Source organism: Aspergillus luchuensis, chromosome 5 (assembly GCF_016861625.1).
Source record: "Aspergillus luchuensis IFO 4308 DNA, chromosome 5, nearly complete sequence".
In the NCBI taxonomy this organism is placed as follows: domain Eukaryota; kingdom Fungi; phylum Ascomycota; class Eurotiomycetes; order Eurotiales; family Aspergillaceae; genus Aspergillus; species Aspergillus luchuensis.
The window spans coordinates 58196-288854 of record NC_054853.1 but is presented as its reverse complement, the minus strand read 5'-3'; the positions used below and the strand labels follow the sequence as shown (position 1 = coordinate 288854).

The following is a 230659-nucleotide window of genomic DNA, read 5'->3' as shown; positions in this document are numbered from 1 at the left end:
CGGGGAGGGTTCTACCCATTTTCGCTATCTCACTCGCACTGAGAACCTGCGGCTGTTTGCCTGACGTGAAGCCGCTCTAGCTGAGATGCCGGTGATGCATGCTTAAGGAGCAAACCTGGAGACACCTGGGGTGAGAGGTTTTGGCCGGGGCCTCAATATCTGGAAGACGCTCATCGAGAGTTGAGTGGACTGAAAACCGGGGCAGTGGCCTGAACAAGCAGGCCTGTCGAAGCTGCTTTACACCAGCTGCAAGGACTCGTTAAGGCTTGGCCACGGGCAGCCTTGGCTGTGTAGATATGTCTCTTGGCGGCGGACCGTCTGGCCAAGGAAGCGGTGGGCGCAGAAAACAAACACCTTTTCCAGTATCTGCTATCGCGGGAGAAGGCTTTCATCCGCAACAAGATCAAAAATGAATGGGAACAAGAATGGAAGACCTCTAAGAACGGAGGGCACCTCCGACGCGTGGATCAGGCACTGCCCGCGTGCCGCACGCGCCGACTGTACGGCTCACTTCCCCGCAACCGAGCCTACCTGCTGGCGCAACTTCGGACCGGCCACTCGTGGCTCGCCACCTATGCCAAGCAACATGGCTTCCGAGATAACGAGCAGTGCGAATGTGGAGCGATGGAAACCGTGGTCCACGTATTGATAGACTGCCCGCGGCTGAGAGCGCTACGGCAAGAATTGCGGCGGATAATCGGAGGCGGGTTTAACAACGTTTCAGATATGCTAGGAGGAGCAGGCCAAGGTAAGGAAGGTAAGTTGGAAGATGCCACGCAGAACGGTAGCGTCCTAGGGGCGGTACTGGATTTTGCAGAGGCGTCGCAGAGATTTCGAAGTCGCGCGCCACGAGGGCGGCAGAACAGAACCCCAGGCACCGGCCCACACAGGCCTTGACGAGGCTCCAAGTTCGTCAGGAAAGTAATAGTCTACAGTTAATGGATGTACATAGTGAGTAGATAGTGGTTCCCTGCATATCGCCTTAAGGCGAGGGGCCAGCGTATGAATCATCATCATCATCATCATCATCATCACTGTATTAGGCTTCCTGTTTGGAAGATTGACGGCTGAGGAGGAATGAGAGGAAGATTGATGCATTTATTCTTCTGCTTTAGATGATAGCTTGTTGGATCGTGAGCAATATGAAAACGAGACGTTTACAGTACTGCAGTGGAAAGATAGCCATTCCTACTAGATACTGCGGCATGAGCTTTTTCTGGAGCCTGCTTATCAATTGTACCGGTAATCAGTCACATTGAAAATTGTTCTGCTCATCATCTTGCTCGATGGAAATGAAATCCCATGTGTAAGCACCGGTCCTTGTTCAAAGGCTTATGGCTACTAGGAAGATGAGAAACTGAGAAGGTGTAGGGCTCGTGGCTAGCAGATCTCTTAATCCTGCGTCACTAATCTGGATCTCACGGAAGAATTCACTCGACACGAGCATCCTGCGTGCTCAGCCGGTTAGACTCGTGCTTTTGTACCCTTCTTTAAATGTCTATACCTGGACACATAACCGAACGGACTTGAAGGAGCCTTCAGCCAATGTTACTTTAGCCGATTCAACAGTTCGTACTTGTTTGCTAAGCAGTAGAGTATCTGAAGATTTGCGTACAGTAGAAAGGTCTACTGTATCCCTTGCCTACACACAGCTGATTCGAGTTCGAGCGGTGCTTCTACACCGTATAGCGGCATACGTAGCGGTCGGACACAATTCCAGTTTCAGAAAATTCAACCTTTGTCAGCATGTAGAACTAGGGCAAGATGAAAAGATGATCTCCCATAAGCCACCGTGGTAAAAAGGCCATCAAAATATAAACCTGTTCGGACAGAAGCAGAAGCTCGCTAAATACCCATTTAGTTTTTCTACAGACTATCTTCGGCACACCCCAAATTTCTGATGCCTGGGCATCGGATTGGAAGCGCGGATAGGACCCAGCGTTTTTCGTTTTTCGGATTTAACCGCATGGTTTCACGGGCAAATAAGCGGGTGTCTGTCGTTTACTTGACCGTTTCACCATCTTCAACTACAATAGGAGGGGCGCGGAGGCCAACCATCGATAATGAAAGTATGTAACATCTAGCTGCACCGGTAGCCGAAAGTCGACGCCGTGAAATGCTTATAAGTGGACATCTCCCATCTGTCAGATCCAACTTCCGCTCCGTCAGAGACAATGCCTCCAGCCCTCTCAGACCTGTATGAACAGGCCAGCCAGATCCAATCCGTTGATTGGTACGGAATATGGATTGCTATTTTTCTGGGCGTCTGGTTGACCGCCCGGCTGGCGCACCGGCTTGGTCGATGGACTGTCCAACGCCCGATCGCGGTCTCCCTTGGGCGGCGCATCGGCTATGAGTTGCCGTGGCTCGCCCAGACCATTGACATATCCACCGCATGCGAGGTCATTTTGGTCGGGGTGCTCCTGGGCGCCAACATTGTCCTCCTACTCGTCTCCGCCCATGGCTGGGCTGATGTCCAGCAACGCGCGGCGAAGCTCGCCGTCCTGAACCTATTGCCGCTCGGTACGGGCCTGACCTTTGGCCTCCCGGCCCATCTGCTTGGAATCAGCCGCTCTGCCGTTGCGTGGTTGCATCGCTGGTTTGGGCGGGTGATGGCCGCCCATTCCCTTCTTCATGGAGCCATTGCCATCGCCAGAGCGGATAACCCGATCCCCTCGATGAGGCATGACTGGGTTCCCTTGCTGGTCAGTCACCACGCCGCCCCTCCATGATGATGACTGTAACCCGAGAGCGATACCACTAACCAGGGTTAGGCAGCTGCTGCCATTTTGATGATACTCCCTGTGACCTTGCATGTGGTCGTCCGACGGCACTGTCAGGTCGTCATGAGAATCCACTACCTTCTGGCGGTTACAGCAATGGTGGCCCTGGCGTATCATACGTGGGACCAAGGGTCAGATTCCCGCTGGCAAGTGGTTGGGGCTGGGGCCCTATGGATCGTGCTGAGTTTCGTTGCCGTCTCTCATGCAGTTTTCGTCCAACAACGTTGGAGTGCGGGACGGCCCGCCGTAAGCATACGTCCCTTTCATGATCTGCTTCGCATGGACATTACAGTGTCCCCCCATTGGCACATCCGGCCGGGGCAGTACGTATACCTCTGGTTACCTCACGCAGGATTTCGCTCGTGCTTCCAACTCCAGCCCTTCTATGTCGCTTACTGGGATGATGCGCCCGGATTGCGCATCCTGTACGTTCTGACCCGACCACGAGCCTCCAGCCTCAGTACACGACTCTACCTCTGCGAATGGCTACACCAGCGTCGACAACCCGCACTGTTGCTGGGGCCATACGGCCGATCGATCGACTTTTCTCTGTTTGGGACGATCGTGTTTATCGTAGAGGATATTGGCATGTTGCGAGTGCTTCCCTATATCCGCATGCTCGTCCAGGCGAGCGAGGAGCGGCGGGTCATGGTACGCAAGCTGAAAATCGTGTGGCAGATGCAAGACTTTGGTATGGCTGTCTCTTGATGCACTGCCTGATACCGTAGTCACTCACAAATGCTAGAACACCAATGCTGGCTGGGCGATTGGATGCAGGACCTGTTGGACCGCGACCGCGGTGAATTTAAGGTATGTGACAACCCTCTATGGCCAGTCTTAATGCCGTCCTGACTGAGATAGATTCTTGAATTCCGTCTGTATTACCTTACAAAGACGACATCCGTTGACCCCGGTGACGCGTTCGGAGAGCGAATCAAACTATGTCAAGGGCCACTTATGGCCGGAGAAATCGTCCAAGGTCACCTGAGCAAGCGCCGTGGGAAGCTAGCTGTCGGTGGTAGGTTTACTTCCCACCCAATCAGTTCACCCATCAACCTACAACGGCTGTGTGATGCGGGAGCTTCTGACAGATCGTGTTGGACGTGCGCCCGATGACTAATCTTGATTCACCGTAGTGTGCGCCCGCCAGTCGGTTCGCCAACAGGTCCACGATGTCGTCCAGCCTCGGACGGGGCCGGATATCAAATTCTTTGACCTCGACCTCGGGCCAGGTCATGTCAGGGAGGCTCCTTGTCGCAACAAGTACACCGCCACCGCTCCAGCCTCGAGTGATTCTTAAAAGTGGCTTGCCTCTCGCATTCTGGAAGGTCATCGACATTGAAGTGAGTTCCAGTATGCCTATGACATGACGACTCTCTTTGCGCGCAGCCAATGCCATGTGGCAATGGCATCCATCGCTGCTTTTCGTCTTCTCCCTACAGTCCGATCCCTACGCGCTCAACACAGACCGTCACTGATTCTAAGTTATCTCGTCCATTGGTTGGTGAACGGTCCAATCGATTGCGGGCTCCACTCCCTTCCTCGGTAAGCCTTTGATGCTGGCACATATGTTGTGCCGCCGCGAACAGGTTCCCCAAGGATACCCTGTGAAGTCCTGCCAATGCTTACCATGACAGGTCGAAGAGCTACAGCCACTACAGTGCTCACATTGCGATCGCTTAACACTGCTCTGTTGCGGTAAGCTGATGCATGTGGCATTGCACGGGCAGTCCTCAGCGGTCATTAAGCAGCCTTGGATCATGCGATGGCGAATGCACAAGGGCACCCAACCGGAGCCGTGTCCGATCGCTGTCGGGATAGGCTACGCTGGAGCCTAGCGAGCATATACAAATTGTTTCTCTGTGTTGGATTGCCTCGAAGACTCCATGCATCCACTGATATTGACACAACGGCCAGAAAACCCGTTAGTTGAAGGTGCGGTCCGGTGCCGACGTCACTGCCGTCGGAACAGGCCCCCTCAATTTCGAATTCTGTCGGTTGCTGAGTCTGCCTGTGATCGTCGAGCAGGATCAGAACTTCGAGGTCTCTTGAACGCATGCAGTGATGTCGACTAGTATCAGCGTTATCCTATCGGCAAGTGGCTGACCTGGAACTTCACTGTAAGGGACAGTCGGAGATAACCATGGCTACTCTGCGCACGGCAATTTCCCAGCTGGTCTTCCATAGCCATCATTTTGCCCGGCTGTTTTCCCAGGGAATCGCTTGATTTGACCAACATTCCACCATTCTTGGCCTGCAGTCTGACCTAGGGTTACGATAGACGAGGAAGAAACCTAGAGTCTCCTCTGAGGCGGAATATTCCAGTGTGACATTTCAAAACGATATAAGGTGTAGGCGTACGCGCGCTACAGGTAATACTCCAGTACCGAGTCCATATCCTATCTCCGCTTACGGATCACGAGGATGTCTTTCGATATATCTCTACCATGCTGCCAGTCCCTATCGATTGGTCGGTAATCCAGATTGCCGGTAGTCCATAAATGCACGTTTGAATCAGTCACCATCTCTCTATTTTCCCTTCCGGGCGTGGAGTGGGCCTCGGCAACCTCAAGGCAGTGTCACAAGCAGATCTGGGAAGCTACACGTTCGTACAGATGGACCATCGATCATGCGTATTATTGCCTTCGAATCCTCATATGGCCAAGAGACGAGCGAGATCTCAATTACTCCACGCAGCTTGGGAGAATATTCTGGGGCGAATTCAATGGATGCTAGAAGGATCCCTGATTCAAAGGGTTTGTTGAATACATCTCTGGCGGGTCTTGATATGGAGAGCATACTGGCTTCCTTTTTAGCATGCGATAAGAGGTTGGAGGGCCGAATTCAGGTAGCCTGTATTGTTTTATGGATTTATTGTTTTCTTGTTCTTAAGGTATCTCTTCCTCTTCCATACGCAAAGCCATTCGTCTACCGACGGACTGAGAACCCAGATCAGAAATCCAGCCCCATTTGTTCTGGGTTGCGGTCAGGTAAAGTAGCGTGGCTGGGCCTAATTTGACCAGTCCCTAGTCGGTCACCGTTGAGTGCCACAAGGATCGGCGATGTTACACTCGACCCCTGATCTACCCATGCCTACAACCGTGGCCTCGATGTTACCTTCAACTTCGAACTTGCAATAGGTGGTTCGTTTCGCGCAGGGCTAGCGCGTGGTGTCATCTTGCTTTCAAGTCAACAAGACAGTCGACCTTTATAAAGCGCCATATGCGTCCTATGCTGGGGCCTCTCGCCTTCTCGGTAGGCACATTTCTCACAGAAAACACATTCCTCGTATGATCACATGTACCCTTCGACACCATGAAAACCCGCCTACCACGACTGAACGAACTCAGGAGAATACTCGCATCGGCTGAGAAGAAGTCGCATTCCGGTACCCGGTCGAATGCCTCACACTTCACAGAATCAGCTCCGCCAGGCGACAGGGAACCGAACGTCCAGGCCGTCTCGGGCGATGGCATATTGTCCCAAGAAAACGACACAAGCGACAAAGATGCAACGTGGGAGGTCGACAGCGTGGTCACAATCGAGCTTCCTGAGCCTCCAATCGACGTGCCTGATGTGAAGGCTCTCACATCGTTGATCTGCGAGTATGTCTGTCCTATGATGTCCCGACACCAGCTGTCATTCGCCCTCGAACGGTGCTGATCTGTTTCTTCCAGTCTCGAAACCAGAGTCCGGTAAGCTTGTTTCCGTTGCGCTATTAAGCGACATTCTACGAGCCTCGAGCTGACGGAGAGCTATAGAAAGCTGGAAGAACAATTGAAGGGTCAAAGCCAAGAAAATCACCGCCTGCACAGGAGAGTGAGCAGCATCTATGAGAGTGTCCCGACCTCTCATACCAAATCCCGTCGTTCAGCTCGGTACAAGGATATGGAATCGGAATGAATGTCGGCGGGCGAAGGAGAAGGGAACGGAACGTTTCTCATGCCAGGCTGGGAGGGGACCAGTGGGACAAGGTCTGAGTTACGTCGCCTAGAACTACTGTCTTTCACCAAGCTTGTCCGGCCGGATCTAAGATCTGCTCGAATCTAGAGTATATAACTATCTTCAATTAAGAGTGAATGTTTGTGCTGGCCGTATGTAGAGCGAGGGCAACCTAGACTGTCGATCCCAAGATAAAGAAATTAGTTTGTCTAAACAAACTAGCTACATCTGATTGCCGGTGACGCTCGTGGTTGAACGAATCAGCCGCGCACAGATGATTAATGTGACCCGCGGTTCGGTGAAGTGGATCTCCATCATGTCCACGAAACGAAGACGCGAGGATGTGTCACCAACGTGTGTCGCACCGCTCCCCCTGCTGGTGCTATCCCTAGCATTTGAGCCCATCGAAGCTCTACCGTGAGTTCAATCATTTAGAAGATGATCGGCGCATCCTGGTGTGACGTGGGAGGCAGATCACGTCTGGTGCCGCCTCGCGACGCCCACGTTCGATGGCAACGTCACCATGGCGACGACGTCGTAGGCATTCTATATTTTCAAGCCTTTTTTCGTTTTTCTTTTTTCCCGTTTGGGCCAAAGAGTGCATTGCGAGTGTTCCCTTTATCTTCCCCGATACCACAAAGCCTGCAGTGGTTAACAATGTGGACTCCTGACCCCTCGGACTAGCTACTCAGCAAGCGATCGATTTGGCGCTAGTTATTCAATCTGGCGGAGGCAAACAGCCAGGCAGACGTATGACCAATTGGCCATGACGCCAAGTAACGTGATCACGCGTTTGCACACAGCCCCACACTGTGCTTTCCCGTATTTCTCCAAACTAGTTGCACATGGTCACATCATATACATTCTCACAAAAGGAAAGCCTCCCAACTGCCTGCTGGAGGGCCTAACATATCTATCATGAGAGAAAAAAAGAACCCTCCTTCCAATGCGTAGCGGATGTACCCAGCGGATCCAGCATGTAAATCAGGTTGTGCCGTGCCCGTTGGTGCCGGCACACGATACTGCAGGCTTTACACCATGTCCGGTGGCCGACATACTGGCTCGGGGCGTTTGATAGACGCCTCGGGTACACAGTCCACAAGCCGGTTTGTGCTCCGACCGCGAGTGTGCGTGGCCTCCTGCGGTGGCACACCGTCCGGGTGATAGTGATCGCGCAGTCGATCTAGGGCGCTCCGGAAATCATCCAAGATGATGGTGTCGCTCAGGCACTTGAAAACGAACGCCAACTACAGCAGGGTCAGTGCTGATCTTCCTCGCGTCAGTGGCGGCCGTTTACCTTCCAGAACGGCTCCATCCCCGGGGGGTAGCCTAGGCGATTCTCGACCCGGATCGCACACATGTCCACCACCGCAAACACGACGGAAATCACCATGAACAGGAGCATGACGCCAAAACGTGGGCTAATGCGGATCAGCTGCACCAGCGAACACCCATAGCCCCGCTGGATGATGTACAGGAGAAAGCAGGTGGTGAAGATCCACCAAGGGTCCCTAAATTCGGATCAGCAGCGCCGGGCGTGGAAAGAATTGCGCTCGAACACCGCACCGGAAAAGCGGCTCGAGTGGCCGAGTGGTGGTATACAAGGCCTGGCCCCGGTTGAAAAAGGCAAAATTGGCATAGATCTCGACGACCCAGTACGGCTGGGCCGCCAGCAGGGTGATCAAATAGAGCCGCGTGCCCCAGGGTGGGAAAAAGCCGCGAATCTTCATCCATGCAATCACGTTATGGAGGGAATGCGAAATTGTGAGACCCACGGCCGTGACCGAGAGATACCAGCCATACGCAGGCGCATGGAGAAAGATGAACGTTCCGTGCCCGAGGGCCAGGGCGAGCTAAGCGTCCACGTCAGCAGGGGATAGTGCCCCATTCGCCGCAACAAGGCAGCACAACTTACCTCTGCCACGATGAGTTTGTGCAGGAGCACCCCTTTTTTCATGTTGGCTGCGGTGATGGCAATCATGACAATAAGGGAGCCCACCAGGAATCCTTGTCCCCACGCCTCCACGACAAGGATGTCCGGGTCTGTAGGACGCTGGCCAGCACTTGGCATCATATCATCGCTCTCCATTCGACTGTGTCGACGTGGAATGGGAAAGACCCTCCATGAGTGATGGGGTATCTTTATATTATCGGGTGAGATTGGGTAATGTTCGCCGCTCGGCATGGTCAACTGCCGTGGGCGACGGAGAGTAGGAGGGAGGTCGATCGACTGTGACTGTGACCGGCCAGAGATCTAGGGGGGGCCAGCCAGAACCTCTTGCTGTTCTGACACTGTTCTTAGGAGTAATGGTAGCCTTCGGAGGTCCAGCCGCGCCTCAAGTGTGGACTTCTTTGCCACTTCGGATGAACAGTCGGAATACCGTATACCGGAGAGTACCATCCGGCCTTAACCATTCATGGAATAAGCCGAGACTGTAGGATTCCGGAAAATCCATTCTTACCTACTATACGTCTGGCTGCAGGAACCAAGGCCGACGGAGGAATAGACTTTCCGTCTATTTACTTTAGCGTCATATGAGATAAAGAAAGGGAGGAAGGGCACAGCGACCACGGAGATGGCCCCATTGAAGGGATGCCACTTGTACGAAGCGGGTTTCCTTACCTTACGGCCCAGAAACGTTAGTAAGTGAGATCCTCTGGTCAACGATTCAAACAACGAACGGGGTTAGCCCGAAGAAGTACTTCCCGACATCCGCACGGTTCACATCAACGGTCCGTAATCCGCAAGATTGCCAGGACGGTTACAAGTCCAAATATCTAGCCCACGGTGGTGCTACCGTTTCACAGGCTTCAACTCAATATATATTGGGTGGAAGTATGTACTCCCACGATTGCTAAGCTGTACCTCGACCATTTCCATTTTTCCTTCCCCAGTCTTTTCAAGTATGTTTCACTCTACCACTCCGAACCACATTCTGCACCTACTGATGCAGAAGACTACGCTAACGGGCGTTGTGCCTCCGGCTGAGATGAAAGGTTGATCCCCTCACACAACGATGATCTGGGGGAACTGACATACTTAGCTGCAGGCTCGAGGCCACCGCTCAGAAAAATGAAAACTTACCCTCGTTCGTGTGTAACCAGAGCACGATTTTACCGAGCCCTTGAGAAGGCGCAACATGAATCTCAGAGGCTCGAGCAGGCATTGTGGTCACAGAACCATGCAGGGTCGATGTGGGTTCTGCCGCAGACACTTCAAGAACTCTACAACTTACGACAGCTATGTCGACTTCAATCCAACTCCCTGGCCCGAGCTAGACAATTGGTCGAGAGTGAGCGGAATATACCCCTGAGAGAGCCGATGGAAAATATAGAGGCAGCCAAATGTGACCGGTGTGGAACAAAGGCATCAGAAATGGTCCTTGCTCTATGTTTCCATCGCTTATGTCGGGATTGTGATGGAGCTGGAATACCAGGCGCTTCCGACGATATGTTTCAAACCTGCAAGATCTGCTCTCTCTATGGTTTCCAGCAGCCCCGGAGGACTTGATGTATTAGCTACTGCTGTTGAGGCCGCTGCGTTGACCGGAAGTGATATTGCCCTACGGAAAGCGATGCTTACGAGCGTGAAAGCAAACAAGAAGCGGTGAATGTGGGAAGATCAATAACGGAGGATCATTAAGGTACTATGTTGTAGAAAGTACAGAATTGTGTTCTTGTAGTCTAGAATTCGATGCTGCTTTTCATTCCATATGATTTAATTTCTTTCAACCATAATAAGGGTCATTCACGTTAGCGAGAGAGGAGATGCAGAAGATGGGGGATTGCCATAGGTAACAATACTGGGATCTACATTGTTTAGGAACAGAACAAGTCGGCAATAATCGGATCTGACATTGCGAGGGGTTTCAATTGAGGGCTGGGAAATCTATTCGAATATTCAGTAGTCTCCCCGTTATGCTTTGCTACCGACTCACCAGAAAGCTTTCGTGTTGCTGCTGTACGATTGTCTATCGCTGAACAGCCCCCGGGCGTTGCAACTTGGACAAGTGCATCAAATCCTATTAGAGGGGGGGAACAAAACAAGGAGCGGGAGATTCGTGTCCTAAATGTATGTAACGTTCCCGGATGATCTCCCTGGACAGCCGCATGAAAATCTGTCGGTGCCCTGGTGGGGTCCATACAAGTGGCAATCTTACTTGGCTAGCAGAGGAATAGGGGATGCTCGATGAGAGTGGACTTTCATTGCTGGACAACTGACCGTGGAGAACCGACGGCGGACAATCAGCAGCATCTGGCGGTAGGAAACAACCGTCAGGACCGGCCGCTTGCGAGAACGGGTGGAACCTACCATGCGAACACACTGCGATGGAGGTCGCCAAGAACCATTGTTGAAAGCACAAAGCTGCCGCTCTGTGGGCCGCTGCTACTGTAGCATGGTAGTTCAAAGCACTAACATAGAGAAAATGGGGCCGCATGTGAGTTGGGCGCCGGCCCCGCTGTAGGCTGGAGAGCCGTCCTGTCCATAAAAGATGTAACCTCGAAATCTCGAGCAGTTGAAAAGACTGGCTAGCCCGGTGCCAATGTCACTGACGTCTCTCCCCTACAGAAGCAGGGCCGATGACATTGAGCGACAGTGTTGGCCACAATCAGAGTCCCTCGTTAGATCTGTCTATCATTGTATTGATACCTTTTGCATCATTTTTCTCCCCACGACAGCAGAATCATGGGGTCCGAACTGGGGGTCACTGCCGCATCCACGCCCCAGCCAGCCTATACTCCGGTCAGTATATGGTGGACCTGCTGGGCGGGCACCTGGACGGTTATTGTTGCGTCTGGCGTGGCCTATCTCATCGCCCATCGCAACACGCCTCCCCTCCTGCTGCGGGGCCTCGGGCTGTCGCTGTCCGCCGTTGTTATGCTTCATGTTTATTGGGCTTCAGTGCAATTCGGAACCATGATTGGTACCATCATGCCCGGAGATGCCGAGTACTGGATCATGGGCACCTATCTATCTACCGTGTGGCATTGCCCTGTTCCACGCGTCGAACAGTCGCTTCTACCACGTGGCAAAGCTTCAGAAAGGCTATATCATTCGTAGTAGTGGCGGGAATGATTTATCCTCCACCTCGAGGGGCAAGCTCGGTGCCGTAGACCGGTTCCGTCGCCTTGCATACACTACCAAGATCCTCGTACTTGTTACGGTGGCGTCGCTCGTTCAGGTAAAACGGCCACCGCCTACTCCTATTGACAATCATATCGGTGTCTAATTGAATCATTAGGTGTTTCTCACGGTCTTGATGTGGCTCATCTCTCGCAAATGGCATCGTACTCGGGGGATTCCAGGCACCGAGGTCCATGGAACCGAGATGCAGCAAAAGTCGGAAATGGGCCGGGGCTGGGAGTGGTAAGAACGCTTCCAACATACGCCCGGCGCATGTACGACGAGAGCTGCGCGCTAACCGATATGCAGGTGGCCTGGCGTGTTGGGACAGTTCTTCTGGTCCTGGATTGTGGGCCCCGTCGTCCTCTGGAAATCCCGTCACATCCACGACACCCACGGCTGGCGAGTCCAGACGATAGGCTGCGTCATCGCCAAGTGAGTCAATCGGTCCGATGAGGTCTGTCGCACGACTGATCCGTCATCTAGTCTCCCGGCGACGCCGATGTGGCTCATCGCCCTTTATGTTCCCGCCATGGAGCCGGTCAATCAGTACTGGCTACCGCCCCAGTGGTAGGTGCTCCGAGCTGCCACCAACAGGAAAATAGAAATGAACAAGAAAGAACCGAGAAAACGGAGCTGACACCTGCAGGATCTGCCTCTCTATCTGGGTGATGGAGGTTTTTGCTGTTCTCCTGCCGTGCCGGGAGGTGATACGCCATCACGCTATCCGACAAGGGGCCTTCGATTCGATCGCACGGTGGGAACCAAATACTAATCCCATTGCCGACGGCACCATGGCCCGCAGGTCAGCCTCCATTCTCGTTGAGTTCACAGGGTTTGGCCGAGAATCATGGAGTAGAACTCTTGGCTCCAGCTCCAGCTCTCGGGATAGCATATTCACCAAGCGTGCGCTTGAATGTGTCTTGGCGCGCAATCCTGCCCCGCTGCAGGATTTCTCCGCCCATCGCGACTTTTCCGGAGAGAATATAGCTTTCCTGACCCGAGTGGCAGAATGGAAGAGCTCGCTGCCCCATGCGGTCTGGGATAGCAGGATTTTAGACTATGGAGATCTTACCGACTTGATTCGGGAGCAGTTTCACCGCGCGCTGTGTATTTACACGACGTTCATCAGTAATCGCCATGCGCAGGTTCCGATCAACATCTCTTCGCAGGACCGGAAGGAGCTGAAGAACGTCTTTGAGAGCCCTGCTGGGCTTCTCTTCGGAGACGGGCGCCCGGCCAATCCCGCCGTTCCGTTCGATTCGCCAGGCTATGGTCCCACGCCCTCAGCGTCTCCGATCGCCTCCACAAAGGCCGAGTCCGGTTCGCTATTCGCCGACAATTGCCAGGTGCAATACTGGGGCGAGATTCCCCAGACATTCAATGCGACGGTCTTTGACCGAGCCGAGGAGAGCATCAAGGATCTCGTCCTCACCAACACGTGGCCTAAGTTTGTTCGAAGTTGCGGCATCGCAGCTGAGGTTGATTTGCTGGCGGAAAGCTAAAGTCCTGCGTGCTGGTTTGGGAACGAGGTCGCCAGCGATGGACGACTGGATTGGATGGCATCTGTCTGGGATGTTGATAAAATTCTATAGATTAATATGGCGGAGCAACTCATCAGATCACATATCCTGTCGGACCGTAGCACTGTCTTGTTACTATAGAGGAGTCGAGCAGTAGTGTCGAAGACCATCCGGTCAGAAGCCCAGCCATACGGTATGGTATGGACAACATCCCCCAGCGGGCAAATGGTCGACCGACTTTTGCCTCACGACCATGTTAAACATACGAGCATGGTCATGGAAATACCGTCGTGAGGGTGGGCAAAGCTGCGTGATTGACCTACGTGCTCCATTTCTTGCCGGTCAGGTACGAAACCATCCGGCGAAAGCTGGGACCCTGCTGGGCGACCGAGGGTTCCTACAACCCAAGAGCTGTCATCTAGGCTATGGCACCCCATTCTTGGATCGTGGCTCATCCATATTTTCTGGGAAGAGAACAAAAAAAAATTGCTGGGATTTTTGCCCACCACCCTCAATAATGTCAGGTGGGTAGGTCAACAAAGTGGAACAATATGTATCTGAGCAGTGTACGAGATGACCCTGTCCGCCATTCATCAGCTGTCCAAAATTGTCATTCCTTATCCAGAGCGTCTTTCCATATCTGTCTTCCATCCATCCGTATCTTCAGAAACCGGCTGACAACCTTTATACCTGCGAGATGGATGATGAGGTTAAAAACCTACCGACGAGTCTGCCGTTTCCCGCTCAACACCGCATTCTACGGGTACTGCAACAGCGCTTGGAGCGCTCTGCGTTCGAGTCTATCCAGAAATGGCACCCCGAGCTTGGCCAGGCTAACGGATGGAATTGTGCCGAGAATGTGGAATTGCACATGGCGTTCAGAGCGCTGGACCGAAAGCGTCGTACCCATTCCGCATCTGCGTTGTTGAAAATTCCAAAGAAGGGGGTTAATCGGTTGCGAGTCGACATTGCGGGTATCCGTCATGCAGCCGTGCACCGTCAGCTACAGGATCACCGTCGTCTTTTACAACAGCTTCACTCGGCCCGAGAGTTTGCAACCGTATGGCTGGGCGATCCGCAGTGTGGGAGGGAGATTGAGCAGTGCCAAGTGCGGATCAACCGTCTTTTCAGCAGATGGATGGCACGCACCCACCATCTCCAAGGCAATCTGGCTGTGCGCATGGGACGCAACAGGATACCTGAAGACCGACATTACCAATTCCTCCTGCGCGAGGCGACGCGGAGGCTCTTGGAGAAAACCAATCACGATTGTGTTGAGCAAGTGGACTACATCCTACAATTGAGCTTTCCGTCCTTGTATACAAAGAAGTGAGCAGCGCATGCATGACATGGGAAATGGGCATATCAGCTTGGATACAAAGAAGACAGTTGCGAGAACACAAGCTTTGAAAGTTTTGGATAAACCATAGGTTGTGTTACTCCTACTCTAACACAAGTCAGCCCGGCAAGGATGAAGATCTCTGTTCGTTCCAATAAGTGGCCTCCAATTGACTCTTGATTCCTCCAGCCACTCGACGAAGAAGGTGATAGGGCGCTTCCTGAACCATGGATTGGCTTTTATTTTGGATCATCGGTGATATGTGTCTGAATTGAAAATATCATTAGTGACCGTCACAGTAAGCAGTGGAGGATCTGGTACATACCTGTGTTTCGTCGAGCGCACCAGGATACGGCGGTGGGTGTCACATAGCAGATGTTTTGTGACAGAATTAAGGCAAGATTCCCTGGCGGTCAAGTCGGTCATGTCTTGAAGTAGTTGCAGCTGTGTATGTGCGATTTCGCGCCACTTCAAGTCGACGTCTTGTGGGCAGGGATGCCCGTTGTCTAACAACGCAATGCATCTTTCGCGATAGAGAGGATCGTAACACAGGGCAACGCGTCCATGACTAGCCATGGCCAATTGCTAAACGTGAGTTTAAAAAGAAGATAGGGACAGACTGGCGAGACTGTAGGAAAGTGGCAATATGTGTGAACAATCCGGGACGGCGCCTGGCCTTGATATAAGTCTGATATTGGTAAAATTTCGGTTCACTTCGATGCCTGCAAAGTGAAGTGCGCTACGAAATGCTATTTAAAGAGCCGCATAGTTCTCTCGTGTTTACACGATGACCCACGAAGACGAAGAACAATCATGCGAATGTGGAACGTTGTAGGAAAGCAGCGGTTGTTCCTCGGAGCAATCGTCACTATCCTAGGAACGAGCTTGTCAGTCGTGGGAGCCATCGACTTCCGAGGCTCCCTAGGCTAAAGCTTGAAAATTCCTAGTAGCGTGTGTAGCTTAACCACATTCTCGTCGCTAGCAAGATCGGTTGCCCACCAAACGATTACCGGATGAACCAGGCTTTCTCACGCACCACTATTACCATGGTGCCCCGTCGCTTCCTGTACATTGTTGGCTAAGCGCCATCGGAGAGAGGATAGCTCTGCTAGTACTGACGTTTGCCGGTCGTCGGTTCGCCCATGTACCAGTCAGCGTGTCCGGCCATGCGGCGGAAGAGAGGGTGGAACATTGGGACATTGCCAAATGATGACTGCGACAAGGTTCCGCGGCCAGACCCAGCTACAGGCCTGGGAAGCGCCATTCGTCCCGGCCCCTCATGGTCAAAAATTGCTCGGTGAGGGAGTTCCAGTGTGGACAGTCAGTTGGAGGGACGTAGGGTCACAATCGACATGACTCCGAATATCATTGACCATAAGGAAGATGCCACCGCTCAAGAGAACCATCGGTTGGAACTGTTCCGACCATGAAGGGTGGGTCTCCATAAGCCTCTCGCGCAGTCAGTTGGTCAAATCACTTCGGCTATGCCGTTCAGGGTATGTGCACCGGGAGGGGAAAGAGTAAGAGTAGCTCAGGCATGATGCTCTAAGTCACCTTGACATCTACATCAATACACGAGACGACGGGCTGAAGTATATAATCCGGAGTTAGGATGATATCCTAGGTTTTATTCAGGATATGACTACACTGCAGGATCGAGAGCATGACTAGAGATAGATGTGCTGTTCAGCCACCGAGCGATAATGCGGGCACCAATACCCGCAGTGACAGGACACACTGTATTAACAAATATCTAGGTTGCTAGTCTGGGCATGGGCTGTTTAAAAAATATTGATGGACAGCCAATGTCCTGTTGTCAGATCAGATAATAGAGTTAAAGGTGGTGGTTCACCGGTTCTACAATCTCTGACAATTAGACGGGGAAATTTCACCCTAATTAATCTATCTCACTGTATGATGGCTTAAAGCATAGGCGAACATACATCAGTCCTATTAAGCAGAACATGGGAAAGATATAGATCCCTCGTAGGAGAGTGTGGTCATCATCCGACCTCCTAACAACAGCCGATATTTCCGCTTGCATGAAGTCGCGCGTTGCAACTAGCAAAGCACCAACACTCGTCCCCGAATCTGCAATTCGCCGATGAGTCCATCGAAGGGGCGCCGTTCTGGCGAGAGCTGAATACCCATGTTGAGCTACTGTAACTTCATGGATCAGAGTACCATATCCCAGACCCCTTGGGCATACGAGATGCTGCTCCAGACCAACACGAGATGCATCGCGTAGAGGCTCGGATGCCAGTGTTCCACCACCCCCAGCCGCTCGGGTATCTGCGCAGCACAGCCGGCCGCCGCCAACAAATTCCACGTAGCAATCCGGACGAGATTAATGGTCAACGGTGGTGGACTTTCCTGTGTCTGCAGCGCATGGACTGATGGTACCAATGCCCAAAACCCAAGCCAGAGGCAATCCCAGCGAAAGCTGCTCCGTGCCATCGACGCGTCTGAGGTCTGAGCGAGGGTTCCGCTGATCTTGCTGATGGCCAGGCTGGTCAAGCCGGAAAGGTAGACAGAGCGGAGGTAGGTTTGCTGCTGATACGCCGCAGCGATACTAGGAACGGCCATAGTATAGATCAGGGCCATAGTGCCTACCATCTGAAATTTCCCCCAAGGTGCAGGTTTGTCTCCGTAAAAGAGCCATGATGACTGACAAATCAGGCTCGACAGCTCCCAGAGCAGCACCCCCATACTGTAGAATGTAACCACCTGTGCCTTGAGAATGCCGCCGGGAGACTTGGGGAAATGATAGAGAAAGAAGGCAACCACGTAACAGACGAAATAGGAAATCCCAAACAGATGTATGAGACCAAGTATCAAGCCATCACGATAAGAGATCTGGGCTTCGAAGTCCATCGTTGGTGTATGGTACGAGGAGATGATGAGGCAAAATCTCGACGGATCTTTCGGGTGTAGATATCCACTGCGCTGTCCACATGGTCCCAAAGCGAACGTTCGCGGAGTCTTTTAAATAATCGCGAACATGGCAAGCGCGTAGCTTATGAAGACTTTCTCTAGTTTGGCATGGGGATGCACGTAAGCTCCACATCTCCGAAGTTATTGAGGGCCATGCGGGTCGATATGGTTCACCAATAGGACAGCCATTGACCAATCTCCACAGCCCCGCTTAAATCAGTCAACCGTTTGCTATGGGGCTAATTATCCCATGGTCGTCCGCCTTGGTATTTGCCAATTTGCGAGCCAGGCCCTTTGAAACAGGAGAACCAAAACTTGTCTTATTGTACCGCTCCGAGTGCCCAGCGCCCATGAACTCTGCCCCTATGAGGAGGAAACTTGATGTGTATTTTCTTGAATAATGATTTTGTGTGCTTCCAGTCTGTCCCTCAGCCTCATGAGTCTCCTACTACCTCCTGCCGTATCATTACGGCTTGGCCAAGATCAAGCACACCGTAAGCAAGGCGCGGGCGCCTGCGATAAAGGAACCGGCGCTCAATGACTTGAGGGTACAGTAAGGTCTGGCTGGTGAATGGCCTCAGTTGCTTTCTTCGTTGGACCACTGGGCTGCACATACCGAAATATCTCTTCGATTGAAAATGGACGGCACACATGTAATGATTTTGAGCCACTTCCGACTCAGGGGACATATATAAGGCCTAAACCCCCCATCCGAACAAATTCGTCCACCATGGCATGGCTGGACCTCACGCAAGATGCCACGGGCTGGTCCCTGGTTGATACGGGGCGGATGAATGAGATCGTGCAGGACATGAGTCATCCGGCCACGCAGTATCCTTCCCTGATCTCCTTTGTCGGCAACCATAATCGCATGCTGGCTTTACGCTCGCTTTTCCCCCATAATAATGTTCTCCGCAGAAGCTCAGCGGGGGTAATCCGACTGCACCTCAGCATCACTACCGCCCACAACGAATACCCGATCTGGTTCGCAGAGAGCAGACTCCGTGAGTTACCGCTTGTCGGTGAATCCTCCAAGGCCCCGTGGAAAGATGGCATTCATCGATATTCCATTGACGACACTCGAATTCCGACCACCGACTTGAATGGTTCGCTCCTAACGAGACTCGTGTTCCCGTGGATGCATGTCGTCTGTTTCTTTGTGGATGGGCTGGCGGAAATGGAGAGAACCAAGAGCCTGCTGGAAGCATCACAAAGTCGTATACAGGCCGGGGCCTCTTCCGCCCCAGTTCGTATGCGGGTGATTTTGGTTCTCACAAGACCAACCGCCGCCTATGAAACAGACCCGGTGGAGGTGCTCCGGGCCGTTCGAGGCATCACAGACCCGGATCAAGTATCTTTGTCGGTGGTCGACCTTCGAGGCCGCCATCAGCTTTCAGGTCCGGCATTATTCGCTCCATTGCAACGTCAGGTTCTTGATGAGCTCCAGCTCAGCCGGACTGAGCGACTTCAGCGGGGGTTGCTCTTCTCGGCAGTCCACCAGGCTTTCCTTTGGCACCGTTCCCTTCAAGGATCTCTCGACTCGACTGCGCGCCGGGTGGATTGTCTACGTCTCTCTCGAGAGAGGCTGCCCGTCAGTGGAACATTCAGCGAAGGTTTGACGGAACTCCTCGTGCAGTCCCGCAAGCTGAAGTGTCCGTTTCAAGAACTCTATTCATTCATGGCGTCCGCTCTGTTGATGGACGCCTATCCTCCTGGAATGCACCGTAAGTAGGGCTAGCCCAGGACTGCCTCACCACCACGGGTCCCGCACTGACAGAAACAGAGTTCCGACCGGACTATGTCTTTGATACGTTGTACCGAGATCTCTGCGGTAGCGCTTGGAGAACTGCTGGAGATCCCGATGGCAGCGGACACAGTGACGCCATCCGTAGTTATTTCGCTGAACAGTTCCGCCGTCTCAGCCCGGTGCACACCTCACGCGCTATCCGACAGGACGAATTGATTCGCTTCGGTCGGCGGTGGTCTGCTCTGACCTTACCCACGGCGTGTGTCTTCTGTCTTGGCCGATGGGCCGAGCATCAGACCCCTTGTCGACATGGTATATGTGATACCTGCGTGACGATGTTGGGCCAGCGGGCCCGCGGCGTGGAATACCACCGAGACCTTGCCCAGTGTCCCCTGTGTCAGGGCGCTCTTCAGCTGACGGTCCGTCAACTACCACCGACCAAGCGTCCAGTCGTGCTGGCTCTCGATGGCGGCGGGATTCGGGGAATGGTCACCTTAGGCCTTTTGCGAGCGCTGGAGCAACGGCTTGCCGGCGCCATCACGCTGCCGGAGATCCCGGATCTGACCGCGGGCACCAGTGTCGGTAAGTTGCACACTCTTCTCCTGTCATGGCCCGTCTGTATGACACTGGATGCAACGATCTCCTGCATGATGGCTAACTCGCCGAGAGCAGGTTCCGTTATCGGAACTGATCAGGTGTACAACAACACCTCGGCCGCAGAAGCATGTCGAAGATTTCCCGACTTGGCGCAATGCATATTCCAGCCCGGCTACTCCCTTTCACGAATATGGCCTTGGTTGGGCTGCATCCTTAATCTCGTTCGAGATGGTGCCTACGACTCAGGTGCGTTAGAGCGAACGCTCCAGCAGGTCTGTCAGCCGGGGCGTCGGGTGTTTGATGTGATGCCGCCAGTGGCGGCAGGGCGTCGTCTCGCCATCGTCGCAAGCCGTACCTCTGACGGAAAGCCGGTTGTCTTCCCTAATTACCGTGGCGTGAGACACAGGGCTGTCGACTCAGCGTACCAAAGGATCGTCTCGCACGGCGCAAGCCAGAATCCGTTGTTACGGAAAGCGTGAGTTATTCCGTCTCTCATTGGTGTTCTTCCCGCGCATCTTCTCGCTGCGCCGGAAGATCGAGGTTCTGTATCGAGTTACTGTTCATGCAGCTGACAAAAGTAGCCTGGAATGCAGTGCCGCAGCTCCCTGGTAGGAAATCATCCCAATATCGCAGCAGTGTATCTCTTGCTGACACGACATAGGTTCTTCCGATCCAAGCACCTGCCCGGGATCGGCGTTCTGCAGGATGGAGGGGTCCGTGCAAATAACCCGCACGGGATTGCACAGGAGGAATGTCGAATTATCTGGCCATCCGCGCAGGCACACGACCTCCTGGTATCCGTGGGCACGGGATACGTCCCACTGGCCGAGGAGGCAACCGATCCAGCCCAGCATGGTTGCAGCTCCCTACAAGACAAGGCGCCCTTCCGATTGTGGCGCGCGTACAATTCCTCCCCCTGTATGGACGGTGTAGAAGCCTTCAAGGAGGGACTAAATCATGTACCCCATCCCCTCCGGACCTGTATCTTCCGGCTGGACCACGCTCTGGCGGATCTACCACGACTGGACGATGTGATGAGGGTTGCAGAACTCGCCAAGGAGCAGTACACGGTCCCAGATGAACTGGTGCGAGCCGTCCTCGCCACATGCTTCTTCTTTGAATTAGACGAAGGTCCGACGAGGGTACCGGGCCAATACCTTTGCCGGGGATCGGTCCTATGTGCGCGCCGCGAGCCACGGCGGATTCTAGAGCGTGTGTTGGTGGAATTTCCGGGCGCAGAGCTGCAGACCGGCCGCGGGGAGCACTTGGGTCGGTCGGACGATGATGATGGATGTATGGTCTGTGGATACTACCGCAAAAAAGTTCGGTTCCACGTGGCCAGTCTAGATGAAGAAATATCGATCATGTTCAAGGGGTCATCGGGTCAGCAGCCAATCGGCGGGTTTCCAGCCACTGTACGGCAGTTTCTCCACCTCCAGCAATCGGATGCTGTATTTGGGCGATCCGATCACCAAATTGACCAGTGGCCGCCGCAGAGGATGTGTTACTGTCCGCGAGGTGTTAAACGGGTTCGTTTCGCCGAGCCAGCCCCGTCCCGGAAGAAACGGAGGGTGTAAAGCAGCGACAACTCGAAGTGATTACAATCTTACTTCTTTGTTTTTTTTTTTTTTTTTTTTTTTTTTTTTTTTTTAAAAAAATCTATTTATTTACATTCTTACTACTTTACATGCCGTATATAACAGAATGCACTTCTCATGACTGAAAGGAACAGCGTTATACTATTGTACAATCAGATGGAAGGAGGATGATTATATTTATGTAAACCCCCTCCATAGCGATATGCAGATTACCTACAACTATGTCCTACCCGTTGTGTCTACTTGTAATTAAGGAATGTTGTTGATCTAGGCGTGTTTCACTTGAAGTCTAGAATGTCACTGAAATAAGGTCCGAAAGACAAAAGTAAAATCATATTGAGGCGATAGTCCTCTTGCCGGCATGGAGCGCATTGCTGAACCCGTCCAGCACGAGCTGGCCCAGTAGCGGTCAACCAACTTTACACCTCCAAGTGGACCATCACAGATAGGGGGACCATTGGCGAATGATATAGCCGACTAGCTCAGCCCTCCAACTAACTCCAACGCTGCCTCTCCAGCTTCCCAGGAATACCACAGCACTAGGTACTCATTGGAGGAACTACCATCAGAGACCACCTTCCGCTTGGCAATCACTCGAATCGGGTTTATCCGGCCTTTCGGTATGTTCTAATCCAGTCTCAGAAACTCGTCGATCACCAGCAAATGGATAGGGAGCGTCTCAGGCGCTTGTGCCACACATCACGTACGGAAACATAGTCCTCGCTCTCTTCCTCAAATTCATCGCCATGTTCTGACAGTGACTCCGAGTCAGACACAATAAAGTCACGGTCCTCAGTATCCTCAGAAAGACAAGGACTATCGGTCGACCAGGAATCTTCGTGTTCCGATTCGCTGCATAGGGCAGAACTCATCTTCTCCAATAGCACGCCGGCCTCCAGAAGACTCTACTGGATTCAGGATGGTACAGTGGTCACCTGCAATGGAATGAGCTTCCAATATGTTGGTAGTTACAGTATCTGGGAAACAATGAGAGGGTTCTAGATATTTGTCGATACCGTGCCAGTTTTAAAGCACTCGCCCCCTAAAGCAGCGCCGATTAGGGCCATCTGCATTCCTAGCCTAATAAGATTTGCCCGCTAGATAAGTCCTGATTGCACATTATAATCGTAGGTCGAGGGCCCGGTCAACGATATGCGTTTATCGACCCATGGCGGTAGACGCATTCTCTCGCCCGTCCCTGCCCAGTTTGCCCGCACCGTTCTCTACCCGCCACCATCCCTCAACTTCTTTCAAAAGACCTCACCACGGATGCATTCGCAGAACGATTGGGAAGAATGTAATTGACCATCACATCAAATCAATACGATTTAAGTTTTCATTCTGGCATTACCTGGGCTCTTTTTTGACGGTCACCATGTCTCAACCGGAACAACAATGTGCGGCCCGTGGATTTGTTTCTGGGGCCTAGTCTGCTGGTTGCCTCATGGCTCAACTATAACGAGGGGAGATAAGTTATTCAGCGTTAGCGTGCGCTCAGTACGATGTTATCCTCTATATATCAATAGCCAGGTCGCCATGATTCCCAGGATCGTCATCAAGCATGCGGCCAACACACCAAGCTCGCATCGAATCCGAGGAGAAGGCGCTGGAAGCCTACCGCCAGGAGCGCTACCAGGGTAGCGCCCGAGTCCGCCTGGATTGTCTGACCTTCGAGAATGGGTTTGGCCGCTTGATGGACGACGGCCGAAATGCCCTCCGAATGGAGCAGATCCTCGAGATACAAGGGTGCCTCCGTATCAATCGAGAGTACCATGTGCCCGTCTTGGTCCAAGCCACGGACTGGGGCTCCCACATCAGGCTATTGCCGTGCGACACGGAGCCGTTTCCCGAGCTGATCGTGCCCTTGAACATGTCGCTTCGCGCCTTAGGCCACGAGAATGTTATCGCCGCAGCGCGAAAAAAGCTCTACGGAGAGAACTGATGGTGGGTGGTCGATGTGTATGTGGAGGATCCCAGTAAGTTGTCTCTGAAGTCATTCCGAGTCTCAGCGTGTGTGCGCCTCCCCGTTCACCTGCTAAGTATAACTCGCCAGGTGAGCAACCACAAAGACAAACTCTCCATTCCCATCTCGTCCGCTCGCTCCGGGAGCATTTTCCAAACCAACGCCGACCGCCGGACGGACTGATCTACGAAAGAATTCGGTTCTATCAAGGAAAGCTGGGCCATCCGCCGGACGAAAATGCGGAGGCACTTTGGTGGGCCGTCCTCCGACACGACCCCAAGAGTAAGAAGCATGTATATCTCCGGGCCTTTCTCCAACATCCCAGTTTCCCTGCAGCATTAGATGCCCTGCTCCTTATTCCGGGGCTTTGGGCCAATATGCAATTGGGCGTGCTGCATACCATGGTGTCACTGCGATGTGACGAGGTGAGTGGCCCTAGTGTCTACGAAATGAAAGTCTCTTCTAAGGAACCCGTTATCTCTAGCCCATCCTGTCCTACCTCGAAACTATCCGCACGGTCTGGATGGACCGTATTTTCGGCGGGAGCGACACCCTTCCTGTTCACGCAGACGCGGAGACCGTTCTCGCGCTGGAATCTCAAGTCCCAAAGCTCTCGGAACCGGACCGGGAAAATCTGCGATCTCGGATGATGGGCGGCCGGACGTTGTTTCCATCGATCGACGACTCCGACACACGGGCGGCATTGTGGGAGCGACTGAAGCAGATCGATACCCCTATTCCCACCCTAGGGACGTTCTTCCAGGACCTCCGTTTCTTAGGTGTTGCCAGCAAGGTGATGAAGGCTCTTCTTCTTCCACCAGAGGACCTGGGCTCGAAGAAGGCCAAGAAGATCACTATCGACTGTGAACTCGGTACGCAGCATCGGACCGATGGCAGCGTGTCATTAAGAGAGACAAGACTGCAAGCACGGCGGGGATTGCACGAGCTCTGGCGCTTCAGCTTCCAATACGGGCTGGACATGACCGAAGTGGCACGCCGTCAGCCGCATAAGAGGAAGAAATCGTGTAGCTCCTATCCTGTCCCGAATTGCTCGACATCGATAGACCGAATGGCGTTGTGGCGCCACTTCTTCTGGCTGGCTGACCAACACGGATTTCAGATCCCGGCCATAGCCGAGATTGTGCCCAGACAAGCGTCCCTGCCCACTCCGCAAACTCCGGAGGGCCTTGGCAGCACCGAACAGGATGAAGCAGTGAATCGACGTTGCGGTATCCCATACGCTGATACGGTCGATGCGGATCGCTTCGCCCTGGAAGGGAATAGACTGTGGCAGCCCTGGGAGTCCCCACAGGTTACAACCGTGTTCTTCCGACGGTCACAGTTTCAGACCTTCTTTCGCTACCTGTGGGGTGGAAGTGGAATCAATCAGGCCACGAACGCCGCCCGCGAATCTGCAGCGACCGATGGAACCGCAGCGATAGATCAAGAGATATTGAATCACGAGTTGGAGCATCGCATGCCATCGCCAAGCTTCTCTCAGATTCTACAAATAAGCAGTCCGATCGACTGGTCTATGGCAATGTGGGACTGCGGAATGGGATCACTTGAAATGCCTATAGGCAATCTGGAGGTGGTTGTGACCATCCCGAATCACAACCCAAGACGAATTTCGCTGCCATGTGACGAAATGATCATCAACAACTTCTTCAATGGACTGAAAGAGCGTAGATTTGTTATCCACAGCCTGGATTACCACACGGTGTCCGCAGAGCCAAGCCTTTATCTCTGGAATCTGAGGTACCCATGGGAAAGAGTTCAGGCCATATTGACCGAGGAGAATGTGCAGGAGTATACGGCATCCGACGGAAATCGACTTAAAAGAAGACGAAGAGAGATCGCTGAGGCAATAGATGACATTGCTGCGTGGGTGGACGAGCAAATTCTTAAGCTATCTGTTCCCGCTCCCCCCTCTTGGGAATGGAATGTACAAGATGAGGAGTACTGATCAGAATAAAAAAGATTTGATATTTTTGATTTACAGAGATTATATCATCGTGACAGGAAAAACATGCTGGATCTTCTGTTGTATGGTATCAATACAGCCCGAAGCAAATGGCTCATTGGTAATATAGTATTCTACCCTATTGCGGGAGCTATGCTTGGAGACTGGTACAGGGGCATGGATCACGGGGCATGGCGCACAATGAACCCAGATGGCAGAAGACTTTCGTAGTATACATAGCGTATGGCGTTCATCCTAAGTATGGCGGGTATTTCCCTACATTTGTGATCCTAGAGTCTGATCCGGTCGTGCTTCCGTTCAATATCATTCTTATTTTACCTAGCACGCGGATTGCTCGAGACAGGTATGGTTTCGGGTCTTCGCCTGTTGAACAATAAGTAACAAGCATAACCTACCTCGGGTCAGTTTTGGGAACGCAGTTTGGCCAGTCTGTGCCAGCCTCGATGGTAGGAAAATCAATCGCATGCATCAGGCCTTCCGGTACATAACAGGTCAACAGTATGCAGCAAAAAGCAGGAATACTCGACAGTTGGGTTTGGGGATTGCCTTATGCGGCGGTATGGACATAATGTGGGTTTATACTGTAAGATTTTACCATCTCCTGCTTCGGAATGTTGTAGTATTGTAGAACCGGATTATCTGTGCAGCGTAGGGCATATCGTCTCCAACTGGTCGAAGTGCATTTCAGGGATCTCAAAGGCAAGCTCGGTGGGGGTTCTAGATCACGGTGGACAATATTTTAACCGCTCCGTGGCCGGTCAACGAGACCGAACTGGCGTGCGTTGTCTGTTTGGTGAGTGTCACTGGCGGCAATCGTACGATCTCAAGTCCATGCATACTGAGGAAAACAGACCCTGGATGGAATACGATTCCTGCGTGATCAGGGAAGAGCCTTGGCCACTCTGGGGCCGGACACGGTCTGGCTGAACAAAAGGGGGCAGGTCCGCCTTGGTAAGTCGGACCCTTCCATTATCGTCATCGAGACGAGCATGGTCCACTAACCTTGCAAACTAGCCGGCGTGGAACAGAGCTACCAGATCAAAACGTCTGACACGAATGCCGACACACTGAAATTAACCGCCCTGGCAACGGGCATGAGGAGCATGATGGCTACAGGTGCAGGGCACGGAAGATGGAGCTCCGAGGCCCAAACTTTCCTGGAAAATCTGCCCGTCAAGTCACTGGATATGCTAATGAAGGCAAGTTTGTAGCGAGTCGACAGAGCGGTTGTTCTTTCTAACAAGGTTTTAGGATCCATTCCTCGAAAAGGCGACCGACGAGAGCGACCTGAAGCTATGCGTCCACGGTGCAAACAAACAGGCCAGACATGATCTCGTACTGCTATGATGTCGGATGGCATGCATCGTATTTTAGCGCAGATCGTTGGGTGTATCTTTCGCAGCCAAGAGTTGTAGGGGCTGCAGGCTGGAAGATGGCATCATTAACGTCCTTCGCGTGGTTCGGCCCCTACCCTTCCCAACCACACGGATCATGTTTCGAATCCTTAAAGCGACGATGACATCCTCTTCCGTTTATTCGTTCTGTTTCGGGGATACGGTACACTACAAAGCACTTAGTAGAAACAATTGCCAAGGTTCGACTTGTCAGATGTATTGTACCTAGGCTAGTGGTGCAAAGATGGGCATGCTAGGCTAGATACTAGGGAGGCACGCGCTTTGAAAATCTTAACACGAGCTATCTGCAACCCTGGTCCAAAAGCCTCCATAATACAATTGCATATTTTATGCTACTGCATTGACATCCACCTATGTTGTAGACAGCGTCGCAAGCTTCCCTAGTGGCCTTGCCCTGGCAAGAGTGCCCTCGCGCCGAACTTGGACTTCGTGGAAAATGGTTTCGTTCACCAACTCTACCAGTAACTTCAGGCTTCCCTCCTCGGTCACTTGTCCAAAAAAGGCGTGCTTTCTGGTCAGCAGCCACAACGTACGACGAAGCTGGAATATGAACCAACTTACCTGCAATAGATTATCCAGACACCGCGCAGAGTTGTTCTTGGCCAGCGCCGATTTAAAGCTTTGCATCTCCTGGCTCCAGGTGAATTTGGGGCCATTTTTTTGCATGATCTTATCGAGAATCGACCGGAGAGCATTGAAAGTAGAAGCCATTGCGTCGACACGGGAAGGGTCGACTTGGTCGATTTGGCGACTGTTCTCAATACCCGCTATACCTCACTTGATGTCAGTGTTGTACAGTCTGCAGTTGGGACAAACGTACCGATCTTTATTTCACCCTCTTCGGTGAACAAGATATCTCGAGGAGTGAGGCTGGCTAGCTCCCTCGACTGGCCGCGTAAGAACTGAAGGCACTTTAACACCTGTGAACTGGGTATGAACATCGTGCATCTAGTAGAAAGGGAACGGCACCTACGGGCCACAAGATCTGGGCCACTTCACTTTCGGCGAAGTGGCAACTCAACGCTAAAGCCTGCTGGAGAGTGCATTCAAATGGCTCCCACACAAGAAGATACCGCTCGGCATACTGGAAAACATCTAGCAGACGCGGGATGCTGCGATGAGCGAGCCGATCGATCATCTGGACACACATCTCTATCGCCGATCGCTCCACAGCCTGCATTTGGATGTGCACTAAGTTGGCCTTATCCTTTCGATGCCTAGCCAGCACCATGATTCGCCCATAGTCGATGCCTGCACAAGGTTCGTACATTTCCCACGGGTTTCGTGCTAGGATTTCACGGGGAGCCGGATTGGGAGTCAACTGCTGTGGCGGTGGACAGTTCAGCCCAGAAGTGGCACGACTGGACGTCTGGTCGCTTGGGACATGATGCGAGGCATTGCTCGGAGGTTCATGTTGCGTAGAGACCACAGGCGGCCGCATTCCCCCAAACCAGACGGTGCCACGAACGTCTCTTTTCGCGGCTGGCATGGCTGGCGCAAATTGGAAGTCGAAGGTACAAGCGCCTGTCCTTGCGTCCAGATACTTTTTGAGATGACCTCCCACGTCGCTGAGGAGTATGCTCACTGAATTATGTATGGTAGACAATGTAAGGAAAAGAGTGCAATTATATGGTCTACCTACAGCCGCCACGGGCATTCCTTTTGTTAAAAGTACGATATGCTCCAATGACCACAAAGGCTAACACAACAAGGCCACGTGAAGGAAGAACTTTCTGACAGTCGTTCGGGGGGAATCGTGAAGGATGGCCGGAAGCTGATCGCTACCTCGGGGAAAGTGTACCGCATTTTAGAGACGGAACATGCCAACCCTTGAGAAGCCCAGTCTCGATTTGTTGGATTTGTTCGGGGTCAAATGCTTGCTAGTTCACATGATTAACCAACAACTTGTGGGTGTTTAATCTTGGGTCTTATATTGGGCTTGGGGGCTTACGGGTCGGCTATTTTGGCCGATGAGGATGGTGCGCATGGTGTGGTCTGCGAAGACGTCGGCCCCGTCTTTTTTTCGATTCATCTAATAATAATTTAGTGAAGGTTGCGTCAAGAGAACCCCAACTCACGCCTCATAGCAAGCTCGGTAGGTTCGCAACGCGGAGGATTTGATGTGCTAGGACGGATTTTCTGGCATTGGTCAGCCCACTCCATCTAGAAATACATCATCATCTTGCATTGCCATACCATCCGACCGTCCCACGCCTCCGAATCCCTTTGGTAGATATCCATATCTATGGTCTGTCAATTCAAAAGACCTGGTATACTTTCAAGGGTCGGGTCATTTATGTGCTCACCATGGCGGTAGATAACGCCCATTCAGTCAAAACTCTGGCAAGAAGCATGGCTGAATCTGAGAGTAGAATTCTGTATACTTTCACCAGCTGCTGTCCTCGGTGGAATGGAGCAAGGAAAAATCGAGGAAGAAGTTCATGCTCTCCATATATGTTGCCCAATTTGCTCATTTGGCAAATGCGCAACCTCCACCGTCTATCAACTTGAAAGGAGATCAGGTTCCGATGCTTGAGATGTGATCAGTATGTCCACACTTTTTGCACTCTGGTCAATATATTCAATTTTGGCGTGCCTGTCGATTCTCTATGTGTCTCGTGGAGTTATCAGAAGCCGGTTGTGCCGGACACGCTGGAGTAGCTAGTGTCCGTCGTGATACACATATATCATTGGCCATTCATGCACGAAATGTATAGGACATTGATGCGCATGATTACAATCGTGAGCGATAAGGCCTACATTTGTAGTAGCCTAGGGTAATCGTGTATACAGACTCCAGTATACCCATGTGTTAGTCTGTTTGTTTTACGCCCTCAGCCCAGAGGTCGAAACACTAGGACATAAATATCCCTTCGGTGCGCATTCGGATTCTCCAGGCGGGCATCAAGTTGAACCCCTGAAACAACTTCCCGAAAAGGACTAAGTTCGGTCCTTCCCGAGCCCCAGCAAATGTTGCTGGCCCAAGGCAACAACGATCGACCAGAGGGCCGGACCAGAGGGCGGCGAAAAGACGTGCGGGCCTGGGCATCTGAGCAGATTAATGCCCGCACAAATTGAGCAATCCCGTTCCCGGAGACGGTATCGCAAATATTTGACCGTGTCTACTCGGTGATTCTTTATCATCTTTCCCCATCTCTCGCCATATTTTGACCATATCTTCACCATTCCTTGCCACTTTACCTCTTATCTCTCACTTCCCCCACTTGCCTCCCTGTTTCTATCTTTTCCTTTTCCTTTTTCCCTTCTGTGACCCGCTTCATTTGCCCTAGGCCTGGTCTGCAGGTCATCCAGCTCCCCCACTCCATGGGCCGCGATCAGCACCTCAAAAGGCGATCATCACATTCTGAAAGACGCATATTCGCATCCATCCTGGTCAATCACTCTTTCGCGTGGAGCCGAGTCATGCTGCGCCAGAGGCAAAGCACGATTGGGAGATTCGGGTCTTGATGCGCGGTGGAGAGCCATCCGAAGGATCGGGCATTGTGTGCATCACAAATTGACCTCCGGCCACAAGAGAGCACCAGCAAGCACCAGCGGGGAGTTCTGGGTCTTCAGCCGCGCACAAACACGACCCCGCTGGTCACTATCATACTGTAAGGCTCATCACGAGAGCTAGAACGGTAGTCTTCTCGGATGATTTTCCCGTTTCTCACCCATCGGCTCCTGGATTCCCGGATTCCCAGATCTTGGTTTGCCCAGGTATTGCTAGGCTGCCTCATTGTTGCGAGATCTTGTCCCCAAGAGGTGACAAGACGGGCAATCTTCGAGGCCCTGTGATGCATGACCCGTCACCAAGGTTGATATCTGACGAGCGGACCATCTGAAGGCGTTCGAACGCGTCTGAACGTAGAGTATAGTATGGATCAAGCAATAGGTTTGACCGGACATACGCGGACTGGCAGATTTCTTGTCCGAAGTGAACCGGGGAAGTTACCCAGCTCTCGCGACGTCATTCATCCTTTGCGTCATTGTTCAGGACAAGGATATACTACAGATGGAATCGATTCTGAGTGAATACTGTACATATACATTGTACATACCACTAAAATTAAGCTAACTATTGTACATAACTAGCAGCGGGCATTGGCGGATACGGACCTCCGTTCCATACGGGCCTCCATTCTGCCTTTGATACACGATATTGCACCGATGCCGGTAAGAAGCGACGGCATGGCGCGAGCAGACCTTGGCTTCCTTGCGTCATGACGAGTGAATATACTCTGGCAAGTACTAGTCCCCAGCACCGCGTAGAGGTGGCTGCCCATAGCTGGGGTGTCTCAGAACAGGGTCCTAAGAACAGAAAGAACCTGTTCATCTGGGAACGGTCCAGGACACAGGTGATACGACATGGGGCCCATGGCCATGAAGGGGCTATCTCCGGAGAGATTGATACTAAACAGGCCCACCACTCCTGTCAGGGGCTATCTCCGGAGAGATTGATACTAAACAGGCCCACCACTCCTGTCAGGGGCTATCTCCGGAGAGATTGATACTAAACAGGCCCACCACTCCTGTCAGGGGCTATCTCCGAAGAGATTGATACTAAACAGGCCCACCACTCCTGTCAGGGGCTATCTCCGGAGAGATTGATACTAAACAGGCCCACCACTCCTGTCAGGGGCTATCTCCGAAGAGATTGATACGACACAGGCCCGCCATTCCTGTGAAGGTGCACACTGTTGCGCTTGCGCATTCCAGTGAGTGAGGACAGGAAGCCTGGTCCTGGAGCGAACAAGACTGGGAGACGCCGGCCTTATATCCCCAAGCGCTCCGGTCGCCCGGCAAGACCAACCGTGCAGCATTAGCATCCAAGTACGGGAACCGTCATGCGCTCGAGATGAACTTCAATGGTCGTTCAAGTGCGGGGTGGGCATCTGCCTATTTCTGCGTCTGCTCTCTCCTGCCAATTGCCCAGGGGCATATGCTGACCCTAAACGAAGAGCAAATCCCGAAGCCACCTCTCCAAATGACCATGCAGGCCTCGGTTCAAGACGCCATCTGGGGGAAATGGATCGGCGTGGGCATGGGCAAGGCGAAAATGTGTGCGACTCATGGGACCGCGCCGTTGGTCAATAGGCGTCTCAAGTACACAACGATACTTGGAAAGCGGTTCTAGATCTGACCAGTGGGCTCAGTGGAGGCCACTTGGAAACAGTTGGGCAACCGTGGTCCGACAGTGCACAATGACTACCGATTCCTCCCTTTGTCTTAGTACTTTCCAGTTTCTAGAGCACCGGTTCCCAGTACCCGACCGCTGTCGACTTGGGTAATCCACTAGGACGTCAGTTTCTGCGTAATGCACTCGAAGCTGCTCAAAATTCACCTTGGGAAACTTCTCGTCTTTCCGACCTTCAGAACGGACAATGCACCCCCTGAAACTCAATGGGACAGACTGGGATCATTGAGTACTATATCAGTAAAACCTGAATTCCATTACTTTGTATCGGCCTTTTTCATTAGGCCCACGTCTTGTCAAAATAGGCAGAAGAGTGACACCCTCCATAAGAGAAGAATGCACCTGCGCCAGAGTGATTCCCGGGCTCCACATGATCGTGGCACGGGGAGAAGCGTGACCTCCTAGGTAGCATCGTTTCCATACGGGGCAACGCCATGGACGAATCAGATGGCATTGCGTCGAGTGGGTAATTTTTCTTTGTTTCGCTGAACTGCGTCTAATGGGTTCCTAGGCCGCGGTGACCAGTACGCTCAATTAAGGTTTGTTGGGGTTTTCTTAGTTCTAGCCCCACCGCTGAGGGCTTTTTACTCGCCATTCAGGGGTATAAGCCCCGTAGTGGGTTTTTGCTTGTTTGATTCTCGCATATTTCCCAGCTTCGAGGAGTCGACGCAGATCTTGTATGTTGATTGCGCTATTTGTGGTCTTGGAAACACTGCGCTTGCAAGAGAGTAAAGAATCAAACATGACCTTCCGGCTTATTTTATGGATGGATAAGGCCAGAACGAAAGGGTCGCATCTCCATGTTGAGGTGGAGAACCGCTGAATGTCTCCAGGCAATCTGGCCGACCAGAACCAGTAGCCATGGTAAACTGAGGGTAACGGTGGCCAACATACTGGCTGGTACCGTGCGCTCAAGACAGAATATACAGAATATCTCAGTCATCGAGAGCCTGTCGGTTAGGAGAACAGAGAAAGTTGTCGCTATGTTTTGCCTTGGTGGGGATACTGCTATCTTGAGGCCAGGCGGTTGTGCTCGTAGCAATGGAATCGTCCAATTCTGCACTCTCTGAGTTTACTCGCATACTATTATGAGTACTCATGCTGCTTTCAGCTATGATAGTCCGTGTTGCTATAGCATTTGAGGTCATCAGCTAAGACCACAATAGCGGTAACTCTAGATATATATGCGTTTTTAATGCTTCTGTTTTCAGATGTACGTGGCCTGAGTGGCCGATACTTATCGGCTAGACAAGTGAAAAAATCCATTGTCTTGAGACTGGATGATCCATTTCTACCCGGCTCCCAGGATCAAGGCCCGGTGATGGCCACATGCCTGGCGAGCTGTGACTTCTAGCGCGTGGAATCTTGCGAACCAGCCAGCTCTAGCCCTCAAGAACCAAGAATACGCTCGCCCTGACCAATCTGGAAGCATGCAAGGGCATCCAAAACGCATGACATGGTTAGCACAAGGATGTTGCGGGACGCACAAAATCCTATATTGCTAGCATCTACCACAGGATATCCCCAGCCAGGTCAATGAAGAACCTTTTTGTGGTTATTATACCCACCAGCCGTGCAGCCAACTGCCCGCGTCTGACTTGACCGTCGCTGTGCTGTAGGGTGTGGGCAAAACCACCATCACCAGAACACGGCCAACCAAACTCGGCTCACGATTGAAACCCCCAAAGAGGGTTTCTAGAGGATGGTGGGTAAATCGCACTTCGAGACCAAGGCCAGGCAAGGCAAGCTTCCCAGATGCGATTACTCAAAAGGGGACGGTTTTGAGCAAGTCTGGCACCGTAGTACTCGCCGTATAAAAGGAGCCACTGCAATGAGTTCCGGGACCAGAAGCATCCGCAACCACTCTCCCATTTCAGCACAAGCATTACCAAACGACATGAATGACTTTAATGATCGGGGACGGCCGGTCAAGCGCAAGCGCGAGGACTGGGCAGGACCAGGCCCGGGACACCGTGACAACGACAAGACGTCAAAAGTTGTTGAACCATTCCAGCAGTCGTCTAAGGTACTCACATTCTTGTCGCACGAAGCATATACAGCATTCCAGATATCGACATGAGCTGACATCTTGTAGGCCATGGCACCGCCACTTCCCGGAGAAACGCTGTCAAAAGATGAGAAGGTCGCTTCCATTGGCCTGGCCGCCGAGTCGTTCCGGCCCCTGATGCGCGAGTTGCAGCAGCTGGATGATCAAAATCCAGTCCTTGCAGAGCAAGCCGCGCGACTGGTGGCCCTCTTCCGGCGCCTCTGGGAATCGTACGTCGCGCAGCATGCCGAGAGCTCGCGCCTCGAGAAGGAAATCAGTCAGATGCAGATCGCCCACGCCTGCCTTGTCGACGAAAACACCCAGTTGAACCGTCGCTGCCAGGACGAGGAGGCCCGCTTGTGCCACTTTCGAGCAGCGATCCAAAAATTACGGAAAGGAGTGATTGACGTGTTTGAAAAGTGGGAGAATTTCCAGATGACGGAAGCTCCGGCAGCGGGCGGTGCGGACGGACCGACGCAGGAGGAGGAGAACGTGGCAGTCATTGTGCCCGCCGTGCATGCTCAAGGGGACCAAGGCACCAGCGCTTCACAATAGAGCCGATGGCTAGGTACACGGTGGACGAGAATGGCGAATGATGTGTATCAATGCAGAGATACTGAATCGAAACAGCTTCGTACCTTGCACCCAACCACGATGTGTTCGAAAACGCCAGAGCTGTAATTAAATATTGTAGACCCTCTATATTCTTTCAGATTTCGTAATGCTGTCTACATCGACATGAACGACACAGCCAGACGGCACTGACATTGCATAGTTGTTGTCAGTCAGCGATAACTCTGTTAGGTCCTTTGGATGACCCAGTGTCTAATGACCGTTTCCGCAATGTTCAGTAGGCTTCGACGATTGGTTTTGGCGAGGCGTCGTATTAGCTGCCTCAGGACGGTTGCCGCAATTATAGTCTGGTCATGATATGGATGATGTCGCAGTACCAAGCGCTCAAATTCTCTACCGTTGATTGATCCATCTGACGCTCGGAGTGCTTCGCTGACACAACGGCTCATGATTTTCAATTGACGCCGGACTATTACAACACCTTTGCGATGCACAGTGTGCCGAAAGCGTCGGTATCTCGACGAGTCCCCCGAATACAACGAAAGTAGCCGGAGCATCTCCATGTTCAAATGGTCTGGCTCAGGAGGTAGGCCGCTGCTCTCCAAGACACTCTTGCGGCCACCAACATCGAGTTGACCACAGGGCTGCATATCAATTCCATTTAATGTCCGCGGCCGTGCAGCTATAGCTTGCTCGCATAGCCCTGATTGGATCGTGCTTTGAATAAGAGGAACGTCCTCGTCTTCTGAGTTCTGTGATGGAAGATCACGGTGGCCAAAGTTGGGGTCACCCTCGTTCGCACTGTTGACAACAAGAGTTCTGTTCACTGTGCGTTCTGCCCTCCAAGTAGCCATGATATTAATGCTCCCGGTTTCTGACTCGAACTGCTTTGTAGGGCGAAGCGGTACTGGGCTAAGGGCCGCTGTGTATATCTACATTCTCAAGCAGCGGCGTGGTCTTTTATACAATCACGACTGGAGTGCAACGGCTGAAGTCTCGCTGAATGCCATGCCCGGGAAACAAAACATGCGGGTCAGTTCATGAGTACAGGGAGCTCTTTACTGGATTGTTTATGGCACCTCTCTGCGGACGTTTATCCAAGTAACAAGCGGCAGACGACAAGGGGCGGGAACCTGCAAGAACGAAATGTGCCCCCGCACCACGTGCTTGGTAGTTGCAGCAGTATTTAGCTGGTCACTTTTACTTTGCTGAAGAAACCCAATATCTCATTCAGTTCCGATCAATCTTTGTGGGAGCCAAAGCAGTGTCTTCACAGTTGACCTGGCGAATTCGAGCTGCCTCGACGACTGGACTGCTTCTTGTACTGCACATGGCGTTGAAGATCGCTTAATACTTCTTCCACGCTGCATACTATGCCTTGCTCCCTGAGAAGATCCTTTCCTAGTTGCGTGCATCTCATTTTCCAGCCTTCGGATATGTTGGACCTCCGTGACCTTAACGAGAATGTCTGGTCGGTATTAACCCTCATCCTCCACACGAACAATGCCAACATCCACTTCCCCCAGGATTAAAAAAGGTAGGCGACTAACATGTTATCTCAAGAACTCTGTCAATCGTTGACCTTGTACAACTCATAGCCTTGTCTTATATACCCGCCTACGTCTTCTGCGTCGCTTGCTGCCTTGACACAAGGCGTTCGCTATGGTTTCACAACATAGAGTGGATCTCATATTATTCCTTTCCAGCAAGCTCATCTTATCATCTTTACTTTCCTGATTCGCCCCATCGCATTGGGAGGCAAGCGAGATGTCGTACTCTGGACAGCGTCGACCGACCACCCTAATCACCCTGCCAGTTACCTCAGACACGAATCCTCCAGCGGATGGAGCCTCGCCGGAATCATTCTCTCCGTTCTGTCCGTGCTGTACATCGTCGCCCTCCGACGAGACAAACGCTTCATTCGACATAAGCTACCGTCTGCGGAACTGGAAGAACGGCTCCTGCGGACCCTCACGTTCTACTCGCCTTCACCCTTCCGCATTCAAGCCATAGCTGTTCTGCCACATGATTCTCGGGTGACTAAGAACTGGTTGCTGATCGAGTTGCTTTGCCATCGTGTCTTCGCCGCACTGCCCGACCAAGGTACTATTCGCCAGGTCAGCTCGTCATACCATGCACGCGCCAGTCCCGGGGATGTGCTGCTCATCACCGCCTACCCGGTCACGCAATCGTCGTTCCGATGGCTCGAAGCAACCATAACCAAGGGCAATGAGCTCATGGCCACCGTCACGGCTCTATATGATGGACCTGTCTTGGGAGGAACGGCTGATATGAGACGCCGAGATTAAAGCGATCTTGCGGATGAATTCAATCGATTGACGACTATAGGCTCCGCACATGAGCGTGTCTGACGTCCAGGCCTTGGGTGAGAAGACGCAATTGGTGGGAGCGTCGGTTAAAGAAATTGAAAAGTTTCCTGACAAAGATGCCTTGGAATTGTCCACGAGGAAGGTGATGCTCTCAAAGTGATCCTACACTCGCCGGATGGGTAGGGTGAGATGGCGGGTCTAGATTTGGTCTGGTACATTTAGCTGCTGGTAGCTGGCAATATATTATGGGATATTCAAGGGGATATGCTATTGTACCCATTGGTCAATCCCGCCTATTCTACCTATCCCCCTACTGCCCAACGACAGGTATATGAGAAAGATACGAAGAGATCGAGCTCATGATGCATCCATTTAGTCTGAATCTAGGTTTGTGAATAATCTTTGTACAGTACAGTATCTTCTTGCTCCGCTTGCAAAATCAACTTCCACTGTATACTGTCTGAAGATGTTATGGGAGACATCTCTACCTCGATCGAAAGTACAATATCCCGTTTCAATGTGGATCCCCGTTCATATGCCTGCAACTTGTGTGTCTGCTTCAACGCCAGGATTCTCTTCAATAGCGGATTCGTTACTCTTCCCCTCCCCAGTAGCGATAGAGCTCTGTAGTCTGTTTCCATTTTCAGATCTGTCCCGTTGGCGCAGAACATGGGTTAATATGACCTCGAACGACTCCGACTCGCGCCTGTCGTTTGCACGCTCCTGCAGAAAGTGGTCTATAACCGCGCTCATCTGCTGGTTTGTCTCATATAAGACATCTGCCAATTGGACTGCCTCGTCCCGCTCAGCAGTGGTTTTCTTCAACGCCTCACATAATACATGACATTCATGTTTTTTCTTTTGCTGATCACGATCCATTTGAAGCGCTTGTGCACTTATCTCAGCAATAATACGCAACGCAGTCTGACCCACTGTTAGAACGCTCATTAAGTGATAGCAAATAACTTACAGACGAGTCCATTTGGGAAGGCGGCTCTGCGCACTCGGACAATGTAAGAAGTGTGATAATAGAGTTCGAGTCTGAATAGTCAAAGATGATATCGGGTCCGGCTGCTATATATCTCCCTAGGTCAATGATACTCAGTATCTTCTACTGAAACCTTTGTGATGTCCGCTGAGATGTGATGGTCCTCTCAGCAATTGACCGGTCAATATCTCTGGCATGAAATCTCCTGGTCTTTACCTTCTGCACACCTGTTTGCTTGAACATTTACGCGTGGTTCCTTAAAACACGCGCTTTTACATGACCCTCACAAACAACTCTGTGCTCGCCAGGACCTCTACGGTAGATTGACGGGTTGGGAAACCAGTATTGAGCTAGACCATTTCATGCTGGATATCTATAGTTTCACCGGCAACTAAATCATTCACCACACAAGTTGAAGCTTTATGGTTTTATACTATGCATTGTATTATGGGGGACTGGTACGTTATAGTACAACTTACACTTACTCGGGTCCAGGGGTTTTGAGATCTATCCGTCATATATCGCCATAAAATTGGCCATCTGGCGTGCATTCCAGTCGAAGAACAGATAAGACCACCAACGTTAATTCCAATTTCGCCAATCAATTAACCGCCTATGGTTTTCCATGATACCTTGTCTTAGTAGATGGCGGTAAATGTGTCGCTGTGGGTGATTTTTCCTATTTTTGGTTGAGGTGTTTACATCGCCCAAATCACGGGTATGGGTTCTGGGCCTTCTCCCTGATTGACTGATACCCGCAGGTCGCAAAATTTGGTGGTTCTGCAAGGGATATAACTCAGGTAAGTAACATACCCTGCTTTTCTAAATACGCATACTTCATAACCGGGGGGTGATCAACGGAGTACCGGACACTCTAGTTGGTTGACCAGTTATGAGGGTCCGAGACAATTGAGTGTCGTGAGTGCCGTCGTTGGGAGCGCAGAAGCATGCAGTTGCCACACCCCTCAATAGTTATAGATTGGGTAAAAAGGGAATAAGATATCCCTAGATGGACCAAGAATTGTCCGAAATTCATAGATATAACCGCATTCTTGACCCTTGAACACCCCCCTCTGTGCATCACATCGCTCCGCCTATCGAGGTTTTAGATATTTTTAGTTGGTCACATTGCCACTGCTTCGAGTTGCGACGTATTGGTGGGGCGCTCTTGAGGTAGCTGGCTATGTCGCCATATTCGTGGAAAGTAACGGCGCTGGTTGTGTCGGTTCGCACAATGTCCGCATTTCACCTATTCCTTGGAGGACCGGGCTAGGTGGCGTATATGACTGTGGTCGGCGTATAATTGCGGAAACAAGACCTGACCAAGGCTCATTAACCAGCTTCACGCATATTTGACCGGTTCTCTCTTTTTACGGGCTGATATTCCCGCTAGATAATTCTCTTCGCAACTGCACCCAGCGCTAGAGCCGGGGTATCGTGCTGTGTGCTGGATGGTTCCAGGTAAACCACGGAACAGATGGGCGACCAACCGACGGAACCTGGCATTCAGTTCTCAAGTCAACAGCCTAAGTAAACAGTAAACTTAGGAGGTATCGCAGACCGGTCAAAATTACGAGGCTCTACAGAAATTTTGATCGTAATACAAAAGCTTGTGAATGTAGAACGCGGACTCCTAAGCAGTAGCTGCCATTTGATAGAGCTGTGCAGCCCTCTCGCGCTACTTTCAATATGTTGTGTCTATTACCATTTGAGATTATTGATGCCATCGCTGATGTGGTACTGTAAATATACTATCTGGGTTTGGCCAACTGCTAACTGCATGCCAGCTGCCACAGCACAGCGTTCGGTCCTTGAGTTTGGTTTCCACCAGATTATATGCCGCCCTGTTCCCGCGGCTTCATCGAACCATCACCTTCCGTGCGAGGAATGAATGGGCTTTGAACATTCTCGATGTCCATCCCTTTTTTCGGGACCACTCCGGCTCCCGCGCCGGCGAAATCCTCCAGCATGCCCGGCAGATAAGGTTCAGCGCTCCTATTCACATTGCTAGGTTCCACCGTTGTGTATACAACAGTCACTTTTTCCTACCGGCCTCGTCCCACAACCGACCTACACTTGGAAGCCCGCACGAGTCGACAGCCCATCAAGCCTTTCTCAATGATTTGTCTTATCAGATAGATCAGGTCTTTGCGGGACTGGAGACCGTCTCCATCCGCTCGTTTCAGTATGTATGAAAGGCATGAGCCGCTGGACTTGCAACTGACCTGTCGCATGTGGTGCGTAGGGACCTGCCTTCCGGCCGGAATTCTGGACACCAACGGATATCTGGTCCGCCACCAGCAACAGATCCATTCGCTTTCCTTGATCACCGACGGCACCTGTCCTCATGCCGGCCGTCGTCTAGAGGGCCTGTCGAGTTTGACGGCACTGACTGACCTGGAATGGGAAGGCATTCAGCATCCATTCGAAATGCGCACCTTGTGCGAGTGTCTCCGACAAAATCATCGGCGGCTGAAGGCGGTATCCATTGGACTTCTGTTGGATCCGAACGTACCCACATCCCATGAGGATATTCTGAAGGTCTTCTGGCCACCTCGAGGGCAGGACGACTGCACGCCGGGCGAGGAGGAATGGTTCCCATCTCTCACATCCATGACATTCTCTCGCGTCCCGTTCCCCGACAGTCTGCTGCCGGGCGGCCAACCGTCACCGTTCCGCGCGCTCAAGGCACTAACGATCCGAGACTGCCCCAACGAGCAGCGCTTCCTGCAGCTGTTGGCGCGAGCCAAGGATCCGTTGTCCCTCCAGCACTTCGAGATCTGCAGTGACTACCTACGCGATTCTGAAGACCGATTGGCGTCCATTGCGATCGTCGAATTTCTACTCTCATTTCGTGGCTTGCGACGGCTGTACCTGAAGGTGGCCAACTTTCCCCGGTTCCTGCCGGGTCTTGGCGATGCCATCAAACATCACCAAGCCACACTCCACGGTCTGGTTTTTCACGAGCGTCGGCTGATGCCAATCGACGCTGAAAGGCTGTTTGAAGATCTTCGCGATGTGAATATGGCATCCCCCAATATCCCGCAAATTCTACGGCATAGTTCCCCCGCCGCTCTTGGCCTCTGTCTTCGCCCGGCCAGCGCAGTAAGTGTATCGTTAGCACCCATCCCCGCGGCTATATGAGCTGACCCACTGTAGCGAGGTCTTCTCTCAGACATCCCGGAACGCTCGTCAATGAAATTACTCCACCTCCGGTTAAGCGGAGAGGAGAGGAACCATCGGCATCTCCGCAGAGAGATCGTCTCAGAGCTGCGGAGAAATGCGGAAGGGGGGCTATGGTCCAGGTCGAGGCGTGGACCGACAGTCGCAGGCCTCCACCTCAAGCCCGCTCGGAAACGGTCGGAAGCCCAAGAATTCCTCCTGCTTGCTCAGTGGGCTTTTGGGCCTACGGGACTTCCTGCCTTGCAGATACTCGCCTTCGGTGACTTTTCGCACGATGGCCGCTATAGAGAACAACAGATCTTGATTCGGCGGAGGAGGATCGGTGAGCAGCCTTACCCGAGAGTTTCATCGGACAGGGAATACAGCATAAGCTCATCGTTTTGCCTGGTCGATAGCGACGACCATTCTCTCTGGGAGGGCCTGCCATTGGATGGGACTCAGTTTCTGTCTGCATGTCCTGGCACGGGGTTGATGGAGTCCCCCTACGACCTTTAGCATGGTATCTTTGGAGTTCCTTCTATTTGGCGTTTTCAGATTCGCGCGTTGCAAGGGCGGCAATATGTTGTAGATTGCGCTTCTGATATAATCGCCGCCGAAATATGCTTTTGGCAGTTGTTACTTATTAGTTGTGCGCGGACAGCGCCATTGTGGGAGGCCAGGGGGCGCGATCCTGCTTGCTTTATCTCTCACCGCCTGCTGCCTGGGCTGAGAAGGCTTCCAGCAATGCTATGGCTGGCTATACTGGGATTTTCCTTAACAGTAGGCTCTCCTTTCTAGGGACGCAGACATCCAGGGTTTCCCTATGGCTTATGGCACGCATACCGAGAGAATCGTCGTACTGTAGCTAGTTATAAGACCCTTTGTATACTTAGCCTCCCTGTGGTCTGCCCCTTGGCCTTTGCTTCATGTAGAATATATCCCGTATTATAGCACCGTAGCACGTTGGACTTTAAGGACTGTTTGGTCTTCTGTCTACAAGAAGATGCCGATCAATTTTTAAGGACAGTGTAACGTTGTGTATCTATCTATATGACATAGCACAGCTGGAATACCCCAAGGCCAAAAAGAAAGGAGACGGAAGAGGCTGGCTCCACCAAGGATGCGCAGCATATTAGCAAGAATATGTGCAGTGCCGACCTAGGTACTTAACTGCTGGAGAGACCCGCATGCACTGCGGTTTCCCGCAACTACGTATCTGGCCACCTCGGAGACAGGTTCAGTCAGATTGCAAAGCCCAATCGTCATATACCCGATTCTCTGACACTGCGTATTGTCCATGAGCCTGGACTATAGATCGTCGTACAAGGCGGTTGCGATGGCCACCAGCACACTATCTCGGGTCACTGTTGCCTCCAGCCATGTCAATCGTCCCCGCACTACCGTTCGAGAAACAGCAGTCAAGGTGTCCCCAGGGCCGAAGTCTCCATAGTAGTATATACCGAAATTTCGAATGGCTGCCTGGTTTCGGAAGGCGTTGAAAGCTCGGTGGCAAAGCAAGCTGATTAACGACCGGTCCCCTGTGGCCTGCCAGTCTTGGGGTACGATTGCTACCGCTTCAGCCGTGGAGTCGGCCCCTGGCTAGATCCTCAGTGTGTTTGAGAACTGGTCTTCAGGCGTGGTGGACATATTGAGTTCCCGGTCTGGAATGGTCTCGGCCAAGGTGGCTAGATCTGGAATAACGGGCGAGGCGCAACATGGGCACTGCGTCACAGAGGCTGAGGAGTTCGATGTAGAGTCGGTGTCGTCTGACAGGAGACTGGAAGTGAGCTCCGGGAGCGGAGTGGGCTGCAGAATAGGCGTCGGGGAATGATGCGCCATCAGGGACATGCTCTTCTTCCCACAACAAATTGACAGCCAGTATGTATCGTTCAGCGTGGCTAGCTGATGCGCTATAGGACCGATCACGGTGGATGAATCGCTTGGAAGAGATGCCAGAATAGAGTTCTTGAGAGCACTAACGGTACGCAAGATTCATGAGATGTTCGAAGCGAAGTGACGGAGAACACTATATAAAGGCCACCCGCCAGGCCTTTTATAAAGGGTATTTCTTGGAATATCCTATTATGAATGCATATGTAGCAGGAGAGGGATACCGTGCTTCCAGTTGCCATACCGTAACTACAGTATCAATATCGTACCGAGGACATTGTGCACCTGACCGTTGATCAATGACATACGGTGTCATGATCTACCATTTAGGTTTGCCCCGGTAGGAGAAGGTGTGGTTTTCTCTGCGGTTCTGCCGCTGACCCTAGTACGTTCATTTCAACGCGTGACCGCATTATGGCGTAGACTGTAGACGTAAACGTCCCCTCGCAAACTTGGATTTCAGCTCGCCCCACAAAGCCCTCAGACGTCTATGATAAATAATGTGCGGACATGGGGGTTCCACTGGAGAGACCCTGTCTGGGATCAGCGACTTGGTGTATGGTCTCGGCCCTGGAGGTCATGGCGACTGATCTACTTCCATGTCAACACCGCCAAGCAGGCCGCCTGGCACCGCAAACGGTTGGACATGATTAGCCCTACACTGACGGTTATACCTCTCGATCCCTAGCCATGAGCTGCTACGGATTTCTTTGATAATCGTTGACTACGCAGCCAAAAGCTGCGTTGACCCCACCATACCAGACGCGGTGATGCCCTGACGCGTTGGCGCCCTGACACAGAGGGGTGTTTAATGTGCCCCCGCCTGGTTATTTTTCTGGTGTCTTGAATGTCCGGGGTTTTTCGACCGCCTGCTACCTTCGGACATGGAGGAAAGTGTGCCTCGGGCGGCTACCACCACACTTGACCGCCGCTTTCATATGTGTGCAAAGTACTACTGCTGCCACATGCCCGTTCAAAGAGGTGCCCCGTGTATATTAATGCTTGATTTCGGACAATTGAACTATAGTAAAGAATTACACGGCGTCACGATAATATGGGTTGGAGTAGCTGCTAGACTGCAGCACGTTCTGGTCAACTCCTGGCAGCCGTGACCCACACCTGTTTCCTGTGACCACTCACCGGGGTAGTTTGCTTGGACTTGCGGTCAAATTTGACCACTCCTAGATTTCTGTTCAACTTACCTCGTAATAATGCGGAAGGAGCTATACACTCAAGTAATCAAATAGCTTTGTGGACCAGGATGGTATTACCATTTGTTACAGTACATACAAGGAACACAAGGGAGAAGAGGCAAACGGCTTATTACAGCTTTTGCTGACAACTTGTCATATAGCGTACGAGCACTTTTACCTTTCTAGTAAATAAACTTGATCTGAAAGCAGATAAATTCGACGAGCTTTTGATGGGCATTCTGTCGTGGCGAAAGCCGTGGACCATGCGTGAACATCTAGATGCCAGATGCCACCACCTACGTACTACATAGCAGACAACACAGCAGAATCTTTAAATGAGGCCATATCTGCTGATCCCTCAAAATTGATTTTCTTTTAAATTCCCTTATGGCGCCCAACAGTCTGTTCTATAAAATAGCGAGTATAAGAGTGCATTTCCTCGGCCTTCGTCAACATTGCAGGTGTCGACACTGCATGTACCGTATACCTGGCAATACTACATATTCAAATCTTGCCTGCGGACTCGGTGACTAGGGTCCAATCGAATACGTACATACGCAACGTATCCTTGACGGAGATGTCCCGGGATGGTGCCATGGCCGCTCTTGCCAGGGTGAATCCTACGATTGCTCAACCAGCTTTCAGTGCCAATGATCCTATTGCATCAGTTGGATTGAAGGCTTACGAAACATCGTCAGCGATGTGCTGCTCTACAGCTCAGCTGGAGAGGCATAGTACGACCACAGTGAACGCCAATGCGTCGTCATCGGCTACCAACTTTTATCCGCCTATCATCTCAGTGTCAATGGAAAGCAGGCCGTGGAGAAATATCAGCCGTCCTTTCTTCCGCAATAGTACTGTGGCCACCTCTTCCGCACACAGTGCACTCTGGGCTTCCAAGACCAGCCCAGGGAGCGTCGGCGCTTTGCCGAGTGCAAAGATGACCCATGCTGCCCCCACAGCACCCACACTGGCTCAAACACCATCCGCCAATTCGACTATCCTCACGGGTACAGGAACACAGGTCCGTGGTGGTAGCCTCTCATTTCTCTTGGCTGCTGTTGTCCTCCTCTCCTTTCTTTGGTTTCTTTGATACTGAGGGGCTGGCGGGGCCTGATTGTCCGCTTTACATTATCTCGTGGTGTTCATATATCTGGTTGATCGACCTGTACGTAGAAAGGCACTGGAGACCAATTATTGATTAGGGGTAGAAATATAAGAGTATTTAGAGCAGTTTCTGCCAATAACTCCCAGATTGAGCATTGTGTATGTCCGACAAAGGCAGAAGCCAACTCTCCGCATCGTAGTAGAGTGGCGGAAGCTATGCACGTTAACGACTTAACATAGCAAGCCTGATGAAACCAGTTCCTTGGATTCATTCAGAACCAGTGGGTTGGGACGTACAATCTAGCAGGTGTCAGCATACAGTGGCGGAGGGTATGAAGATATTGAGTCGTGAGAAATCCTACTAGATAAAACGCAAGCTAGCTGCTAAAAGCTTAAGGTTTGTTAGGGACGTCCTTAGTCGTCTACGCACTCATTCTCAAAAGGAGACTTAGCATTTTCTGATAGCCTGTATTTTGTTCCCTAGGACAGAAAATGCATTGTCCCCTGGGGCTAAAGACACAACTCGCGATAGAGACGGCATCACTGCTTGTTACTGCAATCGAGCACGCGTGGGCTACCAATATCGATTACTAACGGCCAAATAATAACCACAGAAGCTACAGACAGCAGCAACACATCTCAACAGCCAAGACCAAACTGGAGCCAGCGGAGAATGCTACTGCCAGCCACGTCGCTGCCATGGCATGTGGACCGAGATTAGCCGTGATTTCATGTTGAAGAAGACTATTGATTCCCTTAGCCAATAGCTGGTATAAGATGGTCACCGATACTGATGCTCCTATAATCAAGAGAGATGACACCTGGGCACTAGTCAGCACGTTTTCTCATACGAAGACGCTTAGGTAGCACTTGCCGATGAGGATATCACAACGGCCACTTTTGCCATTGGAAACCGGACGAAACCTACGACAATCGCAATGAATGCGGCAATAAAACCAGTGATATAGGCACCTATGATCCATTGCGAAATGTGGTCGTACCCTTTCAGAACAGGTTGGATCAAGTCTGACGTTACTCCATCTGCAGGGCCCAGCCAAGTGCCTAAAACATCCATGGGGTCAAACGAGAAGTGAGCACTGGGCTTTGAGCAATTTGAGAAGGCTTTATCGTTTGGTTTTCCCTCGCAGTAGCTCCAGAGGCCAATTGCATAGTATATTGGGAGGAGAGATTGCACATGACTGGGCTGGTTTTCAACATGCCCGCTTATGTGGTCTACCGCATCGCCAACAGATTCCGAAACGCTGTCTGAAAGATATCCTATTTCTAGAGATGACGAAGAATTCTGTCTACTATGAATGGCGAGCGATCGAAGCTGATTTAGGTGTTCTGGGTTCTGGATTCCAATCACATTCACCTTCGGTTGTAAGTTAGCCGTGTACAAGCACATCAACCATATCCGTACCTTTAACAAGTACAAGTCTTGAACAGAAGTCGGCGATGTACACGCCGAAAAGATCACGGCTAGACAAACTAGAGCGGCGGACGATAAGACCAAGGGAATGACCCTCGGAAGGGATAACATCATGGATGGACAAGAATGAATGCAGTGACTGCACAGGACGCCACCCCCGCGAGTGAGACTTTGTTCAGCGCAGAAACAGGATAATGCGATAGGACGTGTCTGTGGACTAAAAGTAGCAGCGCGTGTAGACTGCTAAAATTGCGGAGCTATATTCCACACGGAACTTCTCTTAGAATATCCCTTTCTTCCCTTTAGTTTTTGGCTTTATACTGGGTTTATATGTATCCCATACGCCCCTTCCAAGGCCTCTTCGGGGCATGAAATATAAACTCAATCTGTTATGTAATGGGCAAACTTTGTCCTCATCATAATTTCAAACTAAGTTTGTTGATCCTGAGTGCACATAAAAAAAATTGATGCTGTTAATGAGGGTCAGGCCATACATTGCGAATAGTGAGGGTAGAAATGCCCAAGACGAATGTTACTTTTCTGATTGATCCTTCCATACATGAATTAAATTCAACTAATTTAGAGACTTCGATTTTCACTGAGTGACTTGGCTCATTCGTAGCCATAAATATCGGGTATCCCCTGTGGTAGATTATAGACAGTGCCTGCATTATGTAAGGTTACTGCTAACCGAACCTCAAAAAGTCGCGGACTGCCATATGCTCGAGCCGTCCCTAGCGAAATCTGTATCATGGAGAATATCTGAATGTAACTTATGTCTTTTTACTAATGATTATCCAAGTGGCCCACATCCAATCATCGAATTGTATACTACCATGGCAGCAGGATGGTTCACCATTGTTGTCTTGTTATTGGTTAGTGTGCTAGAGGCCTTTTCAACGAATTTACCTCTACAGACAGAGTCAGTTTTCCAAATGAACAAGAAGATAATTTGAACGGTAACCCTAATATTGCACACAGGGAACTATGGCAGGAAAGTTTGGAAATCCGGATCTCACCGTCCTTTGGCTTGCCCGTAGTGCTTAGGACTAGCACGTCCACCCAGACAATCACAGTTCAACAGCCTGGTCACATCCAACACAGTACACAGCAAACGTCAGGCGTGCAGCCGGTGATATCGAGCACAAAGTACCCTGCATCAAAAGTGCCAGAAGACAAACAAGAGACTCCAGACCTACAGACGAGGACGACTGTTTCTCTCCATCCCACTTCCTTCAGTCGGGCAGTCTCCTCTAGCTCGCGGCCTAGTCGTCCCTCCACCAGTAGGCGCGATCATGATAATGCTATATTCGGTGTCCTGTCGATAGTGCAGGAACCTGTGCCGGAACCGCCCCCAACTACGATCTTCAAGACAAAACAAGACCCCACTGCTTCACGATTCGTTTCAGTCGATCTGACGAGTAAAAGTAACCTGATTCCAGAATTCAGAACAAGCATCATGGATACAATGACCTTAATAGCAAACTTGAACGTGGATCCCTTATCACCATCAACAAGCGGGGCGCTTGTATTCGATTTAGAGACGTCCAGTCTAGACTCCTTTGAAAACGTCACTTCCACATCCAAGAAATCAACATGGGCGGTCTCCCATCATAGCATGTCGGATAGTGATCCAAGAATGGGTGTTGGCACCGATCAAGATACCGCGGGAACGGCAACCGTACCGCTTAGCCCTCCTAAAGGGGATAGCCCTCCACAGTCTAGCACATGGTGTACATATAGGCCATTATTTCAATACCAGACACCTGCAGATGCAACAGTGTCTGAGACGTGGAAAGCAACGCCAATCATTTATCCACAACCTCTCCTCATTATGCCGACCTACACGAAGCCGTTGGACACACCCTTATCATCGGCCAGAGCGCTGCTATATCACAGCGGCGAACAACCAATGGGAACGAACGAGGCGAAAGGTGATTACATTGGTCTTATCGATTCTGACCATTTAGATAGTCTATCTGAAGGTTCCCTACCTCGATATACGATTAGTATTCCATCTCCCGATAGGGAGAATAACAGACTCACGGGCTCTGATAATCCGCAGCCTAGTACGACGTTCAATTCCAGTTCGATGGCGTCGGTAACCACGTGGAGCGATGCAGGGCTTGTGGACCATCAGACGGCGTCGACGACCTTGGATGTGTCGAACGGCCCAAGTAGGACGCCAAAATCTACGGATACCGGAACAGCAACATCCGTTCGCAGCGGTTCGGTGATTGATGGTCTTCGGTGCGCACGGACTATATCGCGCCGGAGCTTGGGCATGTCGGTCAGCGCGGCCGTTGGAGGCACTACTATATTCCTGTTGATCTTTGCCTTGCACCGGCCTATTTACCGATGGATTTGCAGACGACGTACGGGCGTGATTTGGATCGGCCACGCATCAGCCGCAAACAGAAGCCATCATACAGAGCTGCGTTCACCTCCCATGCAATATCCGGAGATGTCCCACTTTTCCGATGATTCAGAAGCAGACTATACGAAGTCACATAGGGCGTAAAGCGAAGATGGAAGTACGGCCACTTATTTTGGGCATATTTCCACCTGAATGAGGGCTGCGTTGCTGTACATCGAAAGCTCCACCCGACGGAGGCGTGCCAGGGAGATGCTACTGATGAACGATAGCATTACCTGGGCTTTCTGTGAGCCGGAGTTCCTCGAATCTATCTAGAGATGCCCTGGCAAAACTTTGATATTCTTGCTTTGTTGCGGTGCAGTACGTGAATAGAACTCATACACCTCTAGGGTACGAATACTCACTCCACTCTCCTTGACAGTAGAGCCGTTGCTATACTTTTGATATGATTTGGAACTAACGGCGGCCCTTAGAGCAGCATTATGTTAGTGAAACGAAATTAGCTGTCTATACGATCGACAAGATTGATCTTGGATCACGTGGAGGCAGCGGAAACTTTGAAAGACTCAATATCGCCATGATGTCTATATACGCGCCAACAATATCCTGTTGCTCCCCAGCAAGAGCTTAAAAGCTCCGAAGGTATCTGAGCATGGAATAGATCTAGAACAGTTCCGAAAATGTCCATTCGACCAGGCTTTAAATTATACGCCCTTTATCAGATGCGTCGCCTACCACATAACACGCTAATCCTGATAGGGTTATCTCAATATTTCATTACCTGTTCCATTGTGGATCTGACAAAATAATCGAGAAAAATATGACGGATCTGTATATCTCAAATACTTTTACCAGTCTTTATAATCAGACCACTCGGACTTTTTGTGACTGGCCTCTGCCGCCTTGCGCTGGTTCTCCAGTCTCCACTATTGGAGAAGCCGTCCTACACTAACGGCCTAATCCGGCGCGAGCTCCAATCGTATAATATATTGACTTCACCGCCGTCGTGCGTAGCGACACTATAGTATATGTTGAAACGGCTCTACTAGCAGGAAGCAAGAATAAGAGAGATATGAGTGTTCTTATTCCTATCTAGGGGTCGCGTAGCGAGAGGCGCAAAGAAGGGGTTCCTGGTATGGTGCTAGCCAGTCACGTGACCACGCCTACTAGTATTACTGCTTCGACAGTATATACTCCGATTTCTTTTTATGTAGGCATCCAAGCAACAGCTTCACCTCTACACTGATCTCGGGGAAGACGAAAATTTCTCTCTTCGAAAAGCTCGTGGATAAGGTTGAACTGCTTCCTGCGCAGACCTGCCTTAGCTGCCATTATTTAAGGTACGGTACTATTACCTTATATATACAGAACAGGTAATTTACCAAGTTTTCTCAACTTCTTATGAAGTTTACAATACCACGGGATTAAGGTCTAGAAGAACAATATCTCTGTCTCCAACATGGAAGGCAATAACAGTCAAAACGCTGCGTTGTGACTACATAAGAAGCCGTCTGGTAGGCATGCGTTAATCCCGATGTGTTTCCCAAGGCCGACAGAGATATGGTATGACCAGGTTACCGAATGTGCCAGCGGAGGGAATGTCAAACGACGAGTCGTATAACACTATAAGCACTGTAAGCCAAAAATTCCCCACTCCCCTCCCTACGTATAGCCTAAACATCAGATCATCAATCATCACACTGGCTTTCACTACATTCATGGGAACTTGAATAAATCGGCCCGCTTTCGGGGACCCCAATCATACTCAGGGTATCTAAATTGGATATCCGCGTATTTATTTGAGCAGCCAACGTACACGCATATAAGTTTCGAGAGATTTTCCAGGCCGCAGTTCCGACAAGACGGTAAGCCCTACACAGCCTCCTTCACCGATGGAATTACACGTGTCCCGACTTCTTCCTGATCTGGTTCAGGGCAATGCTTGTGTTGGGTAACAACATCTTCCAGAGTCTTTATCATCGGTGTTGGATAATATACACTCTATACTCGTTAGATTCCGTCTTGTGTCTGCGAAACTGGGGACTTACCAGCTCTGGCATGGATGGAAGCCAATTTTCCGATGGAGAAGAATTGAAAATATACCTTTGGCCGCTTCTCTTGACCCGTATCATGACGAATACATCGGATTCACACTCAATACTATACTGGGCGGCTTTTCTGATCAACGTCTTCTTAAGTTTGCTTCTCTGCTGGGTCTTGGCCTTAGCGCTTTCCGATCGACGCCGTTTTCTGAATGGAGCGATCCGAGACATGAAGTCCTTATATAGAAATTGATAGAAGTGGGAACAAAAATCGTAGAAGATGCAGTGGGACTAGTGACCTGATTATATCCTGATCTCTTGTTACGTCTGGTGCGTCCTGAGCTGAAGGAATTCTGACTGTTGAATTATTTCAACAGAGAGCCTTGAATCCCTTGGCACGGTAGATACCTTTCACCTCTCTCATGTGATGACTGTGCATGCCCTGGACATCCCCCATGAGATATGGGTGCATGCAGGAGGTCAGCGCAGACTTCGACCTTTATATTTCCAACCTATCTGTTAATCCTGCTGTGGTATGGTGATCCTTGTGAGTACCGCAAACCGCAATTTCGCACAGAAGCACAGGAGCCAAGAAATGAAGTCAACTGGCTTTCAGGCGGCAACGGATTCTGTAAATTATTTGACCATGGGCAAAGGAGATCTCGCATCCTGTAGATCTTGGCGTACAAGATCTCCATATGTAACGTACGGGAACGATTCAGAGTAACCCGACACTTTACCACGGTAGAGTCAAGATCCAGCAGTGATTCCATGAGCAACAAGCTGTTCGCTCTTTCAAGTCATTGGTTTGTGATGTTTTCGATTCCCACGTACATACTCTTGCTTCTCATCCGAATACTCCGAAGTTATGATCGGCGACATCGATGTACTCCTGCGGCCGGACTTTGTCGTGCACCGCAATACGAACGGTTTATCCACATTGGTCAAAAACAGTTCAATTACACTACTGGCTACTAACACCGGTTACTTGAACCCTGAGATTCAAACAGAGTTTTGCTTCACCTCCCGTCTCTGACGGTCAATCTATGGTGTTTTACCTTTCCCACGTGTCAGTTCTCATTCACCCATATGGCCCCCCCGTAGCAGCCACAATGGTGGCCAATATACCGCCCTAAACTTATCTTTTACCAACTTAGACTTTCCGGTGGACTTCATTCACCTTGCCTCATACCACTTGCCGCTAGTTTTCTATATGCGAACCTTGGTTTATTATCGACAGATAGGGCACTGCTCCAGTAGGATTTGATTATAAGCGAAGCTGAGGGACCCGATCGCGGGTCTTGACATTGCTGCTACACTTTGCCCACTGTCACGATTGCAAAGCTCACATTTTTTCACCTTCCACCTTCAGATTGATACTCTTCATTTAGTGTGCACACGATTTTCGTGACCAACCAGCCCTACTTCAGAGACGGACCTGAGCTTCGCTAACGCTCTTTTAAGACATCAGTGAACTCTTCACGGCGCGGTTCACATGGGTCGCCAGTATTACAGCTTCTTTTGCAGTGCCGGTTTGTGGCATCCTAAACAGAAGTTGTCTCATAGGCCGATCACTTTTCTAGCACATTGACATACGCTGGGTCTACAAAATATGCCGGATGTCATCGTCAGCTTTCAGGTATGTCTTGAGGTCTTGTTGAGTGGCCCCGTACTCATACAACAAGAATTCCCCTAGGTATGGCGAAGTGGGATGTGAGAGCTTACCAGAAGACAGCCTGGCAAAGGTGAGCTTGATCTTCATGTTGAGAATCAATGCTAAGTGGTTTTAGCTTGCAGGGAGTCTGATTGAGATCCTGACAAAAGCACAAATCCTGACTCCTGTCCAACTCGCCGATGTACTCCAAAGGGCTCGCAAGGTCAACGCTATTCAATCATGGGCCGTAAGCAGAGGTAGCGAAGTGATTGCGTGCAGCCACCCCACAGGCGAAGGTAGGGACCTAACTCCCTGAGCATCCTTTCATTACTGTGGTTCTCATAATAATTTGCTAACGGTTCTTTTTATAGACGACAACATTCCTGCCACTACATACGAGAACATCACGAACACAGGAAACCAGCTGACATCCCACGGAGATGCCCTTCCACAAAGCAGAACCCAACCAGATAGAATCGAGCCTCGCATTGACATACGGAAGACTCGGACGACTGTACCAGACAAAAGAAGAAGAGGAGGGGAAAGAATAAGCAAACTCAAGTCTCCAGCCACCCCTTCAATAGCCCAAATGCCAGGCGAGGGCTCCGAGAGGCCGATCAACCATGGTACACCGTTACATCTAATCCCAGATCGTACTATCTGCCTTTTGCGAAAGGCTTGCAGGGCTCCGGAAGACGGTCAATGGCTCAGAAGAGCCGATTTTGAGCAAGTTCTGAGGCTCAGTGCACGTCTGATTGACCCTGCACCACGCACTGTTTTGGAGCCACTGTTGGATTCCTGGAATGCAAACGTTTCCCAAGGCCTCCATGCATTGGGACTGCCATTAGAGTGGATCGGTGTTGAAGCGGCAGCTACTTACGCTGTTATGCTCAAAAATAACATGGTTCCAGATGCAGTGGGCCAGCGAGCCGCGCGGATGCTGCTGGTCCTGAATTATGAAGAAATGTGCCATTTCCCAGAGTGCTACTGTCCACGACCCCGACGAGCAGCAGAGCAAAAGAAGGCATATGTGATGAACTGCATTGCTCACGCCTGTGGTCTGGGGGATCCCTCCAAGAGCGAACGTGACTTGATACACAATTACCTCAGACAAGGTAGATGGTTGTGGGTCATTGCTAGCATAGTAGGTCTGGGCTTCGCACTGATATGTAGCGAGGAATTGATGTCCACCATGTAGGTTTTGTCACTAGTCGACTTATTTTTACGCTAAGCTGACATGATTGCAGCAAGAATGTTAGTCTAACCAACAACGGGGTCAATGCCCTTGCCACACACACTTTCTACGCACGACCAGCAATGGTGGCGTTGCTTCATTCTCTGGAATCAGCAGTGGCACATCTGATGTCCGGGAAGATATCCAGAAACCTATACGAGGCCATCCAGGATGAGTCCGGCATATTAGGACAATCTGCTTTGCTTCAAATGAACGAAGTAGACCGGGTTCATCTGAATGTGCAACACGCAGGGTATCAGGACTCGATTGATTTAGAAGCCGTCATCCAGGATTTGAAGAACAGAATATTGGCAAACTTCCTAGGGAGGCAACTTGCGTTAAAACATTATTCTCCGCTCCAAACGATAATTTGAGACGTCCCTGAAGCAAACTACATCTAGAGGTGAAGCTGCCAGTGTTCAGTGGCTGTCGGCTATGGGTTATCGGACAATATTTGACCATGAATTTGATTGTCACTTCGACGATAAAATTATGGCCATAAACCAGTCCCAGCACGACGGCGACATCGTCCTGTCCATTTATTCTTGACTATTTGTGATGAAATCGGAAGATTTGAGGCTGATCTTAATCGTTTAATAGGATAATCCTAAAGCTTAGAACAGATATACCTCATGTCGGAAGTGTGAGGGACATAGTAGCACCAATAGGAGCGTATAGATACCGTGGACCAAAGAAGAAAGGCAGTAGAACCAGATTATAAGCACTCGACATCATGGATTCGTCTACCTACTCTGCTTCAATTCTACCGGAAGGCCATCTAAAGTGTGGGGTTCCACAATAATCTGCTACCAATATCCGGATTGCGCGCCATTGCAGGTCAGGATATATGAAAATTATCGTTATATGCGGAATGAGCGGTCTTCTAATTTCGGACGAGATCTTTTTTGGGCGATCGTCAGGGTCATGTCTAAAGGTTTATCGGAACTGCAGTTTAATGTGGTTCTACTTACGATAAATATCGGCAGTGTACCAGCAAAGTATTCTGAAAACCCAAGTGTATTGCAAGTAAGATCGGATGGTTTGTTCGCCCGAGCCGTGCCCTACTCGGACAAGGGAGGGCCATTTCATCAACATCTACAATGGCTATCCAAGAGATAATGGCCCGAACAAGAACCCGCAGCACACATCTCGGACACCACTGCCACTTCGTGCTGGCTCAAACACTACGAATAATGGACCTCCGCCGCCTGCAAGCCCTAGAGACAATCGACCCCACACCACTAGCGCCCTGGCGAGGGCAAACGTTCGCTGAGATCGATATCGAACCAAACCGAGAAAAGGCGAAAGAGAACACCGCAGCCAGACGGAATATGCCTGGAACCACGGTCTTCGACGCATCCGGCCAGCAAAACCACCTAGGGGCCGCAGGCGAACTCATGGCAATCTTCTACGCCATTAGCCTGGTCCTTCAAGTAACAACGAAGAGGCAAGGCCGTTTAGACAGGGGGAAACAACCCGCGACTATTCTCAGCGACAGCATGTCCGCACTACAAGCGATTCGTAACCCGGCCAACAAGTCCGGCCAACGAATCATCAGAGCCATACTGCAGGCAGCCTCCGAAATGATAGCGCGAGGGATCCCAATTCGCCTCCACTGGGTGCCAGGGCATTGCAACGATCCCGGAAACGACGAGCCCGACCGGCTGGCAAAGGAAGCGGTAGGCCCGAGGAAGATGCACCCCTTCAAGCCCCTTCTCTCGCGGGAAAACGGCTTCATCCGGAAGAGAGTTCTCAACGAGTGGAAGGAAGAGTGGGCCAAGTCTACAAAGGGAGGGCACCTCCGCCAGATCGACAAACCCTGCCCGCGATCCGTACCCGAAGACTGTACGGATCGCTCCCACGGAACTGAGCTTACCTACTCTCACAACTACGGACGGGTCACTCGTGGTTGGCGACGTACGAGATACAACATGGTTTCCGAGACGATAATAGATGTGTGTGTGGGGCTCGCGAGACAGTAGTCCACGTACTGGTGGACTGCCCAAGTCTCAGAGATCTGCGACGACAACTACAGGAAGATCGGGGGTGCATTCAGCAATGTTTCAAGCATGTTGGGAGGACAAGAAGATAAGGAAGGTAAGACACAAGACGCCGATCAAGACCACAGCACCCTCGGGGCTGTACTGGACTTTGTAGAACCGTCCCAGAGGTTCCGAAGCCACGCGCCACGGGGGCCGCAGAACAGAACACCAGGCAACTAGGCCAACATAGGCCTCGACGAGACTCCAAATTCGTGCGGAAAGTAATAGCGCACATAAGGAATGTATATAGAGAGAAGTTAGATAGGGGGATCCTGCATATCGCTTCAATTCGCGAGGGGTCAGAGTATGACATCATCATCATCATCTACAATGCCTAGGTCCGTTTCACATCATCACTACCTTTTTGACGACTCCATTCTCCACATTCGCTATAATAGCACTTGCTGCTCGGGAGATGCCCAATTGCCACCACTTTCGCCTGAGTGGTCGTGCGTACCATGGAGACAAGTCGGGAGAACTGATAACCCCCACCCTCCGAACAAGGACCCACTTCAATCTAGCCACAATCGAAGTAGATCTTCTGCCATTCGTACGCATGGCTAATAAATACCATGTACTAATCCAACCATATCGGTGCGACCTAGATTGGAGAGGCAAAAGTCAAAGGGTAGAAAAGAGCTGCGATAACCCTTCTATCTCCCTTCCACCGCCTAAGCGTTGCATTCTATTCTTATCACAGACCTGTATGGTAGGCTCTATTTCTCTTGTGATGGGTGCGGACGGGTCTATCACCAGGCATGTGGTCCAACAGCTCCTTTTAAGACCGGCCACCAGGTATACGGCACTGTTCGCAACACCAAGAACAACAAGAAGATCCAAAATCTCCTAGACATGCAAGAGCGATGGCCCGGCAAGTTGACGTTGTTCGAAGCCGACTTGTTTGGGCTGCTTAGAGCGTTCTAAGACGTGTTGAAGCTACTTAGCGAGCAAAAAGTAGCGAGGGGCGGACACTGAAAAGGAAAGAGAAGAACTAGAAAATCAAGTACGTATAATCTAGTGGAGCATGCACATAGCATGTCTGTTACAATGATCGCAACGTTCAACGAATCAGCAAAGGTCGCTGCAACCTTGCTTTGGTCGCTAAAGGAAGATGGCACGGCTTTAGATATGAAGGGAGGACTGGAATAGGGAGAGTCAAGGATCAAGAGTCGGTATAGTCGTCAAGACGCTTGTATCTGCACCCTCAGCCATCACATTTCCATGCTAGCTATGCAGTCTATATATGTAGAAATACTGTACTGTGGCGCAGAGTGGCATTTTCTAAATATCGCATCGGTCGCAGGTAGTCTGACCCTATCATAGCACCGAGTGTCTGGGCCTCTGAAGATAGAAATTAGACCTCAATGCAGTGACTGTCGCTTGTGAAGAGGCAGGGATACTAGAAAACTCGGTCAAAGTAGTCAATCTGAAGGTGAAACTATGATGTATCTCAAAGCCCACCCTAGGCCCATGCTCTGATATCATCTGTCCGAATTGCTGTCCGGTCCCTGGAAGAACCTTTGCAAGTCGTGTCGTCATGGACCATCGCATTCAAGTTTTGCGCATTCGCAAACTTTGGGCCCTCGCCATGTGAAGTGTCTAGGTTCGTACCGGTGCAACTAAGTCTTGCATATGCGTATAGTGTTTCACTGTTTAGAATATAAAGGCGTCTTCGCTCCTTCCATAATTCATCGAAATTACTTGAGTTGAGCTCCAAAATCGTTCTGAAGGTTGATACCATGCGTGCTATTGACATAGATATGTCATATATAGGCACATATGCTATGCGAAGAACCGGGAAGTATAGCTGCTCAAGTCCATTCAGTAAATTGTACATACCAACGTAAAAGACACGCACCTACACGGGAATTTGCGGGATGGAGCTCAGTCTTTGCTATGCATTACTAAGCGCCCAGTCTGTGCAACAGAGCGCTCAGTGGCTGACCTACCTGATCACTGAGCAAAGCTGAGCCAAAGGTGAGTAGCCTGAACTATTCTGAGAGGGGGCAAGTTAGTAGACACCGCCTATATCATAGGCCATAACTGCACATATTTTACTCACGGGTAATACCTGGTGGTCAAACATGGTCAAATGCTGCCGACGTAGATCAGGTCAAACAAAATGAAATAACCACAACCATCAGCATCCAACTAGTTATAGGTGCTCTAGACGTTCTCATATCTTTGTTTTATTCCAAAACCCATCTGATCTGATGTGCATCCAACGGCGACCATGGTGGGGGAAACAACTCGGGTTTTCGATAATCTGGTGACCACCTTCCTACGTTGTGACCAAGACGTGGAGAATACCCGTCATATTCACCTGCAAAATTACATCTGCATGGTAAGTTTCACTCTGCTGAATTCAGCTTATCCTAGATACCTGACAGCTGGAAATTCCCCCGCGATTTCTTGCAGAGAGCACCGAAAGCCCAAACTTGAACCGAGCAAGATCTGTTGTGCAGTAATTCAAAGCTAGATCAAGTAAATAATAGGGCTTTGTATGAGGAATGCATTCCAGATACAATCAGGTTGGTTTCCAATCAACCTGATATCCGTTTTATATATAAAGCCATTAGGTTGTCGACGGAAATAGGAACAAACAATCTTCCTCCGAACAACAACAATACCAAATCGCTCGCGTAAGCCTATTATTACCGCTTAGCTTGGTCTGAGCAACAAAGACACATCATGAATGAGCTGACCAGATGTGATATTCTCACCGTCAATGGCCATGACCATTACGGCGATGTCCGCAGCCACTTAAGTCAGAGCATTTGACCACCAGCGCAGAATACAATCAAGCAATTCCCACAACCAATCAATTCCGGCACTCCATCGAAGAAAAAGCTTCACGATAGGTAGCAGTCGTTTCTCTTTTGCCAAGGCGAGGGGGGTTAAGCCACGCCTGTCGGTTCCCTCTCGAAATTCTGAACTCACGTATATTGGGGCTTCAACGGTGTCCGTGGGCAAATTGGGTACTTGGGCAATTATGAATTGTATGAGTTGATGCTCCATAACGCCAATATTAGGGATGTCAAGCATTATATGAAACGCTGTCTGGTTATCTGGACCATGCCGTCTGGTGAATGGATACCTGTTGTTTACAACCCATTCTAGCAGGTCAGATCGGGCTTGAGCACTCGTTGCTAGTAGCCTCAAAGTCACATCATCATAATTCCATAGTAACTCGGTGATTTCGCGATTTCCGGCTTCTATTGCTCTCCAGAGTGGCGTTTTACCATCCCCGTCTGGCACGCCTATGTCGATATCCTCGATGGTGAGGAGTATTGCGGCGATCAGAATTCTATCAAGCTGGACAGCACGCGACAGCAAAGTGAGGCCACAAGCAGTAGGCGTAGATAACAAGGACGTGCTGATATAGTCGGCTGCCACTCGCGTCGACACGCTAATACTCGAGAACACCTTGCGCCAGGCAAGGTGTCCGACCTCTTGGGAATGGCTTCTGTCCCAGATAAGTGGAAGAATCCTGAAATCGTATCCTCAGCTGACTCAGGCTCCCGTTGTAGAAAATAATGACAGGGCGTCCAGCCTCGGTTGTCCTTGTCATCAAAGACACCGGCATTCCAACTCAGTATCTCCATCGATTCTCTTTCTCCGGATTGCGCTGCCCAAGATAAGGGCGATCGTCCGTTTTGGTCGCATTGGTAGAGATCAGCTCCAGTTTTGATCAGCTTATCCACAACCCATGCGCTTCCAACCTCTGCCGCATGAGAGAGTGGGGTACGACCATCTTCATCCTGCACGTTCAGGTCATCCTGATTAAAGCCTTTTAGAAGCAAGTTCCATTTCTGCCGCTCCTCCTCATGTTCCACCCATGAAATGGAACCCGTTGGCAATAACCGTGCTGCGTAATGAAGCGGCGTCATACCATCCTCATCTTTGGTAGTTGAATAGAACTCACGATCTCGCCCAAAGCGATCGCCCAGAGTGCAATGAAATGTCTCCAACTTCTTCATTGGGGATCTTCCCCTGTCTTCAACATTAGAGGATATAAAGAGGACTACTGGCACATCCGCAATTTTCTTAGAGGCTTCTTTCGACTTTTGTTGTTTCTTTAGATGATTAACCATTTTGAAAGCTATCCGGTACCAGTAATAGCAACCAATGGGTGCTAACACCGGCCTTGGGGATATTTCTAAGTGGCGGTGAAATAATACATCGTAGCCGAAACCGCAAGGCTGTGTAGCTAAAATAGGAGCATCCGTGCATTGCCTCGCGCTAAAGTTGTGGTTTGATTTGATTGATGCATTGCTGTGGAGTGGATAATTGTAGTATGTGAATCTTTGCTCTGCTCTAGTAAAGGAATAAACCACTGTCGTATAAGTAATAAGATTAAAAATTCAATGCTATCGGAATATAATAATACATAGACGAAGACAAAAATCACCGCACTATCCTAGCAATGTCCCATATCCAGATAGGTCCCACAGTAGGCTAGTTGTAGCGTATTTAGCTAGGGAAAGAGTACTCGGGAATGTTAATGGTGGTAACAGTCCATGTCTTGCCGCTATCGCTGGTAGACATGTTGCCAGAGACGCCGCAACCCTTGGCGAGGGCGTTGATGTAGTTGGGGTCAGCAACATCGAGGATGATCGTGGCGTTAGTCCAAGCTCAAGAGTGATTTTATCAGCACGGCGAAGATGCTTCGGTAATGTCATTGTGCAACTTACAGTGATCACCGACAGTGTCGCAGTTGTCCTCGGCATACTCGACAGCGCTTCCCCAGCCCAAGGCCTTGCCATCGCTGGTGGAGAGGGTGGAGGCGGTCTTGCCGTTGATCAGAACGGTCTGGGTGTAGCTGCCGGTCGAGCCATCGAACTTGTCTGTAGATCGCGATATTTAGCTGAGAGGCAGGGAAGATGGCTTGTAGATGTCACTTACAGTGCATGGTGACCTTGTCGCCCTTAGTGCCGTCTGCCTGGCCATCACCGTAGATGGGCTCCTGGGTAGTGGCTGTGCAAAGGACCGGGTAAGAATTTAGTTCGTTTGTTGAGATTCTGTGGTCACTAACCGCTAGTCTCCATGAGAGTGTAAGCGTACATGGTCTAGTTGCTTCTGCTGCCAGTTGTCGGCAATGGACTGGATCAGGTCACCGTTGGAGGTGCCCATGCCAACCCACAGGGAGGTGATGGCATCGGAAAAACCACCGCTGGGGCCGTTGCGGAGGATGAGAGTCGAGATAGCTTCACGGATGAAGAGGTCGTCGGAGACAGGACCAGTGCTGAAGGCAGGACCCATGGCAGCGTTCACGCCGGTGGCGGAGATAGCAGCAAGAGCTGCGAGAACCTGGGCGCGGGTGTACATTTTGACGGGGCTGTGTGTGGTAGATGCGTGGGAATGCGGGAGTTGGAGTGGTGTTGTTCTTCTGGTAGACGGACCGAGAGGACGAGCTACCTTTATATATGTTTTACACAATAAGGTAGCAACTTTCGAACTTCCTGCCCTGTAGCTCTATCTTTCCTCAGTAACCTTTAGCGTTGATCGTCTGATTTTTCGGGGGAATATCCACCAGTGGGGTTCGGTTTCCGGGAATATTGCCCTAGTTGAGGGGGTTTTGGCTCTTGCGGTCTTCATTGCACGAATGGAATGTGCAGACTCAAGTACGGCGCTCCCCTCGTATCCAGAAGCCAAGCAAGAAGTCAATCTACATGGATCCCTCTGACAAGGCTACTGCCGCAGACTCCTACCTCGACTTCCCGTCCTGACCCACTTGCACTCTGATTCAAAGATAGGGGCAGCTCCTCCGGGGGACTCACATCGCAAGTCACGGCTATCATCCTGGAGAGGGAAGCCCAGGAGTTATACGGACGCAGGGGAGAAAAGACGATGATATCAAGAGGTAGCAAGGGAAGAAGTTGACATGGCAATGAGTGATTGAAGCTGAGGTTACGCCAGAAATCGGCTAAAGCCACCTCCCGAAGAATATCAGTATCGCGTCGTTCGTTTGAAGTTTATAGAGCGTAAAGAACGCTTCTTCCTTGTAGTGGCAGAGTCCGTGTAATCCAAAATATGAAGGGAAGGTTGCTCTCCAGTTGTTATAGTAGCCTGTTTGAATTCAACGATCGCTCCTACATCGGAGATTGTAGCGTGAACATCTTATCCTCTTCACCTGACATGGTTTTGGACTCTCGGGATTGCTTGATTCCTTCGATCTAGTATGTGAGCTGGAAGTACGCTCCAAACGTTGGGAGACCCGAGTTGGCAAGCGCTTCAATTCTCTATAATAAGCTGCCTGGAGGCTTTCCTTCTTTCTGCCAGGAAACTTGGCGCTTATTTGGTTCCACGTGTATCCCTCATCTCTCAACCGTACGAGATACCGTTTTCTCTCAGAGGTAAGTGGGCCTCTAGCTGCAGACACACCCGTCTTCCTGGTGATTCTGGCAGAATTTGCCGGCTTAGATGTTGTACCAACCGCCCCGAGGCTCATTGTTATAGTCTGAAACAGCTGGCCATCTAGCACTCGAAATGTAGAAGTCCCAGCAGAAATGGGAATGCGTTGTGCTTCTCTGATATCGATGGACAGTATATTCCCATCTAAGCGCCACGGCCCTCGGCTCAGTGGGGCATGGCAACATGTCTGGTCAACAACATGCCCTTTGATAATTGAAATTTCAGGTTGCGGTGTTCGTGGTGAAGTGGTTGATATCTCGACGTGTGAAAATTCCACATATTTCTTCTCCGACTCGATCGAAGTTGGGGATTTAGACATGGATATTGGGCGATCACCTTCCCTGGCGGTATCATTCGCAGAGTCTATACTCTTCGTCTTGTGTGAGAAATGCGACTCTGCATTAGGACTGAGTTTGGACGACCCTTGGTCACTCCTCCCGCCAAAAGCACGTTCCGCATATGTTTCAGGCCTCGGGAGTGATTGTGCATCAGCCGATGTAGTATAGTCCTCATGAGTGTCATCCGATGGATCAAGAACGTCTTCATTATCGTCAGCGGCAGTGCAATGATCTTTATCAGATACTTCGGACGTAGACCTGACCGGCGTTACCGGTCGATGCGGGCTGGGATCTGAATATGCGTCCTCGATACCTTGTCCCTCATCATTTACAAATGTTGCATCGGTTGAGCCAGCACTTTCATGTAAGGGGAATAGTTCTGACTCGTGCAGGTCACTTATCGGAGAATTGGAGTCAGGAGCAGTGATGTCGTGGATATAGAGATGATCCGCTAATACAATGGTCAGAATTGAAATTTGGCAGGAAACAGATAAAGTCACAAGAGTAATACTAGCTTAATGGTACACAACTTACCCTCGAGTATAGATTGATCTTGATGTGGGCTATTTCTGCAATGTAGTGTTGCATCAATGGAGCCCCAATCTTCCAGCGACGATCGTTTGACGGTGTTTGGAGGCGCGAACTCCGCTAGGGTGAATGGTAATCCAGGCTGAAAGTCATTGTTCTTGATTATACATTCTGATGTGTGTTGTGCATGCACCTGGGTCGAAGAAAGGGAGAAGCACTGCCTTTCGGGGGTTGGGGGGGCTTCTCGAGACTGCTGGCACAATGACACGTGATAAATGTCTCTATCCACAGATGCTGGAGCCAATGCTGGTTCATCTGGGGAGTTTCGCGCTGAAATGTTTCGTTCGATGGTTGACTGATTCGAGATAGAAGTAGCACCGCCCTTCCCCCACACCTGAGGAACTGCATCGTCATGACCCTTGTCAGCCATTGATGTCCCAACAAGCTCGCGGCCTGTTTGTGGCTCAGGAAATGGGTCATGCAACGAAGTGCAGTCCTTATCAGATGTCGCGCTGCATCTATCATTGGTTGACTGCGCCTGAGAGCAATGAGCTGGATGACCGGTCAGCGCTGCGCACCGAATCTCTACGCAAACTAACATACCGTTATCTCTACAACATAGATCGAAGTTGTCCCTGTCGGTAAGGTTGTGGGGTCTCGTAACAGGTCTGGCCGATCCTTCCATGGACGGCTGAGATGGAATTGTATGAAGGTTGGAAGAAGACTTGGTACATCGCGGGCTGAATCGCTCTCTTCTGGAGTACCTGTTAGGGTTCGAGTTGGGTCTATAGAACAGAAAGGCGCTCATAATCTCTTGAAGTAGACGGCAAATATAAATCGAATCATAGACATCGATAGAAAAGCCAAGGACATTCACACTCTTTATATGTTTCAAATACTTCCTGGACCGATTCCGACATTGCTGATTCGGATCTGCCGAAAAGGCCAGTTCGCACCACTTCCACTTCAAACTTCAGCCTGGCCATGGTAGCGACGCCTGATTCGGCGTTCTGAATTTCCCTAACGAAGTTCACTAAATCTTGTTGCGGATGCTGGAATCCACAATTGGTTAACGCTCCGTTACAGGAGTATTTAGAATTGCCCGACGGAAATATGCACTCTGAAGCTGGAGTAACCGAGACCCTTATGAATGGGAGGCAAAATCGCCATAAACGGCTGCTGCCGGAAGCCCGTATATGGAAGTCGGATCCATTGACCGTCGGGAGGCCAGAATATCACTCAGTGGCTTAAATCGCCTTGTTAGGGGAAAAGAGCCTAATCCGGCGATGGAACCATCGCCGCATGAGGCTTGTGCCAAAAGTGGTAAAAGCAGATCCTCTACTGTTGGATATGGCCAGACAGAGGTCCCACATTTCGGCAGTTCGATGCCTGCATACGGCAAAAATCACATCAGGACGTGAAGTTCAACCCAGCGTTAACTGTGTCACGACGAGAAAACAAAATCAGAGCGGGTTGTAATGCTGCGGAATGTCCGACATCCGCGTGCACTCGACGGTCTTCTGGGATGAGGTGGCGAACCGGCCCCTGTCTCAGCCGGACACCAGCGAATGCAAGCCAATCAGATTCCAAGCCACAGACGGCATCGAACACGCATCTCGCCCAGGGGGGAGATGTGGTCGGTAATTGGATCTGCAATGCGGATAAGACTGGAACGGCGGAAATAACGAAAGTGGTGCAGTCTCGGATTAACTGTGAGGCCAAACTCATCGAAGCACGCTGAAAGACGGCAGAAATGCTTGTGGTAATGGAGCACATAATATGGCATGTGGTATACAATAGGTATTCTGAACCAGTAGTCAAACCCAAGGACATCATCATATAAGTGTAGGCATATCATACCAACAAGGGTGCGCAGGCACGGACAAATGCCGATGGGCTCAAGCAAGGAGGCGAATCCTCCGGTCGGAGGCTCCGGTCTGCGGAAATCACGCAGCAACCCGGCTGAGGATGGCTGAGGAGGATGGCTGAGGACGCCTCAGCGAGGGTTGTGATGGTGGTAAGATTGAGGGAGAAAAACATAACGTGACGGTTACGCCAGTGGGCAGCCCGGGGCTCATATAGCGGCAAGAGGTTTGGCGGTGAGGGGCGGCACTTCCGGGTTGGGCGACGCCGTTTCCGGAAGCGGCGGCCCCTAAAGGTGAATTACTTTAAATTATATTTATATAAATTATATTATTTATTTTAATAATTAATATATATTTAATTTATTTGCAAGTATTTATCTGAAGTAATATTTAGTAAATAAATTATAAATATAATTTATATATTATTTATTTTTAATTCCTGGAGGCATGTGTATGAGATCCTAGTATAAGAAATTAAATAATATTTAGCTTATTTATATTAGTCTGCAAGATATTTATTTATTTATATTTACTATATAGTAGGTCTTATAAAAATTAAATTTATCTATTTTAAATAAGATATTTAAATAAATATTTATAAATAATTTTTTAATATTTTTAATAATTTCTTTATCAGGATAGCCTATTTATTAATACTATAAAAAAGCAAATCCTTTTAATTAAATTAAGTTTATACTGTTTGTATAATTTAATATAAATTTATATAATTTATTATTATAATTTTGATTAATTTAATGACTTTAGTCAATTTAATAATTTTAATTATATAAATAATTATTTTTATGATTTTCTTCATGATTTTAATTATTTAAATTATCAATTTTTGTATCAATTTTTGAATAAAATATTTGGTAATTTTACTTATTTTATTATATTTATTTTTATTTAATTAATAAAATATTATTTTATTTATTGATTTTATATATTTAGCAGTTTTTATATATTTCAAGTATATTTTTATATAAATTCAGATAAATATTATCTTTCTTAGCCCTGCCAGCAGAGATTATATTTAAATAAAAGTAAGACACGTAAGCTATATTTTTTAATTTAAATTTAATTAATTTATTTCTAATATAAAGAATAAATCTGATATAAACAGTTTTAAACCTATAGATTTTTGTATCTGTATTATTAATTAAAACAGTAATTTCATTATTTATAGATATATAATCAGTAAATTATTATAGATTATTATAAATATATATATCAGACCCTGTATCAAAGATCCAGATATTTTTTATATTTATTTTATTTATTTAATTTATAAAAATTTATAGAATTATAAAACTAAACAAATTATCAGAACTTTTATTAGAATTATTATTTTTATTAAATTTTTGCTTTGCTTTTTTAAATATATATTAAAATTTATTATTTTCATATATTTTTTTGAATTTTTCAATGATTTCTGGGTCTGGTTTTTAATATTTAGATTATTTTACTTTATTTATATAGGAATATTTACTAAAAAAGTAGATTTTATTATTTAATTCTGATTTATAAGGATATTTTAGTTTATTTACCAATTTTAAATAATTTATTAAATTCATTGAATTTATTAAGTAATCTGAATTAAATTAATTTTTAAGAATTATATTCACTATTTTTAATTAAAATTTTAATTTTATTTAATAGTTTCAGTAGAATTCTCTGATTCTATAAGTTATTTTATAAAAATCAGGAACTTGCTTAGAACTTTTATTTAATTTAATAATTTTTTTAAATTATATTATTGAAAATATTAGTAAAAATATTAAATTTAACTTTAAAAAATTATATTATATATATAATAATTATTAAATCTCTGATATTTGTATCTATTTATATTCTATATATAAATTTTTTTATATAAAAATATGGATCTCTAAGCTAGAGTAAAATAAGATTTATAATAAATAATATTTTTTAATTAATTTATATTTTCTTACTTCCATAGTAGGAGCCAGTTTATTTTATAAGATTTATAAAATTTTATATATATTATTTATATTTAAAACTAACTGTTTATAAAAGTAAAATAATAAATTATATATAATTAATAATATAGCTGATAAGCTAGTAGAAATTATATAATATTCTTTAAAAGATATTTTATAATCTTATATATAATTACAATAAATTTCATATTCTTCTATTAATAAATCAAGTAATATTTATACTATTTACTTGATTTACTGTATTTTTAATCTGTTTAATTATTTTAGTATATTTAACTAGTTTAGTTAATTAGGATTAATATATTTCTATACTTACTTTAATTTAATAAGAATTTTTATATTTTTGATCTATACCAGCTAATTATATAAGGTAATTAATTGATTAATAAACTTATTTAATTCTATTATTTTAATTAGTAATTAATATAAATTAGTTAAACTTATCAGAAATATTAAATATAATTAAATGGGTTTCTTTATAAAGATATACCAGATTTATAACTATTAGAAGATTAGGATAGCACTAAACTTAAAAAGAAAAATAATCTAATACTACTAGATCTAAAAAAAATATTAACTCTTCTAAAGTAAAAGAAGTAGATCTAGTAATATAAAATATAATTATATAATTCTTATATAATTAAATCAGGTGATACTAGTCCTAAATAAGAAACTAAATATTAGAATAATAAAGATAAATATAATTAATAAACTAGTTAAAGGGAAGCAAACTATCTTTTTAAATAAGAAATAAGTAGATTCCAAGATAGAAAATAAATAGAAAATAGCTTAATTTATTTAAGAAAAGTTAATTAAAAATAAAGAGGCCCTATTTATATTTAATTTACTAATAATCTAGATTATAAGTGAATTATTAATATTTAATTATTAAATAAAGAAAGTAAGATCAAAAGCAGGATATATAATAGTAAATAATTAGAATAATAATCATGATATCAAGAAATATGAGAATTCATATATAAAAGAATCTGGTCTATATTTTTCCTTCTAAGCTGGAAACTCTATATAATTTATATAGGAAATGCAGCCAATCTGGATTTTTCTGGATTTATTGACATTTGATAATTCAATAAGAATTGAATTAGTAATAAGATAGGTTTACCAGCCGACAAATAATATTTTAAAATAAATATTAAATTAGATAAGCACTTGCTCAGGATCTAAAAAAATAAAATTTATTATTTTAAATCTACTAATAATATTTAATTTTATTAGAAATTACTAGTATACTTTAGAATAAATCTTTAAAAAATTAAGTTTATTAATAAAATCACAGCTGTATTATACTTACTTTTGAACTATATTTTTATATATATATTTAAATATACTAAAACAACCAATATCCAGAGGTTGAAGTAGATAAGATAAATATATTAATATATAAATAAAAATAATATTATTCTCTGTATATAATTAATTAAATTTAAATATTAAATAATTATTATAATTATTAAGTACTAGAAGACTGTATTTATTTATTAATTTATCTTTAATCTACAGAATAAAATATTTTTAAAGCTATTATAAATTAATTATATTAATTATTTAATTATTATCACTAATTTTAATTTTCCAGATAGGAGGAATAAATCAAACTTTATACTAAATTTTAAAATATATTTTACTTTTAAAGATCAGAGTTAAGATTAGAATTATTCTAATAAATTAAATATACTTAATTATAATAATCTATTTTTAATTTTTTAATTAAATTAGATACAGCCGGCTCTCTCTCTAGGAACTAGTTATTATTTTAAATATAATAATAATTCCTATAGTAAATCCCATTTCATTAAAATTATAAATATTATCTGATAAGATCTTATATTTTTATATAATCTCTTAAACTTAATTAAACCAGTTTTTTATAATCTCAGAATCCTTTATCTGAGCTTTTTAATAATTATATTATCTGGTATAATAGGTTCAGAGAATCTTATAATATTTAATAAAACTATAGGTCTAATTAATATCTATTTCTTCAGGAATTATATAATCTTGTTTAAATAAAATTAAATTAATTATATTTCTGATTTTAAGCGGCTGGGAGCTTATATTTTATTTATTTAAAAATAAGATTTATTTAACAAGTAAATCTTCTTTATTTTTTTGTTATTTTTTTAGACTATATTTCTAGTAAAATTATATCCAGATAATCAAGCGCGGAGGATAATTTAAGTAATATTATAAATATATATTATCTTATAAATACTGGTGATTTGATTTTTCTATATAGCCTGAATAGCTAGAAGAATCCTGTCTTTCTGTTCTACTTATATTTTTAATAAAATAGACATTTTTAATAACATCTGTAGTGGTTGAATGGCATTAGGTAAGAATTCAAGGTGGTATTTTCAATGGGGTAGGCCGCCCAACTGTTGATTACATTACCGCCCACTTACGACTTATCTGTTGTATTGAACTGTGGCTGTAACCTTCGCTGAGTGCTTTTGAAGGTACAGCAGAGATAACAGATGTAGGACTATATAACTTTAGTCATTCAGGCAAACATGATAGTAAATCTAGATTGATCAAAGACCAATACAAATGATGAAGATGATTGAAAAGCATGAAAAGACTAGTACATCATCCCAGTCTCAGATGTGGCTGATAGTTCAGTATTTATCCAGATACCAGATGCCCCTGAGGCCAATGAGATTAAGCCGCAGAAATGCCACATAACATGATCACTTACTGTTCATTGAGCACTAGAGCGCGTAAGAACACGGGTTATAGGCAGTCAGAAGTCTGATGCCCTTCTAAAGGCTTTAACAGCAGTTCATTTGTCCTAAGCTAAAGGATTAGAGTAATTCCAAAGTTTGAGTTTCTCTAATCAAACGGCTATCCAATTCAATTTAATTCATATTCTTATACCCGATTGAGCCGTCTAGGTCGTGTTGGGGTCTCCGGTGGACACAGGCCTGGAGGGCAGAGGCACCCCCCCCCGGCGGCCGACAAGCGGCGGGCCCGCCAACAATTGAACAGCTACTCTCCGACCTGGATACAAATCTTTCCAATATGACTGCCAGAGGCAACATAATCGTACGCATCAATAACCTCTTTCTGTGTGAAGCCGAAAACCTTCTCAACTGGCATGCGAAGTGCTTTCTGAGCCACAAATTCGGTGACTTCCTGCAGAAGCTGAGTCGATCCACCTTGAATTCCGCGAACCACAGCCCCTTTTTCCAAAGCCAGAGAAGCCACATCAGGCATTTGCTCTTGTGACGCTCGGGCTAAGAAGCCGATGATGGCAACTTGCCCACCCATTTTGATACAATTGAGACTCTCAGCAATGGTTCCAGAGCCTCCATTTTCAAGGACGTAATCCACGCCTTTTCCATCCGTGGAGGCCAGTACCTCCTTGGACCATTCAGGATGTGTTTTATAGTTAATGGTTATATCCGCACCGTATTTTCTTTTCGCAATCTCGAGCTTCTCATCGCTTGAAGAAGTGCTGATTGTCTTAGCTCCTGCTGCCTTGGCAAGGATTAATCCTGTAATAGAAACTCCTCCAGTTCCTGTGATTTGGTCAACACGGGTTGCGTGTGATTAACATCTGACAGACACCTACCTTGGCAAAGTACAACCTGACCGGGGCGTAAGGGAATACATCCGTAAAGGGCATTCCAGACGGTCACGCCAGTTACCACTAGGGTAGACCACTCGTTAAAGGTGTGCGGGGAGTCTTTCGGAACTTTCACCGCCGATACTGCAGGGACAAGTAGATACTCCCTCAGGACACCGTCAACAGGACCACCTTGCCCGCCCATCCAGCTCATTTGCTGTCCAAAGACGTTTGAGAAGTCCAGTGTCGCAATGATATGGTCGCCAACAGAGATGCTGCGGACCCCCTCGCCAACTTCAACCACGACTCCGGCCGCATCAGAGCATGGAACGACATTATCTTTGACCGGGAATGGATACTTCGATGTTGAGATCGCGATGTCTCGATAATTTAAAGAGACACCCTTCACCTTCATAAGTACTTCGTACTTAGATGGCTTTGGAATATCCTCCCTGTGCGCCTTCAAATTACGATAGGAGGCTCGTTCTTTGTCAAGACGAAAGACGGTCTGTTGTTGAGATGCCGGCATATTGATGAGGAGATAAAGCAGAGTACTATGCCTCAGGATCCGGGTAATTAGTAGAAATTGCTTCCTATTGGAGTGACATGAGAAGGATCATATATATTTGCTGCATGGTATACCTCAGATGAGCCGGCGCAGATATGACGTCAACAGGACTACATGATTAGAAATGAGCGCCAGAAGCAGATTCAAAACTTCAGAAGTTTCCGAACGTATCAATCAGGAGTCCTCCCAGCGATCCACTAGTCGGACTCGGGATAACTTTGACATTGAAAAGTATCCGTAGTTAGTTATATGAAGGATTATTACTAATAGTCGGGACCTGTAACTAGCGAGCTCTAAAGGCAAGCGGCCCGATAGCTCTTCTAGGAAGGAAAAAAAACTTACATCGGGTGGATTACTTCTTTAGGAAATGGTTTGTCTCCCTCCCGTGCCAATCTTATTCTCAGTCTACTTCAGTGTACGGTTTGGTACAAATTTTGACAGAAATATTGAGGGATGACCTTGTCTACCTTATTTCTTTCTATTTCTACTCCCCTTCATTATCTTTGCCTACGCGTCTATAACCACCTCCTACCTACCAGCAACCATATCTTTAGATCTAGATAGATCATACACACAATAAATATCATTACGTCCCGTTGTCTTGAACGTCTACCGATGGTATACGCAGCGGGTGCGGACATTGGAGGGTTTAGATTTCCCCGTGATGCCCAAGGCACAGAGCCAGGTAACTTCATTACAAACACTGGCACTCAGACAGGAAGTAATGGTCACGCAGAGTTTACTTTGGCGTTGTTATATGACAGTACGAATGTTACTAAAGGGGGTGCGTTGGCGGCAGGCCTCCTGATTCGGGCACTGTTACCAACAAACTAGTCAAGGATACGGCATAAGCTTTCCAAAAGGTTCTTCTATGATCTTGATGCCATATTAGACTAGTTAACTTCCATCCAAAGAGTGCAATTGTCTTTAAATTTTCGCAGGTCTCTTACAGGACGACAGCCTGAATGATAAGACTGAATTCAATTAAGGCTGTCTATAATCCTTTAATAAGTATATTTGGAGCTTGGCTTATGCTAGTACAGCGCCTAGTAAAGACTTGAAGGGGGATGTTAACTTAGCTGGGAGTAACCAGTTAAAGGATATAAATTATAGAGTAATTCTGAATTAATAGTTATTTAAATAAAGATTAACAGCAATATTAGTCTATTAGTGTTGTTTTGCCGCCTTGTAGTGGTCCGCGCTTAATCTATTCTACAACGGAGACTGGGCACCGTAGAAAATAGAAAAGCATATTGGAGTCAACTGTTTAGCTGTTTAAGTATCACACTGTTGGTTAATACCAACAGGACTTCTAGTAGTCCTAATGGGTCATCTGTGAGCTGTCAAATAGGTGGCATCGGATAATCCGCCAAGCCAGGGCTACATGTCTCCGCAGCCCGATCTGTTGTAGCATAGTTGCTTTAAAGAAATTATCTCACAGTGAGTGGTCTATTGCTAATATAGTATATCTACATCTAGCAATCTCCAAGCTATGTACAACATGGCTGATTCCTCAAGCACCAATCTGAGACTAATTGTTCCAGACTAACGAAAACCCCGAAAATATTTATCCGGCAAGCAAACAGCCACGTAACACAATCATCAATCACAACTTCGACTCCTTTGCATTGTCCAGCCCTCTCGTTCCCGACTGATCGCCCTTGTCCAAATACCCACATATACGCCCCTGAGGATCCCATTTGCGACGGATGTCCATCAACCGTCGAGCATTATCATCGGCCCAGTACCTTGTCTTTCGCACCTGAAAGTCCGCATCTCCCAGATAAGACCCGACTCCATGTCGCTGGACTCTCTTCATCACATCAGCCACCCACGTTTGACATCTCGCATCGTCCTTCTCCTCCTCCCACACAGTGTAGAGTGCAAAGTAATGATCGGACTGCATGCTCAATGCCATATCGGGTAGTTTCCGACGGCTGCAAGGATACATGGCGTACCAGAGGGCAAACGCTTTCTTGTGGGGCAGTGTTGTAAACGCCTCCTCCAGCACGGCTGGAACATCGGCATCATTTCGAATGTACGCGTTCTCGGCGCAGTACCGGTGTCGCTCCGGGTTAGCGTTAGCTTGGTTAGTATATTGATTCTCCAAGCTATCCACCTGGCAGAACCACTCCTGGATGGCCCCCGTTGGCCGAGTGATCTGCGCTGGGCGTAGAGCCTTCTCGGCCTCTTCAGGGGTTGACTTCATGGCGACAAATAGCACAAAGAAGCAATGCTCGTCAATCCCCTCTGGGTACGCGGCCACGGCGGCGATTTCAGTGTCCTCGTCAAAGCTAGGAGTGATGGAGAGCAGCCAGTCAAAGACTTGTCGGTACTGTCGAATGGGATAGACATAGCCAGACGAGCGAAAACCATCCTTAGGATACGGAATTAGTTCCAGGTGATACTGCGTCACCACACCCGGAAAGCCTGGGCCCGCTCCCCTGGCTGCCCAGTAGAGATCGCGGTTTTGGGTGGCGTTGCAGTGAAGCAGCTCGCCTGTCGCAGTCACTACATCCACGGCCTGGACTCGTTCGCAGGCCCAGCCCCAATTCTGTCGGGCACTTGTTAGCCAGTCGAGATACAATGGTTGGAGCGGATTAACTGACCCGACAATTCCATCCCATTCCGCCTTGTAGCAGAAAGCCACCCAGGCCTACGTCGGGACAGTGTCCGCCTGGAAACATCAAACCATAATCCTTGATCAGAATTCCATTGAGCTCCTTCCCTGTCATACTGGGAGTGGCTATTGCAATGCGGTTCTCCGCATCCACTTCCAAATGCTTGTAGTTCCCCAGATCAATGAGGATGGATTCATCGCGGACACTCCATGCTGCCCATGAATGTCCTCCCGATCGTATAGCTACGCGACAGTTCTTTTCGGCGGCTAGCTTCACTGCAGCGATGATATCCTTTGTGCTGGTAGCTTTGACAACTGCCAAGGGAAAGCGTTGGGGACGACGGTGATTGAATACGCGACCTACACGAGCCTCTTCGTAGACGGCTGGTTCAGCCGAATTCCGCCAGACAATGTGCATGGTGTGCTGAAAGTGGGTAGATGAGGTTAAGGGGGTGAGATTGTGATTGACCCAGGCACAGTGAGCGAGCGGCAAGCATTTAAGGTTATAGCGTGACAGGGATGGTATACGCGCTGTGACTCCCTCAAACTTCTCGGAACCCGCAGCGGGCCACATCTTACCCCGCACATCGTGGATCTGAACCGAGTTACATTTTCGGCTGAGTGGAGGTCATTTGCAGCTTAATTGGAAATGGTCGTTTAATGAATGAATGAAGGGCCTGTTTGCTAATGCCCTGTGACGGCTCCGCTTCCGAAGCATGACCTGCTCCATAGATATTCTTCATTAGCGTTGACGGTTCGGAACAGACTTATGATATTCGGGTTCCATTTTACTTTCGGTATCAATGTAGGGTAGTTGTTTATACTCTGGTGCCAGCAATCTCCGGTTTTACTCATCCCGTTGCGATGGTATTCTGAGGCAGGTTTCATAAGAAAGCATTGTGCTTACTCGTAACGGTGAAATAAGCTTTATATCTGTCGGGCAACTGATAGGAAAAGATATAGGTACGCGGCAATTAATATGTAAGCGGCCGGTAGTAGAGGTACTGTGGAATAATACATCTCAGCTGGTTCAATATGACAGCCGCTTCGAAAAGTAGCCACATATTTGAAACCAACAGATGCCAGGGCAACCAAGCAGTGCAGAATGAATGTCTCCGATCTAGTTTCAGATAAGGGGCAGACCCTTACTGAACTGTAAAGTTACTGTCAACAATATGGCAGCAAAATCCGCAATCTCGGTGGGGCTTCCAATGTCCCAGGGCCCAAATTGGTTCATAGTCAGGAATGATTCGCATTCTGACTGACGTCCTGGATTAGTCAAATAATCGACGTAGTCCGCTGTATACTCGGCGATTATAATATATAGCTCGTGGCGATTCATTGACCAAAGTAAACGACGAAACCTAGTATGGTGTCAGAATCTTAGCTGCTGGTTTTATAGTCTCTCCCGCCTCGTGAAAGAGAATTCCGAATGGATGAATGGGTGCTGGAGTGTCTAACCTTTGTTCTGATAGGTCATCAGCCTGGATCAAATCTTGTTCGGCATGGATCCACGCCGCCATTTGGGCGGTCTCTTGCATCATGACCCGCGGTGACTCGTCTCGCAACACCGGCTTGACCTCAACAATGGCCATCGTCTTTCCATTGTTCGATAGGTAGAGGTGGCCATCTGTACGTGCCTCGTACAGCTTGATACCATTCTCATCGCAAAATTTGTACCCCTTCCTTTCTGAGGTCCAATGGGCCTCGACGCCTTCGATGGACAAAGTAATTAGGCTTGCGAGACCGAGGAGATATGCATTTACCATGGTCTCATCGGAAGCTCGTGGGAAATCTTTGCGCTCCTCGTAACTTGGGTCCAGATTTGAGTCATCACTGTCTGTCTCCGGGTCCATATCGATGCGTGAAGTCCCAGATGACTCCTGTTTTTGGCTCTGACTGCTTGATGGTCGCCCACGTTCTTCTTTCGCTTGTTCTTCTTCCTCACCGCCGAGCGTCTTCAAGCACTCCATTAGATGTATTGGATAAGGGTGTGGGGGGTTTTGCTGGGAGAAGGGCTCGCTGCCCAACTGTGCTTTTCGCTCTCTCAATCGCTCGGACCAGGGAGTAACATTGATGTTCTCCTCGGTATCCGTCGCGCTCGGCGCCCAGCGAATGAGTTGCCCATAGTACCATATTAGCTCGAACCTACCCAGGTCACGTTCAATGGGATGAATTTTGTCCGGGGGAACTTCCAGTGACACCGCCTCAAGAAAGCTTTTCCAACCCTTGAGCTTTCCCAGAGTCTCTCGGGCTGCCTCCACACCTTGTATGCCCCATTTCTGTGGGTCAAACTCTGTATCATGTGCAAATGTCCATAATGCCCTAAGGGAGATGTACTGTGCATCATTGATTTTCGAAGCTGAATTGTATTCTTCTAGATCATAGATACTTACCCCCTTTACTCCGTACTCCTGAGCGCAGTCATTCCAATCAGCTCTGTCGGCGATTGTTATAGGCAATGGAAGAAGGGACATCTCGATATCGTAGAAGATCCAAAAAATCGTGTACCTTCCCGGCTGCAGATAAATCTCCCAAAAAGAGATTGCTCGTTCCACGAAGAGTAATGTACACTTTAAGGTATCAAAGATGGACTCCAGGTTGGAAGTCCGAGTCCATGGCCATGATGGCGAGGTTTTATATAGCTACTGATGGTCATGAGTGAATAGAAAACATCAACGATGCATTGAAGCAGACAAGTCAGTGACTGTATGGCTGTGATGTGAATTATCTTGTCCTGGGAATCGTTGTCGGTGAAGGGACCATCATATTGCACGGGGAGACAGCCTCTATACACTGTCATTGGGCGAAGGTGAATGCACACATCGGCTTGAGGGAGTGATAGTGTGCGCTATATTTGATATTTACTGGACAACAGGAATTTCCTTTACAACTGTTTCGGTTCTTTATGCGAATTCACTTTCACTATTTATCTCTAGAGCAGCTACCACTATAATTACCCGCGACTGCTCCTCTGCACGACCTCGCCGGGCACCAACTTCTCCTTGGTTACTTTACGCTGCGATCTTGACACTTTTGTGAACTATATCAAGTTTCTAAGCTAGGAGTGGCACATACACGTTTTTAAATACCAACTTCGTGCGCCAATCTTGATCACTTTACTTTACGCCTCCGACAATCTTCAGCTCTTACACGTGAAATCAGCCCTCGTTCGTTCCTTACGACCAAAACATGGGAGTGAAGCGATCCATCGAGGCATTCATCGAGAACAGTCGTGAAGATGCTGAACTACGAGTAGCCCAGACCAATGTTGTATCCCGCCACCTGAGCCACATCTTCACAACCACAAAGGCGCTGAAGTACTCGGCGCTGACAGAACATGATTTGGACACCTTAAGGATCAAATTGTCCGAGCAAGATCTGGAAGGAGAATGCTCTGCCGGCCATCAGACATTTTACCAGCCCCTACCAAAATCAGAGTTACCGGAAATTGACTGGGAAAAGGTGCACTTTTCAAAATGGCATGAGGGGCGCAAAAGTGAGCCCCGCCGGGTGCACTATACGCTTCGTAGTGTTTCTGGCAGAATCTATGCTGCATGGTTTCATGATCGCAAGCACCAAACCTGGGTACATAGGCAGTAAGTACAAACCCTTCTTTGTTGTGACGATGGAAATTGTCTTTGCTCACACTAATTGCTCGCCTGCTGGTTAGATGCTACCGCGCAAAGCCCCGTATTGCTAGTGGCGAGCATACACCAGATGTGCCGTATTCATGGCAAATTGTTGAAGAAATGGAAGCGGATACGTTGGACATCCCCCACTGCAGTTTCCAGATGTACAACTACGCTGATCCCGAAGAAGCCCTGCGCCGGAGTGAAGTCTTGGCTATTGTCGGATTCATGCGATGGCGGTTGAATCGATTTGATTATATCAAGCATCGCACATTTCCGGTGAGTTTCGAGTGATTGAATGTGTTCCAAGTCAGATTCACACATTTCCAGCAGCCCCGAACGATTTAATACTACAAATTCCTGCTCTAATGCAATGCTTGTATCACAGGTCCTGGTCGTCTCCATCTTCCGCTCCCAGGCTCGAATCTTGCAAGCATATCACGACGGAGAGTATCTTCACATTTCGAAAAGCAAATTCTTTGATTTCACCGAGAGCCGTCGTGAGAATTATGAACTATTCGCGCGGTGGATCTATAGTATTCCCTGCGGGGACACTCAAACCCCTCTGGCAATCAAGGGCGAGGAGTTGCCTCAGCGGAGCTACGATCAGATCAACAAGGGATTTTGTCATCTTGTACGACAGGCAGAGGCCTACCATAAACGCAAGAAGCTGAAGGGATAGTTCTCACGTGGGGATGCAAGGGATTATCGGGCTCTATAAGTGCTAGTCTGACGTTGGTGAAGGGGCCGGTAATCGTGTATCTATGAGGGTGGCGATATGTGCAATAGTACAAGGAGATAGGGAATTGACCATTGCTTGCTGTTCACTATATATATTAAAGTTGTAGATTCTTGAACGAGACTAATTATTTTTCCCGATTCAATTCATTGCCAAGCTGCATGCTTGTCAGGCTAAACCCGAAGCAGGCAATAATCTCAGGCCCACATATAGCATTTCACCCAATCAAATGGTAGCAGTGTCAACAGGTGACAGCGGGGACAATCCGAACCAACCAGGAAAGGAAAGTACTAAGGGCAGCCCGCAGCAAGTCCAGCTCTGTTCCCCCCCGAGAAGTCCGTCTCTTATATTTCCTGACCCTCCCGAGTCCCCCCGGATTGCTTGCCCTTTTCAGCCAACAATCTGAATACTCGTTCGTCCCATTCGTTTAGCCTCGTCCACGCACCTGTCCTTGGACCATCCTCGTGAGATCTATCCCACCAGTCTGGGACGTGCGCCGGACGCCCTCTGTCCCTAGACTGGGGCTCGATCGCCGCCATGTCCCCCTCCAAGCAGTCTGGTATGTGCGCCGTCTCCAATATCAAGTTTTTCTTGCTTTTGTTGTAGCCCACTGAATGCCTCTCTTACCTCTTTCGTACAATAGTTGCCATGGCGGACATGCCATTCATCGTCTCTACCGGCACCAAGAAGGTCGATCCTCGTACCCGCAAACTCATTCGCAGCCATGTCATGATTGGCAAGAACCGTGGCAAATCCCGCTATCGCCAAGCAGGGGCCGATCCATCGACTCCGGCGGACGCGTGCACAGACGACACTTCGGCTCCTCCTGCCGATGGGGTGGATTTACCATTATTGCCATCTACACAAGTATCAGCCACCCGCGTGGCGTCAGATCTTCCCCACAGAGTTGGTAACGACATGTCGTTCGTCCAGCTGGCTGATGACACCACCAGCCCTGCGGCCCTAGCCACTATCCTTCGCTGTAGGTGCCGCGTCCCCGATTCCACCTGCTGGTGATTCAATCGGGCCCACTAAATGTAAACCTTCATAGTCACTGAAAGGGCAAAGATAGAGTTCTACCCGCTTGCCGTATGCATAGTGTTCAACGCCTCTAGTCGATCATGGGTTCTCGACATGCTGTCACTGGACGCAGCCTACCTCAACGCCATGGTCATCACCACCCAATCATACTTTGGTATCTACAAGGGGCCGGAAGCGGCCCAGTCCCCTCATCTGGGGAAAGCTATCCGCCTGCTACGGAATCGGCTCGGAGGAGAGCAGGTCCGCGTGTCCAATGCAACCGTAATGGTCGTCATTATCTTGATTCTGCACGCGCATATCGTGTGTGACTACGCTGCCGTACTACACCACACCCAGGGTTTACGCAAGATGGTCCGGCTGCGCGGGGGACTAGGAGCATTTACATCCAATAACAAACTAGTCATTGACCTTATCCGGTGGGTCTTCCCTCCATTTCATCTCTCTATTGTCCTTGCCAATTGTTATATTCCCCTTTCGTATTAGACTATCTCGATGGTTGCAACCTAACCTGTGATCAGATGCGATGTGGGACTAGCGATCCACAGTGGAGAAAAACCCGCCTTTTTCGAAAATCGCGATCTCGACATCTTTGTCCCATCCGACCTTTGCTTCACGCCGCGATCTCGCCCCGTTCCGTCGTTCGTCCGGGAGCTTGACCCCGGTCTCGCGCGGATGTGGCACATTATGCAGGGATTCTGTACCCAGGTCAACTTGACCACCAAGACGAATGACATGATTCCAGAGACGGATTTCATGAAAACAATGGCCTCCGTCATGTACCCTTTGTTACACATGAGTTTTGAGCCCGGGTCCCTCGATGAGGCGATCCGCCTAGCTTTACTCAGCTATGGATTTGACATCTTCCTCCAGTTCCGCAGCGACCCGACCCCGTACGTCCACCTGACTGCCTCGTACCAGTGCTGCTTAAATGGCTTAGCCAAGCGAAACGATGTCTCTCCTCAACTCTGGATTTGGTTGTTAACTGTCGGTGGTCTTGTGGTGTTTTTACCCGCCGTCAGGCGGAATTTCCGGCACTGGCTGCTGTATTACCTAGGAAGCTGTCGTGTCCGCTCGTGGGAGGAGATGCGGGCCATCCTCTCCTCATTCATTTGGATAGGACTCGTGCATGATCAAGGAGGCAAGGAAATTTTTGACAAGTTGTTTGCCAACCTAGAGCCTGGGGCGGAGACATTTGTTGATCAGACGTCTTCGAAATTAATCACGTGTTAGCGTTGTTATAATTCATGTTGCTAGCATTTGTTCATGGTTGGGAAGATAGTTGAAGAATGACTATATATTGGCAAATACAGCCACTAGTACAGTATTTTGGACTCGTCTTGACACGCAGCACTAGTTCTGTAATGATTTGGTCAAGGGAATTGGTAGTGCTGATCATGTGATATTCAGCCCGTTTACAGTGACGTCACGTCAAGCTGGCGAATAATAAATCAAAACACGCGACTTTTTTTTTTTTTTTTTTTTTTTTGTTGCGGTTATTTTTGTACAATTCGACAACTGTAGTAGTAAGATATATATAATTAGAAGAGCTAAACACATTGTTGAGGGAAAGCTTGGTCAGTAGTCTTACTTCAAATATATATACATATATGTACATCATGACCAAATGTCATCCGCTTGCTACTACATATGGAGATTGGAGACGGTCATGAGGTCCAGGTGACACATGAACTAACATCAGTACTTTCCCCACCATAGGTCCGTCAGCATCAAAGTCCTAAAGGAGAAAGACCATTAAGCGAGTCAGGAAAATTCTGCATAGATTGACCTCAAAGAAGTGAGGAATAACCTATCCCTCCCGATCCTACCCAGTACTAACAACAAACAGAAACAAAACTCCAATATATACAAGATCCGCCATAATCAAGAACAAACAATTCTCTTACTCAATCTTCACCCTCAATAACCGCCACAAGGGACCCATAATAAATCCCATGCCCGCAAACAATCGCTCGACGAGGCTATCCGGGATGAAACGCACTATTACCCCGACAAGAAGAGATAAGACACCCAAAACAACAGAGTAGGCCCATTGCACGCCGCTGAGGCGAGTGATGGAGAATGCGCGCCCGCCCACGAACATGATGATCGTTTGTCCGCCGATCATGATAACGTTGACACCGACGAAGAGCCAGTTACGGTGGATGCCTTCGAAGACGTTGATGTTGTTGCCGAGTGCGCGGGTGCTAAGAATAGTTAGCACTGCGTCAACTAGCGCATGTGGAGGAATGGATCTTACTTGTATAGATTGAATATTTGCATCCAAACGTATGTGTTGAATACGGCTGTTTGTAGCTGGGAGTGTTCGTGAGTGGTGGTGTATGAGAATATGCTGTTGCCGGCAAAGTGGAGCACTAATGTCACAGCGAGCTGGTATATCGACTGCCCGATTATCATCTTCCACATTGGCACTGTTATCAAGGGAGTTGTTCTCTTGTCGGGCGTTCGGTCCAACACTCTTGGGGACGGCGGATCGGTGGCGAGCGCGAGTGCTGCCAGTGTGTCTTGGATTAGATTTACCCACATCAGTTGCACTGCTGTCAGCACTGATGTTTCGCTGGAGCTGGCCACGGATGTTACGAAGGCCAGCCCGACAGAGGTAAAGGTGATAGTAATTTGGAACTGAACCAGGCGGTCAGCTGGCGCACCGAGAATCATAGTATCTTCAATCGGACGACTTACCTGCAAGAACTTTTGAACCGCATCGCTGACTGCCCTACCCCACATGATCGCCTTCACAATCGAGCTAAAGTTGTCATCCATTAACACAATCGCGGAAGCCTCGCGAGCAATCTCTGTCCCCGAGATGCCCATGGAAAATCCAACGTCAGCTGCTTTGAGTGCAGGAGCGTCATTGGTTCCATCTCCAGTAACAGCAACTGTTGCCCCGATTTGTTTCAGCCGTCGCACAAGCGTACGTTTATCCTCTGGTTGAGACCGCGCCAGAACTTTAAGACGGGGTGCAATCTCTAGTTGCTCCTCCTCTGTCAGGCGCCTGAATTCCTCTCCTTCCATAACAATGTCTTCGTTGTTGGTAACAATCGCGCATTCCTCGGCGATAGATTGCGCTGTTAACAGATTATCTCCAGTGACCATACGTACCGTCACTCCCGCCCGACGGCAAGCCTCCACGGCGTCATGAGCCCCCTCCCGCAAAGGATCACGGATACCGGCAATTCCAATCAAAGTCAGGTTGTTCAGTATATCTTCGAGATCGAGTGTGTCGGACTGAATCTCTCCAGCTCGGTTCGGGGGCCACACCTCGAAATCTCGGTAGCATAACGCGATTGCCCTTAGCGACCACTTTGAGTAGGCTTCTACCTTCTGGCGTATAGCTTCCTTGGTACTTGCAGTCAATGCGGTAACGGAATCGCCTTTTGTCGGTTCCTCCAGCGTCCTGCCACAGAACCCCATCAATACCTCGGGCGCTCCTTTTATATACGCCCTATACAGCTTATACCCATTAACATCATCCAAGCATACCACAGTGATCATGCACTTGCGCGTAGCATCAAAGGGTATAAGTTCCACAACCTCATAACCAGATCGTGTCAGTTCCAATGGGCCCAAGCCCATGTTGTCTCGGGCGAAATACAGCAAAGCAGCTTCGGTCTTGGATCCAACAAAGGTGACATTTCCATCCGCTATCGACTCGAACGCCGTGGTGTTGTAAGCAACCGCATTAACAATTAATGATTTCACATAATTGTGCAGGCGAGGTTTCAAGACAGCAGTAGTCGGAATATCACGCGAAGGAGCGTCCGTCTGTGGTTCCAGGTCCGAGAACTCTTCCGTGCCAATGATACCTGCGACCACGGTCATCTTATTTTGGGTCAGGGTCCCAGTCTTGTCCGAGCAAATGTCGGTAGCATTGCCCATGATCTCACAGGCGCGCAACTGTCGCACTAAATTGTTGTCCTTCAGCATCCTCGTAGTTGCAAAGGCAAGAGAAAGCGTCACGGTTAATGGAAGTCCTTCAGGCACAGCAATGACAACTACTGTCAGAGCAATGATGAAAACTTCCAAGAAGTCTTGGCCTTTTTCGGTCGCGGACGATGTCGAATGGCGCAGACCAACCAAGAACTTGATGAACAGGATGACGAACAACACCAGACCGGCAATGCCGCCAAATTTGGCGATGTATTTCGCTAATACATTGAGTCGCGACTGCAGTGGTGTGAAGCCAGGGTCTTCTTCGAGACTCAGGAGGATCTTGCCATAACTCGAATGATTGCCGGTTGCTATTACCAGGAACGAGCCCAGGCCTTCTGCGACCTTGGACCCCGAGATCACGAACGGGTCAAGGTATTTAGTATCACGGCAATCCGCGATCGCATCTGCGACCTCATCACCGGACTGCTTCAGCAGCAAGTCTGACTCACCGGTCGCAGCTGATTCATCGCATCGAATGTGGTGGCCGCGAATCAGGATCCCATCGGCCGGTATGACATCTCCTGGCTCCATGTGTACGACATCCCCGACCACCAGATCGTTGATAGGTACCTCCTGCGGCCGACCGGAGCGGATCACCCTTACAAGGCGATCTTGTTTCTTCTTGTTTAACTTTTGGAATTGTAGCTCTTTCTGAAAATCATTGCCTGCGCCGACCAGGACGATAACGATGATGGCAACGATGATGGCTACCCCTTCTACCCATTCGACTGGCGGGTTTGAGCTCGAATGCTTGGTTCCGAATGTTTGATATAGGCCTAGGGCCAGCGAAATGATTGCCGCTCCTGTCAGGAGGAAGAGGACGTGGTCATTGTATGCCGCCCATATCAACTGCAGGACCGTGGGTGACTTGGGGACGGGGAGGCGGTTGTTGCCAAAGACAGCGCGTCGGTCTGCGAATTGCTCGGTGCCATGGTGATGGTGGAGGTGAAGATGGCGATGATGGGGTTGGTGGGAAGGTTTGTCGACGGACGAGGCTGTGGCGGATGGTTCATGGTTCCTGACGCTCGACTCGTCCACGCTTAATCCGGTATTTCGATCGGTTCGCAGACCCCTTTCTAATCCGCGGAGGCCACCAAAGGTGTAGAAGGTATCCAAGCTTCGTGATTCGATGAGCCCGCTCAACTGCTCAGCCGAGAACTCGAATGCGCTGGGCTCGCCCCGAACCAGTGGTCCATGGGCGATGACAGGCTTCTCGCTCAGGCTCTGCGATCATGTTAGTCACCGATTGGTTCTACAGTTATAGCTGGCTAGGGGCTGGGGTGGGTCACTGGTGGACATGGGATTTGTGATCATGGATTTACCTGCCTCCTTCATGACTGTGACAGGGAGTTCATGCTACCGTGGGTATTTGGCGTTTGAATTAGACCAAGCAGATGGTCGTTACTGTCATTGCGGACGGGTCCGACCGGCGGGAAATGAAAGATATTACACGATAGAGGCAAGTGCTAGATTCAAGGTAGTCAGGAATGTGGAGTTAAAATCGCCTTCTCTGGGCCAAGTGAGGATGAATGAGATGAAATCAGGGGAGACCAAGGAGTTAGGAGACGGAGAGAGTGAGATCCCTCCAACTAAACTAATGCTGCTTGATTTTCTTGTTTGGGGCGGAGCAAAGACACTCCCAAATCCCTCGTATTGGTCGGTACTGATGATACGGGCCAAAAGGCAGCCGCGTAACCCCCGCCGGTAATCTTCGGCCTCCCCGCTTGGCTGACCTGTAATTTTTGCCTAATTTACTCGGCAGCATCTTTTGCCCGTCGGATTTCCGTCCTTAAGGCATTAAAAGTATCCAACGTGTCGAACAGAATGATCGCATTGAGACGGTGTATTGGTAGAAAAACTCTATAGCAGAATTTTGATGGATCGTCCCCTGACAAGTCATATCCCTGTATAGACGGGCTACCGATTACCATACCTGATGTCAGCGTACTTACTCTCCAGGAACGACAATATCTGGGTGGACATAAAATGCGATCGCAATGATCAGATAACTAGACTTAGATTAGAAAAAAAGGGCTGCTTTGGACAGAGAGGGACAGGGAAACTCACGTTCCACACAACAAGACACCCGCAAAGTAATTCGACCGACCCTCACGAATCAGACAATTCATCACCACCACCGCCAGCGAGAAACAGGCAGTCTCGAACGAGTTAAAGCGCAACGACATGGGTTGATCCAAAGCCCATCCATACAGTACCAAGAATGGCGTGACGAAAAGTGCGATTTGAAGCGTACTGCCAACAATCACACCAATGGCCAGATCGACCTTTCCTTCCTTGGCTGCTTTCACAGTGGTTGCAAACTCGCCAGCGTTGCCCACAATCGGCACGACGATCAGGCCCAAGAAGGCCCGGCTTACCCCGTAGGCTTCAACAAAGCCATCGACCCCTTCTACGAGGTAGTCGGAACAGACCGTCACTCCTAGCGTAGCGGCAATAAGAATGATGCTCGCTGCCATGGGTCCCAGCTGGCGCTCCTCCTCCTCTTCGTCGTCTTCGGTGCTAGTGAAGAGATGAGAGTGGCTGCTGAGCTGGAAGTATAGATAGACAAAATAGAAGAGCAATAGCAAGGCAGCGGTAATATGTGACAGGTGGAGGATATACTCGTTTCCACCGGGAGAGGCATACAGAGACGTGGAATACAAGGTTGATGGGATGATTAGCGCGGAGGAGGATACAATCATCAAGGACGACATGATTCCCGTCACATCGACATTGAAGTGGACTGTCTCCTTATCATAGCCGCTGGCAAAGAAGCAGCATCCCAGAACCTAGGCGATGATGGTCAGAACTTCTAGTAGGATCATAGGATTAATGTGTAGTATACCAGCAGCGTGCCAGAGAGGATCGAGCCAACCATCGAAGACTGCACCATATGGATCTCACCCTGGCTCACAGCCGTGATTCCAACCTAAATACTATATTTAGCCTGTACCACTTCCGATGAATGGGGGAATTGTCTTACGATCATTTCGATGGCATTGCCAAAAGACGCATTGATCAAGCCTCCTACCGTCTGGCCGACGCTTTTAGCCAATTCCTCGGTCGCAAATGACAACAAGGAGGCCAGCGGGAAGATGGCCAGAAAATTGAGGATAAACACGGCGGAAGGGTTCCATTCTTGGGAGCCGGAGAGTATTCCCAGAAATACAAAGATTAATAGCACATTGGTGTAGCTGGAAAGAAAAGTCACCTCGACCGTATGCCGGACGCTTGCGAGGAGAGAGGGTGTGCCCGGCTCCTGGGCATTCTTGAAGGGGGTCATCATGAAATGGTGAACGAGGAAAGTTCCATCAAGAAGCTGAGCATCTCTCAGAAGGTAGGTTGGCTCGGACTTATCTCCTTCCAGCGTTTCTCCCCGAAGTCGTAAAGCGCGCGGGGCCGTTTGGCGAATACCGTCAGGTACGGTTCGAACAGTGTCAGGTGTGACCGATACGGTTGTTTTACACAAAAAGAGCGCACTGGGCGGGCAGGTGGGTGGGGCCAGACGGAAGTCCCCAGCGTCCATTGGGCCAGAATGGAGGTGCCTAGGCGCCAAACCCCCTCGGGCAGACGGGGAGGTGGGGGTGACAGCCAATGGGAAAATGCCACCCAGCCCTGTAAGGCTGAGGGGGCCGCTTGCCCAGGAAAGCGCTTGGTTCGGGCTCGGGGAGCACGGTACCGTAACTCCTTACCGCGGATACAGCCAGGTCCCGTAAGCTGGTTAGACTGGTTAAGCTACTAACTTTCAGATCCATCCGATCAGCTGAACCCAAAAGAGCCTCTGAAGCGCCGCCTCTTCCTCAGAAGAAGCAAAAGCCTATTGATCTATCTCAATCCGTGGGGAACTTCTTTCTCTCTCTTTGAAATGCCTACTGTGAGGCAGCGCCACCACTATTCTTCAACCATGGAGGGCCCTTCTGGCATATCGGCAGAATCGGATCCTCCTACGCCGCCTCCCTCTGAGCGCGCATCTTCGCCGACCGCGCCCCTCCACGGGCGCACCAGTCCCTTCCACCTGGCCATTATGAGGATCGGTAGTCACCCCGTATTGAAAGCACTTGCTGGCTTTGTCCTCCTGGGACTTCTTTCCGGCCTATTGGGATGGCCAAGGCAGCTGGTATTCTGGTTGAACCTGGTCGCCTTGGTTCCGCTGATGGCCATCATCACGATTGCTATCACCGAGCTGTCCCATACCCTTGGACCATTTCTTCACGAGATCCTGAAATCTACCCTGGGTAACTCGGTTGAACTGATGGTTGGCCTTGTGTCAGCGCAAATGGGTCAAGGCCGTATCTTCCACTCAGTGGTGGTTGGCAGTATCCTGTGCTATTCTCTGCTGGTAGGCGATTAAGCCGTCTATGCTTGGCAAGTTGGATCAGGTTAGTTAACTTTTGACGCAGGTGCTTGGTAGCTGTTTCTTGATCTCTGGCTACGACAAGGAACATCTACACTTTGATCGCAATTTGACTAGCATCATGTCATCGTTGATGATGATGGTATGCATCTCCTTGGTGCTTCCCGGCGTGATGGTCACATTTCCCTCGTTGGATACCCTCTCCATCAGTGCCGTGGTGACTAGTCATGAGGTACAAATGGTTTCGTATGGGATCGCGCTCATCCTGCTGGGTCTGTTTGGTGTCTTCCTTCTTTTCCAACTCAAGTCCCATGCGGCCTTGTTTCGCATTGCCGAGGGGGCGGCCGAGTCGCACTTGAGCGATGCCAGCAGTGAAACCCGCGCAGACGATAATAGAATGCCAATGGACCACGAACCGGTCATGTTCACACCGCAATCGGCTGGCGTTGCTCTTCTCATTGCAGTGGCCTGCTTGACGGGGTGTGTTGTCCACATTGTGAACAGTGTCAATGCTGCGTTAGAGCGGGGAACTGGCACCAGCTTCCCCATTTTGGTCTGGGTGCCGCTGGTGGGGAACGTGTCCAAATATCTGACCATTGTGATCATCTCGCGCCAGGGCCATGTGGAGGTCGCCGTCAGAAACATCTTGAACAGCGTTCTACGCCTCACCCTGTTGGTCACGCCAACTCTGGTCCTCATGGGCTGGTCCCTAGGCCAATCGGTGACTCTGCAGATGGATAATTTCGAGGCGACCATGCTGTTCCTCGCCGCCATGGTCATGAGCCACGTGATTCACGAAGGCCGGGCCAACTACTTTGACGGCCTCATGCTCTGTGGAACGTGAGTATACCTTAGACGTACAACGACCAATTTTACACCATTATTAACAAAATCATAGGTACATCATCACGGGAGTCGCCTTCTATGTGTGTCCCAGCGTGAGCACGATCAAGGACATCGCGGTCGTAAGCACATGATATTGAGTCCTATGCATTATCAACATGATATATGTATATGTGTATATATAACGCTGGCCAATGTGTCCGAAAGTCCGTGCTCCAAGATAAATTAGCAATCCCAACTACTTAGATAATAAAATTATGATGTTAAGGCAGTCTACCGAACGTAGAAAGCAAGCGTCAAAATCGCATACCTGTCATCACTGTTAGTATATGGAGAACAACACAATCATTTACCGGAATAACGTACATAGCGACCAACATGCTCCCGTGAATATAGGTATACTTCCCATCCTGCAGGATGCAGTTCACCAGCAGCACGGAGAAGAAGAGAACCACGGTGTGGAAGGTTTCGAAATATAGCGTCATCGGTGTACCTATGACCCAACCCAGCATGACTAGGAAGGGAATGGCAAACAATCCAATCTGTAGGATACTGCTCACGATCATACTGATGGCGAAGTTGACATCGCCACCACCACCACAGGCAGTAATGACCACTGCCCCTTCACAGCTGTTGCTAATTATGGGAATGAGAATAGTCGCAATGAATGTCTTCGAGATGTTTAGGGTTGCCGCAGTTGCGGGAATGCTGTCCATGATGTTCTTCGTGCAGACAACTATGGCTAGCGAGGACAGAACCAGACTTGTCGTGAGCCAGTTCATGCTGCGCTGTGACTCCCGCGACGAGTTGCTCTCGGTCTCCCCTTGGAGGAAGAGATGGCTATGGGTACCCAGCTGAAAATATAGATACCCACCATAGAGCGCCAATAGAACGGCAGATGTGCCACGTGAAAACGCTACGATCTGGTCCCCCAGGTCAAACGGGAAAGTGGAATACAGGACTGAAGGCAGAATCAGTCCGACCGAGGTGACCACCATCAATGAGGCGAGCGCGCCGGTGACAGGTTTGTTGAAATGGAGGATGAAGGTATTGTATGAGGCGGCGACGAGACAGCAACCAAGGATGAGAAGGAGATCGGACAAAATGCTCCCAATCATGACAGATTGCGCAAAGTATATTTCGCCACGAATAAGGGCCAATATGCCGGTCTAGGAAAGTTACAGTCCTGATATTAGATCCCATCCCTAGCGCCCAGCAGAGGTTTTGAGACTCACCGACAGCTCGACACAGTTACCAAAGGTCGCATTGATCAAGCCCCCCATGAGCTGGCCTAGCGAGTCAGACAGCTCATCGGAGCAATCTGAAACTATGACGGAGAGGGGAATGACGGCGAGAAAGTTGTAGATGGAGACCAGGACGGGGTTCCAGTGTAGCGCGTCCGCCACAAGGCCTAGAGGCAGAAAGCATAGCAACGGTTTGGAACCAGACTTGGCGACGGCGGCAGAGATTCTCTGCCGGAGGGTACGATGGCGGATGGGGGAGGAGGAAACAACGGGCGAGTCCGGCTCGGGCTCCGATTGCATGACCGGATCGTACTGGTGGGAGTCTTTCGGCAAGGGGGAATCATTGAACTCTGGCCGAGACATGGTGACAGGTGGGACGAAGAGGGAGGGGCGAGACCACCAGGAACGAAGAAGAGCAAAGAGGGTGACAGCTGACGGCGCAAAGTGGCAGGCGGGCTTCCGTCGACGAGAGTTGACCAATTTTAAACCCCGACGATCATGGCTCCAGTCCGACGGTGACGGAGAAGATGACGTGGGTTAAGGGGGGGAGGAATGTCGCAGAGCAGGGAAGAGATGGCGAGGCCCTGTGAGAGCGGTGGGCAGTGGAACGGAAGAGGAAGAAGGAAAGAGAGAGAAAAGGACAAGAGACACAGAGAGAGGAGAGAAGGGGAGAGGCTGAGATGAGTGGAATTCGGATCAGCATCAGAGACAGAACCTGAAGCTGAACCGACGGGAACAATACCGTATGAGACGGTATGGGGGGTGTTCGAGACGGTATGGTAATCGCGGCTGTCATTTTCCGTGACTTTCCTATTTCTGGCCCGACAGGGCTGAAAAGGGAAAAGAAGCCCTTCCCAGTTCCCATCCATCGCGTCCAACTGGTGCAATCTCCACTGATTTTGATTGCCAGTCCACTGCTTCCAACGGGGCCCCTTTAGAAGCCCACCAATCAAGGAATGAGCCTGACTGATAACCGGAAACCTCGGGGCAAGTGATGGGAACGCAACAACACCCCCCTCCCCCCCGACACGCACGAAAGAACTGACTCGGAGAAAGAGGATGGGATCCTCCAGCCTTTCCAACACCCTAGCGGCTTGGCGGCAGCAAATGGATCTGGTCATGCTCTGACTTGAGACACTCCATCCTGCATCTGCTTGTCCGCTCGTCGTCATCCCGTCATCTCCCTGAACTTGTCTGCAAAATCTCTCCCTATCTGTCGGTTCCCGTGAGCGGCTCTTGATGCGCTTCCCTTCCTCCATCCGCGTCTGTTGTCCGAGCGTCTTCGCGACTGCCAATACCGCTCTCCTCTTCCCCTCTCCTCTTTGAACACGATCGTTGGCCGTTATCTCCTCACACCTCGGATTATTAATTAATCGCAGCCTGTCGGTTTTAAGTTCCTCCTCCCAACATTTCTACACCCGTCCACCCGGCGATCGAAGAAATAGTCCCCAGCTTCCCCACGCATTGTTATTGAAGCTTCTGTCAAGGTTTTGGGATATCCACGGGAAGTCCGCTCTCCGTACATCGATGGATGTTTCGCTTCCCCCTTCGTATCTGAAGGCGTTCAGGGCGCTGTCAAAACGGTATCGGAAGCAAGGACATGCTGATGCAGCTGCCGAGCTAGAGACGGTGGTGGAGCAGGTCAGTAGTGAGAATAGGGGTGACTCCGGTATCGCGCTGAAGAGATTCGGGGCGCTAGTCCTGGCCTTCCTTGAACGGGGTCAGTGGAACTCTGCCGTAGATGTCGGAACGATTGTGGTCGACGCCCGACGGGCGCAGCTAGGTCCCAACGACCCCATCACCATGGCCGCCGTCCACAACCTGGTTTCCGGGTATTGTGGTCAGGGCCGTTGGGCGGAAGCGATCGATCTGGGTCGCCAGGTCACCGAGGCGCGCCGCAAAGTCTTGGGGGAGGACCACCCCCACACGATGGCTTCCATGTCCAATTTGGCTACCGCATATCGCAAGGAGGGGTATTGGCGACAATCTGAGGCACTGGAAGTTCGTCTGCTGCAGATCAAGACCCGACGATTCGGCCAAGATGACCAGTCCACCCTCACGTCCATGGGCAATCTGGCCAACACGTACACTCACATGGGGCGATATGATGATGCGGAACGATTGGAGAAGAGGGTGGTGGAACAATGTTCACGCGCGATGGGTGAGCACCATGGGTCGACCTTGATGTGGAAGTCCAACCTAGCAGCCACGTATCGCGAGCAGGGTAAGTTGGAGGAGGCGTTGAAGTTGGAGTCGGAAGTGATGGACATCCGTATCAAGCGGCTCGGGACCCAGCACCCCTTGACGCTGACATCCATGGCAAACCTTGCAACGATGTACCGGGACCAGGGGCGGTTGGAGGAGGCAGAACACCTGGAGACGCAAGTCGTAGAGATAAGCAAGATCAATCTAGGCGAGCAGCATCCGCAGACGCTGATGTCGATGATCAACTTGGCGTCCACCTACCGGGGCCAGGAACGGATGGACGAGGCCGCCAGTCTTGGGGCACGAGCGGTGGCTGTGATGAAGGCACGCCTGGGTGAGCAGAATCCATTAACCTTGACTGCCATGGCAGATCTCGCCTTGACGTATCAGGGTCAAGGAAAGACGGGTAGCGCCGAAGCGTTGACCGCGCAGGCGCTGCGTTTGATGCAGAAGTATCTCGGAGCACTCCATCCGCACACGCTGACGACCATGGCCAACTTGGGGGCCATCTACCAGTCCCAAGGCCGATGGGATGAAGCCGAGACGCTCATGGAGCAAGCCGTTCGTGGCCGGGAGAAGGTGCTAGGGAAAACACATCCAGACACGCAAGCGTCAATGGAGGACCTGCTGCGCGTGTATCGAGTGTTGGCGGCGGATCGCACGACGGAGATACACATGCGGCATACCCAGTAAAGATGGGCGATCAGTCAGGCGTTGGGAGTCTCATGCCAGTATTTTTTCTTTTTTTTTTTTGGTCTTCTTCGTGGTCTGCTATCTTGGGTCAATGAGTACATGATGATAATGATGATCATTGGGAAGGAGTTTGGGACTGGATCCGTGAATCTCCACAGGCACATATCAGCATTTTGAGTATTTACTTGCTACTTACTTATTACATGAGATGATCACATTGACGTGCATTGGCCCACCCCGGGTCTTTCTGAGTATAATTTCATATGTCCAAGATGAGGGAAATCTACTTCCAGATACAAAATGGGGATGTCTCCCTCGCTTTATGAAGGGGTGGAAAAAAGCATGACTGGGGAGTGTGGCTGAGTCTCTGTTTAAGCAACAGCACTGCCCCCTTGCCAAGACTCAAACTGCTTCTTCATCCTCTTGTTCTTCCAATGCAATCCCCAACATTCACTCATTCAATTCATCCATTCCCCTGATCCAGACCTCATAATGGCCGATCGTCTGCATTCTAAGGCCATCAAGCTTCTCACCCAGCTGTCATGAAATCACTGCCTGACAGATCGGTGGATCGCGACCGGTCGGATACTCCTGCATCCACGGTTCCTTGAACTGGTCCACCCAATGGGTCCCTATCTGCTTCTTCCTCACAACTTCACAGCGACTCAACTACTTGAATTAACCGCGGAAACGGGTCCGAGATGGTCGGATCAAGCCCGATATTCTCCAGCATGTTATGATTTGCTCGTTCCCCGCACGCTGGCAACGTATCTCGCATCACACACGGCACCCCCTCCCCGCTCCCATGGGCACTCAGAGGAAAGCAGCTATTTAGTCCCCGGCTTCGACTGAATCTGAGAGGTAGTCAAGCAACTCGGGGAATTCTGCGCTGTTACAGCTGTAATCACAACAATGACAGCCTCCGCGGAAGATGTCGTACCCTTCTCGGTGGAAGGGAAGACGGCCATTGTCACGGGCGCTGGCTCGGGTTAGTTTTCCCTTCTTCCTTTTGTTGGAACACTCCTCTGAAGGTGATAGGGATCAATCTATCATTCGCATCCCTTCTGCTATCCAGAAATTGCAATGTTGTGGTAGCCGACATCGCTTTGCGACCGGAAGCAGAGCAACTCATCGCCAAGTATGAGGCCGCCGACTCCTCCCCGCGAGCAGTTTTCATTCGCACAGACGTCACCTCTTGGGCCGACTTGAAACGCATGTTCGACTTGACCTTGTCCTTGTTTGAAGAGTTTCATATTCTCTGTCCTGGTGCGGGTGTCTACGAGCCCCCGTGGTCGAATTTCTGGCAGCCACCCGGCTCCGCCATGAGCAAAGATAAAGAGGACAGCGACCGATACGCGCTCCTGGACATCAACGTCACGCATCCCATCCGAACTACCCAATTGGCCTTGTCGCATTGGCTGCATCCCACAAGCCCCAACGTAGCTCCTGTCTCTGCGCAGAATCCCCGCCGCGTTATTCACATCTCCTCCGTGGCAGGTCAACTGCCAAACGTTGTGTGTCCCATGTATGGCGCTTCGAAGAGCGCCATTACCGGCTTCGTGCGGTGTTTGGCCCCCCTCGAGCAGGCAATCGGCGTTCGCGTCAATGCAGTGGCCCCCGGTCTTATACGTACCCCACTGTGGGTCGAGAATCAGGAAAAAATGATGCTTATCGACGAGGAGAAGGACGGATGGGCAACGCCCGAAGAAGTCGCATCCGCCATGCTAAAATGCGTGGAAGATAAGGATATTGGGGGAGGAACGATATTGGAAGTTGTTCGCAACTCAACGCGACGTGTCGAGATTCTGAATGACCCAGGTCCCGCTAGGGTGGCTGGGGATGCCTCCATCCCGAGCAAGAACCAACAGGGGGTGGACCAACTCCTCGAATCCCTGAAGCAGAAGGATATATGGGGCCCCCAACAACGATCGACATAGTGTGCATACGGCTTTATTTGCCTTCATTGAGTAGGCATAAGTAGGGAAGGCATAAGAAATCGTTAAGCCATCAGTGAAGCCGCCTCCCCTTGGATAACATCATCGGCTATTATGGCGATATGATAAACAGATCTAATACTAAGTCTCTGTCTTCGACCTTATGCTCTTCGTGGTGTACCTGTTTTAACATGCTCTCCCATATTACCCAATCCGTTGCTATTGTCATGATCTATGGTGTCATTGTCCAGTACGTCTCTCAACAGTACCATACTACATATCTTTAGGATCCTTGGGAAATTCGGTGTAGAATCTCAATACGTATAGTAGGGATCCCAGCGTCGGTATCGCGATACTGTTGGTGTTGCTGGACTGTCCACAGTGTGGATGGATTTGGCTGAAGTAAATGGGTTGCCCTGTCTATGAAGAACGCGTAGCACTTTGAGGAGGATGGAAGGCATGTCATAATATATTATAAGAGATGTAATAAACATGATCGATCATAGTGCACTAACGAAGCTTCTTCCTGTTGTCATTGAAAGACAACTTACAATGTGATGCGTACACTAGTGCAAATATGTAGGTGGAGTATCTGATACTTCACTCCCTCGCAAATTATTGATCCATCAACCTGCTTCGCCTCGTCAGGTACTCACCAAAGCATGCTTCGCACTCATCGTTATCATCAGCTATCAACTCCGTTTGGGCACATTTTGAGGTTTTCAAGGACATATTGAAAACCTTATACAGTATGAAAATACAGTTATTGGTAGCGCAAAAGCTCAATTAATTATATCAAGAATCCACATATACTTCATTATTTTAAATGATGCTTAGTTAGTTGGAGTTGGCTGTTTCTATTGGACCCATGATAGTGAACTTACATACCTCTATGGATAATGATGTCAAATCAATAGAGTATAAACAAAAATACAATCAACAGTATACCAATAGGGGGCTTGTCTCCTGACAAATTTCAGGGCGAAGACTTTTAAAGCTGAGAAGGGGGTTGGAGAATCAAGATCCAGACGACAGAGAGATCCATTAACCTTTGAACTATGATCTCCATATTCTTCATTAACTCTCCTCGGAATTTTGACTACTCTATCTTCCACCGTATCCAACCTAGTATCACCTACTATCCCGCGACCTTTACGACGTTATGCGCTATACATTGCCGAGTTACTTGATCGCTACACCTTAGATTTCAACATTCCCTAAAAGGCTACCAAGAACACTCTGTCATGGAAAACACATCCAGCGCACAGTGATATCAGCGGGTAGTCAGCGTCAAAAGAGCTTTCCCCAATCAATCCCAATTTTCGACCCGAATGCGGAAATCTCACAGACCCTCCCGACTCGCATCCCACAGCCCAGGACTTTACAGCCAACTGACTGGTCTTTGTACCCAAGTTCTGTATCCACTCCGACACCAAGGGTCCCATAGCATGGGCCGCCCTTCAAGTCGACGAGGTGTGCAGTCGCATCAGCGCCCGCATAGACAGGAAAATAATCATTCAAGGTCTGGACTTCCAATCCAGCGCGGGCACCGATGACGTCGATTGAAACCTTCTCAATCTCTCCTCCATTATCTTGCACCATATGCAGAATGGAGGCCACGGCGTCTGCGCGATTAGTGCGGAACACGGCCCCGCCTGTTTCCAGACCAGCGTTGTAATAGAAGACATGCATCCCGTCTTCTTCTGCTACATACATTTTCACGTCTGGAAGATGCCCCGTGTACGCGTCTCTGAAGGCTTTGAAGCCCTCATCCTGGAATCAGCTTAGCCAGAGGGTTGATCAAAAATCAAGATTGGAAGAAAGATAGAAAGATAGAACATACCGTAATAAGACCCTGGGCTTGGTACTGAGCCATAAAGCCAAAAGGGCTGGTAGTTGCAGGGCTAGGCATGATGTCACCAGGAACGTAGAAGGTATGTGATATTATGATTGATGTATTTGATGATTGATAAACAAGCTGAGGATCTGATTTTGCTTCTCTTACAGCCCGACGAAGCGGCCTCCTTTATATACCCCATGTGTCCCCTCCCCCTCCTATCCCCATACCCACATCGAGCTCATCCTATGCTCAAAGTTGTTGCCCACTGTATCAGATTCCAGGACATTCCGACGGAATAATCCAATTAACGGTTCGAAGCAAAGTGCCCAATTGCATACTGAGAAGTCCACACCTACCACTGGCCGTTGGCAAAATCACTTAACCTCTACTACAGACCAAATTTTTGGTTACTAACACGCCAAGTTGCCAACGCAGTTGTGCTGACACTTGCATCAAGGTATGAAGACGATACCCTGCACAACACCAGTATACAGCCACACCGCTATGACCTTTTTAGTATACCTTTCTCCGCTAATTGCATCACCAAGTGCTGCTGATCATTGAAGGCTACATGGTGTCCACTTTTCTTCATTATCTCCTTGGTCAGGTTGTGCTCTTTGACAGATAAGAAAGTCATGTATTATTTGCATATGACTGCTTTCTGCGCTGGATGAATTACGGGAGAGAGTTATCGTGTGTATGGAGATCAGTGCATGACTGTACTCCGTTTGGCTACAGATTTCTTTCTCTATAGAAAATAACTACTAGGCTTTACATCCAGTGGTTGCTCAGAATTCAAGGTTAATTCGTTCTATATAGTAAGACTTAGATAACATGCGACTTTGCCAATGCCTGGGTAAACCTCGTTCCTGTAAGCTACCAGCGGGTTGCGACAAAATCTTCTGCAAAGCATTTGAGGGTGAGGGGAACCGTCTAACCCTAATGCACCATTTGTTATTTTGGCTGGCTGAGCAAGCCCTGGGTATTTGATGACGATGATTCCTTTTTTGTTTATGTGCAGCAGAACAACGACATGCAGGTGTTGGCAAAGAGTGCCCGTCAATGGTGAACAGTCAATATAGTTGTCTGTATGACCACCTGTTCTGCTTGCAATGACATGCATTGCTGTAAGGACTCTACTGTAGTGGATGGCTTCAGGTATACCTGCAGCGTAATGATCACGCTCTCGTACCCGGACAGAAATTGAATTCCCAGCCTTCCGTGCCTTCTCTGTGACCTACAAGTGGCTGTTACAGAACATAAGCTACTTCTTAATCTAGAGAAAGCATGAGATCACGAGCCAGAGGCTGTGCATTAACTTGCCGTGTTAATTGTCCGAATGGCAGAAGCTTGCTGCCTCGGTGCAAACGAAGCCACTTCTATATTTTCTTCAAAGGCTTTCACAGAGAAGGGATCAGAGAAAGCAACTCCTTCACATACCCAGCAGCCGTAGCGGCAGCATAAGGCTGCCATGCCTTGTTTTTGTGTGAATCCGCATAATCACAGATGCCACGAATAACCAAACAAGAGAAATTGTTAATGAAGCTCGCTGCTTCCATCTCAACACAGAGAATGCCCAAGTCAGCCTTCAAGATCTCCCTCTTCACGCTGTCCCGTATGACAACATTTGATGATCCGATCGTTCCGTAGTGAATCATAGGAGTTGAATCATCTCGAACTTCGCGTTCGACGGTTTGGCTTGAATCACAATTTCCACAGTCAGTGCCCCCAATATGTTCGTACTCCATCCAGAACAGTTGGTCCTTCGTGGCTCCCTGATAAACATAGTTTCGCTTCCTCATCTTCGGGAATCTCGCAAGCATTTCTTCCAAGAAGACAGGAATTCGACTGTCTACCCGGGCATGGAGGGCTTCCAGTCTCTGCACGGTAGACAGGAGGATATCTGGGGGCTTCTGTAGCATTCCTGTGCGCTCGAACTGGTTATAAGAATGGTCCTTCCCGCGATCGAATTGTACCACGCCTCCGAACCTATTTGATGGCCAGCTGACTACCACATCCCCGAGTCGGATGTCAATGTCTCTCGCAAGGTCCGGGATGCCACCACCAATTCCAATTAAGAGGCAGAACTTAATTGATCGGAAATCGTTTGATAGTTGCGTTGCCACCGCTGCGGCACGATCATTGCCTGCTTCTGGCATTACTGCCACTACTATATTATGTACTCCCATGCGTCCGAATGTATAGGTGTTCTTATCAATGCTGGATGGAATATTCGGATGCTGCTCATCCATCATTCCTTCGACAGCTGCAAGCTCAACGCCCATGGGGCAGATGCATGCGATGGTGTAGTCATCATGAGTCAGGTCGGGAAGTGGTGGACTCATGCCGTGGCAGAAAGATATTACCGCGAATAAGGAATCAACTAGAATTTAAAAATGTGGCATTCCATGCAGGTAAGTGACCAGGTATAGTAGGGAGACTAAAGCATTATTCAATGTTTATCACTCTTTTGTTAGGATGTGTGTTCAGCCTCGCGCAAGTACCTCAGTCACTTGCACCTCACGAGCCCAGATGAGCTGGCAGAAGCAAAACAACAACCGTGGTCATAGCATACCGCCACACAGCCCCGCTCGCTCGATGCATGATGATAGCAAAACCCTAAGTAAATAGAGCCTTGGTGTGGTCAGACTTACGCGTCAGGCGAAAGAGGACTATTGGAGTCCAGGCTGCCCATACCTACAGACGGGAGAAATCACCCGCTTGATATGTTAGGTATTTGAAGTGCAGGAAGAGGTTGTCTCACGAATGATTATCCCCCCTTCCCCCCTGCTGATAAAGATAAGCAAAGATTCAGAAGAGGCTATTATTGGTGGAGTGGCAGAAGGCCTAAGAAAAACAAATACCATCACCTTGATCGACCATTTCAAGGGACGATACAAATGTAGCATCCACCGGCAATGCGAACCTCTAGTTACTTATTTCAGTGTACGAGACTCAATCAAAGTGATGGAACCAAAATAACGGTAGTTCACCATGACACTGTCCGATATAGACACCTACAATACCCGGTTCTCTTCGTTTCGTTCGTTAATCCTTATGGTTATCATATGCCTTGGGCAGCAACAAATTGCCTTCAGGCACTATTGCAGGCTTGGCATTTTCCTGCCTTAGCCATGAGACATTTGAGCCTTAGGCATCGAGGAGCTAGGAGTAGCCATTATATTAGGCTAAAACGAGAAACTACAGCGAGAACCCCTGAATGACAGCTGAATGGAGCATTACTATGGATCAAGTCCATCTTAGGATTATTGATTAGGCTAAGATAGAATCTAAGCTAACACACATTTCCGCTGTACAACAGCAGGAACAACTCGTCTAGTCTGAATCATCAAACTCGACAACATCACCGAAGCAATCTGCAGTAAGAGTCCGACGGAGCGAGACCGCTTACAGGTTACCCTGACCAGCGCTGGAGGCGGGGCTGGTGCTGGCAGCATCAGCAGAGGGGAGGGTGTCGCTGCTGAGGTTGGAGAGGACGGTGGTGGAGCTGCCGGTGAGGTCACCGCCGTTGACGTTGGCAACGCAAGAGCGGCCAATGTAGGACTCGCAGGTGGAGGAGGCGCTGTCAGAGGAGAAGAGAGCACCCTCGAAGGAGTCGGACTCGAGGACGGTGTCAACGTTGGAGAAGTAGTTACCCTCAGCGAGGACATAGCCACCGGAGCCGATCTCGAAAGCGTGGCCCGAGTTGTTCTCCCAGTAGTTGTTGAGGATGTGGAGGTAGGTGTTGTCCTGGACCTTGGGGGCACGGCCGGAGGTCTTGTACAGGTAGTTGCCCTTGAAGGTGACCTTGTCGCTAGCACCGTCGAGGTACACGTTCCAGTAGTGGTGGCCGTCGCAAGTAGCAGAGTAGTCAGACTCGCCGTTGATGTAGTTGTTGGTGATGGAGACACGGTTGTCGGCCTCGGTACCGAGGACGTAGTGCTGGCGACCGATGCGGGCAGTCTAGAGCATTCGTTAGTTTGCAAAAGGAGGAAGTTCTGGAAAGGATGAGACATACGGTAACGTGGTCAATCCAGACCAAGTCAGCGTCGTCGAGAGTGATGGCGTCACCACCCCAGACGTACTCGGGGTTGATGTCGGTGACAGCAATGTTCCTGTGGGGATCCCATGGTTAGTTTGCGATGCGACAAGTGGATGAAAGTCCTGGACGATGCGTACTGGATGATGATGTTGGAGACACCGCTGACCATGCGGAGACCACGGCCCTTGATGACACCGCTGGTACCCTCACCGATCAGGGACTTGTTGGAGTTGACGGTGATACCGAGTTCACCAGCAGTGTTGCTATCCTTCGGTTAGCATCTTCTCTTCTCACATAGTCGAGTATGACTTCATAAGGCAACTTACTAGGTGACGGTGGTGGTGGGAGCATCGGGCTCGTAGTTGGTGCACCAGTCGTCCTTGTTGATGGCCAGCTGGCAGCCGGAGGCAGTACCCCAGGGAGCACAGCCGGTGGTGGTGGTGGTACCCTCAGTGTCAGTGAAGTCGAAACTATCAAATTCATACACCGGTTAGCGGGGAATTGCTTCATTTTCTGCCTTCGATTCGGAACTCACGTCTTGGACAGGACAATGACACGGGCCTCGTCGTCACCGAGGTAAGAGACCAGCTCATCGGTGGTGGTAGGGTAGACGGCAGTGGCATCACCACCACCAGTGGCGGAGGAAGCGAAACCCTCGGGAGTGCCGGAGACACCGACAGCAGCGGCGCGGGCAGCGAGGGCGGCAACAGCCGTAAGAGCAGCAGCGTACTTCATCCTGGAAGTTTTGCAAGTATAAAGAGTGACAAAGAGTAAGTACAATTAGGAACAAAAGAGAGAACAAGAGAAAGAATGACAAAGCTGTGTGTGTTGAGCCAGAGAGGAAAGGATCTGAGACAGTCGACGGGCTCGTCCCTCATATAGAGCGCTGTTGGTCCTTCGATGCCATGGCTCATGGAAGTTTGGAACACTTCTCCTGATGGAGGTCTACGGAGCCAGTGGGTATGCCGGAGACTCCCTCTGCGACTCCAACGCAATCTCGACCAATATCGGCGTTATGACGGTGGATGTGGTGTGGGCCATTGGGTCGACAGGGAAGGAGAATAAACATCTGGGTCCCGGCGACGGCAATGTTGTGAGGCCACCGCCGATCACCTCACTGCCCTGGTCTGCTCGAGAGAGCTGGTGGATGAGTTGGGAATGCGATCGTCAGCGTTGAGGGGATCCTGTGAAACGACTCCACTGGGAGCGTCCAGTGAGCTGTCCGAGCGGCACGGAGGAAGCCCAGAGAAGAAGTGGAGCCGCGAGTGCTTAATTAGATACGGTTTCGAGTAGATAGCGGAGTGTCCATCAGTTTCACGCCCAGCTCGATGTGGAGACTAATTAAGTCCGATTGCATCGAGCTTTGTTCCCATGGCTGAGTCCCCTGATACACTTTGTAGGAATTAGACTACTAGTTCATCGTGGCGGGGGAGTGACAGGGGACGGACCTCTCCTTTGGGACTTGACCGGGACAGTATGACGCGGCTCAACCAGCAATCTACTGACTAGCGGGTTGTGTCTTTCAGCCTCGTATATTGTTTCGTCGCGACTTTGAAGGAGGTCCAACCTGATACGGACGCGGTCTGAGAGACACATGGGGACCCGTTCGCGCGGACGTTGCAGAAACGGTAGAGTGTCGAGTGGGTGTTCGACCTCTGAACCGGCCGGTGTGATGGTGCTATGCTCAGTGTAGCTATGTTCGGGATGATCGCGATGTTCTGCGGTCCTCTCTTGTTGTTTCCCACCTTGGTATCCCCTCCACTGCTGCGACGGGCTCCTCCGAGTAGCCCTAAGCCCTTGTACTAACACGCGGCATTCAGGGCAGGTGCGATGGTGATTGGTCCGCCGAGCGGGACATGGGGCGCCAAGGCTGCCAAGACGGCAGATCATTGCTTTTCCCGCATCCAACTTTCCCTTTTATCTTTTTTCCCCCAATCAGACATTTCCCCGCCCATGACTTTTTTGTTGCTTTTGCTCGGTTTGCTCGGATATCCCACCGGCTCTTGTCCGACAACCGGTTAATTTTGGTTTTAATTCTTATTTGATTAATGATTGATTAATCCCAATTCACGAAGATGATGTCGATAGTTATTGACTTGTTGCTGAGAAATCACTGATGATGAATCTCCTCTGCTGACCGGGCCGAGTCGCCAGCCAAACAAGCAGGAACAACAAAACATTCGGCATGGCAAGTCCACATCGGGATTGCCTTTCTGCCTGAACTCCCGGATCCGACGGCCACACCCGGAATTTTACCTCCTTAATCTATCATATAATCTATGCTTATTCCTAGTTCAGTTTAACATCCACCAGCCTGGTTAATTAATGTCTCCTCCACTAACATCCTCCGCCTTCCAATAAACGTGGACATCGTCTTGCGTGATTATCCCGAGACCGAATGAATCATGGGATCGCATTGAGGTAATATCTCCATGCTCCATCTGATGGGTCATGATTCACTCCCAACAATTTCTTATCTGCCCCCTTCCTTTCCAGGAGTTCATCGAATTCTTGCGCAATTATCTCTCTCCTGCTGTCTTAGATTGTTCTATGTCAGCATCCTCAACCCCCTGTAGGCTTGCTGTCTTGAGATTACTGTTGGGAATATGACATATGGTATGGTGCAATCTATCTTATTTTCCAAGTGCAACTTGTTCCTCGGCTGACCTTCCTTTTAGGGTTGAGCACACGAGTTTCTCTGGACATCACAACTTGCATCGAAGACAATGACAGTTTCGGAGGTGCTCTTAGAAGATGATTCCATTGTATGGATAACTTTGACATTACCTGTAGGAGAAGTAGTTGCATTCTAGCCTTAGAAATACTTCGCTGGTCGTTATGGGTTTCTAGAATAGGCGTTCTTCCATTCAGTTAGTGTACCTAAAGTATAGGGTTTCTACCTTTTATGACACTTCTTGCTATGAGACAGCTCGTTACGCCATAGAACATTCTCACGATAGCTCCCACCAAGAGGCTTTGGTTTGTCGGGTCATAATGTGTCGTCCTACATTGGATAAACTTATAAGTGCACATGACCACATAGTAGTACAGAGATTGAGTAAACCATGCTAACAGTGGGTTATATGCATTGAACGTCTGTTGTTTTCTGGCTGACCAGTACTTCACTTTCTTACGTCGCTAGCAATGATCTCGCAGGGCATAGAGAGTCTATGCCCGACTCTCCAACTTTTAGAAACACCAGTATCATCTAATGTAAATATATATTCACTATATCATTAAGAGTGCCGATATTTTTACTTTTCAATATTCTCATCACAGTCAGATAAGGTTTTGCTTAAAGGAAAACTGGTGGTAGAATGATGAGTAGTAGCAGAGGCGAGAAGATATATATATCGGTGCGGCTACCTCGAACTTCATGAACGTCAACCAAAATTGACTGAATGCAGCAGACCACCAAATCACTTATACGTAGTAAAAGTACTAATAGTATCATGAGACTAATATTCCTACCTTGATATAATGTAGATATTGCCTGCACTCGATATTGTAACTGCAAGTAATCTGCCTCATATCAGACGATGGCTTTCCGACAACCTTCTACGACCGACACGGCAGATCACTCGGGACAGGTGCAGATCGCGTCTCAGAGCGGGAGATCATCCCGTGTAAACCGTGAAAACAGACGATCATGCTTTGTTCAAGTGTTCTTCCGTTCGTCTGAATCGTGTCCTACAAGCAGATATTCTTTGCCAGCGGGAGCATGATCAATCACGTTTGGTGGATGAAGTCCTATTGTGTAGATCTTCTCGCCGATCCGCGCCACTCCAGAAACCCACACGGGCGGAAACACTGAGCCACAACATCTTCACGGGGAAAAGCTTTCATACACATTTTCCTTTCTTCGATGCATTCATGCTTCCAGGCATTCAGCCTTCCACGCAAGCATTGGCCCAATAGCCAAGATGTGCAATAACCTCGAACAGACTACGACCCTATATGAAGGGCATACAGCTCATACCAAGTGAAGGACGCTGAAACTCTGTACCCCCCGAGGTTGATGCAAGTGACCACTGACAGTTAATCTTTCTCGACAGTCCGATCCTTATGAGTTTGTAGGTCATAGATACAAGAACAACACCTCGACCCTCCTCGTTCCACCCTTTGTCTTATAACCCCCCGAGAACCGTTATGCCAGCAGGTCGTCACACAACACCGCCGAGAGATTTGAGATGCAGGATATGAAGAATAACACGGACTGCGGTGGTGATACTATCTAGGTGACAAGGCTGGTGACCATTGCATATCATTTCAAGGACAGCTTTGAACGGCTGGCCGGTCGGCCGAATCTGGTGATTGCGCACAAGAAGGATTCTACTGAGGCTTCCTCTGACCAGCTGCTGCATAATATGTGATGATTGGCAAAATCCTCACGCACACACACACCGGACAACAAAGACGAGGAACGCTTCTATGCTCTTGACCCATGATGCCGCGTGAATGCGAAGCTGTTCGCAGCGTGCCTGCATTATACCATGGTTTCCAATGCCACTGCATCTGATGAATAGTTCCTCCGTTTCGACCTCCTGCAGGGCAGAGCGGATGATGCTTGCATTCTGGAATAGTTCCTCGATGACCGGTGGCGTATATAGATAGTTCAACGTATCCCACAGACGCGTCCAAAACGGTCGCATGCTGCGGGTGCCATTGTGAGGAGACAAGCTAAACCGTGTTTGGAATCGACTGACGACCGGGACACGTGCACGTGACGGGAGACGGAATAAGCATATGTCCGGAGTGGATAGCCTCCTTTGTCTTGCCTAGATGCATTCATCGCGCGCTTAATCTTCCCCCCGCATCAACGGCGATGACCCAAGCCTGGCCTCTTGATCTGGCACCCAGATCCACTGGGTCTAGCCCCGATATGATTCCACTCCGCCAGGAGACCAGCCGTGTTGCGGTAGCATCTCGCGACAAACGGACCACATGCCCGGTGGTAAAGCCACCACTGTTTCATCTTCCCTCCCCGCCGATGTTGTTGTGGCTTGGCCCACAGTGCTGCTGTCTGGAAGACCTGCGGGCGTCGTAAGCACAGGACTTTGCCCTCCTTGACCCGGGGAATGTTCGGATGGCATATGTCCGCTATGGCATGATGACGATGCCAACGTAACGCGGCTGTCACAACCATTGATAGAGCCTTTATCCTTTTGGCAGCTCATACTGGAAGGAATACCTGTTGGTAATGGCTGTCGCCCCCCTGACCGACTTTAGAGCCTTATCACTGGGACATACTGAACCCGTTTCGGTGGGAAAAGATTTCCGCTAACAGGACCTTTCTGTGGTTCATCGTGCCCCCGACAAAGTCCGCGGTCCAGAGACCGCTTGTCAATAATAGGCTGCGGCATTATGTAACACTTGAAACAAAGAGAAAGTATTGGGGCGTCCGAGGTTTTCTGTTTACCAGCAGGTTGGAGCAGGACTGGCTGGCTGAATCTGATGGTCTATCGTGAGGTGGATACGGTAGGCCGACCGATTGGCAATGAAGGAAATGAAACATACTACGTTTGGCCTGTCTGGCGATTAACGTCTGCGTCTCTAGAAGTCGGGCACAGATGGAAACGATGCGTCATACGATCAGCAAGCGCCCTGAGCATTGCCCAGTGTTCTACAGGTAGAGCAGCCATGGCCATCACAGTCTCTCCTGGCTGCACGCCATCCCTGATTGTCATCCAAGCCAAGGCTCACCCCAGACTTGGTGGAATTGTGTTTAATGAGCTGTCTCGATGAGTTATCTTGGGCGGTCAGGTCGTTTTCCAGGCGATCAGTATCGTTCCGAAAGCCGTGGGAAGAGAAAAGGAATCCCGTTTCCACATACTTCTTGACCGTCCATTCATTCATGCTCTTATTTGATATTTCTGTAAGAGATCGCTTCCTCCTCACCGTATGTACGATGGGGCCGTAAATCATTGTCTTTAGATTCTTGTACCCACCTGCTCGTATAAACGCTGTTCAATGATGTGGTGGCGAGAGATAGTAGGATCATCCATGTGGTATGCGCACCATCAACAAACTTATGCTGTCCGATTTGGCCTTGTGTATAGATATAGTCGGAGTAAGGGTTCAGTGGGTGATGATTGAATGATTTGAAGGTCAGTCAAGAATCTACGATGCGACAAATCAAAGTGTTGGAGAGTATCTCGTAGAAGAAACTGTACGGGACCTTATATAGGACCGCTCTGGTGATGCACTAGGCTAAGGTTAGTGCTCAAATAAATGTTGCCGAGGAATGCGGATCTAGGGGAGGTACGAGAACAAGTCTGACCAAGGCAAGGACGTGTGTAGTTTTGTGTACCCGCAGAATCAGGCTGGTCAAGCTGTTTCTCCAAAGTCTACCCATGAACATTCCACTCCGCTACGGGGTAAGAACTTTATCACAATGGGATATTCCGGGATTGTGCTCAAGACACCCATGGATAGGTGTCTAATGCCTTGAATCGAAGGGGCAGATGAATGGAACCGCAATCCAAGGATGCTTATTTGGTTCGTGAATGCAAATGTAAGGTTCATTCCTATGTTTAGATGTTCCACGTCGCTCTTCACGCATAAGAGCCGACCGGACACAGCAGTATCCCGTCGTGACTCTTGAACGGCTGATCGTGCTACCAGTATGCGCCCGTAACGTGCAGCGTTGTCAGATAAGAGGATCTGAAAGGCTGGTGTGACAAGTTAATAAGTTTAGAGCTACAGCACATGAGCTGGAGCCATGGAGTGGAAGAGTGGAGCGTGACAGCGATCGGTGATCCACCAGTTCGTCTGGGTTCTCCGGACGGCTAGACCAGAAAAGCCGATCGCTGGTTAATCAAGTTGATTCGTCCCTAACAAAGCAGAGATTGATAAGAGAGTGTGTGAGCGAAGTTGATCAGAATTGTCGTTGGTTGGCCAGACGAGCTGGACCGTTGTTTGTCTAGTGCTCAAAGAGTCAGTGTGACCGATTCCTGCTCCGACTCCGACTCGGTCGCACCGATGCCGCATCTCTAGGGAGAGGTTCTAGTGCAGCCTCCCGCTTAGAGCAGCCTCTGGATTGGTGGCCCTTGGCGGGGACCATGCAACGCAAAGAGGTACTAATGTCGTGGAATCGTTAAAGGGTGAGATGCAGTTGGAAATAAGAAGGTGACAGGATATATACAGAACAATGGCAATGGGGGAGAGACAGAGAGAAAGATTTGAATGTATAGAGAGGGAGAAGAAGAAGGGGAAGGAAAGTACGTAGTAGAGAGGAAAGGGGAAGCGCGGGCCCGTCTCATGTGACTTTCCCTCTTTCTCTTTCTTGTTTTCCTTTAAGGAATTAATCCCGTCAGCACTAATTGGTACTAATTACTTACTACTACTCGACGCGAGCAAGCCAGACAACCACAATCCTTTCTCCCCCCTGCATCTTCCCACTTTCTCCTCCCCCATTCTTGCCACGTCCAACCCCTCCCTCCCTTTTTCCCCCCAACGTGCTTTGCATCGTGCCTGGCTCTGACGGTGACGAACCCACAATTTGTTGGCGGGAGCAAATGAATCGCAAGCAGCCACCGCGACGCCATGCCTGCGTCCGATGTGTCCGATTGAAAGTCCGCTGCGTGCCTGTTCCCCCCACAGGCACGTGCGTCCGCTGCACCCGTTTGGGCCAGCCATGTTCGCTGCCTGAGTCCTCCCATATCACTCGTCCCAGGTGAGTACTAGTAAGCAGTGTATAACGGTAGTAGTTTTGGCTTTTTTTTTTTGTTCCCTTTCTTCTTTTCTTTTCCTTTCATTTATTTATTCATTAGTTTTTATTTTATTTTATTTTACTTTTATTATTTATGTCGATTGCACAAACTGCCCGATTAGCCTGCATCCAACGTGATCTACAACCCCCAGCCTTCTGATCACTATCACATCCATACTACTACTTACTACTACTGCATATATTCCCGACCACCAACCGTTGGCTGATTGATCTTTCCTCCGCCACCACAGGAAGACCCGCATTGATGCCCTTCAGGAGCAAATTGATAATCTAGCAGCGCAACTGGGCCAGAAGGTATACAATTTCTCTCCCCCTCCCATCATCTTGCTACTGTGGTTCCAACAAGGCGTGCTCTAACCGTACCTAGCAAGGTGAATCGTCCCACCACGGCAGTCTCTCCAGTGCAACTCCGTCCACGCACCCACCAGACTCGCCGCGACTCTACCACCGCCGGGAAAGCTCTCGACCGAGCGATGAGGCTTCGGGGGATCCCGTTCTCGGCGGGTTGGTCACCCTACGCGAGGCTGATGAGCTTATGGACAAGTTCCGGACCCAGAAAATGGCCCAGTTCCCCTTCGTCATGGTGTCCTCCGATATGGAGATCGAGGTCCTCCGCCAGCGCTCGCCTTTCCTCCTGCTGTGCATCGTCACCGTGTGTATGGAACACAAACCCCTCCTGCAACACAAACTGGAGGCTCTCGTTCGCGAAACGGCGGCCACTCGTCTCATCGCTAAGGGCGAGCGCAATCTCGATCTCCTCTTGGGGCTCCTCGTTCATTGCGCATGGTTTCATTATCACTGGCGGACCCCACATATCCATAAGTACATGCTACTTGAAATGGCTCACATGGTGGTCGTCGATTTGGGCATCGACAAGGACGAGAACATCCGGATGCAGCCTATCCCTCCAGAGCCCGCGGACAACCAACGCCATCATTCGAATCCCACGGAGCAGAGGGCTCTGCTAGGTTGCTACCATCTGTGTTGCACGTGAGTGTTGCTCGTGACATTAGTGGTTTTCTTCAACGCTGGGCATTCGGACTAACAACCACCTCGAAGATCGACTCTATTTCGCCGACAGGTGACGATGAGGCACACTAGATGGATTGCCCAGTGTGTGGAGGATCTTGCTCGGAAACCAGAATACCCCAGCGATGTCCTCCTGGGGGACTATATCCTCTCCAACAATTTCCTGCGACGTACGCAATGTGTTTTCGATGAAGACGTATGCCTCTGCTCCTACCACCCTCGGGATGCGTCATGGGAGCAGATCGTAGAATCCATCGAACGACAAGAGAGACAGACCGAGGACCAGCTATCACGACTCGCCTCGTGTGACAATTGTGAGTTGCTGTCGCTCCCAAAAACATGTCCATATCTCGGAAACCTAACCATCTGATCACAAGGGGCCCTTCGTCTGGAGCTCACCGCACTCACCACCTTGACCTTGGGTCAAGCAGTGCAGCGCCGCAGAGACGTATTTCGACTTCGGGAGATCAATCGGCTGCAGCATCTTACGGCCTCCGCTCACCGGGTTCTTGCCACGTATCTCCAGGTGCCAGCGGACGTGGCGGTGCACCTGCCGGCTTCCTCATATTATACCCTTTGGTATGTGATGCTGGTTCTTGCCAAGGTAAGCCTGCTATTTGGAAACTACAACCATCCTACACCAGAGATAGACAGCCGGCGCGTCCACGAGGACGTTCTGGCCACAATGCGGAAGATTGCTTCTCTCTCTCTTGGTGATGATATCTGGTCGAACTGCCGTGTGATAAGCATGGTGGCATGGCTAGAGAAAAGCAAAAGTGAAGCGCAGCGCCAGTGTAGTATCAGTCATGTGGTGCAACAACCGAGCGAGGCTTATGGTCCGCCTCGACACCCTGTCTCATGGCAGGGCCCGCCCCCTTCGATCATTTTCGACTCACAGCCCCACTGGACACCAAGTCAATTACCCATGCAGCCAGAACCTGCTGTATATCTTGAAACTCTGATGCACAACGACTGGGACACCGGCATTTGGCGTCAGACTTTGGAAGCTTTCACTATGTTCGGACCTCCCACTCCACAGAGCCAGATGAGCTTACAATCGCCAGTGGTGATTTGATGACATGCCATTGCAGTGAGACTGGAAGTTTGAACGGCTCAAAATTGGATGTTATCCAATTTATTGCGAATACATAGACCGGGTGAGCCCTATGCACTGGTCGCTCCTCGTACGCCTAGAAAGGGTAAAGCATAGGTGGGGCTGGAGTATTCAAGCGCAGCAGGCGATGCGTGTGTGCTGTACCCAGCTGGGCATACATCTCAGTGCGTTGCTTATAAGCGCCTTAAACTTTGGCCGAAACAGGCCTCGTTCTGAACCTTGGCTAGGTTCACTCACAAATTGAAGCCACCAGCCCAGCCATGATGTGCAATATGCATGTCGACATGCTCCACGTTGGAAGACTCTGGCTGAAGGCTCGCTCATAGAATGATTGCCCTAGACCACACGTGTCGACGGGCAGTGTTCAAAGACCCTTGACTCTGGCTCGTCTGTACTACGGATGTTGTTGTAAAGGCATGCCGCGTGAGGAGCTGCATCGCCTTGTGATCTGGCTGCGCCTTAGTCTGAAGTCTGACTATCTCTTTGTATAGTCGGATGTGTTTTCCATTGGCAAGGCTGGCAGAATCCAATCCAAGACATAACCGCATGGCCTGCCGCCCTCACGTAGTTGGATGACCGGAGTGCATTCCCTTTGTACCAGGGGTTGTGAGCTCGATGCAGACTGCACGATCGATCGCGGGCAGCCTCGCTCCTGTTGTTCTTTGGAAAAGTAGCGAGATGAAGATATGATGAAGGAGAGCCAGAACACGGCGAATCGAGAGTCAAATGATGGTTTGGAGAAGAGACCTTGGGATGGACGCCTTTCTTGATGTGCCCAGTTCGCTTTCGACGACACTGGCTTGCATGGGTTCGCTAGTGTTGACAACGGCCTTCGCAAATGAGAGATGGCAGGGATGCAGGGCGGAATGTTCAGCCACATATTTTGCGATGGCGCGGGAATGAAGACTCAAGGCTTATCGAGTGGGGATTGCATGTTGTTGACTGCCGGAGGGCGCGTTAGCGTAGTTCGCCGACGGCTCCGTATAGGCGAAAGCTTGCTTGTATCCACCCCCAGGTGCGACAGCAGTAGCCGAACGTATTTAGACCTTTGCAATTTCGCAAAGCGAGAACAATTGAGTTTACATGCCCGCCGTGGCTGGGCGATCTGTCACTGGAATGCACCTCGCATACCAAACAGGAAAACCAGACATGTCGCCAAACCAGCACAGCTCCACCAAGGCCGGGGCGCGGACCTGCTGGTCAATCGGTTGGTAGACGCTTGGAATATCTTTATCGCAATCTTGGCAGCTAGACATGGCTATCTGAACAGTGGGGTACCCGGGTATTTCGGGATGTCGGTCAGGAGAGGTGGCCGAAATCAGCATGACCTAAAGAATGAAGATCGATCGAACTATCTGCGATGGGACAGACATAAGCTGCCGCGTCTCCTCCCCGCCGATTTCGTTTTGGGGCGGAAGCCGAGTGGATCGTCGTTGAGAGAGAATTCATCGCGTCTCCTTTCCTATCTGTTGTTTATTATATCGACCGCCGGCGGGTTAGAATCCTACCTGATACGTTAAACATGATGCTTTCCGCCTTTTGGGTTTTGGCCTCCATCGGGCTGGCCTCTACCAGCGAAACACCAGCTTCTGATGCTGTGACCAGCCTTGATCCAGGGTTGTTCTCAGGCGGATGTACGCCAGAGAAGATGAGCATTCGAAAGGAGTGGCGGAATATGACCGAGGTCGAACAGAAAAGCTATCTCAAGGGAGTCAATTGTTTGATGGATCTTCCTGCGCAAACGGGGCTAGAGGCCACCACGAACCGCTTCAGCGATCTGCAGGCTTTGCACCGTGCCCTTACTGACACCCCGGTGGGTGACATTATCCATAGTGTGGTGAGTTCGTTCGCGATACACAGTGGCAGAGCCGAATCTGACAAAATAGGGACAATTCCTGCCCTGGCACCGATACTTCCTGCATATATATGAAACATTGCTGAAGGAGCAGTGTGGCTATACCGGCCCAATGGCGTAGGTTTTGCCCCCCCCCCTCATTGGCACAAGAAGAAAGGAAGTTGACTAGATTGGAGATGGTGGAACGAGGCATACGATACGGATTCCGGGAATCTGTTCCGGTCGGAGATGTGGGATGCAGATGCGTTTGGTGGCAATGGCACGGAACCTGATGGATGTGTGACCGATGGGGCCTTTGCGTACTACACGGAACATATTGGTCCCCAGGAACAAAACACGGTGTTCTGCATGAACCGCAGCTGGGGAAATTACGAGGCGATATTGAATACTACTGGTGCGGCAGTCGCCCACTGCAATACATTCGACAGCTACGACGAATACTTCGCTTGCATTGCCGCCACGCCTCACCGAGGAGGTCACTGGGCGGTTGGTGGAGTGGTGAGTGCCTGGTTTCCCTTGACGCGAAGGGGGTGGATTCAATGAGCTGACGCGAAAGTAAAAATACTAGATGGCGGATGTAAAAACCTCTCCTGGTGACCCGCTCTTCTATCTGCACCATGGCTACATCGACCGTCTGTGGTACCGGTGGCAGATGCATGATCCCGCCAAGCGTCTGTGGGACATGGGTGGCCCTGCCATCAATGAATCGGCCAATGTCGAGCCCGCATCAGGCTGGCCGCAGACGACCCTCAATTATACCTTGACCACATTTGATATAATGCCGGATGTCACGGTAGCCGACGTGATGAACCCCGTTGGGGGATACCTCTGCTATAACTATGAAGCCTGAAAGGCTCAGATTTTGACTGGTCAGGGCATCTTCCCCTAACCGGGGGCGCCTGCGGTCCTTGTATCAGGTGATCGCAAAGCGGTGATTAGAAGAATTGTTCGCTTTATTATAGAGATAGAAGTCCGAGGCAATTGCTTCTCTTGTTTGCACGCATGTATAATATCCTCGAAGCTCCTTGCCAGGCGATGTGCATCCCTACACTTCCACAACCGGACTTGCCCTTCCGGGCTTTGTAAACCGTAATTTCTTACACACTGCAGATGCGATATGTCACCTCGATCATTTGGTTCGATCATACATCGTTTGATTATGCAAAGATACGAATGTTGTCTATGATTGAAGAGCTTTTGACTCCCTGGTGGTTGCAGAGACTGACCGGGTTTCAGATGCAATTTGGTCTTTTGGAGCGGGGTGGGCATGGTGTCACTGTCACCTCTTTCATCCAATGCGACCCATGTAGAACCAGTGAGTATCGAGCAATTGGGCGGATGAAACTAAGTACTCGCCATCCCCGCCTCTGCCTTGCATCTGAACCGCAACAAGCCGCTCCCGCGTGACATGGGAGCAGCCGTGCCATCCACGCAGAATTGGCTTTCCAGTTCCGAATGTTCCTGACCAACTCGGACGAGCAAGCTGGGGTAGGTTACTATCCTTCTCTAGGCTGATGCCTGGGTTGATACTGTCACTGTCTAGGAGACCATATGGGCACGTGACCTCTTTCCGACGCTGTTTCGAGAGCCCTTATCTACTGCATCGGGTGGGCAGATTGGCATCTAGAAGTTCACGCTGTTCTGAATAGCCGTTCATCGTCGGTTTCTGTCTCGTAAGTCTGCAATATTACCAGCTGACGTCGCCTGCATGAGTCGTTGGCCTGCGCGACCGTCCCGAGCAGTATGCTGCTCATTCGTGCTGTAGACGGCTGAACGTCGTATCTGTTGCGCGGGGATTTGACCTTGACGATCTACCCTTCATCTGGTTAGAAGAGTCTTCCGATCCCTAACATGGTTTCTACTTACTTAGTACTGCTCTGAATGAGGGGGAAGGATCATCAGTGGCCGGACAAAGGCAGGCAAGTGGTCACGTTGGGTCGGGCGGATCTTCATCCGATCGGCTGAGACAGACCTTCGCTGCAAGAAGACTGCAAGTGCATGGAGTGTCGTAGATTATCATGCCCCGATCCGGTGATGGTCTGTTAAGTAAGTTATGTGTAGGTGCATCCCTAGCTTTCGGTCAATTCCTGCCTGCATTGGTGTGCTTGTCTCGGATGGCAGGCAACCTACGAGTCGACTCTCTACTACTGCGTTGCTATGCATTGACTTGTAAGGGCATGCAAGTGAAAGGTATACACACCCTGGCGACGTGCAAAGCGAGGCGCCGTTCTCTACACCATGTATAACTCCTTCCGATCAACGCAGCCTGTTATTTGTGAGTTATAACCACGCAGAATCTAGCCCTCGACGTTGAGTCTGGCCCTCCTATCAGCACCCGCCACGACTCGCTGCATGTCCAAGGGAGAGCTGCAGGCATCACATCCTAAAGAAGTAATAAGAAGATACCAGTGGTTCAGAAGCCAGGTACTTTGAAGACCCAAGCCAATAGATGAAACCGAGCTGGTTGGTCCCATTATTACGAGGGGCGGAGAAACAACTTTTGTAGTCGATTGAAGACTTGCCAACTTGAAACACTTTCTGGCCAGGTCTCTTTGGCCAATTTTCCAGACCAGGTGTCTCGCCACCAAGGGAAAAAGGCGAGATGACATCCAATTAAGAGGATGGACCGGCATCGACAGCTCTGCCGATCCCTGGAACCGCAACTGGTGATCATTGGCCCAGTGGTGCGGGGAAGACAAGCCGGGGGTAACAGGCGAAGCAAACCTAAGCAGCTGCTGCTGCACAAGAAAAGTGGTGATGCCATCGGTGCCAGTGACAAAGATACCACGGGCCATGACGCCACCAAGTAACACCACAATAGACTCGCCGAAGAAGCAGTGAGCAGCAGCCCGTCACTTGCCGGCCCACCCCCACAATCCCAGCATCTGCAGCTCTTCATCCGTGGATCAGCCCACCGTCGAGCCAACCACATCAACCCACCCTGCCGTCATCTGATCCTCTTTCTCTGCTTTGCCCTCTGTCTCTGGTCTCCTCTCCATTCATTCATCCAACAAATGGAAGACTGATCAGCCCTTGCCAATACCCGTTCTTGAATCACCCCACAGCCGGGCCTCAAGCAATAAATAGCCCCTTCGGTAGCTGCTCGACTCGCTCCTCTCTCTCCCATCATCCTCAAAGCATCACAGCATACATAGATATACTTACCCTTTTTTACTCACCTGTTGCCCTGCTTCATTCAAGATGCTTGCAGCCGGCCCCATGGACGACCAATGGGTCTCCTTCCACATCCGGGACCACCTGGACAAGGGCGAGATCTCCGTCCGTCACACCGTCATCGAAGGGTACGTCGTCTATTGGACTGTTCAATGAAATCACCTCAATTGGTTTTCTTGTCTGGTATACTAACTGATAATCTCATCGAATAGTGGTGAATTCCACGACCCCAATAACCGCAGACAGTCCCTCACCGAGGACGAGATTGATGAAATCACCATCCCCTCGTACGGCATCGGTGAGATCTGTGCTCGCGGTCGCCGCGGCAGTGAGGGCCGGCTGGACCTCTTCCATGACGAGGAAAAGATCTGCGAATTGCACTGGGATAATCGCCAGGGCAATCGCGTGAACATCGTCGAGATGCTGGACAGTAATAACAAGTATCGTGTCGAACATGGGGGATGGAGCCCAGAGGCTGGACCTCTGGGCCATGTCTACATTGACATCTTGGAGCAGCAGAAGAAGAAGAATAGCAAATAACGGCGTTTAGGATTTTGGAGTTATCCGGCGAGGTCCGGATGCAGCAGTGCTGCAAGGGAGGGCGTTAGCATATTTTGTTTGTCTTTGAATCGATTGATTGTGTCGAATGTTGTATAGGAGCTGGAAATCACATCATACTCAATAGTCAATGCGAAGTGAATACTCTTATTTCAAACCATCGTGGAAGAACCAAATGAAGTGGTGCTTGGAATAAAGGTGGTGAATTCGGGCGAATCATATTACCAATTCTATGGTGCATGTGTGTTGTGGCACGGGGATTGCAATTCTTCGTGGTGATTGCGGATAGCCAGCAGGTGACCCAACGGGTTCAACCCCACAGCTAGTGTTTATAGGCACTAGAATTCATCTGGAATAAATTGATGCAGCCGCAACTTGGATAATTCCTGACAAGTTGAATATTCATTATTCGTCAATTCTGCAGCATGTCGAAAGCCACGCTGGCTGTTTGTTCCTCGTACCACTAAATGAGTGATATCCATTATTGGACAATGTGATTCGTTATGATATCATATTTACAGGATTCCAGAGTTCTTCGACGTAGTATGAGGCTAATCAGAGGATGGCCACACCATTAGGTGGACTAGCAACTCCACCAGGCACCTTAGACTAGTTAGCATCGAGCCACCAACAAAAAAACAATAATTCCGTACCTTCAGCGGAACACTACTGAAGAAAAAGCTCCATCGGTTCCTCTTCCGACACTCTTGGCTTAAGCGATCCAGATCAAACAACTCTCCAATGGGGAGGCCCCAGCCTGCTAGCAACCACTCATGCAACCAGAAGTCAGTATTCTGACACGGCCATGCTTCGAAACTGGGCATGTCTCCCGCAACAGCTGCGAAGCCTTCATCCCAGATCCAGCGCAGGGTGTCTTCGGATGATTCGACACCAATAGCCGGTGGGATCTTGTGATCGGCGAGCTCTTGGCACTGTTCTGCGGACAGCTTTTCATAGGCACGGGTCCAGCCTGTGCGGATAAATAGGATGTCTCCTCTTTTGAATGATGTTCCTTGATAAGCGGCGATGTCCTTTAGAGTCGAGACAGGGATGGATGTGGTAGCGAAGCAGTTGATTGATATCCTCTGTGCTTCCGCCCAGGAGGAGTAATCGAGGAGAACGCCGCGTCCTACAATCCCCCCATTTTCAACCCACACTGAGATGATCAGCACTGCATGCAGTTGTCGGACAAGGATATGAAACAAACCATGAATCCCATTTCTATCACCAGTTTGGATCTCCTCCTGAGTACAACCGTTTAGATAGATCTTCTCATTCTGGTACCCGTAGTGCCGGAATCCGTCCCACTGAGAGCTAATTTGCGTGTTGAAAGCAAGGCTGTCATCGTTGACAGCTCGCGGGGCTTTGTTCTTCACGACGTGTTCGAGTTTTGAACGGCCAAAACACGGCTTTTGCATACTATTCAGTGACCAGTCGGTGGATACGCGGACCCCATCGATGATTTCTTTTGTTGCTTCCTTCGTTGTCTCGGGTGTGAGGCGATTCAGCATACCTAGCTGGTCCAACGGACCAAAAAGGCCCCAGGCATTTCCGTGGGGACCGTCCTTCTGGAGAGGGAGAGCGTCAAAAGAGACGGAAGGCTCCATTGCAGGTGCTGTGGTGATGAGCTAAATTGGGCTCGCTACATGGAGGAGACCCCAGGATTATAGGAGGCATTTCAGAGTTTAATCTGGGGATAATGCTTCATGTGTGGGGGTCCGTAGGAATTCCAAAATATGGGGAAGACCGTATGCGCAATGATGGGGTTGATATATCCGACCGTGGCGAGGGGCGGATTTGGGTGCTTTTCCGCACGTTATAATCATAGTAGCACAAAGCTTGTTTGAAATGCAAGATTTGTGCTTGATTGACTCATTGATAGAATTCCTCGCATGAGATAGATACTGAATATCTTCGACTATGAATGTCTGAAACCTGATGCTTCACACATTGTCACATGGATCAAGCGTCGCTGCGGCTTCCTTGGAAAACGCCAGAAACACCAGAAACACCTTCGAACGCAGCTCACATGCATTTACGGAAAGTAAATAAATCAGCGCCTCATTCTGTCATTTCACTAATGCCTGCCAATATTATCTTCTTTCCAACCAGTCCGTGCTATACCTCTTCCTTAACCGAGGCTGACCAACTAAGACTTTTGTAAGTGGGTATCGGAGCGGAAAAGCCTCCGATATATCACTTTTCCGGCGCGGATATGCCATATTCAGACAAATGCACAGCCAATGCTTGGAGTGAGTGCATAATAAGAAAGAATCCTCGCGATCGCAATCCACTGCTAACTCTTAGAAAGCAGCCACCTCGCCTGTGTTCCGGTCCCCTAGCAAATAACAAACATATCCGCCCAGACTAGCTTCGGCCAGTCCCCACGATTGATAATCCGGGGCCCCGGGCTACCGTACTAGGAATTGGCAGAGCAATTGGCCAGCGGTGAGTAAAAGATGGTCGCTGATGCGGGGTGTTTCTCAATTGCATTTTCTGTCTCTGACCTGTTAACTGGAAGGAAAGTTTAATCGGAATGCTTATATAAAACAACCCATGTACACGGGGACGATAATCTAAGAGCATCCACTCAACCGTTCTCTGATATCTAGCATAATTGACACGAAATATGAATGATCCCAAAACAACTACAGATCATCTCGAGTCAGTGGAGCAGGATCAAAAGTTAGACGAAACACAATGGCCAGCACAGTTCGACCCAATTCTCCTACGTCGAGTAATCAGGAAAGTCGATTGGATGGTGATTCCATTCATCTGCATCACATATCTTATTACCTACATCGATAAAGCAATGATGGGCTACGCCGCCGTTTTTGGGCTGAAGGAAGATTTACATCTAAAAGGGACTGAGTATAGTTGGTTGGGTATGGGCAGCCGACTTCCATACGATAACACACTAACTCTGACAGGGAGCATGTTCTACTTTGGGTATCTCGCTGTATAGCTATCGGCCCAACCTGTAGACACTATACACTACTGACATGGGCAGTTTGAATACCCTTCGGTTTTTGCCATGCAGAAACTCTCCGTGTCCAAATGGCTGTCTGTCAATATCTTCATCTGGGGCGGAGTGACTATGGCTCTGGCGGCATGTACGCATTTTCAACCCTTTCTTGGTCTGCGATTTGTCCTGGGTGCTCTCGAGTCATGCTCCACACCAGCCTATCTCCTCATCACAGCAACATGGTATACTATTGAGGAACAGCCGATTAGAATAGGATGGTGGTCGACCTTTCTTGGTATTGCAAATGCGTTTGGGGGGTTGTTGGCATTTGCTATCGGCCATATTCAAGGCAACCTGGCGTCGTGGCAGTATCAATTCATTATAATTGGTGCTATATCTTCTGTGTGGGGGATATTTATGTTCTTTACTCTTGCGGATGGGCCGTCTACTGCGTAGGTTGTCTCTCCTTCTGTTTAGGTATACCGCTGCTAATGGCACAGTCGCTGGCTTAACGCACAAGAAAAGTATGTCGCCATCCACCGTCTCGGTCCCGTACACTCCGGCACCAGGGTGTCCGAGATCAAAAGGTACCAGATGTGGGAAGCCCTGACAGATCCCAAAACGTGGTTCTTCTTCCTCTGTGGAGTCTGCACGCAAGTCGTCAACGGGGCGGCGAGTAACTTTGGGAGTCTCATCATAGAGGGTTTCGGATATTCGAATCTTGTCACGACGCTGTTCCAGATTCCGTACGGCATGGTGATATTGGTGTCTAACGTGTCTGCCATGTATATCCAGCGATGGCTGCCAGGACAGAAGAGGTGTATCGTTGGTGCTATATATGTATGTCCCGCTCTGGCTGGAGCAGTTGGGATCCATACTATATCGCGAGACCACCAAATAGCTCTACTTGTTTGCTACTGGGTATATCACTTCCTGAAACTGCAAATTTATGATGGTGGTTAATTTATCCTAGCTTACAAGTACTTATACCGCATCATTCGCAATGATCATGTCTCTCATCACAGCAAACACAGGAGGGACCACCAAGCGATCGGTTGTGAATGCCATCTTTTTCATCTCGTACTGTGTTGGAAACATTGTTGGGCCATTTGCCTTCAAGTCCGACGAAGCACCCCAATATACATCCGGGATCATTGCCATGCTGGTCGCATATTGTGTTGAGATTTTTCTCTTACTCGGGTTCGCAGTCTATGCGGCATATTTGAATCGCACGAAGGATGGGATTACAACCACAAGTGGCCAGACGGATACCGACGTCGACCAGACAGATAGGGAGAATGTTCACTTTAGATATTCGTACTGATGAAGTGTCTATTGATCAAGTCAAGAGATATACAGCTGGGAAGCATTTGCAATACTCTAGTTTATTGGATGCAACAATATATGCATGTTTATAAATGAAGCTGCAGCACGTAGGAAGCTAACATAGAAGAGGGGAATAAGTCAGACAAGTCTATACTATATACAACGCTTTCTATCTCAATTATATGATACTCTATTCCCCAACATACGCCACACCAGTGATCGCACCCCCAACATCAGCCACAATGGTGTTCTTGCACGACCCATCCAAATTGGCACTGTACAACGAGCCGCCCAAGTCTCCAAAGAACATACGCTTATTCTTGGTATCCAGGGCGATTCCAATTCCCTCATGAAGCTTGCGCACCAGAATCTTTGGTTCCAGCTTACTCACAGGCGCACTGGAAAGATCCACCGAATTCACTGTATTTCCACGAGGTGGATCACCACGATCCGTCCAGTACAGCGTCCTCGTAGTGTGATCCAATTCCAAATCAATTGGTTCGGGAAGACCACTAAGAAGACATTCAACATCTGCCCGCGACTCCGCTGACTCTCCCTGTCTCATCTCAACCCCCATCCGATAAATTCGGCCAAGGTTGCCCTTTGACGGACCCTTCTGTGTCCAATATACCCACTGTGCCTCCTCGTCAACTGCAATGCCCACACACCAGTCGAGCACAGCCGGTGTGTCCGTGCCTTCGCTTGAAGTGGCCTTGTATAGTACCTCAATGTCGCTTCCATCTAGGTTCGCTCGCATCACCTTCCGGCCCTCGCGATCAGACCAGTACAGCTTCTGGGATCGTGGAGCAATGATTAATTGCTTCGGAGTGTGGGTGTATCCCTTCGGGATGATGGTGACTATGTTGTTCCCTGAAAGATCACAGCGCTGAATGGACCCGTCATCGGCGGAAGGAATTCCCATATTGGTCCAATAGATATACTGGCGGCCAGAGTCGATGGCAATACCGTCGGGCAGGGTGTTGAGTTGTGTGATCAGCTCGCGGAAATCCGACCCATCGGGCTTGCAGGTTAGCAGACGTCCATTGGGCTCGGAGTCTGAGATTCCAACATCGAGGAAATAAACACGTCCCGTTGCGGGAGGGTCAGGTCGAGGTGCCATCGTGATGATATGTATGTTGGGATTTAGTAGTGGTGGTTGGTGGTGATGTCAAAAGTTCGAATTGAGAAGTGATAGTAAGAGCCAAATGAAGATGTTCAGTTGCTAGGATATATAAGTCATGAGCTGTAGCCGGAAAGCTCGGGACCAGCGTTGTTCAACGGCCACTTCAACTTCCGTACTATTACATCTTGAGCGATTAAGTATCTACCATTCAGAATCGTGCTCCACCGGCATACCGATTCTTCCAAGTTTTAATTCCTCGGGCTTCTGGTAACTGGTTCATAATCGATGCCGAGGATCCGCTAGACCTCGGATTACCAAATCGGGAACGGAAGCGAATGACATAATCGCACGGGATGGATATGAGAACTTCGGATGGAAATTCGGAATCTCGTCCATTTCCAAGAATGTTGTATTCCTCTTCGCATCATGATGTTCTCATTCCATGCCGGCCACTCATCTCCACATGGCGAGGCCTTGAGAGGACCCAAGCCGAAACGGGCCAAGATTAGAATTGCCTGCAATGTGTGCAAGGCCAGGAAAACCAAGTGCGATGGAGCTAGACCAAGTAAGAGAGGCCAATAACATTGCTTGTCACACGTGGTGGAGAACTAAATTAGGCTCATCGTGCATTAGTCTGCGGTCCCTGCTTGAGACGGAAACGAACCTCGTATACCACAGCCTGTGAATACCGTGAGGGTGATATCAGTGAGCAGTCAAGCGGCACAACTCAGCAACTACTGGAAGACTACCCACAAGCACAAGCCAACGATAATGACGATGCTGCCAGCAGCTTCAGTGAAGCTGTCCCGACCGGCGGCTTATTTGGTGCATCCAGTGGTGCACACTTTCTTCAAGATGTCGGAAGTCAGCCAGGCGCAGCAAGGACCCCTACCAACCAAAGACAAATCCGGACCCCAGTTCTACCAAAGGCACTGCGATGTCTGCCGAAGTTGCAGAAACGTACCCAGAAAGCAAACGCCGATGTGCAATATGCGGTTCCTCCAAGGAAGCAGGCAGACAAGCTTCTGAGCCTCTACTGGGACTATGTGGACAGCGCCTACCCCTGGCTAGACCGACCTTCAATTGAGAACGCATACGAGACCTTATGGGTTCATGACGGTGAATTGATAATGGATGAGACCGTCCTACATTGCCTGCTGAATCTCATGTTCGCCACATCCTGTGTCGCATCTCAAGGGGCAACCCCGCTCGACCGCTACCAGTCCTCGGTTGTGTTCTTCGACCGAGCTCAGGCGCTGATGTCGTACAACCTGATGGACATGTACAACATCGAGATCATCCAGATACTATTACTCACGGCTGTTTATCTTCAGCATGAGAAAGAGCCCCAGAAGTGCTTCCGGATTATTGGCACTGCGATCCATGTCGCCCAGGAACTCGGATTACATATCCCCGAAACAACGGAGGGGATGGACAACCCAAAAGACCGAGACCTAGCCTGCCAAGTCTGGAATGGATGCGTTATCATGGACAGGTATGACACCGGAGCTGGGATCTTGAGTGTATATGCTGAAGCGATTTTAGAATCTGTGCCATGACTTTCGGCTGCCCCCTTAAGGTTCCTCGATCTGTCGCACAAGAAGGGCTGAACGCGCTAGTGCTCAGTTCCCAGGAATCAGGGAGTGATACTGTAACCGCTAATCTACCATCGAAACTAAACTTTTACATGTCATTTTGCCGACTACATCACATAATAGCAGAAGTACTGGAGACATTTTACTCCATCGATGATAACACGGTGCGACATCATGTTTCCGAAAATCGCAACGACCGTGAGGGAAGCTGCGCTGTGCGTTTCGATAAATTCGCGAGCCTATTTCGCATCGATTCTGCTCTGAAACACTGGGCTCACAGCCTGCACCCCTTCTTCCAGATGCCGTCGGAACTGGAAGATCCAACGCCAACCAAGCACATCACTCGTGAAGCAAATATCCTACGAGCCAGGTCTGTTACTCCGACCTTGACAAACGTGTCATAAACATGACCACTGACATCTCTTGTACATGAAGGTATCTTTCAGTCCGGCTTCTGCTGTTCAGGATATTGCTTCTACAGATCCATCAACAGAAAACAGAAAGTGCCCCCAGTACCGGTATCTATGCAGACGATGACCAGATTATGCCCCACGTCGTTTTCCAATGCCAGGTGAACTGCACAAAGGCGGCCGTCGACATGATTGAATTCATCCTCCGGAACTCCCCCGGACAGAAACAAGCGTATATCTTACCATCCAATTGGTATACTGTCTCATGTACGTTGCAACTTTCCCTAAGGAAGCAAAATTTACCAGCTAACCCAGGAAGACGTCTATATGGCTGTAACAAACTTGCTCGCCGCCCAGTCATCCCCGCAGCTTGTCGAGTACTTTTCTGCGGCTAGCTTGCAGGACATTCTGCAACATGCTCGAAACATTCTCAAGGATTACGAGAAACACACCACGCTGGCATCGAGATGCCGTTCTGCATTGAATCTGATCGATAAGAGCATTGGTAGGCGGGAATCAATAGCGAATATTGGGCCCTCTGAAGCGTTATCAGTTGACAGAGCTCATGAGAACACATCCATGCAGGACTTCGTCATGTGTGCTCAAGAGTGTCCACCAATCATAGGAGATGATTTGGGAATAGTGGAGTATTATACCTTCGATTGGAACAATTGGCCCATGTTCTTCGCGCAGCTCGGCGACGACACACCGCTCACTCAAAGTTGGAGCCTGTAGGCCTAGGCATTGATCCTTATGGACGTGTCATCTCCTTTGTGCATCAACAGTGTACGGTACCGATCGGCTACCTACTGGCAACAGTTTACAAAGCTCGAAAAAGCCCACGCGGAGTGGCGAAGAAGAGGTTCGCTTTACATATTTTGGATAAAGACAAAATCTAAACGGTCTGTGATACAGAAAGGAAATTAACGCTGATATATTGCAAAAAGAATGGATGCAACGCGCTGCAATTACCCTGCGATTACATGTGTCAAAGATGGGTTTGAAGCTCCAAATTATGGGTGCATCAGGATCTAAGATTCACAGCCAACTGATGTTACGATCATGGTAGCAATTAGGCACAGCCGGTGTCAGCCAACGAGGCGTTACACTGGGGTCACTCAACTGAACCACGGGCTTCAAGAGTTCCATCTTACCCCAGGGGCCTTCCCCAAAGCTGGAGAGCAGCGATTCAGGACCAGCCTTGAAGTATTGAGGGAAGACACTCTTCCACCCATCCATGACAACCAGTAAGATTTCTGTTACAAACTGCGACGGCCCGATGTGTCCCCACTTGAACAACTGGCTGCATCTTTCAACAACCTCGGGCGAGTAGAGCCCGATCTCAGGCTCGAGATTGATTGTATCAGCCTTGACCAACGAGCTCGTCACGCGGTACGAACCGCCGTGTCGGGAGCGATCCCGGAGAGCCATAAGTGCGCCCAACGCTCCCACAAGCCCGGTTGTCATATCAGAGATGGGCAGTGGGGGTAGGACGCTTGTCCCATCCTTGAAGCCCAAGGACCGACCCATCACGTACGACGAACCAGACGCCGCATCTCCGATTTGCTGCCAGCCGGGTCTCTCGTGGTAGGGGCCGTCGGGGCCGTAGCAGTTCTCCTCAACATAGACGATGCCCTTTCCACGGTTACCGGCCATCTCGAGAAGATCATTGACACCAAATCCCTTTCTCGCGATTGCGTTGGGGCGGAAGCCCTGGACAAAGACATCTGCGCCCTCGATGAGTTCCCGCAGGCGTGACTTGTCCTCCTCCTTGGTCAGATCGAGATCTATGGTGCGTTTGCCCGCATTGAGGGTGAGTTGCAAGACCTGGATTCCGAATTAATACACCATGTTGCAAACGAATCCAAAGAAGACTTGGAACCTACATTGAGATCCACCAAGCGACTGCAGTTAACACGTATGACGTCGGCACCAAGTGCGGCCAGGGTACTGCCAATCACTGGACCAGCAATGATACGCACCAGCTCTACCACCTTGATGCCTGCGAGTGGCCGCTTATCGTTCGCGACCGTGGCGAAAGGAACGGGAGGAGTTGGGATCGCATGCGACTGGCGCGAGTAGCCGACCAGCGGGTGCTCTGCAAGTCTTTTTCCCATCAGTGTATCCGCCCACCCTTGCGGCGAAAAGCAGATACTACCACAAAACCCGTTCTTGACGTTAAGCATCTCGAGCTCATCTGCAGTCCACTGCTGGACATGCTTACCGATGTACTCGTAGGCTTCGTCCGGCGTCTGGGCCGGGTACTCGGGATCCACCCCTAGAGCACGCAGAACAGGCGCGGCATCCAGGGAGCCATGAATCTGATACCAAACTCCCGGCGTCTTGGTCTTGTAGATCGCAGTCGACCGTTGTCTCAAAGGCGTTGCTTGCCAGCCCTTCTCGAAATCACGCTCGAAAAGGGACGGTAGCTTGCGCGACCGGACCAGTTCAGACATGTCCTTTCCTTCGACAGACGCCGCAAAGATCGTCCCCAGCCAGATGGCCGCGTGATCGGTATTTACCTTCACTGTCTGATCGCGGGCTGCAGTACCGTCGCGATCTTCGACGATTTCGTGAGCCACAACACCACACATGGCATGCAGGGCAGCGGCAACAAGAGGAGCCTTGGTTGGGCCAGGGATAACAGGCAACTCGCAGCCAGTGAAGCTGACTGTCTTCCACAGCTCTTGGTCTTGAGTGAACCCAGGCGTGCGCTTGGCAATATACTCGAAGATGCGACTAGCATCTTGGGGCGCGGGAAGGAAATCATTATCGACAAAGGTCCCAGGACCGTAAATGTCTGCACTTGGCGTCGTTTCGTGGGAAGCCATCGTGAACTGTGGTGGAAGGATGCAGGAAAGCCAATATTCCAAGAGAGTTAGCAAGACAAAGCGTTTGTAAAGCAGGGGAGAATCTAAAGACTCAAGGATAAAGTGACTATTAGTATACAGCTATCATTCACTTTCTTTCTCCACAATAGACCCATCAAACCGTTGAACATCGTGGGTCCCCCATCTAAATTCATTCCGATGTTTTAAATTGGCATCCCGAACTCGCGGAAAGTGTGAGTATCGGCAAGCCGAAACCACGGAACCCGCTGGATCTGGCCCAAAGTGGCAACTCGTCCCTGATGAATTACAGTAAAACACGGTTATAAGCAATTATATGAGAAACGCCCCTAAATTGCTTATATCAAGGTCTTGCTTATATTGAAAATTCTATCTAAAGTAACCATGAATATTACTTTGCTGCGTGTTTAATATTTTTCTTTAAAGAATATTATATTCCTGACATGCTAATGAATGTAAAGATATTTAATTAATATTATTCTACTGTTTCTTGTATAAGTAGAGGTTATATAATGCCTGCAGGGCCCTAGTAGATAATATAAATAGTAAAATCTTTATTATTTTATTATCCTCCTTAATCTTATCTTTAATTGTAGTATATTAGCTTAGAATAATATTATTAATATTAGTAGCTGTATCATGAACCTGTTTTTCCAAAGAATTTAAGAATTATTTAATCTGTATAATATCTTGAATCTATATAATATTCTGTAACTTTTGTAAACTAGTAGCTAAGTTATATATAATAGTAGAATCAGATGTATAGTTATAAATATTATCTGAAAGTATATATATAAAGTAGTAGCAGATTATATTATTTTTAATATTAAGATTTTATGTAGATATTATCCAACAGAGTACTTGTAAAAGATTTATTATAATTATAAAATTATATTTTTAGTTATATTTAGTCATTATATAAAGTAGTTATTACTGTTTTTAGTAAGTTTTCCAGGTCCAGATAATGCCTTGATTAAGTAACTGGTATTATAATATTAAATTAGATAGTAGCCATATAATTAAAATATTTAATAATTATAATTTAATCTCTTTGTATACAGTAAGATAAGATAAGAAATTATTATATAATAAAGTAACCTGCCGGCTAACTATTCTCTAATTAAATTAAAAAAACTATTCTTTAAAGATTATAGTAGTTATTGAATTTTTTTAATTATTTTATTATTTATAATTTAAATTCTCTGGGTTTATACCTGCTGTTTAGAAGATTTAAAGCTTCTTTACTGTATTAATAAATTATAAAGAAAGATATTTAAAGATATTAATATTATAGCAGAAATATATACTGATATATACCTTATCTTTTTTATATCTGGGGATTGAATATGTAGAAAAACTATAATCTGAAAATATTTTCTAATATAAGTTAGTTTTATTACAGTTGAAGATATCATAAGGCATGTAAATATATAATATCTTATATATTAAAATTATTTGATTTTTAGAATTATTTTTAAGTATATCTCTGTTCTTTCTGTATTGCTTGAAGTTCTTAATATTTCTTTTATATTAAAAGTCTTGAAGCCAGTTATTACTAAATAATAATATTATCTTATCAAGATAAATAATTAGTTAGTATTACTTTACTTTCTTACATATAATTTCTTGTGAGATAATAATATAGAATTATATATATTTAAGTTAGTTAATAATTATTATTTCTAGCTCTAGCCATAACTCTATTTAATATTATTTATTATTTATTTGGTGGTTAGGAATAGCATTAAAAGAATTATATCAGAAAAATAAGATATAGGATATAAAGAAAAGAGTAATTTACTGGTTATATATAATCTTGAACTACTTAGTAAGGATAATATAATTAAAATTAAGCTTTAACTGGTGTTAAGTGTATGGAGCAGCTTCTTAGCTATTAGAAATATAATATTATATTTATATAGAGGTCTGCTTTGGCATGATTCCTGAATAATAATATTTAAATTAGCTATTTTAAGCATCTAATATAGGTAATTTTATATAAAAAAAGATTAGGAACTTAGCAATATACTAGTAATAGAGGATTAAGTAATTTTGTATGGTGTAGTAATTCAGACATAGTGTTCTGTTGCTTGTAATGGAGGAATGCTTATATAAGGTGTTGCTTATAAATGTGTTTTACTGTATGTCACTCCGAGCAATTACCGGTTGAACGCCGCGTGAATCCCGATCGATGGGACTGCTGGAACGCCTTTTCTGAAGATCCTCGTCATCAACATCGGGCCCCTTCCGAGGTGCATATTACCCGATTAGGTAATTGAATAGGGATTCCGTGATCTCAACACCACCAAAGTAGAATGGAGGCTGGTGGACTGCCACTCGACGTTGGTCGATATATTAAAGGACGGATACTAAACACTTTTCAGGCTCAATGTGCAGAGCGCAGACTCACAAAACTTTGCAATGTCCTCCTCGATTCAAACAGTGGGTGTGATCGGCGCAGGCGTCATAGGAGCCAGCTGGACAGCACTTTTTTTGGCCAAGGGCCTCAAAGTGATTGTAACAGACCCAGCGCCAGGAGCCGAGGCAAAGCTGCGCGACTACTTGCAGGAGTATTGCTCCGAGGTACCGAATGCCACGGTTGCTCCTGCCGCTTGTCTGAAGAATTACACATTCGTCGAGGACATTGAGCCTTACCTCGGAGGCCTAGACTTGATTCAAGAAGTAAGAGACTGTTCCACAGACCTCATCTGGCACCTCATCAACCATACTAACAGTCATATCAGAATGGACCAGAGAGATTGGACTTCAAACGCCGTCTATTTGCACAGTTGGACGCAAAGACACCTCCTCATATCCTCATCACATCTTCATCCTCCGGCCTTCCTTCGTCAGAATTTGTCACTGAATGCTCCCACAACCCATCTCGAATCCTCATCGGCCACCCCTTCAACCCTCCTCACTTGGTGCCTCTCGTCGAAGTTGTCCCTCATCCAGGAACAAGTCAAGACTCTGTGACAGGTGCATACAATTTCTACAAAAGCCTGGACAAAGAGCCGGTGGTCGTACGTCAGGAAACACCTGGTTTCATCGCCAATCGGCTACAGGCCGCCATTTGTGCCGAAGCATACAGTCTCGTATCACGGGGAATTGTCTCCGCCGAAGATCTTGGTGAGTACTGAATTTCCTCCCCACTGGGATGTGCGGGCAATTCTAATGCATATAGACAAAACCGTCACGTCCGGTCTCGGTCTGCGCTGGGCACTGACAGGGCCGATAATGACAAATACTCTTGGGGGAGGGGGAGACTTTACCCATTTCATGGATCATCTGGGCCCGGCGTTGAAATCGTGGCTCGACGATATGGCGGTGAACAAATTTGACTTGGGATCCAAGGAACAAGTGAACGGCTTAAAAAAGAATATCAATGGGTGGATATCGCAAGTCGACCTGAAAAAGGTTGAGGGAAATCGTGATTTGCTATTGGCTAATCTGGTCAAGGGCAAGCTAGACCAAACAGCGAATCAATAGGATAACCGGGTTATCGACGCTTTTTATGTGACAGGACTGCCATGTTGTGCAACTGCAGATTTTCGATAGGAATAATAATAGACTTACGCGAAGCGGTGGTATCCCTTGACACGATGTTCCTCTGAGTAAAACCTAGCATTGACTGCGGCGATCTGCCGGTCACTCTTTATGGTCATCGTAAGCAATTCACATCGGCAACTTGGAGGCAGCCTGAGTCTAAACCCCCAAGTTGCAGTCCGCGTTACGCCCATCGTAGTCTTACTTCTCGCCAATGCCCAATTTTCAAGGAGACTGAGGTGAATCTCAGGCAGCTACAAAATGAAGCTCTACATTGAAAATTGTTGAGTTGGCGTTGGTATATTTATAGTTATGTCTAGTGCAAGCTGTGTACCGACTGACATACCTTGTTTCCTGAAAGCCTGCTGTTCACTTGAGCAAATTCGTCAAATACATGGAACTGGGAAACGTCATGGTAGTGTCGCATATTTATCTTCTAATTGGCTTCCTCGCCTTCATCAGCGCACAAGGATCCGTCCGTCATTACGCGTGAGCGTCCTATCTAGGGCTTGTCGGAAAAGCAGCGGACTTGACAGACCGACGTGGAAAAGGCCCGGATCCACAGTGAAATCATCCAACACAGTCAAGCTTCAGCAGATGATGAGGACCGCACTCGATCCCAGGCTTCCAACTCGCTGAACGGATGTTATGCTCGGTATAACTCGGCTTCAAGCTCCCCGTGCCCCCACAACTCCTCCGGGTTTCCTCCACAATACAGAAGACGGGCCCCCGAATCCCCGGACGAGAATATATGGGTCTGGCAAGGTGGTGAAATGGCATTGATATCCACATCAGACTCTAGGGGAAATCGAGGCCCCCTTAATGCCTTCGATTAGAGCTATTCTGTTTTGCCGGAAGTCTTCTCTCCTGCCCCCTCCCCTTCCCAGCACTCATCCATATACGCATAAACAAGTTATTCCAACAATTCATTTCTTATACTCCAAATGAAGCCCGCTTTAGGCCTACGTGGCACCAAGCTCAACATTGGACACATCTGTACGGTCATTCTCCCGGCCTACATCTGCTTCGGTTATCTCATGGCTGTGACATCGGGCATCGAAACTCGGCAGTCATGGGTACACACATTTCCTCAGATGGACACTGTTAATACGACAGGCCCCAAAGAAGCAGAGAACTCTCGAATCAAAGGCACAGTGACGGCAATCTTCAACCTGGGCTGTCTTTTCAGTGCCCTTAGTTGTATAGTCGTGGGCGATATCCTTGGTCGTAGGAGAACGTTCATGCTGGGTCTGGTAATTACAATCGTCGGCTCAATACTCCAGTCGAGTGCATTCTCCTTGCCACAGTTAACCATCGGGAGGTTTGTTGCTGGATTCGGCTTTGGTGGCGTGACTGCTACTGGGCCGAATTGGTATGAGGACCACTCCCATTGTACAAGTTGGATTTTCCCACGCTGATTCCGATTTATACAGGCAGAGTGAGACCGTTCAGCCCCGGTTAAGAGGATTTATTGTCATGCTACAGAGTATCTTTCTGTGTACTGGGCTGGCACTTGCCGGGTGGCTGGAATATGGACTCGCGTTCGCAGAAGGATCGGTGACCTGGAGACTTCCTCTTGCAGTTCCTTGTTTTCTCTGTCTACTATTCCTATGCTGGGCTCCCGTGTGGCCGGATTCAGTACGTTAAACTCCCACCATTACGTTATACGTGAATGCTAATAGGGCAGCCACGTTGGTTGATCAAAAAGGGTCGCATTGACGACGCTCGTAATGTCCTTGCTATGCTCCGCGATGAATCCGTCGGCAGCCCCGGTATCGTTCACTAAATCGAAGAAATCGAAGCATCGCTTCAGGAAACTGGACAGGGCTCCTTTAAGAATATCTTTCGGGACGGACCGGCACGATTCGCCAACCGGGCGTTCATCGCTGTCTCATTGCAGATGGGGCAACAGATCTGCGGCGCCAATGCGTTAACTTTCTACCAATCGACTATATTCGAGACTTATCTTGGTATGGACGGGACTCTATCGTTGCTTATGTCCGCAGTTCTTTTCACATGGTGTGCCCCCCCCTTCATTATAGCTTCTCATCGTGAAATCAGTGCTAAGGTAACAGGAAAATGCTGATTGCCCCCATCGGCACCCTGACTATCGACAAGGCTGGACGACGCAAATTGCTACTTATCGCCTTTGGTGGGATGGACATATGCATGGCCGTGATGGCAGGGTGCATCTCCCAGCCATCCAATACAACCGCCGTTCATACCGCGGTTGCATCCATTTTCCTTTACGTGTTCTTTTAAGCTAACGGGTGCATTGGCTTAACGTATCTCTACTGCTCTGAGATCGCACCACTGGCTGTTCGGACACAGATTACCGGCATGTGGACGGCGTCGTGGACATTCAACTTCCTGGTTGTTGAGGTCACGCCTACTGGGTTCAGCTCCTTGGGCTGGAAGCATTTATTGTTTATGCAGCCATCAATTTGGTCTTGCTTGTGCCGAGTATGGTCTTGTCTTCATCTTTCATTTGCCTTGGTCATGTGATGCTGATGTCAATGGTGGTGTACTTTTTCTTTCCCGAGACGAAGAGTCTGCACCTAGAGGCCATTGACAATATATTGCTTGATAGTAAAAACATATTCCAGCCGGTTTCTGCGGCTAGAGATATGAGGAAACATGGTCGACTGCAGGGTGCGCATGGGGGCTTGCAGGTTGAGGAGAAGGCGACAGAGGAGCATATGGAGGTTGTCTAGGAATACTAGAGAGCTGTCAGATATGGAGTCACGTAAGACGGCTTAGAGTTGGTAGCTAGGCCGAAAGAGCACAGGATTTAGGATAACCAGGAACAGAGGAGTAAAAGGTGTAAATAGAATAGAAAGCGGTAGCAGACAATGGATAAGGAGAGCTAGATGGGAAGGCTCAGGTTTCCTGCTTAACGATGATCATTTAGATGTTCCTTTTTGGCCACTATCAGCGCTAGCAGATACAAGGCGGGTGGGAAGTACCACCTCTGTCTCTTAAATTCATCTTATTGCCTCTCTGGCTATTCCGTGATGACTCCATCAAGCTGTACGACGCACAAGACTTTGTGTTACTCCTGTAGAACGATAGATTTATTTTAACCGAAGATAATTCGTTGATATCTAGTCAGATCATTCATTATAGCCCTACATCCTCGGGTACCTGTGCTGCTCCCGTGATCATATTGCCACTGGCTTCCATACATGGGCTTATTGAGAATTTGAATATATGCTAGAGTAGCATACAATGGAGCACTTCCCTGTCTTGATCGTCGATCCCTTGACACAGAAATCTACAAGACATCTGACATCGCCTGCCATCCATGTTATGTCCCCCTTTCACAGCTAATATGTACTAAGCCTTTAGCTACGAGCCTAGGCAGATCTACTTTGGAGGCACCGATGTTTATCCGCACGCGGGTTCATTGTTGGCGGAAAACGGCGGATTTGTAACGGAACATTACCCGAGTCATCAGAAGGAATTTAAGACCTTTGACGACGGATACTATGATATGCGTGACTGAGCATGTGTCGTTGTAAATGAGAAGCCGTTTGTATAAGATGTATATCTACTGAATTTGTTGGTATGGTTGGTTACACGCCTGACTTGAAATCGCAGTGCGGAACATGCAAAAATGGGAATGGAAACGGTGTAGAAAGTACGTATAGATAATCTGTGAATTTACTGTGATTGAAGAATAGCGGGCCGCTATTGTAACTATGTGGGTATATCAAGGGACTGCAGGCTGCTACGGAGTATTATTTGCTTATTCGATTAATTCTAGGTTTTAATATCCATGATGCTATGTCTACCTGTGGAAATAGGGAAGTTTGCCACACCTCTTTGCGGGAATCAGAATGGATTTAGGCTGGAATGGCCCGAGAAAGCAGGGATGTATCGGCATAGCCTTATGCATACAGCTCGACGCAGTACCATCTCTCCTCTACATCTTGATCCGACTTGTATCCGTTAGTAACACGAAAATTCTATTACTGAGAGTACGCGCGAATATCACCTTCTCAGACTACCAACAATCTTATAACCCACTTGAATATTTGATCGTAATGTTCCTGGCGAACACAGACTACCCACAAAGTACCGCGGACAGACGAGAAATTCCTTATCATCTTGCCATCAGATACTACATCTCTCATGACCGCCCTGATCCAGCCCCGCAGAATGCTGTGGCTATTATTGGCCTCCATGGCACTCTGGGACGACATCTACACCAAGTTGAAGCAAGGAGGGATTTCTCTGCCGGACACATCCAACCAGGGTGCAGGCGGGATTCTTAATGAACACATTCAAGATGACCGAAGTAGGTCAACAGCAAAAGAAAACAACTTAGACAATTTACGAAATGGGATAACATAGAGCTATCTCATGACTCGTGACATGTCTAAATAGGTGCGACCATTCCCGGGATCTCCTCTTCATGGTCAACAATTTCCGTGATCAGATCACTTGGCCGATCATTGATATTGCACATAACATGGGTGCGCGTAACGGTATATTTCGCCACTGTCCCGCAAAAGAGTCTTGTATCTGAAGCTCCATGCTCTTTCAGATAGACGTGCGTTCTAGGAAACCCTGGGCGTACTCCAATCTCCATGCAAGCTATCAGGGCACCCTTCAGCGTGTAGATATTTTCAACACCTAGGAAAGCCTATCACTCCTATTTATTGGACCACCGCACTCTCATCTCCGGTGTGATGCTAGGAACTGTGTGTGCAAACTCTACCTCCAGCCAACAATCCCAGTCCCAATCGACCCAATCTGAAAATGCATATAATTGTGCTTTAGCAGCCTTCCAACGGAGAAGGGGTAAAATATAATGCCCCAAAAAATTGTTCACCCGCATTGCAATAGGAGTGTCTCGTCAACAGTTGAACAGAGCATCCCCAAAATCAATGAACACTATCTGAAGCTGGCTATCCACTGTATATCTGATGAGAATGTTCCGTGACTCCAGGTCAATAAGCCAGATGTTCTTTTCATAGATACGGCTTTCGAGATCAACAATTGCTTTCATAATATATTGACGGGCAGACTGAGAGAACAATATTGGTTTAGCATCTTCCATGGTAGTTCCCTGAATATATTCAATGAGAATCATTCTAACTGCCCGTTTACGTGTTAAATCAATGGGTAAATCTAAGGAGTATGACCCAAAATACTTCGGGATACCGCGACCTTAGAACTCGGCAAGGGCTTCATACGCATTGGCTTCGTGGGTGTAGTGTTTGTCCATACAGAGAAATGGGTTGAGATAACCTTCCTCATCATCAAAATAAAGCGGGTCATATATCTTTGCAACAAGTTCTGTGCCATCCTTTGGAAGTGTTTGAGAGTTCAACGCGATTAGCCGGACAGTGAATACTTGCAAGTTGTGGCCATCACCCCCTTTTAGAAGCTTAAGGACTTCCAGGCTAACAGCATCATTCCCTTTATTCCCGGGTAACGGGGGTCGCTGAAGACATCGTTCGACTGGACTCATTCACTTTCTTTCTATCCTGTCGCTGTTGCTGCTCGTGCAACAGCGTCCGGTAACTAACGTTGGTGCTGAGACGCTATGAGACTCTGCAGTGAACCTCCATCCAGTAGTGTATGGCACCGGAGGCTTGGGGAGCTCTGTAGATGGGGTATCGAACAAAGATAGATTTTGCTGGAGATAGACCATGGTCTAATTCACTTGACACTGCGGTTTGTCTTGATCTAGTCTGAAGCCCCTGATCGATGACAATTTGCAACGCACACTGTGGCCTTTGGAGAGGAACGAGAACCCGGTGGTTCGCCCCTTGCCTCGCCCGCCGGCTTAATGATTTTCCAAACGCCGTTTCAAGGTTCCCTGCAAGTTCTGTCACAAAGGCGCCGTCAACGAGCAGAACTTGTGAGACCACGGTGTTTAGAAGGGAATAGTTATGCAGTAGTAAGCAGAGGTACACACAGTGAACCACGGTCTCGAATGCTGCTAGCCAAGACCCCTAGGAAGGCTATTAAAGGTCCCCCCACCGACTAAAAGTTGGCTCGCTACTTCTCCGAGACATCCCGGATCGTTAAAAGGAGACGAGAAGCTTCAATGTTTCTGCACAGAATATGAACTTGGTCTCCACCACGGTGAATCATCCGGAGCCGGTAGGGGCTGTACGCCTGAGGATTTGTTTGAAGATCATTATATCGATCTTCAAAAATGATTAGAGCATAGTCGTCGAACTAGTATGCATATCTGACTTCTCATCGATCCATGTGTTTCTTGGTTTCATGTTCCGATACTATTGGTGAAGTATTCACTGTCTTGCTGTGCCCCTTCGTCATCAATGACAATACATGCTTCCTAGAGAAACAAAGAGTATAGCATCCTTAAAAAAGTCACTTTATTCACACTTCCAGCCATGATTTAGTCGATCGGTTATTGAACGGGTGGCTATCAATTAGTCAGGAGCTAAATAATTTGCGCTCTGTAATGACGATTATAATAGGGAATAGCCAATTGATTACATTGATCTAAGGAGTACGATTAGGGGTGGTAAACGGGGTTTCCGCCGTTTTCACGCCTCTGCACCACCTCAACCACTGCTTGCTGATTCAATCTAGCAGCCAGCTGAATAGCTGTAAGTCCTCTACTGTCTCTCACATCCTGGTCGGCTCCTTTGCTAAGGAGGTAGCGTACCACATCCACTCTTCCGAGCTCAGATGCCCGGTGCAGAGGTGTTCCTAGTGACATAAAACACAAAACCGAGAAGGTTGGGAGGTCCTCGTGCACAGGAGTGTTCAAAGGCGCTCCCTTTTGAATTAACATTTCCAACACTTCAATAGTGTCAGCATCGCGGTGAACAGCATGATGAAGCAGCTGGCCTGGCTGGATATTCTGGCAATAATCCAACATTAGGCGGATAGTGGAAATGGGGGCTCTTTCAACAGCCCACGAAAGCGGGGAAACGTCTATGAATGTACGCTTATTGGGATCGGCACCATGATCCAAAAGCCAAGATACCATCTCTTCGTTTTCTACGGCAATTCTAGGACGGATTAATAGGACGTTAAATCGCGGAAGAACTGGAGTATGGACTCACCCTAGGATGGGGGGTTGGGTGTCGCACATTGGCTCGTTGATATCCAATCCTTTTTCAATAAGGAAAGCGAGCGCATTCTTGGATCTGCACCTAGTTGCGCTCCGTGCGTAGATAGAATGTGTGGGGAAACCATGATCCACGAGCGCCCGCATGAAATCCACGTTGTCTTGTTCCACAGCCTGCCCCATGATAATACCAAAGTCATCTATATGGAAGTTCTCTGACGACGATTGCGCCGAGTCGAGGAGGTCGCGGAATTGTTGGATATCCCCATGAAGGCATAGTTCTCTTGCTCTCAGAAGGATGTCCCGAGAGGTCCGGCCCGGAACTTGATAAATCTCACTCCAGGTGGAAGACGAAGCCGAACTTGAAGCAGGTTGCGCGTTCATAACTGTTCGAGGTTGACAGAGACACTGTGCAGAATATATGATTGGAGCAGTCGTAAGTAGTTGGAGCTTAGCTCGGATGACTGGCGCGCACGGTGCATTTAAACTAATACTGAGTCACTACACCGAAAGGTGACACAATAGCCGCTGATGTACATCTGCTCAAGTGGCCGGCGCTGTATATATAAATCATTCGCGATTTTCCGAGCGCGAAGTGTACATGCGATCCATCTTGCATTGCGCGTTGGAGTATGCCTGGCTACGAATGTAGAAGTTCCACATTGATTGGTCCTACTTAAAGAACACAATGCATATGCCGGTTATATAGCGTTCCTCGCACTGTGAGAGAGTATAAGTGGCTAGGTTCATAGGTGCCTTTTGGGAAGGGAGTGGTTGTATACTAAGATACCAAAAAGTTCCAATTGGTACCTTAAGCAGAATATTGAAATTGTCGCGATTAGCCCGTTGGGTGCGTGCTCACCCGGCAAACGTGGTTGTTGTGCCGATGAATGCTGTCAGAGTAGTATCACTACATGAAATGTTTGCCATCGGCACAGAGGCTCTGCCATTGTGATAGCATCTTGCCGTGGTGCTATTCTTGCTCATATTCCGCCTCCCCGGACAGCATCAGCATCTGACCCATATGCCGGGGACAACAATGTTCGTCGGTTGATGGCAGAACTGACCGCCTTATACATGCGTTACCGCGATGAATAATTTGCCAGCCATACAGATACTGTTATTGTATGCGCCCTGTATCAGGGTGCGATAGCCCTACCTGACCAAGTGCAAATTATGAATTCAGCACTTAGTCGCTTGGGGCCGAGTGTGTGGACTTATGATGTACCCGGAAACTACACCGACCCGGGACAAGGAACTGTGCTCGCTATCGGTAAGCGCGGGCTCACCTCCCTTGGACTCCCCCATGATGGTCGTGCTCGTATTTACGTCGAGGACCAGCAATATGTTCCGCGGCCGCCGTCCTGATATGGTATGCTGGAATTGCCTTCCTATCATGGTCTACAACGCCGGCCATCACGATACGACCGCAAGGGCAATCTCTCAGTCCATTAGCATATCCTACCACCAATAGTATGTTGTATGCGGGTTCTGCAAAACTGAACACATAGCATTTCAAGTCTAGATAGCAGAAAAATGTTAGCCGTCAGGGTGCGAAGGAGGCCAGCACCCGCCGCCGTGTGCAAGGAGAGTGTGGGGAGAGGGGAGGCGAAATATATACATCTGTTGTCCTGGCGAATCCATCGTAACAGTAATACTAATACCCAATAAACCGATAACCTATCTTCCTCTAGTCCTAGGAAGGATTACACCCTATCTTTGCGGTGCTAAAATCAGAAAGTACATCATAAGAGACTAGGAAAGGGGCTCACAACAGCTGGGCTTGCTCAGTTTCTACTCCATCGGGGGGGCCAAGCTGTAAGATTGCATGACAATATGGAAACCAAAGACCGGCCACCTACACTAGATTTATACAACATAACCATCCCCAAGGCAAATCTTTAGTCAGAACACGTCTCATGGTACTCCAGATCAGCAGCTGTTGCAAATGTGATTTCAGTAAGAGACATACCCGACTTGGCCCGGAAACTCTTGTACAAATATATATAGCTTAAGTACATGTAGATAAAAGAGAATTGTAGCTCGAGTCCCTCCTAGTTAATCTTATTACTTCCCGAGAAGCGGCTAGCAGCCCAGCCCTCAGGCTGGCAAGGCTTTATCCCACGATTGAACGCGTCCCAGGCTGGCACCACTGTACCGATTAGCTGTCATGGTATCCGATAATAACTCCTCCCGACGATTATTGAAATCTGACGAGTATCTATCTACGATGAGAGAGATGGTGAACGTAACGGATCTGACATACATAGCAACATTATACTTCAAGTACGGGTCTTACGCATGAAGGCTGTAAGGATTGTACTAACTTTCAGGAGTGAGACGTATTATTTGCAATATTGTGAGGGGAGATAGGCCCTTAAGGAGTGCAGAAATATGGTGTCATGCCAGTAAAGCCAGTATGGGGTGCGCCGAGCTTAGCACACTACGGTACTACAGGTCAAGGTCAATAAAGTTGTGCCTCAAATTATCTGTCCCGTGACCTCTTCATATTCGCAACATCGATCTATAAACGGAAAGCTTCCGGGTGTACCCAGTTAATAATATATTCAACCCATCTTGCCAATAAATATGATGTCTTAGTACTGTAGATCATATGCGAAGGGGAAATATACTCGTATTCGAAGTCAAGGCGGAAGTCCAGACATCTGAGAGTTTGTGGCGCATTTGTCAGCTCGGATAATTTTAAACTGACGGGATTGCCATGACACTGACATGAATTAATAATTCAATGATCCCTACCCCAAAAACCTGTCTTCTCATTGTGATCATAAGGATACAAACTCATAGGAACCTCAGCCCACAAACACTTGATCGGATTCAACTGAAAAATAAAGGCAATGGCTATTCCCGCCCTTCAAGGCTGGCACCCCGGCGAAGTCGCCATCCAATGCCAGCTGGGTTACGCGACCGCCGTGTCATCTCACTGGACTGCGGTCGAAAACCAACTCCGTGAACAACATCAATTATTTCACACTTCAAGACTGCCATTCATTCCTCTGACGACTACGGATGCCGATGGACGGCCCTGGGCAGGAATCGTAGCAGGATCAACAGGAACAGTCGGGTTCGTAGACAGTTCAAGCTTAAAGTCGTTGGTTTTCCGAGCACGATTATGGGACGGAGATCCAATGTTAGAAACGCTCCGGGAGTGGACACCGCTAGAAGATGATCAAACCAAAGGCCCAATATTGCAGGAGAGGTTACTGACGGCTGGGTTGGGGATTGAGTTTTCCACCCGGAGAAGGAACAAGTTCGCCGGGAAGATTGACATGGTGAAGGCGAGGTCAGACCTGGATTATGATTTTCGTGTTGACATCACCGAGGCGTTGGGGTACGTATACGTTCACATCCGAGAATATACAAATCAAGGGGAATCAGGACTGAGCGAGATTACAGTAATTGTCCGAAGTATATCAATGTACGTCAACTCGGTCCATACCCACGGGCGAAACCACACATTGTATACCAATCACTGCATATGGCACCGACGGAGGACTTACCTGACGAAGTAATCGATATGATAAAATCCGCCGACACAGTCTTCGTGGCAACGATACACAGAACCGACCCCGCCTCCGCAGCAATGTTCCCTTCACACGCGGGCATGAACTCTCGTGGCGGCTTCCCGGGGTTTCTACGGGTGAGGCCATCAGATCGACGGAGCATTGTGTTGCCTGATTACTCTGGAAACAGATTCATGAGTAGTCTTGGCAACATTGAGTCGAGCGGATTAGCGGGCTTTACGATCATTTCGTTCACAACGGGTGACATCCTGTACTTGACCGGTACAGCAAGGAATTTGGTGGGGCTATCTGCCCTCGAAATGATGTTTAGACATGCGGCGGTTACTGTTCTGGAAACTACAGGGTTTACGCTTGTGCGAAATGCGCTTCCCTTGCGACAGCGCAATGGATCGGAGGTCGGGCGGAGCCCCTACACTCCCAAAGTCAAATATCTGGTCGAAGAAGGAGGAACGTACGGGGGTGGAATGCAAGGGCACAAGGCAGTGCTTGAAACAGGTATGCAACTTTCTAATGACTTGGCTGTCTTCAGGTTCAAGGTCGTGTCTGAAAGCGGCGTTCAGCCGTTAAGGCTCCGGCCGGGTCAAGCTATCGTCCTCGATTTTATGGACTGGATAGGTCCACCGCAGTACCAGCATATGGCGGATTCGGCACCTGGGTCAATAAATGATGACCGTGTGCGAACCTGGACAGTATCTAGTGCGCACGAGGGTATTGATGTTACATGGTTTGAATTAACAATGCGGGAAATGAAGGGTGGCGTTGTGACAACGGCCCTTTTCAATCTGCTTAGGATGTCCCCTCCCAATAGGCAGGATTATCCTGTTTCTCTAAAGGGTAATGTCGTCTCAGATATCGTAGGGGTCACTGGGGATTTCGCATTGAATAAAGAGGAGGTCAACCTGCTCCTGGTTGCTGGTGGAATCGGGGTGACACCCTTTCTGGCCATGCTGAATGCCTTGAGTAAGCGCGAGAAGGCTGCGCGAGGCGACATTGTGCTCGTGTTATCAACAAGAGAGCCAGATACCATGCTCACCCTGATCAGACGGGCTATTGGTAAGGTTCCACCGACCGTCACGGTAAAAATAGATCTGTTCACCAGCCGCCCCCTCGACCTGGATACTAGGACTTTGGAGCATGAAAATACAAGCCTCTCGGTATTTGAAGGTAGAGTTGGACCGGAATATTGGAAAACGAGCGCCAGAGAAAAAGAAGTGTTCATATGTGGCCCGAAGGCATTCGCAGACGCTGCTGAGGAAGGATTGCGGGCTATTGGTGTACCAAGTGAAAAGATCCAAAGGGAGGGATTTTATTAGTCTCCGTGTCCGTTTATTGGTTATTCTGAGTTGTTCGGGCAGATACACTAGTATGGTAGTACGCATGGAGTAAGAACTCACTTGTTACAGTGGCATCTCATAGTGAAAATGATGGTAATGTAATGGTGATGGCCTACTGCAAAGAGCTTTAGGGTAATAAGTAAGATGAAGATTGTCATTCATACAAATCATCGGGAGAAAAGAGTCACATGACACTACAGCCTTGCGCTGCAGGGTCAGGCTGACAGCCTGTGTTGGGGCGGGTCCGAAATTGCGTCCCGTCTCATGGGATGAGGAGTTTGGATTGGCCAAACCGCCCCTAGTCCAAGGTCTACTGCGGGGTTGAAAGGCGCACGTCCTCCACTCCTGCTTCCAAAACAATGGGGCTTTCTGCGCAAGTCTGAATCCCTCGCTGTATCCCTCTGGCCCACTCACTCGCCTAAGGAAAAATGGTCGGCGTGCCCGGTCAATATGGTGGGTGTGCGACATGTCGCAGGAGGAAAAAAGGCGTACGTTGAACTCCGAGCTGTGACTTTCTCATGCTGATAGCCCCGTCTGGGAAACAGTGCGACAGGAAGACCCCTTTTTGTACCCAGTGCGTTCAAGCTAGGCTCGTATGCGAGGGCTACTCTCGCAACTATTCGGTCTGGGTCAACTCGACAGACGGCGAGAATCGCAAGTACACCAAGTGTACCGGCCGCGTACAATCTTGTAGACGCGGGGCTCCAGAAATCACCCTGCACGAGTCGCTGGCGAGAAGTACCAGAGAGGTTACTTACGTGGGTCTTTATCTGGCAGCGTTCTTACCAAATGGTCGCCTCTTCACCAAGGAGGCCGCGCAAATATCCTCTGCGGGGTGGCTAAGACACCTTGACAAATTATGTCGGTCTGAGAAAACTCTGCGCTTCATTACCCTTGCTCACGGGCTGTCAATGCTGGCTACGAGAGACAACGACAGCCAGCTGAAGTTCAAGGGCATCCAGGCACACAGCATAGCGCTGCAGGAAATGCGCACAGCCCTGCGGGATCCACAAAGGGCCTCGGGAGATGGGATCTTGGCCGCTATTCGGCTGTTCCGCTTTTATGAGGTAAGTTGTGCTTCCTGTGAAGACTGTCTGTTCACTAATTCTTGCCAGATTCTCTATGGCGCCGAGTCCCGTGGTTCGGACAAAGAAAACCCTACCCTTCAGATCAAGGGGTACTACGCCCATACTGACGGTGAAATGGCCTTGTTCATGAACAGGGGCTGGCAGAAGGATTGGAGCGAAGCTGGAATGTACTTACTCGTAAGCGGCCGGATTGTGTCAGTAAGTTTCCCACCATCGGATTCCGGTAACGGACCGTCCATATTCATCGGTATATGTGTAGTTCATTCTAGGCGTCGGACGAAGAAAGCGTTCGCCCTTCAGCGACAACAACTGGATGTCAGCACCCTGGAAATACAGAACAAAGTCCCTACTTGATGGTCTGACTGACATTCTGGTTCAAGTTCCGGGTTTACTGGAAGAGCTGGATACCATTAGAGCATCTCCCATTGCGGAGCGTAGTCTACGTGGCTGGGAAAACTTGCTTGGCGAATGTATCCGCATCGAGCAAATGTTACTTGCCTGGAAGGAAACCATGGGAGACAAGCTGCAGACCTTTGATTACTCTCAATCGGGGAATCCCCCCAAGATGCCACAGGTGGACAGGGACTTTGCATTGTTGCACATGAGCTGTCTCTATTGGAGCTGCTGTATCCTCCTATACACGACAATCCATATGGCTGCGAATGAGGCGCATCAGGGTCCAAGCTTCACATACTTCTTAACAATTCCCTTTTCTTCTCCAGGATGCCCCAACTACCGCAATGAGCGGAACCCGACTTTGCACGCCCACAGGATAATTTACACCATACCTTTATCACATGGGCCTTATGCCGGAGGCTATGGAGCACTGTGTTCAACGTTTCCGCTAGGCATGGCGCTCCGTTATCTCGCGGTGGCTCATCTTTTCCCGCACGAGGGTGGTGACACCCAAGGCGTGCACAAACTCTCACAAGAACTAGTTTCACAACCGTTCATGAAGGCGTATACCGCACGTTTTGTTGGTCATCTACACAAGGTCGACGTACCAGGGCAATCTCTACAAGACATAGCTGGATGGTATGGGGTAGAACTGAGGATGAGGAGATGGTGGTTTGGCCCTATGCTTGACCACAACCTCGGTGCTATATAGAGAAGTACGGTGGAGCCGCCAATAAGCCGAGCCATTAGTGGGGCGTTGGTGGTAGTATCATGGCTAGAGGATTTGGACCAGCACTTCGACAAGATCTGCGCGAGACACCTGCAGGATCAAACCCTATCATACAGCTCAGCAGCACAAGGCCAATAAAGTTGTAGACGTATATTGCCTTTTGTGAATGGCGGTGGTCACGTGACCTGAGGCCACCTCATCATTCTCCCTCTGGCTCCATGTTTCTTCCTCTGGTCATGTATCTCGAGCCACTTATTTCTAATAACTGATAAGTTATGAGCCTGGAAGCTTAATAAAATCAACTAGATATATTAAAATTTTATTAAAATTTATTAATTTTTATTAATTTCTATTAAGAATTACTAAATCTAAATTAATTTTAATTAATTAGATAACTACCCAATATTAAGACATATTTGGAATAAATTAAAGATTTTTAAACTAATTTAAGCTAATAAAAATAATATAAAAATAATCTTAATCAGGAATAATCTATTACTGTTAATAAATATATATATATTATTTATTATCCAGGACTAAATACACTAGAATAGAAGATATTTAATTATAATATTATTTAATATTTTACCAGATCTTCAAGATTACCTGACAGGAAAAGAAGACTTTAAAGTCTAGTAATTTAAAATATATAATAAATTATAAATTCTATACTGTACACTCATGATTAATATATTAATATTTTAATTAATAATTATAAATCTAAACTATTAGTTATAGGAAGACTGGAGTATTTTTATCTTTTTTTAATTAATTAATTAAATTTTATAAAATATTTTAATAAAGCTCTGAAGCAAAAATGTAAAGAACTATTATATAAATAAAATATTTAATAAAATATTAAAAATAATTCTAGATAAAGAATTTAATAAATATAAGATAATAGTATTTAAACTGTATAAAATATAATATATTCAGTATTTAAATATTTTCTAATATATTAATAATTTCAGAGAAACTTTTAATCTTATTTAATAATTACTTTATAACTATCTAGTATATTTTATAATAATTATATTACTTATAAATATATATACTGATATATTAGAATAATATAACATAATTAAGAAATAACTGGATAGTTATAATAATAATATATTTACTGATATTTAATTCTATAACTTATGTATTAAAATCTTTGAAAAAACTGAGACAGTAACTAAAACAGATAATATCTTTATAAATATAATATTAAATTTACTAAGTAATATATAAGAGGATAATTATAAATCAAATAATTAAAATTAAAATAATAAATTAATTAATATTTTTAAAGATTATAAACACTGGCCTTCTACAGAGATTAATCAGAATAAATAAGTTAGATAATAACTTATATTCTTGTTTGTATATATAGAGAGACTCTGTTCTTATTATATATAATATTTATATAATATCTTAATATATATATATTTAATACTAGTTAAATAATAGAAAAAATAGTACCTATAATTAAAAATCTTTATTTATTAATATAATTAACAGGCGAACTAAATCTAGATTATAATTATATTAAATTTTTTAATAATTAAAATAAATAATTAATCTTCCTATTTAGAGTTATCTGCTTAATCAAATATTATTATTAATTATAATAATATTTTCTAATTCTCTAGTATAGTAATAAATATATCTGGATTAATTATAAAGTCTGAATAGTTATAAAATACTAGAGTTAGTTAATATATAATTCTAGATCTTATATAATTTATTAATTATTGAGATTTCTGTTTTAATAAGAGATTATATAAATATAAAATCTTTTATATTAGACAGGAGCAGGCCACTGGAGTTAGAATAATACTAATTAAAATAAATATTAGATATAATTAAGTTATAATAATCAGAAATTAAATATATTATAATCTAGATATACAGTTTAGTATCCTGAGCTAGGATTAAATTAAAAAAATATATAAATATTAATTATACCTAGACTAGATAATCTAAGAGATTATTATATATAAGATTATTATCTACTTTAATATAAAATATAATATTTTTTTTATTAAAATTATTAGAGATATAGGCATTCAAGCTATAATAGTTAAAATAAATTTATATTTATTATATAAATAATTAGAATATACAGAAACTCCTAGACTAAAAATAATAATTATAATATATGAAATGATTCAGACAGAAAAATTCTTAAGTTTTAATTATAATATATATTTTTAAACTAAGTTAAAATACTAAATCTCTTATATTTTAATTATTATCTTAGCTGATCTCATGAATTTATAAATTTTAAATTTATAAATTATAAAATTAATAAGCTATAGTAGATATTTTTATATATTAATTATAATTAATTTTATAATCTAGTAATTAGAAGTCAGATTCCTCTGACTAAAATCTGATATAATATAAAATCTTATTAACTTTAATAGATAATATAAGAATGTGATAGAATATAATATATAAAATTAAAAAATTAATAAAAGCAGAAAGTTTTAAAACTTTAAAAAATAGACTAAATAGGAAGATATTTAAATTATTATTATTTTATCTTATACTCCAGAAGCTAATGGTATTTTTAAATAATATAATAACTATATTAATTAAACAGCCTGTGCTATGATTATAAATACTAATTTATTATATAAATTCTAATTATTTATAATAAAAATTATAAATATAATAATTAACTAATTTTCTCATGCTAATAACTCAAGCGGGAAATCTCTAATTTAAAAATAATATAAATATTATAAAATCTCTAATCTAAAACTCTCTTTTAATTATCTATAAGTATATAGATGCTGTATCTATATTTATATATTATAAATTAACTAGATATAGTCTATGAAGATAATAAATTATATAAATATTAGATATTTAGTTAAATATAAAAATAATTATAACTATATTTTTAAAGTCTGGATTCCAGAGAGTAACTAAATCTATTATTCTTAGAATATAAAATTTATTAAATTAAGAATATATAAAAATAATAAAAATAAATTAGATTAAGCTATTTTTATAGAAAATACTCTAAAGCCTATACAGTCTATAGAGAGTGGAACCTATTATTATTATTTATTTATATAATAAAATAAATAAAAAATTATTAAACTATAAATTTTATTTATAATTCTAATTCTAAAAATCTTAACTTTATAGGCTCTACCAGCCATGCCAGTAGTACTAGAATTACTAATATAGAATTAAGTATAAATCTTATCTTTAATATTAAGAATACCAGCTGCTTCCCGGGTGCCCTGAGTATAATTATCTAAAAAATATAAACTAATAACTATATAAAAGTATATTAAATAGAAAGACTAGTCTCTAATTGTTGGAAGGCCAGGGTGGCACTAAGCCTAAAGGGGAAGGCAGTCTAGTACCACTAGGCCTAAAAGAGGTATTGACTCTCCCAAAACGGAAGGAAGTGGGTCTGGTAATATAAAATATGATTATATAATCTTTATATAATCAAGTCAAGTAATACTAGTCCCAAATAGAAAACTAAATATCAGAATAATAAAGATAATTATAATTAATAAACTAGTCAAAGAAAAGCAAACCATCTTCCTAAATAAAAAATAAGTAGATCCTAAGATAAGAAGTAAATTAAAATGACTTGACTTACTTAGAAAGAATTAACTAGAAATAAAAAAATCTTCTTTATATTTAATTTACTGATGATCTAGATCATGAGTAAATTATTAATATTTAATTATTAAATAAAAAAAGTAGAGTCAAAAACAGGGTATATAATAATAAATAATTAGAATAATAATTATAATATTAAAAAATATAAGAATTTATATATAAATAAATCTTGCCCATATTTTTTCTTTTAAACTAGAAATTCTATATAATTTATATGGAGAATACAGCTGATCTAGATTTTTCTAGATTTATTAATATTTAATAATTTAATAAGAATTAAATTAATAATAAGATAAATTTACTAGCTAATATACTTTTCCAGGTTTACATTTATACAAAACTGTTAATTTAGTTAGTTTATATTATTTAATTCTATTTAAATCAAATGTTTGATATTTTTCATATTTAGATATTAAATGAATTTTTAGAATTTTTAATTAATAAATTATTTAGTAAGTCTATCAGCTAGTATCTAATTAGTTAGAACTTACTTTATTTTGATTTTATTTATATTAATTTATTATTTTAACTAATTTTTATGAATATTAACATATTTAAGTTTTAAATGATAAGATAAATTGCTGTTTATCAAAATTTATATTATTTATATATTATTATAAATAATGTAAACTAGTTGTTCAGAATTAAATTTAATAATTTTAAAAATTTAGATCTACTAGAGAAATTGCTTACTAGCTTAAATAAAAGATAGAAATTCAGCTTTTATAATAAATAATATTACTGTTTTCTACTTTTAAAATATCTAGTTAATTAGTTTATTAAAAAGTTTACTTATATAAGTTTCTGAGCTTATTTTATTTATATTATCTATAAATACTGTATTACTGACTATTTAAAAAATTAGATTTATTTATTTATTTTATAATATTTAATTATTTAAATATTTAATACAAAGACATCTTGATCCATAAAGATAAGAAATTATATAATTTATAATATTTTAATATTTTAGAAATGGGTCCAATAGGTATTTACTTAATATTTATATTATTTTTATAATATCTGGTCTTAATATTATAACTGCATATAATAAAAAACTGATTTTTTACTGATATAATTTAATTTAATAAGAATTTTCATGAATATTTACTTTGTTTGTTTATTTTTGAATATTTATAATATATAGTATTTTTAGTGGTTTTTGCTTAATTATATTAAATTAATAATTAATTTTTTTAATATAAGCTGTTTAAAATATCTATAATTTTCAATATTTACAGTCCTGAAAAATATTAATATTCAAGAATTTTATTGTGTTATCTATTTTCTTTATATTATATATATAAATCAGTTCATTTTTGAAATTTTCAAATATTTTTTAATTTTTTTAATGAAAAATAATGATTATATTATTAATAAAAATAATTAATATTAAATAATTATTTATAAAGACACAGGGATCTTTATTTACTGGTTGTAATTCTAGCTTAATTAAGATTTCTTTTATTATTTACTACTAGAGTAAAGGTAATTTCTATAATTTATATAAAATTTTAAGTAATTTAAGTATTTTTCTCTTAGCAGTAAAACCAGGAGAGAATAATATATAAATTTCTTTATATAATTAGCTATTCAGGAAGGCATTTACTATATTTAATTAATATATTTCAAGATTAAATACTGTAATTAATATAAATATTATTTTTAAAATTCTAGATTCTAGGATTAGAGCCCTAGTTTCTTTTTAAAAAAATATTAATTATAGATCTCCCTGTACATAAATACAGGCTTTAAATTTTGATAAATTTATATTTTTATTAAATTTATATATAAAGATCTATTTTAATAAAAGAATTTATTAATTTTTAATTTTTTCTGCTGGAATAGGAATTTATATTTATATTATTTATAATTATTAATATTCAATTTTTACAGCTTCAGTGAATTGATGTTGAAATAAATATTTTTATAATTCTCTCTAATTAACTAGAGAAGATGGAAGGTCATATTTTTATAATTTTAATATTTTATATATAATTTTAGTTAAAAATACTTGTAAAAATAATAAAATTTATTTAGTTTATTTTATTTGATTTATTTATATTAAAAAATTATAGGCTTGTTTTGATAATCCAGAATTAGATAATTCTGAGTAATTTTACTTTCCAATAATTTAGTCATATGATTTATGAAATTTTAATAAAAAATCTATATTATTAATAAAAATAATAAATAGAGTTAGTAGTGGAGTTAATAATTAATTATCTAGAATTTAATTAGTTTAATTAGTTTAATCAGTTTGATTATTTTCATTATTTTTATTACTTTTATTATTTTCATTATTTTTATCATTAAAAATTCTTGAATTATTTTCTTCTATAGAAAATTGGTTTGTTTCAGGAATTCTTAAATTTTTATTAATAAATTTAATAATTTCATTTAATTCTTCTTGATTTAGGGCTTTAGAAGGATTTATTCTTAAATCTTTTTTATAGAATTTACTAATTTTTACAGGTAAATAACTATATAGTAAATTTTTATTAAAAATATAATCTCTTGCTTAAATTATCTTTTATTTAATAAAAATCTATATTCTCTATATATTAAAGGTAGTATAGCTAATAAGATAATTAATTAGAATTCTTAAATTTAGCTTATTAAGGCAGGGCAGCTTAGTAATTTTTATATAAACTTTTATATTATACTACTTTAAATTAGTTAAATTAAGCTTTTTATATAAAAAGATGGGTAGGTCTTCAAGATATTTATTTAATTTATTATATAAGATTTCCCAGTTGTTTACTTTGTTTAATATTTTATTTAATATATATATTACTGCTTCAGCTACTTCAGGCTATAAAAAGTAAGATAATTCTGAATTAATTATTAAAATATATATTTTAAATATAATTAGAGCTTTTATTTTTTTTATAAATATATTTTACTCAGGTTGATCCTCAGGACTCTAAATAACTTAAAATCTTAATCTTTTATAAAATATAAAATAATTAAATAAATTAGAGTTATTATCTGAATGAAAATAACAAGGATTTACTTTAAATTATATTTATATAAATTATATTATTTATTTTAATAATTAATATATATTTGATTTATTTGCAAGTATTTGTCTGAGGTAATATTTAATAAATAGATTATAGATATAATTTATATATTATTTATTTTTAATTTCTGGAGGCATGTATATAAGATTCTAATATTAATAATTCAATAATATTTAGCTTATTTATATTAATCTGTAAGATATTTATTTATTTATATTTACTATATGGCAGGTCTTATAAAGATTAAATTTACCTGTTTTAAATAAGGCATTCAAGTGAATATTTATAGATAATTTTTTAATATTTTTAATAATTTTTTCATCAGAATGGCCTATTTATTAATATTATAAAAAAATAGATTCTTTTAATTAAATTAGATTTATATTATTTATATAATTTAATATAAATTTACATAGTTTATCATTATAATTTTAATTAATTTGATAACTTTGGTTAATTTAATGATTTTAATTATATAAATAATTATTTTCATGATTTTCTTTATGATTTTGATTATTTAAATCATCAATTTTTGTATTAATTTTTGAATGAAATATTTAGTAATTTTACTTATTTTATTATATTTATTTCTATTTTATTAATAAAATACTATTTTATTTATTAATTTTGTATATTTGACAGTTTTTATATATTTTAAGAATATTTCTATATAAATTCAGATAAATATTACCTTTCTTAACCCTGCCAGCAGAGATTATATTTAAATAAAAATAAGATATATAAACCATATTTTTTAATTTAAATTTAATTAGTTTATTTCTAATACAAAGAGTAGATTTAATATAAACAGTTTTAAATTTATGTATTTTTATATCTGTATTATTAATTAAAACAGTAGTTTTATTATTTGTAAGTATATAATCAGTGAATTATTATAGATTATTATAAATATATATATCAGATCCTGTATTAAAAATCCAGATATTTTTTATATTTACTTTATTTATTTAGTTTATAAAGATTTATAAAATTATAAAACTAAATAAATTATCAGAATTTTTATTAAAATTATTATTTTTATTAATTTTTTTACTTTGCTTTTTCAAATACATATTAAAATTTATTATTTTTATATATTTTTTTGAATTTTTCAATAATTTCTGCATCTGGTTTCTAATATTTAGATTATTTTATTTTATTTATATAGAGATATTTATTAAAAAAATAAATTTTATCATTTAATTCTAATTCACAAGGACATTTTGGTTTGTTTGCTAATTTTAAATAATTTACTAAATTTATTAAATTTACTGAGTAATCTGAATCAGATTAATTTTTAAGAATTATATTTACTATTTTTAATTGAAATTTTGATTTTATTTAATAGTTTTAATAGAATTCTCTGGTTCTATAAATCATCTTATAAAAATTAGGAACTTACTCAGAATTTTTATTTAATTCAGTAATTTTTTTAAACTATATTATTAAAAATGTTGGTAAAAGCATTGAAATTAACTTTAAAAAATTATATTATATATATAATAATTATTAAATCTTTGATATTTATATCTATTTATATTTTATATATAAATTTTCTTATATAGAGATATAAGTCTTTAAGCTAGAGTAAAATAAGATTTATAATAAATAATATTTTCTGATTAATTCATGTTTTCTTGCTTCCGTAATAGGAGCTAGTTTGTTTTATAAAATTTATAAAATTTTGTATATACTGTTTATATTTAAAACTAACTATTTATAAAAGTAAGACAGTGAATTATATATAATTAATAATATAACTAATAAGCTAGTAGAAATTTTATAATATTCTTTAAAAAATATTTTATAATCTTATATATAATCACAATAAATTTCATATTCTTTTATTAATAAATCAAGTAATATTTATACTATTTACTTGATTTATTATATTTTTAATCTATTTAATTATTTTAGTATATTTAGCTGGTTTAGTTGATTAGGATTAATATATTTCTATATTTACTTTAATTTAGTAAGAATTTTTATATTTTTAATCTATACCAGCTAATTATGTGAGGTAATTAATTAATTAATAAACTTACTTAATTTTATTATTTTAATTAATAATTGATATAAACTAGTTAAATTTATCAGAAATATTAAATATAATTAAATAGGTCTTTTTATAGAGATATATTAGACTTATAACTGTTAGAAGACTAGGATAATATTAAGTTTAAAGAAGAAAATAATCTAGTACTACTAAGCTTAAAAAAGATATTAACTCTTCTAAAGCAGAAGAAAGTGGGTCTGGTAATATAAAATATAATTATATAATTCTTATATAATTAAATTAAATCATACTAGTCCTAAATAAGAAACTAGATATTAGAATAATAAAAATAATTATAATTAATAAATTAGTTAAAGAGAAGCAAACTACCTTCTTAAATAAGAAATAAGTAAATCCCAAGATAAGAAGTGAATTAAAATAGCTTAACTTACTTAGAAAAAGTTAACTAGAAATAAAAAAATCTTATTTATATTTAATTCACTGATAATCTAGATTATAAATAAATTATTAATATTTAATTATTAAATAAAGAAAGTAGAATCAAAAGCAGGATATATAATAATAAATAATTAAAATAATAATTATAATATCAAGAAACATGAGAATTCATGTATAAATAAATCTGGTCTATATTTTTTTTCTAGACTAGAAACTCTATATAATTTATATGGAAAATACAGCTAATCTGGATTTTTCTAGATTTATTGACATTTGATAATTCAATAAGAATTGAATTAGTAATAAGATAGGTTTACCAGCCGACACTAATTATTACTGTATATCTTTTACTATAATAGGATTAACCAGAGATTTTAATATCTTTATTAAATATTTTAAATAATTTTATAAAAATAAACAGCCCTGAATTAATAAATATTGATTATCCTGAATCTATAATAATTATATTTTTAAATAAATTATTAAGACTGGCTAGAATATTTATTTAATTTTATCTACTTCTAGTACTACAGGCTCTGTATAAATAAAACTAATATTTCTAACTAATACTACTAAGATTTAGCTAATTTTTATATTTAGTACTAGAGTCCCTGTGGAAATAAAAAAAATAAAATTATTTATTTAATAAATAAATTATTATTTTATCTAGCAGAGGTCTGGAATATTTTAGATAATAATTTATAATATCTAATTCTCTGTATATTCTAATATTCTAAGTAATTTTATTAATATATATAGAGAATTAAGTCCTGAGCCAAGTTTCTATATTTTTTATAATAAACTAGAAACTAATATATAATAAATCCCAGGATCTCCCTAAAGATATATAATAATATATTTTATTATAAATAATAAAAGAAGTCTTTCTAAAATAATATAAAAATAATTAAATATATCTAGCTATTAAACCAGGACTAAGAGTTATTAATATTATAATTTCTTTATTTTATAAAATAATAATAATATTATTTTATATAAATCTTTAATATAAGATTATAGCTACAGAGATCCAGAACCTGCTTAATATAAAAATTTATAAAATGGTTTTTTTTTTATAAAATAATAAAAGATCTATATACTTTCTAGTAAATAAATTTATATTCTAAAAGAGAATACTAATAACTATATTATTTATTTTAAAATATAATAAATTATATATAGAAATTGCTAGAAGCTAGAAAAGGATTTTAATATAATATATATTTTAATTATTTCTGAATTATTAATTAAAATAATATTAATTATAATAGTTATCTACAAGCTAGAATAAGAGTAAATTAATATTATAATTATTTTTTTATATAATATAATTAATAATTATAAAATTTATATATACTAATCCACAGGTTTTAAACAGAATTTAGATTATATTTATTTTCTTTAACAGATATTCAGATATTATACAGCTTATATCAGGCAGGCTATCTCTGGAATAAGAAATTTAATTAATAATTTTAAAAAATAAAACTTAAATTAATTATAAAAAATCTGTATATCTATCTCTACAGATTTATAATTATTATTATTTATATTAATAATTTTATCATTGCTGACCAGATTACTGTAGAAATTAATAATATCTATAATAATATATCTTAGTATTTCAAGATTAAGTATCTAGAATTTCCAGTATATTTCTTAAATAATATATTAACTAGAAATTAATAAATTAAAATAATAATTTTTAATTAGTATTTTTATACAGAGGACCTGCTAGTTTTATATTAAATAAATAAATCTTTATCTTAATATATATTAATAAACTCTAATTATTAGAACCATTATCTAAAGGATCTGAGTTTTGATTAAAAAAATATTAAATATTATATATAATTATTAGATTAATTAAATTAATTAAATATATAGATATAGCTAGATATAATATATATTATTTTTTATCTTTAGTATTAAAATTATATATTTTTATTATTTAATATTATAGCAGTAAAGAATCTCTTATACTATTTAGTAAATAACTACTTTAATCTGATACTTGTTTTAAATTATTAAATAATATTAAAAATTTATATTAATATTATCTTTTAGAATTATATAAATAAAAAATTTATAGAATTTTATATAATTTTTTATACAGGTTCTCCAGTATCCTGGAATAATAAAAAATAAATAATTATTATAAATTTATTAACTTTAGCAGAGTATATTATATTTAATAAAATTATTAAAAAGACTTCTTAAATTAAGAAGTTTATATAAGTACTTAATCTTATTATTCTAAATATAATTCTAGTTTTTACTAACTTAACTAATATATTATTACTTATAAAGAATCTAATCTTTGCCTCAAATAATTAATAAATTAATAATTATTTACTGTTTATTAAAGATTGCTATAAAAAAGACTTATTAAAATTTATATATATAGATAGTACAGAGAATCTTATAAATAGACTGACTAAACCTCTTAATATTATTAATTATCAGGAATTCTGCTGTATGATCTGTTTTATTAAATAAATTTAAAAATAAGATATATATTATAGCTTACTACTTAGATAGTTAAAATAATATCATGATACCTCAGGATCTTATGCCCAGGGAGATATATAAATAACAGTAGTTATATAACCTGAGGCCATCTCATTATTCTCCCTCTGGCTCCATGTTTCTTTCTCTGGTCATGTATCTTGAGCCACTTGTTCCCAGTAGCTGATACCTTTCACACTTTGACTTAGTCATTTGATAGTCACCCTAATAAACCCTAATAAACCTAAGGTATAAACCCCTATTCGCCAAGTCTGGCCCTCACCCACAATGATACTCGATCGAGTATCATCTTGCAATGGAGTGTGGCTCAGCCTACAATATGACAAGCCTTCTTGTACCTCTAGGGCAGCAAAGATAGACATTGACAGAACGCGTCTGGATTCCCATTTAAGGCGTTTTAACTTTTTGTAGCGGGCATACATCAAATGCTGCGATTAATTTGTCAATGTGCTACCCTACCCCTATCGAGGTGAGCGAGATGCAAGACACATACGCCCCCATCTTGCCATGGCCACTCGAGGGCAGTATACATACGCATCTACATGCCCCAGACGTATATATTGCCTTTTACAGTTTGGCTTAGTTCTTAACTTAGAAATAATTCACTGACCAAGCCTAGCCTCCACAGCTCTTTCCAACCCCACGGCCCAGGGATTGGGTACAAGCGCAAAGCAGACCTGTTATATATATATAAGTCTCTGCGACAATTAAAAGCTGAAGCTTCCTTCTCCGCACAACGGTATTCTGAGATTCCTTCATTTGAATCCGATACATATCTTCATACCTCGTCGAGCCCGTTAAGTAAAATATCCAGAAGCTAAGGTCTACACCTCCACTACTTTCTGGCTCTCCGACCAGGTAAGCTTCTCTTCCCTCAGCGCAGATTTCACCCAGTAAGTCGTGATGACTGCCCAGACACCTGCCCAAATCCATGGGACAGTCCACCCTATCCGAAGAAAACAATAAGAATTATGTTAGCCTTCACTCTCGGTATAAGAGAAATCTCAGGATATGGGCCTTAAAGTGGGGTACATAACGACAGGAATAGAAACGAAATTGAAAGGTCCAATCATGAACTTACCCAACCCAAACGCAAAGGTCTGACTGCCAACCGATGCAAGTATACATATCAAAACAATGCCCATAAAAAGCCCACCAAATCCCCAGAACCAATTGAGATCCTCAATTAGTCGTTGAAACCGTAAGCTGGCTGCATACCTTTCCATTAGGGCGAGACGGTATATCCCGCCTCGACCCCCGTCCACCGCAACGACATCTTCGATGATCACTAAGATACCTGGACGAAATTCTGCACCTGCAGGCATAGAAGACACTGCGAATGGTTGCCGTATGCGAAGCTTTGCCAGAATTCCGACAATGACGAGTGTGAGGCCAACTTGCACGAGCAGAATAGACGGTGGCAAAGCTGTCATTCGTACACTAGGAGGATCTTCCGTCAAGCCAACCACAATAATGATTGTGACGAGCACAAACCCCAGAAGATAGTTCCAGTGGAAGAAATCGAACTGTATGATGAAAAGGAATAAGAGTGTGTTAGCAGCGTCTAGGCTATCAATTCTCAGAAGTAAACTGGAAGTTTATAGCATACATTCCAGCGACTTTCAGATGTGCGGGGTCGGCAATTCGATGTCGATTTGAATAGTCGCCACGTTCGTATGCCCAAGGAGTATAAGGTCGATGCCCCTAGGATTGCGCTCGATACGCTGAGAGCTGATGTTTTGATGCATTAGTATCAGTCACAAGGTAAGAGCAAGATGAGCTTGGAAACATGGGTGGGATACAGACAAATCTTGAGGGATAAATCCGCCCCCCAGTGTAAACTTGGATAGAGCACCAATGGTGCTATACAGGACGTGAGGAGAATAATCCCCCATTGCAAGAGAATATGTAATTTATGCTCGCGAAGGTCAAGAGGCAAGGGAGGGGGGCCATGGTTCCCAGCAAGCTGATAGCTGCCTTGCTCAACCATGGTATACTATTCACTTTGGCTTGAGATCACGTCACCAAGAATTGGATGTTGGAAGAAAGGAGGGACTGGAGAATCAAGGAGTGGCGTTCGGGTTTAGTCTTATATGCGGCCAATGTTGTACCTACAGCTAGCATACATTTCTATTTCGATGTACAAATTATTTAAGAACACAATTCGCCTCTCAGCCTTGCCGGACAACCTTGAATGTGTAACCCATTCCAGCTGAACTGCTCAGCCTCGGATTATTAGGATTTGAAAAACATTCGGCTCGGATAAACCATACTTGATTGGGGTACAATCTGCGCATCAAACCCACGAAGCTGTAATATTGACAGCTCAGCTTCGGTTGTCCTATTCGTCCTTACATACCTACACTTTGAAATGTCGAAAACTACCAGTAAGGCTGATCGCTTCTTAACGAGCCAGACAGACCTGTGGGGTTGTTGGGGATGCAAGGTCTTCTATTCCCCATCACCTGCAAGCTATTCCCAATCGGGTATCAACGTGCGCTTAGCGCATGACCGATCGACATGAAAGCGCGGGCCCGACCTGCAAGTTTTAAGGTTTGATTAGGAATGAGGGTCCAAGGGGCCAGTTTGGTTAGCGCTGTCAAGCCTCGTAGTAGCCCATTACTTCGACTTGTGACAAGCAGCCTGTTGAAAATCCTCGAAAGATTGATTCTGGTCAATCAACAATCCACTATGATTCAGTGCTCCCAAAACTTTTCAACTGCCATCCAAATATAACAGAGCAGGATTGGTTGCTGTGCTTGAGGAGGCCGTAATGTTGTCTACGCCTCACAACCAGCAGTCATAGGCTTCGTTAAGCGCGCTTCATACGAAGATCTACCACAAGATTAATGGAGCAATACTCAACAGTCTTAGTACTAGAAACCAAAACATTATACTATGCCTGAAGTTATATCTTAGGTTACAATGTAGGCCGTCTTACATCCTAGATACATTATACGGCTCTTATGTTCTCATTGGGTTTGCCAAGTGGCTTGCAGTAGAAATTTAATTACTCCTGTTCTACCACTCCATCGCATAATTACTTCACAGTCTAAATACAAATTTGGTTCGCCTTTCCGTCACTAATCATTGTTCTTCTCATCGAAGCAGACACATAAACCAGCGACCAATGCCATATCTACACCAGGCGCCACAATCACATTATACGTGTCCTGGCCAAAGAAAATATGACGGGCGGTAAAACGCTTCCTGGAAATGCGAGCGACTGCTTCTCCAGTACTTTCATTAACAATATGGGCAGCACGATCATTCCAATTTCCTGTCATTACCAAGACCACTTGCTTGCCGTATCGGTCAGTACAGGCGGCAGTGGCTTTCGACCCGATAACTGTAGCGGTCAGTTATACAGTAGGAGTGTACCTGGTGGTGCTTACATTTGTGACTGCTCCTGACCTCGCATATCTTGTTACCATCGGGATCCTCCAACACATAGGTTGTATGAACGTGCATATGCTCCTTGCGAATATCAAATAGATGGTTGCGATCCATGTCTTCGACTTTCTTACGTCCGGAAACTGACAACAAAGTACCAGTAACTTTCAGAATTGGCACTCCATCCCCAAGCCTGATATCGAAACTATCTCCAGAAAGAGAGAGCACCTTCTCCTTCAAGACTAGGACCTGTGGCCCCGTTGCAATGAATTGCTCAAACAACGCGACAGACTGGGACACCGGATGCAGATACGGTTGAGACATGATAAATATCAGGCTTGTTTAAATGACACAGGGAGAATGATGAAGGATAAGTTTAAACACAGCGACGAACTTATATTAGTATTTACTGCTAGCCTTGCAGCATATGCAAGGCTGTTTTAGACTTGGCATCTCCTCCTGGGTCCGGGAAACTAACCCGATCTAGTCTCATCCTGCGATTAGTACATCTCTGGACACGCGCTAGTCGCTACAGCCACACTATCCAGGCGGTAATCCCATATTTACCTTCTAGTAGTCCCTTATCCCATGTCATGCGACCGGCATAATTCGTTTTTCGTTAAGGTATCTAAACCTGAATGTCCCTGAACTATAGCACTGAAATCTCATTCTTCCATGCTTTCCACATAGAGCGGCTAATAGCCAGGCCAGATCAGACTAATGGTAGTTCTTATATATCTGTCTGTTAGAAACAGGCAGGCGACCCCTGCGAGTAGCTGTAAGCCCCAGAGCAGGATCTCAAACGCAGGGGGTTCACAAAATATTCCGACGAATCCAAATTTAGCACTCCTGATACTGAACGAATCCCATCCCGTGGATATTTGTAACATTAAGCTATACCTGCTATCATAAGTCAATATCCGTGAAAGTAGAGTATCAAGATATTTAGTTTCCGTATCTATATTCTATATTGTAAGGATCGGGATCCTACGAGGCTTACTCCCACTGTATGTGTACCTAGGTATATAATGTGTTAGTCTAGTGAACTAGTCTTATTCAGTACTACTAAACGAAAAGACTTCATATGAGAAAAGAAAGAAAATGGTATAGACGAATCTACTGATTGGTAAAGACAATAGATGAGGTTAGATACAGAGGGAGAAAGAGAGAGATATATATAATTACACTGTATAATCTCGATTTGGCAAGGCGTCAATTCGGCTGGTGGCCTTTAAACAAGACTGAAGACTGAAGACAATATGGTGTGCCTGGTCAGAATGTATGTTGAGATCAAGCGCTAAGGATATGAAATAAGCCAGTCACTTCATGTACAATGCCCGTGGAAGTATGATATATGTGTTAGAGTACATACCGCCGGGAAAAGAAAATTAGACTGAAAGCGGTCTCACACATCTTACTAATATACAGGCAGATCAAACGCATCCAGATCCCACTCCCATGTCTTTAGAGACTTCTGATCATACTCACATTCCATTCTAGTCCCATTCTCATACCACATCGGCCGCAGGGGCCACGCGCAGATTTCCTGGGTCTCTCCTTCGAATACGCCACTCAAAACGGTGCCATTTAACCTCACTGGCACAACACCTTGCTCCACCCACTCAATTAAGGTTTGGAGGGAGGTCTGCGGGAATGGTCCGTTTGGCTGTAGATCATTGTTCATGCAGTGCGAGGCTCCTGGGACAAGGAATAAGCGGTACCACTGGCCCAAGGCCTCGTGGCTCGCATTGTACCCAAGAGTAGGATACATTGTCCTACGTACAGAATCGTAGTAATGCACCGAGGAAGCTGTTGGGATACTCCCATCCTGCTCGCCATGATAATGAAGCACCTTGCCACCCGCTTCGTGGAAGGGCGTCAGATCCGGCCACGTGGTGTGCAGGGAATCCTCATACATTTGCCAGCCATGCTGCACCCATTCTTTTAACGTCCCGTAGGTGACGTTCTCAAGTGTGGGGAGGTTATCAATGTCCAGAAGCTGCAGAAACTTGGTAACAAATTCTCCACCCATGGAGTTGATGTCCAAGCCCCAATTTCCTGAAGTTGTGTTGTACGTCGCTTGAGCATCCCAGAAAAGTGCCCCAGGCTGGTAGGATAGATACACCTGCTTGCCATCATCATCTGTCATTCCGTCAAGGATTTTCTCGAATACCTCGACTGCCTGGGCCGAGATGGTCGAGTTTTGCACTGGGACGTCCCCATCCGCGGCACAGTAATACCCCTTGCCAATCGTTTCGGTGAGGTTGAATTGCATCTTACAGAGATCAGAGCGTGACACCACCCCGTCCATACGCCCGTCCATCCCATCGCAGGCAGTGATCGTTTCGTTGACAATGGCCTCAATCTCACATTGAGAGGGGTAGTACCCGAGCGTCTTCTCAACAACATTCGCCCAGAGGTGCATCGTCATTTGGAAAGAGTACCGGATGGCCGGGGCACCAATTACTGCACCATCAAACTGGTCACCGTAGCGCTGAACCTGGCTCCATCCTTCGCGGCCGCCCTCAGAGCAGCTCTGATAGTAACTGTAGAGCTTTTGGTCTTCCTCGTTGACTGTCATATTAAAGAAATTGCGTGTGAAGCGCTTTCCGATCGTAGCGAGCTCGTGGTGGGCTTCATAGCCGAACATATATAGGTTCTGCCAGTCCAACGTGCCGTTGGCTAGGAGGAGGATCTCATCAACACCAACATCAAACCCTCCAAACCCTCCATCTGTTGAGCCAGAAACAGCTCCATACATCACACCTCCGGGGAGCTGCTGTGTGCCTTGGTTAACATAATAGTCTGCTCCGCCGGTGGAGAGGTAGCGATTGGCAAATTTGTCCGGTGAGGGCAACCAGAAGCGCATCTGGACGGTGTCATCCCGGCCATTGTGGGAGTAGGCCAAGGTGACGTTGCAATAGTCGATCGTGGTGGCGGGGTATACCGCAGAGCCGCTAGTAGAGACGTTGTAGACAGGGTTAGCGGAGAGGTTGGTGTGGCTAATAGTGATCCCAGGATAAACATTATCGACGGGCAACTTAGATCGAACGTATGCAGGGGTGCAAACATCATCGAGAGTGGTGGAAGTGGTGACGGCCTGGACCAGTGTCGCCCCAAGGATGATGACTAGTGGCAGACACCCCATTTCAGATGGGATAACAAGGATGTGTGGAATATAATGATGAGAAGTGACCGAAGTAATGATGCAGGCTATGCTAATACGAAGCAGGGCATGGACTGGCTTTACCAGATTAAGCCAGGCTGTACTAGTAGTATCACCGCGATTCGTATAGCCCCCTGACTTCAACGCTCTTTATCAGAGGTGGAAATCTGGTACTTTATATAGTACATGCTTTGGCATTTGCATCGGCATCTCGGGCCCAAGTTTACCTGTTTCATGTCTCCTTAATTATCGATATATTGTTGACACGCGTTGCTCCATCTGAAAGTGCTTGTTACGTAGGCATATAGTTTTAGAATGTGGCCTGACGATCCAGGTGCAACGGGGGCTTTTCATGTGGAGAAAGCTTTCCCGCATTTCCCTACTTGGGGGGTTCTTTGCGAGAAGCCGGGTGGGCCTCGGCATTAACCTGGATGTAGGCCCGACAAAACGAACACCGTCCCGCCTGCAGCATCCCCCCTGTGCGATAGAACAAATCATCAATTAGACAAGACATACAGTATTCTGAATTATAATAAGATTATTAGTGATATCCTTATGGGTGTCATCACCGGCAGTACAAGCAGCTGCCTTTCTAAACACCTCGAAATAACTCCACGGGCCCGTAAACTTGCTCGACAGGTTGCGATTGAGAGCAGAAATTGTGACAAAACTATTTTCGTAAAGGCAGATCAAAGACTCATAATTAAAGCTGAGTATACCAGCCCTTCCGCGTGTCACATTACCACATGCGATACCAGTTTATGCACAGCTAAAGTACGTACCTCGCATGTCGCTTTGTCCTTTTGATTAGCCTGCCCACGATGTGCTCATTATCTGGATCATTCTAAAGCTCGGTTTCACTGCCTCTAGATCTGCTTTCTCCGGACAGAGCTCCTGTTTATCCCCTTCCAGATCATACCTTTTCATGACCAAGTCTATCTGGCCTCGTAGACTAAGTTCGTTTGCTTGTTTACTATCCAGACACTCATGTCGACTATAATGGGCAGCTGAATAAAGAAAGAGAGGAAATCAATGACTCGAAAAGGCGGGGTGAAGCTTGTCCGACCCTATTCAGGATAAGAATATAGTTCAGCAGCATGGCTAACTATCATGAACTTGAGTATATAACAATTGATTATGGCTATTACTAATCTGTGAGATTTCTACTTTCATTGTCTGGTCCATTCATGAGATCTTGAACCATATCTCTTGTGCTTGATTATTTGTTTTTGATCTATGACATCTACTCTTATAATACCAACTGTTACTGAGTTCCTAACTTTTTTTCTTTTCTTTTTTCTAAGAAAAAGAGGGGAGGGTAATTTATAAGTTATATACTCTTTTTTATCTTCGACTACCGTGGGGTATGCTATCCTTTCCCGCCATAGTAGGAAATAGAAGGTATTATTACATGTTTATACTCGTATCTATATATGTTTTGGATTTCTTTTGTTTATTCCAGCTGGACCGTGATAAACTTATCAGTAATTGTGACTATATTTAATAACCGATTCTAGCGAACTATAAGCTAGTAAGGACGAATAAAGAGCATTTTGGTCATGATAACATCTTGTTCTCTTTTCTTGTTACTTCATGTTACGGATTACAAATTTACAATATATTCTTTGATAGATTACTACCTTTGATACCCTGTAGATACTTCCTCAATGTTCGTTTTCGATGCACATACTAATTTCTAAAATGTACATCTTAGCTTTAGGATATTTTGATAATGTTTTTATGATAGGATATGTACGATAATAGTGAATTCTTGTGAATGCTACCCGGGAAAGGATGATACAGGTAGTACGGTAATTACGCTGCTGGAAGTTCTGGTTAGCGTGCCCAGATCAAAATATTTCCTGACTCAAAAATCGACCCCAGCTTAACTGCCACAAACTGTCTAGCTTGATTAACGACTCCATACTTCTCAAAATATTCCACGCTTCAGGAATCCGCACATAGATACACTAAGCAATATGCTCTCCAAATTACCAGGAGAATTACTGCTCTCAATAACAAGCTTCCTCAATAGCCACACGGACACTCTGCGGCTCGCATCCTGTTGCCGTGCCTTCTACCCCTTTCTCTTACCCGAAGTCTTCACGTCGCTCGACTTGATAGAGCACCGCAATGGCCACTTGAGTCATTTAGTACACACACTCGCATCCAAGCCCTCATTAGCACACGAAGTGCGCACTTTGCGTATTGACTGTGGCTGGCGACCGACTTCCGGCGTGCGATACGAACAGGACGTTATTCTTGAAGTTCTGTCGGCGGCCCTGGGATCCGATGACAACGACAAGATAGCCACTTGGGCCCGAGAGCTGATGAATCGAGAAAGAAACGACGCATGGACTGTTCTGCTTCTGGCTCTCCTGCCCAATCTCGAGGATCTGGTCCTGCAGGTTTGTGATTTCTCCAACTACACACTTGAGTGGCTGGCCGGCATCGCCCAGAACGGAACATCAAGCCGTATTCTGTCTAGATTGAGAATCCTCAGAGTGGACTGCTCCGATGTAGATGGTGGCCTCAGCTCAGCGCATTTTCTTCCAATCCTTCGACTTCCCTCGTTACGGAGCTTCTACGGCCATATGGTATGTGACGGTGGTAGCTCTGATGAGGAATATGCCGAGGATCAGGATTTTGATGCTGCGAGCTACATTCCGGACAATGTGGGCTACTCGAATGTGACTCATATCCAACTTCTGTCCAGCTGTTCTCGACGCGGGTTTGCAGACCTCATCGGTGCACCCAAAGCCCTCGAATCTTTCATTTTTGAGCATACGCAGAACCCGAATTACGCAGATGATGAAAATATGTACGCGTCACGATATTACCACCCATTGCGCAGACATTGGGCGACATTGCAGAGATTAACCATAACCCACGAGAGTACCAACCTTTATGATTGTTACCAGAGTCACGAGTATGATTACATCGGTTCGTTCGCGGGATTTAGTGTACTAAAAGAACTCCGCCTGCAGGTGACTCAGATACTAGACTGGGACGGCCTAGACACAACATCCAAAAATACACCGAATAATATACTGCCTCTATCGCTGGAACGCCTCATTATTGATGGCCTGGAGAGAGAGCATTTAACTGCACTTGCCATAGCTTTTGAAGACCTGCTTTCAGGAGGAAAGTACCGCTGTCCAAGCTTGACTTATCTTGAAGTTAAAGGAAACTGGATGCATGTCCATCAGTCAACAGAGGAGTCCAACACCAAGCCTCGGCCTATACCTGCTATGTCTGAGGAGTTTGCGGAGTTTAAGATCAGACTCGAGTTGTCATGTTCGGCTGTGGAGATCAAGTTTAACTTGCGTGATTTACATGTTGAAGATATAATCGAGAAAAACCGTTTGTATGTCCTTTGATGAGTTATTTGGTCAGGGGGATCTCTTACCAACCTGAGGATTATATGTAGCCTACGTCCTTCATCATCTAGTACATATCATGAATGCTCCGAGTGACTCATATCGGGCAAAAGAACATGGGTTCGGTCCTTATCTTTCGTTATGAGCCTGAAACCATTGCTACAGCACTGAGATACAAGACAAGGAACAATAAGCTTGTACCTTACTGGCAAAACATTTATCACCTTCTGTAGGTGCCCTTGAGCAAATGGACCTGTGCTTCATCTGCAAAGAGTTTTGCTGTTCCTTTTCTGGAACTGGAAGACTTATTTAAGTATAATATCTGCCGGGTTTCTTTATTTCTTGTATTATTGAATCTTGGAAACAAGTAATCACAGAAGCACTATCCATAAGCCATCAAAAACCACGAATCCACCAATAAGTTCTTCCAAATATTCACCTTATACTCAACAACAACCTGAGCCGTCCGCTGGATATTCCCTTTCGTCCCTGATCCCCAAATGTGTTTTCACGGAGTTTACAGGCGGGCCGGTATCTAAGAAACCCTGCAGTTTTCTGGTAATTGTTTCCGGAAGATAGAACACCTAATTTTTTGGTTAACTTAAATATCCTTCATAGCCAAGTTCACTTGGTTAATTCATAATCTTGCAACTACAATAAATTATCTTTTCATAATATAAGCATAATCTTGAGTCTGCCATACACATTATAACAGACGGGTTAGAAGAACGAGAAGAGATGTAGCTTCTTTGAATCAGTTTTATCATAATAGAGCTTAGTCTATAGCATTTTTCCTTGATCTGATAGAGATAATATATTTTGGATAGATTCCATAACAAGGCCTTTTCCTGTTAATTGAAATACAATGAATTTATCTTATGAGCAAAAGATGAAGTGGCACTTTGATAATATATTGGTTATACTCTGACGTAGTGCAAATGCCCAATGGCCCGGGCCGCGCATAAATTTTGTCATTGCCCTTCCGAGGATTACGGGGGGGATCCATGAGTATTTCGAGAAAGAACGACGCCCAGATCTGACCTCGTTTCGCTAGCCGATGAATAGCCACTTCGTGTTGTGGACCCGCTGTGGGGCTACGATGCGACTTAGGGAGGTTGACCCAAGTCTCAGGAATCGGAAAGTGGGCCATTGTACTTGCCTGATGGACATGAGGATTCTTCTTTCTATGCCTCCGTATATATCCTATTATAATAACGGCTGGGCCAGAGTTTTCTCTACTCAAAGCGTGAACTCAGGTGCTCTTTTCGCATATTGATATAGAAGCTTTCACACTTCCGTTGCCGGCACATCCTACGATTTATGTTCACGATGGCTTCTCAGAACTGGCGCTCTGGTAAATGAGTTGCAATCGTCGGAGGAGGTCCGGGATCAATTTCGGCCGGCCTTGCCTTCATTCAGCGCGGCTATGATGTGCGCATATTTGAGCGACAACCAAAATGTAAAGCCATAGGCGGCGCTGTTCTTCTGTCTACTCCCGTCCTGGCGATCCTCCGATCCTACGGCTTGAGCCTCGACAAAGTTGGCTCATACACAGTCACCTACTTCAAAAACAAGTCCAGAACGGTCCGCGTCAAGCTACCGTTTAATCCTGCTGTCGAGCAGCGGATGGGTATCAAAGGCTGGCATTACAGGGTGCTTCGTTCCTCCAACTTCAAAAAGATGCTCGCCCTTGTCCCCGATGGTGTAATCACCGCGGTCCATGAGTTTATATATTATACTGAGACTGAAAATGATATCGAACTCCACTTTGAGAACGGATACCAACGTAAGGTCGATATCCTCGTCGGTGCAGATGGTAATCGATCAAAGGTTTCACAACAGGCTTTTGGCGACCCTCACCTATTTCACACCGGAATTCGTCTTTGGCTCGCCTGGTGCGATTACATTCCCGATATCCCTCCCAATTATGGTGTTGTCTCTCATGACTACCAGCACCAAACCAGCTTTTTTCCAATGCTGCATGTGGGGAAGTCCAGGTTTGAGTGGTGGGTAGTCGAGCCGTCTTGGGAGGGGAAGCCTGTCCCGGAAGACCCAAAGGCATATCTTATGGAAATATTAGAAGACTGGGCACAGCCAATGCCTCGTTCTCTAGTGGCCACTAACTTTGACAGGCAGATTTATTGCTGGGAAATCTATAATTGATCTTCTACGAAAAAATGGTCTACAGGACGGGTGGTATGTGTTGGGGATGCTGTACACCCAGTGTTATCTTATGCCGCGTACGGTATGGGAATGGCGATAGAAGACGGGTACTTCCTTGCCAGAGCGCTGGATGGGGTAGACTTACGTGACCTGCGGAGAGTCAAAGCTGGGTTTGAGATTTACGAAGAACAACGAGTTGACTATGTTAATCACAACATGGACTTTGCTTGTTTCCTTGGCAAGGTGTTTCACGCGGTGCCGTGACCTCTCGCTCAAATTTGTGATTTGATCTTCGACCACACCCCGATTCTGAGGAGATTCCTTGGGGATGGCTACCTGAAGAAGGCCGAGCAGGAGACACTTAACCTGAAGGAGCTTCAAGTCGCTCCTCGAAAGCCCTGCATACTCAGGAAATCTTCTCAAGAGCCAAACTAACTAGTTTCGAGCAGGCTGAAAGCGGAGGAAGGTAGCGCTCATTGAGAACAATGACAAAGAGTGGGAAGCATGGGTCACTATTTTTTCTAAATAGATTGCTCTAATTGATCCTGCTACACTTGATATTTGAGAGTCCTGGTTTACCTTCTTTCTTTGATGGGAATAGTATATTCGATGTTTTTCATTTCATTTACTGGATTATTCTAAACCTGAAAGTTGAGTGGGTCTTGGCGTCTTCATATATCTAGTCTGGCTTGGGGCTTAAGACGCCTTCAGCAAGGAACTATAGCCGCTGCAGCGCGCGGACGGCGGACTCCGTGGCAGACCGCAAGCGGAATCTCACGAGCGGATGGCTACCAAATATCGAATTACCGCACCACAAAAACTAGCGGATTTGATGACAATGGCTTCGCTCAGGCATGACAACTACACAGTTTATAGTCCTTGCGTTTTGAGAATAGCAAACATCGTTCCAGTCCCTGTGGAGCCTTTGTGCAGTTCGGCAAAGTGAGCGGTGGCGACTTAAAAAAGAGACCGTAGACTAGACTACTAGTCTCTTTTAAATAGTTTCTATATTTAATTGTGACACCTGCATGTCAAAAGTGACCATCCGCATATGGTCGACAGGACCCGTGAGAGTCAGGTGACATATCAGGGATATTGATCGTTGTTGAAAAATTATAGAGACCCAAGACTGATAGGAATCATGTCTCATTTCAATACTAGTCAGCAACTGCTATAAATACTTTTGTCCACTTCTAATCCACGTGCGGCTATTCTGTCTAGGCAGAAATCCATCCAGATGGAAGCCTACAGTGTGCCAGGGGCCGCTGCGGCAAAGCTATGCTCGATCCAGTTTAGACGACAATCTTATTGGGCTCGGCCCCCCTATCAACATTAACAGACATATATCTGTCAATTCAGGGCTCACTCAGCATTTAAGTTGAGGTACATCCTGACTTTGATGTAATAAATCGCTCATGGAACATGGTTTCTATCACCGTTCTCCCAAGTGAGCTCCTCGCTTACATCATCTCATTCCTTGACCGGTCGTCCCTAAAGGCTATCCGGGAAACGAGTCACCTCCTCTCACATTTTGCTACTCCACGGCTATTTGACACTCTGCGTCTGTTTCCGGACGAAGAGAGCTATGAGGCTGTCGATCGCATTACGGATCATGCAACACTGAAGAAAATGGTCAAGAAGGTGTACATCAATACATGCCAAGATGACTATGTCAGTCCACGGCTATCCCCCGCGGGCCGAGCGCCGCACGCTAACAGGCCCAGGACGACTATGACGAGGAGGAAGTCGCATTGACCAAAGATTTCGAGGACAGCATTGCCAACCTCACAGACTGCCCAAATGTGCAAAGCGCTGTCTTGCGGTTTGACAAGCATTGTAGCACAGGCCGCGTAGAATGGATGAGAGACAGTCCAGAAACCATCGCCTTCCGCACAAAAACCATCCGTGTATTCTTTGAATGGCTGGCCTCGCTTAAAGCACCTCTGCGCGAACTCGGGATTCGTAACATGCAAGATGTGAATGTCGGCGATGAAAAAATATCTGCCAATATCGGGGAAGCGCTGCAGAATCTATGTACTCTCCGACTAAGCATCGTGACAGAGCACAATGACGCCGCCCCGGAGGACGACCTTGACTTCCCTGAGCCCCATGACTTCTTCGCGCAACTTCCATCCATGTGGCTGAAACCCTCCGCCTCATCTCTGCAGCATCTGACTCTCTCCTGTGACAACTACTTCGGCTTCTACCCAAAGCTGGAACTAAGCGAGGTACATTTTCCGCATCTCAAATCCCTCGCGTTTGGTAATTATTGCTTTGTGCGGGACTCTCAGCTGGAATGGATTCTCTCGCATGCAGCCACATTGACTGATCTATCCTTCGACGACTGCGCAATATTATACGACGTGTGCCTTGCCGAGGAGCATCTCCACTGGGGACCCTTCCAAAAGAGCGAGATGGAGACCCGTCAAGAGCCAGATGGCCAGGTGCGCGTGGAGTACTACTGCTCTTATAATAAGCGGTGGCATGATTACTTCGATTCCTTCCGAACAAAGTTACCTTATTTGAGGCAGTTCCTGATCGGAAGCAATGACTGGGGTAACGGCGTCCCATTCGAACAGGAGGCTGAAGTCAAGATCTGCTTGCGGGAAAATAGGTACATGGCCTGCTATGATGGGTACGGACCCAGCCCGTATATCGAGCATGACTATGGACGCTTCGAGTGGGAAAGGACAGCACCCAAGTGCGATGAAAAAGATAGGGACTCCTTATGCCTGCTCTTTGAGAAAACGGGACAGAGAATTGTCAAGATCCCATTCTTGAGTTCATTCCAAGGTTATATCAGCGAGGACTAGAAAGTCAAAGTCGGATGTTGCTCAAATTCTGACTTATAGGAATATTCCTCTCCCCCCAAAAATTAATTTGATCACACGACATCCGATGTCATTTTCAGCGATCTGACATGGCTTGGATAATAGGAATACTGAGTAAATCAGTAACTGAAGAGTAGGCCTCGGAAAAGACCGCAAAGTCCAAGGACTAGATCACAGCAGACTTGTACCGCACTAGTCTATAGTCCTGAGTCCAAGGACCGCCGGGCGGTCCTAGATTATTATAGACTATACTGTTACAGTTTGATACAGTTCTGTGGTCTTATAAATATACTAAACAGTTCTATATCTATAATATATATATATTATACGTAATTGGTCTGTATTCTTTTATATTCTTGTGATAGGATCTACTTGTCAGGGTAGAAAGCCTGTTAACTAGGTAAGGAGTCAGCTACTAAACACCATAGATTCGCCTAGTAATGACAAAGGTGGCCTATATCCACGTAATAGACTGATTCTTGGAGATCAGTAATATAATATAATCAATTACTATTTTTAAGCACTCGGATGGGTATAGAATTATTATTAATAATGTTATAATTTCTTCCCGCATAGAACTGTATCTCTTTGGTATGTTTAAAAGATACAAACTAGATTATTTTTATTATAAATAGTATCTGTGACGAACTGTCACATGACCAGTGAATACTGAACTGAAGTTTATAAGTGATGCGCGCTCTAAGTCTGTTGACTTAGAGTTCTAGTCTTTTACTGGATAGTCTAGGAGTAAGGCAGCCAGAGGATCATTGCCTGAAGCGCACCAGGCAGGATCCTGACAGTATCTTCCCGCCGGTGCCGGACTACGTGGGGCGGTTATCATGGATAACTTTATAATTACTTAAATGATAAAAATAGAATATAAACCAGTAAAGCGCGAGATAATTACCTGAGGCTATAAGATTAGTATTATATATCTTTAATATATAATATTAATACTGTTATATATAATTACTAATATTACTTATATTTATAATTTATATTCTATGATAATATTTTTTAAGAATAGTTCTATTATCCGTATTACTGTTATTATTATCTTACTTAGTATAAGATGGATGTATTTAGTTGGATAATTAGTCATAAATTATGATTATAATAATATTATATCTTTTAACCTTAAATAATAATTCAATAAAATTGATTATTGATTATTGTCTAGTAGGGAAATCTTCATAATAGATTTATATATATTAATTGAGATTTGAAGGAAATATATTATTTCTAAATACTTATAACTCTATAGAAAAATTGATTTAGAAAAAGCTGTATTAATATATTCCATGTATAAGGTATTATTAAGTAATACCAGTTCTAATTGATTAGTTATTATTTGACCACTGTCCTGTTGTGAACATTTACCTACTAGAAGCTTATCTGACATCATTTGATCGTTATCCCGTTGTGAAGATTTCCCTACTAGAAGAAGGAAGTAGATGAGGCAGAGCACTGAGGTCAATGGATATATAGATGTTGAAGAGGACTTGGGGAACCCTAGGCAAATGCCCAAGCGGACCCAAGCCCTCGATGTATACAGACATCAGATATATAAATAAGTATTATTAACCACCCCTACTGCTCACAAGCGCTGGGGCGGCTCCCACATAGCCATCGACTACGATAGACTGGGACGGCGAATGAATAATACCGATTACCGAAACTAGATACTAGGGTTCAACAGGTGAGTGTCTACCTAAGCTACGCTAACTATTACTGTAAATAAGTTTGTATTTGGCAAAACCATGCCCATGCTTTACGTATGGCTTCGCCTCCAAATATCAATTAAACTCGGTCCACATTCCTGCTCTGAGAGTAAAGCGATTGCGTGCAAAACGCTGTTCCCCAATACAAGAGCATTCAGAGGCATTGGCCTATCGATAATGCAACTTCCAGGATATACCATGCGGTTCACAAGGTGAAAAATATCAACTAAAAGTCAAGCCCCGCCTGCAGCAGACACCATGTTCGCACGTTTATTCTATAAAAAGTTAATTTTGTCCTCGCAGATTTCTAGTAAAAAAAAGAACTCACTTCCATAAACACTGCGCAAAGCAGGCTGACTCCAGCCCCAAAGCTCACACAAGTAAATCTTAAGATATTAGTTTATGTATACCACAAGAAAGGATGAGCGAAGAACCCCGCTTACAGATAGCGCCAAGAGTGCACGATTATATCCAACGCCCGGTCTCGAACAGTATATGGAAGTTTGTTTAGTAGCGCACTGCTGGTTCCCGAGACAACCTGAGAAACCTGCTCCCGGGATAGGTTGGGAAGCAACTTGAAAAGGCCATTCTGGGCGACATTAACGAAAATTGCACCTGTGATGGATAGTCCAAAGGTCATTCCAAGGAGTTGAGCTGGTTTATTGTAAGAGAATTTCCGAAACAAGTACTGGATTAGACGAACCTAGCAGCATCAGAGTAAGACCATCAGCAGCTTCGGAGGGGGCCACGACGGCCTGGATCACAGCAAAGGCTGCCTGAGTATATGAACCGGCGCCTAATCCTATTACAATTTCAAGTCCGTAGAGAATGGCCGGTCTTGTGTGAACTTGGATAATAGTAGCTATGTTTTGATTAGCTTTGACAGGGATATAAAGAACATTTATCACCTAACCTATCAGAATTGCTGCAGTCAGGGCTACTATGCTTCCGAGTAAGTACCATGGCTTATAATAACCAAAGCGAGACATTAATGCGCCATTTGACTGAATGGCCACGATCAATATAAAGATAAAGGGAAGCAACCTGACGGCAGATTGAATTGCATCATCGCCCCGAGTGAACTGGAAATAGATGGGTATGTAGTACACGGTTGGATATGTCACCATTCCTACTGCGGCACAAGCAAAGAATAGTAGGGTCGGTTCCTTCTGCCTAAAAAGATGCATTGGCAGTAACCGACCCTGTAGGGAGCTGGCAATAGTAAAACCTTGCTGGATGCCAAATAAGATCCAAAGTGCCCCTGACACTATGAACAAAGCAATGATTTGGCCACTATTCCAGGCGTATAGAGTGCCGCCAAAGTTAATTGCCATCACTAGGGTTGCAAATGCAGCAACGTTCAGTAAGCTACCAACCCAATCAAAATTAGAAAGCTTTTGTCGATAGGGCACTTCAGGTGCTGGATCTTTGGAAGGAATCACAAGAAGGTAGGTCGGTATAAGAATGGCGCCGAAAAGGAGATTTATGTAGAATGCCCAGCGCCAGGTATACTTTTCAAATCCACCCCCAACGACGGGACCAAGGACGGTTCCTAAGCCCCAAACTAGGCCTCTGTGTCCTTGTCAACAAGTCCGTCGTCAAGTTCACGTAGAGGGCTCTCACTCACGTCAAACTCAAGTATTGCGGACGCTCACGGCTCGTGGTATTCGTTGATAGAAGTTCTAGAATGCCGAAGTACATTCCATTTCCACCTGCGCCTGCAAAAACGCGTCCAACGATCTCAGCGTTTATGGAAGGAGCGGCACCACAGAGTGCAGAGGCGGCCATAAAGATAACAGTGGACGTGATATACAGCCATTTCGTGTTAAATAGAGTGTATAGCTTGCCGTAAATAAGAACCATTGCCACCCCACCGATCATAAACCTATCTCCCCCGGGTATTGTTAGAGGTGCTCATCAATAAAACCTATCGTATTAAAACTGACCCAACTGATAACCACGGCAAATTCTCGACCGCATTGAAATGATTAACGATAGCCTTTATATTTGTCAGAGTTTCCTTCTTGCAGCAATTTTGAATGAACAAACTGGTGCAATATTAGCCACGATGGTATTATCCAGAGCATAGATGAAGCTGCCTGTCAACGTGCTAGCAACCAAAAGAAACCACTACAGCTGTCAGTAACATTTCAATTTCAATTTCAATCTAAACGCACTTACTTTGATTCCATGGATATGCCGTTCCTCTTCACCCTCCGGCAGATTTTCATCTAGGGGCTCTTGTTCTAGAGTCTTTTGCTCAGTAGGCCTCTGCATGATGACTCAGTCTCGGATTGCCAAGTTCTCCTTAGCGAAATTATGAGGTACTTGATAGAATAGAGGTTCTTTAGAGAGACACATGTACAAGAAATGGATCTGCTGAGTACGAGGTCAGGGGCGTGGTAAGTACGTGCTGAATCCGTAGGTAGACCGGTGTCCTCTTCCTTTCTGGAATTCAGTAAGACTTACAACGGAGTTCTGTACTCCGTAATTGAGGTTACATTTGATTAAGATAGTGTATACAGGGGTAGTTGATATAAATTAGAAGATTACTGGTTAAGAATAATACTCTATCGGAAAGGCTGAAAGCGGCTCCACTTCCCGCTGAATCTCACGTAGCATGTGAACCTCTGCTTTCCTGGAGTTGACCATGTCTTTCCGGTGTTTGTACTCTGCAATTGAGGTTACATTTAATAAACGTGGTATATACAGGGGTAATTGACGCAAACAGAGGTTGAAAGCGGCCCCACTTGTCAGCTGACCCTATACTCTCTAAGCCTCCTCAGTCCCCTCTTAGCACCCATATCTAAGAGGATCCTTCGAGGCGGGAGATCAAAAACAAGGCGCGCTCGGGAGATGAAAACATCAGAACAAGCTCATAAAGTAAAGCTTACCTTTGGTCCAGTGAGGAAATTGCAATGACAAAAATAAATACATGGGAATAAAGACGTATCCTATTCCTCACGAAAATCTTAGTTTTGCATAAAGGCCAGCTTATTTTAAAAGTTATCTGTCATGAAGCAACAATCAGTCTGCGCTAGTCACTTTCTACTTTTACTGCTTCTAGTTAGCGGCGTGAGATTGCTTAAGCAAGTGATTGTGTGCCCTCATGCATGATGCATGGAGATGATTTGGCCAGTAGATGTCGTCTGCGGCACTGTAGGCCCTAAAGGTATCTTATTCGCGACAACTAACATGGAAATTGTAGGAGGCTAGACAATTCCTTATTTGCCATTTGTTTTCTCATATTAACCGCCACCTGTCATGGACAACCAGTGTAAAGTCTCGTTGAAGATTTTCATCAATCACTTCAAACCTGATCAGGAAAGCTTTTTATAGATCAGTACATGAAAACGCACGGTGAGCCTTTTGATCTTGTACTTTTGTTACAACTATTCATATAATTGCAGACTAACTTATTATTATTGAAGGGAAGCAGTAAAGCCAGTAGCGCAATAAACACGCCGGTTCCGAAGTTTGACGAGTCATGGCCTCAATTTTAATTGGAGAACTATACCTCATAACCAGAGCCTAGAACCAGATGAGCATCAGGCTGAACCAATTGTATACTTGGCCCAGAAATAGGTTCGCTCTCGCCTTACTACCCTTTACCGGCATTCTCCGAATACCCTGACTCACTGGCGTGGAAATGGCATATCCAATATGTTTTGAACTGGACCGTACTTTGTTATTTATACGGTACTAAACACCAGATTTCTGTGGTAACCAGAATAATTCCATAGAAAGCCGTAGTTTTTCTACCGGTTTGATGGCTCTCTAGACTACTGCGAATACCTACATAGTGAAATCGGAACGGAGAATCCGGAATATGCGGGCCAGAGGTAGTAAGCCGAGGACCGCAAATTTAAGATAAATGGCGGCTTCCAACGTGTTCAAAAACTATCATCTCCCTGCAGTCTCATTTCCCCAATCCCCAGACCTTTTCATTTCATAGTCATTTCATTACCAATTTATAGGCAAGTCCGCGATCGTGCAGTTGTTTCGGTATACAAGACCCAAGGGCCCTATAGCCGTACCTACCACATCCCTAAAAAGCGTAGGCGCAGGATACCGTGGCTATTCTTATTCTGAGCCACTTCACAGTTCTGGCGAACGCATTATTGCCGCAGTAGCTGAGCCATCTGAATTCAAGAGGCGAGCATTCGTCGAAAGGTTTATCTGCGGGACAGGTAAGCCGCTTGAAGGCCAGGCTTTTTCTAGCTTGGAGGATTTCATCAGCCATGAAGTCAATCGAAGAGAGCTGGAACGCTTGACAGGGACGGTGACGGACCCAGGGATTGATGCAGTATCTGTATGCCTATTGGATGACCTTCATGCAATAGTTGTCCAGGCTGTGGCACCACTGGGTTATGCGACATCATGGCCTTGCGCTGCCAGTTATGAATTATGCTTCGCGGCTATATATTATGTGTGAGAAGCTGCTAGCAACGCAGCTGAGTGATCTTCTTTGTATTTATGGGATATTCTTGAAATCATGGGAGATGTTGCAGACTGAAGCAATCTTTGCTGTTGGCTTGGTTTTATGGCATAGCCGCCCCCAGGTTATGTTATGGAAGCTTGTTCGTGAGGATTGAGCGGTTGGTTATGTTATCAGTGTTGACTGTACTGAAGCAGTTGGCTGGAAGCCCTTTGAACATTGTTATGTGCGGTATGTTCCGCATAAATTAGACTACAAATTATCGTGACAGTTGCTGATCATATCCAGAGGTCCTTGGCGCAGAGACTCCATTAGCGCACCTTCGCTCCTCACATAGTCGTGCCACGACATCGATTTTCTTTTCTGGCTTCTCTGTTTGCCGGCTTCTATATTCAATCCCGAACCCCCTCATCTCTCTTCAAAGGTGATTTCTTCAGGGCGCCTGCACTTCTTCAGGCAAGCTAATAAGTCCTCTGGTGCTGGTACAGCCACCAACTGCTTGAGCTGTCCTGTGGAGACAAATTGTTAGTACAGTGCTAAATCGCTCTATTTGCATCAGCGCTTAGGGCAGGCAACCGTGACCGTCCTATCGATGCAATAGTTCCTGATATTGAGGATGTGTTTTGAAATCAGGGACTCTCTTCTGCAGCGAAGTCCTTATTGGAAGTTCTTGGCGAGGACTATGATGATAAAACACCAGTATCGCAGGTGAGCCGGAGAAACTGGTATGGGTGCTGTGTCTGGGAACCTGATAATGATGATCAAATGGTCACCATAGAGTTGGAGGGTGAACTTCTGCCGTTCGCTCAAAAACAGACGAATGAGTCCAAATGATCTTCATTGTTGTTGAAGCAGCAGTCTTACACGGGCAACCTAGGCACTGAGCCTCAGTAATGCCCTGCAAAAATTGCCCAGTTTCCATATGGTTGCTCTCACAGACGCTATCAGCAGGCGTCGTGGACGTAAATCAGGTTCCACAGGGGAGATTGTTTACGATGCAGTCACTATTCGTGTGAGCGACTTCAGCTCTGGCTTCGAAGTGGTGTATAATATGCCCTGTGCCAAAGGTGGTCACGATGGGGGCGATGACGGTCTTGCGTTGTCATTAGTAAGAGCGGTGGCCAAGGTGAAGCGCGGCGATATGGGCGTTTCAGAAGCTCAGAGGACTTTCTTGAACTGTACCGTGCAAGAATTTTTGAGAAAAAATTATATCAAAATTAACAAATTATAACTATTTATTATAATTTAATCAAGGAATTTAGGAACTTATTCATTTTATTATTTCTAATTTGATTTAGTAAATACACTCTATGAGAGAGCTTATAAGTATACTTAATTTATAAATATATATATATTTATATATTTTAAATTCATATTTAAATCGAATACTATGATTCCAACTTTGCTAGTAAGTTTTCTTAGAATATAGGGAGGACCTAATATATTCGATCCACCTAGATCATAACAGGATGTGTGGCTGGTTGGTTGGAGGAGGTGGTGGGTCAAAGACCGCGCAGGAAGAAGAGGAGGCAAAAGCTCAGCTGACCCTGGCTGGAGTGAGAGTGTCACAACATATTACAGGGTGAAGGAGTGGAATCAAAGCGGCCAGGGCATTGAACCCAATGAAAAAAGCAAACAAAGGAAAAAGAAAAACGGAAAACCCGGGGGGGCACAGATATACAACAGGATGGATCTGCTCGTGGTCAGCCACTCAATCACTAAGGCACTTAGGTAATTTTCTCTCAATGGGCCATTGAGGGGCGAGGTCGAGGCTCGAGCCTCCGCGTGATTGAGGAGACCGAGAGCCTTGCCTGCAGTACGGCCAAGATGAAACCATGGAAGCTACCCAATTACAAATCCCGAGATAAAAAGCAAACATGGGGATATGCAATGATTTGAAGCGTGTCGCGAATCAGAGCACCGCTAATATACACCAAATGCCGCGTCCAGGTGCGCCTGACTTGTAAAGGGCGAACATCACGGCGTCGCTTTTTAAATCAGGCTCGGGAATTTGGCCCACCTCCGGAGCGAATCTGCAGCCTCACTCGCAAGAGGGCAGGGTCTCCGGCTTTATTCGGATAAACTTTGATGTTGGTGCATTAAACAAGTTTACGCCACAAAACTTGGTGCTTAAGCTTTGTAATTTTCATTACTATGGTGTCAGAAAGCGCTCCCTGAACGACGGCTCTCTACTCAGCTCTGTTATCCCGTGTAGGTAAAGCATGAATTAAGCACAGTTACAGAAAAAAGGATGCTACGGCGTGGTTTTGGGTAGCCCAAATGACACAAGTATAAATCTACCACTCCGAGTCCAGAATCTTATCCGGCTCCATGTGAGGGCCAACGCGCTTATGTTGCGAGCGGAAATAGGAAAACTGGGAATCTCACCATGAACCCAAGTTGGGACAGCCTAAGGGTAGAAACCGGTAACCCGAGGTTAGGCTATGCTAGAGGTCTAAACATAGGAATGCTGAGTAGGGAACCTATGGCTTAGATTTGAGTGAAGTGCATTAAGGAGGGCAAGCGACGAGTTAACCACAATGCATTTCCCGAGGCTGTTCGCGATATCGGAGCGTGGCGGAGATGGGGGTTATATTCAAAATAAGCAATAAATATCATGTTCGGAATCTAGCCCATCTGAACCATGTCCACTTGTATTTCAAGGTAGTCTCGCAGAGCTAACGATACTTGACTTGTGTTTTGCACCGCGGGATTTTTGTAGTTCTATAACCTAGTTCACGGCGTCTCTCTACCCTTCCCAGGAATATAGCTCCCTCCATGACTACCCCGCTGGATGGGAAAGGTCCTAGGTCGCTCAGAAACGGTGGAATGCTGAGACGATTCATTTGAATTTCCCGTGTTTTCATGTGTACGGGACTGATATCGAGGCTGATATTTGGCGCCCACTGGGACGTATCCTCCTCCGTGTCGCTTAGGCTGAGCATCCTTCATGAAGTCTTTTAGATAGGAATTGTGTGAAATTAGGCGGAAGACGGGCTTACCTGGTGTGGGGCCATTATAGTTAATCCGAAGGCTTGTTGTGGGGATCGGTGGTAAGAATCCAACAATTGAGGGAGGAGGACGTAACTGAGAGCAGGCAGAGAAAGAAAGGGAGCAGGGAGGCAAGAACTTAAGGCATCACGAGGCAGAGGACGGAGGCTGCCTTGTTGAAAGTGGCAGCCTTGGTCAGATCAGCCTCACGCTAACGCCGGGCCAGCCATTCATGATGCAGCAATGCTAGCCTTACGTCTTTCTTCCCCTAGACAAGGCAATAGAATAAATCCAGTCAAATTCCCCGTTCTAAACCAATTCAATAGAGCCTTAAACGATTTGCTTCTCCATAAAGCTCCATAAAACAACGTGCACTTCATCGTCACCTCAGCATTCCACACAATATGGTCGCGCGAAGCTATGAAACGCCAATCATTGTCTCTTTAGTCTTTTCTATAATAGCTGGAATTGTTTCTCTGGGGTCTGTCTTTGGTTCATGTCTAATAAGACGGCCGACGCATAATCCAAAAGCAATACCGTTTAAATCTCTCTTCATCCTCCTTCTAAGTCAAACAATGTATCGACCTACGTGGCGACTTTCGTACACGGGTCAGGAATGTCCTTGGCTGATAATCCATTTTAGACATATAGCATTTACTATTTATTCGCTATTCAGAATTCTGAGAGACGCACCACCAGAAACCGCTGAAGCCATGAAAATCATCCCTCAGATCTGCAAATATCTGCAGAGTATACTTATCCTGAATGTATTATACCGGCTTATACATGCCTACCAGGCGCAAAATTGTAACGATATTACAAAGACGATTCTTCGGTCACAAATGCACGGCAGTACTTTGGTGAGCCTCGTTATTATATCCATCCCACATTTCATTACCTGGTTATTGTCACAACTTGGATACGACACAGACTATCAGCATTCGACTTATGGGCTCCAACTTGCGTTCGACGGTATCGTTATGATCGCTTCTCTACATATTTCGTTCAAGATATTCACAATCATCCAAAAGCTAAACAATGCCCGACGTTTTTCTATGGTACGCTGCTACCCATGGCTTGCTAGTTGCATAGTTGAGGTGCTGACGGACAAATAGAATGGAGCTTCCTCTCTAGCTGTTGGGTGGTTCTTCTTTTTCACCTACAGTCTATCTCTTCTCATTGGTGATAGCAAGGGGCAGGGAACACCTATGACGGACAACATGAATTATGAAGAAATAGTGCCGTTTATCTGCATAACAGGGCAATCCATAGGCATTGTCCATTGTTGCATGCAGGTGCATAAATTAGGCATCTATGGCTTATTCAGGCCATCTTCTGCGAACGATGAGCGGGCGCACATACTTACGGGCTCTAACGAGGAAATGCTCTAGGTAGAAGCTATCTAGTCGATCTGGTCTGTTTCCTTACGGCTTTCATGTAGCAGTATTCTGAAGATGTGAGAGTTGGATTTATAACATTGCAGTAATTAAAGAGAATACTATCATGGACTTGGTGTTGTGATCTAGATGTTTACTGCGTTTCTATACATTGGTAGTTCGATTAAGAGAGCCTTCAGGTCAATATGACTATTACAGACTTCACCTCCCCTTTCTCATATTAAACGCATCGTACAATCCGGGCGGCAAGCCCTTAGTGATAACACGCCATACGAGAGAAACCAGGACGGTCAGCGAAACGGACACTACCCAGAAGATCCAGAAGCTTTGGGACATACGGATCGTAACAGGGTCGAAATTGAAAAATTGATTTCCGAATATAGTCTAGAGGGTTAGCGAGAAGTTTTCATAGCCACAAATGGGATACATAAAGCTCACTGATACTGTCGACACTGGAAGAAATACGAGTGTGACGAACGCAATGGTGGCCATAGAACTGCTATCTGCCTGCATAATTCGATTGCCGTCTTGCGTGACGAGGTGGAAGGACTAAAGTACGTAGTACGTATTAGTGTATCCATGCGCCTTGCCGGTATTTATGGAAGAGGACAGAGCATACCAATGCAATGATATTGTTCATCCGTTTTTCAAGACCCTTCAACCGCAGGCTAATGGACTGGAACTGAGTCTCCACGTGCATCAGCATTCCCTGTGCCATTTCAGTGGCATGGCGGTCCAAGTCAGGGATGTTTTCTAGCATTTGTTGATGGTGCCAGGATAACCTTTTCAGAGTGAGCATTGTAGCTTCGGCGCTCTCTTGGAGAAACAGGATATGCTTTGAAACATTATGTAGCCCAGTGAAAGACTCCCTATCCTTCATCGCGGTCAAGGTGTTCTATGAAGGTCAGCAACTACCCAGCTACACTTGGCTAGAGGCACGATATACCAGTTCGATCTGGCGAAACACATCCATCACATCCCAAACCGTATTGTCCATTTGCAAAGACAGCTCCTCGAAGATGATAGCAAAGAGGCTGTACGGGTCACGGACGACGTTGGTTGGTATTGACGATGGTGAAATATGTTTGAGACGTTCTTTGAGAGATTTCGACGCTTCGAAACAGAGAAGCGTCACTTCTGGACCACAATTCGGACCCACTGCCCATCGCAGAAAATACCCTGACCGTATCCACGTCGAGTCGCCGTGCTGCATCTGTGGTGCTCCCGGCCTGGGATCGGATATCCGCGCGGTGCCATGAGCATCATGAATCACCGTGATGTTCTTGCACAAATAGTGGAACCAGGAGCCTTAATATGATGTGCAAGTTATTGATCGGAATAAATATCGAAAATGGTACTTTACATACAATTATAGCCATTTATGGAGTTCAAAGCCCCAAATGAGTGTGTTACCGACCGCAACCGGCCCGCAAGGAATGCAGACGGCGCAGCATAGTGATCAAAGAGCCAGAGAAGTCCTTGAGCAGTGGCGCTACTTGGCAGATCCAGGGGCGAGAAGCTTTATAGTGTATTAGTCGCAAGCGATCCCACTTAGTGGATGTACCAACATGATTCGGAGTACAGGTACAGGCAATTTCCCTAGTTCAGGCATAGTGACCTTTCGCGGAATTAATTGGTAACGACCTGAGCGTCGTGTTAGCTACAATATGCTGATTGCAAATCTGGGACGATCCCTGTTACCATCAGGCGCCTGGACCGAATCTAGTACGTCCACAGTGAACGTGTGGGGGATCAAAGGCGTGGGTTTGCCGGGAGCTTCGCGCTTAAAAGGATCCAAAAGCGACTGATCTTGAAAAATAGACAACATATCAACTGCTTGATGTTGAGTCCTGTCCGCGGTCAAGAGACAGTAACGAGGGGGCACCCACGCGCGGCGGGGTCAGGAAGTAGTAGAACGGGGCTGAGAAAAAAAAGGAAAGATAGTTTAGTCAGAGTTAGAGCAATCAGGCTGGCACTGTAGAATCTTACAATACACATGATTGGTTACTCTCTCTGGTACTAGTACTGAATCCGCTCTGCATGTGATGTGAAGCCCTCTGTTTACCAACATAAATATATATATGAAATTCCCTAAAAAGTACTTATATTAACTAGCTCTGTTTTAGAAAATGACACCCAGGATTGGGCCTAAGTAGTCTGACACTAAGTATTATTAGTCATGATTAAGATCATTCAGTGTGAGCCTGATTCCTTGATCCCATTGAACGCACTAATTTCTGACCACCTCCCAAATGAGAACCCGTCACGAGGTGAATCTCAGCCTTGCGTCCTAGCTGACTAAGCCGCCTCCATGGTCCAGCTGAACCGCGGGCGTACGGCTTTTGCTCATAACACTCTCCCTGTCTAAAGCTTTTACACGACTTTTTGAAGGGCTCCTATCCCATGTCCTCTCATAGTGATTGAACAAGTCTTTCTAGAGAAATGCAGTCTGATTTTGAACTTGGGCATATCCATGACCACGGCCCAGGTAGAGGAAGCACAGTCTCCTTGGTAGTAAGGTTCACTTCGGGCATTCTGATGAATATATAAAGGGGACTAACGATCCAACACGTAGAGCGGAAGCATGGCTACCAATTTCGAAAGGCCGGACTGGCTCGCAAAGGTCAGTTTAATCGCTGCCCATTGCGGGCATTATACTGATCTTGATACAAAAGAGTCCTAGGTATTATGAGATATACCTGAACCCCAGAACCTATTCGGAGACACACCATGCGACCTATCGGCCAGGAAGAGAATACAAATCCGTTGAGGAGTACCGTCACAAAGACAGCTTAGGGCGCGTGTGGGTAGGCCGTGAAAATGACCGTTACTTGAGTGCTACGGATGGGCGACTAGTAGAACTGGTAGTTCAAGCGTCCGAGGATATATGCCATGGCCCCGCCAACTCGACCTGGGCTCGGAAGAGGATTGAGGAGTCTACCCCGACGATACTTCGAGTTGTGTACTCGCTTTTGGGACGACACCTTCAGAATAACCAGGACGCATGGTCAAGGGTTAGCATGTGCTTGGAGTGGCTTCCGTCCTGTGTTACTATCGCTGGTCTGGTAAGACAGCTTTTAGCTCCATGTGCGTAAGGATGGCTGAAATCATGTAGTTATTTCTTCCAACAGATCTTGGCGGAGAGTTGAGAAACAATGGCCATTACGAACAGTTCAAGTATCACTACTGGGGCTATTCAACGGCTTCAACCAATCTTCACGAGGTCGAACCATCGAGCACTAACAATCTGCCGGGCCCTCGTCAATATGCAAACGGGATATCAAAGCGGCCTCTACGTCCGAGACTGCTGTGCTTGCCTCAAGACGACGGGGGTATTGTCATCGTTAACGTCGAAGAATGGGAGGCAGTGCATGGCAGCCTCGAGTATCTGTTCATATGCTATACCACTGAGCAGTACAGTCATGAGTCGAATGAAGACATGGATGAACTTCATCGCATTGCTAAAGCTGCTACCCGGACGGCAGGAGTTGCGGCTTACTGGATCGCGTGCAGTTGCATGCCTGATGATGACGACCAATTCGAAGACATATACCGGATCAGCGATGTCGTGCGGGGTGCCCAAGCCTTGGTGGTGATTATTGGCCCCTCTCCGGGTCTCAGGCCAGAGGAAGGTGAAATGCTTCGCCATTTGGGAAGTCGACTGTGGACCTTTCCTGAGGTCCTCCTAAGCCCATCGGGCCAACCAATCTCCATATACAAGCGTGATTGTCCCCCAGATTCCTTCCGGGTTCTGTCGAAGCGGAACTTCGCAATTGAAGCCTGGGGAGACACCACTGTCTCAAGAGAGCTTATTGATCATTATGAAGGTTCAATTATACTAAGCCCTCTCGAGCTGGTCTCCATCGCCTTACAATGCTTTCCGAACCGTGAAACCACGAGGTACTATAACGGAGACCTTTCGTACGCTCTGATGGGCTTGTTACGACGTCGTCCAAGTGTTAACCCGAATGACTCGGCCTTTGAAGCCTTTTGTCGGTTGTCTTGGGCCAACGACAGCGATCGGGTGCTCGAGAGGCTGGTATGCATGCTACCCCGAAACATCGACCAGCCTTGGTATGAGATCAACGACTTCTGGGGCAGTCATCTTTGGGACATTGAACCTCTTTGCCAAGTTGTCGGCTTCGGTGGCAAAGACACTGTGATTATGAGTGGTGCTTTTGGTGCTCCGATTCGTTGGACATCCTTGGAGCCGGTCAACATGTTGATGCGTAAGACGGCAAAACGTTCGGTGGCCAGATTTGCTCTTCGCAGCACTCCTGGTTGGATTGTTATAGGCGTGATGTCGCTAGCAATTACCCGGTCCAGAACAGGAACAGACGCCTACCTTGCATTCACTGTGATCGGGTGGATATTCACAGGCCTGTATATTTTGGTCATGTTGGCGTCTCCGTACCTAATATCCATTCTTTATGTTGGGAAGACATGGGCGTCACAGCCATGGCTGTTCGGATTTGAGGGCTACATGGAGATTGGTGAGATCGAGCAGCTGGTCTTCGGTATTAACCTCGGCCGTTTGAAGTGGAGTCCCTATTCCAGCGATCTCTCGCTGCATGTATCCCAGAACGGTGAGTGCGTGGGGAAAGATCCCATTTGCAGAGAATCCACCGCACAGTTTGTGTCCGCTGCCCGAAACTCGCGGTATGGAGAGCTCAAGCTCTTCACCTTGGTTGATACGAATACCTTGACCGTCACTTTATTCCGAGCTCGCCGCCCGCCGGTGGCAATGCTACTTTGCGGCAGCGAGGGTGGTATGCAGCGAGCGCTGCTTTGTTCTTATGATTGGAAATCCCAGACCCTCTATCGCGAGAATGTCCTGCGGGTGGACACGCTCGTCTTGGACAAGATGTCACGGGTGGATAGATTCCGGCTTGGTCTGAATAGGCCTATGGCGGAGACGGTAAGGGTCTCTAGTAGGGAAATCTTTACAACAGGACAACAGTCAAATAATATCTGACAAATTTATAAATAATATCAGTTAATAGTACTTTATACAAGGAATGAAATAATATAATTTTTACTTTCTCCATTTATTATTCTGTGAAGTTATAAATATTCGAAAATAATAATATTTATTTTCAAGTTTAGTTAATACATGTATTGGAAATTTGATTAGATTAATATATATGATAGTAATTTAACTTTTGAAAGCTTAAGGAGATAGGACAGATATGGTTTGATGGGTCACTTAATCATACCCCTCATTTTAGAGCTGGGTCTGAGAAAGTGCATTCACATCAGCACAGAAAGTAGAGGGATGGGAGGCGGGTGGAGTTGGAGTGATGGAGTGATGGAGTGATGGAGTGATGGAGTGATGGAGTGATGGAGTGATGGAGTGATGGAGTGATGGAGTGATGGAGTGATGGAGTGATGGAGTGATGGAGTGATGGAGTGAGGTGGAGTGAGTAGTGCAATAGTGGAGTGGTGGAGGGACTAGTTTGAATCGGTTTTTCACCTCTGAGGTTGTCTGGGAGTCTTGGAACGATCTGTAGGGATGCAAAAATCAATGTGAACGCCATTCTTGAGCCAGAAGTTTCAAAGAATTGCCAATATCTTGCTACTCGCAGCATTTCGGCAATACTCCTCGAACTCGAGTCATTTCTAGTGGTTCCCATTACGCTGAGCCACCTCCATGACTAAGGCAGATGTCAACGGCAAACCCAAGGTCGCGTTTATCGGTCTCGGTGCGATGGGTAGAGGAATGGCTATACAACTGCTCAGCGAAGGGTTTCCTGTCAGTGGATTCGACTTAAACCCAATGTCACTCGAGACATTACTGGCCATGGGCGGCACTGTCGCCCCAAGTCCACGGGAATGTGTTCATGATGCCTCATTCTTTATCTGCATGGTAGCGAATGCCCCGCAGATAGAGCATGTATTATTCACCGAATCAGTGGGTGCTGTGTTCGGCTTCGTGAAGGACGCCACTATTATATTATGCTCCACCGTTGCCCCAGGCTTCCCGCAGAAGATCTTGGACCAGATCCATCATCGATTCTGCAGGCCAGATATCAATCTTGTCGATTGCCCTGTATCTGGTGGGGCGCTTCGTGCAGCTCAAGGTACGCTGACGATCATGTCGTCTGGGGCACAAAATGCTCTTAGACTTGCCCATCCAGTTTTACAATCGTTCAGCCAAACGCTATACACTATCGACGGAGGACTGGGGTGTGCCAGTAAAGTCCAAATTATCAATCAGCACCTTGCAGGAGTTCATATTGCTATTGCAGCAGAGGCCATGGGACTAGCTGCGACTATGGGGATAAATACAAAGCAATTCTATGACATAGTGCTGAAAAGTCCTGCGCATAGTTGGATGTTTGAGAACCGAGTGCCACACATGCTTCGCAATGACTGGTCGCCGCACTCCGCTCTCAGCATCTTTGTCAAAGATTTGGTACGTCAGCCCATCTGGGCAACCAACAAGGGTTTTTCGAATCTGCTAACACTGGCCTTCAGCGCATTGTCACTTCGGAGGGTCTGAAGGAGGACTTCCCTTTGTACATCGTATCTGCTGCAGAGCGTCTCTATCAATTTGCTGCACGAGCTGGCTATGAAAAGGAAGATGACTCTGGCTTAGTGCGGATTTTCATTCCCCAGAACTTGTCCTTGATTTCCGAGGCGACGCATCGAGAAAGCCACGCAGCTGACCATGAGCGAACGTCAAGAATGATCTGCCTTATGCTGAGTATTGTTCACGAGGTAGCAGCAGTTGAAGCTCTTTCCCTCGGTATAAAACTTGGTCTATCTATTAAGGCTTTGAACTCGATAATCTCAAATACAGCGGGTGCAAGCAGAAGTTTTGCAGCTGTCGCAACAGCGATGATGGGACAACAAATCGCTCCCATACGTACTCTAACTCAGTGCAGAGACATTCTGGTCAGTCTTTTCGCTATCGCCTCTGTGTGACGTTTATTAATTTGCAATATAGAAGCAAGCGACGATTATTGCCCAGACCTATGATTACCCTCTCCAGATTACCACCACTACACTGCAGCTATTGCAGCAGGCTGTGGCTCGTGGCCTGGGAGACCAGGATCAAGCAGCGCTTCACGTTTTATGGAATCCTTTAGCCTTATGATCATGGGGGTACACGTTATCATGTTGGTAGCCTCTAACCTCTAGGACAGTAGGTTTGATCATCGAGAACTATACATTTTTAATCCTGAGCTTTGCGTTTTCGATTTTTGTTGAAGTTCTCAACGAAGAAATTACCCATATTGAGAAGACAGATCTCTTCGGGACATGGTTTTTAGTGCCTTGTTTTGGACGAACAAGCTCGTTACGGTATTAATGATGCGTATTGTTTGAGATATAGTTGATATATCAATAGTAATAGGGACTTCGTCGGCCGAGGACAAGAAATTGATATACTAATAGAGATGTCTTAAGGCCTGGTCCTCGGGAGCAAAACTGTGGTTCCTGCGACACTCCATCCATAAGCTCCAAGAGGCTCGGGGTCGGTGCCTTTCCATAAGAAAAGTGAAGCTCTCAGTCATGTCGCAGAGTGAGTGTAGTGAATCTGACTAGTATTGAAAACATTGGATGTATCTCAGTTTCGACCAGTTTATCCTGCTCATTTGCGGCTCTCCTTAGATTGATGACTCGGAAGTATTGCAAATGTCTAGGAAGAATATCCATCGTCCCCAACATCACCTTCAACTTATTTGACCATGAAATCTTCAAAATCCTCATCGGGGAGATATGCCTGTTCATTACCTTCCAAAGCACCAAGGTACCAAGACATATCGCTTCCATCAAACTCGCGGGCGGCAAACCCGTTTCCAAGGTATCCAAATCGGTTTGTTGTGGTGTATCGTAGATGATAGTCTTCCCATCGGGGCTGTTTCATGGTTTCAAAGAAGTGAATTCTGGAGCCAGGCCACATCATCACCTCACCATCGACAGTGCCCTGTTTGAACCAAGAACGACATGGAGATGTCCATGCAGTACGTGGCATGAACTTTCTATGATGCTCAAAGAAATCCGCGACTGCTTCCTCTTTGGGCTCAAAGGAAGTGACACCCTCCGATGACATTTTCTCCAGAATTTGGAGGAAATGGCGGGACAAGGTTTCTGTGATAGGGAGGAAGCTCCCGTGACCATATGGGCCGAAGGGACCGTTAAAGACTATTCAGATCTAATTAGTATACCGTATCTTCAGGAGATAATTCATTCGCGATGGAGCCTTACTGAGGTAGTTAGGGAAGTTCGGAACAGTAATGGAAAGGTAGGTCCTCGGAATGTCTTTCCACTGTTCACTCAGACTGCGGGCTTCCCTACCGATGGTCGGATATGATGGCCGCCAACTAACATCAAATCCAGTGGCACACACGATCACATCAACTTCATGCTCAACACCGTCTGCTGTCCGAATACCCTTGGGGGTAATTTCTGAAATCGACTCTGAAACCACTGCAGTGTTCTGACTGCAGAGTGCCTCAAGGTATCCGTTTCCAGGTGTAGGTCTACGGCAACCCACTGCAAAATCTTTTGGCACTATATGGTCAGCAATCTCAGGGCGACGGGCGAGCTTGGATCGCATGTCTCTCTCCGCATACTAATCAACTAATCAGTCTCGGGGCTATCCTCAGCGAGTAACGGTGCGGTGCCGGTTAATATGGAATCTTACCGCTCTTGCGTTTGCCTGCTCTTCCGAGCCGTTAAGGATGAATCGGAAACGAGAGTTGAGCTCGGATTCAATCTTCTTACGATAAGCTAGATATTTCTGAGGGTTGTGCCGGAATATATTCTTCTGCTTCGCAGTATCTGAAAGCTGTTAGCTCGCACTGCCTTGCTTAATAAGGCGCAAAAGGAGTCCGACATTTGAAGTTCGTCCCTCCCTTTCCCGCGAAGCGCTGACCAAATCCTGCAGTCACCCAAGAGGCGCTACGGATAAAGCATTTCAGGGAAGACACCGCTATTGACTGTGAGAAAGAAGACCTTAGGTCAATTGTTCATAAACTCACTTGGTTGAATAGTCGGAACGATTTGTACCGCTGAGGACCCTGAACCAATCACAGCCACGCGTTTCCCTTTCAATTCCACTTGATCATCCCAATGCGCACTATGAAGCATGGGCCCTTGAAAGGTTTCTCGGCCTTGAATAGCAGGCCATTTCCACTTGCTACTCAGAAAGTTAGTGCTTGCTTAGTCATTACATCAATCTTTTAGCTGTTTAACCCACTTCAAGACCCCGGATGCGTTGACTAGGATGTGGCATCGATCCTCTAACACATTCGCTGGATTGTCACCCCTTTGAATCTTCACCTGCCACTGTTCGCTATCTTCGTCCCACGATGCGCCCACGACTCTGTGGTCGAGGTGAATATATTTGCGTAGCCCATAGTTGTCCGCGATGCCTTTGAAATACTCCAATATCTCAGGCGCGCTTGAGTAACTGCACCGGCTCATATCAGCTCGATGAAGATGAAGATTCGGGGACCGAGTCTATACGTACAATGAGGTCCAGTCGGGAGAAGGCGCCCATGAGAATTGATAATTCACAGAGGGAATGTCACATCCACATCCGGGGTAACGATTCTCAAACCAAGTACCACCAACCTCGGGGTTCTTCTCATAGAGCACTAACTCGATGTCCAACGTACTCTGGTCAATATCGTGCGCGAAATTTAACGCACTTGCGCCTGCTCCGATCACAATAATTCGGATCTTGCGTCGAGAGCGGCTTGGCTCATCGATGATCTCATAAGGAACATGCCGTCCCATACTAGCTGCTTTTCGAGCCTTTGGCTCATAGTGATCACCGATAGAGCCCATGGAGAGAAAGGAAAGTCAAGATTGGATCTGCCGTTTGAATTCCAACGCTTCGGCTCAGCCAAAAATCTCGAGTAGCAATCGGGCTACATGACCTTTTTATGGCTCCAGAATATCTCCAAGTTAGTTCCCAGGAATGCATTATCGAGCCGTTGATTGTCTGGCCCGTCTTGTGAATTATCTGGTGAAATAATCAGGTTGGCCGGTCGGTGGAGCTCCACCAGCCCACCCCGCTCGCTCCACCTCCACCTCCACCGCGGAGCGTTCTCCGAACTTCAAATTCACTTCCAACGACACCTCAATATCCCTTTTCAGATACCGCGGACCATGAACGCCTCTCCTGTGCTTCATGAAAATGGTATATATATTTGGCTTCAGCGGAGGACAAGTAAACAAAGCAGTTGTTGCGGTTGGAAGACATCAATCTTACCGAAAACTTCTAATATATATTTGTCATTCAAGCCCGAAACATAAGCAGCTTGAGCACAAAACTTACATGACACAGCTCGGATCAAAATGCCCAAGATTACAACCACGAAGCCATTACGCATATCAATTGGTTAGTAGAGAGCTCATACTCTAGGTCAAGACTATTTGATGACACCCAGTTCTAAATATGATGAGCAGACCGAGGCGGGACCTTTACGGATTGCATTTGCCAAGTCGTCGATGGGCCTGATATTGTAGCAAAGATCTTATCCGTGGACCCGAAGAACTATGCGGATGCGCCGACTGAGGCAATCCGTCGCGTCCTAGAGCAATACTATGGTTCTCCTATCCCGCGTGGAACAGAGCTCGACCTGAGAGACGTCGGTACGATTTTGGGATCACCCAACTGCTTTAGACTTCTATCAGCACTAACTCCCTCCTTCGCTAACAGAATGGATCCGTATGGGTACAACAGTTGCAACAAATGCATTACTCGAGAGAAAAGGAGAGAAGACAGCCTTACTGATTACCGAAGGCTTCAAGGATGTTCTTCAAATCGGAACCCAGAGCCGGCCCCATATGTTTGACTTGACAATCCGGCGGCCGATACCCTTGTATTCAAAAACCTTTGAGATACGAGAGCGAGTAACTGTGCAAAATTGCAGCGACTCAGATCTCCGCAATATTCATTTGACCTCTCCAGAGCCTGTGGATTCCGTCATTGCAGCATCAGGAGAGATAATTCAAGTACTCCAGCCCCTGGATACGGCCAGCACAAAAGTTCAACTCCAAAGTATTTACAAAGAAGGGTTTCGCTCCCTGGCAGTGTGCCTGATGCACTCGTACAGCTTCCCAAAGCACGAACTAGAAATCAGAGATATGGCACTCGAAATTGGGTTTGAGAATGTGTCACTCTCACATGAGATATCTTCAAGACCAAAGCTCGTCCCCCGTGGTAACTCCACGGTAATTGACGCATATTTGACACCGAGTATCAAACAATATCTTGAAAAGTTCTCCAGAAGCTTCCCCAATATAGGTAATTCTCGGACGCGACTAGAATTCATGCAATCAGACGGAGGCCTGGTGCCCTCGTCTAGTCTTTCAGGGCTTCGCTCTATACTCTCAGGGCCAGCTGGAGGCGTTATTGGCTTTTCTCGAACATGCTTCGATACTGAAACTCGAGCTCCGGTGATTGGTTTTGATATGGGAGGAACCAGCACTGATGTTAGTCGATATGACGGTGAACTGGATCATATCTTCGAGACAATAACTGCCGGGATCACTATCCACGCTCCACAGCTGAATGTCAATACAATTGCCGCTGGGGGCGGTAGTATCCTGACCTGGAGGAATGGGCTCATGTCGGTCGGACCCGAGAGCGCCTCTTCTAATCCTGGTCCTGCTTGTTACCGGAAAGGAGGTCCACTGACCGTTACAGATGCAAATCTCGCGCTCGGCCGTTTGATCCCTGAAGAATTTCCATCTGTCTTTGGTGTTAATGAAGATGAGCCATTAGACAGAGACATCGTTCTCACTAAATTCCAGGAGCTGACCCAGGTTATAAACAAGGAGACTGGCATGTCACTTACATGGGCAGAGGTTGCAGATGGGTAAGTGATGCCCACAATCATATCTCATTGTTTCATTCGCTAATAAGTATTATTTAAACAGCTTCCTACAGGTCGCAAATTCTGCAATGTGTGGACCCATCCGGAGTTTGACTCTGGAGAAGGGCCATGATGTTGCAAAACATCAGCTTGCCTCATTTGGAGGCGCGGGTGGCCAGCATGCTTGTGCTATTGCCAGCGACCTTGGTATCAAACGCGTGCTCATTCACAAGTATTCCTCTATCTTGTCTGCCTACGGGATTGGACTAGCAGAAGTTGTACATGAAGAGGAACGAGTCTGCGCGAAAGCCTTTGAAGGGTCTGCCATTGATGTTATCAATGATTCCCTGGACAGCCTCGTCGACTATGCCCGATGCAGTAAGACTATGGAATCATTCAGCAACATCCGGGCTTATCGGTTCCTGAACATGAGATGGAGATATAATGGCAGCGAAACCTCCATCATGATACCCTGGGAGAGTCCTGATAGTGACGCGAAACAAGCATTCGTCAAAGCGCATCATCAGCAATTCGGATTCACTCCTGTGAACCGTGTTGTGTATGTGGACACCATTCGTGTCCGAGTAATTGGATGCAGTGTTTCCCCGGAAGACTCTTCATATCTCCAGGTCAAGTCTCCCTCAATTTCCACGTCTGCTACCGCTGGAGCCACGCCCAGCTCCAGGGTTTCCACACGTTTCAGTTCGATAGGTTGGGTCAACACGCCTATCTATCACCTTAATACACTTTCTGAGGGAACTGAGATTGAAGGGCCCGCTATGATTATTGACAAAACGCAGACGGTCGTCGTGAGTCCAGATTCAAAAGCAACCATCACTCGAGATCTTTTGATCCTTGACATAGATCAGCCAGCCCCCAAGTCGACTAGCTCAGAAACAATTGACCCCATTCAGCTTTCCATTTTCCGACATCGGTTCATGGGAGTAGCGGAGCAAATGGGCCGCGTTTTGCAGAATGTCAGTACCAGCGCGAACATCAAGGAGCGACTGGATTTTACTTGTGCAATCTTCACGCCAGAAGGGGAATTAGTTGCCAACGCCCCTCATGTACCAGCCATGATTGGGAGTATGGCCTTTGCAGTAAAATCCCAGATTACTGAGTGGCGTGGAAAGCTGCAAGATGGGGATGTGTTACTTTCAAATACTCCAGGTACGTGCTCCAGCTTTTCTTGGTCACAAGCCGACGTCAAAATCTCTCTAACTTTCAGTAAGCCTATGGGGGTGTTCATCTCCCCGACTTAACGGTTATTACTCCGGTCTTCGACGCTGCCGGGAGGAATATCATATTCTGGGCTGCTTCGCGCGGCCATCATGCCGATGTGAGTGACTTTCAATCATGAATTTTGGTAACTCCCCCACTCATTGTTTCCGGTAGGTAGGTGGGATACTCCCCGGCTCGATGCCGCCAACGTCAAAGCTCCTCTCAGAAGAAGGTGCTATCTTCAACTCTCATCTGCTGGTTCGTGCTGGTCACTTCGATGAGGATGAGCTTCATCGCGTTCTATGTGTGGAGCCAGCACGTTTCCCAGGCAGCAGCGGGTCCCGACGATACCAAGACAATGTCACTGACCTCAAGGCCCAAGTGGCCGCAAATCACTGTGGTACTCGTCTCATGCAACGTCTCATCGAAGAGTATTCTCTTCCCACTGTTCAGGTATTTATCAAGCACATTGCATGATGGAAGATGTGTCGCTAATTAGGAATAGGTTTACATGCGTGCAATCCAGGAGGCGGCTGAGCTGGCCGTGCGCACTCTTTTGAAGCGTCTCGCACATGAGCGCAGAGGAGAAGACATATCTGCTGTGGACTATATGGATGACGGAACCCCGATCAAACTGAAAGTGACGATCAATCCTACCGATGGGTCCGCCATTTTCGACTTCACGGGCACCGGCCCAGAGGTATACGGTAATTGTGCTCTATAACTGTCAGCTTAATTTGAAACTAATCCAAGTTGATAACAGGGAACTGGAATGCTCCGATTGCAATCTGCAATTCAGCAGTCATTTTCGCACTGCGCTGCATGGTCGATTCTGATATTCCGCTCAACCATGGGTGTATCAAGCCGGTCCAAATCATTGTTCCCAACGGGTCACTCCTGTGTCCAGATTCTGAAGCCGCTGTCTGCGCCGGCAATGTGTTGACGTCGCAACGCATCGTAGATGTCATTTTCAAGAGCTTTAGAGTATGCGCCGCAAGCCAAGGATGCATGAATAACCTAACCTTCGGCAACGATGGCGAAAATGGATTTGGATATTATGAGACTATAGCCGGTGGGAGCGGCGGAGGCCCTAGTTGGGCTGGAACAGATGGTGTGCACACCAACATGACTAACACGCGGATAACTGACCCTGAATCTCTTGAACGAAGATACCCTGTTATCCTGCGTCGTTTCAGCTTCCGTAGCGGAAGTGGTGGTGCGGGTATATACCCGGGTGGCGATGGAGTTATCAGGGATATAGAGCTGAGACTCCCCATGTCTGTGTCGATTCTTTCGGAACGACGGAGCTTCGCACCTTATGGAATGGCAGGTGGAGAAGACGGTCAGCGCGGGAAGAATACGTGGATCACCAAGGCTGGTCGCTGTATCAACGTCGGCGGTAAGAATTCCATCCGAGTTCAACGTGGCGATCGGTTCGTGATCGAGACACCCGGTGGAGGTGGCTATGGAGCCCCTGAAGATGGGGTCAGCAGAAAAAGGGACGAGTCGGTCGTCATGCCCGCATTCATACCAGTTGCTAATGGCAGCGTGGCTGCGAATCGGACTCTGGCGGAGCAAGTTTAAGACTGTGAATACATGTACTAGTGTCAGGGCTCAATCAAGGCTTCTCGGATTCGTCCAGAATGAAACTGGATTTTGGAATGATTGACGTCAACGCTAAACTTCTAAGCTAGGTTAACGAGATACAAGCTACTAAAATAACAAGGAAATGCTAGTTTCTAAGGCTTTGTATGTGGACATTAATATATGAGATGCCAAGCAGGAGGTAGTGTATTTCGTTACTTAACCAAAGCCAATTGCAAGCCGATCGACTAGATTAGCTCCAAACTCAAGAAAGCTCCCAGGGCTACTTCTGAAAATTGCCCTCAATATACCCAAGTCGGATATACAGCTCATTAGTTCAGGCCGTGTGCCCCATTAAGCTGTTGGGGCACTGCTAGTCAAAGAAAATTCATGAAAAATATAATTTTGCAAACATGGCCAGTGCTATTTCGTCACAATAGATATAGGTTTGCTAAGCCTCACGTTGTTATTATCGGCGGCGCCGCCTAGGTAGGCCTAGGAGCGGGCGTAGGGGGAGGCGTATATAGTGACCTATCCACGATAGCCCGAATAAGTAGGCCTATTCGCTGTTTATGCCCGTTAAGCTAATTAACCAAGGAAGTATTTTGCTCTGCAAGTACTTATGCTTATTTGGGCGCTCTACTATTACCCAGGTATCCCTCCTATCGTAGGCAAGTTCAGCAGTCGGGGCTCCCCTTCGTCGTGGTGTAGGTCGGGCCTTCCGTGCCTACTTAAGTTTCCGTCGAGTGCTCTGAGACCTTCAGAGGCTTTCTGTGACGCTGGAATTCAGTGGGATACAGTGTCTAGATAGAGTGGGTATTTAAGCGAACTGGTCAGAAGAGACCGAGCGATATGAAGGCAGGCACGTGAGTTCCGGCACTTCTTCCTTCTCTCTAGGTTAACACCCTGAGTTGTTTGATTTTGCCAAGATTTCCTTTTTTTCGTTGAATAACCTCTTGCTATTATACGTAATATATGTTCCGTCACGCGTTATAGAGAAGTAGTTACGGCAATATCATAGAATATACCAAGTGATATTTCGTTTCAGTGGTGAAATTTCAGAAAAGTTTACTGGTAGTAGTAGATACTCATCGGCACTTGTCGGGATCTGATATCTTGAGATGAAGATATATAATCTCCATGATGGGATTGCTACTATATTATACACTAAACACCAATACATCTTTTACACTAAAAGTTAACATTTCACGGTCTGACTGATTAGAAATGTTGATTTTATCCAGATTTCTTTATCTTTCCTTATATTAGAACCTAATATACTTAACGTTTCCCTATGAAACACACTCCGATACACTATTAAAACATGCATGAATCTTGGCATTCTATGTTTGCACTGTTTGAGGAATCTCAGGTTCAATTTGAGCCTCAAAGGTCCGACTCCAAAAGCCGTTCTTAGTCGGATCGTGTTTCCAAAACCTTAGAATCGGAACCTGAGTCCTGGCGGTTCTGAGTCGAATCGAACCGCGAGAGTCGTGACTCCTGCCGAGGTCCAAGCTAATACTGCAAATTGAGCCGAGAAATCACCAGCGGAGTCGGGTGGATAGGCAGCAAGCTTGTGTATGGTGCCCGTATAAGAGACAGATGGGTAAAAGAGGTCAACGGGTACCATGATCGAGACCTGGTTGTAGAAAGTGTAGAGGTAAAGCGCTATGTGTGAAAGAGAAATGTTTCCATGCATGCCATTAGTTCTGATTCGGATTAATTGATTACAGAGCGCTTACAGCAGCATGGCCAATACGAAAGCCCTGTTACAATACACTTGTAATCACGCTAATTGTGCCTCCGGGGACGGACGAGAACATAGCAATTTGAACCAGTTATCTTATCTCACGACCCACTCTGTCCTGATAGGGTAATGGTCATGTGGTACAGAAGAGGGGTTACATACCACCTGCGTGAGGCTACCTTAGTTGAGTCTCCATCTTCTTTACATCAATAACCGACATATCCTGCTGAGTACACATGATATCAACGAAGAAATTCATTTTTTGGCAATTGGATGTTTGAATCAGTCCCGATGGCTGCTGACCCTGCAAAGCCCCCAGAAGAGAGCCTGATTCCCGATTCATCTCGCCCATACCCTTGCGACGAATGTACGAAAACTTTCACCAGAAATGTAAGTAACAGATCAGTTTCGTCTTCCAACAAACTAAAACTTATAACCGAGAATTTGTGTGTACAGGAGAATTTGCGACGACATAAGCGTGCTCGTAAGTCCTCGGCCTTAAACCGAGCAAACAAGATCTCACGGTAGTGACTGTTGTACACTAAGGCCATGATCGTGCCCCGAGTTATGATTTTGAATGTGATGGCTGTCACGCTGTTTTTACCAGAAGGTCTTGCTCACACTTGCGCCAACTCCTCTATTCCAATATCACTGACCAAACCCCAGCGACGTGTTCAAGAGGCACCGGGGTCGTTGCCGCGTTGAAGGATCGAATGATCATATGTCTCGACCGGAAACGAGTCCGCAGCAGAGCTGCCAGGGAACTGATGACATGCCACCGCTTTTAACTGCGACCAATGTCTTAACTTCCACCGAGGCGCCGGCCGCGAATATTATGCCTGGGGATCACTTTTGGGAGGGACATAGCTCCTTTGCTACTAGTCTTTCTCGAGATAACATATTGCCGTCCCCGATGTATGCCTTTCCCTAACAAGATTGATCTCATGCGCGCAAGAAGACTTTTCTAAGTATCACAAACTCACTGATAGGAGCCACTATGACCTAGAAGGATATGTCAAAGTCTATTTTGAGCACTTCCATCCTTCTCTACCCTTGTTACATCGGCCCACGTTTACTGTATCATCAGCACCAAAGCTATTGCTCAAAGCTGTAGCTGTGATAGGTAGCCTATGTTCGACGACCATATGCAATGATGAAGAAGCTCAAGCTTGTGTACACTGGCGTCGTACCACCTGGCAAAGTGGACAACAGGAACTTCGAAATATGGTACGTGGGACATCATCCTCTCAGGGCTTTAGGTACTTGAATGCTAATAAATGTCAAAATAGGTCTCCAATCAATGTGGCGAAATACGGAAACCCTGGGTGATGCAAGCCTGGATACTTGACATGATCTATGGGGTCTACGCAGGAGGAGAGGCATGCCAGTTCCGGACAGCACGAGAGATGCTACGGCAGATTATTGATGTTGGTCCCGAATCTTCTTGCTTTTCCTCTGTGCTGCCAAACTGATTAAATTCTAGGCTGTACGCGAGGTCGGACTCTCTCAACAAGAGATTGCCATGCCAGAGTCACAGTCCTGGCTGTATGACATCAGTTATCCCCACGGAGACGAACCGCGAACACTCTATGCTCGATGGACCTCCTATATAGCCGCCGAGTCCACGCGAGTGGCGCTCTATACGTTGATTTTCCTGGACTCACACGTATTCGTACCCTGCAATTCTCGGCCACTAATGTCTTCAATGGAACTTGCCTGGGAGCTCCCTTTCCCCACCAAACTCTGGGAGGCCAAAGACCCTGAAATATGGATTCGGAGGTTCGGCGAATATTTCGGTGTCCCTGCTTTTACATTCACCAACGATCTGCTTCAACGGCCTCGCGGATTAGCAGCGGCATCCTTGACGATGGCAACGCAGCAAGTCATGACTGAAGCTCCCGGTGCCGAATTAGCTGCTGCCCTAGAAGCATCTCCGTTCGCAGTGTTCTGCGTTCTTGCAAATCTCGATACCTTGGTGCGGGACTTCACACGGTGTTACTACCAAATGCCGCCAAGCTATTCTGATCCCAACCCATTTCATATTCTGACTCAAAGTCAGACCAAGAGTGTTCATATGGCAATACGTAATATTGGGAAGATCGTGAAAGACGCGGCTACAGCGAGTGACAGCCCTGAGTTTTTTCAATGGAGAACAAACGCACTATTTATTGTATCCCTCCAGGTCAATTTGTGTCGACCTGACCAGCTGCTGATCGGGGGCATCGTTGATAATAGCTTGGTTGCCGGCCTGGCTGCCTCGACCCATCTTATGAGAGGTAACTTTGTCGCGGTTCGCCGATCTGCACCTTCGTTGGCCCCTCGTCTTGGCAGCAACGAAGGCGTAATAGCTTTACTCAGTGAGCTTTCTGCAGCCCTCGCCAGCATATTTAGCGATGGTTCGCAAAATCTTTCTTATGAGGCGCCCTGGGTCACAGTTACCAGCTACGGGGTTCTTCTGTGTATCTGGGGAGCGCTCAGGTGTGCAACCACTGAGATTCGTGACCATTTGAACACATTCAACGAACTCCCACGGACATCCGAACCATGTATGCTGATCTTCAACGCCCTCATTGAAGCCACCTTGCTGTACTCTCCGGCGACGAGACGTGACCGAGATGTTCGAGATCCACGCTTGTGGTCTAGAGACCGTGAAGTCTTTTCTACTTTATTAGAGCAAGGGCAGTTGTTGTTCGCAGATCTAGTCAAGATTTTCTGCCAGCAGCGACTTGTGTGGAGCATCGGGCCGTCCATGTTGGCTGTACTGAGAGAAATTCCCGATGCCGCTACCTGTGATTCAGAGTAAGTGGAGGTTGTGGAGCTCCACTTGGCCAAGACCTCTTATGCTCCACTTTAGCTATCAGCGCCCTCCGGCCGGTGCCCATTTAAGACAACCACATGAGCTTGGTGCATGTAAAATTTCTTTGGGAAGAATATTCGCTATCCACAAACAAGGATGAGCCCATCTATCCCACAGGTTGGCTGGGTAGGTTTGAACTTTGAACACTAGATCCCACTTGTACACGTGACTCACTGAAATGACAGTACGGCCTTGGATCTATGGGCCTTGGCATGTCGTTGAACCTCCAGAGGTACCTTCAAGCAAAGAACCTGCCCCCGCTTCGATACAGCAACAGAACAATCTCCAAGGGAGATATTCTTCGCGATGCAGGGGCTGTGCCAGAAGAATTCGATGCACTGGTTCAGAAATCCAATGTAATTTTCACAATGGTAGGTGCCGCTACTGTTCAATCACCTCAAAAGATATTCGGTTTGAGAGAACTACTAACAACTTGGAGATCTCCACCGATGATGTATTGATGGATCTATTAGAGAAGGCTTCCACCATGGGGAACTCTCTAAAGGGTAAAATCTTCGTTGACACATCTACTATTCACCCAGACACGTCTGAGTGGGCAGCGAAACGTCTCAAAGAGCATGGTGCGACATTCATTGCAGCACCAGTGTTTGGCGCAAGCCCAGTCGCAGCCGCTGGCAAGCTCATATTCGCTGTTGCTGGTCCTGTTACAGTAGTGGAAACAATCAGACCTCTTATCATGAATGTTATGGGACGCAGCATTATTGAAATGGGAGAAGACGTGCGCAAATCGAGTCTCCTCAAAATCTCAGGGTAAATAAATCATCTCCTTCCTCATTTGGTTATTTTTCATATAATAACTCTTTTCGTCTAAGCAGGAACATCCTTGTCATCAGCTTCATGGAGGTCATTGCTGAAGCACAGGTCTTTGCCGAGGTAGCAGGAATCGGCACTGAGCAGATGGAAGACTTTATTGGAAATATGTTCGGGTCCGTATTGCAAAGTTACAGCAAACGAATTACGAGTGGAGCTTATGCACCTCCTTTGGACACAGCGCCTGGGTTTGCGGCGGCTCTTGCATGCAAGGACATGAAGCACGCTCTATCTATTGCCGACAGTCATAAGGTCCGCCTACACACGCTTGAAACGGCTTCCAAACGGCTAAATACTGCACGCGAGTATGCTGGCGAGAACTTAGATAGCTCCGCTATCTATGGCACTGCTCGTCAAGAGGCGGGGCTGTCATTCTGGAGTGCGAAGAGTCGGCAACAGAGCGAATCCTCTTAGCTAGTAGTTCATGTCAAAGCTTGATATTATTTTACTTGAAATTGAATTTTGATGGAGAACTCCCTGTAGGAAATGCGCACGGGACTTTCCCTGAGAGTCTCCTGTAGAATGTTTTCAGGCCAGCGTGGATTGCCCTGTCCGGCCTCTCTTTATTTCTTTCTCTTTTCCTCTCTTTCTTCTTCTTATTCTTCGAAGAGTTTGTTCAAGATATTCGAGCCGAGAAAAGTTGCTCCGCCTCCTGCTTCCCTTGCGTAATGGCACGACTAGCGCCATCAGACCTGCTTGTCGATTGTCTTTGTCATCTGCTTAGAACGCCGAGCTAAAGAATGGCTACGTCCCCTGCTGTCTGCTTTATTTCCCACCGTCCATACGGCATTCTTCGGAGATTTAAAGCTTGCGATCGTGGCCGAGATGTACAGGCTTCATCATTGATGTGATATCCAGAGCTCCTATACCACCGCAGATTCAAAGTCTTTCTAATTCAAATACATTGTCTAATTACACATTCTTTCCCGCTCAACCACTCTTAGAATGGGCTCCAGAATATCCGCGCTCAGTGTCGCGACAGTAGAGTTACGCAGGGGCTTTCGCCCTTGCCCTGAACCATATTTGAAACAATGAGCCACAATAGCTTTGACACCAGTCACGCCCACTTTGACAAGAGCACCGTCTGCATGACTGAGCAGGGATTGAAGCTCTTGAGCACCCTTGATATCACCATTCTCATATCTTCTCAGCAATTCCACATGCACTTTTGGCGCGATGTTGGCAAGAGCTGCGATGATTCCATTGGACCCAGCTACGAGGGCGGGCAAAAAAAAGTCCGACTTTCCTCCAAACGCGGCAAAGGAAGTGGTAGGAAGTGTGGATGATATACGCTGAAGCTTTCCAACATTTCCGCAAGTGAGCTTGCACCCAACAATATTGGAGTTGGATTGGGCGAGCCGAATGGTTGAGTCTGAACTTATGTCGATACCACCAGTCACTCCAGGGAAGTTGTAGATCAGAACTGGAAGTGGAGAGCTAGATGCTACCTGTGTGACCCAGTCAGGTAAGGTAATTTGGATAGGTAATTTCAAATGACTGGGAAGTGGGGAATATACATCGTCGAAGAACCGTTCAATTACGTCAGTGCTCATAGCTGAGACCCAATATGACGGGGGCAACACCAGTGCAAAGTCGGCCCCAGATTCTTTTGCTTCAGTAATATGTGCCAATGTTTCTCGGACACTGGGTGCGCTGCATCCAACAATCAGCTGTATCTGCACATACCCCAACTCGTTGAGATGGTCGCGCACCGCGCGCACCAAGTATTTGCGTTCATTGTGATCCAGATGTGGTGCCTCTCCATTACTTCCTTGAAGGACTAGCCCAGCAACATCGCCTTCAGCCATGCGCTTCGCATGTGTCAAGGTATTTTCGATATCGAGAGATTCGTCCTCCGTAAAGAAGGTCACTAATGGTGTGTATACACCGAATTTAGGCGTTAGTGGAACCATTGCCGTTGTGAAAGCTGATATTCCAAGAATATTTGCCTCTTGTCCGAAACCACTGTGAGGAGAGATGTAGTAGGAATTCGCGGAGTCATCAATTTATCTATCAGTGCCGGTGCTTGCTCTCTGTATCGATGGCGAGTGGAGCTCCACCATAGGTTTGTCCACTGCACATTCACCATCAAGGCAGGTCGCCCACTTCGGGATCAAGGATTGCCCCATCAATTCCGAGTTGTTTGTTTGTGTCTGGTCAAGTCTACTCTCACTTGTTCTTCCGCGCAATGTTGTCATTTTCTACATACTTTGAAGATGTGGCCTATACGCCCCCGGACGCGGTGTTCGAACTCACCAAAGATTACATAGTTGATCCAGACACTCGCAAAGTGAACTTGGGCCAAGGCAGATACAAATATAATTATGGAAATCCTTGGATACTCCCAGCAGTTAAAGCAGTCAAGGAAGCTATCAAAGATTGCGAACACGAATACCTTCTGATCCTGGGTCATCCAGAATTTCAAAGATTAGATACGGAATTGGTCTTCAATATGGCTTCTAGCGCTATACGGGAGAGTCGGGTAAACAATTTAGAGCCTTATCATTGCCACAAGAGAGTAATATGTCAATCCTTTCCTAGTAGGTCGCCTTCTGTAAAGCATTATCGGGTACTGGTGCACTGCATGTGGCAGGAATGATGCTCGTGCGGACATCTATTTCTGATCAAACTGTATACATCACCAAATCACAGGCAGGTTTTCGAATCAGTAGGCTTCTCAGTCCGAGGATTCAACCACGCCTCAAGTAGTGGTGTTGACATGCAATCACTATTTCGAGCGATGACCAAAGCAGATCCGATGTCGATTTCTGTTCTTCATGCTAGTGCATACAATCCAAGTGGCTGGGATCCTACGCCAGAACAATAGAGAAAGATTGGCGCTCTAATGAAGGAGAGAAGGCTATTCCCTCTTTTTCACGCTGCGTACTTGGGATTGACGTCTGGTAACTACAATGAAGACGCCTACGCAATCCGGTACTTTGCGTAGGAGCTCAATCTTGAGATGGGTGTCTGCATTTCCTTCGCCAAAAGCATGGGAATTTATGGTATGTGTTCGCTTTGAGTATTGTCCCAGTAGGGTCAGTTGGATCGCAGGTCAATATGTGCTTTCCCTTCCAGTATCTACTCTTACTCACCACGTTCCCTTCTTCTCATAGGCGAGAGAGCCGGACTGTGTGCTTTCGTATCACGCAACCACAGCATCCTCACGAACGTCGAGTCAAATTTGGCCCGGTTGATCCGCGGCGAGATATCTAATCCCCCAGCATTTGGTGCTCGTATCGTCGCTATGGTTCTCGGAGATGGCGGCCTCTTCTCTCAGTCTTAGCGTGATCTTATGACGATGAGCTCGCGCAATACTGGAATGAGGAAGCGGTTATTCGGTGAACTGACGGCATTAAGTATTGCAATTTCTCACTCTTTTCAACAACCTATCAGCCCAGGAACTAATTTCTACTAGGTACTCCGGGCGATTGGAAATAATTAACACAGCAGAAAGGCATGTTTTGCGTGCTTGGTCTCACACCCGACCAAGTTCATTACGTGGAAAGTAAGCACAACCTCATAGGCTTTCAGATTGCGTGAGAGAATCAAGCTTATTCACCCTTAAAATTCAGCATTTCATCACATTTACATGGCTGAAAGCTCCAGAATCTCTATAGCCGGGCTCAACGAAGGCAATGTGCGCTATGTGGCCGAATGTATCCATCAAATCATATTTCGGCGAGAAGAGTAGCTGGCAAAGCCGCATGCTACTTCACCCACCGTTATTGGTTGTGAACTCTGGTTTAAATTATGGATTTATATTCTTGCAATAGTATTAGAGTGTTCTACGAAAGCTACTGACCACCCCCATTCCAGACCTCTGATTTCGAAATTTGGGGTGTAAGTTGTACCTGAGTTAAAGGCGTAAACCTGAAAGCAGCGTACATCATGGGAGATTTGATAATGGAAGGATTGATCCACATAGCCAAATGAATTTCCGATTTCTGAATAAGTTGATTCTATAACAAGAGGCTAAAATGGAAAAGGCCACTATACATACCTGAAAGCCAGCTCCGTATCTGTTTTGTCACGTAAAAACCTTCATCATAATCGGTTTTAGACTGCTACGTTCACCAGAGAAATAACAAAATGGTGTTTTAGAGTGAGACAAAAACAGGATACATCAAACTATACCGGGAGTCGAGCGCGAAAGGGACTGGTGGCTGAGGGGTAGGAAATTCTGAACCAGGTGGTCGGTTCTTCCTTGGTACAATCCTCCGGCCGATTGCGTATTCGTTCATGGCTTGTAAACTTACGCAAATCTTTCTTCGTATGTCGGCCTCTTGTGACTTATCGATGAAAGGATTCCAGGAGAAGTCCGGAAGAGATACGAAACCCATAGGCGGTGGAGCTCCACCAACCCCGCAAATTGCATATCTACGGCGGCTAATAGCGGCCATCGGGCAATAATGATTTCTTGGTGTTTAAGTGCCGGCAGAATTGGTCTAAAATCTGATTAGATCGCGTAGCTTATCTAAATACTATTATTGCCCGGTCACCGGTATTAACCGCTGTACATATCTCCGGAACAAACTTTGGTATTTTGGAAAATCCGGGGCCATTTGCCCCATCCTTATCAGGTCCGTGCAAGGACCCATTTAAGGAGCGTCGATGACTCCGCGAATCGATGATTTCCGAATATGATGGATCAAGTGAGTGTGACATAGCAATATGACTACCCAACCCAACGAAAAAGACGTTTTAAAAGTTCCACTCAACCATGATATGGAGCCAGCGGATACTGAAGTCCAGCGTGGCGAGATCAAGCATGGAGAGACGCGAGACTTCGACCCCGCCCTGCAGTTTATGGCTGATGACGAAATCGAATATACCCCTGAAGAGTCCCGCAAGGTGTTGTTCAAGATTGACCGAGTCCTGATGCCTTTGCTGTGTTGGGTTTATTTGATCCAATTTGCCGACAAAACGTCTTTAAATTATGCCTCCCTAATGGGAATCCGCGAGGACACACACTTGGACCCTGAGTCACAGCAATACAGCTGGGTCTCGAGCATTTTCTATGCTGGATACATATTCTGGGAGTATGTGCCATTAAATTTTCTCTACCTCCCTTTTCTAGGTCCATGCTAATTTTGGTATAGATTTCCCACTACCTATCTGCTACGTCGACTTCCGCTAGGGAAATATACTTCAGCCAATATTCTGATTTGGGGAGTCGTGCTCCTCTGCCATGTCGCAACTGATAGTTACGCCGGGCTGCTCTGTGTTCGCTTTTTCCTCGGCGCGTTCGAAGCGACAATAACTCCGGCCTTCGTCCTGTTTACCTCCTGTTGGTATAAACAGGAAGAGCAGGCCAAGCGTATGGGCTTCTGGCTTGCTTGCAACGGCGTCGCTCAGATACTTATTGCGGCAATCGCGTATGGGCTGTCAGGTGTGCAGGAGGCATCTATTCCTGTGTGGAAGATACTCTTTCTGGTGCTTGGCTTGCCTACCGTTCTCACCGGTTTTCTTTATTTTTGGTTCATGCCTGATAATCAAATCCAGGCCAAATTCCTGAGCCACCGCGAGAAGCATATTGCTGTTGATCGCATCAGAGGCAACTTTCAAGGCATTGGGAACCGTACTTGGAAATGGGCACATTTCTTCGAAGCATTCCGGGATCCGCGCACATACCTCTACGTTCTTTTTTCATTCTTGATGAATATTCCAAATGGAGGAATCACTACCTTCGGTTCTCTCATTATCAACTCTTTCGGCTTCTCTAGCCGGATGTCCCTCTTGCTTAACATGCCAATGGGTCTTGTTGATATCTCCTGCAAGCTGGGGTTGACGTACATGTCGGACAGATTACTTGACCGAACCCTCTTTGCCATCATCGCTATCCTTATACCTATGGTTGGTGGCATCTTGATGATTGTCCTTCCCCTTCACGCAAAAGCCGGCTTGTTGGTGGGTTACTATTGTATCGGTGCTGCCGGGACCTCGTGGTGCTTGGTCATGGTGATGATATCTAACAATACGCTGGGTTACACCAAGAAGGCAACTGTGAATGGTCTTCAGATATTGGCCTATGCTGCTGTAAACTGGATTGGACCGCAGACGTTCCGCTCGAATCAAGCGCCGGAGTACTTCGACGGGAAATTGCTCGTTGCCATCATGTACGCTCTCGCAGCGGCTACCTTATTGGTAATTCGTCTGGTGAACATTATGGAAAACAATAAACGCGACCGGCAGGCAATTACTGATCCCGACCGCGAGGACGTTGCTGTTGGGACCGAGTTCCTCGATCTGACGGATTTCGAGCAGCCAGCCTTCCGCTATGTGCTCTGATGGATTGTCACGTAAGCGATGGAATTGGTGGAAGCTACTGGATGGCCTTAGACGCTTGTGCCTAAGGCGTGTGTTACTTGACTGCTGGGTTTATTATTAGTTGTATAGCTGTAGCAGTTCTTGAATCAATATGTTCTTACCGTCTCTCTACACCCTGTACAGATATTCCCCGTGAGATAAAGCTTTCTTGGTCGGAGTAACCTTCGTAGTTTGTCCTATTGGACATGCAATTCCAGGAGGCTTGGCTACATGCCCTCTTGTCAGTGGGTAGTCAACTGGATATTAGGTAGGGGTTTCAGCTATTAATACAAGTACGGGATATTAATTAGATACTCATAAATTGAAAATGTGAATCAGTTTTTTTCTCTTTTCACTTTAATATGGTAAGGGACTCTTCTAGAGGGAAAAGTTAGTTCAAGACCAAAAGGCCATCATGACCCGCAGGTTCCCTGAGGACCGATAGGGAGCCAGTCCTATACCATATATATATCTGTCAAAAGCTCGTAAAAGGCCACTTCGCACCTCATTTTACATACTTTTGCCTTTTCTGATTAATTGATAAAATCTTACTACTTATAGATAGATTCTACTATCTTTCCCTATTACTTTTACTTTACTAATCTTTTATCTATGTCTGTTACTTGTGATACTCTCGCCTTTCATGCTTCTTACGTGACCTTTATATTAGCTGTCACGTGACCTAACCTTTTCTAATAATATATAAATAGTATTGACTGGCCAAAAAAACAGGAACCTACTAATAACCAGGGAAAAAAAGCTGAAAAGATAAAAGAGATTCTAAAAAAAGTTAGTAATTAAGCTAAAAAAAATAAAAAAGAAGAAAGAATTTACCATTAGTTTAATTTAGAATTTAAGATATTTTTAATAAAAAATTATGATTACTATAGTACATGGACAGCAGAGTCCGTGGCAGACTATAAGTGGCAATTCCCGGATAATTAAGTATCGGAGGCCGTCGAGTTTTGATGGTTCCCGAGTCCCCGAGAGACCGCCTCTCGATGACGAAATAGTAGTCCCAGGATTTAAGACATCATGGATATTATAGTTTTATGTTGACCTGAGGATATGAAACGAGATGATACGCAAAGATTAAGCAGATTATATAGAACGGGAAGTTAAAAACGTAAATTTCCATGCTAACTTAACCTGACGACCTTGAGGATTGAATAATGGTTATTATCACTCCATGCTATGCAGGAGTAAGCTAATAGCGCAAGGATGAAGGAATCACTTGTGCAGTTTCTGTTCCAAGGATTTATTCCACAGCAACGAAACTGTCACCACAGCCTTCCCAACAGCACACCATAACAGCGCAAACGAAGAATTTACCCCCCGCTGCGCAAACGCGCCAACGAAGCATCCGGCGGTCAGCATCACCACGAACATCATCCGTCGATTGCGCAGTCGGTTATGTAGCTGCAACAAGCCCGGATCCACCACCACATCCACATATGCCGCCGTCACCATGGCCGTCGTGATCTCCGTAATCTTCAACGACCGACTCATCGCCACTTGCGCCCCCGACGAAAACGCTAAACACGCAATGACCCCCAACGCCGCAGCACCCTCCTGCTTCAGCGGTACGGCATACTGCACAATCATCGCAACGAACACTAGCACAGTCTGAATGACACTGCTCAGCAGCAGCCAGAGCCGACGCCGGACCCCGAACCGATTACCCAGCTGGCCCATGACCAGGCTCCCCGCGATGAACATTCCCAGGCTCATGCCGATGTTGGAAAGGCTGTAGGCGTCGTTGGCGAGGCCGGCCAGCCCGATTGCGATAAAAAGGGTGTTACCCGTTTGGTTGGAGGCGAAGCAAGTGTAGTCGGGCCATGTTGCGGCATCTTGGATGCCGGTTGCGAAGGACAGGAAGAGGAGTTGGGATTCGAGGAGGAGGTCTTCGCGGATTTCCTCGTTCAGGTAGGACCCAACACTGGAGAGTGTGAATTTCATTATGAGGGATACGGAGTTAGTGTATTTCGCTCGAATTGGCAGTACTATCATATCGGCTATTAACGTCCTGTGTTTATACTTGACCGTAAAGATCTGTCGGCCGGGAGCCGGGGACTATCGGGGGAGCAGAGTGATATATGGCGAGGAAAGTACTTTGATTCGTAGATGTAAACCGGCTTCTATTGACTTGCCCGAGATTGAACGCCGAATGACTGTACGGTAGACCAGATGTGGCAATTATCGACTTTGCAGACAGCGCGCATAAATTGAAATGCCAAAGATATTATTGGCTTTGACCGTTTAAAAATGATCCATAGTCCTACTCAAGGGAATCGATAGATCTTCGGACAGTAAGAAGAAGGCTATTCTCGTTTCACCACATCGGGCAATAGCCACCACAGTCCCCTCATTTCCCCGACACTTCGGTGATTGACTCGGGGAGGCGAACAAATTTCCGGGAGCGTCCATCGTCCATCGAATATAAACGCGACGGACCCGTGCATGGATGCATATGATTCTTTGCAAGTCACCATTTATGGTAACATTTGCCAATATGAGCACCATGACAGATCTACTGCCCTCAACCATCACAGGAGGCCTCTTTGGAGCGGCGCTTACCGTCTCAGGCGTCTATCTGCCGCCCACCATCATCTCACAAATGCAACTGCAGGACTTTCACATGCTCAGCGTCTTTCTCACTGCCAGCTCCACCAGCGCGTAAGTCAATCTCCTCTCAAACAACAAGATATCCAACTAAGCCCGTGCAGTGTAGCCATCTTCCTCTACGAACGCCTCATCCAACGCCCCCTCAGTCGCCGTCCCCCCTCGTCAATTGGCTGGCTCGGGGCGTACGACGGCAACGTCATCGGCGGCGCCATGGTTGGCGCAGGCATGACCCTCACCGGCGCCTGCCCCGGGACCGTTCTCGTGCAGGTTGGAACAGGCGTCTCATCCGGCCGCTACGTCCTGCTTGGCGGCCTCCTCGGCGGTCTCCTATACGCCAGTGTGGCTCGGGTTCTGGGCCGCCAGCCCGGTGCATCCTGCGCAGCGACAACCGGGAAAACCGACAATAGCCTCCCCTGGAAACTACGCATCAGCCCCAGAACTGCTATGATGGGCTTCCAGATGATGTGTTTCTCGCTCATTGTGGCGGTCAAGTATCTCGCGCCGCGACACGCACCCGCAGCCGTTGACCCGATCGTCGGCGGAATTCTCATCGGTCTTGCGCAGCTGGTGAGTCTTTTCATGACCAAGGCGCCTGTCGGCGTGTCGACGAGCTACGAGGATATCGGGCGGTGGGTATGGAGTTCCATCAACGGGGGCGCGAGTGTGGAACCAGTGCTGTCGAGGAAACAGAAGCCTGCGCTGCCGCTGACGAAGTCCGTTTGCTTTGCCGGGGGGATTCTCGTCAGTAGCTATCTGATCTCACGGATGGTGCCTGAGTTGGCAAGAGTGGATGCGCTGTCGATTGCGCCCCTGAGGGGGGTATTAGGGGGGTTGGTTATGGTGTTTGGCGCGCGGGTTGCCGGGGGCTGCACCAGCGGGCACGGCATCAGTGGGATGAGTATGCTGGGAACGAGCAGCATTATCACTGTGACGTCGATGTTTGCGGCAGGGATCGGGCTGGCGTTCGGGCTTGCTGCTTAATTACGCTCATCATGTATGGTGGTTGTTCTAGTAGATCTTCTTGTTTATATGGCTGTGTTCGATAGTTTTGACTCACACTTATTACTTCCCGGCACAATAGTGCCGTCGTTGCAAGCACCAACAGAATATATCATCAATATGTATTCTTATGTGTGTTCAATTCACTACGACCCCACCTTGGCAGAAGTGCGGCAGACAGCCGGCTCGGGATGTAATATTGACCGAGTAACTGACTGAGAAAATGTAGGAACATCTAGCACTGGGTACTCGGTAAAGAAGCTATCTTGCTTAAGCATAACCAGCATCGCGGGAAAATCCTCCACGTAGTGTTGTTGTATGATTATATCACACCATAAGGCGTTAATGCAGTGGCCTGTTAAACTTTATCATATTATGAAATAAGGTTATCCCTGATGGGATTATTATACACCACTTATTACAGTTTACCTAGTCCAGCACGTGAATTCTCTAGTAACATAGAGCTCGTCATCCTACACAGTCACCTACATTGGCTTAGTAGCAACTCAACTAGGTAACTAATCAACTAGGTTAGGTTACTTATCAGATAATCGTATAGAAAGGCTTACTTAGTGCACTCAAGTGTGCGGCGGCGGACAACTTCGGCGCGTATAGGCTGATACAGGACTTCATCTCGGCCAATCAAGAGTATACTCCGCGAGATCTCATTGAACCATGATTGCTGGGAAGTCAGCTCACTTCTTTTCTTACATGGAAAGATCTATAGGGAGCCTACAACGACGGCATGTTCATATAGCCCGGAACTTCATGTGGACGATGGTAATCAATTTTGACACACCAAAGCGACGCATCCCCAAGTCCCTGAGTCACAGCGCACAATTCGCACTTTACAGTAGTCAGAGTCAGGCTTATAGAAGACACAGCAAGATCAGCTGCCAGATCTCCCACTAACACATTACCATCCTTTCCAAGTATACGTACAAATTGACCAATTCCACTCTATATCCCTACCACTCCCCTCCTCCTACCTTCAACGGCAAATGCAGCAGTCTCTCCCCGTACCCTGCCGTCGGCCTCGGTAACCTTCCCGCCCGGATATTCACTTGCAGCGAGGGATACAGTAGCCTAGGTTCGCGGAGGGTGGCGTCGCGCTCCTGGCGGAGGGCAAGAAACTGGGCTTCCGTGACGGACTCGTTGACGTGCTTATTGCGGGTGCGGTGATCGCGGACAGTCAGCCAGGGGACCGGGTCCTTGCGGTCAGCGTGGGGATAGTCATGGCCCGTCCAAATCCTGGCGTGGTCGGGGAGGCGGAGGAGTTTCCGGGTGGACTGGAAAAGGCTCTGGGCGCTGCCATTAGGAAAGTCACAGCGGGCGGTACCAATGTCTGCATGAAAAATGGAGTCGCCGCAGAAGACGTTGTCTAGATATCCATTGCGGAAAGGAGACATCAGTGTGAGTCCGATTCGTCAACAAGAATGGGAAGCATAGGCCGGACCGTGGACGAACCTCCGATTTTATACCCCAGATGATCAGGAGTATGACCCGGCAGGTGCATAGCCACCGCCGTTAGGGACCCGATCCTAAACGCCTCGTCATCGTCCCAGAGCTTGTCGAAGGCCCCTTCATACTCCTCGGCGGGTATGCCAAACCGTTGCCCGAACAGTTGTTGCACCTGCACGATGCGCTTACCGATGCCGATGAGTGGCGATGTCCCTTGTTGTCTCTGGCTGAGGCGATGCGCCAGGTATGACGCCGCCGTGAGGTGGTCGGCATGCACATGGGTCTCAAGGATGTGGCTAACTGTATAGCCCTTGTCCCCAACCACAGCCAGTATCTCATCCGCGGTAGTGGTAGTCGCAGTTTGCGTGGCTGGGTCATAGTCGAGCACAGGGTCAATAATAACAGCAGTTGATGTAGAGCAATCGGCCACTATGTATTGCCAGGTCCCTGTCCCGCGTTCGAAGAGAGGGTGAATCGTTGGTTCCTGAGCCATGGCGGACAGATATGTGTACGGACTATCTGGTACTTTGGATTATTTTGGGTTAAAAACAAGCGTATAAGAGTTGGTATCACCAGGGGATGGAAAGCAGTACGTATTTATCTGTAACATCGGGCATCCACATCCACTCGGCGACTCGGCGAGGCGGCGAGGCGGCGTTAGCGCATACAGAGTCATGAACTCATGATGTCAGACAAACACGGATCTTGACCCCAATCAATGGAGGAAAATCATTTGGCCCGCCGATTTATAATAATATTTTCTAGGAATAGTTCTGCTATCTGTATTACTGTTATTATTAGTTTATTAAGTATAAAATAAATATATTTAGTAAGATAATTAGTAATGACTGTAATAGTATTATATCTCTTTAATATAAATAAAGGATTAATAAAGTTAATTATTATTTATTTTTATAATTATTATAGTATCTCCTGTACTTGTATTTATCTATAAAATTAATATTTTATAAAATTATTTCTAATGTATGTTTTATATTATTTAATATAACTATATACTTTTTATCTCAGATTTAAAATATGATAATTTCTAATAGTTAGTTCTATAGTTTTTTTTAAATATTTTTCAAATAGCCTGTTATAGTGCATGGCCATGATTTTTATTTTTATATTAATTAGAATAGAGATTAGTCTGTGGAAGTAAATTAATATTTTCTTATTAATAATAATCTTTTCTGATAATGGATGGAATAACCTAGCTATCGGGGCCTTGGACATTGAAATGATGTATTACAGCAGTTACAGGAGTTATAAGATTATTGATAATGGTTCTATACTTCTCTAATACCTATATAATACTGATTTCTTTATAATAAGCTATTAATTTTTTGTGATAGGATCTACTTGTCAGGGTAGAAAACCTGTTGACTAGGTAAGGAATCAACCACTAAATATAATAGATTGCTCTTCTAGTAGGGAAATCGTCACAATGGGACAACAGTCAAACGATGTCTGATAAGTTTCTAAATAGTATTATTTAATAGGGCTTTCCACGGGGAATATAGTAATATAATTTTCATTTCTTTATTTAATTGTTCTGTGGAGTTGTTATAAGTATTTAAAAATAATAATATATATTTTTAAATTTAATTAATATATATAATAGAAATTCAATCAGATTAGTATATATAATAGAAATTTAAATCAGGTTAATATGCTTTTCTACAGGCACTAAATCTAATTAAGTTTATTAAATATTATAAAAATAAATATTATAATTATAAATATTATTTTAATAAGTGTTATACTTATAAGCATTACTTTAATAAGTATTATATAAATTAATATATTAATATATTTATAGATTCTAAGAACCCTAACCCACTGGAAAAATTAAATTAAATATATTTATTATTTTAGTAATATTTATTATATCTAAGTTATATATTTTTAAAAGATATTTTTTCTTATACCACTAATATATAGTAATTTATATATATACTTATAATTAGTTATAAGTAAGTAGAGGTTATATTCTAGCCTATAAATTATAAAAATAATAATATTATAAAAATAAGATAAAAATTAAAAAAATAATATTATAATAATATAATTAAACCTGCGTAATTCTGCTAAGCTAATAAATAATAAAAAAAGATAATATTATAATTAATAGTTTTCTTATAATTCTTATATTTAAATAATATTTTTTCTAGAGAAAATACAAGGATTAATATATAAATTAATATTATTTTGATCTATAATACTATTTTTTTTAGTATATTTAATTTTTTTACTCTTTCTGTAGTTAGTAAGATATAAAAAAAATTATAAAAGAAATAAAAGAAAAGAAAAATAATCTATTATTATATTTTAATTTTTATAATTATATTAAGTTACTAGATAATAGAGTAGATAATAACTACTGTATTATAAAAAATCCTTATATTATAAAAATTATTTATTTTTTTAATATATTTTATTAGCTTATTTCTCTGTGTGGCTGCTGAGCTTATATTATAATAATTATTTTTAAATTTTTATAATTTTTACAGGGAATAGATAATTAGGTAGGTTATAGTATTTCTATAATACTAGAAATCTTTTTTTTATATCTGTAATTCAGCAGGAAATATTAAATAGTAGAATAAATTATAATAATTTATAGTATTGGGTCCTTATACTATATACTACAAAAATTCTTTATTTTTTTAATATACTTTATCCTCTTATCTCTTTGTACAGGCAGAGATTATAAAAAAAAATAATTTTATTATTATTTAAATCTCCGTGATTTCTGCAAGAAATGGATTATAGAATAAATAATAATATTTTTATAATAGTAAAAGCTCTTTTTTTCACTGCAGGAACTTTTTATTTTTTTTATATATTTTATTTTCTCGCCTCTTATATAAAAGATAATCTTATTATTATTTAAATCTCTATAATTTCTATAAGAAATAAATAATAGAGCAGGTCACAGAACTCTTGTAATACTGAAAAATCTTTTTTTATTTTTATAATTCTGCAGGAAATAAATTATAGAGTAGGTAATAATATTTTTATAATACTAGAAGATCTTCTTCTATCTTTATAAGTTCTATACGGAATAAATAGTTAAATAAATAATAATATTTCTATAATATTAAGAATTCTTTTTCTCACTGCAGGAATCCTCTGTTTTCTTGGTATAATTTATCAGCTTATCTCTTTATATAATAAGTAAGGTAGAATGCAGCAGAGATTATAAAAATAAAAAAAAAAGAAAAATAATTTTATTATTATTTAAATTTTTATAATTTTGCAGGAAATAGATTATAGAATAGACAGTAGTATTTTTATAATACTAAAAATCTTTTCTTTTATTACAGAAATCTTTTATCTTCTTGGTATACTTTATTTTCTTACTTTCTTATAAGAAAAATAATTCTATTATTATTTAAATCTCTGTAATTTCTGCAGGAAATAGATTATAAAATAAATAATAGTATTTCTGTAATATTAAGAGTTTTTCTTCTGATTATAAAAATTTTTTATTTTTTTTATATACTTCATTCTCTTGTCTTTTATATAAAAGATAATTTTATTATTACTTAAATCTCTATAATTTCTGCAGAAAATAAATAGTAGAACAGGTTGCAGAGCTTTTATAATACTGGGAGATCTTTTTCTATCTTTATAATTTTTACAGGAAATAGATTATGAAACAGGTAATAGTATTTTTATAATAATAAAAATTCTTTCTTTTACTGCAGGTACTTTCTATTTTTTTTATATATTTTATCAACTTGTCTTTTTATATAATAAGTAAAATAGAATATAACAGAGATTATAAAAAAAAAAAAAGTAATCTTATTATTACTTAAATTTCTATAATTCTGTAGAAAATGGATTATAGAGCAGATAATAATACTTTTATAATACTGGAAGATGTTTTTCTATTTCTGTAATTTCTATAGGAAATAGATTATAAAGTAGATAATAATATTTTTATAATATTAAGAGCTTTTTCTTTTACTACAGGAACTTTTTATTTTTTTTATATATTTTATCAGCTTATCTCTCTGCATGGTGGGTAAGATAAAATATAATAAAGATTATAAAAAAAAAAAGAAAAGAAAGATAATCTTATTAATATTTAAATTTCTGTAATTCTGCAGGAAACAGATTATAAAATAAATAATAATATTTTTATAATATTAAGAGCCTTTTCTCTTATTACAGGGGCTTTCTATTTTCTTAATATATTTTATTTTCTTATTTTTCACAAGAAAGATAATTCTATTATTATTTAAATCTCTGTGATTTTTACAGAAAATAAATAATTAAATAAATAACAATATTTCTGCAGTGCTGGAAGTTTTTTTTTTATTTTTATAATTCTATAAAGAACAGATTATGGAACAGATCATAATATTTCTATAATAATAAAAGTCTTTTCTTTTATTACAGAAGCTCTCTGTCTTTTTTATATATTTTATTTTTTTATCTCTTATAAGAAAAATAATTTTATTATTATTTAAACCTCCGCGATTTCTGCAGGAAATAAATGGTTGAGTGGGTAACAGTATTTTTATAATACTAGAAATTCTTTTTCTATCTTTGTGATTCTGCAGGGAACAGATCATAGAATAAATAATAATATTTCTGTAATAGTAGAAGCTCTTTCTTTTACTATAAGAATTTTTTATTTTTTTTATATATTTTATCTTTTTATCTCTCCGTGCGGGCAGAGGTTGTAGAAGAAAAAGAAAAAAAAATAATTTTATTATTATTTAAATCTTTATAATTTCTGCAGGGAATGGATGGTCGAGCAGGTAATAGTATTTTTATAATATTAAAAATTCTTTCTCTTATTACAGGAATTCTCTGTTCTTTTCATATGTTTTATCAGCTTGTCTCTCTGCGCGGCAGGTAAAACAAAATATAATAAAGATTATAAAAGATAGAAAAAAGAAGAAAAATAATTTTATTATTATTTAAATCTCTGTGATTCTGCAGGAAATAGATTATGAAATAAATAATAATATTTTTATAATATTAAGAGTTTTTTTTTTTACTACAGGAGCCTTCTACTTTTTTTATATATTTTATTAGCTTGTCTCTCCGTGCGGGTAGAGATTATAGAAAAAAAAAAGATAATCTTATTATTAGTTAAATTTCTGTGATTTCTGTAAAAAATAAATTATAAAATAGATAATAGTACTTCTGTAGTACTGAGAGTCTTCTTTTTTATTATAGAGACTCTCTATTTTCTTTATATATTTTATCAGCTTGTCTCTTCATGCAGGTAGAGATTATATATAAAAAAAAAAAAAGAAAGATAATCTTATTATTAATTAAATTTCTGTGATTTCTGCAGGGAATAAATCATGAAATAAATAATAGTATTTTTATAGTATTAAAAGTTTTTTCTCTTATTACAGAGACTCTTTATCTTCTTAATATATTTTATCAGTTTGTCTCTCCGTGCGGGTAAAAATTATAAAAAAAAAAGAAAAAAAGAAAAATAATCTTATTATTAATTAAATTTCTATAATTTCTGCAGAAAATAAATTATAGAATAGATAGCAGTACTTTTATAATACTAAGAGCTCTTTTTCTTATTATAAAGATCTTCTGTTTTCTTTATATACTTTATTCTCTTATCTTTTATAAAAAAGATAATTTTATTATTACTTAAATTTCTGTAATTTTTAATAGAAATAAATCATAGAGCAGGTAATAGTATTTTTATAATATTAAAAGCTTTCTCTCTTACCGCAGGAATTTTCTGCTTTTTTTATATGCTTTATTCTCTTATCCTTTATAAAAAAGATAATCTTATTATTACTTAAATCTCTATAATTTCTGTAAGAAATAGATTATAGAGCAGATAATAATACTTTTATAATACTAAGAATTTTTTCTTTTATTACAGGAGCTCTTTATTTTCTTTATATACTTTATTTTCTTATCTTTCTATACAGGTGGAGGTTGTAGAAGAAAAAAAAAAAAAGAAATATAATTTTATTATTATTTAAATTTCTATTATTTCTTATAAGAAATGGATAGTATATCAGGTAGAAGTATTTTTATAATATAAATAATATAATAAATAAAAATATTTCTATAGTATTAGAAGCTTTTATATTATATACTGTATATATTTTCTGTTTTTTTAATATATTTTATTCTTTTCCCTCTCTATATAGCTAGTAAGGTAGAAAGAAGAAAAGATAATAAAAAATTAAAAAAAATAATAAAAAATAAATTAAGTATAAAGATAATAAATAATATATAATTATATTATAATTAAGAAAGTTTTACAAAGTAAAAAAAGAGAAATAGATAGATAATAAAAAAAAAATAAAAAATAAAGAATAGATAAATATAGAAATATAATAAAAAAGAATAATATATTTAAATATTTAATATTTATAAAGCTAGAGAGAACTAGGATTAAAATAAAAATAAAAAAAATATTTTAATAAAAAAAATAATAAATAAAATTCTATATTTTATAATTATCTGCACTATACTGTATATAATAGATTTATTTTAATTTATTCTAGTTTTAGTTTTAGAGAGATTATAGTACTGTAGATAATACTAATTAAATATTAAATTATATTTTTTAAATCTAGATTTATTATTTATTTAACTTATTTATTTATTACTGATCAGTACACTAATATAAAAAAAATTATTTTCTTATTTTTTTAATATTTTAATATATTTATAGATAGTTAATTTTACTGAGCAGTTTAGCTATATTATTTTAGAATTATTAAATATTATAAAATTAAATATTATAAGTGGTTAATTCTACTAAGCAGCTTAATAATACTATATTAGAACTATTAAATATTATAAAATTAAATATTATAAATAATTAACTCTATTGAGCAGCTTGGCTATACTATATTAGAATTATTAAATATTATAAAGATTAAGTATTATAAATAATTAATCTTATTAAATAGCTTAGTAATACTATATTAGGATTATTAAGTATTATAAAATTAAATATTATAGATAATTAATTCTACTGAGTAGCTTAGTAATATTATATTAAGATTATTAAGTATTATAAGATTAAGTATTATAATGATTTAATAAAATTTATATTATATTTTTTATATTATTTATATATCCTATTCCACTGGGGTTGGTATATCATGTATGTGATTCCTTTAGGGTTTCTACAATTTATATGGGGCTGATTTCTTAGCATGGGGTATAATAATATTAATATTTAGAATATAGTATTTTTCTGTAATTTAATATCTAGATATCTTAAAATTAGATAATATATAGATATACTAATTAATCTTCAGAATCCTAAGTTATTAAAGAATTGAATAATTTTATGTAGTGTAATAAATATATAAAATTAATAAATTTTATTAAGATTTTATTTAAGATTTATAGATAATCCAGTTCTACTAGTATTATAATTATATATATTACTGTACTTATAGACATTGTATAAAGATAAATATATTATTTAATTATATATATATAATATTAAATAAATAATAATATTTTAACTATATATAAATATCTTATTATAAAAAGTATACTATTATCTAATTTTAATATAATCTAAAAAAAATTATAATATTAAATAATTATTATTTGTTTCCTACTCTTATCTTTAAATAAAATATCTGTTTATACCTGGATAGATAAAAAAGATTTTATAATAAAAATATTAATATTTAATTTTTTATTAAATAAGTATTATATGCAGAGTATCTATAATAAATAATATAATATAAATATAGAAATAATAAAATCTACTGTCTATTTTTATAATTTTTTTTATTTAATCTAAATATTTTTATTATCAGAAATATTACTATTCTAATTTAGAGAGTAATAAATACTAATATTTATATAATTTTAATATAGAACTTATATTAATATAAGATTATTAATAAATTATATCTATTTTTATTATTTTTCTACTACAGAAGACTATTTTTTTTAAAAAAATTTCTTCTATAATTAATTATTAGCTAATAAAAATATAATAAATATTATAATTTATTATTATTTATAGAATAATTATCTTAGACTTCTTTTAAAATAATATACTGGAATCTTTATTAAATATAGATAAAAATAAATATTTATATTTTTTAAATTATAATATAAAGATATCTCTGTCTTCAGATTAGAAAAAAATCTAGTTATAAAGATATTAGTTAAATTTAAAAAAAATATTAGTTTCTTATATAGATAAATATTATAGTAATATTTATTAATATAATATTAATTATCTAGTCTGAAAACTTATTATTAGAATATTCTAATAAATTACTTAATAATTCAGCCAGTAGCTTTTATAATAAATATTAATTTCTAGTAATATTATCTATATAAATCTTATTTAGAGATAAATTATAAAACTACTTATATTAAAATTATATATATTTATTAATTATCTGCTAGTAAGTATTTTCTAATTTTTATTAATAATAAAATTATCAATATCTGTTTCTTTATTATTATTATTTTTAATATTAAAACTTAAACTACCTAAGTTATTCAAGATATTTATTATAATAAAATTATTAAGATCTTTTTTATCCAGGCTATTTAAAATATTTATTATAATAGAATTATTAGAATTATTTTTATTCAAACTATCCAGGATATTTATTATAACAGAATTATTAAAATTATTTTTATCCAGGTCATTCTGGATATCTATTATAATAAAATTATAAAAATCTTTTTTATTCAGATTATTTTAAATATTTATCATAGTAGAATTATAAAGATCTTTTTTATTTAGGCTATTCTAAATATCTGTTATAATAGAATTATAAAAATCTTTTTTATCTAGGCTATTCTGGGCGCTTATTATAATAAAATTATTAAGATTTTTTTTATTTAGATTATCCAGGATATTTATTAGAGTAAAATTATAAAAATCTTCTTTATTCAGATTATTCTGAGTATCTACTATAATAGAATTATAAGAATCTTTTTTATTTAAACTATCTAGGGTATCTGTTACTATAAAATATTTAGAATTTTTTATTAGATTAACTGGTTTAATATTATTATTATTATTAAAAAATATATTTTATCTATTCTTTGAAATAGCTAGTTTTATTATTTTAATTTTTTTTTCTATAATCTTATCTTAATTTTTTAAGTAAAGTTTTTTCTTTTTTTTTAGAATAGTTTTTCTCTTCTAAAAATCTATAAGCTAGAATAGTAAAATATATTAGTATTATAATTTTTTAATATATTAAATCTTATCTCTAGATAAGATTTCTAGAAGATTTACTAATAAATAATCTGTTTTATTATATAAATAAAAATCAGATTAAAAATTCTAATAAAAATTTAATTTTTAAATATTATTTTTTTATTTATAGCTGAGATCTTTTAAATTATAAAAATATAATTATAAATATATTTATTTAAGAAGTTTTATAATAGCTCTCTTTATAATTATATTTATTTATAAATAAATTATAATTTATCTCATTCTCAGAATCAGTTATATTATTATTATTATTATTATTAATATTCTTAAGTTTAGTACTGTAGTATAATCTAACCTCTAAAATATTTATATTAAATTTCTTAGTATAAATAATATCAGCAATATATTCAGATAGAATTTTAGTTATATTTTTATATTTAATCTTATAATATAGAATATAATCTTAAAAGAGAATATAAATCTTTTACTTTTCTATTTAATTAATATAATATATATACTTAATTATTTAGATTATCTGGAAGATATTCAGGATAAATTCTATTATTATTATTTTTAAATATTAATAATATAAATTTAGATCTAAAAATTTATAATATTTATTATAAGAACAGCATAGTTAAACTCAGTTAAAATAAATAATTAAATAATATTTATTTACTGGTTTATATTTATACCTGCCTGGATAATAATATATAAAATATTAAAATAAATTATAAATATTTCTATTATTCAGAATAGAATAAGCCAGTTTAAAAAAATAAGAAATTATTATAACTATTCTAACAGAGAGACTGGTCTATTCTTAATTAGAAATAAATTATATTAAATAAATAATTTCAGGAAATACTACAATAAGTGTTCAAAAGTCTCGGGACAACCCCCCAAATCACACCAAAACTCATCTATTTCAAATCTATTTATCTCAACAAATTTATATGATATAGTGGATTTTAAAACTGATATTATTATATTTAAATATTAAAAGATTAATATTCTACCAAAATATTTTTTTTATAATTTTTTTATGTGAAATTGTACAGATTTAAATATAATTAAAATTAAAGAATTATATATTTTGTATGGGTTCCCATACAAAATTTCTAAAAAAAATTAAAGATTTTTATATCTATATTTTTAAATATCATGAAATGATCAATTTTGAGTTTTATAAGAAATAATATATATAAAAATTATTTAGAATCGATTGAAAAGTAATATAAAAATATAAAAAAAATAGTATATTATATAAAAGTTCTAATATATTCGCGTCGAAATAAATAGTAAAGATTTTAATTTATTATAGATTATTTCTTGAAAAATAAATATTACTTACTATTTATTATATTTATATATAAGGATAATAGTTATTTATATATACTCAGAATTAGAGACTTATATCTCAATATTTGAGAGAGTTATTGGTGTTAGAAATTGACGAAATTTTGAGTGTCCCGAGACTTTTGACTACTTAGTGTACAGTTAAAAATAATTATTTATAAATTAAAGCAACACTTCGGTGAAAGAGCTGCCTCTTTTGTGGTTGTTGCAATGCCATTTTTATAGTCCTTTGACACCGACGCTCCAACTTTATTTTGATTATAATCTTGGAATTATCCTCATGGTAATCTATTATAATTTCCTACTATGCGGGTGAACAGGAGCTCTTAGTTAATAGAGTAATATAGAGCCTACTAGTATTCTCTAGCTGAGGTATTATTTATTATAGATTTTATATTAACCATTCCATCCTTTGCTGAAACCTGTAGAATTTATATAAATCTTATTCAGTGACATAGCATTCTACATATTAATTTATTAAGGAATGGTAAAATCTAGAATATTAGTCTGGCCAGCCAGGCATTTATATTCCTACTTAATATAAAAATATATAAAGAACTGGAAGCTCTCTTCAACTCTTTTTAGACAGAGAAAAGTTTAGTTAACTAAGTAATAAAATATTTATTCTAAGTTTTTTTTCTTTTATTTCATAATGTACATGCCCTTAGCTTTTACTTAAAAAATTCTTTTTTACTATTTATATAATCTCTAACTATTCTGTTCTGTTTTTATATATCCTTCTCTATCTTTTCTTCTCTACCATTTCCTATCTTATCCTTGACTATCTTTTACTTTTGCCTGTCTTTTTAAATATTCCCTTATGTTTAATTATACAGAGATAGATGAATATTTCTATAATAACTAGATTCTAAGAGTAACTGTACTGCTATTAATATAGTAATTGTAATAACAGGAGATATAATATTTATAAAAAATATTAGAAAACTAGGATAAACAGACTGGTCTATGAAGATATAAATAATAATAATAATAGAAATAATTTACTAGAAAATGAGCTTTGTATAAGCCTGGGCTGAAGTATTTAATATAACTAGTTATAAAAAAAAAGATCTAAATAATTTTATTATTTAAAAATAGTAATATAATAATAATATAATTTATCTCTAGAAGAGAGTATAGAAGCTTTAATACTGGTAGAAATATATTAATATATATTATTAATATAGGACTCTAAGTAGGTTATAGATTCTGTATAAAAACTAAGTATAATATACTAAAGTTACTAAAAGCTAATCTATTAAGCTTAAAAATATAATATATTTTCTTTAATTATATAATTACTACTTATTACTGGTATATCAAGGCGGCATTAATCTTGCAGATATACTAGAATATTTAGATATAATTTAAAAGAGAGAAGACAAGTCTGATAATTTCCTTAGAAATAAAAAATAAAATAGTTAAAGTATAAAATTTCTTATCTATGCTTTATATATCTTACTAAGAACTGATTATATAAGTCTAAGATTAACTAGTAAAAAAGTATAAATTTTATATAGAATCAAAGAAAAAGCCCATACTGTGATCTGAAGATATTTTTAAATTACTGAAAATACTGTAAATAATTATAATTAAACTATAGAATCTAGTACAGCTTATTCTGATTATTCTTTTAACAGGAATAACCAGATAATAATCCGGGATATTAGTATTATTAAAATATACTAATATAATAATTATCTTATTTTCTACTGGCCGAGAGAGACCCTATATAGTTCTAAAAATAAAATTATATAATATTAAAGATTATAAAAGTAAAAAGAAATTATAATATATTCTGAATTACTATACAGAGTATCTAAATATCTAATTTAACAGATACAGCCTAGAAATAGATATTTCTGAAGTTCTAAGTAAGTCTTATTTATTATTCTGTCTTAAGATGTTATTTCTTAGGCTATTAATATATAAGTATATTTTTAAATATTTTTATATCAGTTTTGCCAGACAGCTGTATATATTATAAGTATTTAAATCAGCTAGTTCTCTTATTTTTTATTTAGTTAATTTTAATATATATTTTTTTAATATCTTTACCAGGACTCTAAACAGTTGGCTCAGATAATTTAATAAAATTACTAGATTTAATTTTTTTATTACTTTCTACTGGCTGCGGCGGGGTGCAGGAGAAGTAGTTAATAATAATTATAAATATTTAAAATACTTTTCTTAGAAAAGACATGGCTAATTTTTTATCAGATAAAATTAGTAAGATTTAACAGAATCTTCTAATGTAATATGTATCTGAATTAGTATATTAAAAAAATTATTAATCTAATTATTTATTAATAGATTTTAATACTGTCTAGAGATAATTTAAGCCACAGGTTATGATTATTTAAATAGCTAGTAGGTAAAGTTAATTAATAGATTAATAATAATTTATTAATCTTAGCAGAATAGAGAAAATCAAAGCTAGAATTAATTTCTTAGTAAGATATTATTTAAAATACTGGCTTAAATATAAGAAGAAAATATAATAAAAATACAGAATACTTATAAGCACTGCAGGAATATTTTTATATATAAAAGTAATAAAATAAAAAATAAGGTATTATACCGCACTCCAGGCATCTTGTTATAAGATAAAAAAAAAATATAATTTTGGTTTAATAAGGAATAACTGGTTCAAGATATAATTCAGTAAGTTCATAGTCTTCTGTTGGAAATATATAATATATATAATAATATTACTTTCTTCCAGGAGAGATAGAAAATAATTATTATTTTTTTCTGTTTCATGTTAATTTTGGAATAAGATAAAATAAACTGTAGAATTATAGTTATGGATACAGTATCACAGATTAATTCCAGTCTTATATTATATCTGAGAATTATTTATTTAAGTAAGGGGCTTCTAAGATGGACTGTAGCAGGCCTAGATAATAAATATATTATTATATAATTACTGGAGTGCCTTCTTTGCTTAATTTATAATATATAAGAAAGACTATTCAAATCTGACTTCAACTTTAGATATTATATTAAATATATATACTACATGTGTATTTAATGCCTAGACCTTGCTTGCCATGAACTATTTAATAAATAGTAGGAAATTATAAATTATATATAATTTTATTATATGTCTTCCTGAACTTTGTTATGGATAAATTTATAATATAAGATTTAAACTTTTTTAGTACAGCATGAAGAGTTTGCTGTGTTCATGTCTATTAATAATAATAGCTTTGTTATATAGCAACTATAGTATAAGTAATTATTAAGTATTTTGAATTATGTACAGAGATATCTTTAATAGATTTTTATTACTATTTCCTATGGTAGAATTAGTGATATTAAATCTTAATTACAGCTTGAACTACTCTGTTTCGGTAATATGCAGTTAAGTATAACTGGAGTTATCCTAATATATCCTTGATAGTGAACCAAGATAATCAGCAGCCTTGAGACATTATCAGTGTCTACAGTGATTTTATCATAGTAGTGTGTTCCTGCATTATTCCTGAACCCGGGTGCCACTCCTCATGCTCTTCAGGTCTATTTTTAGCAACTGTGGGAAACCTCCGACGTTGATAGACGCTAAACTGGCACTGAGTTACGGTCCTTCGAGCTCGGAATGTATTGTACCAGATAGGTCTATTATAATACTCATATCAGCCTGGAATAAGGGCCTCAGGTGGTTGTTCAACTCTACTCCGTAAAATACTTCTATCGCAGGAACATTGACAGGGGATATTGTAGCCATCCATGAGTGTGGAATATTGAATATATCAATTCCTTAATATAGGTATATTCGCTTGTTCAAACAAATTCAGGTATTCTAGGTGAAACTAGACTTGTCACCCCTTATCCAGATGCTTAATTCTCTCTGTTCAATCCCAAGAGACAATAGCTTTGTCAGGTATAGCGAAACTGGACGTCCAGTCATATCCTCACATCTTTCATATTGTATCTCTACGGGCCTTATATACTCTACTTAATTATTTCTCTAGTAAGAAAGCCGATTGTACTGCTTCGTCCCTGTATTTCTGAGTTTCTCACAACCAGGCAATAACAGGTCTGGCTTTTGCATAGCTTATTAAATCTAAATCAGGTATTATTTATCCTGCTTTAAATTATTTTTATAATCCATGTTTATTATATTATATTAAAATTCTTTCTTCTAGCTGATCAAGCCTGGGGCAGAGTAATATGGTATAAAGACTTTAAAAATATATATATAAAGTTATTAAAATTAATTAAATAAGACTTGATTAGTTCTCCCCAAAAGTAGAAAAATATAAAATAAAAATAATCTAATTAAGACCTGATTGAAATTAGCTCAAAGAATTATTTAAAATATTTATATTATCTATAATAGTTCTCTGTTAATTGTAATAGTGATTTATCCAGGTTTTACTGGTTAAACTACTATAGTTTTCTTAAGTTATTTCTCAAACAAGACAGAAAAGACTAAGAAATAAGCCGGTAGAGCTTACTGAAGGCAGCCAGATAATAGAAATAATTAAATCTAGAAATTACTGATACCAGAGAAACTAATATTTAAAATTTTATATGATATTAAATTATTAGTATTATTACTTTAAACTGCAATTTCTACTGGTAGAAGATAATTATGATATGTAAAAATCTTAGTAATTACTTAATATTAATACTAATAAGCCAAGATACTTCTAGACTAAATTATTAATTATAATACTAAAATAAAGTTTCAAGATATCAAAGCTCATGATTATTAATTATTATTAAGATATTTAATTAAGTTGTACCATGTTCTGTTACAGATAGTTATAAATAAAGATTATATATGAGAGACTTACATACAGGCATGGATGGTATATCCAGTATATTATGAATTATATAGATAAGCTTTGTAAGAACTGGTCAAAGAATCTGAGTTTTTATTAGAAATTTAGTATTTGGCTTAAGATATAGCTTTATGCTACTAGCCTGGATCATAATATACTGCTTTTTCTAAGATACTTTTTTTAATCCAGGCCCCATAATTCTACTTTTACAGCTTGTTAATATCCTGACAAAGCATGAAACTCTGGTTATATAAAAAGTATTTATTTTAATAAGGACTCAGCAGCTTTTATATATATCTTATAAAGCATAAAGTATAAGCTATATATTTACAAGGGATATTATTTTTATTATCAAGAATTTTAGTAAAATATATATTCAGGATGCACAAATCTACAAAAGTAAGTTGTGCTTATTTTTATTCTTCCAGTTAATATATTCCATGGTTATATGATCCACCCCCCTGGTATAACTGCTTGACATGATTAAAATAAAGCCTTTAGATTAATATATATTTATATATATACTATATATTTATTTACTAGGTATTTTAGCGCACCGTGTACGTTATTAATAAATATTGAAGAAGCTGCTGCAGTGTGGAGGCGCGTATGAGGGCTTTTCTGTAAGTTAAGGCTGAGCTTTAATCATAAGATCTTGCTTATTTTAAATCTCCTTATCTAGTTGTATAGCTTTCTAAGCATCTTCAACAGTCATTCTTTCTTCTTTATATACCACCGGCTTTCTTAAGCCTCTTCTCTTTTCTCTTTTCGCCTGTTTCCAGGGGAGGCACAAAATCCACTATATAAGACAGGGTGGAAAATAATCCTTTGATTTCTCCTCTACGCAGTTGAGCAGGTCTATATTGAAAACGCGAGAGGTAATGCATATGCACACTCGTTGCGACGATTTGGTTCTAAACCTGACTAATACAATAGAGTTAAAGCCAATCCCAGCTGCAGCCACTCTCCAAGGGAACCTGAGCTATAACGGCAAGTTCACACGCAGCAGATAAAACTTCACTGCTAACAGACATAAGATGTGCAATAACGTGAGAGGCCGCTTTGGACTTGGCGGTCACGAGGCAACTGTGTACATCGCTAGGTGTGGGCCTGCTATTCAGAATCAGGTAACTTGCCCTCCACATCAGCGAGAAGATGTCTGAGACTGGCAAGAGGATAAAGACACTGAGGAATGTCCAGCATGTAGAGGGATGACGCCACCTGAGACTCCTTAACTGTGAGGGAGTAGATAGCACCCCTTCAGAGGGATTCACCTGCGCATGTCTCTCTCATTCTAGCTACTAAAGCTTGTTCCGATCTACCACCCCAAGTGAAAGATATAGCTCTGGATTTGGCCTTTTCTGTCCTGTTCTCTCGTCGTACAAATATCCTAACAATAAGCATTTATCATTCAACTGGAGCCTGTCACGTACAGTTCACCGTTTTGGCAACTTGCCAAGTATACTGAATGTGGGATTTGTGCAACATCCTCGGCGGTCAGTTGCTGTTTGACACTAAAGTCAAATATGAACCACCTTTTTAGAGGACAATCAGAGTCGAAGTCAGGGGGGATGTGGACGTGATCGTAACAGGAAGGATGGAGTTCTGCGTGGAAATCTCTCTTCAAGATTTGCTTGCAGAACGCCTCTCCAAGACTGATATGACGTCGTTGAGGATCGCCACTTATATCAGTAACGCGCACCCACATTATGACTCGCCTTGGGATATCATCCATGATGACAGAACTGATCTGGTAGACCCTGAATGGTATGTCTATCTTAGGATGAGGTAGCCGGCTTCGGATTAAATCATTATCCGAAACCCGTATCATTAGCTTTCACACGTCCCAGCGGTAGGCACCTCTATGTGGTGCTGAGGAGTAGTATTACTTGCAGAAGTCTCTTTGCACAAATTAAGGTAAGACCGGCCCTAAAAGAGGGGATGAAGAACAGTCATGTTGTGGGAGAGAGCGGCCTGGTTGCTGCAAGTGAAAACTCTTCACGATGAGACAACAACACACTACATACAGCCTCGAACAGAGGAACCGCCGGAGTTCACTCAGCTGGGCTCCTTCAGCGATTGATGCACAACTGCTACAGGGTGATGATGATGATGATGATGATGATGATGATGATTCATACGCTGACCCCTCGCTTAAGGCGACATGCAGGATTCACTATCTATACACTCTATGTACATCTTTGAACGTGAACTATTATTTTCCTGATGAACTTGGAGCCTCGTCAAGGCCTGTATAGGCCAGTGTCTGGGGTTATATTCTACTGCTCTTATAGTACATGACTTTAAAATCTCTGTAATACCTCTGCAAAGTCCAGTATTATCCTGAGAATACTATTATCTGGCAGGATATCTTATAGTTTATTTTTTCTATTATAGTCTGCTCTTCCTAGTATATCTGATATATTATTTAATGCTCCTCTAATTTTCCGCTGTAGTATTTGGTATAGTATACTAAGTCACAGGTAATTAATTAATATGTATATTACTATTTTTGTTGTCCTGTATTTATACAGGTCATTTTCTTAGAAGTCATGTTATTTTTTATATATCACCAGCCATGAGTAGCCTGTGCGAAGTTGTATAAGCAGATATACTTAATTTTATAAAAGTGAGCTGTATAGATGGCGAGACCTGCTGGATAACAGGTCTTAATTAATATAGTACAGGTGCTTTTCCTTTCT

The 230659-nt window shown here is 44.9% G+C and overlaps 78 protein-coding genes across 78 annotated transcripts; 43 read left to right on the top strand and 35 right to left on the bottom strand.

The window, feature by feature from the left end:
• Positions 1-2174: 2174 nt before the first annotated feature.
• On the top strand, positions 2175-4083 carry AKAW2_50097A (ferric reductase family protein; the record flags this gene model as incomplete). The annotated part of the gene is made up of 5 exons (XM_041689876.1): positions 2175-2705; positions 2775-3474; positions 3529-3593; positions 3645-3801; positions 3920-4083. The coding sequence occupies 5 exons, from the start codon at positions 2175-2177 to the stop codon at positions 4081-4083; spliced, it is 1617 nt and encodes a 538-aa protein (XP_041543518.1).
• A 2015-nt stretch (positions 4084-6098) lies between these two features.
• On the top strand, positions 6099-6446 carry AKAW2_50096A (uncharacterized protein; the record flags this gene model as incomplete). Its single annotated transcript, XM_041689875.1, has 1 exon — positions 6099-6446. One exon carries the CDS (start codon positions 6099-6101, stop codon positions 6444-6446), a length of 348 nt encoding a protein of 115 aa, XP_041543517.1.
• A 1310-nt stretch (positions 6447-7756) lies between these two features.
• Positions 7757-8814, bottom strand: AKAW2_50095S (uncharacterized protein; the record flags this gene model as incomplete). Its single annotated transcript, XM_041689874.1, has 4 exons — positions 7757-7972; positions 8023-8236; positions 8292-8578; positions 8641-8814. The coding sequence occupies 4 exons, from the start codon at positions 8812-8814 to the stop codon at positions 7757-7759; spliced, it is 891 nt and encodes a 296-aa protein (XP_041543516.1).
• Positions 8815-11668: 2854 nt separating this feature from the next.
• AKAW2_50094A (uncharacterized protein) lies at positions 11669-13355 on the top strand (the record flags this gene model as incomplete). The annotated part of the gene is made up of 5 exons (XM_041689873.1): positions 11669-11908; positions 11969-12093; positions 12160-12285; positions 12337-12420; positions 12500-13355. 5 exons carry the CDS (start codon positions 11669-11671, stop codon positions 13353-13355), a joined length of 1431 nt encoding a protein of 476 aa, XP_041543515.1.
• A 715-nt stretch (positions 13356-14070) lies between these two features.
• Positions 14071-14706, top strand: AKAW2_50093A (uncharacterized protein; the record flags this gene model as incomplete). The annotated part of the gene is made up of 1 exon (XM_041689872.1): positions 14071-14706. The coding sequence occupies one exon, from the start codon at positions 14071-14073 to the stop codon at positions 14704-14706; it is 636 nt and encodes a 211-aa protein (XP_041543514.1).
• Positions 14707-16887: 2181 nt separating this feature from the next.
• On the bottom strand, positions 16888-17586 carry AKAW2_50092S (uncharacterized protein; the record flags this gene model as incomplete). The annotated part of the gene is made up of 1 exon (XM_041689871.1): positions 16888-17586. One exon carries the CDS (start codon positions 17584-17586, stop codon positions 16888-16890), a length of 699 nt encoding a protein of 232 aa, XP_041543513.1.
• Positions 17587-18217: 631 nt separating this feature from the next.
• On the top strand, positions 18218-21994 carry AKAW2_50091A (patatin-like phospholipase family protein; the record flags this gene model as incomplete). The annotated part of the gene is made up of 6 exons (XM_041689870.1): positions 18218-19370; positions 19430-19975; positions 20066-20465; positions 20572-20598; positions 20652-21563; positions 21937-21994. 6 exons carry the CDS (start codon positions 18218-18220, stop codon positions 21992-21994), a joined length of 3096 nt encoding a protein of 1031 aa, XP_041543512.1.
• Positions 21995-22065: 71 nt separating this feature from the next.
• Positions 22066-22460, bottom strand: AKAW2_50090S (uncharacterized protein; the record flags this gene model as incomplete). Its single annotated transcript, XM_041689869.1, has 2 exons — positions 22066-22215; positions 22296-22460. 2 exons carry the CDS (start codon positions 22458-22460, stop codon positions 22066-22068), a joined length of 315 nt encoding a protein of 104 aa, XP_041543511.1.
• A 689-nt stretch (positions 22461-23149) lies between these two features.
• Positions 23150-23530, top strand: AKAW2_50089A (uncharacterized protein; the record flags this gene model as incomplete). The annotated part of the gene is made up of 1 exon (XM_041689868.1): positions 23150-23530. One exon carries the CDS (start codon positions 23150-23152, stop codon positions 23528-23530), a length of 381 nt encoding a protein of 126 aa, XP_041543510.1.
• A 398-nt stretch (positions 23531-23928) lies between these two features.
• On the top strand, positions 23929-25517 carry AKAW2_50088A (uncharacterized protein; the record flags this gene model as incomplete). The annotated part of the gene is made up of 2 exons (XM_041689866.1): positions 23929-23976; positions 24036-25517. 2 exons carry the CDS (start codon positions 23929-23931, stop codon positions 25515-25517), a joined length of 1530 nt encoding a protein of 509 aa, XP_041543509.1.
• A 586-nt stretch (positions 25518-26103) lies between these two features.
• AKAW2_50087A (uncharacterized protein) lies at positions 26104-26882 on the top strand (the record flags this gene model as incomplete). Its single annotated transcript, XM_041689865.1, has 5 exons — positions 26104-26118; positions 26257-26328; positions 26387-26486; positions 26550-26734; positions 26787-26882. The coding sequence occupies 5 exons, from the start codon at positions 26104-26106 to the stop codon at positions 26880-26882; spliced, it is 468 nt and encodes a 155-aa protein (XP_041543508.1).
• Positions 26883-27301: 419 nt separating this feature from the next.
• Positions 27302-28439, bottom strand: AKAW2_50086S (uncharacterized protein; the record flags this gene model as incomplete). Its single annotated transcript, XM_041689864.1, has 4 exons — positions 27302-27457; positions 27512-27717; positions 27771-27870; positions 27924-28439. The coding sequence occupies 4 exons, from the start codon at positions 28437-28439 to the stop codon at positions 27302-27304; spliced, it is 978 nt and encodes a 325-aa protein (XP_041543507.1).
• Positions 28440-31808: 3369 nt separating this feature from the next.
• Positions 31809-32087, top strand: AKAW2_50085A (uncharacterized protein; the record flags this gene model as incomplete). The annotated part of the gene is made up of 1 exon (XM_041689863.1): positions 31809-32087. The coding sequence occupies one exon, from the start codon at positions 31809-31811 to the stop codon at positions 32085-32087; it is 279 nt and encodes a 92-aa protein (XP_041543506.1).
• Positions 32088-34044: 1957 nt separating this feature from the next.
• Positions 34045-34749, top strand: AKAW2_50084A (uncharacterized protein; the record flags this gene model as incomplete). Its single annotated transcript, XM_041689862.1, has 2 exons — positions 34045-34173; positions 34243-34749. The coding sequence occupies 2 exons, from the start codon at positions 34045-34047 to the stop codon at positions 34747-34749; spliced, it is 636 nt and encodes a 211-aa protein (XP_041543505.1).
• A 245-nt stretch (positions 34750-34994) lies between these two features.
• AKAW2_50083S (uncharacterized protein) lies at positions 34995-35621 on the bottom strand (the record flags this gene model as incomplete). The annotated part of the gene is made up of 1 exon (XM_041689861.1): positions 34995-35621. One exon carries the CDS (start codon positions 35619-35621, stop codon positions 34995-34997), a length of 627 nt encoding a protein of 208 aa, XP_041543504.1.
• A 582-nt stretch (positions 35622-36203) lies between these two features.
• Positions 36204-37076, top strand: AKAW2_50082A (uncharacterized protein; the record flags this gene model as incomplete). The annotated part of the gene is made up of 2 exons (XM_041689860.1): positions 36204-36242; positions 36474-37076. The coding sequence occupies 2 exons, from the start codon at positions 36204-36206 to the stop codon at positions 37074-37076; spliced, it is 642 nt and encodes a 213-aa protein (XP_041543503.1).
• A 552-nt stretch (positions 37077-37628) lies between these two features.
• On the bottom strand, positions 37629-38079 carry AKAW2_50081S (uncharacterized protein; the record flags this gene model as incomplete). The annotated part of the gene is made up of 2 exons (XM_041689859.1): positions 37629-38021; positions 38068-38079. 2 exons carry the CDS (start codon positions 38077-38079, stop codon positions 37629-37631), a joined length of 405 nt encoding a protein of 134 aa, XP_041543502.1.
• Positions 38080-40272: 2193 nt separating this feature from the next.
• AKAW2_50080A (uncharacterized protein) lies at positions 40273-41763 on the top strand (the record flags this gene model as incomplete). Its single annotated transcript, XM_041689858.1, has 2 exons — positions 40273-41190; positions 41245-41763. 2 exons carry the CDS (start codon positions 40273-40275, stop codon positions 41761-41763), a joined length of 1437 nt encoding a protein of 478 aa, XP_041543501.1.
• A 1083-nt stretch (positions 41764-42846) lies between these two features.
• On the bottom strand, positions 42847-43095 carry AKAW2_50079S (uncharacterized protein; the record flags this gene model as incomplete). Its single annotated transcript, XM_041689857.1, has 1 exon — positions 42847-43095. The coding sequence occupies one exon, from the start codon at positions 43093-43095 to the stop codon at positions 42847-42849; it is 249 nt and encodes an 82-aa protein (XP_041543500.1).
• Positions 43096-44907: 1812 nt separating this feature from the next.
• Positions 44908-45423, top strand: AKAW2_50078A (uncharacterized protein; the record flags this gene model as incomplete). The annotated part of the gene is made up of 1 exon (XM_041689855.1): positions 44908-45423. The coding sequence occupies one exon, from the start codon at positions 44908-44910 to the stop codon at positions 45421-45423; it is 516 nt and encodes a 171-aa protein (XP_041543499.1).
• Positions 45424-47705: 2282 nt separating this feature from the next.
• AKAW2_50077A (uncharacterized protein) lies at positions 47706-49390 on the top strand (the record flags this gene model as incomplete). The annotated part of the gene is made up of 2 exons (XM_041689854.1): positions 47706-47791; positions 47851-49390. The coding sequence occupies 2 exons, from the start codon at positions 47706-47708 to the stop codon at positions 49388-49390; spliced, it is 1626 nt and encodes a 541-aa protein (XP_041543498.1).
• A 3510-nt stretch (positions 49391-52900) lies between these two features.
• AKAW2_50076A (uncharacterized protein) lies at positions 52901-54550 on the top strand (the record flags this gene model as incomplete). The annotated part of the gene is made up of 5 exons (XM_041689853.1): positions 52901-52927; positions 52974-53033; positions 53079-53238; positions 53314-54136; positions 54190-54550. The coding sequence occupies 5 exons, from the start codon at positions 52901-52903 to the stop codon at positions 54548-54550; spliced, it is 1431 nt and encodes a 476-aa protein (XP_041543497.1).
• A 4772-nt stretch (positions 54551-59322) lies between these two features.
• On the bottom strand, positions 59323-60312 carry AKAW2_50075S (uncharacterized protein; the record flags this gene model as incomplete). The annotated part of the gene is made up of 3 exons (XM_041689852.1): positions 59323-59334; positions 59387-59684; positions 59732-60312. The coding sequence occupies 3 exons, from the start codon at positions 60310-60312 to the stop codon at positions 59323-59325; spliced, it is 891 nt and encodes a 296-aa protein (XP_041543496.1).
• A 379-nt stretch (positions 60313-60691) lies between these two features.
• On the bottom strand, positions 60692-61284 carry AKAW2_50074S (uncharacterized protein; the record flags this gene model as incomplete). The annotated part of the gene is made up of 4 exons (XM_041689851.1): positions 60692-60852; positions 60913-61065; positions 61124-61195; positions 61254-61284. The coding sequence occupies 4 exons, from the start codon at positions 61282-61284 to the stop codon at positions 60692-60694; spliced, it is 417 nt and encodes a 138-aa protein (XP_041543495.1).
• A 1923-nt stretch (positions 61285-63207) lies between these two features.
• On the bottom strand, positions 63208-63928 carry AKAW2_50073S (uncharacterized protein; the record flags this gene model as incomplete). The annotated part of the gene is made up of 3 exons (XM_041689850.1): positions 63208-63255; positions 63303-63421; positions 63505-63928. 3 exons carry the CDS (start codon positions 63926-63928, stop codon positions 63208-63210), a joined length of 591 nt encoding a protein of 196 aa, XP_041543494.1.
• A 6402-nt stretch (positions 63929-70330) lies between these two features.
• Positions 70331-71439, bottom strand: AKAW2_50072S (zinc-dependent alcohol dehydrogenase family protein; the record flags this gene model as incomplete). The annotated part of the gene is made up of 2 exons (XM_041689849.1): positions 70331-70863; positions 70917-71439. 2 exons carry the CDS (start codon positions 71437-71439, stop codon positions 70331-70333), a joined length of 1056 nt encoding a protein of 351 aa, XP_041543493.1.
• A 1645-nt stretch (positions 71440-73084) lies between these two features.
• Positions 73085-74516, bottom strand: AKAW2_50071S (FAD-binding oxidoreductase; the record flags this gene model as incomplete). The annotated part of the gene is made up of 2 exons (XM_041689848.1): positions 73085-74032; positions 74088-74516. The coding sequence occupies 2 exons, from the start codon at positions 74514-74516 to the stop codon at positions 73085-73087; spliced, it is 1377 nt and encodes a 458-aa protein (XP_041543492.1).
• A 946-nt stretch (positions 74517-75462) lies between these two features.
• Positions 75463-76575, bottom strand: AKAW2_50070S (uncharacterized protein; the record flags this gene model as incomplete). Its single annotated transcript, XM_041689847.1, has 1 exon — positions 75463-76575. One exon carries the CDS (start codon positions 76573-76575, stop codon positions 75463-75465), a length of 1113 nt encoding a protein of 370 aa, XP_041543491.1.
• A 715-nt stretch (positions 76576-77290) lies between these two features.
• Positions 77291-78412, top strand: AKAW2_50069A (uncharacterized protein; the record flags this gene model as incomplete). The annotated part of the gene is made up of 3 exons (XM_041689846.1): positions 77291-77697; positions 77772-78009; positions 78119-78412. 3 exons carry the CDS (start codon positions 77291-77293, stop codon positions 78410-78412), a joined length of 939 nt encoding a protein of 312 aa, XP_041543490.1.
• Positions 78413-79006: 594 nt separating this feature from the next.
• Positions 79007-80740, top strand: AKAW2_50068A (uncharacterized protein; the record flags this gene model as incomplete). The annotated part of the gene is made up of 4 exons (XM_041689844.1): positions 79007-79028; positions 79113-79451; positions 79521-79926; positions 80029-80740. The coding sequence occupies 4 exons, from the start codon at positions 79007-79009 to the stop codon at positions 80738-80740; spliced, it is 1479 nt and encodes a 492-aa protein (XP_041543489.1).
• Positions 80741-81410: 670 nt separating this feature from the next.
• On the bottom strand, positions 81411-84796 carry AKAW2_50067S (uncharacterized protein; the record flags this gene model as incomplete). Its single annotated transcript, XM_041689843.1, has 4 exons — positions 81411-81714; positions 81768-82150; positions 82211-84685; positions 84788-84796. 4 exons carry the CDS (start codon positions 84794-84796, stop codon positions 81411-81413), a joined length of 3171 nt encoding a protein of 1056 aa, XP_041543488.1.
• Positions 84797-87326: 2530 nt separating this feature from the next.
• AKAW2_50066A (uncharacterized protein) lies at positions 87327-88792 on the top strand (the record flags this gene model as incomplete). Its single annotated transcript, XM_041689842.1, has 3 exons — positions 87327-87800; positions 87862-88655; positions 88714-88792. The coding sequence occupies 3 exons, from the start codon at positions 87327-87329 to the stop codon at positions 88790-88792; spliced, it is 1347 nt and encodes a 448-aa protein (XP_041543487.1).
• A 139-nt stretch (positions 88793-88931) lies between these two features.
• On the bottom strand, positions 88932-90265 carry AKAW2_50065S (uncharacterized protein; the record flags this gene model as incomplete). Its single annotated transcript, XM_041689841.1, has 3 exons — positions 88932-88968; positions 89025-89827; positions 89894-90265. 3 exons carry the CDS (start codon positions 90263-90265, stop codon positions 88932-88934), a joined length of 1212 nt encoding a protein of 403 aa, XP_041543486.1.
• Positions 90266-90384: 119 nt separating this feature from the next.
• Positions 90385-91161, bottom strand: AKAW2_50064S (uncharacterized protein; the record flags this gene model as incomplete). The annotated part of the gene is made up of 1 exon (XM_041689840.1): positions 90385-91161. One exon carries the CDS (start codon positions 91159-91161, stop codon positions 90385-90387), a length of 777 nt encoding a protein of 258 aa, XP_041543485.1.
• Positions 91162-91429: 268 nt separating this feature from the next.
• On the top strand, positions 91430-92800 carry AKAW2_50063A (uncharacterized protein; the record flags this gene model as incomplete). The annotated part of the gene is made up of 1 exon (XM_041689839.1): positions 91430-92800. The coding sequence occupies one exon, from the start codon at positions 91430-91432 to the stop codon at positions 92798-92800; it is 1371 nt and encodes a 456-aa protein (XP_041543484.1).
• A 912-nt stretch (positions 92801-93712) lies between these two features.
• AKAW2_50062A (uncharacterized protein) lies at positions 93713-94737 on the top strand (the record flags this gene model as incomplete). The annotated part of the gene is made up of 2 exons (XM_041689838.1): positions 93713-93788; positions 93839-94737. The coding sequence occupies 2 exons, from the start codon at positions 93713-93715 to the stop codon at positions 94735-94737; spliced, it is 975 nt and encodes a 324-aa protein (XP_041543483.1).
• Positions 94738-96024: 1287 nt separating this feature from the next.
• On the bottom strand, positions 96025-96646 carry AKAW2_50061S (uncharacterized protein; the record flags this gene model as incomplete). The annotated part of the gene is made up of 2 exons (XM_041689837.1): positions 96025-96507; positions 96578-96646. 2 exons carry the CDS (start codon positions 96644-96646, stop codon positions 96025-96027), a joined length of 552 nt encoding a protein of 183 aa, XP_041543482.1.
• A 1328-nt stretch (positions 96647-97974) lies between these two features.
• On the bottom strand, positions 97975-98919 carry AKAW2_50060S (uncharacterized protein; the record flags this gene model as incomplete). Its single annotated transcript, XM_041689836.1, has 1 exon — positions 97975-98919. The coding sequence occupies one exon, from the start codon at positions 98917-98919 to the stop codon at positions 97975-97977; it is 945 nt and encodes a 314-aa protein (XP_041543481.1).
• A 1063-nt stretch (positions 98920-99982) lies between these two features.
• On the bottom strand, positions 99983-101351 carry AKAW2_50059S (polysaccharide lyase family 1 protein; the record flags this gene model as incomplete). Its single annotated transcript, XM_041689835.1, has 5 exons — positions 99983-100537; positions 100593-100689; positions 100754-100879; positions 100943-101086; positions 101152-101351. 5 exons carry the CDS (start codon positions 101349-101351, stop codon positions 99983-99985), a joined length of 1122 nt encoding a protein of 373 aa, XP_041543480.1.
• Positions 101352-101553: 202 nt separating this feature from the next.
• AKAW2_50058A (uncharacterized protein) lies at positions 101554-101793 on the top strand (the record flags this gene model as incomplete). The annotated part of the gene is made up of 1 exon (XM_041689833.1): positions 101554-101793. The coding sequence occupies one exon, from the start codon at positions 101554-101556 to the stop codon at positions 101791-101793; it is 240 nt and encodes a 79-aa protein (XP_041543479.1).
• Positions 101794-105432: 3639 nt separating this feature from the next.
• Positions 105433-105762, bottom strand: AKAW2_50057S (uncharacterized protein; the record flags this gene model as incomplete). Its single annotated transcript, XM_041689832.1, has 1 exon — positions 105433-105762. One exon carries the CDS (start codon positions 105760-105762, stop codon positions 105433-105435), a length of 330 nt encoding a protein of 109 aa, XP_041543478.1.
• A 2371-nt stretch (positions 105763-108133) lies between these two features.
• On the top strand, positions 108134-110452 carry AKAW2_50056A (Zn(II)2Cys6 transcription factor domain-containing protein; the record flags this gene model as incomplete). The annotated part of the gene is made up of 5 exons (XM_041689831.1): positions 108134-108291; positions 108579-108642; positions 108716-109338; positions 109408-109691; positions 109755-110452. 5 exons carry the CDS (start codon positions 108134-108136, stop codon positions 110450-110452), a joined length of 1827 nt encoding a protein of 608 aa, XP_041543477.1.
• A 1561-nt stretch (positions 110453-112013) lies between these two features.
• AKAW2_50055A (tyrosinase family protein) lies at positions 112014-113196 on the top strand (the record flags this gene model as incomplete). The annotated part of the gene is made up of 4 exons (XM_041689830.1): positions 112014-112328; positions 112378-112463; positions 112523-112844; positions 112915-113196. 4 exons carry the CDS (start codon positions 112014-112016, stop codon positions 113194-113196), a joined length of 1005 nt encoding a protein of 334 aa, XP_041543476.1.
• Positions 113197-114643: 1447 nt separating this feature from the next.
• AKAW2_50054S (uncharacterized protein) lies at positions 114644-115141 on the bottom strand (the record flags this gene model as incomplete). The annotated part of the gene is made up of 1 exon (XM_041689829.1): positions 114644-115141. The coding sequence occupies one exon, from the start codon at positions 115139-115141 to the stop codon at positions 114644-114646; it is 498 nt and encodes a 165-aa protein (XP_041543475.1).
• Positions 115142-115547: 406 nt separating this feature from the next.
• AKAW2_50053A (aegerolysin family protein) lies at positions 115548-116060 on the top strand (the record flags this gene model as incomplete). The annotated part of the gene is made up of 2 exons (XM_041689828.1): positions 115548-115648; positions 115733-116060. 2 exons carry the CDS (start codon positions 115548-115550, stop codon positions 116058-116060), a joined length of 429 nt encoding a protein of 142 aa, XP_041543474.1.
• Positions 116061-116629: 569 nt separating this feature from the next.
• On the bottom strand, positions 116630-117685 carry AKAW2_50052S (uncharacterized protein; the record flags this gene model as incomplete). Its single annotated transcript, XM_041689827.1, has 2 exons — positions 116630-117234; positions 117286-117685. 2 exons carry the CDS (start codon positions 117683-117685, stop codon positions 116630-116632), a joined length of 1005 nt encoding a protein of 334 aa, XP_041543473.1.
• Positions 117686-119112: 1427 nt separating this feature from the next.
• On the top strand, positions 119113-120367 carry AKAW2_50051A (uncharacterized protein; the record flags this gene model as incomplete). The annotated part of the gene is made up of 3 exons (XM_041689826.1): positions 119113-119495; positions 119544-119964; positions 120017-120367. The coding sequence occupies 3 exons, from the start codon at positions 119113-119115 to the stop codon at positions 120365-120367; spliced, it is 1155 nt and encodes a 384-aa protein (XP_041543472.1).
• Positions 120368-120559: 192 nt separating this feature from the next.
• AKAW2_50050S (YncE family protein) lies at positions 120560-121489 on the bottom strand (the record flags this gene model as incomplete). Its single annotated transcript, XM_041689825.1, has 1 exon — positions 120560-121489. The coding sequence occupies one exon, from the start codon at positions 121487-121489 to the stop codon at positions 120560-120562; it is 930 nt and encodes a 309-aa protein (XP_041543471.1).
• Positions 121490-121918: 429 nt separating this feature from the next.
• On the top strand, positions 121919-124232 carry AKAW2_50049A (Zn(II)2Cys6 transcription factor; the record flags this gene model as incomplete). Its single annotated transcript, XM_041689824.1, has 5 exons — positions 121919-122057; positions 122126-122987; positions 123038-123457; positions 123523-123764; positions 123817-124232. The coding sequence occupies 5 exons, from the start codon at positions 121919-121921 to the stop codon at positions 124230-124232; spliced, it is 2079 nt and encodes a 692-aa protein (XP_041543470.1).
• Positions 124233-124535: 303 nt separating this feature from the next.
• Positions 124536-126328, bottom strand: AKAW2_50048S (uncharacterized protein; the record flags this gene model as incomplete). Its single annotated transcript, XM_041689822.1, has 2 exons — positions 124536-125324; positions 125384-126328. The coding sequence occupies 2 exons, from the start codon at positions 126326-126328 to the stop codon at positions 124536-124538; spliced, it is 1734 nt and encodes a 577-aa protein (XP_041543469.1).
• Positions 126329-128767: 2439 nt separating this feature from the next.
• AKAW2_50047A (uncharacterized protein) lies at positions 128768-129835 on the top strand (the record flags this gene model as incomplete). The annotated part of the gene is made up of 3 exons (XM_041689821.1): positions 128768-129028; positions 129091-129475; positions 129531-129835. 3 exons carry the CDS (start codon positions 128768-128770, stop codon positions 129833-129835), a joined length of 951 nt encoding a protein of 316 aa, XP_041543468.1.
• A 1001-nt stretch (positions 129836-130836) lies between these two features.
• On the top strand, positions 130837-131310 carry AKAW2_50046A (uncharacterized protein; the record flags this gene model as incomplete). Its single annotated transcript, XM_041689820.1, has 1 exon — positions 130837-131310. One exon carries the CDS (start codon positions 130837-130839, stop codon positions 131308-131310), a length of 474 nt encoding a protein of 157 aa, XP_041543467.1.
• Positions 131311-135068: 3758 nt separating this feature from the next.
• AKAW2_50045S (uncharacterized protein) lies at positions 135069-135371 on the bottom strand (the record flags this gene model as incomplete). The annotated part of the gene is made up of 1 exon (XM_041689819.1): positions 135069-135371. The coding sequence occupies one exon, from the start codon at positions 135369-135371 to the stop codon at positions 135069-135071; it is 303 nt and encodes a 100-aa protein (XP_041543466.1).
• Positions 135372-136391: 1020 nt separating this feature from the next.
• AKAW2_50044S (ankyrin repeat domain-containing protein) lies at positions 136392-137336 on the bottom strand (the record flags this gene model as incomplete). Its single annotated transcript, XM_041689818.1, has 2 exons — positions 136392-136893; positions 136948-137336. The coding sequence occupies 2 exons, from the start codon at positions 137334-137336 to the stop codon at positions 136392-136394; spliced, it is 891 nt and encodes a 296-aa protein (XP_041543465.1).
• Positions 137337-138128: 792 nt separating this feature from the next.
• Positions 138129-138320, top strand: AKAW2_50043A (uncharacterized protein; the record flags this gene model as incomplete). The annotated part of the gene is made up of 1 exon (XM_041689817.1): positions 138129-138320. One exon carries the CDS (start codon positions 138129-138131, stop codon positions 138318-138320), a length of 192 nt encoding a protein of 63 aa, XP_041543464.1.
• Positions 138321-139810: 1490 nt separating this feature from the next.
• On the top strand, positions 139811-141810 carry AKAW2_50042A (putative oxidoreductase, FAD-binding; the record flags this gene model as incomplete). The annotated part of the gene is made up of 2 exons (XM_041689816.1): positions 139811-140304; positions 140370-141810. 2 exons carry the CDS (start codon positions 139811-139813, stop codon positions 141808-141810), a joined length of 1935 nt encoding a protein of 644 aa, XP_041543463.1.
• A 449-nt stretch (positions 141811-142259) lies between these two features.
• Positions 142260-144027, top strand: AKAW2_50041A (Zn(II)2Cys6 transcription factor domain-containing protein; the record flags this gene model as incomplete). Its single annotated transcript, XM_041689815.1, has 4 exons — positions 142260-142319; positions 142377-142898; positions 142947-143117; positions 143179-144027. The coding sequence occupies 4 exons, from the start codon at positions 142260-142262 to the stop codon at positions 144025-144027; spliced, it is 1602 nt and encodes a 533-aa protein (XP_041543462.1).
• Positions 144028-156515: 12488 nt separating this feature from the next.
• On the bottom strand, positions 156516-157681 carry AKAW2_50040S (uncharacterized protein; the record flags this gene model as incomplete). Its single annotated transcript, XM_041689814.1, has 4 exons — positions 156516-156637; positions 156773-157217; positions 157301-157422; positions 157498-157681. 4 exons carry the CDS (start codon positions 157679-157681, stop codon positions 156516-156518), a joined length of 873 nt encoding a protein of 290 aa, XP_041543461.1.
• Positions 157682-158774: 1093 nt separating this feature from the next.
• On the bottom strand, positions 158775-159408 carry AKAW2_50039S (uncharacterized protein; the record flags this gene model as incomplete). The annotated part of the gene is made up of 2 exons (XM_041689813.1): positions 158775-159040; positions 159087-159408. The coding sequence occupies 2 exons, from the start codon at positions 159406-159408 to the stop codon at positions 158775-158777; spliced, it is 588 nt and encodes a 195-aa protein (XP_041543460.1).
• A 1093-nt stretch (positions 159409-160501) lies between these two features.
• On the bottom strand, positions 160502-162232 carry AKAW2_50038S (uncharacterized protein; the record flags this gene model as incomplete). Its single annotated transcript, XM_041689811.1, has 1 exon — positions 160502-162232. The coding sequence occupies one exon, from the start codon at positions 162230-162232 to the stop codon at positions 160502-160504; it is 1731 nt and encodes a 576-aa protein (XP_041543459.1).
• A 1997-nt stretch (positions 162233-164229) lies between these two features.
• AKAW2_50037A (uncharacterized protein) lies at positions 164230-165630 on the top strand (the record flags this gene model as incomplete). The annotated part of the gene is made up of 1 exon (XM_041689810.1): positions 164230-165630. The coding sequence occupies one exon, from the start codon at positions 164230-164232 to the stop codon at positions 165628-165630; it is 1401 nt and encodes a 466-aa protein (XP_041543458.1).
• A 1626-nt stretch (positions 165631-167256) lies between these two features.
• AKAW2_50036A (uncharacterized protein) lies at positions 167257-167793 on the top strand (the record flags this gene model as incomplete). The annotated part of the gene is made up of 1 exon (XM_041689809.1): positions 167257-167793. The coding sequence occupies one exon, from the start codon at positions 167257-167259 to the stop codon at positions 167791-167793; it is 537 nt and encodes a 178-aa protein (XP_041543457.1).
• A 1422-nt stretch (positions 167794-169215) lies between these two features.
• AKAW2_50035A (uncharacterized protein) lies at positions 169216-170606 on the top strand (the record flags this gene model as incomplete). Its single annotated transcript, XM_041689808.1, has 2 exons — positions 169216-169464; positions 169518-170606. 2 exons carry the CDS (start codon positions 169216-169218, stop codon positions 170604-170606), a joined length of 1338 nt encoding a protein of 445 aa, XP_041543456.1.
• Positions 170607-172578: 1972 nt separating this feature from the next.
• Positions 172579-174622, bottom strand: AKAW2_50034S (uncharacterized protein; the record flags this gene model as incomplete). The annotated part of the gene is made up of 9 exons (XM_041689807.1): positions 172579-172620; positions 172674-172731; positions 172789-172999; positions 173049-173207; positions 173259-173917; positions 173973-174230; positions 174292-174344; positions 174395-174475; positions 174527-174622. 9 exons carry the CDS (start codon positions 174620-174622, stop codon positions 172579-172581), a joined length of 1617 nt encoding a protein of 538 aa, XP_041543455.1.
• Positions 174623-177705: 3083 nt separating this feature from the next.
• Positions 177706-178014, top strand: AKAW2_50033A (uncharacterized protein; the record flags this gene model as incomplete). Its single annotated transcript, XM_041689806.1, has 1 exon — positions 177706-178014. One exon carries the CDS (start codon positions 177706-177708, stop codon positions 178012-178014), a length of 309 nt encoding a protein of 102 aa, XP_041543454.1.
• A 2164-nt stretch (positions 178015-180178) lies between these two features.
• On the top strand, positions 180179-181165 carry AKAW2_50032A (uncharacterized protein; the record flags this gene model as incomplete). Its single annotated transcript, XM_041689805.1, has 3 exons — positions 180179-180351; positions 180418-180832; positions 180890-181165. 3 exons carry the CDS (start codon positions 180179-180181, stop codon positions 181163-181165), a joined length of 864 nt encoding a protein of 287 aa, XP_041543453.1.
• A 207-nt stretch (positions 181166-181372) lies between these two features.
• On the bottom strand, positions 181373-182999 carry AKAW2_50031S (uncharacterized protein; the record flags this gene model as incomplete). Its single annotated transcript, XM_041689804.1, has 7 exons — positions 181373-181555; positions 181610-181720; positions 181791-182066; positions 182118-182479; positions 182539-182690; positions 182740-182815; positions 182873-182999. 7 exons carry the CDS (start codon positions 182997-182999, stop codon positions 181373-181375), a joined length of 1287 nt encoding a protein of 428 aa, XP_041543452.1.
• Positions 183000-183613: 614 nt separating this feature from the next.
• On the top strand, positions 183614-186146 carry AKAW2_50030A (uncharacterized protein; the record flags this gene model as incomplete). Its single annotated transcript, XM_041689803.1, has 4 exons — positions 183614-183685; positions 183747-183794; positions 183847-184236; positions 184287-186146. 4 exons carry the CDS (start codon positions 183614-183616, stop codon positions 186144-186146), a joined length of 2370 nt encoding a protein of 789 aa, XP_041543451.1.
• Positions 186147-186821: 675 nt separating this feature from the next.
• On the top strand, positions 186822-188270 carry AKAW2_50029A (uncharacterized protein; the record flags this gene model as incomplete). Its single annotated transcript, XM_041689802.1, has 3 exons — positions 186822-187586; positions 187649-188068; positions 188121-188270. 3 exons carry the CDS (start codon positions 186822-186824, stop codon positions 188268-188270), a joined length of 1335 nt encoding a protein of 444 aa, XP_041543450.1.
• A 582-nt stretch (positions 188271-188852) lies between these two features.
• AKAW2_50028S (flavin-containing monooxygenase) lies at positions 188853-190969 on the bottom strand (the record flags this gene model as incomplete). Its single annotated transcript, XM_041689800.1, has 7 exons — positions 188853-189319; positions 189383-189749; positions 189822-189958; positions 190014-190109; positions 190159-190316; positions 190377-190589; positions 190650-190969. The coding sequence occupies 7 exons, from the start codon at positions 190967-190969 to the stop codon at positions 188853-188855; spliced, it is 1758 nt and encodes a 585-aa protein (XP_041543449.1).
• A 513-nt stretch (positions 190970-191482) lies between these two features.
• Positions 191483-195810, top strand: AKAW2_50027A (uncharacterized protein; the record flags this gene model as incomplete). Its single annotated transcript, XM_041689799.1, has 8 exons — positions 191483-191525; positions 191594-191779; positions 191847-193008; positions 193070-194175; positions 194238-194344; positions 194401-194679; positions 194732-194933; positions 194990-195810. The coding sequence occupies 8 exons, from the start codon at positions 191483-191485 to the stop codon at positions 195808-195810; spliced, it is 3906 nt and encodes a 1301-aa protein (XP_041543448.1).
• Positions 195811-197848: 2038 nt separating this feature from the next.
• On the top strand, positions 197849-200360 carry AKAW2_50026A (uncharacterized protein; the record flags this gene model as incomplete). Its single annotated transcript, XM_041689798.1, has 7 exons — positions 197849-197947; positions 198014-198041; positions 198104-198167; positions 198224-198472; positions 198547-198784; positions 198847-198984; positions 199041-200360. 7 exons carry the CDS (start codon positions 197849-197851, stop codon positions 200358-200360), a joined length of 2136 nt encoding a protein of 711 aa, XP_041543447.1.
• Positions 200361-200510: 150 nt separating this feature from the next.
• AKAW2_50025A (NAD(P)-dependent oxidoreductase) lies at positions 200511-201659 on the top strand (the record flags this gene model as incomplete). Its single annotated transcript, XM_041689797.1, has 4 exons — positions 200511-200540; positions 200600-200785; positions 200854-201185; positions 201251-201659. 4 exons carry the CDS (start codon positions 200511-200513, stop codon positions 201657-201659), a joined length of 957 nt encoding a protein of 318 aa, XP_041543446.1.
• A 494-nt stretch (positions 201660-202153) lies between these two features.
• AKAW2_50024S (dihydrodipicolinate synthase family protein) lies at positions 202154-203158 on the bottom strand (the record flags this gene model as incomplete). The annotated part of the gene is made up of 2 exons (XM_041689796.1): positions 202154-202693; positions 202763-203158. The coding sequence occupies 2 exons, from the start codon at positions 203156-203158 to the stop codon at positions 202154-202156; spliced, it is 936 nt and encodes a 311-aa protein (XP_041543445.1).
• Positions 203159-205919: 2761 nt separating this feature from the next.
• On the top strand, positions 205920-207536 carry AKAW2_50023A (uncharacterized protein; the record flags this gene model as incomplete). Its single annotated transcript, XM_041689795.1, has 2 exons — positions 205920-206287; positions 206348-207536. 2 exons carry the CDS (start codon positions 205920-205922, stop codon positions 207534-207536), a joined length of 1557 nt encoding a protein of 518 aa, XP_041543444.1.
• A 1248-nt stretch (positions 207537-208784) lies between these two features.
• Positions 208785-209564, bottom strand: AKAW2_50022S (YoaK family protein; the record flags this gene model as incomplete). The annotated part of the gene is made up of 1 exon (XM_041689794.1): positions 208785-209564. The coding sequence occupies one exon, from the start codon at positions 209562-209564 to the stop codon at positions 208785-208787; it is 780 nt and encodes a 259-aa protein (XP_041543443.1).
• Positions 209565-210018: 454 nt separating this feature from the next.
• AKAW2_50021A (uncharacterized protein) lies at positions 210019-211160 on the top strand (the record flags this gene model as incomplete). Its single annotated transcript, XM_041689793.1, has 2 exons — positions 210019-210230; positions 210281-211160. 2 exons carry the CDS (start codon positions 210019-210021, stop codon positions 211158-211160), a joined length of 1092 nt encoding a protein of 363 aa, XP_041543442.1.
• Positions 211161-212146: 986 nt separating this feature from the next.
• AKAW2_50020S (MBL fold metallo-hydrolase) lies at positions 212147-213132 on the bottom strand (the record flags this gene model as incomplete). The annotated part of the gene is made up of 2 exons (XM_041689792.1): positions 212147-212559; positions 212646-213132. The coding sequence occupies 2 exons, from the start codon at positions 213130-213132 to the stop codon at positions 212147-212149; spliced, it is 900 nt and encodes a 299-aa protein (XP_041543441.1).
• Positions 213133-230659: the final 17527 nt, after the last annotated feature.